Below are 229,514 nucleotides of genomic sequence, written 5' to 3'. Positions count from 1 at the left end.
TTAGCATTGTGGTTTAGGGATGAGTAAATAGATGATTTAAAAAAAGTAATAGGACAAACCCAGAGTAATTGTTTAGTCAGTCTGCATGAGGATCGTCTGGAATATTGCCTCAGCTGCCAGTAAGAGCTGATGGAAGAGCAGTTTCCCATCCTCTGTTACCTGGAGGATTCTGTAGATCCTCATGGGAAGAGTAGCTGGGAAGTCTTCATACCTTTATGATCTTCATACCTTAATGAATGTTTGCATCTCTTCTTTCCTGTGTAGACTATTTATTTCATGTCATACAGTGTGTTACAGGGAATGGTCCTGTGCCCTAAGGGGGCTTATAAGTAAGCTTCAAACATGACTCATGGTTTAGTTGCATATGAAGTATCTAAACTAACAAATTCTAGGGGACAGTTATTGAACAAAATCTCTGATTTCAAGTTTTTTGATGGAGAAAATGGAAAGGGAGAAGTGGGCATTTCAGGGTTTTCTAATGAGGCAGTGCTCCATTCTATGTGTATTAAGCAACTTTCATGCAAGCCTTCTTTAGCCAAAATTACTCTACTATAAATCTTGCAAGAAGTTAGCTCTTCTATCCAGCCAGACCTGAGGCACAAAGTGCCTTTCAGAGTTTAGTAGGATATACTTTTCTTCTAAAGAGAGCCATTTGAGAGGCAAAGGCAGGCAGCCATACAGATAGATTCAGTTCTGGCTATGGACAGAAAGTCTGTAAACTCTGTTACTCTGTTTTACACATGGAACTGTTATGTCTCTGAATTGCTTCTAGATTAGGCAAACAGTAGGAAAGAAAACCACAGTATTTCTCAACTTCGAGAATTAAAGTATAGTTAGTTTGGCAAAGAGACAATTTTCAGACATTGCAGTACAAATAATAAAATCAGCTGCTTTTTTCAGTGTCTGAGGTGCTGCTTGGGCTTAAGTTCCAGGTCAGTTTTTAGTTTACTGTTGAGATCTTAGTCTTTTTTTGTTTGGTTAGTTGATTTGGGAGTTTTTGTTCAGAATGATAGAATAGTTAGGGTTGGAAAGGACCTTAAGATCATCTAGTTATCTAGTTCCAACCGCCCTGCCATGGGCAGGGATACCTCACACTAAACCATGTCACCCAAAGCTCTGTCCAGCCTGGCCTTAACACTGCCAGGGATGGAGCATTCACAACTTCCTTGGGCAACCCACTCCAGTGCATCACCACCCTCACAGTAAAGAACTTCTTCCTTATATCCAATCTAAACTTCCCCTGTTGAAGTTTTAACCTGTTACTCCTTGTCCTATCACTATAGTCCCTAATGAAGAGTCCCTCCTCAGCATCCTTACAGGCCCCCTTCAGATACTGGAAGGCTGCTATGAGGTCTCCACTCCGCCTTCTCTTCTCCAGACTGAACAGCCCCAACTTTCTCAGCCTGTCTTCATACAGGAAGTGCTCCAGTCCCCTGATCATCTTCATGGCCCTCCTCTGGACTTGTTCCAGCAGTTCCCTGTCCTTTTTATGTTCAGGACACCAGAACTGTACACAGTACTCCAAGTGATGCCTCACAAGAGCAGAGTAGAAGGGCAGGATCACCTCCTTCGACCTGCTGGTCATGATTCTTTTGATGCAGCCCAGGATACGGTTGGCTTTCTGGGCTGCAGGCACACACTGCCTGCTCATGTTCATTTTCTCATCAACCAACACCCCCAACTCCTTCTCCGCAGGGCTGCTCTGAATCTCTTCTCTGCCCAGCCTGTTGCTGTGCCTGGGATTGCTCCCACCCAGGTGTAGGACCTTGCACTTGTCATGGTTAAACTTCATGAGGTTGGCATCAGCCCACCTCACAAGCGTGTCAAGTTACCTCTGGATGGCATTCCTTCCCTCCAGCGTATCAACCGAACCACACAGCTTGCTGTCATCAGCAAACTTGCTGAGGGCGCACTCAATCCCACTGTCTATGTCAGCGACAAAGATGTTGAACAAGATCGGTCCCAACACCGATCCGTGAGGGACGCCACTTGTTACTGGTCTCCAGCCAGACATTGAGCCATTGACCACAACTCTTTGCATGCTGCCCTCCAGCCAGTTCTTTATCCACTGAGTGGTCCGTCTATCAAATTGATGCCTCTCCAATTTAGAGACAAGGATGTTGTGTGGGACAGTGTTGAATGCTTTACACAAGTCCAGGTAGATGATGTCAACTGCTCTACCCCTGTCCATCAGTTCCCTAGCCGCATCATAGAAGGCCACCAAATTGGTCAGGCAGGATTTCCCCTTAGTGAAGCCATGCTGGCTGTCACCAAGCACCTTGTTGATTTTCATGTGCCTTAGCGTGCCTTCCAGGAGAAGAATGCCTTCCAGGAGAATGCTTTCTCTTATCCAGGCTGAACAGCCCCAGCTTTCTCAGCCTGTCTTAATATTGGAGGTGCTCCAACCCCTGATCATCCTCTTGGCCCTCCTATGGACTTGTTCCAACAGTTCCATGTCTTTTTTATGTTTAGGACACCGGAACTGCACACAATACTCCAGGTGAGGTCTCACAAGAGCAGAGTAGAGGGGCAGGATCACCTTCGACCTGCTGGTCACGCTTCTTTTGATGCAGCCCAGGATACGGTTGGTTTTCTGGGCTGCAAGAGCACACTGCCGGCACATGTTCAGTTTCTCATCAGCCTTTTTTTGTCTCTATGTAAGAAAGTAAAATAGAAAACATAATCCACCCCACCTGAAACCAGATGGCTGGGACATGTTTCTACAAGCTCTGAGCTGGGCCTTTGTAAAGATACACTTATGTGTTTGCACTGGGATTCAGATCTGCAGCTGTATGCAGCTTCAGTCCATATAGAGAAGTAAACTTGTACCTCCTCACTCAGACACACCTTTGACTGTGAGAGAGAGCAAGCCAGCTTTTTGAGGGCTTTTGGCTCGCAGTGTGGAGGGTTCCTTTGGGGGGACTTCCAAATGTATCAGTAGCAGTTCCTGTAAGATGTTTTTATTTATTTTTAGGTGGTAGAACTAATAATCACTTCCGCATGGTGAACCAAGAGGATATCTAGCAACTCTAACTTGGCAAGTAGGAGTAGCTGCACCTTCTTTTGTTAGCTTTTCTCCTCCATTTCAGGAGACTTGGGAGGATGGATCCTCAGCTCAATATGCAATGTGAAATTATATTAAAGCATTATTTAATATAATATTTGTTTTAGATTTAATAATTAATTTAATTATATTAAAGCAGGCAGTGAAGGAACCAAATAAAGTGGGAATCTGTAATTCAACCTGCTTAAGCAAAGACAGAAAACAAAAACCTGTTGTATGTACAGGACATAAAATAAGTATGTGGCTCTCAATGAACTTTGCAATGTTGGAGCAAACAAAGCAGCTTGTTGCTCCATGCTGCTTCCACAGTCAGTCTAGAGCATGTAGTAGTTGGAAGGTGATGGGAGCTGTAAATTATAAACAGTATGCAGTAGAGACGGTTTGTAAAATAAGTGGGGATTATATTCTTATGCACGAGTATCATAGTGTTGAGCAGCAGTAAGGCAGAGGCATCCTGCATTGTACTGTCTACTGTGCCAGGAAACTCCTGGACTTATTTGATGCCTCTTAGGCTTTGAATCTGCAGAGCATCCTAGCTTTGTGGCTAACAGTTGAGTTTATGTATAGCCCCACTGATTACAGGACCTAGCTGTGTAAAAAGCATTTCGATATTTCTCTCATTCACTTTGAGGGGATTTGTTACCTGTCACAGAGGACCAAGTGACAAGAGTGTGTTTTAGTTTGGTATGGTTCAAAGTGGTCCAACCATACCAGAACTGCAGAACCACATTCCAGCTTCCACAGTGTGGTTGCTGACCTCTATTGTAAGATCCAGGTGTAAGATTTATGGGGGACAGTAATTTTGACATGTTTATTAATAGAGACTATTTATTTGTGTTTATACTAGTGAACTAGCTTTACTAACACTTTTTTTTTTTCACCTTGGGGTAGTGTGTCACTTGGTGCACAAGATTACAACTTGAAGTGAAATCTGCGCAGCTTCTTTAAGTAAAAACACTGGGGCTTTTAAAAGAAGTAGATTAATAGGATGATGGTAAGTACACGTGTACATCCATAAGTACATACAGACTCGGGAATGTTCTTTGTGTATCTCTGACTTCATGTAAGTCAACAAAAGCTGAAGTTGAAACCCAAGAGAGGGAGCATAGCATTACCTGTCTTAGACATTGGATACAGAACAGCACTGATTTCGGTGGAGTGGTTCTAATTTTTACTGCAAAAGGGAGACCTGCCAGGCTGCTCAGTGAGCCTGTTCTGCGTGAACAGGCTGTTCAGTTTCCCTTTTTTTCTTTTCCAGCTCCTCTAGGATGTGATTAATTCTACAATGTTGCAGTGTGGCTACAGGAGCAATTATTGTTTGCATGAAACTGGAGAGAAATGGGTGGTTATGTCTGTTTCAGATATAATTAAGCCCGAAATGCCTCAGTGGTCACATTAGAAGCACTAATTTTAAGTTCTCTTAGGTTTAGCCCATAGCCATTTGTTACATAAAAAGGCAAAGGTTGGTTTGTTGCTGTTTTTCTTTTTTTTTTTTTTTCCCTCTCCTTCAAAGGATTTTCTGTGGGAATATCAAGAAAAAGTTTTTCAAAGCATCAGGGCAGTGATACCCACTACAGCCTCCTTGTCCTGCCAAAATAAATGAGCTAAGAAACCTGAAGCCATTTTTTTGAATGGAAGAAGTATCTAATCATCCTTTTTTGTTTGTTGGTGAAACAAACCATTAAGTTTATCCTGTGGGTGCCTGTTTCACTATTTGTGTTCCAGAGATTGACTTCTAATACCAAAGCAGTCATGCAGTAGCTTAAATTTAAATTACACTCAGGAGTGTGTTGTTTCCTTGCAGGAAATGGTTTAAGAAGTCATTCGCTCTTGCCTTTACCTTGCATATTTCTGTGTCCATGTAGAAATTGATGCAATTCTTTTCGGATTGTATGTGTTGCAACCAGTTTCCTTTACATGAGTTGGATTTGAACGTACTAAAAGAGATGAGGAGGAAAAAAGTGGAAGTATCTCATATGGAATTCTTGGTAGGAGTATTTTTGTTATGCTTGATCCACCAGTGAGACAAAATGTAACACCAGACACAAATTTAGCTTAAATAAATGGATCTGTGTCCAGAATTAAAATACTGGAACTTGTGTATTTTGAAGTAGCTGGGGGGAGAGAAGTCTGTTTTATGCATTCCCTGCCAGCGACCTTGAGACACAGTACTTATGCCATGGAAGTTTGCTGGTTCCTATCACAAAATACATGTTTTGGGCTGTTTCAGCAAAGGCAGAAGGTGTATAAAGACATTTAAAGCTGACCCACTGCACTGAACAATTGCTGTGAAGGAATGGCCTTGCACGTGCTGATCCATTGCTAACGAGAATAAATGCAGGTGGTCAATGTTCTTGCTTTTCTTGAGGAACCTGGGAATGTTTGTGGAAACGTTTCCAAACTGAAGGATACTTAAACATTCCTTGTCGGAATGCCCAAAACTAAGAGTGAAGAGGCTATTGCTCAGAAACAGAAACAGAGCTTCTCCCTCAGCAGCTGAACTCGGAGAATGAAAAGTGAAACTACCATTAATACCTCAGGGACTGTGACAAATTAAGTTGGTGGTAAACAGCAATTTGAAGTTTTACCTGATTTTGAACTCGGAACTGGCTGAACTCCTACAAATTGTTATTCTGCTCACCAACCATCTAGCTTTCTGCTGGTGCAGCTACAGCAGCTCATGACTCAAAACACACAGGAGTGTGGTGAATAATAGGTGGCAAAAAGCCTGTCTGCAGACTGTGCTGCTGCATGCCCAGCACTGAAATAGGTATGTAATCTCAAGGTTATTTCAGTTCAGAGATGCCTTTTTTTTTAAGTAAACCACCTATGAAAAATGTATTAAAACATGTATTTATTTCTTTTTAGTGCAGTGTTTGAATTCCCAACAAACTAGAGAACTTTTATATTAGCTAGCTTTGGGCCTGGATAGGTCATGCTGCTGCTAACTTTAATGACACTAAATGCATAATTTCCCCTGCCTTGCAGCCTTCACAGAAGTTACTTTAATCTTTATATGACACTACATGCTGATGTGGTTATACCAAAATGTTCACTCAACACAGATTATGGAATTAAGCCTAAGTATCATCAACAGAACTGAGTTTATAATATTCCATCTGATAGAAAGACAGCCCTACAAATGTGTCTTTAGAACCCAGTCCTGTAATCTTGCAAATGCCGTAGAGATGAATCACTCACCTCCAAGTGGTGATGGCTTCTGTTTCCATTCTGTCCCCTGGCAAAACTGAGTATACCACTGAATATATTTCTAAGAAGGCAGCACTACCAAAAGAATATGGATGAGATAGCAAGTAAAATGAATGATAAATAACTGGAAAGGCATAAGGGGCATAATGAATACTACAAAAAGTCAGGAACTGACTATATCTAGAAAGCCAGCCCTGGAGTTTGTTCATTTCCAGAATGTTCTGCACATGTGTGCTGTTGCTTCTTAGCAGTCCCCTGCAGTTCCCTTGCACGGTTTCTCAAAAGTTCTGACAAGTTCGAGTGACAAGACAGGGCATGGGGCTTTTTGCTTTGTTTTCTCCCACCCCGTCTCCACAGTGTTAAGTTCCTGAATTTGGTGCAGCAGAAGCAAAGACTTAACGGAAGGAAGGAAATGAGTGCCTTTTTCTTTTTTTTTTTCTTTTTTTTTTTCCTGGAAATCAGAAATATTCCTGCAAATGTCTGCTATCAGATTACTGACTGAGCATCCTTTTAGCTGGTAAGTCAAAATAAAGATGTCATCAGTGTAATCTCCAGAAGCTGAGAAGGGCATTTTTACTTGGTGAGAGAGTTTAGATTACAAAGGTCTGAGGAATCTAGGAGCCAGGTATTCTACCATTCATTCAGTATCTTCCCCTTTCTAGCAGCACAAGGCTTTTTGAAAAATGAAACAGCAAAGCAAAGGAGGCCAACTGAAGTCTGAAGAGCAGCTGCTGAAGCTTTTTGGAAAACAACCCATTGATGCCACTGAGTTGCTTTCTGAAGCCTTTGTGCTAATCACCATCTCATTTTAGCTGTTTGGTCTTCTGCTTTCTCACTCCAACCTTTTGTTTAGCTAATGTAACTTGACATGGTTTCCCAGAGAGGATTTAGTTCTAAAACCAAAAAGTATTTAGAGCACATGGGCACCATCGCACTGGTGTAGATCTGCTTGTCTTTTGTCCCTTCCCCAGCCTGGGTCTGTTCTGCCTGCTTAGATGGGATACTACTTGTACAGCATCTAGGAGTGACCCATATTGGGTTTTAGGTCTCAGAGCTTCTCTAAGAAACAATGCTCTGAGTGATCAAGTGGGAGGGGTAGGATGGAGTGGAGAAGACTGAAACTTTCGTTTCTTTTCTTGCAGGTTTGTGGGTATCAGTTGATGGCATGGAGCAGTAATGCAGGAAAGGGAGAGGGCAGAGAAAGGGAGCTGTGGACTTCAGGGCAAAGGAAGCAGAACAGTAGGAGAAAAAGGACTATGTCTTATTTAGGTACAGCAGCCAGAATATGCAGGTTAGTGTTGAAAGCATCCTACATGTTCAGTGTGCCCAGAAAAATAGATACAGGTATTTATGCCAGACACACTCTTCTCTGAGCCCAACTCACTCAGATTATTTAATATATTATCTTCCAGTCACTGAAGATAGGTCACAGAATTCTGGGGAGAGTAGAGTAACATGCATTGTATGTTCAACTTTTGGCACTGAAGGGGAAGCCTTTGTAACACTGGGAGTAGTTAAACATATTAAATAATTTTCTAGGAGTAGAATCATTCAGCTGCTTACCCAGGAAATGTTCATTTACGCTGTTTGCTCAGGCAGGCACCTCCTGAGGGCACAGTTTCAGCTGACCCATGTAAGCAATCACATGCCATTTAGGCATGGGCTTTTAGCCAGTGAAAACATCAGATATTTGGCAAAGCATTTATAATCAGTAAGTGTTGTGGCAGAATAATGGAATCTGAGGTCTCAGAAACCATCAAGTGTCCTCTTCCAGCTGATAATCCCATGGGGACAACAAAATGGAAAGTAAAGAATACCAAACTGAAGAAGGCAGTATGCCGTGTTTGGATTTACTTCAGAGTTTCTTGCAGCAGTCTGGATTTTTTCCAAAGCATGATACTCAGTGCCTGAAGACCTTGCAGAGAAGGAGATTTTCTCCCCCTACCTTGCCTGTGTTTCACAGGCATTACTGTGCCATCTTGTCTGTACCATTTATTCCTGTCCTATTCAGAAACCTTTCTGTGTTTTGACAGATGTGCATTTAGGAAACACGTTCTCATAATCTTGGATTTGTTTGATGTTGAGAATGCAGTCACATTGTCAGGAGGGGTCAGACAGAGGCTTGTATTATGCTTTCTCTAGGTATGGCTGAGCAGGTTTCCACTCAGTCACAACATTTATAATAGTGGGAATCTCCACCATTTGTTTTTGCTGATGATGTAGGACCTTTCTTGACAGCCATTAGCCACTTTCTGCTCTCAGGCGTGAGATATCAAGACATGGCCACTTTTCTGTCAACCATGGTTTTGTTTTCCCTCTCTTAGCATGCATTTGACAAACTTGCTTTGGTATTATCCATGACTCACAGCCTGGCTTCCAAGCTTTTGACATTCTCTGGCTAGATGTCATCTTCCCGTAGCAGAAATTCTTCTCCCCTCACATCACTGTCCATTTGGTATTGAGAGTTAGCCTGTACAGCTCAGATGGAAAGCTTTCCTGCACTTAACTTTAAGAGTCTGAAAGACAGTGTTCCAGTGGTGCAGTCTCTTAAGGCAATGCTACCTCTGTTGGGCCAAGTGGGTTGTCAGTGTTTGAGATTTGATTTATTTTATGCTTTTGTAGAAGGGTGTGAAGAAAGGACTTTGTCTGTGAACTTATTTACTAGCAAAGATGTTCAATATCTCCATTCTGTCAATAAAGAATCAAGTGACAGCAGCGTGATTTCACATCAGCTTCAGCTGTGGGTCCTGGCAACTCTTTCTCCTGGCATCCACTGTACAGCACTGCTTCTCCTCTCTTTTCTGTTCATAATATAGCTCTTGTGACTGTGGTGAGGGACCTAATCTGCCTGAACTCTAACTGGAATGGAAAAAAAATCCAAAATAATTTATTTCTTCTTCCTTTGCCAGACCTTTTCATTATAGAGGAACATAAACTTTACTGCTGGCACAGGAGAGAGATAGGGAGGTAGGGACAGGCACAGGACTACAGCATCTTGGCTGAGATACACTTAAACTTCTGTGAAATCATACTCAAAACTCTCAGCATGTCCCAAGCACTGAGTGCCAGGCATGTGCTTTCTCTGAGCCTACGGTCTTAACTATTACTGCTGCTGCTTTCTGCTGCCTCTTTATCTCTACAAAGAAACCTATCGTTCATTTTGTGACTACTGCATCATTATCCAGTTTAAAGGAAACCCTTAAGAGCTATGATTGTGTCCTTGTCAGGACTTGGTATGTGTAACAGTGCTGTGGACTGTAGCCTTCCCTTGTTTTTATCAATCATACACATATCTGCATACTAAAGGGACAGGATTACTTCTGCTCTTAGTATGAAATATTGAGTGAAAGGTGCTGAGCAGATCTGTGGGGTTTGCACTGGCTAGGGATCAAAGCTGTACTTGCAAACAGTCCTTAATGGCACGATGACAGTATCCTTCCCATTCAAAATAAGGGTGCAAATAATATAAAACAGATTTATTCTAAACGCCTAGATAGGGAGGAAAAGATGGAGAAAAGCAGAACGCCTTATTTTTGAGACACTATATCCAGCAGTCTATACTCTTCTGCCGCTTGGTTTGGTTTGGTTTGTTCTTGGGAGCATGAGTGACAGTCTAGAGGGGGAAGACAATGGCTCAACAGATACAGAATATGTGGTCCAGGGGCTTAGTGCCAAAATTATTATTTCTTATATGCTTGTTTCTGCACTAACACAACAGACATGACTGGGCTGTGCAATTAAATTTGGCCTTTTCCCTTTGAAGTCTGGACAGTGTCTCCATCGCTGTGTTGCCCACAGAATCCAGGTCCATGTAAAGCATACTGAGGTGTACAGAGCACTCTGAGTCTATGCTCCACAGTAGCACATACATTAGAGTGCTGGAGGAGATGTCCGGCTGGTCATATGAAGATTTTGTGAAACTTTAAATGCAGGAGCAGCAGCATGACCTGACTACAACTGTGCCCATAAACTGCACTTTTTTCTTACAAATGGGGTGAAGCTCTTCTCCCTGTTGAGTATTTGGCCCAGTCCTAGGTGTTAGAGTAACCTCCTACAGAGCAAGCCCAGCTGTGATCTGTAGTGCTGTTCTATTTTCAGGACTGGTGGGAGGTTGGCATTAGTACTGTCAAAGGGAAGGTGTCATTGGACAGGAATTGTAGGAGTTTTTAGCAGGGTAATGTCAGTACTGGCTGGTGCTGTAGCCTGGATATAATTAAGCTAGAAGAAAACTAGGCTTATTTATTTTCCTTGACAAGCTTGTAGCTGTACCACGTTAACCTTGATATAACCAACAGAGCCTTGACAGGACACTGCAGCTGTAGTGAAAAGCCTCCTTTTGCACAGTCTGGGTTTTAACCATACCAATGTATACTTGCAAGACTATGACTTCGGTGCAGCTGAAGTGATCTCTGCATGGGAGACTTGTTCATCCAAACTTTTGTCCTCTTGTCTCTTGGCACCAAGCAAGGCTGCTTCTAGCACAGAAGCTTTCCCCAAAACTGATAGGAGAGTTGTTTTTCCACTGAATGCTTTCTTGCTTACCTGCTGGTTGGTTGATTTAAGGCATTCCTTTGTGTCATATAATCAGAATGGTTTGTGTTGGAAGAGACCTTAAAGCTCATCCAGTTCCAACCCCCTGCCACAGGCAGGGACACCTTCCACTAGACTGGGTTGCTCAAAGCCACATCCAAACTGATCTTGAATACTGCCACTTCAGTGTCACTGCTGAACTGTTTTATAGCAGCTTTTAGGGTGGGAAGCCATGTGAGTTTCTCTGCGGCTGTTTTGAACATGTCTGGCTGTTGAAACCACTGTGACTGTGTTCTAGTAAATGCCTCAGTTTCTATCTATCGGTTCCCAAGATGCTGCAGCTCAGGGAGTCAGTTATCTTTTTATGAGACAGCAGGTTTCACTTTCAGGTTCTTGGATTTGCTACATTTCCCTGATGCAGGGAAGGGTGGGGCAGTTGTTTAAATAGAACTTTTCTGCTCAAGTTTTAAAACTTGAAAAAAAAAACAACCCAGAAATAGTAATCTAAAACCATTCTGTTTTGTTCAAATAACTAAAAACTTGCTTTCGTGAAATAAAGATAGACCTCTCCTTATTTTAACATGCACATTTTATTATTTTTCTTTTTTAAAGACAATTGTTTAGAAATATCTACTGCTGTGACATTTTGCACTTGACTCACAATTTAAGCTAAATTTTATAGACTTTCATTTCCCAGTGCGAAACCTCTGAGCAAACCTTGGTTTGTCCCAGGGCGGTCTCTTTGTCTTTCCCCTCACGGCTCATAGGTACAACTCTTTGAACGAGTGGATGGAAATAGTGCTGTCTTCATAATTGCAGGAGGAAGCAGATGGATAAAACGAGTAAAAGCAGAGACAACTTCATTAAGAGAAAACAGTAGATAAGCTTTGGGATAAATAATGAAGTAAAAGTGATCAGGTAGGATAAGGGGCAAAGGCCTTACTTGAATATGGACAACCTTGTTCTGGAAAATGGCTGATGAAGAATGGATCACAGGAGACCAAATGCTGCAGAGAAATATATCCACTGGTGCTTAACTATAAACATTCTACCTCTGCCACACTGAGCCATAATTCAGAACTCTGTTATAATCCCACCCTTAGAATCGGACCCAAAGCCAGCATGCTGTCTGGAGAGCTACTCAGCTCAACACACAGTATTTAAAATCTGTAGGAGTAAAGCCAGAAGTGATCTCTGGAGTCAGGAGCATTTTCAGGGCAGAGCAATTGTAGAGCAGAATTGCACGTTCATGATCGTAGTTTTAAATTTAAGAATCTTAATTCTGCCATAACCTCACTCATAAAACGGTATTTCTTGCTGTATATGCTGTTTTTTAAAAATGTCTTATGAGAATGGAAACATCATCCTGTGAAAAACAGACGTGAACATAATTCATGTCTTACTGATTGTATAAGCTAAGAAAGAGCAAATATGCATAATACATGCAGAGAGGAAGAAAGGTACTACCCTCCCCATGCTTTAGTTTGTCTTCATTTTAATGTTCTTTGGAACAAGATGAAATAAATACCTGTGTAACATGTGATTGTAGCTGAAGGACTGCAAGCAAGTAGCTAGAGAACCTCTTACACTGTAATGCACCATCAACAGCAAGCAGGAAAGGCAGTTGTGAATTTGCTTTGTATTCTGTTTTTTCCTCTCCATAAATTCTTTGTCAATCAATCCCTGGTAAAGAGAGGAACTACAAAATGAGGCAGTCTTTTGAAACTGTAAAATGCTTCTGGCAGTGGTGCATCAGTATTTATTCAGGAATTATTTTACCAGAAGTAGGGGTGGGGGAGGGAGGGATACATGCCATATTACTCCCTCACAGAAAAGAAAAAATCAATCCATTCTCATAAATAATATACAAAATTCTCAGCAAGATCTAAATTCAATACACTTAAGATGTCACCAGGGTTCTAGGACTGACTGGCCAAAGAGCTGGCTGGGGAAAGGCTTTATTCAGTTCAATTGCTGGCAAAAGCTGGGTGGACATGATCACCCTCACTATCTATTGCAGCCTCTGGAGAGAGAACAGTTTTACTCTCTGGACAGCTGAACAATCAATCAGTGGCTGCAGTAGGACTTGTGGGGAGGGCAGAGGGTTGCTCCTGCCTACTCTAGGAGATGAAGCGAAACAGCCAGGTGAATAGACTCTAATGGGAGGTTTTCTACCTTCAACTGAAAGAGTGCCAGACTTGCATAAACACAGAAATTATCCAGTTTCATTCCACAGTTGATGTGCAGCGGTTTAACACTAGAAGAAGTTTAATTGGCCAAAAGCTTTAGTGTTCGAATTAAAAATTAGAGCAGGCCTTGTTTACTGGGTTTGGGAGGTTTTAACCTGGAAATCTGTTAATTGTACCGTTTACTACCTGCCTTGCCACTTTTCCGCTGTATTTGCAGAGCAAGATGACTGAGCTACAGGTTGTTATGAAAAGGCGATATACAATACCAATATATTTAGTTGCTTTCCGGATAACTGGCTAAATCAAAACTTGAGTACATGCAAAATGGCAAAATGTTGGCTTTTTTGCCCCTCTTGGCCTTCAGTGCCTTTATCAGAAATTTCATTGATAGCTCCATAGCCTTGTTTCTGATGTTTGCTTTTAATTTATGTCTTATAATGTTGTGAAAGCATGGGAATTTAAATCTAGCAGCATAAGCAAAGTCAGTAGATCTTAGGTTTTCCACCAAGTGTAGTTAATTTTTCTGTAGATTCTCAGCTTAATTGTCTTTGATGGCAAACTAGGAGCACATGCGCTACTTAAGTGGGTATGTTCAGGTGTTCCTCAGTGACCCTCCTTTGAGTGCTAGCCTGTTGGACTTTGGTGTTTTGGAGGGTTTTATGATTACTGAAGTAAGCCTGTTGCTATTGGTGCTGGTCCATTTGTGGTTAATCTGTTGTTTATCAACATAAATTGTAATACGGCAAGATAAAGGGATCCTTAATATTCCAGGGCTAATTAAGAAAGAGCCAGGGCACTCTGCCTCTTGGATGGTGAGCTACATCTCCCTGTGATTTTATCCTGCATTTCTGAGCTCTCCCTCAAGTCTTGTGTAAACTGCTGCATTGATGTACTTTTAGCTCCCTCCCTGTCTCAGTGTATAGTGGCCTAGCCTCCTACTATTGTCATGCGTATGTGTGCATGCACATACATATGTATGCCAAGAAAGCCATCCAAACACGTCTGCACAGCACTCTCCACCATCTTCACCTACCTTTATTTAGCTTGCTCATAGGGCAGGGAGCAGTACGTCCTATGGCTGGTTAAGAGCCAAGTAGATGCTGGCTATTGCCTCCCATATATGAGGTGGGCCATTGCAGACAAATAGAAGTTGAGCTATTTCTACTTTTTTCTTTGGGATTAGGTGGGTAGAGAAGAATGGTTTCCCCTCTCTTCACAACTGTAGGTCTTCAAAGGAATGGAGACAGCAGGTAACTCAGGCATTTCAAGCTTTGTAGCAAGCTGGAATTAACCAATGCATTGAAGCCTTTGTGGCAGGAATAGGAAGCAGAAGAGACAGTGCAATAACATGAATTTAATTTTCTTCAAAAATCAAGACCGTAAACCGGTACACTGTGGCAAAATACTGCTGTGTGTGTAAGCAGCTGCCTAATTTAAAGCAAAGGAGCTCAGGAGCTTCAGTTTCCACTGAAGTTTCCTGGCTGTCCTATGGAACTGCAATTCTGCCTCTACTGGATTTCTCCTCCAGCTGTTATTCTATCCTAGACGCTCCTTCTATAGTAAGCTAACACTTCCTCCACCTTCTCCCCACCCCAGTCATAGAAATGATTATGTGGCAGGTGGTTTTAATACCAAGTGTCCTTTTGTTTAGAAATTAAAGCCTCTCCCTTATCTCCAGGCTGCCAGATCTGTGAATAATGAACTTTTTTTCCCTATACTAGAAACTTGTTTAAAGAGTCTTTGGCAAATATTTCTCTGTCAGGCAGTCATTGAATAAAGACTGAAGTTGCTTTCCCCCTGAGTTTTTTGTCTCCATTGCTTTTTGCCTATAAATAACACACAGATAGCTAGAAAGGGAAGCCTTTCTTTGACAGCAGCTATTGTCATCTGGCAGCTTCCCAGGAAGGCCCTATTGGCTGTAAGTCATTGCTGAGCTTCCCAAAGAAAAAGTTGATGTTAGTTAAAAAAAAAAAACAAAAAACAACCAAACAACAAAACAACCCAAAACCTATCTTCTGTTTGCTGTTTAAAGGGGAAGGAACAGAGAATGTTTTATTGGCTTGTATAAGCAGGCATGGACAGACTTTAATGCTGCAGCTGAAAGCACTTTTCAATCCTTTTTATCACTGGAGATTATGTAGAGCTGGGGATGATACTTACTGTCAGATAGACAACAGCCATGCGAATGGGCAGCCAAAGCACAAAGAACAGTTACAAGGTTTTTGCCTGTGCAGTGATTTCCAAGTGCTGGGAGCAGAAACTTCACGGAATCCCAGACTGGTTTGAGTTGGAAGAGACCCTAAAGCTCATTCATTTCCAGCCCCTTGCTACAGGCAGGGACACCTTCCACTAGACCAGGTTGCTCCAAGCCCCATCCAACCTGGCCTTGAGCACTGTCAGGGATGAGGCAGCCACAGCTTCTCTGGGCAACCTGTACCAGCGCCTCAGCACCCTCTCAGGGAAGAATTTATTCCTTATACGTAATTTAAATCTTGCATCTTTCAGTTTAAAGCCATTCCCCCTTGTCCTGTCAAATTTGCTCTGCATCTGCATGAGTCTGTCTGTCCCTTGACCTGTGCTTCAGCTACAATGCTGCAGTTAAAATGAGTCCCAGTAGACCAGAAAGTCATTATGTTTACCTGTAGCTACAGGATATGTCTTCCGTGTCACTGACACTGCCTCTCTGCTCAAAAATAATACAGCAGAAAACTTATGGGCCTGTATGCAGACCACAAAATACAAATTAGCAAAATACAAAATACAAATGTAATAGCTGAAAGCAGCAGGTCAGCTTAATGCCAGTAGTTACTTTTACTTCCCCATCCCTAACAACTGAAGTTGCACAATAATCTCTTCTGGCCAGCTAGGCATCCAAAACACACTGACTACTTCTCTCACATCTTGTCCTGTTGTTTTCTTAGTTGCTGTTTTCTGAAATGCTGTTCATTTATACATGCTGTTTTTCTGAAATGGCCTGACTGGGTTAGTATTACTTCATCATGTATTAGGATCATACCAATAGCAGTTTTAAAGATTCCTGAATTCAGAAGCTCCTAATAAGAATGAAATGGTCACAATGGCTTTGTGAAAATGGCTTCCTTACACCTTAAAATGTTAAAAACTGAAGTACCAAAGTAAATTACTTCTTAGTCAGCTGGATTTTACTGTTTTTTCCTCTTCTCTGCCTAGATAATATTATGCAGTGGTCTTAGCACTCAAAGCAGCCGTAGAAGTTAATGAGCTTGACACCTTCTCTGACCTCTCTTTATTACATAGAAGCTTACTTTGGATTTTCAATTAGATATGTGAATGCCCCATCCCTGCCGGTGTTCAAGACCAGGTTGGAGAGAGCCTTGGGTGACATGATTTAGTGTGAGGTGCCTCTGCCTATGGCAGGGGGGTTGGAACTAGATAATCTTAAGGTCCCTTCCAACCCTATCTAGTCTATGATTCTGTATTACTATAGATATAATAAGAGTATATTTTGATTTTTTTTTAATGTAAATATGGAGGGAGCAAATCACACAAACCTACTCTCCATTTTAGACAGTCTCCTAGCCCGAAAATAACTCTTTTTTTGTAGTTTGGATATAGCCAGGAGCTCACAGTAAACTTAGATAATTGTTTCTGTGCTCCAGGAAAGAAAAGAAAATTGAAAAAAGTAACAGACTTGGAATCAAACCGTACACATTATGTTGATGGTGAGGCTGTAATTAGATTTGAGCAGAATCAAATAGTAATCCTTGTTTGAACTTGAACTCTTTGTTCAGTTCTCCATATTAAAATTTAGAATTCTGAAGCACAAGTAAGTTAACAGTAAGTATTTGCATTAAAATCAAATCTCTATATCCATATGATGATTTATGCCCCAGTACCTTCAAACTCGTAATGAGTTCTGTAGAGCTCATCTCAAGTTCACCTTTCCATATATCTTGTCCTTAATATGAAGACAGCCTTACACCAACTGCAGATGTTTCCATGCAGTCAAGGACCCAAGCACTGTGAAGGTTTTCTGATTACTGTAGATTTCTGATTATATCTAACAAGATTCAACACATAAAAGCTGTTCCTGGGGAACAAGGAGGCCATAGAATCCATACAACAGAAGGGCATATATGAGTGGTTACGTTTAGAGGGTGATCATGGCTCGCAAGAGCCGTATGAGCTACCACCTCTTTTCTCCCATCTATATAATCTTTTCACCATACCAATGCCATTCACACTCTGATGCCTACATCTTGAATGCAGCAGTAAGATGTTCCCCATGTTCTCTTATACCATATTTTACCAAGGCATTTCTAGTTTGCACCAGGGTAAAGGGAGGAGATTGGAACCTAGATGAGATGGAAGAAGGAAATAATAGTCTGAGATGAGAAGTGTCTGGAGAAGGGTAGGCTCATCCTCATATCCAGAAGGTAAACAAGTTTGAGAGGGTGCCTTGGGCTGCCACTTGATGTTTGAGCTAGAGGTTTCCAGGGCTAGTGAAATTGAAGGGGACTTACAGTCTTGACGAGTATCTGGTGTGCAGGAATGTGTGTGGATTAGCCTTAACAGTAAAGAATATATTCAGCAGAGACTTTGTTAACGTAAAAATACAGCGTCTTTCATGATTTCAAAATTAAATCACTGCTGCTCCCTCCTTCCTGGTTAATATCACCAAAATTCCCTAGGATATGTTTCCCAAAGAAGGACTTTACCCACATGCTGTTCCTGCTAATTGTTTTCATTCTGTGAAATGAGCAGATTATTACTTGCTCAAGTGAAGCATTTGGAAACTCTGAAGTAGTATTATCTGATTCATCAGAAAGTGAAATTTGCTTTTCTTAATTGCTGTTAGGTAATAAAATGTAACTGTATAGGCTTTTAACCAAATCCTCAGTCCATGATAAGCAAATATGGCAAAGCCAGGGAGCAGTTGGCAGTTCAGACAGTCTTCCTGGAATGATAAGGCAATAGATTTCTTTGTTAAAGCTGGTACAAGTGAGGGTTTGGTAAGGGTGCATGACGCTGCAAGGTCAATGCTAAGACATGCAATTGCATTTTAGGAATATAATACCCTGGCTGTTAAATGGAAATCGTAAGCTAGGACCAACACTTGATTATAATAAGGAAAAGGATAAAAATAAGCCATATTTTCTGTAACTTCCCAGGAAGTCACTAAAATGAAGCCTGTAAGGGAGAAAGTTTCCTTTGTGTAAGCAGAGCCAAGACAGGAGCATTCCTTTCAGTGCTACTGCAATCCCTGGCCAGGGAGAAAGATTTTACCTGCCCACTTCTGAGGCTGAGCTCAATATAAGCATTATGACTGGGGGAGAAGAAATGATCCTGTTCTTCACAAAAGAAAGTACTCTGTGTATACTGCAGTCAACCTCAGGATCCTTCTGGCTCTGATAAGCTTCTGTGTCTGTTGAGGGGTGAACCTTCCCCCCAGTGTGTGAGCATTCCCTGAGCTCCAGCTGCCCTTTAGAGGCCACACAGATGCTCACGAGCTGTAACTGCATTTGCAGATGTAATTTGGAGGTGGGGAGAAAAGGAGGGATGAATTTTGAGGCATGGGCTAATTTTCTTCTGTTTCATTTGGATATTGTAAGTAAGCCAGCAGAAATCACAGAGAGTAATGCAAAGGAAACCGAAACTGTGCCAGAGATACTGCTGGAAAGTAGACCACACAAGCCAGTTCAGCCTATATAAATATATGTGCATATTTCTCTTTTCAACAAAGCATTTTATCCAAAGCTAACTAGAGAGAAACTTCTGCAAGACAGAAGACAGCAAGAAGCCAGAGGGGAGGAGTAGGACTGGGCACAGTGATCACGAGACCATGAAGCTCGGAAAGCTATTGAGAGAGGCTTTAAGAGGATATCCTGTAACTTCTCAAAGAAGACTTACCTGCCTCATCCAGCATACCACAGTCTAGCTGAGCTCTGCTGTGCAGCAAAATACCAATGAGCAAACAGTAACCAAATAATCTCAAATAATTTAAATTTGAGGTACATCCTCAGACTAGTAGTTTGGGATAAATAATAAGACTAGAGTGAGAGGCATGAGAACAGTCCTTAGAGAAGATCTTGTAAAACTCTTTGTATGTGTCTGCAGTCTGTTAGGTAAGCTTGTTTTTCCCGATCATATAATGTGTAAAGTTTATATAGTGTTCTAAGAGCTTGAGAGCTTTGGTTCAGGCAAGCATAGATTAGAAAGTTATCGGCCAAAACTGTTAAAAAGTTCTTTGACTTTCACCTAGGACAGTTCTACTCTCCTTAACATTCTTTTCTTCAGTAGATTCACTGAAAAGAATTGAGCTGCTTCTAGTAATCTCTTGAGTAGAAAATGGTGCACACAAACTACTAAGCAAAGTTAGAAGGCAGCTTGTTGCAGACTATCTTGTTTTGAACTTGATATTCTGTACTGTGTGAACTGTTTCTCAGGAAGGAGCCTTCCAGCGTGGCAGCAGAGGTCTAGCTGCTTCTGTTGAAGTCCACTGAAAATATCCCACTTAGCTTTGATTTCACATATGCCAAACACTGTTACGGTATCTGAGGGAAGTCCTGTAAAACCAACAGGACTTACTTCCTCCTGACTTAGTGGGATCTATTGTATCTTGTTAAAGAAATCAATGCAAACTGTGTAGTTCCTGCTAAATTAAGGCTTATCTAGTTTGAACTGATCTGTGCTGACCATAGTGTACCACCACACCGCTGAACACTAGAGTCTATGCTGATGTTGGGTTCAGCACCCTCCACAGTACATAGTTCAGGCTAAGTTCATGAGGCTTGTTTGTCTACCACTTGATGATGCTCTGACTGCTGTCTCTTATGCTGTGGCTAGTCTATTAACTTCCCTTAAACCAGCCAATCTGTGCCCATAAGATTAAATCTGTGGCCATTGGTTAAAAAACTAGGACGGTGTTCAGACAATTGCAGAAAGCCCTTGTAATAAAGTGGTAATCATGCAGCACTTGAATCAGAAAGTGTCCCAAGGAGATCAGTAGATGTTACAGCCCTAGCCAGCTGCTGCCTCACTTCTTCCTGCTGCTGTACACGCTGTAAGGGATCTCTCCATTCCCAAGGACCTTTTTTTTTTTCATGTTAAAGGTATTAGCAGCTGGACGAAATCCCCCTGGAAACTAGTACAGGCTTGTTATCCAAACATTTCTAGATATCTTTCAGATATATCCATTTACATATTTTTGTCTTCTCAGCCTGGGCAGCGCCTGTAAGTTAATTTTAAAGATAAGTACAATTCTTGGCTCTCTAAACTTTCCTGGGGAGTAGAACAATTTCCTGAGAAGTTTGATAGAAAGTTTAGCACCACAGGATATAAAACACTTTGTATGTGGTCTAATTATGGTGTGTGTCAGTGCTTCCAAGTATCTACTCTGCTGGGATTGTGTTGTGTAGGCATTATCATCCTGTTTAAATACTGCCCAGATCAAGCTATTTACAGGCGCTTTTTCTTGGAATTAGCAGTGTTTTGTCATATTTATCCTTATACATTAGAGAGAGCAAGGTATGCTACCAGGCAACCTGCCATGAATGCTATAGAACAGAATAGACAAGCAAAATGGGTGTGATACAACTCTTAAGATCCAGAGCTAAAATTCTGTACCAAGCAAGATGAGGGAGAGGAAAGTGAAATATGGGGAGGTTAAAGAAAAAAGTAAATAAATAAATCATTATAAGCCAATAAGCTGTTGCTGAAAAACGACTGTGTGGAACCACCCCCAGGATGCAGGATGCTCAGCAATGTCAGATTGAAAGTGGCAGATGACCCATGAAAACAAGTCCAAACCCTCATTGACTAGCCCTTGAAAGAAATATGAACTATAACATGTAAAAACATTTGGGCTCTATCATTGCTGGAAATATTTGTTATATGGCAGTTACCACGAGGAGTTGGTTCCTCACAGTCTGTCTCTGATAAGAGAGAACTCTACCTATTATAAGTCTGAAGGTGTATAGCACTCTCAAGTACTTCCCATTGGATCCACCTTTACTGATTTTCTCAAAGTAACTTTGCCTCAGGCAAGCTTTTTTTCATTCTTAACATCTTTCTTACTTCTTTACAGTTCTTCATATCACTGGAATGAGTTCTCATCTCCTGGGATGAACAAATTTCACTGCAATTCAAGACATCTTCATAACATTGTAGTGTATGTCAGATTCAGAGATGCTGTGTCCTACCAACCCAAGAGACTTCAACCAGTAAGTGTGTTTCTTGTTCCATACTTCACTGTCAGTGGTGTGAAACATGACTCACCAGGTCTTCTATGGTGGATGCTGCCATCTTGTTGAATCAGTTGCCTTTCTGAATTCTGCTTTCATCCACTTCCATTAGAATTCACACAACATGGGAGTTTCTGGTTGTAAAACAGTCTGTTGCGATGCGAATTACAAAATCTACCAGTCCCAGTCATGGCATTCACCCACAGATCTTTCTGTTCTTTGTCTTTCAGGATTAGGTTTGATACTGTGCTACACAGAAGGGTGATTGTTACGGTTGACAAAGGAAATATATGTGTGTGTATATAGATATATTTATATATATATATATATAAAGACGTTTACAGGTGAATGGGAAATTTGTTTCAGTTTCCATTACTTTGTGCTTTTGTATCCTGCCCTTGCCAGGAATTAAGTCTTTAAATACTGAATTGAAAACAGAGTTCAAATTGCTATTCTTTTGTTTACAGAATTCTTCTTGTACATGAAAATTAGCTTTTTAAGTTCATGGAGATATAGTTCCACTACTTGGTTCCAGCTAAAACAGAAATTTTTTCAGCCTTGATGGAATTTGAATGAAAGAATTCTTTACTTAGAATATGCTCAGATGTGGCTGTTAGTTAGGCTTACAAGTGTTGATAAGCAGAGTAGGCATAGGAATGTTTGCACTGGGTGATATTGTTACCACAGAATCGGAATCGTTACCACAGTTGGGGTTGGAAGAGACCTTTTGGAGTCACCTGCTCAAACAGGGCCATTTAGAGCTGGGTGCGCAAGGCCATGTCCAGACAGCTTTTGAGCCACCTCCAGGGTTAGAGACTCCACAGCCTCTCTGGGCAGCCTGTGCTGCGTCACCCTTCTGATAAAAAGGTGCTTCCTGAGATTCAGAGGGAACATCCTGTGCTTCAGTTTGTGTCCATTGCCTGTGGGCCTGCCACTGGCCACCCCTGAAAAGGGCCTGACTGTCAGCTTTGCACCCTCCCTTTGAGTATTTATATACATTGATAGCATCCTCCTGAGCCTTATCTTCTCCAGGCTGAACAGCTTTTCTTCATAGGAGACATTCTCCAGTTCCTTAATTATCTTTGTGACCCTTCACTGGGGTCTCTCCAACATGTGCATGTCTTTCTTGGACTGGAACTGGACACAGTGGTACAGGCGTGTCCTCACATGTGTTGATCAGAGGGGAAGAATCCCCTCCCTTCACCTCCTGGCAGTGCTTTCTCTAACACAGCCCAGGATACCATTCATCTTCTTCACAAGAGCATGTTTCTGGCTCATGTTCAACTTGCTGTCCACCAGGACCCCCAGGGCCTTTTCCAGCTGGATAGCCCCAGCATATATTTATGCATGGGGTTGTTCCTCTCCAGGTGGAAGACTTTGCACTTCTGTCCTTGTTGAACTGCATGAGGTTCCTGCCAGCCAAATCCTCCAGCCTGTCAAGGTTCCTCTGATTGGCAGCAGAAAATATATTATGGCTGTATCCTCAAACTGAGGAAACAGACTTCAATTGTTTAGAATCCTATGGGAATCAGAGAGCCCTTGACTTGCTTTCCTGTAGGATTTTTCTCCTCTTGGTGCAGCAACAGGAGAGGTGTTTTGTGTCCAGCTTTTCTGCATTAGCAATCACTGCTGCGTGTCAGTGCCTGCCACAGCGCCACCTGCGCAGCCACCGCATACTCCTTCACCCTGGTCTCTTCATCTTCCACTTCCTCTTTCCCTGCTGCTTGCTCATCACATCAGAGAAATTCAGCCTCAGTCAAATATTAAGAAGGTGACCGCATTTCTATTCAAACCACTGTTGGTTTTAAGAAGCGCTTGAAGGAACCGCTGAAAATTCTGATCGCTTCTCGGAAATGAGGCTGAATTGCAGAAATGCTGTGAGTGGAATGGTTTACTGGTGTGCTCAGCATTGGTGCAACCACCACAGCTATGCAGGGATCCAAGGCAGAGCATTGCATAGCTGTGGGAGAGAGCATCACATTGTATGGAGTTCACCATACAAAACATCTTACAAGGCTACTTGCTATGATTTTCTTACACAGCTCAAATGTGTAACCTGAAACGCTTGTTTTGTTAATTAAATTGTCTGAAGGAAAGGACAAGAAATCTTTTAACATCCTACTCCCAAAAGCTAAGTTCTCTGCTCAAAACAGCTTATAAAGCAAGGTGTAGAGACATTTAGATATATCTCGTGATTTATTGTGTTATGTGTAGGATGAGCCATGATGTCTGTATGTATCAGAAATTACTGGTGGCCTATGACTGAGCCTTCCACCCTCAGAAACAAGAGATTGAGCTTAATTGAGAAATTAATCGTGCTGGTAGAGGTGAAATCCTGGGATGGTGACCACAGGCTCTGGATAAAAAGGCTGAACCAAGGACAAATCTGGGGCTTTAACCGGGAGTTCCCTCTGTGATTGGTTGAATGAAGGTCTTGAGGAGCAAGTCTGATGATTCATCAAATTACTGACTAGCCTGGGGTGTCTTTGGCTTGCAATGTAATAGTAACTTAGGATGTAGTGCACAAGAGTGCATTAACTCCCTCCCTACTGCCTTCCCTTCAGTAAAAAAAAAAGCCAGCAAAGTCAGTCTTGCTAAGAGAAGCTGCAAAGAGTGAGTGACAAGTATTTAAAAGACATGTGTTTAAAAGACTACATGGAGAGTCCTTTGATTATTTTCTGCTGCTTCTTTCAAAATGTAGCTGCAGATAGAAGTCAGAGCAAAAGACGACTTGCTGCTCAAGAAACCAGCTGTGCAAGGACTGTGGGCCCCCTCCTGCTGTGTGAAAGGAGACCAGCGCTGACTCAGCCCCCTCCCAGGGAGCTGAGATTGACTGCATGTATGTCAAGCCAGCACCAGGTCTGGCTGCTCCCGTCTGGGAATATCATCCAAGCACAAATGCTGGAGCTGTATTGGTCTTCCATGCCAGTGAGTTAGATTTATGCCTGCTCTGATCTGCTTGCACTTACTGGAGTTATTAAAGACCAAGTGTGACAGCAGTATACCTGGCAGAGCTGAACATCAGGTGTGAGGATGGGGGAACAGGGAGGTGTGGGAAGAAGGAGGGAAGGTTGGAAAGGAGCCTCTTTCCTCTGTGTTATCAGGCAGACAGTGATCCCTTCCCCAGATACAGTGGATCAAGGACTGCTAAGATTAATGATGCTTCCCTAATGATGCAACACCTCACAAGTTAAGGCTTTCATTTTGAGGGGTTTACACATAACACTATGAGTCATTTTTCCTCATCTTACTAACTGTTCTCACTGGTTCAAAGCTTTGACCCCTATTGGCACCTCTTCTAAGTAAAGGCAGGCATTGGCCTCGACTGCCAGGGGCAGAGCAGCCACAATTCCTTTGGAATTGCTGTGTCTGGACAGGTCAGAGTGGAAGGTCCTGGTTTCACTCTGTGTTGGCTGCAATCCACAGGGAACGGTTCCCTTGTGGCAGATGCAGAGAAGACCATAAACTTCCTCCTCCTATTTCAAATTAAAAATCCAGCTCTGGGTTTTTTAGGGGGTTTTGGTTTCGGTTTTGGTTTTTTTTTCCTGAATCCAAGCCCAGAAATGAAGAATTCTGGCCAAGATATTGATTTTACACACTGACCACAAATAACGGTAGGAACAATGCACTAGTGGTCCTCAGTCCCAAAAGACTCTGGCCTCTTCCTTATTTTTAACAAGCATATTTATGTGCTCCAAACCTCATCCACAGGAATGAAAACAGCTTAAATTCAGGTGGTGTGAGCATGAATGACTTCATCCGAAAAAAAACCAATATGTGCTTAGTTTTCTAAGTATGCTGTACCAGTCAGCTAAATAAACCTTTCTTGTAGGGGAAAGAGGGGACTTCAACACTCCCTCTGCCCCCAGCACAGGCACAGATCTCCTGTCATGTGAATGAAATAAGCTTGATGCCCTGGTGATAGAGATCCCGGCTGTTTCAGGATTTTCTCTTGGCTGGGAAGGGACTTGCAAAGCAATCATGTTTGTGCAGGGATGTATTATGTCAAGAGCAGGGAGAAGAACTCAGTGTTTGTCCTGGCTTAACAATGACTTGGCATGGGCTCAGTTCTGCTCAGCAGCTTCATTTCTGGGGCCAGCCTGTAAGCTCAGGAGGAAAATATCTGATCAGCTGGTCCAACTGCTGTAGGGCGGTTTCTTTTTAAAACTGCCATCAAGTTCTAACATGTGATTTATCTTCTAATGAAATAACATCTCCACCCTTAAATCATCATTTAAGGACACAGAGACTCTTATGAGCCTGTTATAAATAAGATTCATAAAATCATTTACATGTGTGATATGACTGTGTTGCAGGTTGCTAGGGCATTACTCTTCTCTTGAGAGGAAGAGACAGCATTTGAGTGTGCATGTGGGTAGTATGACACATAGGTACATTTGTTGTATCCCAGCCACTTGAGCTGAAACTCTCCCAAAGCTTTAAGGGCTGGCTGTCCAGCACTGTTTTTGTTTTACTTATTTCCTTTTTCAATTAAAAAAGAAGATAAATAAAGTAGAACTGAAGAGATACCTGACATTGCAAACACTGAATTAGCAACAATGGGGAAAGCAGGAGTGCCAGCCATGCAGAGCAGAGAGCAGAATACAACACAGCAAACAAGCTTGGAAAAGAGTCAAGGAATAGGTTTACAACATTCTCTCTGTCTTGCTTAAGCCTGCCTGTACATGTGACCAGTGAAGGTAACTTGTGACTCTGAGCAGTGTGCTACAGGGCATTATCTTTCTGCTCATTATTGAAATGGTGTCCTTTGCTGACAGAGTGCCAGCAATGGGAGGCCCCAGAGTCACTCGTGCCATGTTTTGCTGACTGTGTTCCAGCAGTGTTGAAGGAAGATTTCTTTGCAGAGCACTTACAGCTGTGCTGCTGTATCAGTTGTGCTGCTCCCCACTCATTTGTGGCTTATTTCTAGGCCTCCTCTTGGGGCCCAATGTCGTCATAATTGATGCATGACTCAGACCTCAAGGTTTAAGAAAAAGGGAACTGAATTTCTCATACCAGACTTCAGTTTTAATCACCACAGAAACAAAATATTCTTCCCTCCTCCCCAAAATATGAAGACTAGCTGCAGCAGAAAGCACGTAATACATCAACTGGGGAGATGAGGTGATCACCTGAAGGGATGTTCATTATATACCAGCTGCAGCAGAAAGCAGGTGGCTCTGTGTATACCTGTTAATGGCTTTCCAAGGAAAACAGGGGATCATCGATATTTGGAGGAGCCACCTAAGGAGCAGGATGCTGGCATGCTCATCTTTGCCATGAGCTTGGAAAACTTCTCAGAAGAGAGGGCAGTGTTAGGAATAGCAGTTTCTCTTGAAAGAAAATTCAAATTCCTATAAATTACATGTTCTAGCACAAAAACTGAAGCAAACCATATGCCTCTCATACCCATGTTTTTCTTCTTCATCTTGGTTCCATTGTTTTTTAGAGACAAGTTTTCCCCAGGATACTTTTTGTTTGCTTTTTCCTTCAATATAATGGATTCTTTTTTTTCTTCTCAAAAACTTCTTCCCTTGTCCTACCCCATTTTTTTTGGTTTTACTCCTTTTCTCCTTCTCAAGAAGTGCAGCTGAAACAGCTGGCACCACCACACAGTGCCTGCCTCTGGGGTAGGAGAGACCACTGGACACTGAGATGCAGGGGAGCAGAAGTGGGATTCCCCTCCCTAGCCATGAACTATTTACACCGTGGACTTGTGCACCCTAAGTTCTCTTTATAGTCAGCAGAGAGAAATGAGAATTTTGAGGGCACAAATGCCCCAATGTGTGTTAGATGCTGCCAGATTATGCTTTAAATTCAAATGAAAAGCACCTGGACTGTAGACTGTGTGCAGATCAGTCCAGGGTTGTGACTATACTTACTGAATACCTCACTCTCTGAGTCTGCTATTGACCTAGTGGATGACGTGGACAAGTCACTTACCAACCTCCAAAGTGGAATAATGTCGTGATTTTACAAAAGTCTATAACTTGGTTAAGTTTTACTTTGGCTAATGCAGGATTTGGCTGTGTGCAATGCTGTTATCCCATGTTACTTTTGCCTTCTTTTTTAACCTTTGGACTCTTTTGCAATAGGAAGTTGTGTCATTTCTTTAATTGGCAAGGGCTGGTCCAACATTTGCAGTCACAGAGAGCAGAGCTGGAGGTTAAGACCCCTCTCTTTATAGGCTATATCTTCCTTCACCAAGAGAGCAGCTAACCCCTCTCTTCCCAGAGGGCTACTGCTATTCTGGGGAAGAGATTGATAGCGGGTGTCAAGTACTTTCTTCTTTGCTTACCAGCAGTTTCGTATCCTAGAAAGGTTCACTGCATCAAAACAGCTCCCCAAACTAGGACAGGTAGGAGAGGTGGTGGGCAGCAAACTGGCCAGGGTTTCCGTGAGGGAAGGTGAGCTGGAAGCATCAATAGGTCTCATAGTGCCCAGAGCACTGCAGCTGGGCAAGAGTACCTGAACTCAGTCAAAGCACAAGGCATGGATGAAGGGCTTAGCAGAAAACCTGCCTGATGCAGTGGTTTTGGCAATGTTACGAGGTCTCTGTTACATTATGGATTCATAATATTTAGTGCTATAAAATTTTCAGTCTGTTCTCAAAACCAAACAAATTCCCCAAACAAAACCAAGTTTTTGTCAAGGGGAAAAAGCTGCAATTACAAACCATAAAGTCTGAGACTCCAGACCAAAAAAAACATTGTTTGTCAGCAGGATCCAAAGTTAACTATAAAGTTTCACAATTTTACTCAATTATATAGATTTTGAGAGTCCAATTCAGAGATTCTGAGCATTCTTGCCTCTTCTGTTTTGTTGAGTGTTAAGACACATCAAGGTCTCCTCATGATATTTTTCTCTCCCGCTCCTTGCTTTATCCCGTTTTATAATTGCATCTCAAATCTGAGGTCAGCAGATGCAGCTGTGCTTGGTTTTGCACAATTAATGAACTGCAGATTAGCACAATAGAAACCATTCTGCTGTTTTCATCCATGCTGACTTTTACCCAACAACAGTTATATTCTTATTTTTTAATCCCCCAGCTTTACCAAATTCTTCCTTACCATGCAGTTCCCCACTAGGATGGATCATACCATGCATGATTTCACCACAGGAACATCCTGATTTCTAAAGGGAAGGACTCTTCATTCTTCACCTCAGTGACTGATTGGGTTTACAGCCTCTGTAAGTTCCCACAGGTTCAGTTCCATGCAGGACAGATGAAATAGCAGGATATCTGGTTATTAGTTTTCTTACACACTTCCAGCTCTTGGTACAGGATGTACCCTAGGAAAAGATTCTGCTCAGTAATCATTATGGTGACAGCTTTGTACATCTGCTCAAGTGGAGGCATTTCCAGGGAATCCCTGCTTTTTGACCTCTTCACACTAAGTGCCCACAGTTGGCTGGCACTGTGCTGTTTGATCAAAGTGCAATCTAGCTCATGGACGTCAGACCACAGGCATGACAACAGCCTGCACCTTACAGAGCATCAGCATTTAAATAAGACACAATGGTTCTGATACTGGCAGTGTGCTGTGGGACAGCATTTCTAAACTTGTCAGTTAGGTCTGCAGGAACTTTTGATCTTTGTTAGCCTGAAGATTTACAACTTTCAAAGCACACTGCTGAAAACATATCATGATGAAAGAGAAAGCATGAGAAAGAACAGCTTCTCAATAACCCTTTTGGTTATTCTCTTCTTCCTTCCCATCACCTGAGCAAAAAGCAAACACAGAACATCAAGGACCACAGAAGCAATAGAAGTGCAGAGAAGCTGCTTATACTTCTGTCATGATTTAACCCCAGCTGGCAGCTAAGCCCCACACATCCACTCACTTCCTCCCTCACAGTGAGATGGGGGAGAGAATTTGAAAACTAAAAGTGAGAAAATCTGTGGGTTGAGGTGAAGGCAGTTTAACAGGGAAAGCAAAATCCATGCATGCAAGCAGAGAAAACCAAGGAATCCAGTCACCACTTCCCATGGTCAGGCAGATGTTCAGCCAGCTCCAGGACAGGCTGGCTCCATCACATATAACGGTTGCTTGGGAAGACAAATGCCATCACTTTGAACATCCCCCCTTCCTCCTTCTTCCCCAACTTTATATGCTGAGCAAGATGCCACATGGTATGGGATGTCCCTTGGGTCAATTGGAGTCAGTTGTCCTGGCCGTGTCCCCTCCCATCTCCTTGTGCACCCCAGCCTTCTCGCTGGTGAGGCGGTATGAGAAGCAGAAAAGGCCTTGACTCTGCATACACACTCCTCAGCAATAACTAAAACACCCCTAGCAGCAACACTGTCTGCAGCACAAATGCAAAGCGTAGCCCCATACAAGCTGCTATGGAAAAAATTAACTCTATCCCAGCCAAAATCAGCAGCTCAGCTGATTGGTTCAGTTCTTCCTACTGGTGCATTCAAGCTAAAGGAGAAGCTGATAGCAGAAGGTATGTTTTCCATATCCTCAGATTTTTGGCAGTTGTGTGCGCTAAAAATACACAGAAGAGGACATAGTCTGAAATCAGCAAGAACTGCCTAAATTTGAAGTTGCAAAGTGACTGTTTTCTTGTATCATTCCGGAGTGGGCACCAGGGCAGGCTGTGTCAGTTAGAATGCTTTCTTCAGTTATGTTTGAGCTTGTGGGCTCAGTTTTGATTCCAAGTAGTTAGCCCTGCTTGCAGAATTTACTCTGCCCCTACTCACAGATGCCTGTCCTCTATAGAGTTCTTTAATTATGTGGAAACACACTCCAAATATGAATATAAGTTAACTCCTACTCTTTGTGCTACTGGGAAAGCTGCAGCTGGCATATGGAGCTGCCTAGCCTTGAAGTGTTGTGTTCTATATCACCAGCTAATTTTCCCAAGAAACATTCCTGGAAAAGAATACATCAACAATTTCCTGCAAGGCATTTGACTAAATCATTTAACATATGCGATCTTTAACCTTATCTGTTAGAGTGCTGTAGCACCTAGTAATCTGCTGTTGCCTGCGCAGAGTGTACTCTTCTGGCTGAAGGTCTTGTTAGTACCAGCTGAGCTGTACCTAGTGTGGAATCAATCTGTTTCCTGTAGGTCACACTCTGCTGCGTTTGCCATAAAGGCACTTAGGCACTGGAAAATCTATCCTACTAGGACAGCTAGTGGCTACCCCGTGCTTTTTAGGTTCTGTGATTTTCTGGATCACCTTGAAAGAAGATATATGGAATGCAGTTGTAAACAGATGTGCAAGCAGCTTTGATTTGTTACCATAAGCCTTCAGGAGAAAGATCAGTTCCATGCTGATGCAGATACACAGCCCTGCAGGCAGTAAAGAAAAGGTTCTGTGAATGAAAGTCTGTACCACAGTTAGGAGTGGGGCACAGGAGTGAGAATCATTGAGAAAATTTGGGGGTTCAGGTTGAAGCTAGCCAATTAAAGTATGTTCACAGAATGGTTGAATATGAAAATGACGTACATAGAAAGGTCATTAATAACATGAAAATGATCTTGCAGCTTTCTCAGGATCCGGGAAAATAAATGTGGGAATTTCTTTCTAAATGTCATAGCTCATTTTTAGTTGTGCATGTATAAAACCCTTGCTCTGCAGTTTAAACAAATTGGTACCAAAACTTAAAAGGAAAAGGCTGTTCTCAAGCAGAAACATATAAGAAGTATGAAGCTGTTACCCTTTTAGTTTTTGTATCTTGCTCTAGAATAGACACCAGTGCATCTAAAGGCAGAAGTCCTTGTTCATGATTACAGGGTTATAGTGAAAGGATTCCTGCAGCATCAGATGATGAGAAAGGCACTGAGCTGGAGGTGCCTTAAGCTGGAACAGTTAATTCCAACTGGAGTGGAGAGTGGACTCCATATTGGGGCATATACTGGTGTGATTATTTTAACACAGTAATTATAGCAGTGTAAAACCAGCCCTGATTAACTGCAAAAATAGTGTGGAAATTCATTGGTAGCAGGTAACCTTGTAGAACAGTTTGTGCTTCAACTCCAGGTTCCTACACAGTTGTCTTTCTGAATTGTCACCTTGTAAGGCTAGAAGTCAAAGACTTAGAAGACAAAAGAATTTAATGTAGGCAGTCTTTTGATATACTCTTATCTTTGAAACAACTAAAATGGTTTAAATGTTTGCTTGCTATTTTTTCCCCTCAAGGCACAGGGTGGATTTTAGTTTCTTGCTGTGTTAGGACCAGTTTAAAGCCATGGGAAAGGAATGAGATATGACGCTGTTAGGAGACAAGGCTGAGAGCAGTAAGCTGAAGAAGAAGGAGTGTCCCATATGAATGATACGTTTGTGCTGTTCTCTTTCACCCACAACCAAATCTCTGACTTGTCCTTTGCTAACTGTCAGCCTTGTGATTAAAGAAGCAGTTTGGCTTGAGGGTAAGATTTAAGGTCCTAGGATAGATGAAGCCTTTCATAAATTTGATTTCACTGTGGGAGGGCTAATGCCTACTTTCAGCACCTAATATCAAGCAAAGAGTACAAATTTTATAAACAGTGGATTGTTTGCTTTAGTTTTAGCCTAAAACAATGGCCCTTAGCAGATTTGAAGATCTGCTGCTGTCATGTGCAAGATTATCTTTATGGACACACAGAGATGTGTGTCCCTGAAACAAACAGCCACTGCCTGTGTGCTCACTGGTACCATTTCTGATGTCCACTAATGGGTCTGTAGGCAACCTTTCACTTGTTTAATTGCAGAGCATGTTCAGCAGATGTCACTGAGTCAACCTCAGCAGTCTACTGTGTGAAATTATGCTTCAAAGTCCTCCTAGATGTATACACATTGTCTTCTGATACAGTTAAGAACAAAACAACATAGCATTCCAGAAATCCATTTTCATACACTCTGTTATTCAGTAATATTTTCTGTACCAGATTCCTTTAAATGTCACTTACCAGGTAACCAGCCCAAATTTTGGCCTGTTCGAGTACCTGTGCCCTTTTAAGTTTCACCCCCAGTGACACAAAAGTTCTGTTATGTTAACCTTCTCTGCAGCATACGTTCTTATTTTATACTAAAATAAACAAAAACCATCTTTAGAATAATAAAATAAGAAAATGTTTACACTAAAATAGCTGCAGAATAGGAATCCTTGTAGGTTAATAGTTCAGACATCTTACTGAGTGTTTTCAAATTAACATTGGATTCCTTCTCATCACAGACCAAATTATAGTAAAAATGCCAAAGTAAACTAGGGATAATAGCTTTACAATGGCTGTGTTCCTGGAAGCCGCTTTTTCCTTATCTGTGTACTTTATTTTTTTTCTGCACCTTCTCAGTTATTTCTTTCTCATCCCTATTTTGACCATGGATGATATTCTCTTTCAGTCCCCTCTAGCTTTTTGCTCTGGGGTTCACTGCAGACACTCCAAACTCAGATCTTCCCTTTTTCATATAATCACCCTCTTCAAACATTTCTTTTTTTTTGCTTCTCTGGACCTATGTGTATTTCCCCTGCTCTTAAAATATTAAAGTAGTGTCCTTTTAGGTATAAGCTGAAAGTATTGTATATTAGTTTAATTGACTGTGTTCTATAAAAAGCTGTCATAAATACAGCTTTTTCCAAAGGAAGTATAAGCAAGCTAAGAAATTAAGATCTGTCAGGTATAAGTATAAATGTCCATCTATATTAAACATACACAGGAAGCTGTGAATAGGAGTATTTACTATGTGAATCATTTCAGTTTGTGATTTACTAAAGCTGGACTTTGTGCAAGTTTTCTGCTGAATGTGATCTTGATATTAACTGAAGATGTGTGTGTTTTGTCAGTAGCAGTGAGTGGCACAGAGTGCAACCTAGAGTGAAAACAGAAGTGATGTTCAACTTGTCTATAGCATAGCAGCAGGATTTCTCCTTCTCTCCAGCAAACTTCCTGCTGCTTTTTCCAGTAATTTTAACTATCAGATAAGAGTTATTCCTCTGGGACATTTTCCCAAGCTAGTTAAGCATTAAATTCAGCACTAATTAAGTATTTATAACTTTGGTGATGTTGAATTCTTTTTTGCTAACTTTTCTATTGCTCTTTAATCTCTCTGCCAGACCAGTTGTCCTGATCATTGGTTAGTATTTACTGCCTCAGGAGGATCTGTTCAGGAAAGGTAGGGTCTCTGTAATCAAGAGGAGTTTCAACCCACAGCTGGTAGATACACATCTGAATGAGCAGCCAACCAGAATTAGCACCAATTAGCATACCCTCCACACTTTGCCAGCAACCTGGTTTGGCTAAGTGGCCACTGTGTGGTTTAAGTATCCACCCGGCTGAAGAACTTGAATGGGAGACAGGACATATGTGCATGAGGTATAGTCTGAGGTAAATAACTTCATATTCCAAAATAGATGAGTGCATGAGCACTAGGGCATGACAACAATACATTTCTGAATATTCCTGGTAACAGGGCTCGAATATTCTGTCCTCTAACAATGAATAAAGTATTTCCTTCCTCCTGTACTCGAAGAACATATAAGCATGTAATCTACCTTTGAACCTTGTTATCTGTTACTAAGATGTGGATTGTGTCTCTAGCTGCTGCTGATTTCTGTAATTTCTATTGCAGCAGTGAAATAGCATGTCAGGGAACAACCTGAGAAGAATAATACTATCTTCTGCCACTTTTCATCACTCTGAATCAGTACCATAGAGGATATGTTTTTCCCATGTAGCTTTTTTTGGTCATAAACCAAACCCTTGTGCCATTACTGACTAGTTCTGGTGCTTAGGTCCAGAGTTTCCTCTCTCAAACTAGTGAACATATAGATCTCAAAAAAATGGGTAAGATTTAACTGAAAATGGTGATTAGATCAGGGCATTTGAGTACAGGAAGAAAAGTAGAATGTAAGTCAGATGTAAACTACTTTGGAACATTAGTGAAGGTGACACTTAACATCCTTGGACTTTGAAGTGCACTGTATAGAATCATTAGGTGAGGTATGAATTTTGGATGTGGGCTGAAAATAGCTGAGTTTGGAGAAAGCTAGGCTCAAGTCCTGGTTAAAGATTTCAGTTTAGAATCCGTATCTTAAAAGCTTCCATCAAAAAAAGTGTTTCAGCAACTCTGCCCCAGTAAGGCTAGGCTGCAGTATGCTATGGTATGTTTGTTGCTTACTGAGTTGTGTTTATCTCCTGAATGGAGGGGGGGTGGGGGGAATTCTCAGCATGTCTGTACTTTGCAATGAATTATTGCTTAAATGAAATTTTCGTATGTCTGGATGTGCTTCAGAATCCCCCTGCATTTTTGAGGAAATACTGTATTTGTTCAGAGGAGGACCACAAAAATGATCAGAGGGATGGAGTACCTCTCCTATGAGGAAAGGCTGAGAGAGTTGGGGTTGTTCAGCCTGGAGCCGAGAAGACTCTGGGGAGACCTTATTGTAGCCTTTCCGTTCTTAAAAGGGGCCTATGAGAAAGATGGGGAGAGACTTTTTAGCAGGGACTGTTGCAAAAGGATTGCAGGAAGACAAGGAGTGATGGTTTTAAACTAAAAGAGGGGAGATTCAGGCTGGATGTGAGGAAGAAATTCTTTACAGTAAGGGTGATGAAACGCTGGCAGAGGTTGCCCAGAGAGGTGGTGAATGCGCCATCCTGGCAGACATTCAAGGCCAGGCAGGATGTGGTTCTGGGCAACCTGATCTAGTTCAAGATCTCCCTGCTCATTGCATGAGAGTTGGACTAGATGAGCTTTGAAGACCCCTTCCAACCCAAACTATTCTATGATTCTGTTTGTATCAATCAGTGCTCCTTCAATAATCACAATTCTAGAAAGCTGCCAGATGAGGTGGCTTTAGAGTCCTGTGTTCTGCTGAAATTGACACCGAGAGAGATGCTCACTTAGATTACTGAGCTTTAACGGAGCTACAGGGCCACAAAGATGATCAGGGGACTGGAGCGTCTCCCTTATGAAGATAGGCTGAGAAAGTTGGGGCTGTTCAGCCTGGAGAAGAAAAGGCAATGTGAAGACCTCATAGCAGCCTTCCAGTATCTGAAGGGGGCTTATAAGGATGCTGGGGAGGGACTCTTCATTAGGGACTGTAGTGATAGGACAAGGGGTAATGGGTTAAAACTTAAACAGGGGAAGTTTAGTTTGGATGTAAGGAAGAAGTTCTTTACTGTGAGGGTGGTGAGGGACTGGAATGGGTTGCCCAGGGAAGTTGTGAATGCTCCATCCCTGGTGGTGTTCAAGACCAGGTTGGACGAGGCCTTGGGTGGCATGGTTTAGTGTGAAGTGTCCCTGCCCATGGCAGGAGGGTTGGACACAGATGATCTTTAGGTCCTTTCCAACCCTAACTATTCTATGATTCTATTCTGGGACCTGGAACTCCTGCTTATCAGCCACATACTTCTGGGCTAAAACATTTTCTCACCAGATTGTTTTCAATTAAGTTATTCTGTCTTTAATGGATTGTGGGCATTTCAGAGTAATTCTGGTTTGAATGAACAGACACCCAGCTAAGTGACTTATTGCTACGTAGATCTCCAGCTTTATGTGTATTTCTGATATCAGATCATGTGATCAGCCTACACGTAGGATAAGGAGAAGTTTGCTGTTTCTTTCTCATGTTCTCAAGCCTACTGCCTGAACCCTCTCTCATCTGCTTTTGAAAATCAGATGAAGTGGCTGTGCTCGCCCTGGACACCATATCTGGAATACAGCCTTGTTTCTCTGCACTTAGAGAAATACTACTACAGTAGTAAAGGCACTTTTGAGTCATGTTAGCCTGCTTTTGGTCTGTCATTTCTTCCCATAGAAGACATTGAAAGCCGCAGAAAATAGCAGGTATTACCTAGGCAATGAAGCAGCATCCTAATAGGACGTAACCTCAACAGAGATCCAGGGTGCTTGTGTCTGCCAAAGGGAAGGATGGAGGGAAGAAGCGAGGAAATGTAGTCCAGATAGTGTGGTCATAGCTGTGGCTGTTTGTGAGTTGGTATCTCCAAGCAGCAGTGCCAATGTGATGAGGGCATCTGCTTGCACATTTCAGAAAAGCAGATGAGCAAGTTTTCATTTAAAAGAAGACCCAAGATAAAGCAATTGCTACAGTTTGCTTTGCTGCAGTCCTTTGGCCACAACCTCCTCCCTCAGCACTGTTTCTAAGAATATGCTACTTTCAGCTTTGCAAGTGTCACATACACTGTGAACTCCTTAGGAAGTTTTATACACAAATAGACTTCTTCACAGTGCTAACAGGAATCTCGCTTGTCTCTGAGATCATTCAATGTTTTAAGTAATTTGGATTATGAGAACTATCAGCCGTTGCACATTCACTTTTGGTGCTGAGTTCTTTGAATTCTTGCTGTGTGATTCCAGGGAAGGATCAGGCCACCCAGCTGCACAGCTGTGGTTGCATCAGTGAGACTGCCCCAAGTCTTCATGAAGTGAGGCTCTGGCCCTATCTACTGAGAGAATTTGTTAAACCATGTCCAGACTTTTGCAAGGCCAGCTCTGCCTCACAAACCTGACACTTCTCAGGGAAGAGGGAGGGGGGTTTCCTGAGGCCTCTCATGTATCTGTCATGATGACAAGTTTCTTTAAAAATGTAGTAGGATTACTATAACTTGTTTACAAGCCTGTTAATAGTAAAACAGAAACTGAAATTATACATGCAGTTCTGCTAATGAGAGCTTTGAGGTTGTTTTGTTTTAATTCAATGGCCATTTGACAGGAATAAAATCCACTGACTCAGAAGATCTTTGATTATTTAGAGACTCAGAACAAAAAAAAACCCTGAGTTTTCTTACCCATGCCACTAACATGTCACTTGAATCACTTGATAAAAACCTAGTGTTGATCTAAACTAATGTTACAAGTAAACAGTGAAATGCTAGAAAAAGGCAGCTACTTTACTGGAAACTCTTCATCCAAGGGCTATTTCTGCTGCACAGGCTCCAAGCAGCTGCTGCACAATATGACATGATTATCTGAAAGGCTGTACCTTGGAGTAAGAGGAACACTACTGATTTTCATTTTGAGGAGTTACTGAAACCTAGGAGGAAAGGGAGGGATTGTTAAGTTCCAGGTAAAGTAGAACAGAGGTAATGACAGCTGCATGGAAGGCAAGTGGATGGGCAGCTGAAATGTCTGGCTGCCTTTAAAGCTGCATAATTCTGTACTAGCAAACTTCGGGGAAAGAGTCAGGTTTGTTTTCCAGGAAGAGATAATAATGTAGAAACCTCTTTCTTGTGGCTTTCTTTAATCACATTTAGGGATGGTGTTAAAAGCCAAACACACCCAGAGAGATGGTCCCTTTGAACTACGAAAGCCCAACACATCCCAGGCTCAGTTCACTGAATGAGTGCTTTACAGAAAGTTCCAGTCATCTCTGGTGTTGAGCTGACCTGCTGGACCTTTCTCAAAAACAACTCTTTCAGCAGCCTTAGCTGTTGCATCATTGTCAGAACTACTCAAGAAAACACGTCACTGGAACTGCCATCAACATGCATGTGCCATGTTGGATATTTCTCTTCAAACATTTTTGAACACGTTTGACAATAGCTGTACAAATCCAGTTAAAATTTTTCCCTAGCTGAGTAGTCATTTCTCCAGAACTGTGCCTGGGAACATTTTGCTGATATACCATAGTATCCCATTTCGTTTCAGATTTGTAGGTCGCCACTTGTTTCTAGTACAGATTGAGCTGTCATTTTTTACAAATGAATGGGCACAAATAAACCCCTGTCTTGCATCCCTTCAGTGTTTCCTAGGAGGTCTGAGCTGTTTGGTGCTTTGTGTGCTACGTCTGTGAAGCACCTTTAGAAAGCAGAGGTATAGCAAGTTCTGCTGCAAGCAGAAACACAGAGACATCTCTGATCCTAGCAGGGATTTTTGTGTCACAGAGTTTCACTGCTACTCAGTGGAACAGTGAAGAAGTTAATTTGCTTTAGCTCAGCCTGTCAAGGGGTGATTCTGTTGCACTGAGATCTAGGGCTGTATGGTGACAAAGCAGTTGCTTTGCGAAGTTAACATTGGGAATGAGTCGCAGCCCCTTTTGTTTCCTTACTTAAATCTATGCTATCTTCTTCAGCCAGAAGGAGCAGCCGAAGCATAGCAGACTCAAGCGCACAGCCTGTCAACACGTCCCCGCTGCTTTCCTACCTGGGGAAAAACATTCTCCAGTGAGTAAGTACTGCCCTGCAGGGTTCCTCTCACGGGTGCTACTCTCTTACCTCAGGTATGTGCTAAATACTGAGAAAGCTGAAGGTTTAAAGAAGTGTCCTGCAGCAAGACAAAAGGACTTAACAGCTCCTGTGCAAGAAAGTAAGAGCATGCTGGCCTAAAGCCCACTCTTTCTTTTTAGGAAATTACCACCAGGCAGATTACAACAATCATTTCATTTTCCAAATTATAGGAACCAACCACATGTTCTGTGAAGATGACCTTGGATTCCAGTAAATGCAAAAAGTTACTGTTGTTTCTTCCCCCCTCCTTTTTTTCCTTCCCATTTTTCCAAGAACTCACTTTTGTCTTGTATGCCTGCTTTGAACCAGTGATGGTCTGTGTGTACAAGTCTTCTGAACGAAGCTTTCTGATAATCCCTGCATATGCCTGCTGTTAGCCAAAAGGTTTTAATTCTTCATGCTCTGAGGTCAGAGAAGACTGCTGTTTCTTCATGCTCTGAGGTCTAAACCTCCACAGATCATTGGAAACTTTCTCTCCATTGTCAGATGGAGATGTCAGATCAGAAGGGCAGGCTCTTATTCAGCTGCAACCCTTTCCCTGAGGAGAATTTAGTTTCTGGAAAGCTAACCTCTGGTGGCCCTACCTATAAAATCACAAATTAAATCTGATCTGATGCAGAAGAAGTAACTAGGCAAATAAAATAGGCTGGTTTTCTCCAACTCTTGCTACTTTTTGTGCAAAAGAGGTTTCTTACGTTTTATCAAAAACTCAAATCCTTTTGAATTCTGTTTTGTGATCACTGTCAACTTTCTGCAGCAATTCAGAGAGAAACTGAAGCTTTAATTCTGTATTGCTTGCTAATGCTGTTCACTGTAAATCTGAAATGTACTTGGATTAGTCAGTGGCATATTTTTTCTCTTTGTCAGTCTTTTATTTTACTCCAGAAATATTCAACTTTGATTGCAGCTATTTTGGTTTGGGTTTGGGTTGTTGGTTGATTTCTGGTTTTGTTTTGTTGCACTTGGGGTTTTGGGTTGGGGTTTTTTTTCCTCTAATGAAATCTAAATTTAGCATTTAAATTTTTAACTTATCCTTCCTGGAGAATTAATGGAGACAAAGTTCTGTACTCAACTCTTCAGCAGTCTTTTCATATCAGTAAGGCCATTTCTTTTCTGTGACAAGTAGCAAAGTCAATCACTTTACCTGTTTGGACCTCACCTGCCACATTATTAATAGATTCTGAATGATTTCTCTCAGCTGTTGTGTGCATCCTTTCAGTTCAGCATTTTATTCCAGTATGGTCCTGCAATAGCTGTTCAGTGACTCTGGTCTAGATTGAAAAGTTTGTCTTTTATTGACATTCTGAATTACTGGTTTGCTACATCTGGTAAGCAAACAGGAGCTGGTACATCCTAGAAGCTCCTCCTTGAAGATCTGACTTGTTCTGTAGTACACAAGGGAGTTTCTTAATTACAGCAGTGTGGAGGTTAAGGCAAAGAATGGGACTAACGGGACAACCAGAAATCCTAAAATAAAAAAATTCTAATCTAGCCCAGCCATATACTCTTGCTGCTGTTTTGCACTGGTTCTGACACTTCTTGGATGCTTTTTCTAGCTATTTTAGCTCCTTAATGTGAAATGACTGTTGTGTTTTGGGTTTCTTTATTAAATTTTTTTTTGTCCCTAAGATAGCAAATTATCTTGCCTCTGGAAAGGTTCAAGAGCTACCATAGAGGATGAGGTGTAATTCTACAGCCCAGAAACAGAGATGGAGAAAGGCCAAGTTGTGGGGGAAGTTGCTGGATTGTCTCAGCTATCTGTGACACCTCACTCTTGAGCTGTTTAAATAACTCCATGCCTACATTGTTTCTATCACAGGGTATATAGAGCCCCAGCTTTCTAGTTACTAGCTTGCAGGAAAGAGCTAAAAGTAATCAGAAAAAAATCACTTTTAGGAATGCAAAATATAGATTGGGACTTATTTTACTTACCAGCCTTGACCAACATGCTAAGAGAGAATGCGTTTTGATTTAGAGCAGCTCATAGAAAGGCTATGCTGGCCAAGCTGGTTAGAATAAATCATTCAGGTTACTTTTAACACTTCAGTGTGGGGCTACATAAGCAGTATGGATGAGCCTGCTTTTTCAGAGAGTGTCTTTTACATGCTGTCGTGGTTTAAACCCAGTCAGGTAACTCGTTCACTCACCCCCCCCCCCTTCTTTCCCTCCCCCTACTCCCGGAGGGACGGAGAGGAGAATCGAAAAGAATGCAACTCCCACGGGTTGAGATAAGAACAGTTTAGTAACTAAGGTATAACACAGATCACTACTGCTACCACCAATAATAATAATGATAAAGGAAATAGCAAGGGAAGAGAATACATCACCTCACCACCAGCCGACCAATAACTCGCCCCCCCCCAGCCTGACCAAGCACCGACCGATACCTCCTCCAACCCCGCAGTCTCCCAGCCCTTCCGGCTAACTCCCAGTTACATGCTGGGCATGACGTGCTGTGGTATGGAATACCTCTTTGGTCAGTTTGGGTCAGGTGTCCTGTCTCTGCTTCCTCCCGGCTTCCCTTCCTCCCTGGCAGAGCATGAGGCTCACAAAGTCCTTGGCCAAACCAAAACATCACTATCAGCTCTGTTCCCAGGCCGAAAGTCAAAACACTGCACTGCACCAGCTACCAAGAAGGAGAAACATGACTGCTATTGCTGAACCCAGGACACATGCTTATCAGTTTGGAGGATCAACCACTCAGAACACTATATGTATTACAGGAATGTACTGACAGCACTGTAATGTTTATGGAACTCTAGGATGAAAGTGGAAAGAATTATCTAATATAGGTAGAAAGAGGAGCAGCATCTGCCTTGTATGAATGGTTAAGGGAACTACCTTATAGCTCCTTGGTTGAAATTAGATCCTTTTTCAGTTCCCCTGAATAAATGCCTTGCCAAGTAAGGACTTCAAAGTGTATCAGATCACTTTTTTTAACGAAAATCATGAAAATTTCACACAGCAACATCATGAGTGTAGCAACAATCATGAGCGAATGGATGCCACTTTCCCAATGCTAAATATTTCCATTATTACTTTCAAACAGCTCCAGCAATCTCTGCTTTGGCTCTCACTTACCTGAGTATACTCCCATTACTTCACCAGATATGGGAAGAGTCACCAGCCTGTCATGTGTCTAAGTGTGCCTACATACACCATCTTCACCTCTTCTCACTTTTCTCCCAGTCTCTGGCAGCATATGTTTTAGCTCGTATGGGTGCCTGGGACTCCTGCTGTCAGAAGTTATGTCCCGGGCAGGTAGATTCAAGCTTGCCAACTACCAGCTGGGTGGCTGTATTTAGGCTATTATCAAGCCAAAATGACTAATGCCTGTTGAAAGCCAGAGCAGGGTGGCTAAGAGCCAGCTCTTCCTGTACTACATAACTTCTTACAGATGCAGTACAGACACAGGGAGGAAGACTACCTACCTCTGTCCTTTGCTATCACCCAGCTCTAGCAGGCCTGTACTTGCTCAGTTTCCCTCTGAAAGGACAGGGCAGATTTCACAACTTCTGTAACAACAATTTTGGAAAGCCAACAGGAGGAGACACACGGATAGGGAAATGACACAACTGTTTCCTTATAGATTTCTCCTTGGTAAGCTGGTGGAAATCCCCTACTCCTTCCTTCCAGGTGAGGACATGTCCCCTCACCCACAGATTTTCCAGCTTTTTGAGGGTGAGGGAGCCATGACAGCCACTCATGGCACTCTGTCCTTTCTCTGCCTTGCTTACTTACAGCCTGATTGCAATGCAGCAGTTTTACGAGACTCCTGAAGCCATTTTTTTTTTTTTTAAGGGGATTCCCATCCCATGGATTGTGACTGCAGATAAACTCCTGAAGTGTTATTGGGGTGGGGAGAGGGCAAAGGGTGGAGAAGAGAGAATGGACTTGTGACATGATTTCCTTCTGTTGCCACTGTAGAGTTCTCTACAAAGCCTTGTTTGTCCACATACAGGGACTGAGCCCCTTCCCATAGGAACTGGTAGCGTGTCTCCATGATAAGGAAGAAGTTGTTTACTGTGAGGGGGGTGAGGAGCCCAAAGAAGCTGTGGCTGCCTCATCCCTGGCAGCGTTCAAGGCCAGGTTGGATGGGGCTTGGATAACATCGCCTAGTGTGAGGCGTCCCTGCCCATGGCAGGGGCAGCGGAATGAGATGATCTAAAGGTTCTTTCCAGCTCTAACTATTCTATGATTCTGTGATCCACAACAGACCAGATTGTTTGTACAATCAGTAGCAATGTATGAGACCACAGAGCGGAAATAAGTCTACATGGAACAGCATAAAAGTATGATGTATTTCTGGGGGGGATTAACTAACAAGAACTTCCGAGAAGGGGCCTTACCCTCAGCATGGGAGGCTTAGTAGTTGTTTCTTAAGTCATATGGCAAAGCGGTTATCCCAATGACCATACCTAAGCCTGAAGCTCCTTGTACATTAAGGAAGGTGTATATGAACTGAAGAATTAAAGGATTAAAATTATGTCAGAGCCTTCTGGGAAACAGAGGAAGAGAAGAAGGGAAGGAAAAAACCAACAAAAGCATGTTCAAACAATACTATTCCCAGGCAAATCATCTTTCCAAGAGAATGAATAATCAGATGTGAAAATCCTGAGCCAGAGATGGCTATGGCTTTTAGCCATGTCCTTTGGGGTTTTAAAAATAAAAGAAAGAGCAAAATCCTGAAATGAGATCTCAGTGTTACTCATATAACATGCTAGAAGCAGAACAGAGCATCTAAATACTTGAGCCTTCGGAAGCTGCTAAAGTACAAGAGCAACCAAATTCAAGTTTATCATTGATGATGTGGCAAATAGAAGACTAATATCCTGATCTGCACTCTGATTCTCTTAATTTAGGTCATTAACTTTCTGTCTGTGCAAAGCCAAAAGTTGGTGAAGAAGCATTTCTGACTTTCTTGTACTCTTAACACCTGAACTTCCTGTCAACTATCGACATCCTGTTTGTGTTACTGTCAGAGCTATGCAGGCACTTTACAGTCATATCTGATTAGTACTGGCCAGGCAGTGTTGTTTGATGGGTCATACAGTGAGTAAGCCTTTCTACTGAAATCAAGGCCCTTGACTAGTCCCTAGGAGGGAGTATACCTGTTGTGTCAGGCTGACACATGCACAGTCTAGTTCAGCTCTCTTCAATAGCAAAACTCCAACTTCAGTAGAGACTCATGACAGTATTTAGTTCTTGAAAAGTTCTCATTTTTATACTTTTGCTATTGGAAGACGTTTGTATTAAGTATGGTCTCTCTCTTCCACATCATTCTACAATCAAACGTGAGAATCCTCAGGTAGTTCTGTTTGCCAACAAACATTTTGGCTTGGTTTGGGTTGGTGTTTTGTTTTGTTTTTTTTCCAATAGCCTAGTAGCCAGAGCACTCACTTCCAAGAAGATTCAGTCTGAGAGAGAATTGGGTTTAAGTCCTTGTTGCCTCTGTCATAGGCAAAGGTCCTGCACTGCATAGGCTTTTGTGGAGGAGGGGAAGGCACTTTGATCTGTGGAGGCTGTTCCAAGAGTAGTGCATCTCTCTGGACTGAGCAGAGAGAGCAGGGGAGGTCTGCTTCAATTGCTCCCTGTGCCTGAGAAATCCTGTGATTTAGTCATACTCCAGAATTATTTCTGGATTTTAGTTATTCACTGTTAAATCCTTATTCATTCTCCTATGCACACTTCAGTCTCCAGATGCTTAATTCCTTTCCCTGGACTTGCTCCTGGGTTACCAGCTCAGTTTCCGGAAGTGGCTGAAGCAGAAGTCACAGACTGGAGTATTTCCAGAGTAGGACTAGTATTTGCAAGTCTGAGCTTCAGCTTGATCATATGAGAATATTTCTTTCATTTAGGCTTACAGTAAAATTAACAAAACTGGACCAAATTTGTAATATTAACTATCATCTTGTTCCCCTTAAACCTCTTAATACTGGAGCATACAGAACAGAAAACCTGAACTGATTTGTAAAACAAAGACTGAGTTCAGTGAAAAGCTGGTTATTCCCCTCCTCCACTATCAGTAACATTTGTAAGCATTATTTGGTGCTGCTCTTTTCTTCTTCTGAGCCTTAAATTTCCTAAAGGATCGTATCTGACCAGCAAATTTAGAGGACTGTGACATATATTGTTTTAACTGCAGTGATTCTGATGTAATTGTTATACAGTAAAATGCCCCATTTGTTGCATACCCTGCATGGAACAGGCCACTGGCTGTTCTGTTCAGATACATAAGCATTATGTCTCTTTAAAGTCACGTTAATAGCAAGCAGCATTACCACATGCAATTTAGCTGCTTATTAGTTACCAAGAGCAGATAATATTTATGCCAGCATTTTCATGGCAGGTCAATTATTTTGTTAGCACAGGCAACAGTCTATTTGTATTGTGCAACTCTTCCTAGGAACTGAACTGTGCTGGAGGACAGGAAATCATGGGAAGCAGGATGGACTTGAAATAAAACAAAAGGATTTGTTTTTCTTGTGTTTGGATGCCAGTGCCTCTTGAGCTAGAGTGACATACTGTACAATCTGTGCTTCTCATTATTCAGCTAAGCAAAAGGAAGACCTGCAAGAGATTAAAGTAAAAGTGAGTAGACTGTAGTTGTAATGATTGTCAGTTTAGTTTCTTTTCCCTTGATCTGTTTTGATGTGGTGACACGTGATCTCCACAGGTCAAACCTCCAGATTCTTGAACAGTTTTGAAAGGTGCTATTTCACAGAACTTCCTGAGCTGCACCTGGCCAATGCTGTCCTAATTTAAATGTATAAATGACAGCCTAACCCAGTGGACAGTATTTAAAGTTCAGGCACTTCTGTATGTTTTATAGCTAGTGATGCCACACTACTTTCATAATCTGCCTGCTACATGAAGACTTTATGACTCAGACTGGGGAGTTTCATGAATCCTTTGCTCAGTTATGTAAAAAGGACACAGCTTTATGAAGGTGTTTAATAGGTGTCTCTTCCCCCTCCTTTTTTTTTCCTCTACAATCAGCCCATTATCTTAATTGTGCATTTAATGTGGATTAAGTTTGAATAAAAGAGAATGCATTCATTTCAGCTCAATCACTAGAGGCTGCTAAAACTGACCTGCAGTAAGTTCAAGCTTTAAAAACTGGGGCAACAGTAGCATAATCTGTATGGCTATTTAAGTGGCTTCCCCAAGTCCTCAAGGGCTCAGGCCTTCACTGCTCTCTGTGGGAACTGAGCAGTTTTGGGGCTATGCTGGATTATATACCATGTCTGAATCTTGGGGTAAAAAGCTCTGAGCTAACTGTATAATTGTTCTACACTTGGGACTCCTTTTTTTTTTATAACAGAGATTCCATCTGGCAAGAGAAGCTGTGAGAACCATCTGTCTGCCCTTGCAGCTGCTATTCCCCCTGTGCAATTCTTTCAAAACCCAGCTCATATTTTCTCTGGCTCTCTTGAATGCATTACCTCCTTCCAAAAGTTCACAGCCTTCCAGGATGCTTTCCTCTGACATTCTACAGTCTTCCCAGATTTCACACAGAATTTTCCTGTAGAGAGAAAACATATTCTCTCAAGGTTAGTTTTGATCTCAGTTCTGCTGACCACTAGAAATTGAATTAGGCTATGTAAGAAACCCTGAAGACCACTGGCCATTAGTTAAACCTGGCATTTGCTTCAAGCTGGCCCTGCAGTGATTTTTTTTGTTCCACCAAAGGCCAGCATTCAAGATAGTGGAATTACACATGTGCTCATAAATTCACTCAAAGCCTATCTATACCAGCTTGGAGTATGCCTATGGACTGTGTTTAGCATCTGTATGGAATTGCCTTTGGGCTTCAACTGGGCTTCTATACAAAATTAACAGGTAATGGTTTGTGTACAGTAGTGTAACTACAGCAGGCTGTATGCAACAGTCAGCTTTTCCTTTCATTTGGGTCAGAAGTTCAGGTCTGGCAGATAAACTGTGGTATTTTAACATTCAAGGCGTCAGAAGAGATTATTCTTCCCCAGTAGCAATGCCACTGCTAAAACCTATCTATCTATCTGGGCTTCCAGTCCTAAAACATACTTTGGACTGATGTGAAATGTGCTGCATTTTAAAATCACTATTGTCTTGAAACTATTGAAATTACAGAAAAAATGAGATATGCAGAAGAGCAAGGGGAAAATAATATAGGGATGGCCAAGAAAGGCAGCCCTGGAATGTGTAGTCCTCACATTATACCTAGTATACAGATACAGCCTTAATTGTGAGTCTCTTAATGCAGATTTGCAAGTCCTAAAATATTTCAGTATCTGTGATTGAAATTGTCATCATATTCACCTTGGCAATGAGCTTGTGTATGGTTAGGCATACAGTGCCTAAACTGCATTTGTGAGGAAGAAAGATTACCAAGGTTTTATTAGTTCTGAAGTATAATAAAAAAATACACAGAACAGGTTGTGCAGCTCACATGGACAACTTCAATCATATTTGTTTGAAAATTACATATAAAATAATAGACGTGAGAAAATACTCATAAGAGCAAATACTTCCTGATACCTAGGCCTTTGTACTTCTATTCACCAGAGTTAAAAGACTTTTCCTAGACACGTGTGTGTATTACAGTAAATCTTCCAGGACTAGAGCATAATACCCATTGAACAAGTAAGGGAATGAAGGCATGGAGAGGTTAATAGAGTCAGAGTTTGAACCAAGAGACTTTTATCCTATTGTCAGAAAAATGTGGCATTTGTTGTGGTTTCAGCAGGACAGCTGTAAAAAGACTAGAAAGAATGAACTAAAAAAAGATAAACCTCCCTTTACTGAATACTCTGTTACTGAAAACCTTGCAGTGTTGCCTAATGGTCCAGAAAAGATGATACAAGTTCTGTTATGTGCTGTGAAAAATCAGTCTAAATTATCCATACAGGTAAAAGCTGGGTGGGAGATTACAAAGTAGTAGGATTTATAGAATAATCATATTCTATAGAGAGGCCAGAATGAAACTAAGGGTTCCTGATGCCTTGGAAAGGTCTCTGTCCACGAGCCTGAGGTGTAATAGTTTCACTCAAAACTCTTTATGAATAGGTATTTTGTACAAATTATGTAATGCAAGATTAGAGAATCACAGGGCAGGAGATAATTTCCTTGTTTGGAGTTAAGAACTGTAAGTCTCATTTCAGCAGCGCTTCACCCAAAGGCTGATTTTTTTTCCTTTTTATATTCTTTTCCTATCCCAAGTACTTCTGTAGCTAACTGGAGCATCCTTTGTGCTTTACAGCTTCAGTAGGCCGTGCTGTTTCACACTCCTCCTCATTCTGTGCTCCTGAAACAAAAGCTATTCTCCTTTATTTGCAAGTAGACTCAAGAGAAAATCCCTCTGACCAGTATGTACATAGCTTCTGTTCAATGCCAGATGGGTATGTGGGCCACTTACTCAGCTTTGAATATTAGATTTGAAGTGTTGCCAGTGTGTTCTGTACTAAGCTTAAAGTCTTCAAAACTGTGTGTCCCTGGCAGAAAGTTGGACATTTAAACTCTTACAAGTGCTAGAGACCTTTACAACTGCAACATACAAATCAGGTGAGATATTCTTACTCAATTCCCAAGTAGAAATCTGCAGCCTGTTAAAAAACCCATCCCTTAACAACATCCCTTAATTACCAATCTGACCTGGACTCCCGTTGTGACATTCAGTTTGGCCCTAAAGATGAACAGGCTGGCTGGGAAGCTCATCTCACCACCCATGAGATGCTTCCTGTGTCTGGCTTCTCAGGCTTTAGAGAAAGATGGAGAAACCCAGAAATCACTGTCCCTGTGTGAAAACACTCATGTCATCGCTGAGCCACCTTCTAGACTCCTGCTGCTTCAGCTGTCCACTCCAAAAAAAGAGTTAACTGCTCTTTACAGTGAGCAGATGAACTCCAGCAACAGATTTACAAAGGCTGTTTTTGGAAATGCTTTGCAAACCCAGTACTGAATGCTATAAACCAGTTTGTGCCTAGGGCTTGAGATGGTTTAGACAGCTCTGTCCTCTGAGCCAGTAATGAATGCCCTGTAAGGTCTAAGATTTCTCTCATTGCAGCCTTCTTTTTCTTTTCTTTACTGAATGGAAACTTAAAGGATTCATTTGGCATAACTGTAAAATTATGAGACAATATTTGTTGTAAATGCCAACCATGCACCTTTGTAATTAATGTCCATACAGAGGAAAACTATAGCAAACTGAAAGTGAACAGCAGGTTGAACATATGCTCTATTATCACAGCACAGCCAGTCACTAGCTTTTTTTGTGCAGCAACAGTAGTAAGAAAATTGAAGTACTGAACTGTAGTTTCAGTTTGTTTTAAAGAGAAAGCAACTGCTATGTAATACTTGTAAAGCTTTCATGGCTCACTTAATTTTACCTTGTATAGCTGGCCTTGTTGGGAACCAGGAAGAAACATGGGGAAGGGTTCACACAATGTCTTTTAGGCACCTCATTTACAGAGCTAACTGCCCCCTGGCAGTTAGCCATATCTCTCTGAAAGCTTATGATTTGCACCTAACTCAGCTGTTTAAAGTAGCTGGTGTGAACTGGTAAGCAAATAGGAGTGTAAAGGGGACAGAAAACGTAAAATAATCTCTGAAGCATTTGTCAAAACTATTTCTGAACAGATTGTATATGTAGAATACATGCCAGAAGAGTCAAGCAAGAAGGTTTACCAATTTTTAATCTGGGGAGAGCTAAGAAAGTAGTTAGTAGCCTTACACCTTGTGAAGCATTGAGCATACTCATCTGCCATTACACTGGTAACTTTTCACTCTATCCTGACTTAACCTGGGAGCATTGTAACCAAATTAAAGGATGGCTTTATAGCTACATGAAAAGTACAGACTTTGAGATTTGATCCCACCTGTGTCTGTGTTCTCAAGCTTTCCCCCTGTCCCCTGACACCACCACTGAATGCCCCAGCGTTCATCTCAGCGAAGCCACCCTTTACCAATATCTCCTCTGAAAATTTGCTGATTATTTTTCCATTTTTTTTCTTGGTTGCTACCAAGAGTTCATTTTTCTCCTTTATCATCATTAACATGCTCACCTGTGTACCTATTATGTGTCTTGACTATTGAAACCACTGATCTCTTTCTTGCTTCTCAAAGTCCAGAGTAGAGTATCAGGAGTCCAGTAAGTGGTCAGATAAAAAAGGGCCAAATAGTTGTTTCTTTTTCAACAGAGCCAGGATTTCCATTTATACTATGAAAAGGAATTAAAACAGAGCACAGAAATTCCAAGAGATACAACAGCTTCTAGGTGAATGCCTAAACTACTTATCCTACTTCCCTATCCAGCTGGGTGCATCTCTCCAGGTCTTTTGTTTGTGTGGCCTGCACATCTTATTTTAGCACTGTAGTTACAGTTTCTTCATTATCTGCATTTCAGCAGCCTGAGAGAGGGAGGAGCTTGATTTATAGCAACTTCAGATTTCTTTCCCAATGTGTTCAACTAAGACTGATGATGAAGACTTTAATCTTTCTGCCCTTGTTACCAAGCTCAGTAAGTCCAGGTGGCAAATAGCTCGCATTACATAAAAGAAGGTAGCCCAGTCCTATTTGGTCAGGTAAAGAGAAAAAATGTCCCACCATCTACTTTAGGGCTTTATTCTCTCTCCACCTGCATGCATGCCATGGTGCTGTTGGAATCTCAAATGGAAAGAGAACTGTGACTGGCTGGACATGCTGATGGTTGGAAAATATAAGTTGCATTGTAATGCAGCCAGTGTGTTAACTGGTAGAACACATGGAAGAGGACAGTAAATTCTTTAGTGCTTGACGTCCTTCAGTTGTGATTGGATGTCTGCCTAAAACCTCTACTAAGTTTAATTGCACATAACTGGCTTTGATAATGTTCTCTGATGCAGCAGGCATAACTATGCACTTTGCAGGAATAACTCTTCAGTGCAGAAAATTCCTGGTAAAACTTCTGAAGCCTTTATTTATGTACAGAAAGTCAAACTAGATGAAGGTATCAGTAAAATATAAGCAAAGGGGCATTGTGGAACTAATATCCACTAATAATCACTAGATCTGGTCCACAAGTTGCATTAAGTTAACAACACTGTGTGTACATCCTGAGCATATGAAGTACTGCAAGTGCAGAGCTGATCAGGTCAGAGTGTCCTCTCAGGATTCCCAGCACCATTCTGAATCTCCTTGTGGAATATCTCACTGTGAACCTGAACTACAGGCTGTAGAATTCAGAATCATGTGTAAACAAGGTACTATTAAGATTAAACCAACTAACCCTTTCCTGTAACAAATACAGACCTAAAAAGTAATTAAATATGCTGGAAGGAAGAGGCATTTCATGAGTATTTCTGTGGAAGAAGTAATAAGTGTTTGGCAATAGATAAGCGTGTAAGAAGCCTCTGATTAAAACCATACTAATCACTTTTTTTTTTTTGCCACTCAGTCAGCTCTTTACCTCCATAGCCATGTCTAGAGGAATTATGCACACCTAAAAACACAGCACAGAGGCCAGTGGATCTTATGTCGTAAAAAATGAGTAAATCTTCACAGTTGCTTTATTTCAGTTAGCAGTAGGGAACAAAAAAGCCCTAAACTCTGTTGGTGAAGATGAACCTTTGTGCTCACAAGCAGAAGCAAGTCATAATGTAATAATTCACAGAAGGAGACTGAACTCTGAGAGAGTGATGACTATATTTATCGTTCTTCTACATGGCTGGGAACTACAAAAAATATAACTGAGATTAAAATGACAACAGAAAGGTAATCCTACTTTGTTTTGCTAATAGTATCAAGAGGAGTAGAATGAAGGATTCTGAGGAAATGTGGCTTCTGGCAAGGCTGGTTATTTTCTTTATTCTGTTTGACTGCTGTTGCATCCTCACGATATCTGCTCCTCTCATAGCTGAAGATTATAGGGTAATTGCTTTGCTATGCAATAGCATCATCTCTGTCACTCTTGTCCTTGATAACCACAGCCAAAGCATGTCACTGAGGTCCAGATACAGGGGAAATGTTTTTGGCATGTGGCTGACTCGCCCATCTGTCAGTCAGGAGTTTACAGTCTGACTTTTTGGCCTTTGCTGTTTTGCCGTGCTTGAGCAGTGGTTACATGCTGGGGTACGTGGGAGAATTTGGGCTTTTCTTTATGCTTCCTGCTGGCCTGTGGTTCTGTTATTTCATGGTGACACAAAGAGCAAACTGGACCCACATACAGCAAACTTGCTATGTTGGGAAACAGCTGTGGAGGAAAAAGACAGATACAGTGACAGAATCTGAGTACTGTGCAGCAGTATGACAACAGGCAAGTGAGTGGTAATGAGAAGTCCTGAACAGCACTTCTTGGCAACTGGGAGAAACATCCTGGGAACCTACTGCACATGCAGTTGTTAGCTTACATTTTGTGCAGAAAACAATGCAGAGTCTGAATTAAATTGCTGTTACACAGCCTTTGTCTCAAAGCTGGAATTTATGAATAAATGCATTGCTTACATGCTGTTAGCACCATGAATGGAGGGGTGGAAGGAGACCCAGGGACTGAATGACAACCCAGCACAATGGAAAAGCTGACACTGGATCTGAAGGAGAAGGTTCAGGAAGTGGATACACTGTTCAATAGAGGTTTAAGTACAAGCTGGGTGAAAAGTATTGACGGCTAGATACAATCAGTGTGTTGCCCTAGGGACACTTTTTTCTTAACTGTTGAAAATAGCATCAGTGCTGACTGCAGCTGAAGCATCATTTCTTGTAAATGACTTCAATCATAACAGAATTAGTGTAACCACAGCTTCACAGTGGGTAAGGTTATGTATGTCATTCAGGAGGCTCCTCCTGAGCATTCAGTAACTCTTCGTGCTTAAATTAACCAGGTTCTCTGAACATCTACAGTTCTATGAATCAGCTCTATTCGTTAGCAAGTGTTTTGCAGCTGCAGCAGGGTATGTAAATTAACCTACTCTGAAAGTGACTGTGTGTTTCAGTCTTTAAGAAGAGAGGAAGCCTCAGTCTTGCTGCCTGTGGTCATAGGAGTGTTTCGCTGGAGCAGGGTTGGCTAGTGTCCCAGAAGGACCCTGCTGCACAGTTCCCACCCTGCTGTTCTCTGTGGGACAGAGACCTCCAGGGTCCTGCGGGTGATACAGCCATGCTGCAAATGGTATCATTTTAAAGCTGTCCATTCCCACTAACTAAATACTGCAGTCTCTTCAGGAAAGAGACTTAGCTCTGCTCAGCTCTGCTCCTGAGCATGGCTCAAATTCTTCTGTAATCCTTTATCGGATTGACTATTTACTTCACTTTCCAGCCACAGGCAGGAGTGAAGAGGTCAGAGGAAAGAGCTGGGAAGCAGGGGAGGAACTGGAAACACCACTCTTCACATACTGTTTAGCAGGGAGGATTAAAATCACTGCACTGTTACGTGTTTCCATTGATTTAGGTGCAGAATCCCGCAAATTCCCTGTTTGACCTTGCTGGTACTTTATTAAACAGAGGATGAGAGATTTGACAGCTAGAATTACTGCAGAAATCTCCAGGAGACTTCTAATAGGGCCCTTAGATGTGACAGAGTCCTTAAGTCCATGCATACAAGCAAACATTTTAGAGAACCCTTCATTAGCTCTTACAGAGGGCAAGTCAGAGTGACGTGAACACACATACTGTGGGTAGGGATTTCTTAACTGCTTTGGACCAAGGTACATACACCTGCTAGAGAGAGAATCTTCCTGGCCACTGCATTATTGTATGCTGGGGGGGGGGGGGGGGGGGGCAGAAAAGGTGAGAAGGAAAGGAAGGAAGGAGAAGAAGAATAAGGCAGGTGAAAAAATGCATAGCTTAAAATACAAGCCTGTTTTGTCTCCTGTTTCCTGAAGAGACCTTTTATACAATTCTGATGTTCTTGTCCTTATTTACACTTTTGATTATATATTTTTCTGAGCTAGCCCACATTTACATTTCATATGAAAGACAAAATGAAGGCATTTAGGAGGGAGTATATGGATTATTTCTGCTAAACTTACTCTAAAGCAATAAAAGGGAAAAAGAAAGTAGGTTTGTTTCTGCCAGGAAGAAAATGAAATGGGCTCAACCCTTATGCCTTTCATTCCCTGCCTCTCAGGTGGAAGCCCCTTACTGCATATCTAGGTCTAGTTTTGTTTGGTTTTGCCAGGGGTAGTGGACAGCCTTCTAAGCTTGTTCTACTATTAATGTGGTAAAGTGGACACTCATTTATACAGCAAGGCAAGAGTCATTAGTTTGGGGCCTAAAGGATTAAAAGGTACTACAGTGTGGGGCTGGGAAAAGAGGACAGAAAAAGGGATAACAATCTCTGCTGACAGCAAAACAGTTTGGCAGCCTTCAATGTACAAAGACTCTTATTTTTTCCCCCAGTTTAACTTCTTAAAGCTACTCACATTCAGGTAGTTTTGCTCTTTTGCTCCTCTTTCTTATCTGCTACTTAACACAGCCTTCACTACTTCCCCAGTTTATATCCTTGCAGCTGCTGTGGGAAAATGCATCATTCAGCAACTAATTCCAGCTTTAGAATGAAGCAGAAATGCTGTCTACTAATCTCAACCAGGGATGGCTGACAAGGGAAAGGAGACTGCTAGGCAGAGCCAATCCAAAGAACATTTTTAGGGAAGCATGACAGTAAAGGATCACATGATACTGTCTGTATGTTCTTTCTTTTTCCCTTTCTCAGTGTCCAATGCACTGTGAGTGATCCTTCATCATGTTTGAGGAGGTATCCTATTTATTCAAAAGAAACATCAAGTACCTAAGAGCTGATTCTGTAAATGACTTAACAAATTATTCAGGGAGGAACACTATATAACACACACTCAGTGTTTCGTAAAAGTGGATTTAGCTTTAAAAGGAATGTGAATTACAGCCAAGGGGGAGACCTTTTATCTTCCAAACTCTAAAGATGACTTCATTTACTGCTTACAGTTACTGTAAGCACTGTAGATCTGTGCTGATAGAGTACATTTCTGTGAAAGACTCTGCCTTCTTTTAAGTGATTTGGTTCAGCTGGTTTTCTAAGTCAGCTTTTCATGGATTTCAGGAAATGCTTGAGGGAGTGCAGAACCACTTAATCATAATACAGGTGACATTTTGCCACATTGGGCATCTCAGTCATTTACAGTTACAGCTCTATGGGGCAGATTTTGCCTTTTGTGAGCAGGTAGAAACCCAGTAGTGCCTTCACTAATCTTCTACAAACAGTAGCTAAAAAGAGTCTGATACTTTAACTTTCTTTGAATGAAGTTTAGCCATTAGAAATTCTAGCTACAAATCTATAGGCTTATGCTTTCTTGATATTGTCACAGATTCTTTCAAAATATCACATCTATGCTCTGTAGTTCACCAGGAATCTGGGACATCTTTTTGAAGTCTAAAGTTGTCTGCACCTTTGCCATTTTGTGTATGCCAATTTAAAGAGAGAACTAAGCTATCCTTCCCCCAGTGCATCATAGTGATACAGTGTTCACAGACCTTTCAAGTGTGAGAATGGCATTTCTGGACAGTTTTATTTTTCCCTGCTGACATTCATGTGGTTTGTTATGTCAGACAGGAGCCTCTGCTTGCTTACAGCCTTGTAGCTTTTAATAGAAATAAGGCAAGGAGAGTTGGTGCAATTAGCTCAGTGAAGGGTTCAATTCTCTTTCAAATATTATGCACCGCTCTACTCTTAACATGCCGTTCCTGCTCTCATGGATTTAGGAGAAGAGAGCTAGATTCCTGGGCAGATTCATCCTGAGGACATTTTCTACTCACTTTCATCTTTCTGTTTTAAGTTTTTTGGGCAGCAATCCTCTGTCTGTTTGGATTAACACTAAAACAGGCTAGTTCAGTAGGGGAGAAAGCAGGACCACGTAGAAATCTGTCTGCACTTACACACTCAATCAGCAGTTCATCAACAGAATAGGTACCCAGAACCTTTAAAACTAAAACCAGAGATGCTACTTTTTTTAAAAACTTTCACAATAAAATTTATTATGTTAATATCATTAAAAATATTATAAAATAATAAAATATTCTGCTTGGCAGAAAAATTATGCCAGGGTTTTAAAACCCCAGGTTTGTGCAAATAGTTTTTGTAAACATAAGAAGTCAAGTGTTCAAGTTCCATCCCAAAATACAGTAAATTGCTACAAAAATAAGTTTGCTCACTGTCAAACATGGTTAAAAACCCAGGAAGCTGGATTTCTTCACACATCTCTCACACGTCCCTATACAGTTAATGCTGTACTTATATCTGAAACGGGAAGGATTTCAGATAGTCCTTTAAAACAGGATTGAGGGGAATCTGGTTCAAGTTCTCTCTTCCAAAAGTCTTCACAATGCTTTTCCGGCAGAGCTCCTGCAGGGCCTGCATGCGGACTTTACGCAGGGGGGTAACCAGTACCTTCCTCGGGGAGCTTAGGTAATGTTCCAGCAGCTTAAAAAGACAGTCAAAAGTCTCTTTGCTGCCATCCAGGCTGAAATACCCAGCCTGAAAGTTTATCCGGATGCTGGTGGGCCCAGTCGCAGTCTTAACACTGATGGCAAAGAAGCAATTCTTCTGTGTGCTGTCCCTGATGAGGAAGGTGCCCTCAGGCTCAGACTTCAGCTTCTCATGGGCAGCACTGACAGTCAGAGGTCCCCAGTAGAAGCCACAGGCTTCTAGCAGGCTGCTGGCTCGAGTGATGCTACTGAAATCCGCTTGCGAGCGAAAGGTTCGGAAGTGAGTGTTGCTCTGTGCCTGCACAGTGCCGGGCCGGCCTGGGCCCTGGTAGCTTCGAGCCTGTGAACGATCCTGTGCCGGAGGGTCAAGTAGACACCTTGGGTCTGCTGCAACTGCATTATCTGCTGACACCTTGCTGTGCGCTACCATCCTACAGCCTAGACCAGCGGATGCGGTCTTCCATAGCGTCAGTGGCTACGGCAGGGCAGCTTTCCAGCAGCCAATCTGAAATACCAAAGAAACACACTGTGAGATCCCCAGAGAAAAGTGGCTACAATCTCTGAATGACCAAGTCTTCCATTCATATGCCTCCCACCCATCATAAAATAATGAAATATTCATTTGCCAATTCACACTGGGCAAAAAAACTGACAGGATTAGCAGAGATGGCAAAGTCCAAAGCTCCAAAAATATTTAGCAAGAATCATTAACAGCTACAGAAGATAACAGTTTCCCTGCTATGAGCCCACAAAAGCATACTGGGACCTGGAATGAGTCACACAACATCAATGAGCAGTTTTCTTGTATATGCTATCAGGTTCTCGAGGTTTTTAGATAACAGAGCAAGGTTTTACAACTGAGTTACCAATTTCTCATCACCTCTCTTTCCCTTCCCCAATATCAGTTTGATGTCACAATTTGGACAACATCATTATTTGGTGCGCTGTGTGAAAAAGAGAAAGTGGGTGAAAGTAATGTAAACTCTGCAGTTGGGTCTGGCCCTGGATAACTGGGGAACAGGGTAAGGTGAATAGGTGCCATTGTGTGATGGGAGTGTAATTTGGAGGGGCAGCCTGTACCACGGCCAGTTTACACAGTAATCCTAAAACTACTTTCCTCTCTCCTGTTAACCTGAGGCTCAGCCATAAAAGGCAATTTCCCATTCTCCTTTCTCTTGGGACGGCAGTGCTACAACCTCACTAGTTTACACAAATCAACCTCTATGAACCCTTAAAGCATTACTCCTCAGTCTCTCTTTTTTTTTTTATATTACATGCACTTTAAGTGGCCCAATCTAAATTGCTTCCTATTGATATATCTTTCAGCATGAGGGACTAAATTCATCCCTCGTGTTACTTCAAAGGAATTAGCAGTGCTGCACCAGGAATGAGTTTGGCCTGAAATGTCTGCCTCTGACAGCGTGGTTCAATACATCTCCCCTGACTGCTTTGACCTTACTGGCAAGCATAGATTTTAGGATTTATCCCTACAGTCAGATATAGATCTGTAGTAGCAGCTTGTTGAGAAACCTTGAAGTATTCTCAGAAATGAATCCCTCAGCCATCTTACATTTCAGGGTAACATGCTAATGAGGATTTCAGAGAAAGCACACAGCTGGATTCCTGTCTGTGCTAATTTAACAGCTTAATGTTTGGTTTCATTTAGGTCATCTTACCTCCTGAAACAGCAAAAAAGGGCTGTAAAATCCTTATGCTGGCAAGTAACTTAGCAGGCTGAAAGCAGCACTGGGCTTTCTTTACACAGCCGAAGGAACCTGATGTCAGTTTTTCCAATTACTGGGCCAGGATTATTACTCATTATTTAAGTTAACAAAAATTAAATCTCATGGCACGCTGGTGAGAAATAACCACAAAACCCGCGATCTCGAACTCGCAGGACTCCTTAGCCGGAACCGTCCGTAGCCAAGGACTTTGCAGTGCCTTTCCTAAGGGCACAGAGCAAACTCGGGGCACGCCAGTCTTCAGAGCCTGACAGCCAGCGCCGGTAGGCGATACCGGGGCGCTTCTCTCCTCCGGGGCAGAAGCCGGTACGGTGCCCACCCGCCCGCTCGCTCGCTCCGTGCCGGGGCTGCGCGGGGCCCTGCCGAGGAGGATGCGGGTCCTTGGAGGAGAAGGGTGCCGTGCAAAGCCCGCTGCGTGCTCACTTTAGTGTTGTTCTCGCCGTTTTATACCGAGCACGATAGCTCCGTCTTGAACGCGGACATTGAGCCAAGAAAGGGGGGAAGGGGGGAACAAAACAAAAAAAAAAAAACCGAAAAGACACCCCCCGTCCAAAGCCACCAGGTTCGGCACGGCTCCCTGGCCGTGCCTCCGGAGTCCCTCCTCTGTAACCGCGGCGCAGGAGCGCTGGGCTCTCGAGAACCCCGTGGGGAAGAGCTCTCCCTCCCTTACCTTCGCCCGGCGGCTACTCCTGGCCCCGGCGGCCGGCTGAGCATTCTCGGCGCGGGGGCCGTGCCTGGCGCCGCATGAGCCGGGGCTCCCGCGGGCGGGCGGGCGGCACCTCCAGCGCTCTGGGCCCGCTCATCCCTGCCGCTTTCTATTTAACGCGGCGGCGCTTTCCTGCGCGGCGGCTCCTCCCCTGCCTTCTCCGAAAACACGTGGCCGCAGCTTCACTTTCACTTTCCGAACAGTTACAGCAGAGCCGAGCCGAGCCAGCCCAGCCCAGCCCAGCCCAGCCCAGCCCAGCCCAGCCCAGCCCAGCCCTGTCCAGCCCTGTCCGCGGCTTCCGGCACCCGAGGAGCTCGCTTAGGGCTGCCGGTGCTGTGGAACGCCGGCGGTGGGGCTGCTGCGCTCGGCTCGGCTCGGCTCGGCTCGGCTCCGCCCCGCCCCGCATGTCCCCGTCTTTGGTTCACCCCATGTCTTCTGCCCGACTAAACCAGTGGTTGTTCTTTCTTTTCTCCAGACAGCGCCAGCAAAGCGACGGTGCGCAAGGCGCCCCTGAGTAGCGGCAGGCAGCTGCTGCAGGGTCAGGCTGGCTCGGCTGCCTGGGAAGCCCAAGCGCGGACGTGCTCCGAGGCCAAAGGGAGGCGAGGGAACCCTAGAAGTAGCTGATGGACAAGGCTCTAACCTGGCAGCTAGCTCAAAACGTGGGGGAAAAAAAAACGACAAGAAAAGCGAGCAAGTAACCAACGTGGGAAGTGTTAACTTGAAGATAGCTGCTGTCCTCAAAGCTAAAAGGTCAGTATGGACAGAACAGGTGAGAGAACCTAACATGTAACTTAAACGTCTGAGAAGGGGAGTAAATTTAAACAAATAATAATTTTAAAGTGAGAAAAGCATTCAGAGAAATCTGTGGTACTTCCACAGAGACGACTGTGCAGACACTACCCTTGGATTTGAGTTCTCGAAACAGAATTTCCCTGGGGTTTTCTACAGGGTAATCAGATTTAAAAGTAACTGTTCAGATCCCCAGCTGTATTTATAACCTTTGTCAGAAGCCAGTGCAGGAGGCTTGAGATGCTGTTCTGCTCACCCAGAGGGAGGTTTGAAACATCAAGTACCCAACTAGGGTCTTATGCCCTCTCTTAAGTGGGTGATTCCTAAAGTAGTAACCAACATCTGTCTACAACACCAAGAAGTTGTTCTTCTGATTATTCCTTATCTCTTTGGAAGCCAAGTGGCCTTATCAGTGCCTTGCACAGTAATTCATCTGCTCAGGCATGTGCAAAAATACAGAAACTCCGTGAAGAATTCCACTGACTCTTGGATCTGCAATGACTACACTTATGTACTGCTTCCAGAGCACATGTGGTCAGGGGCATCCAGTATGACATGCGAGTTTTGCAGCCAGAATGCTTCCTTATATTGGGAGCAGGGAAAGGATGTTTTTCCCCTTGCAGTCAACAGCACTTGTGACAAGGAAATGTTTCTGTCAAATTCTGAAGGGGACAGAAGCTGGGAAGCACTTGTGAGTTGTCCTTTGGGATGAAGTTGAGGGAATTTATTTCCTGCTTTGAGACTGAATATTCTTTCCAAAATCCAGTGTGGTCACAGACTGAGTTAACCTGATGGCAATACAGCGCCTTAGTGATGTGCAGCCAGTGGACAACAGGTCAACCTGGAAATTTCTGATGATGCTCTACCAAAATTTACTGCTTATGGTCTGTCATGTGACAGTATAGTTGTCATGAATTTGGAGAAACAGAGCTTGCCATTGATTTTAAGACCTGACACAGAGATTCACTTTGTACTCAGAATCCTCCATCAAACAATTTCTGAGCAACTGAGCTTAAGCCAAGGTTTGGCATAAGCAGCTGTGAGAGGGAAGCTCACCTGCTTTTCTGTGTAAAACAAAAGCATGGAGGGAATGGTGGAACTGAAACTTGCTTTTGAATTTGAACCTGCAATAGTGGAGAAATGTTTTGCCAGTATTTGCTTTGCTGTAGTGCGCTCCATGCAGCAAGGAGATTCAGTGTCTGTTTTGTATAAGGCATTGTTCATGTTCAGGCAGGTTGTACAACCAGGCCTTGCTCTGCTTTAACTCTACTTAGTCAAGACAAAGTCTCCTTCCTCCTTGCCACCCCTCCAAAGAAAAGAGATAATAAAGTGCTTAACTGTGTCACAATGAGATAAATCTGAGATAAAAGTGCAGCTCAGATCCTCTAACTCCTCACCTAGACTCTGAGGGCCCCGCCAAGCTACCTTCTGCTACTGCTGGCTCCTGCCGTCATTGTGGCTTTAAGAAGTGGAGCAGCATAACTGTAATGCACCACAGTGGTAGGAGTGTTTCTGAGATGAGATAGAGGTTGGCTGCAGCTTGCTGTAGGTGTGCCAGGAAAGCTGTTCCACTTTCACATAATTTTTAATTTTGTAAGCTCACAGGGGAAAGAAAGATCCTTCAGGTGCACGTGCAGCCTGTCAGCCATGTACTGAGCAGTGCAGCTGACAAACAGCCTGTCCAAAAAGTCTTCTTCATTGAGCAGGAATGTGGTTATAACACTTAGTTGCAAAGCGTCACAGCTTGGCAGGGCTTGGATGGGTAGGTGAGCTCCTAGCACTGAGGAGAGCATTGCAGTGAGCCTGCCAGCTCACACACCAGCAGCCAAGTGCTGCTGCCTGCAAGAGCTTGATACTGGCTCTATGTGAATCACAGGAGGAGTGGTCCAGGTTGGCCGTAAGGTGCTTAAAAAGGCTTGCCCAGAAGAACTGGTTGTCAGTCATAATATGTGAAGGAGACTTGTACAGTGAGTATAGATTTTGTGATAGAGCTGGGGTTTTAGACTTGAGGGTCCCACAAGTTGAGCTTTCTTGGGAAATCTTCAGTTTTACCACTGATGTTTACTTTTGCAACCCCCATTCCCATCCTTCTCTTTCCTTTCTTACCTCCTCTCCCTCTACTAAAAATCCCCATAGCCTGGGCCTTGGGAAGAGCTCCATGCCCCCAGGGTTGGGTGATACAAGGTGACCCTACCCATTAGAGGGCAGAGCATAAAGCTGGAGCTGGTTTAGAGCTGTTGGGCAGAGCATCCATCAAAGGGGGGGTCTAGGAACAACTGAAGGTGAAAGCTCTGCTGCCAATTCAGGGTATTCTGTCACTCAGCTTAATTAGCGTTTACTGCTTATTGCAGGGTGAATTAGACTTATAGTCTGTTTGGTAAGTAAAGCCTTCCTGTGAAATGCCTTTTTCTCTCATCTTTGCAAAGTACCATTTCCCTTGGTGAAACAAACTATCTTGCCTTTCTTCCCTGCTGATGGTCTCAGAAAAGAAAGGCAAGGTCTGGAGGGAAAGAAAAGTGTTGGGAGACATTATACGATACCCCCTTCTCCCATGTAAATGCTTTTGATCTGAAGGGTTGTATCAGTAAATCTCCAAAGCCTAGGATAAAGAACAAACTCAGCTTTTGTTAAAAACAGAAGTCCGTACGCTTGTTTTTTAAACATTGGCTTGGAAGATGATGGAAAATTCAGAGGAATCATTAGGCATTTGGGCAGCAGGAGCACAGCTTACTGGCTAGAAAGAGGGCAAAGACTAAAGGGAATCTGTGTGAAAGCACTGGGAATATGGATGCCAGGAAAGGTCTGCCAGAATGCAGCAAGGTTAAAAACATGGTTCTGAAGACAGGAGAGTGCTGTATCTGTTGGGGATACAGGAGGCATTTGCCTGTTGGTTAGTTTGTTTTCCAGAAACCACACTCTTGGTGCTACTAGCAGCAATTTAATGCACGCAGAGCTTCCCTTATGCTCCAAGCCTCTCCTCGCCCAGTGAAACCACCAAGAGGGAGGAGGTTGTGATAGCACGTATGGTATTCCCCAGTATAAATTCCCTTATGAGGCACTCCACACCCTGCTGAATTCATCCCACTTGCAGGGACAGTCCTATGGAAACAAATAAATAAATCAAAAAACTTGAGAGGTTTGACAGTCAGCAGGCACTCCCCATTTAGCTTTTGCCTGATTTTTGAGAACAGAAGCAGACACTGATTCTGTTATGAACCTGGATTAACTGGCAGGCCAATGTGTCTGTGATATAGAACACTGTTTAGAATTTGGTATAGTAAGTGGGTGATCAGTGTGGGAATTAATAGGGCATTGCTGTTTTCCTGTGAGAACAGTAAATAAGGTCACATATTTTACTATTGGTGCTTTGAGTTAGAGCCTCTCTTGTGCTGATACTGTAAATGGTAGCTCTTATGTGAAAGTGCTCATTATCTAAAATGAGCAAACCAGCAACACCATCTACAGAAAAGGGGAACTGAAACACAGAGATTCAGTGATTTGCTAAAGTCAGAGAGTGATAGTCTGCAGAAGGGCTAGGAATGGAACATAATTCAGGTCTTCAGAGCCCCATACTAGAAACTTAACCACAATGCCATCCTTCCTGTTTTAGTGGGTTTTGTTTTCTTCTCCAGAATCTGCATTTTCATTTAAATGAAACCTCTGAAATCGGATTTCTTTTTATTTTGCAAGTAAATTAGACATCACACTGCTTCTGAGTCTGCTTTCAGATGCACTGAAACCAGCAGCACTGAGAGATGTGAACCTCTGTCACCCACTTTAACTAAGGTACTAAGGTCAAAGTTTGACATATTTAACTAGGACATGCCCCAAAGATGTAACTATCGTGACTTGACATTTCGTTATACATCTCCTTGTCCATACTATCCACACTATAATTTTCTAAGAGATAATAAAAGTAGACCTGATGAACACAGCTCATCTTCTTACTCTTTTAGTCATTTACTTCCAGGTAAAATGGCTATAAAATGACTCACTTTTACACTGATGTTAATTACCACTGAAGAACGATGTGTGTATGGCACAGTTATCACAGCATACACAAGTCATGATGCCAAGAACAAAATCAGTTTTGAGATGTCACCAATTTTTAATCAAGCCTTGATAAACATTATGCCTATACCTAGACAAGGGCTAGTCAGTCACTGCAGAATTAGTAATTTCTCTCTGAACTGGAATTTGTGCTGTTCTGCAGATAAACTGCAAGTCAGATCCCATCCAGCAAGGATGGATGATAGATATTGGTGATTTTGTCTTCTAAAAAGGATCTCTCTGAGTATTAGTTGTGAGAAAGTGCATGTCTGCTGGCTAGGATGAAAAGCTGTGGGGTTTGGAAGTAGATTAAGCTTATGTATACTGTATACTATGTATATGTATACTGTATACTAAAACTGAGTAAAAGTTGAGCCTCTCTCTCCCCTGAAGTGCCTTTCATTAGTCCACATTGTTTAAAATATATCTCTGTAAGAGATACAAACTCTTATACTTCAAATAAGTAATAACTGTCTGAGGCTGTGAGGAAGGTTTCTTTCTAAACTGGCTATTATGGAATTGTTTATTCTTCTGTGACAGGTAATTCTGGTTTCCTTGAGCCCAGACTAAATGGACCCTGCCTGGTGTTCAGTGGAAGTTCTTTTCTTGATATTACCTAAGTCAAATCAAGATTCACATTAGTCTCATTAATTCAAATGCTGAACAGTTAAGCATATAAAATGTGGTTTGGGTTTTCTACATTTCACTAGTTTAGACATCCTTCTTGGTAATTAGCTGAGTGAAAAGAAACAAAAAAGGAAAGCGTGAAATTGTTGGTAAAAGCATTGTGAAAGAGCAGCTTGCTTTCATACGAATGAGGAATCTATGTTGGTTGGGGAGGGGGATGAGTATGTGTGTGTGCATACTCTACAACTGATGGAGGAACTTTGGATCCCTAAAAATAATGTTGGTGTTAATTACAGAGGTAGCTGGCTGCCATTCATACAGGGAAACTGCTGCTATAAATACTGAACTGGATATTTTAAAGCAGAACTATATGAAGGTAGTTTGGCTTCCAGATACACTTATTGGACCACAGAGGTTTCAGTGCTGGCTGGATGAGCATAGACCTTGAATTTCAGCTGCTAATTTTACTTCAGTCTGGCTACCACAGTACCAGAGTGATCCTTTCCAAACTCAGCCAGGAGAGATCTCTGGTCCTTTTCTATTGCCTCCATCACTGCCCCAGCTGCTCTTTCCCTTGGTCACATTCTCTGTTTCTCCAGTTCTGTGTTCTCATGTCTCCAAGCCCATGAAAGAGCGTGGTAACCCTGCACAGGGAAAATCAGCCAAGGCACTGAACTGTGCTGTGGGTTTTGGAGTTGAGCTTACTGCTTGTACATGCAGCTAGAGTCCTGAGGCAGTTATATATCTATATAATGTGGGAAACAGATGCTGGCTGTAAAGACAGAACAGGAGAGTTCATAAGCTTTGGGGAGGAAAACATAAATTCATAATCCCAAAAGACCTCCAGTGCATCTTTATTACTATTTTAATGGTATCTTTACCCTCTGCTTTTATGGTTTCCTATTCTTACAGGCATTTTTTACCACTTCTTTTTTTTTTCAGTGACTGTTTAGATTGTGTCCTGCGTGGTTTACAAAACCTGCATACAAAATCTGCATTTGCTGCTGCAGGTGTTGATGCCCGTTCTCATGCTCCCACAATTCCATCTATTCAAACCACATGCAAATGCTGAACTTCTGCTGAAGTAATTAAAAGATGGTGAAATCGGTTTCTGATGCATTTCATTCATGGCCATAATCAGCACCTGAGGAGATTGTTATGGTTGGGGTGACTCAAATATTCCCTTGCCTTTGGGTTTTCAGTCTACAGAAATGGCTTAAAATTAATTCTTAATATGGTCAAACTGACCCAGATCTCAGTTGTGTTTCCTTGAATCTAGAAAGACTCAACGGTCCAAGCTAAAGCTTTTCATCCAGATGGACAATAGTATTTCTTTCGCAATGCACTGAGACACTTGGTTGAGACACTGAGATGACTTGGTTGGATTTTTAATACTTGAATTTATGGAGCCCGGACCTGGGTAAACTACTATTAATACTCAGCCTTGAGAAAACATCTTTTATGGGCACTCCTCCTGCATGATATACTGACCTCCATATTCCTACTGTGATTTTAATCTATGTTAATTGACAGATCCTTCTTACAGCTTTTGTCAAATCTCAAAATCATAAACCACCCAAACTCTTATGGTGATGGAATATATTAGGGTCTTGCAGTATCTAATAACTCCTATAACCAACAAAGAGAAACTAGTGAATGTGCATATCTTGTTCCACTGTACAAATAGATTCTATATAGATTTTATTATTCTCTTATGTCCTTGGCTACTTATGTAAAATATGTTTGCAAAGATCGAGGCAAGAAATGGCTAATGTGAATGTTAATTTCTCTGTTTCCTAAGTATTGAGAAATTATCCAGACTTCTGTTCCTCCCCTGTCCCTGGAGGAAGGATAGGTCCTGGTAGGTGGTCCAACAGTCTGCTTCTGAATGCAAATATTAATTCCCCTTTTGCCAAGAAAAAGAAAGCAAAAAAACCCCAACCTACCCACCATAATCGCTTTTGTGGAAAAAGAATTGGATTTTTTCCTTCAGACATTCTCCCTCTCCAGATTTATTGCCAACCTCAGCCAATTTTACATGTGAACTCAACAAGCTGTGTTCAGAATAGATTAGCTTCACCATATACCAGCTCCAGTAGAATTTCTAGGAATCAGGAGAATAAACTCTCAATTTCTGACACAAGATAGAAGTCCTTTAGATGTAGAATTTTTGGCATCTGTTGTTAAAGTGGTAAATTCGAAACATCATCCGATGTTATTAATGAAGCATTCTCTAATTTTAGAAAGATCTATATTAGATAAAGACCTCACCACACATGCTTTAGCTTAATTAAGAAGAAATATTACATTATGTAAAATCAGTGCAGCTTAACATGCAGGCCTTGATATCCCCTATCAGTAAATTAGGTAATTGAGAATATGAAAGTGGGAAGAGTGCCCAGCCTGAAGGATTTCCTTCTAGAGTTCTGGAGATGTCCGAATGAATTGCTCGTTGGAAGGTTTGACGTCTGTGGTGACTCACTTTTTAAGGGTAGCTTTGTCTGCTGACACTGTGAGAAGTCCTGTTATCAGTTGTCTTAAATTGAAAAGAAATGCCATGCTGTATTTCAATTGCAGATCTATTTCAGTTCATAATAATGTCAAAATACTGTCAAAGTGTCTGATAATGAGTCTAGTGGAAGCATTAGACTTAGTCACATACACTAATTGAATTGAGCCTGCCAAGGTGACCTTCAAAACCCTCTTGAATTTGACATGCAATGACCTCAAACCACATGATATTCTAATGCAAGTTTACTCACAAAAAAAACACCTTTTGGTAAGGTGGCTGGAGCTATTTGTATATGTAAACAATTTAGATTTGTACATCTCTTCAGTTCTTTGCTCTCCTATTTGGCTCTGTCTTATTCCATGATTTGAAGCATGGCCTGAGTAACCTCTCAATTTCTGCAGCAGTACCAGAACTGTCCATGACTTTCTCAGTTTGCTTCTAAACAGAAAGATCTGTATATTCCTGCTATTACAGCCCATCCAACATAAATTAATGCGACCTTGAAGTGATTGCTATTTTAGTATGTATTTAAACTGAATTTACATAAGTAGATTTCTCTAATCACCAGTTTAAAAATTCTGATTTGTTGGGTGATAACTTGTCAAGAAAAAGTAGCTATAATGCTTCAAGTGTCAAGTGTTGGGGCTTTTTCCCTCAAGAACTTTTATAGGCAAACAGATGGAATTAAGCACCTACTACAGTACTACCAAGAAATACCAATAAACTGCTGACTCTGAATTTAAATACTGTGCCTCTCTCATAATTTCCAATATAAACAGGTTTACATCTCCTCTCCCTGAGTCTATAGGGATGAGTTAAAATACTAACAGGGAGTATGGATTTTCCAGTTAGTACCTTTCTCGTGTTCCTATGGTGCTGTGATTTTACACATGGCAAAGTGAAGCACTTACAGACAAGTTCCTGCATAACCTGAGAGGTTTGCTTGGCTTCAGAAGTCTGCCAAAGACTCATAATTTCTGGGTACATTAAAAATGCTCCAGTAGCTTCTCAAGTGCATGCTTACAGTACATGCTTTGGACAGGAGGAAATCTTTTGTGAGTTTAGATTTTTTTGCTGAAAGTTTGGCAGAAGCTTCATCAGAGCCCTTTAGAAGTTTTCCAGTTATAGTAGTATACAAACACAGTAACAGTACTATGTCTGCGTTCTTAGGAGGCTTCTCAGGAATTTTGTTGTTTGTTGAGCAAAGTGAACATTTTGTTCTGTAGTATACGCCGGTTCTTTAATATGATGCACGTGATACAAGAAATCTGGAAAGAGACTTTTTACAAGGGCATGTAGTGATAGGAACAGGGAGGATGGTTTTAAACTGACAGAGAGTAAATTTAAGTTGGATATAAGTTCTTTCCTGTGAGGGTGGTGAGGCACTGGCACAAGGTGCCCAGAGAAAGCTGTGGCGGCTCCAACCCTGGCAGTGTTCGGGGCCAGGCTGGATGAGGCTTGGAGCAACCTGGTCTAGTGGAAGGTGTCCCTGTGCATGGAACTGGATGAGCTTTAAGGTCCCTTCCAACCCAAACCATTCTATGATTCTATGACATGCTGTGGCTATAGAAGGATGCAAATGGGACTTCATGTTAGACTTGATTTCTGCATCCAAAATGTTGCTAGTGGCAGCTGGGCTAAGATCTCCAAGAGGAGATCTTTTTATCAAGGAGATTTTTTATCAAAGGAGATTTTTATCAAAATGGAAAAGTAGACTTGCACCCAGCATAGAGTGGTGAGGTTCAGACCTCAGCTTTGCTGCTAAAAACAACTTATTTTTGAAGAAAGTAAAACTAAAGACATTTGAAGCTCACTTCTAGATACGTTTGTGTTACAAATTTTGAATTAGTTGAAAGGATACCCCATAAATCCCTCCATCTTCCTCCCTTCATTCTGGCTTTTTATTCCTGTTATATTTTATTCCTTCTTTCCTAGTGTCCCATTTTCCCCAGCACAGTCATTAACCACTGGGCCACAGATTGGGAAGCCCAGGGCAGGCTTGTGCACTCTGCCTGTGGAGTAATGCTGAGGATCCCTGCACTGAGGCCTTCCAGATAAAACAGCTTGCTGCTTCAAGCACTGGAGAAGCCCCCATGTCCTCACTTCTTACTTGCTCATGGGCCATAGTAAAAATAGCTCACCACTAAGAAGTCTGCGGTGTGGTATTCCAGCAGTAAGGTTTGTAGTGTTCTACACTTTTCTTAACTGTGTTTCTGTATGAAACTAAAGGAAAAGCTTAGTCCAACACACACATGCAAGAGAATACATTTACTCTCAGTGGCTGCGTTTACCATCAAAGTTGGTAGTGTTTCCTGAAATTGGTTTCTGATCCCCCTGAAAGACTGTGGGGTTTTCTTTTTTTTTTTTTTGTTTTCTTTTTTTTTTTTTTAAAAAAAAAAGGTTAGTTTCAGGGAAACTGAACAACATACGTGGAAACTAAAATACCAACTGTGCAAATTCAATGTGGTATCAAAAGTTTAATGCATGTGATCTGCCTCCAGTTCCCTGAATTCCAGTGAATTCCCAGTTTCCACTAGCGGATGGCAGGCATATCTGAGTGTGGTTATTTTCTGTTCATTTTGTGCCAACATGTGGTTGTGGTGGTGGTAGAAGGGGTGTGACTTGGGGGGCAGAGGAAAACACTAGACTTCAGTCTGGGGAGGTAAACTCATTGGTCTTTACGGTGCTGTGCTTACCAAGTTTGTTTCAGATCACATATGAATCCTTTTCATGTGACAGATACACTGCATGAAATACCAAGAATGGTACAGCCTGCAAAGCTGTGGTAAACAGATCTTCTCTTGTGATTCATCCAGCATCCTTTCTATGCTCTGCATCTAACGATCTCTCAAACGTGTACTTGAAAGGCACGAATAAAGTTGAATCTGCTTTTAAAAATGAGCCACAAACAGTGTTTTGTGCAGCAAAAACCCCAAAAAGTGATCCTGAGTGTTCAAAGCTGCCAACATGGACTGCCGAAGCAAGAATTAGCATCCTTGCAATTGCTGCTGGATGGAACTGGATATATTCACTGGCTATTTAGAAACAGCTTTGAGAGCCTTCCATTTCATTCATACCTTACCTTTGAGACACGGAGTGTCACTGACAACTTCCCAGAAGTCCTGTGGCTGATTCTAATTTGCATAAACTTTTCTGTGTACTGCTATATGCAGAGAGAAATGGGTCCAACTGAAGTATCATCTCTTTATGTCTCTTCCCTTATCTCCTCCCAGCCTCCTTTTCCAGAGCTGGGAAAATAATGATGGCATGCTTGCGCAGGAAGAAGCAGGTTGGGAGGGTCTGTGTTGTGGCATTGTACCTGGCTGGGTTTACTATGCCCAGGAGCACTCCATGAATGGAGCAAGTTCTGCACTGGGGATGCAGCAGCCATTTCTCTCTGCAAATGGAATTTTCATGCAGTCATGGGGCTGTGCAGAGGCCCCATCACTGTTCCAGAGAATCCTTACCCTATTTCCTCTTCTATTCTCCTAAGCAGCACATACCACAACCTTCCTCCCGCCTTGCACACTGCCACGCACACTGAACTGATGTTATGTGGTTTACAAAGCCCAGAACTGAAAAATTGAACAATATCAGGTTTACATTAGCACATGTAACCTGAAATCTGCCCACTCCCACATCTGTGCACTGAGTGACACCGGGGTGCTGGTGCATGGTCTTATCTCTTGCACAAAACTGGGGCAGAATTTGCAGGAAAAGACAAGGAATGTCCTGCCTGAATTTTAAGGGCTGGAAATTGCAATTACAATTTTTAACGTAGTTTTCTGTAGATAATTCTGTATTTTGCAAAGGAGGAAAGTATAAAAAGAAACTTTGTTATCATTACAGGGTGGGTTTTTTTATACAAACTTATTATTGTTTCAATTAAGTTAATTGCCAGAAAGATAATGTGCTGTATGTGGGAGAGCAGTACCTGTGTCCAGGTGCTGAATGTAGAGCTCACTGAGTTGAGGCAGGATAGGCTGACAGAACTGTGGTTTTCCACACCTTTTCTGCATCTTTGAGCTCCTGCCTTACTTAAGACTAATGATGAGACACCAGAATTTCCCAAATTTTGAAGACAAGTGGTTTTGTGCTACTGTAAGTGTACGTATGTGTATATATATATTTTTTGTAAGGTGTACAGTGGCAGCATGCTAGTTTCTAAACAGATACAGTACAGCCCCATGCAGGCTCAGGTATGTCACAAATCAGAGTGGATGGAGAAAAGGTGCTTTTGTACTGGAGGTAGAAGGGTAGATGGAGTGGTATTTCTTCCATCTAAAGTGAATATATAGACACCTTGTGAAAAACCATTGCTAAACAAATGTGGACTTTTGGAAAGTGTCCCTGTGCAAATGCAGCCACAACATCTAGAGTGATAAAAATCATCTACCGAGCTGAGTCGAGTGGCATAGTTGAAGTGGAGCTGTAATAAAAACGTAGGCGGTTTCCTGCTAAAACTCCCCTGCATGTCCAAGAACCTGCTGTGACTCAGCTGCTGCAGTCACTGGGAACTCAGCTCAGACACCCTTTACTACTTGGGTATTTTTACTTCTATTTTTGCACTTTATCAAGAGAGCTCCATTCATCTCTGGGGGAACCAAACTGACCATATGACCCATCATTTTTTGTTGTCTTAAGGTAATGATCTCACAGTAGACCAACAAGACTGGATTTCTTGTTAAGCTGTCTGATTATCAGTGACCCATGCCTGCTAAACAGTCTGCTTGGATCTTTGTTAGACCTTCACGTGAAAGTTTTTGGGACTTATATTAGCATACTTTAACTGGGCTCTTACCTGCATCTCTTGGTGGCCTAAAAGTTGACTTTTCCTTGTTTTCATTTCATGTGCAAGAAGACTCAGGAGTGACTGGGGAGTTTATTTTAAAGAGCGTGTGTGTGTGAATATGCAATTATGTATTTGCTTATAGTTTTCTACATTTTCTACTGTACTACTGTTCCTTCAAAGAATTAGCATTTTTGCAAAGATGAACAGAGCTTGAAGAAACTATGGTTTTGTTAAAATAACAGAAATAGCAGTCATAGAATCAATCATAGAATGGTTTGTGTTGAAAGGGACCTTAAAGCTCATCCAATTCCAACCTCAACACCTTCCGCTAGAGCAGCTTGCTCCAAGCCCGTGTCCAACCTGGCCTTGAGCACTGGCAGGGATGGGGCAGCCACAGCTTCTCTGGGCACCCTGTGCCAGTGCCTCAGCACCTTCATATGAAGAAATTTTAGTATGTCTAGTAGTTTTTGGTCAACAGCATCTAGAGTCTCACCTGCCCTAGAATATTTTATGTTCAAAGGTGTCAGATGTCATCTTACTCCTCTGGGCTCATAATTTTGATACATTATTATTGTTATTACAATAATGCTTTCCCTACTCCATTTTGAACCTGCCTCTCCATGTGAAAAGTTCTGTGCCCACATGGCTTTGAACGTGGCATTGTTAGTTAATAAAGCAGATTTGGGAGATTTGCAGTTTCCCATGAGCTGTGTTAGAATGGGCTGTTCTTTATCCTATGTGACATTTATTCTGTTGCTCCTTTTTTTCCTCTTTCCTCATCTAGTGTGTCTCATCTCCTCCAGTTCACAGTCCTATTGCTTATTTTTTCCAACTGATTGTGCTCCCTCTGTGCTAGTCCTTGCTAACTCCTTATTGGCTTCTTCCATTATACTGCTGGAGTTTGTCTGCACCTGACCTTTCTCTGTGTGAAGAAATCCCAATGTCCCAGGTTTAACACTGACTCCGCTCTTTGCTTTTTTCTGCTTTCCAGCCTGATAATTGCTTCCTGTAATTTCTGTTGAATACCTCTTTTAATTTCAAGATGCTCTCTGTCATTTGCTTGCTTTCTCTCTCTGATATAAAGTATCCTTTGTACAGATTTTATTCTGAGAATTAAAGTCTATCATCTTCTCCTCCAGAGTTTTCAGTTTAGCATCTGAAAGTTATCTGTGGTTTCTTGTTAGTGAACTTCCTTTCTGGGAAGTTCAGCCTCCTTTTATTTTGACTCAGGTCATAACATCAAAGTAGAAGCTTTTTTTTTCTTGCAAATTCCCATAACTGCCCACCTTTCTTCTCTTTTCTCTTCCTCAATCCTCTCCAGTACTATACAGGGCAGTGCTATGTGGTGCATCAGCTTTATGAAAGGTGACACCAAGCTGCTTTCCTTTAGACTAGTCCTCTTTGCTGCTCTTACAGCTGTGAATGCTGGAAGATTTGTTAGGTTTTGAAATCCTCCATTTGAAAAGCAGGAGACAGAGTTTTTACAAGTGCATCCAAGGAGGGGATACCCAAGGAGCTGGTGCCAGGAAGGAGCTCAGATTATTGCAGAAGCCAGAGGAACCCAGTGGCTGGTACTGGGGGACCTGACACTAGGGAGTGAGCTAAAAGGCAGGGACAGTGGAGGGAGTGCCCGAGTGTTATGAGACAGAAGCTCTGGTGTGATTCCAGGCAGGCAGAAAGGGAAGGTCTAGATAGGATATGTAGCCCAGGGTTGTTGGGTCATGGAAGGGATGCTCTGGTGTGGAAGGCTGGATGTTTTTATTTTGTGAGCAGAAAGGCAGCTCTATAGAGAAGGCAGAGGTTTTGAAATGGGTTTGGAGAAGTGGGGTAAAGAATGTGGAGGACTCCAAGTCCCAGGAGTGGAGGAACTGAGATCAATGGTTGGAAGTGTTGCAGATGTGCTATGGATAAGGGGAATCAAAAGCAGGAGGTGCTGTGGATCACCATCTAGCAGAGCTGGTGAACTGGGATCCTGGTTTGGGGACTGAGGACACACAGTGACCCGTCACATCCCTCTCCTCCCAATGGACTGCTGTAACCCCCCAAGCTCATCTTTTCTGTCAGAAATATGGTGGTATATATTACACCAGTACAGTTCCAGGGAGAAGGCTTAACTTTAGGTCTTAACTTTTAGATCTGGTACCCACACTAAATGATAGTTTTATTTCACCAGGTGACCAGAATTCTCCTCCTTCTTCTCACCCACGTACTCTTTAGAAGCATATTAGTACTTCAGGAAAATGACTGGGCTACGTGGGAGGCGACTCCTGTACCCCACAGACAGGGAGCTGCTGCTGAGATCTGACCTTCTGAGAAGAGCTCACCAGAATGACCAGCGAGGTGGGCTAAGAGGCAGGGCCCAGGCTGCTGCAGGGCTGCACCTGCCAGCATCCCTGCAAGGGGACGCTGCTGCATGTGTGACAGCACGACCCTGCTCACGTCAGCCAGGGAAAGTGTTACAGTCTTATTGGTCATAGTGAGTCATTTGCACCTTCTGCTTCATCTGGCATGAACTTCATTTTAAGTTACTCTAGTGCATCATTATTTTCAATATCTCCTACACCAGAAGCTGGAGCCACAGAGGTGAAAATAATTACATTTACCAGGACCTGTCATTAAAATTTGCAGCTAGTTTTATTTCTCACTAGAAATAAAAAATCAGATTTTGAACAGGACTGAAAAGTGCCATTCAAGTACTCACACTAGTAAAACACTATTCATCAAAACTAATAAATGAATATAATTCCCAGGTATTCAAATGCACCTGCCTGCACTTTTCTTCTATGTGAACAAATTGAGCAAGGAAACAGGATCTGGGGGACAAATTCAATTAACCATGTAAAACAGGAATTTACCAGAAGACTAGCCAGCCAGTTTTGATTTCAAGAGAAATATGTGTCATTCTTTTGTCTTAAAGTAACACAGTGTGCAACTTAACCCTGAGCATTAGCTTCAAATGTGCTTCTGTACACCACCACCTTGGATTACATCCATGGTTTTGGTCTCACCCATATTGTGAGGTTGCCAGTGGCTCTTGTGGCCATCCAGATTGAATAATTTAATAATTAAATAACTGCCGTAAACTCCTGGACCAGTCGGATGACATGTCCTGCCTTCAAATACACACCTTTGTGGTGGCTTGGAAAACTTCCCACCAGGAGTTTACCTCAATGTCTTCCCTGTTTTTTTCTTGTACATGTATTACAGGGACAGTTTCATAGGAACTTGCACTCAGCTATTCAAAGGAATTAGGAGCAAAAGCTTCTTTACTTGCACACTGTGCTTGTAAGGTATAACTGCAAGGGCTTTCTGCCAAAACAAAACCCACACTGAGAAATAAGGGAAACAAAGATTGACAGAATAACACTCAGTTTGAATTGTGTCTATTTATATTTCCATCTCTTGTTTGTAGGAAGTTCTGGTTTTATCTATAATACTATGCAAGTTCCTATAAAAGTCAGTTTAATTTTAATATTACTCAATTTCCAAAGAAACCATTTGGGTTTGTGTTTAGAAAACTTACTGCCAAGCCCCCTCTGCTGGATGGCAAAATCATGGTTTCATCCCTGCATGCTGAAGACTTCTAGTAAAAGCATTCCAGCATATTACTGCTCAAGTAATTACAGGCTCAGAGTTCCCAACATGATTACTATCTTTCTGTTATTATTTATTGTTATCTGTCATGAGTTGATCTTTAGAAAAGAGTCAGCATGATTGCTGCAAATGTGAGAGTATTCAGTCAATCTACTGAAAATTCTTCCTGTCATCTGGTTATTTTATCATCCAAGTTATTTTCAGTAGTGTCATTCTAGCTTGAGCAATAAATTAGCACATGGATTTAAGGCCTGCTGTGAAACAGACTGTTTGGTGATCTAATTAGTTAAGCTAAAAGCCAAAAGTATGCCACAACATTGAGCATCGCCCTACAGAGTTTTGATGTTTCTAAGATAAAGTGTTGGGCCCATTTATGGTTCTCTGTGGTGCGCATTGAGAGCTGAGTTTCCCTGAAAGGAGATCCAAAGCAGCCAGTATGCCATGCAAGCAGCCAGTAAGGAACTGTTGCCTACAGACTCATGTCTGAGGCTTTTCTCCCTCATGAGCTGTTCAAAAATTGGTCTTTGAAGAATGGCAGTCCTTTAAAAATGGAGCAAGCTAAGAGAGTGTTGCAGCTGATAGTGCATAGAAGACCTCTTGAGGATGTGGACAAGTGAGCTTTGTGTCCCTGCTTGGCAAGAGGGCAGGCAAACTTTGGTTCCTCGTTTTCTGAAAGGTCTCTTGACTACTAAGTAGAGGTCTCTCCTTTTTGAAAGGGAAGGAGGAATATTTGTTCGCCAAGAGAGGCTTGGAGATTAACAGCTAGAGCACTCACCTGTGAGTGGGAAACACTGGATTCTGGTGCCTTCTCTGAGTGCAGTTACATATTGTACATTAAGCAATTATTAGATAAAGTACATAAGTGGTATGTGAAGCTAACCCAGAATTCTGTGGCTCACCTCTCAAATCAGTGCCCCAATCTCAAGGCTTAAACGCAAGTCCTGTTCTTTCTGTAGGTGAATGGCTCTTGAATGCCTCTCTGTGAACTGAAGCAAGTTCATGAGAAGACCAGAGAATGTTTCCTTCTATAGGCTTATGTTGAGGTCATCATTTCAAAATGAGCTTGACAAGCATGTCCTTGAGTCCTTTTATGCCAGGAGGAAAAGTAAGCTTGAATTTCTCTCATTTAAACCTGAAATGCCCACATTCCCACAAATGCCCTCACTGGTAAACTGTTGGATAAAACTGATGAGGTTGAAAAGGTGATGGTATCCCTTTAAAGAAAATGTCTCTAATGAAGTCCCTGAAGGGCTAAGAACTATTTCAAAGCCCTATTATTTCATTTAGCTTGAAAAAATAGTGACAGTTTTCCCATAAAACTCAAACTCTTGCAAAACTGAGAAAAGAAAAAACATACTGAATTGGCGTTTTCTCTTAAAAAAATAATTTTTAATGTAACTATATTTCAGATGAAATTGTGAACTAATTAAAGTTTCCTAGAATATACTGTAATATAGCATGTATCCTGATGAGGTTAAATGAGTATTCCCCATGTTTGGAATTGATGCCCAACCTCTTCACTCACAAAGCACAGATTAGTCTCAGTTTTTTGCGCATGCAACATTTTGTGACTATGCAACATTTCCTGTCTGCTTTGCTGAAAAAAAAGCCTCCCAGATTTAAGTTATCTGTTGCTTTAGCATTGCAGCACAATAAAGTTACCTTTCCTTCTGAAGGAGAAGGTTTTAATGCAGGGCCTGTGCACACCGCAGGAAAAAGGAAGGAAGCAGTAAGTACTTAAGTCCCAAGCGGTGGGTAATCAGAGACAGCTCTGCAACCAGGGGAGCACTCGTTCCTCCTGAGGCATTTGGCCAAATTAGATAAATCTCAGAATTTTCTAGATCTGCAATCTAGATGTCTCATCCCACCTTCACAGGAATCTTGTGCTTCTATGATTAGAGCTAACCTGCTTCCACAGAGTCAAACAGTAGCCAACCAAGCTGTAGCCCTTGGAGATGGGAGAAGGGAGGCAGAAGCTCCTTTCTCCCTGAGTGGGACAGAAGACCAGAGCTGACCCAGGATACAACTTGCCACTTTTCATAAGCTTTTTTGTTCAAATCCTGTTCGTTTCTTACCTTCTGAAATGCACAGTCTGCCCATTTATGCAGAGCTGCAATACAAAGATAGAACTTCAGAGCTATTAAGCTGAGGTGCTGTATAGTCAGGCTTTTACAGATAATGTGTGAATGAGAACCAGTGAAATGAAAGCAATAATGGAAACTTGTTCTTCAGTACATGCCTGCATGAGAAATGGCTACCAGGAAAGATAAAAGCATTGCTCCTAAATGTTCTACCTATAACTTTACTGATGAAACAACAAAGCAACAGTACACACTTTCCTATTCACATACCAGGAATTTCATGAGGCTTAATGCAAGATTACAGACCAGAAACTGCAGTTAGAGATCATTGCCAAACTGCAAACTGCTTTGAACTCAAGAACAGAAACTTAAACTTTCCCCACAGTTTAGGAGTGAGAACTTCATGGCAGTGCTGCTTTTATGACAAGTACTCATTACAGACGTTATCAGTTTGCACTACTCCACAGCTGTGTGACAAAGATTCCAGAAGTACTGGTGGAGGAAGCTCTGTTGTTTTAGAGCTGGGAAATGCAGCCTTTAGAATAAATGTATCTATCTATTTTACAGATCAGAGGATGACTGAAAAAGATTCTCTAAGTACTTTCAGTTATGTTTCTGCTCTCTGGGAATTTCTGCTCTCCCCAGCCAATCATGTGTGCAGCCATTATCCAAGGTTGTACAATGACATTTATAAGAAACAGAAGGGAAAGTAGCCAGAAGCAAAAGGCACATTCACTGAATACTGTCAGCTTTGAGTAAATTGTGGCACTATTTAAATGAACACTCCTGTAACTGAATTTTAGAGATTTTCTTAATAAGGACTGTTCCTCCCAGCCTTTATTTTGCAAGTCCATTTACAACGATTACTCAGGCTGATGCAAAAGAAGGTTTAAAGTCTGTAGCATGTCTCAGAAGGCACTGTGTACCATTAGAACAGGGCCTAAGTCAGAAGAATCAGTAGTGATACCAAACAGTGCTGGTTTTATAGGTAGTATATACTGTAATTTAATGGGGCCAGCCACAGTATTTCATGAGCTCTATCCACATTATATATGCTGAATCTAACCTATATACCTGAATGTTTAATTTTATCAGGCAGTGGAACTGGGCAGTGATTGGGCCAACCCAGCTGCATTTGAAAAACATCTGCCATAAGCTATTAATTCTTTCATCAATATGGTTAACTACTGTTAACCAACATGAATAGAGGAAAGGAAAGGGGCCTGAAGGATATTTTTGCCATCACCCAGATATTCACCCAAGTATTTGATTTAGCAGAAATGGGTATAAAAGGGGTTGCACCAAATGCCAGTGAACACAATACTGAGTGTGCTTCAGCCTCGTTAGCTCCACTGGTGATTGTTGGAGGCTCTTGTGGTCTGAAGTGGACCGAAACACCACTGAGTTCCCAGCAACGAAAGAGCCAGAGGTACCAGAATGCAAATAAATCAGTGGTCTGTGTCAGACAATAGGTTCAACTATTCAATTCCCACTCTGCCTTAAAATCTATGAAAACAATGAAAATGAAAATACTTTACCCACATCCGTTAGGAGTATTTGTTAGTAATCACAGTATTCTCCTTTAAGAGTTTAGATTAAGTAGTCAGACTAGAGATCTGTAGATGAGAAAAAGGAACTGCTTTATGCCTTTCACTTTCACCCTGCAGTTTCTCATAAATGAAGCTGTAACCGGCAACTAAGCTGGAGTACTCTGATGAACTTTGCCTTGCAAATTGAGGTTGCATGCCATTACGTTCCATTTTGAATTGTCTATTGCCAGAAACTCATATCTGTTCAAATTGTAGCAGAGCTACATGTCTTCAAATGCTCCTGTACAAAATCTGAACTTATTTGATTAAAAGTGCTTGATGTTTGGAATGTCCGAGCTCCAGAAGTGTAGGAAAACATTGCACACATCATGCCAGCTCTGCACAGCCACTTCATGCTCTGTGGCATTTGCATGAATCTTAGACACTATCTATGCTGAACTGATGTCTCCTACTCAGCTCTTAAAGTATTGACAGTTTCTATTTTGAATAAATGGGCTCTGTTGGCTTTTGCAGTAGAGTGCACTACAGCAAGTCTGGTTTTGTGGGCTTGTCAGGTTTTGAAAATAAGGCATACTGGTTTTGCATTTATCATTTATTGCTGCTTTTCATGATAAGCTGAAAGCTTGCTAAAACTTTTGGCTTCAATATTTTTGAATCTCCAAAGAGTTGCTTTTTGGTTGTATTTGAAGTCCAAGTTTTGTTGTTTGGTTTGGAGAGCTGCCCTATATAGAGCTACGTTTAGAAACAACCATTGTGTTCTACAACTACATTTTAGCCAGATATATATATATATATTTAATATCACTCATTAACAGTTTTTTAACTTTATTCAGATAAATAAATATTTGTATAGTTGCCTCACTGCAGTCTTCATCACAACCACTAGTGGGTCCTTTTCACAATTTCTTTGCATGTTCCTCTGGTTTATTTTGTTTTCCTGTTTTAGTTCCTAACACAAGGTCTGAGTCTCAATGGAAGGAGCTGATGCAAATGTTTTAGCACCAGTAGATTTACTTACCTTAGCAGAAACTAAGTACTTGTGGATCAGTTGTCAGTGATGGTTATTCAACACTTCAAATGTCAGCAATAAAAGTCTGACCTTCATTCCAGCAAGCTCATATTTAACCCTGCATGGGGTCAAATGGGTTTCGTGGAAAGAGATGGGTCTTAATTAGAGAGTTTCAATATAGTGTTTAATATAGGGTTCTGTGCAGACTACAAACTAGAACCTGTGATTAAAATCACTTAAGTCAAGAGGTGGAGGCAGTTTGTGACATTTCAGTGTCAAATTATATTTTAAAATGTGACATATACATATGAGTTGTAGAAGTCTTTCTAAGCTGAACTTATGAGATGTCTCCCAGTTGAGTCATGCAATCTTGTGTCTTGATTTTTTAACAAAGAAGCCTAAGAATGTGAAAATGTATTTCAGCAATTATACATTGAATGTCCTGATTTAGGAAGAATTCTGTGATTTTACTTACCATTTTATACCCTCTCTTAGGCCTGTTAAGAGATAAACAGGCCTTGTATAGCTCATACGCTAATGTGACTTTCATCCAAAATTGACGTTATTGTACATGCCAATGTTTGTTCATTCATACCGGTAGCTGGGGGAGCGAGCTGCTGTTTGTAGGTGGTATGGCAATAAATGTCATGTCTGGGCTTGTAACTACTGCCAGTTTTGAACCTTGCTGTACCAAAGGCATGCCGTAATGTAAGAGATTGAAAACCAAGCTTATTTAGGCCCAAGTCCATCTAAGTAGATAATAGCATGTGAGTGCTATTATTGAACAGCTTTAAACAACAGTTTCACTGCTGTTGATTTCCTCTTCATATGTTTTCTGCATTTTCAGTCATTCAGCTGTTTGTTCTGAGTTCATGCTCCATTTCCCTGCTGCAGAGCAGCACAAGGCCTGTGTTCCTTTGGCTATGATTTTAGCTCATGCTTTTTGAAGTACCAAGGCCAGTGCCTTCCCTCTCAGCACATAGCAGCATTCTTCCCATTCAAAACCATTTCTGATTTTCATCCCAGTATTACTGCCAGCACCAGGTGAGTGTGGAGTCCAGTTTTTCAGCATCCCAGAAAATAAATGCAGCCACTTTACATGGAGGTTCTCTGACCTCAGAGCAAAATTTAGTTAAGGATAGCCACCACATCTGTTTCTCTGGTGATGCTCCATGGGATTACAAGTAAAAAAGCATCAGTTAAAGCATGGGGGATAGTGACAAGTATTCACTTTTCACATGAGTTTTCAGTTGCTAGAAAATAGCTGACTGGTCTGCTTGGCTGTGTGCCCTGCAGCTGCAACCGAACTGCTATCAAATGTCTGTCTTCTGGAGACTCTACAAAATACTCCCTCACACAGTAAGGTGTGTGCTGAGTGTGAGATTGGTACAAAATTCCTGAGTCCTTGTACGGAAGCCTTTCAATCCTGTTCTAACCTTTTATTAATTTCAAATTACCTTGATTGGTAGTGATGTAGCTGTGATGGTTTCAGTTTAAACAAGATAAGGCATGTAGAGAAGGATGGTCTCTTCGATCAGACCTGAAAAAGATCTTGCTTGCTTGAAAATTTGACTATTAGTAAAAGCCTCTCCCTTCTAAGCAGTAGAAATTCATTTCGTAAGTCTTCGAACAGGCCTTGAATATTGCCAGTGGATGCTCTGGAACAGCTGGAACGTCTCAGCCTTACTGGCCTCCATTTATATTTCTAATGTTTGATTTCAAGTTTCAAAAAATAAAATGCCACTCTTCTGGTTACTTTTCTTTTGGAAAATTATTCTGCTGTCACTCCACTGGACAAACTGGATGCTGACAGTGCTGATCAGAGTTACATTTATGCAAAGCCAGCAGCTGTCAAGGGAGGATACTGTAATCTGTATTCCCCTACACTGGTTATAGGGTCTCTCCAGTCCTGTTAAGTTTCTCCTAAACATCCAGTTCTTTTATGAAGTGAAATGAAGTCAGAAAGGCTGAATGACTGAAGTCTCCTAGCTACTGGCTTCACTTCAGACAGGACAAAGATATACTGCTTTGGATAACATTCATATTTCCTGTTCAAAAAGAGTTCTTTTTTTCTTGGACAGGAGTTTGAATAAGCTTATCTGGAAGCCAGCTGTACATCCTATTTCCAGAGCAGCAAACAATACCAGCAAAGTAAAGACTATGATTATCCTTTTTGGTTTTTTCTTTCATCATGTGATAGTCCTATTCCATAGAATGCTGATTTTCTTTTAGTTACATGCCAGCATAGTTAGAGCATGGAAAGAAATAAACAGGTGACACCCACTTCTGTACAATGTGCCTAGAGCTCTCTAAGCATTTCCTCTAAGTATTCTTTGTAAAGGAGATGAGTCAGCTAAGCTGGAGAGCACTGCTGATTTCATAGCCTGTAGGTTACTGTCAGTAGGGATGTGTGGTGAGTGACAGGAACTGGTTAAGTTTGCGTGCTGGTGAGAGCAATGAAATCATTTCTCATGTTAGGGCTGACTGGCTGTACAAGCTGAGGTTTCCACTGAGGAAGTGCCTGAGGCAGATGATGTTTTTCCTCTGTTTTTCCAGGAGATACTGGGTGCAACTGGCATCTCTGGCAGCTGCAGGAAGATTCTTACTGTAATCCTCTACTGACTCCACTGAGCATATGCTAACATGTAATGTATAGCACCTGTATTAGGTTCTCATGAAAGAAGAGCACGAGATTGTGCCTTATGAATGCTTTACTTGATAGCATTTGCCACAAAAGTTAGTTCATCTTATTTGAGAGTGACTCCTGTGCAGTTTTGGCAGGATGACACTACAGGAGAGGCCAGACTCTTCTTGTTGTTACTAGTCATATTATGATGGCTGTCACTCACATTTACCTGCCTTGTCCAAGTCACTTCTAAAACTTCCCTGCTAACTAAAGCTTTGTCAGGTTGCACCTAGAGTTTTCCTATTTCATCAGTCAACTTGCCTGGCTCCAGGTCTTTTGAAATTGCTGCTCAAACATAATTTAGCATCCATATGCCAGACTGATCAGTCCCAAAACATAAATTACAAGCAACTGAAGTTCAGGTTAGGGATGCAAATATGACCAACTTCTGACTCATTAATTCTATCCCACTGATGCATTAATTTCAAACCAATAATTAAATTCAGTGATGATAAGATAGACTAAACAAAGATAAATGAAGGATGAGGATGGTTTTCCAGACTTCATCCAGCATGTCAGCTTAGAATCACAGAAGAGTTAGATTTGGAAAGGGCCTTAAGATCATCTACTTTCAACTCCCCTGCCATGGGTAGGGACACCTCCCACTAAACCATGCCACCCAAGGCTCTGTCCAACCTGGCCTTGAACACTGCCAGGGATGGAGCATTCACAACTTCCCTGGGCAACCCATTCCAGTGCCTCACCACCCTTACAGTAACGAACTTCTTCCTTATATCTAACCTGAACTTCTGCTGTTTAAGTTTAAACCCATTACCCCTTGTCCTATCACTACAGACCCTGATGAAGAGTCCCTCCCCAGCACCCTGTAGGCCCCCTTCAGATACTGGAAGGCTGCTAAAAAAAATAAAATACATAAAAACATGTCCACATTGCATCTGCTATGCAGTACAAAACACCAGGAAACAAGTGAATTGTATGTTCCTGTGATTGCTTCATGTAGTTCTGTGTTCAGTGTAAGAAAATAAGCATAAACTAGGGTGGTCTCATAGAGGTGAAACTTAGAGCTCTTGTCTGTGCTAAAATTAGTCCTTGAGTTGAAGTTTCATATGAATACCAGGAAGTCTCAGATCCCTCTTCTTACTTATGGAGTTTTTACAAAGTACTGTTTTCTTGTTCCTGTCATGCTTAGCTCCTTACCTGCTTCCTCTTACTGAAGGAGGACATAAAAGACACAATCGTATCACTGCAGTTTACTCTGTGACTGTGGGCAGGCAGTGTCTGCAGGAGATACTGACACAGGGCAGCAGGTTGCAGCAGGTGAGGAGCTGCCCCATCACACTCAAATCCCTCAGCTTCTGGGCTACTACAAACAAGATTTTCTATAGGATGTGTTTTATGGGCATCTGTTGGCCATTCTGACATTGCCATTATGATCCATGTATTTATCAGCTCCACACTTTGTGACTTTTCTTCTATTCATCTGTGGAGCTTCCAGGTAGCCTTGTTTCTAAAGCAAGTATTTAGAAAACACATTTTTTTTTTTTTAACTATAAATACTGATTGGATTTCAAATCTTAAAAAAAAAACCACAAAACAAACCCAAAACTGAACAAAAAAACCCACCAAAAACAACAACCAACTTTTTTTGAAATCCACTTAGTGACTTCTCAGTACTAGGAAAGAGAAACTGAGAAATAAAACTGAAGAAGGGGGCCTACAAGCATGCTGGAGAGGGACTTTTCATCAGGGACTGTAGCAATAGGACAAGGGGCAATGGGTTCAGACTAAAACAGGGGAAGCTCAGGATACATAAAAGGAAGGAATTCTTTACTGTGAGGGTCGTGAGGCACTGGCATAGGCTGCCCGAAGAAGCTGTGAATGCTGCATCCCTGGCAGTGTTCAAGGTCAGGCTGGACAGAGCCTTGGGTGACATGGTCTAGTGTGGGGCATCCCTGCACATGTCAGGGGTTTGGAACTAGATGATCTTGGGGTCTCTTCCAAGCCAAGCCATTCTATGTTTCTATAAGAACCTTTTCTGTACACACTGACCAATGCACTGGGAGGGAGATCTTTTTAAAACTCTTCTGGGTAGGATGAAAGATATTGTAAAATATCAGAATTTCTGGCCAAGAGAGAGAAGGATTTTTCTGCTTGCATATCAGCCTTTTACCAAAACTAGACAGGGGGACAGAGAATTGGTTCCGTTTTAAGTAGTACTGTCAGTGAGAGGGTGAAAAGGTCTGAGTTGGAAAGAAAATTTAAAGTTGCTGATTCTTTGAAAATCTCTGATCATGGGTCAGATTTCTAAGGTCTCTTGACACCATATCAGCAAAACAGTGCCAGAGTAATTGAGAAAGATCTGGCTCCTGCTGCGCTCTGGACTGTCTTAATCTGTGTCTAGTCTGACCTTTTTTACGTGTACTGTGACAGCATCTCATGCATGTCAGCATGAGGAATAATGTCCTTGAAGACTGCTTGGAAGAAAGGCACATATTGTAGCAGCAGGCAGAAGAAGATTCCTTCTTTTTAATCTACACAAACCAAAACTGTCTCACCCAGCATGCTCTCAGAAAATGCGCTCAAGTTTAATTCACTGTGATTTACAGCCTGTCAGCCGCCTACTCATTGCCTTTTCTGAGTGCTGAGCTTCCTCTGCTACCCTTAAATCAGGATGAATGCTGTGGTATCATCTTCAGAAAACAGTCTGTTGAGGCATCAGACATTTTCCTTGCAGGTGCAGAATGTGTCTCCATGCTGAGCTGAGCCAGTTCTTTGATAAGACCTTTGCAGATAATTCAGTATAACTTCACATTTTACTGAAAAATAAGGATTTTCTGATTTAGGAAAACAAATCCATTTCTTGGTGCAGATCACCAGTGCTTTTGCTCTTCGTCTTGTAACAGTTTCTTCAAGGAAAATCTTTTAAAAGGGACCTTTTAGCCTCTCCTGGAGATTACACCCTTGTAGGGGTCCTGCCTTCATCTGTAGATTTAATGGCTTAATAATCATTAGACCCTCCTATTATACAGTAACAAATAGGAATACAATACTTTTATCAATATTTGGCACAATTAATTTTTTTTTAATGTGAAACTAAATATTGATGCTGTCAAGTGACTACAGTTTAGGGGCATAAATTACAAATACTCCCGTGAGCCTCGCTCAAATTTGCATTCATATACAGTAACCATCTAATGTCTTTCTGTTCCTGTAAGCCATATGATTTGATTGCCAGATTACATGATTCTGTATTGTGCTTAGATGTTTTTACTGTTATTACCAATACTATCTTTTATTCTTACTGTAAATGGTAACAAAAAGTTAACTGCTTCCTTACCCTATAAAAGGAATGAAGTCCCATTTACAGAATGTCTCTAAACAGAAAATATCTCTGGAAAAAAAGATATACTGAATAAATAATTCATAACATGATGGGTAAGTAGAAAAAAAAAGGCCTTTTGATGTATTTTGCTACTCAAAACACAACCGGAGATTTAAAATAAAGTAACTGGCTATTATAATGGAGAACAAAATCTGCTTTAAAGAAGAACCACTGCAGGGGAGTCAGCTCTCTGTGCATTTTTACCCATTTTGCGCTTTTGTAGGTAACAACTTGTGAAATTGAGGAATCTGTCCCCTTGATTTTCCTAATTCGTTTCTTTTTCTTCCTTCCACCCTCCTGGTTTTCCATTAGCTTTTTTCTTGGCTTATTTTCTAAATGAAATGTCAACCCACCCACCCAAAGGACACCCTAACATTTCAAGGATTTCAGATTACAGCAAAGCCCATCTGTAATATAAACAGCAAATAAATTCTTAAAGGCCTTGGAATTAAAGTCTCCTAGCTCAAAGCTTTCATTAAAAACTTGAAACTTTCAGTGCATTATGCTTCAGATTTCCACATAAGAATATACAATAAAAATATATCCTGAAAGCATCCCTGAGGAAATCAGCATGTGCATTTTCTCTTTTTCCCCATAAAACTGGAGGATCTTAATCAACTGAACAGTAAACATGAAGTCATCATTTCTTGCTAGGTACTGAGGAAATGCTGCATGAAACCACCGGGGAGGGCTCGGACAGCCTGTGTGGAGGAGCGGGCCGGTAACCCTGTGTCCCCGTTGAGGCGACGGGGGGGGGCAGAACCCGGGCTGCAGGGCGGCCTGGCCTCGCTCAGGTGGTGTTGGGACGCAGCAAAGTGCTTTCTGCTCAAACCAAACCGCTGGGTCAGGTGTGCGCTGGTTTTTGCACGTGGAGGAGTCGATCCGGGGCTGATCTGAGGTGAAATGATTCAGGTGTGGCTCTTGCCAAGTGCCCCGGTGGAAGGGGCTGCTGGCCGCGGGCAAGCCCTGGAGCAGACGTGGGCTTGTCGGGAGGAGGCAAAGCCCCTGGGAGTGGCCTGCCTTGACCGCGGTTTGGACCGAAGGCAGCACACCCCCGACGAGTACTATTTCCCATACGAGCCCTTTATTTGTTTCTAACGCACAGGTGCCGGCTGCGCGTGTCCAGTGCTAAAGGACGGGTGCTCGTGCTCCCTCTCCCCTCATCGGCGACTGGATTACCGCACCCGGGGGGCGGCGGGCAGCTGCGGGGCAGGAGCACCATCACGATCGCAGCGCCGCTCCTCGGAACGCCGCCGTTATGTGGCGGTGAAACGCGGGGTGCAGCTCTGCCGCCACGTAAGCGGGACGCTACCCCCGATCTTTATTTCTAAGTCCTGGGGCCAGTCTCCCTCTTCCCGCCGGGGGCCAGGCGCCGCCTTCGCTCCCCTCCGGTCCGGGCCCAGCGAGGCCGTGCGGGCCCAGCGAGGCCTTGCCGGCCGTTACGGCGCCGACGCCGACGCCGTGTGCCGCTAGGGCGGGGCGTGCGCCGCTTCCCGCCTTTCGCGTCGCCTCCCTCAGCGGGCGCAGGCACCCGCGTCCTCCCCGCGACACAGCATGGCCGGGGGCGCTCCGGGGCCGCCGGTGAAGGTGCTGGCCGCCCAGCTGCGGGGCGCGGTGCGGGGTGCTGGTGGGACGTGGCAGTTGGGCCGGGCGGAGGCGGGCCGGGCACCGCTGTGCCTGCGGGCCGTGTGGATGCAGGGCACCGTGCTGGAGGTGGAGCGCGGCGGCGTCCGCGGCGGCTCGGCCCGGCTGCGTGATGACAGCGGCCCCTTCACCGTGCTCGGGGTGGAGGAGGTGCCCAAGGGGCGGCCCTGCCTCAGCGCAGGTACCGGGAGGCGGGCGCGGTACACAGCCCCTGCGGGGCCTCTTTCCCTTGCATCGTGGGCCGTCGCTTGCGGCTCCTCCTGGCTCGTGTGCGCAGGGATGCAGCTGCTCCCCTTGTCCGAAAGCGGGAGGCTTGCAGGCAGCGGGTGTGTGTCGAATACGTGCCTGGGGCGCGCAAAGCTAGCGCAGCTGCGCAGGCATTATTTCACGTACACCAGCCTTCCTACAAGAGGCACCCTGAAAAAGCTGTGCTGCTATGGCAGTCAGAAGGAGGAGCGTGTGCTGCCGCAGGGGAGCGTGTTTCTGGCTGTCAGTACAAAGACACGGCCTTCCCCTGCGAGTTCCAGTGAAGATAGGGCCTGTTTTCAGTTCTTCACAGTTAAAGCCAATGGTGGATCAAACTGGGATGTTGCAGAGAAGAGCTGTGAGTCTAGGAGCAAGGACAGTATTTACTTGTTTATTTACTTGTTTCTTCTCTTCGCCAGCACTGCTAATTCAAGTGAACAAGTGCTGGACTGCAGCATTGCAGGAGTTGTGGTACAAAACAGTCTTGTTGCTTAATGTTCAGTCTTCTGAATTGCCCTCCCTCCACTTGCATGGTAGAAAGAGGAAGCGTGCTGGTTTTGACTCCTAGTGGATGTGAAAATGTAGCAAACTACTGTAAAATAGCTGTACAGATCTTGTAGCCTTTTTCAGACTCAGATCCAAGCAATCTTAGTTCCCTGAGTTTTCTTGCAAGTATTGGCAGCTTTAATTCAAACTGTTTAACTACTTGGTTTAAATTCCTTAGCTTTTTGAATTAAAATAGAGGCTAATTAGATTTCACACTTTCTTGGTTTTTTAGGGAAGTATGTAATGGTGATGGGTGTGGTGCGGTCCTGCAGTCCTGAGCCTGTGCTTCGAGCCATAAAGATGACAGATCTTTCTGAAAACCCCGTGCACAAGGATATGTGGAGCCTCGAAGTGGAGGAGTTGCACAGAGTCATCCCCTAGATATTTTTTCTTCTGCCAAAAAAAACCTGGAAATGTACTTTTTTTCTCCCCCCCCCCCCCCCCCCCCCCCCCCCCGCTGCAGAGCATTGAGCCATTCTGTGTATTTGCAGCTTCAGATAATCGCCAGTTACTCTCCTGGAGTAAACCAAGGTGAGAAAGTCAGGCTTGGAGTTAAGTGGAGGGATCAGTGCGTATCTGATAATAATCAGTGTACGTCTCTTTCACAGTCTCTTTTTATACCAACAGAAACACTTGATGTGCTAAGATGTCTGTACTATTAAAATTACTACAATTCTACATATATTAGTTGCTGTTTCTAGGCCCATGTTTAGATAGTTGTTCCTGTAGTGGTGTATTCTTGGCAGCAGGGGCTGAACAGAACTCATGTTACCAGGTGAATTCAATACATGAAATGAAGGCAAAATGCATTTCAGTCCATCTAGGTTGGGGTTGGCAAGAGCATCTTCACCTGTTTTCTCTTTCAGTAATAACATGTCATCAAATTCTACTTGTAAGACAGATGTCTCTTTCTAAGTGTAAAAGCAGAGTCTTGTAGCTAAACGCCTCTCTGGTTTCTGTGTTTCTGAAAGTGGTACCGTGATAACCCCTGTGTTCCAGCGAAGCGAGATTAGCTGAAAAGATGTGATGCAGGATTCCTTGGAATAGGTTCTCAAGATGCAAATAACTTCTACTACCTCATGAAACAAGCTTGCTAAGCCTAAGTGTATTTTTCTCTTTAAAGGTTTCCTTTCTTGTTCCAAGCTATGTTATTTTTAGTTGTTTACATCATTCTTAAATATATTTTAATCTTTTTTTCCTCCTGTGGAAAAAAACCTCAAACTCAAACAGACCAAACCCCATATAAATGATGAAATCTGATAAAGGAAAACCTTTCAAAATCAGAGCTATGGCTACTCTTTTATCTTCCCTCGTCTATAGAGAATTTGAGTTCTAAAGAAAGCATTGCATTATCTATGTGATACGGCTTTGTAGTTTGGGACTCTGTTGTCCAGCAGTAGTTATGTTAATTAGGAATGCATACAGGAAGGGAAGATGTGCTCTAATTGTACTCTGAAAAATAGAAGATGAAAATCCAGTGATGGTAACTAAATTTTAAAACTGGAGGATTATGTTTTCAAAGTGCCTGGAAATGAAATACTCTTTTCAGTAGATCTTTAAATGAGACCTTTACAGATGAAGGACTAGCTTTCAGAGTCAATTCCAGCCTTGAGATCAGTATTCCAAATCAGGCCACATTAGAGGCACTTGCATAATGGACATCCTGAGCTCCGAGACCCTGCTGATAAAATGCCAAAACACACATACATACAGAATTTTGGCAGTCTGGGTTTATTTATTGTTTTTAATGCTGGGAAAAAAAAAACAAACAACAAACAAAACACTTGTGGAATGATGTAGCCTTTCAGGAATGATCCATGCGGTCAGGATACTGACTGGCAATTTTTTACCTAGCAATAGATACTTTTCCATCTGAATGCTGCTTTTGCCAGGAACCTGAAGCTCATTGCATGTAAATTCACCTTGCCGTGCTTTCCAACTAGGCAGTGAAACCCTGAAAATAAAGAGCTAAAAGGTCTGCTGCGTCCTTGCTGGTGTAAGTAAATCTGTGGCAATATTAAATATGGCTTGTAGCCCTGTTGGTGTGTGCAGAGTATCGTGGTTGTCAGGAGAAAAACTACTGTCAGTCCATCTGGCAGTGATGCATATTCACTGCATGCATCTGAAAAGTTGCATTTCTGTAGGAGTGGGTTGTATGTACATAGGGCTGGAATGGATTTGTAAAGGATTTCTTTGCATTTTTCACCACTCTGCCATTCAGAGGCTCATGAGTCAAAGCATCTGGGGTTTCTTTGCTTGCCAACAGTCAGTACCAAGCACAATAAGATCTAGATCCCTTCACTGCTTGACTTTTGGTGTTTCTGTATCTTGTCTGGATCTGTACTGTATGCTTGACCTCACTAAACACACAAACTGGCTCTACTCCACCTGGCAAGTTTTTCATGTTTCATCAGCACAAAGCTATACATGTTTGCTTGACAGTTAATGGGAAGGAGAACTGTTGTTGAAGTACTGCTTCAGAAAGGCCTGCAATTACATTAGTGAATTTAAAGGGTTATCGTTAAGTTTAAAGGTTTTAAAGGGTTCTAAAGCCAACACTGGATGCTTTTGTGACAGTTCTTGGCAAAAAGGGCTTTCCTAGGAATTCAAAGCAAAAGGCAGTCTTCAGAAAGTTGAATGCTGAGTTTGTAAACAAAAGACTTCTAGTGATTGCTGATGCTTCTTATGGCTGTTGGTAGCTTCAAGTACCACCCAGGGCGGAGTGCCTCATCTCTGGGTTTCCAGAGTTTGGCACTGTAGTGCTCTACTGAGCAGTGTGAATTCTCTCTTTTCCACATCTTAACTGCAGCAGGCAGAGTGTGTATGTGGCTATCAGTATGAAGACTTATACTATCTTCCCCTGTTAAGTCCCAGTAAGGATAGGGCCTGGTTTCAGATCTCTTCAGAGCCTGTTAGTCCTGCTCTGTATAAACAGTGCTTTGCCCAGACTCCTGTTGCTGGTATGATGCACTGTTTATGGTTGATGTGGTAGGTGGGTGTCAGGGACCACGTTTAGAACCTCAGGGCACGAGGGGCTGTGGTTTCTGTTGCCTGAAGTGCTGGCTCCATTGCTGCTCGGTGTGCACCAACCTGCACCCCATGCTGACAAGGCTTCTGCTGCCCTTCATGGGCATCAGGTGTGAGTTGGAGGGTCAGTGCGAGTGCTTGCCTTGCTCATCAGTATCTGTATACAAACCATGCAGTTGCATGACCTGGGAACAGCTCAGAGACATCTATCAATGTGCCGAACACCATGGCTGTAGCTCAGTATGTTCACTGGTGGTTAAATGGCTTCTCTGTATGCAGCTTCTAGGGGACCCCTTGTCTGCACCTACCCCAGTTGTTGCAGTTGACAGCTAATACAGTTTAAACAGTTTCTTTTCTGTATTGCCGAATCCCTGACTGCACTGCCCTTAGTCGAAAAGTAAAGCTCTTCTAGATCTTTTGTTCTACTTGTTGACATTGTATTTTGTTCCTGTGGCTGTCATCTCAGTATTTTTTCAAAGGTGTTTGGTGTGCTCAGCATGCATTAAGTGACTGGGGAGAAGATGATGAGGTTTTTAATTAAGTGGTGTAAATACTTTTTAACTTTCAGAAAGATTGCACACAATTTTGACTTCATTACAAAATGTCTAAGTAAGCAGTTATAAAATCATTACACAGGAGGGCCTCATTTCTACCATGTTTTTACAGCAGCATCTCCTACCACTTGTAGGAATTTTTCCTGACCCATGTTAGAATCATGTTTTACTTGCATTTGTGTAGAACTACAGTGTCACCGTTGAGGAAGCGATTGCAGTTGAAAGTAGCACAGACAGGGTACCTGAGGGCATCTGCTACTTTATCTCTGAACTACTGGAGGCATTTAAACCCAGCTGGTTCCAACTCTGTAGAACAGTACAACTTACTCTGAATAGTCAGTAAAAACAAACTTGCATAAAAATAAGCAAGTCAAAAGTTTATTAACAATTATTTCAATGGCTGCATATTATGCAAAGACATCTGAAGGATTCTGAAGCATTACAATTTACTAAGGTATAATTGTGTTTCTGGTATTATGTGGAGAAAATGTAATACATTTTTTTTTAATCAACAGATCTACACTACAGAAAGTAATTTAACAGGTGGGACACTCACACATCGATCTGTAGCACCTTAAGACAACTCTGTGGACAGGATAGGTATTGGTCACCCCTTCCAACATGTAAACTGGTTTCTGAGAAGGGGGTTGGTTCTCAAGACACAAAGGGAGACTGTGAAACTGATGAACAGATACCAAGAAGGCTGATTCTCATTTAACAATGTACAAAGTAATAAGGGAAAAATCAACCAGCACAGAAATGAGAAAATCATTAAAGGCTTTCAGTTATTTATTTAACCATCTTACTTCTTGCTTAGCCTTCTTGGGTGCTGGGGCACTTCCCTCGAAAAAGGGCACTTCCTCCAGAATTTACTGGGTAGCTGAGTTATAGTTCTGGAGAAAAAGGAAGTCAGCATTTCTGCCCAGCTCAAAGCTGACATGCTGCCCTCACAGAGGAGCCCACTTTTACCAGTCTGTGCTGGCAGAGACCTTTTGTCATCTTTACACATATTCCTGCTGTGGTTCAAGGCTTGTCAAGAGGCACCTTTGCTACTGAATGGGAGATTTATTTTTTTATTCAAGTAACTGATAATCTTATGTCCAATTTCTTCTTGTCACTGTACTGAAATTATTCCTCTTACCCCAGGTGTTTCTGGGTGAAAAGCTTGCTTTCTAGACTATATATGCTTCATTATACTCATGGTCCTAACACAAATTCATTCCCGCTTTTACTGGTCTCCCTACTATTGCTTCTAGCTTGTCTACCTTAATCGGTTGTTTTATTTTGGGTGCCAAAAAGGTTCTTCCATCTTCAGGGCTGGTATATGCCATTCAGAACTGGCTCAAGCTGAAATGAAAAGGAGATGAAATCCAGTTAAAGAGTTAGTGGTTACTTGAAAGATGGGAAGAAACAAGTCACATTTAATACAAGCTGTTACTATGCTGAATTACAAGAAATCTATGAAGGGGAAAAATAGCATCAAATATATTTATGACATTATAAAGAAGCTGTGGGGAAAAGTACCCTAGCAGTTTAGATACTGGTTTAGCTACACTAAACTGAAATAAAGATGTTCTTTCTTTATGTTTGATGATAAATTCACCTTTAGGAGGAAAAGAGCAGCATTACTGCTAAAGTTTATGGGCTTTGGCTAGTTCAGCTATGCCGATCTTTGACAAGACAGGGTTTCTAGAAAGCAGTAGCTGTTTGTGACCAAAATGTTCTCTTCTGCTCTCCTGACCTTGGCCAGCTGTCAGTTACAATGCGTAACCAGCCTGGCCATTGCAAATGCTTTCGCAGTATCAGACCTAATGCTCCACCTCTGCAGTATGTGCTGTGGCACTTCCTTCTCTTTACTGTGTTTACATATTTGAAGACTTAAATCATGTCCCTCCACAGCCCTTCATTTTGCACCCACAGAGAGACCTCTGGACTTCTATCAACTATTTCACAACTAGATCATGGTGTCCAAAACTGGACACATAAAACAAGCTAAATAGAGAAGAAGTATTTCTTTGGTACATTTATTCATGTGTACATCCCCAGTGCACGCTGCTTGTTTAATAGTATGTTCTTGTTGCTATCTGAGCTTGTGATTACTGCAGTTTCAATCCATTTTCTCAGAAACAGGGCAATGTAAACCAGAGGACTTCAAGTCTTTTGGCTACTGAGCCATTCTAAACCTCTGGTTCCAACTGAATATTCAGGCTCAGATTTAACAGAATTTTTAATTCAATGTTGAAGAGTTTATATAAACAATTGGAGCTAAAACCACTTACTGCCTATAAGATACCACCCAGAAATTTCATGGTCACCTACTGCTTACACACTGACCTGAATACATAAGGCAGATAAGGACAAGTGGAATTACTACTGCATAGGTAAGTCTATGCTTGTGAGGTACTAATGTACATACTGGCTGTTCTTATTCTAGGTTTTTAATTTATTGCTAACAGAATCATCTACAACTATGTGATAGTTATTCCTTCCCTTACTGGGTGACAATTCAACAAATGCTTGCAAATATATATATATATATATATATTTAAGCATATCACAACTGTTTGTAGTCAAGGGACTCTTTTGAGGTAGTAGTGAGTTTACAAAGGCAAATGCGTAACATTTTATTGCATATATTAAAAACTCCACCCTGTTTCTCATTACTAAGCCACATCAGGAGATGCAGCATGGAAGTTAGTGCTTCATTTCAAGCAAAAGCGTAACTGGCTTTTCTGCATGATTCAGTTATTTACTTAGAGTGAACATTTCCATTGCAGTCCTGCAAAAATGTGATTACATCTGAAGTTATTACTTGGGCAGGTGAATCAGTAATTAGTATGACAGTAATTTGTAAGTGTGTTTCCTTTCATGTGCTCATTGAGTGAAAAGATACAAGCACGTAGCAAATTTCAGAGAAGCTCTGTCCTTTTTTTTGGTCTAAACTAAGAAGTAACAGAATGCAGATGAACAAAAAAGTAAGTTTTGACTGTCTCAAGACAGGAAGATGTGAATGGCCTGTATCACTCAAGGGGTACAATTTATCATAGTTTAGTTATTATTTATATAGCAATTTGTAGTCAGTAAATAGCAGAACTCAAAGAAGGTAGTTATGTATGGAGACAGCACTTAATAAAAAAATGTGTAGGCAAGATGTAGAGTGCAGATCAGTGACTATATGTAATACATAAAACACCCAACAGACATCCATCCTGAAGCCATAAGGTGTCTCACACAGGTTACTGTGGTGCTCTAGCAAAGACAGGGTTTTGTCCCTTGGGGACTGACACTCCACAGTAGCCAAACTGGACTGGAGTACAGTAACACATACTGAAAATGGCAACTATCGAGCTGCAGTGTGCAGCAGCTGTGGTAGCTCTGAGGAAAATGAGGGAAATAAATTTTACTACTAACAGGTATGTTGGGGCTGGAGACTTACATAGGACTTCTCTTTACACAAGAATAATAATTTTCTTAAAATGCTGTACTTCCCAAGTAATACAGGTGCATTCCTTTAGAGAGTAAGTTTCCTAGTCTGGTTTCTGCATCAATGTAAGGATCCATAACTAACTTAGACAGTAACACCAGAAATGGGCAAGGTTAGTAATGCCAAAAATTTCAAGCCAGTACTAGTGCTCTTTTCAGCGTTCTGTGTATTTTCAAACAGATTCCTGGAAGATGTTACCCAGGTGACAGCTGCATTAAATACAAGTACTGATAATCTTAAAATCCTAGGTTAAGTTTAAAGATAGATCAATTTAATTGAAAAGTACAAAACCAGGTCACTGAGTATGTTCAGGGTCTCTGTATGTTGTATTATTGTTAATAGGGGTCCAAATGCATTATTCAAACAGAAAATTGAAACAAAACCAGTATCTGAGCAGTGGAACACCTGGGGACAGTCACACCATACTTGGCCAGTGTTCTGCCTCCTGCATGGAGTGAGGAGGCAATAATAAGCAAGGCAGTGGGAGCAGGCATTGATGGGCTGTGGTGCACTTCTGAGAGAGCAGCAAGAAGGAGGAGGTAGACAAGAAGCAAGAGGAATAATTCCAGAAATAAGTTCGTTTTTGCTCAAATCCACAGTCAGATTCACTGGTGGTTTTTTTCCTCTCATGTGCTCTTGAATAACAGACATGTAAGTGTTGGAGCAATGCAGCCAGCATGTTCTGGATGAAAGGAAATGAAACTTACCACTGAGGAGGAATTTCTACAGGGACAAAGTTTTGGTTGCACAAGTGAACAAAAGCTGCTGCTAATCTGCAGGCAGCCTTCACCTCATGTGATCCACAGGAGTCGTAAGTGCACATGCTGTAGAATGGTGCAGGGTCTACCTTTAACACAAAGCAGTTGTTAGAGGAAGTGCTGTGCAGGACACACACGCATCTCTTCTGGAGATGGCACTCTGGGCACACACCTCCAGGGAAACTGAAAGGGAAGTTTGATTTGTGTCATCCCTCCCCCCACTCTTGATAGGGACTATTGCAGACCTTTAGTCTCTTCCCAATATCAAGTGGTTGACCTGTACCGCCAATTCCAGACCTGTATGCTAGAGCACTGCAAAGCCACGCCACTACCTCATGGATGTCAACGTATGCTATGGTGACATAATACCTTTTTTTTGCTTTCTGTCTGAATTGTTCTGATTATTTCTAAAAGTTATCTGTAACTAAATTCCTATATCCTTGCAATAATTATGTGTACCCCTACCTGGTGTGCAGGTAGCCTTTGGTGGCCAGAGTTATACTTACAACTCTGAAGCAGTTCCGAAGAAGTGAACGTGGTTCCTCAAAAAACACTTTACAGACTTTTTGCTTATTTGGACACAGCTCCGCTTTCTTCTGTACAAGCCTGCACGTGTTCACCTGGAGAAACAGAATCACTTGAGTTGTTTGTTTGTTTTTTAAACATCAGTGTGCTGTGATTTCTTCACATTTCCAATGGGAGATGGTTTGGAGGAAGACAGGGGCAGCTCAGTTCTCTGGTTAACATTTACTGTTCATCAACATTGAGAAGTACCTTGCACTCTTGATAAACAAAACTGTATGTCTCAGACTATGGACACTGGTTCATTTTCTGTTGATTTTATTATTCACTGAAGGATTTTGGTGTGGCTGCTGACACAGTGAGTATCTGACCAGTTGTCTTTTATTATGTATGACAGGTCAGAGTTGTGCTTTTTGAGTGAAAAAATTGTCAGATGCTTGCTGGATTATTCACAGGTAATAACAAGGCAGCTTAAAACCCACTCCCAAACCCAAATGGGACATCCCTACAATTACAAGCATTTTTGGATGATAAAAATGTGAATGCATTTTTATTGTATGTGATTCAGGTAAGGCCCCTCAGCACACCACTCAACAGCTGATGATACCAAATATTAACAGAACTAGTCATGAGCAGCATTTGCTTACATTTCTTAGGTTTTATTTTGACTGAACACTGGGTTTAGTACTCTGTATGGATCAGCAACTTACTGTTTGTTTTTAATCAGTAATTTCCCAGCAAATCTTTTAAGATTTTAGAAGCTTTTTCAGCAGGTGTGAAGTAATTTTAGTTACTAAGAAAAATTAACTCCCAGTTTAATCTCTCAGATAACTCTCATCCTGCAGGAGTCGGACACTTGCAGTCTCCTTATTAACCTCACTTTGTACAGCAGCTGCTCTGGTAGCACTGGTGTTAACGTGTAAGGTCAGTGCATGTTACAAAGCCCCTGGGAGCGAGCTGACAGTCTGTGCTCAGAGCTGGGTGCTAGGTGGCTCCAGCAGTGTGGGGTGACTGCTGCTATTCCAGGCTTTGATGCCTAACCAGATGTAACCTGACTGTGTTTCACTTTCTGTATCATGTATAGTTGTGCTAAAGCTTCTGGTCAGGATGGGTTTTTGCAAGCTCCATTTTACCAGCACAGATGAACTGCCCATTTAGACTGGATATTTCCACAGTGTCATTTCATCCTTCTGCTTCAGAAAAGTTTCTGAAACTTTGCAGGAACTCCTGACTTGGTACATTTGTATTTCTGGCCATTGCTTTGATGCTGTATGATAGCAGTACAGTATTGGCAAGTCAGTCCATTCATTTTTTTTTTTTCTGAGCAGAATACGACTACAGACAGCCCAGAGGTCAGCCAGAAACATCTACAAATCCTGGGCAGTACACAGAAATGTCCGAATCAATAGTGTGAGCACAGCCATTATACCACTTAGAGAAGGACATACGTGACTTCCCAGCTTGTTTACGACAGTGTCTTATGTGTTGCTTTTAATTGATTATTGGGTTTAGTTAATTGTCTCTGGTAGTTTTGCATTAGATGGTTGCATTTTCATGAATATATTAAAGTTAATATTTGTAGCAATTAAGAAAATTGTGCCAAGTCTGTCATGTCATGATCCCACCCCATTATTAACAAACGCATGAGCAGTATCTTGGCAAGGAAAGTACAAACACTCAAAGCAAAACTCTTCTTTACAGTAAAATCCTAACAGAAAGCTGAAAATAGTAGTTTCTGTGCCCAGAGCGCAGACATCTGGTGAGAGAAGGTACAGGGAAGTGCCACAGAATCATAGTAGTAAAAAGATGCTGGTTTCTTTTTTTTTTTTTTTTTTTTGTAATGGGTTCTAAAACTGAGGCTTGAAGGATTTAGAGGATCCTGTCAATGTGGCTTGAGAGCACATGAAGGCTACTTTGTTAGGTCAGTGGTATTCATAAATAGCCATGTACACCTGCACATCAGTGTCTTCTAGTAACAGAGGCAGCCTCTATTTTTTCCTTACTACTTGAACCAAAAATGCTGAACACCCATCTACAAGGAATCCTTGCACTGTTTTAGCAACTTTGCAATCGTTACCCTGGTTAAACTCAGGAAAACAAATTACACACAGTATGCTCTGTTTTTACTATCTAGCTTTATTTCATCTAAGCAAAACCAGCATGTGGGATGTTGGCATTTGTGCTCCAGCACCGCTGGTAAGCTGCACTGGCAGCAGCCCTTCCCTCATTACCTGCCAGCTCTGTGTGAACTCCTGCACGTTGTCAGTGATGGAACCATTAGGAAGGATCCATTCATTTCCAGCTTCATTGTCATTGGTACCAAAAAGCCCAGCTGAAATGCCTGGAATGAAATTGGAGTCAATCAGTAGTTGTCACAAGTAGGTGTAGGAACAATTTAGAAGCTGTCCCAGGGCTCTGATTATTCTGCAGTAGAGCTCAGCTGTAATGCAGAAGAGGGAACACATGCTCAGGCACCCCTTATGGATTTTCCTCCAACTGCACTGCCATCTTGTTTGTTACCTCTTATTTTGCTTCTCATGACCAGATCAAGGCATCGTATGCATTCTCTGCTAATCTCAGGGGTCTGAGTTCTAGAATAGTGCGAGGCAATGGGATAGAAATGTATTCCAACTATACCGAAAACCTCCCTCTTTCATGCTCTTGCATGTTTGATTCTCAGACAGGGCCTGGGCCTGCACTGGCTGCATTCCATCTTCCCCCTATTTCTGTCTGCTTTAGTGAGCACTTTCTGTTCTTAGTGGCATGATACATACTGTACTTTACTTGGTAATAACTGGGAATGCTTAGGGCCATTTCCAGGGTGTGTATACACAAGGAGGGGGAAAAAGAAGTGAAAGACAACCCATGTGCTGGTACTAAAGGTGGTGATGTTCAGAGAGAGAAAAAAAATGACTAACACTGGCAAAGCTCTGGGATTGATACTCACCATGATGCCAGCCAGCCAGAGTGACAGTGCAGAGATCATACTGGAAGTCACAAGAGACAGAAACTCCTTTCTGATTGGACACTTCTATTTTATTGGTTTCTCTCCTTGAATTAATGGTATTCTTTTCAAGGGACTGATCCAGTGCTTGGCAGTTCTCTTCCATAAAGGAGAAGTTGTACATCTTGTATACCTGTTTCAACATGAAAACACAATTTCCAGTTCATCACAGGGCAGGGTCAGTGCCTGGCAAGCTCAGCCTGGTTTTGCAGGTGGGGTGGGGTCAGCTTTGCTCAGCCCAGAGCTGGGGAATAAGAATGGGGTTGAGTTAAACTTTTCAAGAGTAGGAAAGCACAACTCCTGCCAGGTACACTGAAGCTGAGGCCCAGTCTGCTCTCCAGCCCTTTGTAACTGTCGATGAAGTAAGAAGAAAGCTGAAAAGTTCAGTGATCCTCTCTTATTTAAGTACCCAGAAAGCAAAGAGGCAACCCTGGAGTTAAAACTGGTTTTGTTCGGGGGAATTATTTCCTGATTAAAAAGCGGTTGCTTTCTAGCACTTACATCTGCCAGCTGCTCTGATCCGTGTCTTGAGCATTAATACTTTGAAGACTTTATTTTTGTTGGTTGGTTTATGGTAATCTCTGGTCTAGAATGTTTGACTTCCCCCTCCTACCTTCAGTCTTGGGGAGATGCTGATCACGGTCTGGTTCATCTCCACATACAGGGATCTTGAGTTACCAGTTTCCTCATTTAGTATTACAGTGAATGTATTGTGAGCAAAATCCTTTGCAAGAAGTACACTGCACTTTGATGCCAAATCATAAATTTTGCCATCAAAAGTCATAAGATGCTTGGTCCCCATTAACATAGCATGATCTAGAGAACGACATTTCAGAAGCAGCATCAGTGAATTTTCCACAGAACAGTAAGTACTGTGCTACTACCTGCATACTCCAACCCAAAGAGCTTCTGGCTGGCCATCTCTTAAGATAATTTCTCAAGCTATTATTACTTTTTCATTAGTTACAAGTTACTCTGCAACAAAAATTTCTCCTGAAAGGAACCAATCTAATAACTTCTTTTTCATTATAGATCCACTCAAGTGTCCTAAAGCTTTGAGAAACATGAATTAGGATTCAAAGCTCATCTTGATCTACAGTCATGTTACTTGATAGCTCTATTTGTGAGTCTGTCCCTGTTCCCCTCCCCATACACAGTATACATTCCTATGCAGAAAACAGCAAGACTATTTTAACTGTCTCAAAACAAGTACCCAACCAGAGCACCAGAGTAGCAGCCCAGGAAAGCCAGCTGGTATATCACTCAGATGATGTGATCACTAGAACCTATTTTGAGTGCCCTCCATTGACTCTGCCTGCTGGAAGGAAGCCAATAGAAGTGGCTCTTTCTGGAAAAGCCGTTATCTAAGGGACAGCTGGGACTGTTAATGCAGTCTTTCAGCATTTAGCAATGCTTTTTCAGGTAATGCTGTCTCTCAAGTTTTGGTAGCGCTGAGCTTTTTCATACTAGAGCCAAAAGAAGTGATGTCAAGTCTGGACACAGCCTCCACGGCAAGACCCAGGGCCAGCAGGTATGGCAGGCACTGAACCATGTCAACTCACAAGAGGATATTGATAAGGCAGATAAATGCCACCTGCTGACTGCTGGTCTCAAGAGGAAGAAGTGTAGAGTTGCAAAATTAGCATGAATATTAAGGAGTGTTTACCGCATGTCGGCTTTACCCAGAGTTGCTGTTACGTGTACAATTACTGGTTTACAAGAAAGTCTATATATCAAGTTCATAGGAAAAGTAATAATTAGCAGCCATGTCTATATAAACTGCTATTCCAAATATGTTTTGTAGGATTTGGAACTAAACGGACATATATTCAAGTACAAACCAAAGCAGCACTTTGAAAGGGCTTACATTCGAAGGGACTCTCCAGCATCCTCCGTTTGAATCTATAATACTCTGCAACTATGTTGATATTGTAGAGGTCTTGGAGAGGCCTCATTAGCTTTTCTTCAATGAGATAATGAGTGATATTTTCCAGATCCAGAGATCCAGCTTTAGGAAGTACTGGCAGTTTTACTGCCACTGAACAGTTCCTGCAGAATACAAACAAAACAGTATATGCTCTTAGCTGCTAAGCTGATGAAATGCAGTTGCCTTATTATTAGAAATGTGGAAGTGAAATATTTGTAAGAACTGCAGTCTGGTTAGAATGGCAAAACGAAAGATACACCGTGCCAGATAAGGCAGTTATCATAGCTACTGCCATTCTGTTTACTGCTGAGTCACTTCTTCTGAAGTACAGCCCATCCTGGTAGCCAACAAAAAAACACATTATGGTGTGATGCCGTATGCCCAAAGAAGAGCCAGGTAGTCCCCAGCCCCCAGCATACACACTGCTATGAAGACCACCTGTGCACACAGCCATTTACAATGGTACCCAGCAGCAGGGATCCTGCAAAACCACCACTTACCTGGCTGAGAAACTGTACAGGTTGAGTAAGGGCTTCCGGATATTGCTTACAGCTCTAGAAAACACGGCCTCTGCCCACCTGAGCATCTGCTGTGTAGTCTATTGGAGAGCCAGAAAGGGAGATTACAAAACCGGCTTCAGGGCAGGGTCAGTACTGGACAATGAGTTTTAAATCAGTGGTCAGTGAAATAGCAATTTAGTCTCTTGCATTTGTCACCTGCCTGGCATATTGTCATTTAGAGGTTAATATCCAGAGGACAGATACTAGTCATTACTGCACAAATAATGGGCAGAAATAAAAATTTCCTAAAATAACATTATTTAAAGTATACCAATACTTCATTAAGTTAATGTGCTTCAGTAGCGGGTTTGTATCTTTGTTAATATAAACTGGTGTCATGATATACCCTTCATGCTCTTCAACTAGACGAGCCCAAACTTTTTGTACATTACTTGTTGGAATCGCAGTCCCTTTCTTTTATGGTAGAACAGCAAAAGCTACATGCATGAAAGATTACCAGTGATGTGATTTCAACCAAAACTAGTACAACACACTCTCCTCTAGCTGGAAAAGTACTGCTTTCAAAGCAGGACAAGTATTTCAGGAACAAGCACAAGCCTGTTGTGTAGCAAGATAACCACACTGTATTTCAGGAACAAGCACAAGCCTATTATGTAGCATGATAACCACACTATCTCTATAAACGAAAACGTAACTATTTGAGTATACCCAAAATTCAAAGCTGAGGCCTGAATTTGTAGGCCTTGTCTTTCAAGCCATTAAAAATGGAGAACTGACTTGTACCAACCATGTCCAAGCCCGCTTTCACAGCCTTCAGTGCCACCTGAATTGGTTCCATTAGCCACACATCTTTTACTATCTTGGGTAAAAAAGCCTGGATTTTCTTCATGTACTCCTCTGTCTTCTCTTGCCAAACTTCATCCAGTGGTTTCAAGGTTACATCGTAGTAGGCATCCTTCAAAGTTGCTAGTGGGTCTGTAGCAAAAGCATGAGATGATGAAGCATTACTTAGGGAGTATGTTACAAAGTAGCTGTTTGTTTCAGAGTGTGTTTCTTTCCTCACAGCTTCCGGCATGGTGAAGGAGGGACACAGCAGAATGGCACAGGCAGCTTGGGTTTCATGGCAGGCACCTTTCACAGCTGTGTGTGTGGACACAGTGTTAAAAAACACCCTGAAACACGCATTTAGCTGTAACCCTAATCCACTCATACGCCCTACAAATACACTGCTGCTTTCCAAAATAAATGTAACGCATGCTTTGCAATATGCCACCATCAGAATCATACATATCAACCTGCATCTGCTGGAGGAAAAACTGAACAGTTTGGTCACAACTGCTTCCACATATGGTGTATCAGCTAAATCTCACTTTGGAGTGGAAAGCATCTAGAGGTAAGTGGAGTGAGGTTTTAATCTTGTGAGAACTGAGGGTTCTCTCTGCCCATTACAGCTGACCGTATTTCTTCATAGTGGGAAGTGTCAGGCTATAGACCAGCCCAACAGTGAATTAGCGGCTGCTGGATAGACTTAGAAAAAACAGTTCAAGTGAAATCAGATTAGTACAAGCATCCAAAACTGAAGGATGGGTATGAGCTGCCCTTTAGGAGGAAATGCTTGCAGGGAACTGTTAGCAGAAAGGCTTCAGATTAGGAATCAGGGCTCTGTTCTCATTTGACTGATCCAGACTCCTGTGTCCAAGAGAATGCTTTTTTAATTATTTCATTACAACAGTGCTCACAGTGAGCTTACTTACAGCTTATTGCATCAAGGCTCCCACTCTGTAAACTAAAAGCCAAGGTTGGCACTTTTTGTTAGATCAAAATAGAAACATTTGTGCTGTTCAGCATCTTTTATACTCAAGTTTGTTTTGCCCTGCATTGACATTGTCCTTACTCTCCTTGCTTTGCATTGTTTTGCTTACTTTGCAATTCATTCTGCATTTGCTGGACAATGTCTTGAATTTTATCCAGGTAAAGTGGGAGTTTGCTTCTCAGTATATGCCCAATTCCACTTTGCTTCCACACCTGGGCGACAGCTCTACCCACACTGTGGAGTAATCCTGCTACCTTTTGCAAGGCTATGGAGGGCCAGCCAGCTGTTTCTGACAGCAAATCAACTTGCTGCACCTAAAAAAGAAGAAATATCACATTACATTGTGATCACAAGCAAAGTTTTGACTTAATTCCAAGGCAATTCTGAAGCCCATGGTGGTGGTGCAGAGATACAGGATCTTTAGCATGAAAAACACTTTCAGTCTATGTGTGAATTGCACAGGAGGGACCATTTAAATGTTTAAGCAAAACAAAACAACTGCAAGTAGCATCATTTTTAATAACACTGCAGGGACATTTCATGGTGCTTTTCCAGATGATGTACAGACACTTACTGAGCTCCTGAATCTCCACATGTATCCCTCAATCTTCTTTATCTTCTCCACCAGTTTGGCTTTCAGAAGGCTCCCAATTTCATTAAGTTTGTACTGTGAAAATGTGAATAAAAACCTTGAATTTATGATTTAGAATTGCTTGTGCTGAGTCCAAGTCAAAGTTTGTACTAGTTTAAATGTCAGCAAAGATCCACAGTGGCCTTCCATTTCTCAGGGGAAACAGCTTCTGGTTACAATGGGTTAGAAATGGGAACAGAAGAGTGTAAGGATGAAAAGCCAAAAAGCCTCCTCCAAGCAGAGTATGTGAAACCCTATTAGGAGTAAAAGCACATTCAGGAATTGTACTCTTAGTTTTATAACCAACATGCTGAAGCAGGGCTATAAGGATGCTGGGGAAGGACTCTTCGTTAGGGACTGTAAGTAACAGGACAAGGGGTAACGGGTTAAAACTTAAACAGCAGAAGTTCAGGTTAGATATAAGGAAGAAGTTCTTTAAGGGTGGTGAGGCACTGAAATGGGTTGCCCAGGGAGGTTGTGAATGCTCCATCCCCAGCAGTGTTCAAGGCCAGGTTGGACAGAGCCCTGTGTGGCATGGTTTAGTGGGAGGTGTCCCTGCCCATGGCAGGGGAGTTGAAAATAGATGATCTTAAGGTCCTTTCCAACCCTAACTATTCTATGATTCTATGCTGAGCAGCCCTGGCACATTACTACTGCTCTTGCTTTACTTACTTACCCTCTTCAAAGGATAGATACACCCTTTAGGAGAGGGTCCCATATTTTCTGTGCTTTCTAGGTATGGCTGAACTTTTTAATTCTTACCATGGTATATTTTCACACCAAAGTGAAAAATAATGTTACTATGAGCTTAAAAATTGCATAATTCCCCTACCTACCTGGTTACTCACTGAAACTCATACCTGAAGCCTACCTGGATGATGCTCCATCAAAGTGAAAAGATGAAACAATACTCTGGACAAACCACACTGCAGTAAACTGCTGTTGAAGGGTCTCACCTCAGCCTTAAGAACTGGATCCCCACAACCATGAGCCAGAAAACTCAAGCTTCCATTAACAGCTGCTAGAGTCATTTGTCCCATGTTTTCTTGCCTTTCACCGTTAATGTTGAGATAGGTATTAACAGTAGCCATCTGTTGCCCATCAGTACAAGCACTGACTTCCATTCCTTCTTCTAAATCCCCTTAGAGAATGAAAAGCAAGAGCTTAATTTACAGGAACAACACTGACAGATACTGTTTCAAAGGCAGCTTTGTAATTACTTAGGTGATCAATCAGTGTCTGAGAGTGTTACGTGTTTATGGGAAAAAAAAACCCAAGAGGAGATAAACAGGAAAAATTGTCAACATTGGATTTTTCTCTTCTGTGGGGTTTGTGAATGATTTACAAAGACAGATTTGCCACTCCAAATACAGCACTGGATAAATATAATCTAAATAAATACAAACAGTTCTCTCAGTCAGAGTGATTTAAAGGCTTTTTTCTACTTCAGTCTTACACTGTCCCTTGTTGACGATGTTTCAGAATAGCTCAGACCATAAAATGAAAGTGTGCCAGTCACTTATCCACCCATCACACACAGAAGTTCTTTCTGCCCAAGTACTGATGAGCATAAACAGAAGTGTTTGGCAAAGCACACACAGAATCTGGGTTGGGAGACTCGACTTGAATAATTTCTACAAAATTTCTACTTCAGTGATTCACAGACTAATGGTATTAATCTCTCATCACAGCACTTACAAGTGAGGCCATACACCTGAGAGAAATTCTACTGCAGAAGTGGGGAAGGGCAAATCCGTAACTGAAACTAGGACTGGGATTGTTAGCAACATAAGTTCAAGACAACTGTTATACCACCATATTGACTGGTTTGCACATAGATCTAATGTACTTGAAAAGTGGATAAGTCACAACAGAAAGCACTTGCAGTAGGTCTAACTTTACTCATCTACACTTAGGCACAGTCTGAGCCAATAGCCCTGTTTCCTCTCTGTTGTCAGTCAAAACTGACTGCTGCTGAGAGTCAGCTGCAGAGGGTGACTGCACGCACCCTGTTGCATGCCTCTGGAGGTGCCTTCCTTTGTCCTTTCATTGAAACTGGAATGCAATGATTATCTTAAATGATGCACAACTGTAAGATGGCTAAATCAAGAAGAAATTAATCCTATATTTGATCACCATCAATTACAATCCTTCCCTGGCTAACAGTCATAAAAATGTTTCCCAAACTGACCCTTGTATAACTGCTCTGAAGCTTCAGCTTTTCAATATCTGGTAGACCACAGATTGAATTGTCATAAAACTGAGCTAGCTTGGTGCTAGAGAGACACAGCCTTTCTTCCTGCTTCTTCACACTAGTGAGAGCTGTGAATCACAGAATATCTCAAGTTGAAACAGACCCATAAGGATCAAGAACAACTACCTGCCTAAAACTAAATCTTATGACTAAAAGTATCATCCATGAATGTACGTACCTTTCAAATACCCCACGTAGCACTGGAAACATTCCTTTCCTTTAGAAGCAGCTATTTTTACTTTCTCTTTCTGATCAACAATCCCCTCCACCAGGATTTGACTCTGCGCAGATGAGGAAGCAGCAGTTCCTGTCAGGCCTAGCCAAATATCTTCAAAGGCTCTTAACTGTAGCCATAAAGGAAAAACATGTATTCAAAGCCACCACACAGAATTAATGCATGTTCAGGGATGATGCTCAAGTATCAATGCTGCCCACAGACGGGTAAGTGGTGAGGGAAGTATTTCCCAACAGGAAACAAACAGGAGTTATACTCTCAAGTAAGACACAAGTATTAGGATGATGGGCTCAAGAGCTGAATGACCAGACTCCACAAGACTTGTGGACAATATTTTAATGGTACAATGAAAGAAACATACTGTAACAGTCAACTCCCTAATGTGGACCATTTAATCTAAAACAGAATACAGAAAGCCCAATCAGAGCGGATTATACTTCTTTCATCTCCTTTCTAAACAGAGAGGGAAAAATAACTATTTGTCTTAGCCTGCTACTGATTAAATCATTATCGTTTTGTTAAGGGATGGCCTATTGTCTCAGTTAATTATGACTAACTGCCTACATTCCTTCTAATGAAGAGTTTGGATGCAGCTGACCACATTACTCTTCTGCTTCACTCTGCTGCCATCATCAGCTTCTCCACCTTATTCACTACACAGCAAATTGAAGGCAAATACAAAATAGAGGGGAAAGAAAAAGAAAGAGATTTGCCTCAGGATGAGCATCATATTAGTTGTTCTGTGCCTTTCTTAAGGCCAGTTCTTTTTTCTGGCAAATGATGCTTAGTGCCTTATCAAACGAGTCAGTCATGCTATAATAACACACAGCCTCTTAAAACTTTTATATACCTTATATACTCCAGTTGATAACACTTACTGTATTTGTCACTGAGCTCTGCAGATAATTAATGCTGGTACTTTCCCTTCTCTCTTGATCGTACTGCATGCACATTGCATAACTGATCCTTTGACACCAGAACTAAAGAAACCAGGAGTATTTTATGTTGCCTGTACTTGTCTGCTGTTTTACAGTCACTGCCTGCACCTGATCAGTTTGGATGCTAGGTGGCAGTAGGCCTTTAAAAAACAAAACTCAAATCCCAGTGGCACTATACTAAAATAAAAACTCACTTCAATTTCCAAAGAATAGTTCTTCACATCAGCTGTACTCTGATTTTTTAAGGATATTCCAATCAACCCCTCATCTCTCCCATGATCAGCAAGGTGGAACCTGCTCTCTGACTGCAAAATGATGTCATCTTTGTTGAGCTGGTGCTTTCCAGAGAAAACAATTACCTAGGTACAAACAAAAAAAAGTGTTAAAGCTTACTTCTTCCAAAGAAACGGGCTCTGCATAGAGTAGTAAGAAGCTGTACAATGTCAGCATTCAAACAGTGAAGTGATGAACAAGACTTGTCCTTTCAGAAACCAGCACGTCTTCCTCCTCACTCAGCATTGTCTTACTTCAGTACCCCTTCAGTTTCCATGGTGTAACAAAACATGGTCAGTGATTACAGCCTAGGACAAGATGAACAGCTATAACTATCTTTCATTAAAACACGTTTATTGGGTTTTTTTTGTCTTATGCTTCTCAGCTACTCTAGCTGACATTTTGCTGCGTGCCTTTGAAGGGAAGGATCCATAAGAACACAGAGGCTTTTGTAGTGAAATGCATACACATATTTGGCATTATAAACAAGCTCTAACAGAGTTCTGGAAAAAGCTTTCACTGTCTGCTGATACCTATTGCTAACAGACTGTGACCTTCTCTGATTGATAGTGAATGAGGAAAAAACTGGGATGCATTTCAGCATCTGGGAACTGAAAAGAGACCACACTCATTACAAAGTCCAAGTTTTGTGTTTGCTGTGATTATTTCTCACAAATCTGGGGTTCAGTGTGCACCTAAGGAAGACCACAGGTGTGTCTTTGGTTTATGTGTGCAATATAAAAATCAATGACAACTACAAGGTTACATTAAGGTTCAAAAATCCATCACTGCCAGCAGAGCAGCCATAAAAAACAGTAACCTTTTACCTACAGGGGAAGGAAAGCACTTTTATTCTGCTCTAGTTTCCTTTTTTAGAGCCAGTTTTGATATTCTTCAGAAATATGAAATTAAAAGACCTTTGAGAGAGGAAGGAGAAAGAAAGAACATGGAGGAAGTGGGAATATTTAGAGTGGGAATTGTAACAGGACCTAAAGAATATACTACAGTGGCAATCAGAATCTTTCTGCCTCAGGCCATCAAAAGATACTTTCTATTTATGGCTTGTTAAGTTACAGAAGTATGGCAATTTTCATATAAAGTTACAGCTGAGGAAAATGGACTCTCAAATGAGTAATTACATTTAAAGTGAAGTACGTTCAGTGAGTTTACGTGAGACTTACATGTGGACGGTCACAGAACTCAAAGCTCATATCATAGTCCAGGCTAGACAAGTAGTTTGTTTCCACTTTACCCAGAATCTTCTGTTTGGTGCATGAGGTCAGGAATACATTCTCCAGAACAGCTTCTAACTGAAACTTATTAGGATACAAGAACTGATTTCTCTGCAATGAACCAAGAAAACAAAGTTAGAACATGACAAAAGAATCTTAAAAGACTCCTCTATGCCCACTCATCCCAGCTCTCAACGTCATCCCGTCCCTGTGCTGGCTTTTTTTATTCTAGTAGCTTCAGGGTTTTAACCTAACATTTCCAAAAAGTCACATTTCCACTTGACAATGTTTTGGCCAGTCATCACAGTTACTGGTTCCCATCCTACAGAATTAACTCAACAGTTTTGCAAATTTAGGGCCTCTAAATTTTAGGTCTCAAGTTTGCAAGAACTCATTCTTTCTTATTTATGCTACATTTACCTTTCTTCCTATACTGAAATATATGTAAAAGGTAAAATGGAACAATTGTATGCCACAGAAAGTGGTACCCCACAGATGCTTTCCTAAAATCCACTCAAAAGTACATATAAAAACTAAGTAAGTTCCTATCTATTACAAACAGCTTCCCTAAAAATGGTGAGTTAACAGATACAACTGCCTTCTCTTACCTCAAAAGTTAAGTTGTGTTTGAATTTTTTGTTATCCCAGCTCAGATCTAGATGTTCATTAAACAATGCTGATCTTTGCTCTAGAGAACCACACGCATGCAGGTGTTCCATATGTAATAGTCTCTGAAGCTGGAAGAGGGGGAAAATTAAGACATGTATATTAGTAATATTAAAAAAAAATGTGTTTGGTATATCCCAGATGAGTGTGTTTTCTGGGCAAAAATACACCCATGTGAGAACTCCGTAGTGGTCTATATCAATAAAAGACTTCTACAGTTTTTAGCAAGAAACCCAAGGGGATGATGATTCTGTCCTGAGGGAAAGCTGCATCCCAAATAAAAACATACCTGGCAACATGAAACAGAATTATTCAGAGGCTTTGTTTTTCTTCCTCTGAGAGAGGAAAAGGCTAACTTTAAGTAGAAGGTTTTTCATACGAAAACAAGTGCAAAAACCCCAGATTCTGTGGGATTCAAACCAAGAAATTTAGCTACAGCCATCCCTTCTTAGACTCAGACTCCTACCTGACCTGAAGAGAGTATCATACAGCCACCCCAGGCAGTGCTGTCCATCATTGATTTATCCTCCAGGGTCAGCTGGATGTTAGCAGGCTGCCCACCATTCCCTGTCAACTGCAGCTGAAACCAGAAGAGAAGGACTGTCCAGAGAAGCAAGACTAGAACTAGAAGAGCCTGCAGGGTAATCTACCAGAATGATCTTTACCCAGTGGAGAAGAAAAGAAACATGATTAAAACTGCAATAGAACAATGTTAAACCTCCACTGAACTCCACGTGGTCTGGAAGCTCAGGGCCTTAGACAAAAACACAGGAAAACTGTTTTTGCAAGTGAGGAAACAGCAGTCTTTCTGTTATCTTCTCTGGAAGCTGTTTGGTCTACCATGCATAGCAATTAATGACACCAGTAGAATAATGACACTGCAAGAGAACTTATTCCTCTGAATACGATGCTTGAGCCCTGTTGACTGAAAACAATCAGAGACCACTCTGTGGCACCACTATTGAGTACCAAAGATGAACCAACAGAACACTGCACAGTTTGCACAACTTATTATTGAGCAGAAAGTTTAGCCTCAGCAACAGGAGTGTCCTGTCCCCCACAGAGCATTTTCAGAAAGAAAATATTCTGTAGTCTTTTATTTTGTAGGATGATTTGTTGAGTTGTTCTTTTCCCCCACAAATTCTTTGCAAGCACACCTCAAAAATGTATTTCAAAGCCTTTCTAGTCACACACAACCCTTTCTCATGATCTCACCTGCTGGTTGTACTTTCTGCCTCTTCTGTCTGACAGCGAATGGACCTCCAGCTGCTTCAAAGTGTAATTAAATGGATGGGCAATACTAGCTCTGCAGTTTGTACGGTCTCTTCCAAACTTCAGAGAAGATGACACTGATATCTGATCCAGATCAACAGATATAAAAGGAACTTGTGAAATGGAACACCTCTCACATACTATCCTCAAGCACACACCCAGTAAGATTTCTCTGCACCTTTTCCTCAGATGAATTACCTGTGCAACCAAGTCCTTTTTGAAGTAGTGAGGCACATTAATGTTTAAATAAGGACATTTTGCTACTTGAATTCCCTACATGACACAGCTGAAAGTAAAACTATTCTCTGGATTTTACTAAAATCATGAATCATGCTTAAGTTTGATAAGGCTTAAATTTGGTCTCATGTTTAGGCCCTGTAGGCTCCACTGCCTGTGTGTTAGACACAGCCTGAGAAGCTGAAGCACAAGAAAGAACATCTGCAGAATCAGGAGCTAAATTCTGTAATGTTGCTGGGAGCAAAATATTTTTGTGGCAATTTAAATAGTGGTGGCATTTAAATAGTTGTGGTAATACAAGCATTAGTACAAAAATACATTCTATACAACTTCTAAAGTAAATTTTGGAATTTTAGCACTTTTAAAGGAAATAAGAAATTCTAATTCTTTTTGCAGGCAAATGTATGTTTCTGTAGAGTAACATCTTTTACACACTGTCTTTTATCTGTCATTTATTCAGAAAACAATGTAACAGTCAGGAAAGATGCTGCCATTTCAGATGCACGTATAAAGATAGCATAGTTAGTTGCAAGTCAGTGAGCTTCCCTGTCTAACCACGTTTGGAAATCAACCAAAATTCTCCTAATTCTCTTTTTTTTTGCTATTTATGTTTTTTAGAAAACAATGATGACTTTAATATATAGCATTTAATATAGCATGGCCTGAAAATGCTTTCAACAAGAGTATCAATCACCTACTCATCTTTCATAGTCATAGCCTTTTATATATCCAAGAAAGATAGTTTGCCTCCTACTGGAATACCCTTGGCTTGCTTAATGCCTATTTTACAGAAAGAAAACAAAAAAAAAGAAGCATCTGATATTGCTGTAATCCTCCTGACGTTTATTTGCTCTGGGCTGTTGTACCTGGTCCTTCTCATTCCAGATGACAGTAATATCATCTTGGTGACTATGTGCCGAATGTTTCACATGTAAGTTGACACTGGCATGCCATGGAAAAGGAATGGAGAGGGGATGGAAAAGTTCCACTACAAGGGAAAAAAACAAGTAAGTTTTCACCACCACAAATCATGACCATTGATTTTCTGATAAAGGGATAGGACATATTCTCCCACAGGTAGCAGGGCAACAGTTGGTTCCCAGAGAAAACATGGTCTTTGCTCATACACACATGCACACATCCAACAGCCCCAGTGTAGTGTGCTGATTTCTGAGGAATATGAAGAAACTTAAGGGAAAACAAGAGTCCTCTATTTAGCAAAACAGTAACTACCTGCAGTAATCCAAAGATTATTGCAAAGATACCTACTATTTCCAGCAAGAACAGCCAGGAAAGTAATCTTTATGAATCTGAGACGATCTTACACAGCAAGAGGAACATCTTACAACTCAAACACTGACTACAATTATTTTCTCTATTTTCAGATAACACAGCCTCAACATAAGGGTTTAGCCAGCATGACCAGTGTTCCCTGCAGTACCAAGTGCAGCAGAGTAACAGAATTCACTACAGTTTCTGAAAAAAGCCTCAGAAATAGGTGACAAGTAATAACAAAACATAAAATTGTATTCTGAAGCTGCAAAAACATACAAAGGAAAAAGAAAAGAGAAAACCAAACAGAAGTGCTTTGGCTAGAATAAAAGTAGCTGCAATACTTTAACTCTCTTCCCTGTTTACAAACTGTATCTAGTCCAAAACTTGTTCCTAGGTTTCCTTTGCTTTTCATGAAATACTTAAAATATTCAAAGTATAAAAAGTCAAATATAAAAATAAAGCAAGATGTGTCATTTAACCCCAAACATATCTGAAATTTGTTGTAAAATAATAACATTTTAATTTGTCGATGACTTTTGACTCTGCCCAGACTTTTCCCTGGCACTGCTGAAGTTTATTTAAGCTTTACATTCCACATCCACAAAGCAGAAATAGTGTTCAGAAGTGGATGTTTCTAACAGCCAGACTTACAATGAATTTAAAGTAAATAAGATCTTAAAAGGCCTGGATTGAAACCATTTAAATAAGCATTTTGAAATGAGATTCATATGGTCTAGTTTATTTTATAGTCTATCAACACTGGCAAAAGACTTTAGAAACCTACCCTGAACATGATGACCTCCAGGCAACTTTGGGAAGAGTCCAGTGTAAGTGCCTGTAACCTTTATCTCCTTGCCATCCCACAGAACAATATGCCTCAGGATACGTGTTCTGTTGCCTTTTTTGTAGTCCATCATAACCACAAGTTGCCTTGGAAGAATTTTTAACTAAAAATAAAAGAAGGGAAACATATTAAATCCCAAATTCCCTGCAAAGTTAAAAACCTAAGTGTGTAACTCTGATACAGTAAAGCCCTGTGGAATCGAGCTTCAGAAATGTGTTTATAAAAGGTCTACTACAATAACACCCCAAAGCCCACTGCTTTTGTACAAGCAGCTATTAAATTCTGCTTAACTTCAATTCTACAGTAAATCATGTTCTCACACAACGGAACATACATAAACAATAGAGTATCCCCTTTACAACAGTCCTGGCTTGTTACATATTTTCATCTTCTATCTCTCTTTTACCTCAATGAATAATTTTTACAACATCAAGAGGCCCATTGTTACAGAATGAATCCAGCAGACAGCATAAACAACAATATCTATGTAGGAAAAGAAACGTGTGGTACCTGCATAATAAAAATTGGCAATTGGTCAGTTTGTAATGTTATTTTTCTTATTTGCTATATATCCTATATATGTACTTTTGTCTACAGAAGGAAATATAAAATCAAACAACAGTTTATACCATTGGACACTCAACTAACCTACAGTTCAATGTTTGCTCATGCTACTGCAGAAATCAAGGGCAAAACACCTCACAGCAGCTGGAGCTGTATTTTATCTTCACTGTTTGGCAGCCAGCATCCTGAACACCACACTCTAGAAAGAGGCCAGTCACAGCTTGTCTTTTGCCTTCTGAGTTGACGGTACCAACCTGGGACATTGTCTGTATTACTTCAATGACATTAGTGTAGCTGGTTCTAGTGACAGTTAGCTTAGCTGTAACATTGAAATCCCTTTCTTCCATCCTGAGGTAGAGTTTGCCTTTTGCTTCACTCATATCATAATTTACCTTTTCAAGTTCCCATAAAATAATTAAAAAAAAAGAGAGAGAAAGATAAAATAAATATTGTGCTCACATTCTTTACACAGTATGTTTGTTACATTATGGTCCTCAGGACCTGAGAGATCTGATTGTATATTCATTCCCATTATATAAGACACAGCTGCAAAACAGCATAAATTGAATAAAACACATAAGAAAGTATCTTTTTATGTGAGCAGGAGTAACTGTGCCCTATTTGACTGACAAATAACCCATTCAACTTCCTTACTTATACTGCTGTTGAGCATTCCTGCACTGCAAATAGCCAATATCCAGCACTGCTGTCTGTCCAGTCTCTCTTTTCTTAGAAGCCAGAATAATTAAAATCATTCCTGGGAAGAGTCTACCAGAAGTCATAATGAAGGCAGATGCATGGAAGCAGAGTCAAATGGAGTCTTTTCCAATGGGTTTTTTAGTCCTTTTCCAATAGGGACTGTTAGCATCTTTGAAAACATGAACCACCTCAACAACATAAAGGTCAGAGATAATAGTACTAGAAATAATACAGCTTGAGTACTAAAATGTCAGACAAATCTAATTTGTAGTGATGTATGTGACAGATAAACTTCAGACAGTTACCTTAGAAGACAGTTCTGCTGCACTGGGGAAGTACTGTAGAAAGTAGAGATGAGTCTGGAGGGCTTTTATAGTCAACTCTTCACTAAAGGGAAGAAATGTACTTTTGTTGAACAGCATTTCAGAAAGTCCACCCTCACTGACAGCCCAAGTTCATCTGAGCAATCTGAATCTGCCACAGCTTTAGAGTTACAAATTACAGTATCTCCCACTGAATGCTTGTCCAGCTCACGTTTTTTGATGCATTTATACAAAGGTAAAGGAGACCAAACAGCAGCACCACTGTTTCTCTCTGATCCCAGTGAAAAATCTGTGTATGCATCTGCACAGCACTGCACTAGCTATCACAAAGGAGAAACATGACTGCTACTGCTGAACCCAGGACATTATCCCAATGACAGAATGTGGCTCCCTGGATCAGAAATTAATTTGGCTAGCAATTTATTAACCATAGTAAATGCATCAGCTTTTTAAAAAATAGAAAGGTATTTTGGAATCTGACTTTGCAGGTATTGTCATGGTTTCCAGACACAGAATTTATTAGAGTTTGACAGAACTTAGAAGACTTTTCAGCACAAAGGTCTTTTGCTGGAAACTGAAGAAATACTGAAATACCCTAAGACTGAAAATACTACACCTCTTGAACACCCTCAAAAGCCTACAGTTTTGTTTACATGCTATACCAAACATTTCTGTTTAGATGCTGACTAGAACACACTTTCAAAGTAAAGAATTATTCTATTAATTCTTCATTTCTTTAAAGAACTTTGAAAATTTTATAAGATAGAAAAGAAACAGAGGAATTAGCACAGCAGCTATAGCCATACTGATACCAACTTAGAAAAAACTGAGAGAGTCATCATAATTTTGCAAGGTTCAACTGTGTCAAAACGATTTACTAAGAATTTATCAGTTATGCCACATTAAGGTCTATTTTTAAGTAGTTGGCTGGCTCAGACCTAGAGCTTTCTGAATTATTTCACTGTCCATTAACTTCAATACTGTGGGGACACACAAAAAGACAAAGCATACTCCTATGAGGAGGGGAATCTCTCTGTAGCCCTTCATAAACTTCTTGAGAAACACAGACTTTCTGCTGTGACTATTCACTTTATCAAAGATTTGTTAACCATTTCACCAGTACTTTAGTGACTAAACCAGTAACTTTTTCCATGGAAAAATAATAGCCTCATGACACTTTTACAGTTCTCAGAACGATACTTTTACCCTTGTTGGTCTTTTTTCCTACTGATGGTAAATGAGAAGTTTGTGTTTTGTTCATAGGTCAGCCTCAGAGCTCCTTTGATTTCATCTTCAGTCAGGACTTCCTGAACTGTCATCTGTTGGAGGGAGGGAGGCAGAAATAAGCAATCACACACCATAGCTTCTACCCAGCATTTCACCTCAAGTGAGCACAATCTCTTGGCTGACTTAAAGCCATCATCTTGACTGCACTTTTCTAGACTCAACACAAAAGCATCAAGAGCTGTCTGCCTTTTTTCCTGTGTTTTTCAATAGCTATGCATTTGCATTATTAACAAATATTAGCCTTAATATCAAGGTACCTTTATCTGGTTTAAGTCTAGACCCACTGGTTCTTGTTTATGTCTCCTCCACCCTTCTTTTTATAGACTGTAAAAAACCTGCTTTTCCTTATTTTTTTTTTTTCTTTTTTTTTCTTTGATTAAACAGATGGTGCTCTACAAATCTTTTTACTTCACGGTATCTTCTTCCTCCCACAGCTGCTAATTCATCTACAGCTTTATGCTGAAACTGCTAGAATCCCTTCGGGGAAGATGAGTGCTTTCTCCTACACTTAAGTTTTAACATATTTTGTGTTTACTGAAGTCTGTGGGAACAGTAATTTCTGAAGTCCCATGGTTACACTCATACTTTATACATGAGTGAGGTACCTAAAGAATTACTATCTCTGTTTTTCTTTATTTCACCTAAACATTTAGAGAATAAAAGACATTTTGCTCAACAGTAAGGGGGAAAGAAGAAGGGGAATATATCTAATACCTTTTAATAAACTGTTGGCATTCCCTTGAAACACACTTATTATGCAGATTTAATATTGATCTAACATCTATTTTCAGAAAATTCTAATCTTGTATTCTAACTAGACGTCCTCTTACTTGAAGATAAAGTGATGGATTACTTGGACACACTGTTCTGTATGCCACTCTTCAAAAGGGAAGGAGACATATTTACTAACACTGCTTTCTCCCAAGGGATGAACAGGTACAGCCTTTGTTGATCCTACCAAGTGGTTTGGAATAGAAATCTATTTCTGTTTATTCAACACAAACATTTGGGGTATCTATGCTACAAATGGTTTAACTAAGTCAAAGAATTCTCTAGTTATAGAGGTGTCACGGATTAAGCCCAGCCAGGACAGAAGGACAGGGGTATTCTACCAAAAGTCCTTCCTACTTTAGTAAGCCATATCAGCTACGAAGTGACTGTAGATTAATGCCTTCCTGAAATGATCCTGAAATTTGAAATTGGGGATTTCAGGTGAAACAGACAATTAACTGTGTACTTAAGATAAACAAGGATTCAGATAAACTGGGCCAAGTCACCTCTCATCTGCACTTGTATAAATCTGGAATAATTTCACTGAAGTCACTGGAAGTACTCTGGATTCATGCTAGTATAACTCAGATGACAACCTTAATCAAAGCACAACAAAAGATCCATGGTTTATTACCTTAAGAAAGAAGGGAAGTCCTAGATGATGGAGAAGTGATATTGAATGCTTCACCTCTGCCATGAATTCAAATATACCATAAGGCTGAAAGTCTGTGTCAATATCCAGAGACACACATATATCTTTGCCATCATACTGGATTTCACAGATAGTCTTGGCTTTGTTTTCTAAACAGCAAGAAAAAAAATAGTGCCATTTTGAAAGGCTCATTCTCAAGAAGTTTCAGTTCCACCTGCATAAAATCAATCCAGCTAGCTTTTGGGTTAAGATATTCGTCATTGAAATGTCATCCTTTCAGGATGAAAAGAGCTTTGGCCTGTGATTGAAGGAGTGCAGAGTTCTCTGGTTGACCCTGCACATACAAAGTCTAGAGTTAACAAAGTTGTGTACCCACATACAAGTGTTAAGTGACAAGTCAGTTCCCAACAGTAGTGTGTTTTTGCAGCTAGAGCTGAGTAGCTTATAGAGCCAACTATAGCAGTTGGCAGTTAGTAGTGGCTTTTTGTAGAGAATTTCTGAGCTGTTTTGACCTCTTCTGACTTCTTCAGTTCCAGCTACAGCAGACCAACCCTGCTCAAGCAACACAACTTGAGGATCTTTCCCCCACCTTCCTACCAGCTTTTCATATTTGAAGATGAAAATACAGACTGCTAAGAGATAAAAATGAGAGATGTGAAACCCTAAAACTCTTTACAGAGAAGATAAAATCACAGACATGTATGCAATCATACAGTGACCACTCTGGTGGGTGTCCTGAAAGCCACTTGTTGTCCTGTTGCTTTTTTCAGAATGGGTGAAAGGAGACTGTGACACTAACATTTAGTATTGATTCAATCTCTGCTAACCTCAATAATTCCTACTCTTTGGTGCTCTCACAGTTGTTGCGTTTTTTTCAACATGAATATTCTCCCATGTGGGCATTGAAGGTATTTGACCACAATATGAATCAGCAGTTGAGGGATATGCAGATAGGATTTATGCCAGAGCAAGTTCTGAGGACAGACTGGCTTATTCAGACTGGGTCTGTCTCCCCTCCAGTTCAAACAACAAGAGTAATTTAGAATTATTTTCAAAACCCTTTTTAAACTACACCAGAACTCACACTTCTTGTGTTCTGTAACAAGGGTTTTTTTTGTCTGATACTGGGAATTTATTTTATGCAGCTAAGTTTTTTGGGGATCATTTGTTTCAGCAGGCGTTGTACCTCACGAGATCTTTCCTGGAACTAAAACCCCCCAAACAGATGTAATACAACTAATAACAGATGCAGTTAAAGAATGACAGTTTTACTTACACACAAGAAAAAGCCCTTTTTCAGGCACTACCAGCAGATCTTAGTCAGTTTGTAGATGTTGAAGGAATAGGTGAAACATCCTTGAAGAGCTATTATCTAACAAAGAATTTGCAAGGAATGGTAGGTTCCTACCTGATTTCTGTAAACTAAGAATCAAGTTGATTGCCTTAGGGTAGCCAGATGCCTGTAGTTCCTCACTATTATGTACACTTTGGCATAAGATAGCCACGTGGTGACCAACATAATAGGAGTTTATTATGTACGTGATTGATGTTTCTTCAGCTGCAATGTGCACGTAACTTTCTTGAGTTGTGTTTCCCCCTTGAAAAACTACATCCACCTAAAAAATTACACGTAGATGTAAGTTCTTGAAACATTTAAATACTATTTAATTTTAAAACATAAGAAAAATGGAAGTGAAATAAAGTTCTCTCTAGTCAAAAATCTATCCATTAACAAAAAATCTTAGCCTTTTATTAATCATCTATGACTTTCCAGGATGAACCCATTCAACTGAATGAATTACAAACTACACCAGCCTCACTGGTTTATATCGAATTCTCATTAGGTTCTCTTCCATCCCACAAAAACATGACTCCTTTTATATAAAGGATCCTTGATTGATGCACACTTCCAATATCAACCAGACAGTAGGTACTCCAACACTTCCCTGAAAACAGCACTTGAAAACAGTACTTCTTTAAATATAAAATTCCCATTAAAGAACATAGGAGCAATATTGCAATTCCTGATGCAACATACTAAAACTATTTTCCTATAATTACAGTATCAATGCACACTGTGCTAACACTGATCAGAATGGCATAATCTGGTCCAGAAAGCAGCCAAAAAGAAATTTTCTATTTCAGTAGTTCACGTTTTTAATAGTTCAGCGTTTTTAAATATCAAAAAATATCAGCTTCCATCCTGTACATTACAAAATGGCAGCTCTCATTCAAGCCAGGGGCTATTACATTATAATAAAGGACAATAATTTGTATTAAAAAAAAAAACAAACAAAAGAAACTACCTGTAAAGATGATGGGACTCTGGCTTGCAGCAGCCATGGCCATGTATGATGGAAATTCCCAGTTATGTTGGTACCTGTTCCAAACTCCCGGATTTGTCCCTCAAGAGCTGTTAGGTGAGCACCATAATGTGCTTTCATACTAAAGCTCTTGATTACATTCAGGTTCAGGATAGCCTGTGTGCAACAAAGGTAAATTGTGAAAAGGCAGCTTTGTAAATGTAAAGTTCCTGTCAGTCAGGGTTCTTTCTTTGGTTCAGGCAGTATCATCTCAAAGACGTGTCAAGAAACCTAATCTCATATAATTTTATAACACAACATAGTTACAGATGTCCTTTTGATTTTTAAATCCATCATTTTAACACACATTCTCCAAAATGGCCATACCTTAACCCTGTTCAAGGAGTTAAATGATAAATAAAGAGTAAGTGTTGTGCTGTAGGCTTGGGTATCTCAGATAAAAAAAAACAGCACACCAGGCAGAGTCTGGGAGGAAACTACTATTTGGAATGTAAACCATGAAATCATCTCAGTACTCACCTCTGTCTAGTCTACACAAGGTATGCTGCAGACAGACTAGGCATATGAGCTAAAATGCATTTCCCTCCTGATGCACTGCATGCTGTAAGCTTAGCTGTGGCTTGGGCATTAGGAACTAACCTCCCATTCCTATGAAAAGTTCTGGTCCAGCCAATTCTTCTCCCAACCCCTCAAGAACAAAGCGAGCATTTGGACTTCCCTCGAGAACAAAGGGAGCTTGTGCACTCCCCTGCACCCTGAACTTTAGGGGGAAAGAGAGAAAGAAAGCAGGAAGTACAAAGTCACATCTACACCCTCTGGTGTTTGCCATCTGACTTCTACAGCTACAGCTTCCATCTTGGCATGATTCCAGGCTGGATTCATGTCTCCCCTGTCACTGTCCAATAACTTACCTGCAACTGAATCCTGTCTCTTATTTGCAAAGTCTTCAGTGCTTCTATGTTATGAGTAAATTTGTAGTTAAGAGACACAACATCCAACTTCTGGACAAAGCTTAGTTCTTCTGTAATCTGTTCAGTCCAAATAAGACCAAAGTTAACTGTGGCATATCTCTGATACTGAGACTTCTCTGATTAATTGTAAAGATTGCACTAATTACACATTAGAGTAAAATTATGAATTCTATCAAAAACCTATAGTGAAGAATTGTCTATTTTTCTTTGTAAGTCACAACTTTGTACTGTAATAGGGAATATGCTGTACCAAGTGAAGATACTTGGCAAGAAGGGTTTGATACAGTTTGCAAATGTGATCATGGATCACTGCTCGTGTCAAATCTGTTGCTAGAAGTGACAGGGACTTGGGGGTCTCCGAGGTCAGTAATCCCAGAGACAGGGCTTCGATTCCTTTGTTTTGTATAGAAATGAGACCATACTGCACACGAGCTGTTGACAGATACTGCTTTCATCCAGTTAAGGTCTTTACAACCAAACCAGCCCCTGCAGAGTATTCCTGTAAAGGCCTTAGCTATATCAAATGGAGAAACAGTATTTAACCAAATCAATTCATTAGTTCATTTTAACCTTTATTTCACATCTTACTCATATGGAGAAAATACTTACTTGCTTGCTGTTCACACAGAAGTGAATAAGTCTTTTATAGAAGTCACTTTTTTTTTCTGATACCACATCTATTAACATCCTCATAGGAATGCCAATGTCAGCAGCTCCTTGAATGTTATGGGTTAGCACTGCATCCAGCTCTTGTCTTTCCTGTAAATATTTCTCAACATAAACAGCAAAGCATGTGTAGAACCCAAAAGCTTGCTGCAATATACAGCTTGAAATAGAAATTTAGCAAATCTATCTGTTCTACATTTAATACTAATCAAAACCAATTGCACTGAACTTTAGGAAGTTAAGGTGGGAAAGAGGAAAACATCAAGTCTAACAGGACTAAAAAAACCACATATTTCAGCTAAGAAGGAAGAAGGTGTAAATGTTTCTCTCTGATGGCAAGGAACTCCCCCCACTAGCTATCAGTTTACACCTCAGAAATATGCAAAAATTATAAGTTATGTCAAGAAGGCAAATGATCACAAGGAAGAAGATACTTCTCTCTGTGTGTACTCTATTCTCCTGCACTGATTACAAGAGAAGTCAAACTTGTAATTGTCAAAAGGAAAGCAAGTTGTGCTTCTGTTTTACTGAAGAAACAAACAGCAGTATCTTAATCAATTGCTGCCTATTATGCTCCATAATTACAGCGATTGCTCTATAAATCACCACCTCTTTTTCTTCTTGCGCATTGCTGTATGCTTTCATGATGAATGAACAGTGTTATCGTGGAGCACCTGTAATATATCTGGAGCAAGATCGGCATATGTCGGTTTGCATGTCTTAACATATTTGGCACATAAGGAACATAAAACAGCAGAACTTTAAAAAGTACACACAGAGAGCATAACAAGGAAATTATTGAGGGAAGTGCCATAGCATGTATACTATTATCTTATACATCTGTTTTACTGCACATTACAGGTGCCAGATTTTCAAAGATTTTATTTTTATTCTCACATTTATTACTAAAGCTTGATTCTTTGTTCCAAATAAAATAGTTTATAGAGTATGTTACTCAGTACTGTGTACATGCAGTCCAACAGCCTGCAGGACACTTACATCAGTGACTTTAAGTATAACGAGTCCTTGTAATTTACTTTCATCGACAGTGATCCAAGTCTGTGAATCTAGGTGCACTTTATCCATCAAAACATAGCCTGAACAATCAATTGTTACTGGTGCTCCAAGATCCTGTACAAGCAAAATAAAATCAAAAATTCACCACTTTTACACTTATCCACAATACACTATACACCTGAAACTTTTTAGTTCTAACAAGTAGCTCTAATAGCACCTAGCTGTAAATCAAGTGTGTGAGGCAGCATATCCATATGATGTTTCAGAAATCTCGACAGCTTTTTATTACATTTTACACATTTTGTCTTTTTTATTTTGAATAGGTCTGACATTTCTGATGAGTGAGCCAGCATAAGCAGATACAGGACAATATGCCAACCTCTTCCTGCCCAAGTGAAAAGTCAATTGATTTTCCATGCTTGGCACTGCTCCAGTGGCCCAAGACATCCACAAATCCAGTGAAACCAGACTGTATGCATAGGTTTATTATGGCAGCTCCTTTTTTGTAAGAGGGGAGGTGAATCTTGTCTTTGTATATTCAGAGTTACCCTGATTTGCACATTGAATCCACAGATCTTTCTGTGTAACAGCTCTCAAACTTTCTGTACAATTCTGTCCTTTACATTCCTGCCCATATAGCACTGACTGGTGAGATCTGTGAGAGGCCAAGTGCCATGATACCAGGATTTCCAACAGCAACACAAATTTTCAGTAGGAAAAGTCTGCAGCTAAATTCAGAACTGTTACCTCAGGAAATCGTGCTATAGAATTTCTCCCCTTCCAGTCACCTACAACAGTCTGGCCTGGGAAAACAAACTACTGGCAAGATTTGAGGGGAAAAAGTGCCATTTTTCACTCCATCATAAGGCAAAAGGAGCTCAGTGTGTCATGCTACACGGCTGAAAGAGGTCACAGCACACTTTCGTTACTTGGGAAGCACTGAAGGGATCAGCAAGGGACCCCTTCAGAGACGGGGACCTCCCAGGTCAGTTGTCCCAGAGACAGGGCTTCAATTCCTTTGTTTTGTATAGAAATGATATATGTATGATATAGAGTGATACCCTTCCACAGAACTCCAGTTTTTGCTGTATTTTTCTACTGGCTGAATCTTTCCAACAAAGACACTACTCTTTTTCTTATCCTGCTAGCTGCTGTTCACTCAGCATCTATAGTAACGTTCCCAACAAACCCAAAGTTAGAACTCATTAATGAAACAGAAGTAGTGATTTGGTGGTGCTCAGTTACGACACTGTCATTGGTAAGGTTCAGCTCAAGGGCAATTATATGGTCAGCATCTGCAAGAATTACCACAGAGAAATGGCTCATCAGGGCAATCCAAAAGAGCTTGTTCAAAATGTCACTGTTTTTCAACTAAACTCCCCAGAATATTTCTCAGCTGAGGTCTTACAGGAAATCTGTTTAATGCTGGCATTTTCACTGTGTCCTCCACAGTGCTCGTCATACATTGTGTATCAGTTTGTTAGCAATTTCAGTTTTCTGTAAAGCTGAGTGAAAATATTCTGTCCTGAAATTCCCCATTTACTTACATATTTTAAACTATTTCAGAGTTTGGTTGTCAAACTGTAATCACTGACAAAGCCAAAGACAACTTCGAATGCTTTTTATTTCTAAAGATTAGAAATTCCCTGCAGATTTCTCAACCATGCTTTTAAAAAAAATACATCAGAGTTAGTACAAGCAAGTCCACTAACTGTAGGCAGATTCACAGAAATTTGCCTTATGCCATAGAAAACTACACTTTTCAGACTTTTTAGACTTGCTCCAAAGGTAATGTGAAGAAAAGAAAACTGAAAGAAGAAAATTTCAGTTTCTTCAAAAACCTGAAGAATGTTTTTCTTGTTTCTCTGCTACCACTGAAATCATGAGAGTTTTTATTTTCTTTTGACACTAGTCTAGGAGCAAAGATCCTGGTTTACATGTATAAATTCAAGAGTAAAGTGAAGAAATTCCTTCCAATACCTGAATTGTTTGGCATTTGTTTTCTATACCCATTTTCCACTGAAGCTTCTTTTCAGGGTCAAAGTCTCCATTCATTTGAAGCTCACAGTCACCTGATTTAATTCCTATTCCCATATGATATTTTAACTGTTTTCGTGCAGTGATAGACAGCTTATTTTCCCTTGGGATTTCCCTCAGTTGAGGGAGGTCATGCCTGAACTGAATTTCCAGTGTAACCTTTGGCTTGCGCTCTGCTCTCACTTCAAGATGGGCAGTCTTGCCTTCTGTTTCAAGGACACAGAAAAGTTCTGCTTGGCACTTGTCTTTCTGAATAGATCCTGTGAGCCATGACTGAGTTGGAATACAGAGATCCTATAAGGATTTAAAAATATACATATCGTTTGGATTAGACATACACTTTAAGACAAGTCAGCATTGAGACTTTTTATTCCTCCCTTTAGCACAGGGAAAAGGACATTTTAGGTTACAAGATCACAGACAAAACCTACAATCTCTGCACTGCCATTTTCCTCCAACACTAAGATGGCAATTTTGCCTGAACAAGGTCTGAGGGAAGATTTTAGGATTGCCCTGAAGAATTTACAGCTTCTGAATCTATATGAAGTTTTACATTTACAAAAATACAAAATGCCTGTTTCTTTAGAATGGCAAAGTTTACTGAACATCCTCTGTTTCATTCAGACCAGACCAATCTGATTTTAAACAACTAACCCACAAAAACTAACAGGCCTAACAGACATTCTTGCATCTGGTGTTACAAGGATTATTTTTTTTTTAATACTAAAACTTCAAGCTTGTCTTGTGCAACATCCCAATGAAATGTTTCCTTCTATTCTTTCACAGTATTTGTAAACAACTGGAAAATTCTACTATTTTTAATATTTGAAGTGGTTTTCATTCCCTTTTCACTATGGTTGACACGCACTTTCCTGTAACTTTGGGGTTTATATTGCTACTTTGTAGTTGAAGAAATTAAAACTGACGAGTTAAAAGCAGAATATAAATGCTTCTGAACATCTGGAAGTAACCCCTAAATTTGCAATACTTATTCTTTCTAATGTCTTCAGTGAGGTTAAATGGGAAAAAAAAAACAAGGAAATTTCACAACTTTGATAAAAAAGACAGACCAGAGAATGTATTTTTTGATGAATAGTTCGAACTAAAACTTCTGTTCAACCTTAGATGGCAGTCTTGGTCTGCAAAGGTAACAAGCAGCAAAGACCGAATTTGCCTCAGTCTACAGAGAACACCTATGAAAAGGACATATTCAACATTTTTTTTGCCTAATGCTGTAAGACAGGTGTGTCTCAAGAGTGGCTTTCAAGCACTCAAACACTGTAGTTTTAGCTAAAATCCTCTATGACCTGCATTTGAGCCCACATCTCTCTTTAATACCCTCCAAGATCTACCTGCAGAAGCTGACATTCTGTTTCCGTTTCCAGTGTCCATTCAGTTTTATTCTGAATAGAGAGATCTCCTCTAGCCTTAAGTTTGCACTTGCCAGCCTGCAGCAACAAAATGCCCTCTGTGGTGGAGTCTGTGGCTGCAGATAACAAGACAGAGTTTTCAGAAGGCAGCCCAAGCTGACTCAGCCAGTGAACTGAATGCCTGAGCACCCCTTGCAGCATATATTCCTGTTTGCAGGAAGTGTCTATCTGCACATTAACTGTTCTGCCATCACACTGGAGGTTCATTAACAAACCCACATCACAGATGTTCTGATGAAATGAGCCCCCAAAGGCTACAGCATGAGGCAATCCCATTCTCTGCAACAGAAAAGATAATACTATTTAAAGCATGCAAAGTAAAGCAACTGTCTTCTTAATTTGTTTCTAATTAATGATTAAGTATTTCTTCTTTCCAAACCAATAAGCTTTTGGAAAGAAGCATACAAGACTGCTTGTTTTAAAGAGAAATCAGAAATTTCTCAGTGAAACAAAAGAAAACAAAAATAAATGGCATGGGAAAAAAATAATCCTACAACAATCCTTTCACAAGTACTGTAGAAGAAAAAGTTCATAACCATAAAGAAAGCTTTCAAAATTTCAAACTGAAAGGACATGCTTTTCATTATATTCTAGGACAATAATTTATTTTAATTAAAAAGCTATTATTAAGCAACTATTTTATGGTAACAGCAGTAACCATTTTATATTTCCAAATTTTCATCTTCAAATACACTCCCTCTGCAAGTGCTCTGGCTCACTGCTCTACCAAAACAACCTAAATGACCAAACCTGTCCTCTCCATAAATAACTGTGTCAGGAGATAGTTCTCTGTAACTCATTATGATATGAAACACACAGACTAGAATGTCATGCAGAAAACAATCCAGGCTTACCTCTAGACTGACACACTTGTTTCTAAAAGTAAGCACCCATTCTGTATCTGTTTCATTGCTTGCTAGGCTCACTTCTCCATCAGCTTTCAAACTGCAAGGCCCAAGGACAACATCAAACATGCCCTTATACTTGTCACTTCTCATAGCTGACACCTTCACTTGGTTTTCTCCAGCAAGTCCCAGAGACTGGAGCAAAGGCAAAGAATGCTGGAAGTCAATACTTAAATGAGGCTGGATGTTAGTGGCGGCATGGAGTTGCAGGCAGGCAAACATGTTGTGAAAAGAAACATGTCCAAAGAAGATGACAGTAAAGTTGCTGGTAAACACTGACCCATTCAGTGAAACTCTTGCTGGAGTCTGGAAAATTACAGGAAAAACTGTTGTCAAGTTTGTTTTCCTGTCAGGCCATATACTGTTTTTAAATGCTCATATTACTAAAAGAGAACTATTTGCCTACTACCCTGACACCATTTTGGTTTAATACCACGTATTTATAAATGTCTAAACAAATGGAGAGATGCCCTAAAATCTTTTGAGTTTCATAATAAAATTAACAGAGAAGAAACCCGAACTCTGCAACTCCATTAAAACAATTACTAATACCAGAAAAACCAACTGCTATTGCTTTTACTATTATCACTTTTTTTTTACTACGAGTAAATAGGACTCTAGCACTGTGGGAATATGTTCTATTCCCCTCACACCTCAGCAGGACTGACACGTGTCATGCATACTGTACCCATGTTACATTAGGGAAAAACTGAAATGCATTTGTCTTTTTTGTCATTAGAACATACATAGGAATCATAGTCCCTGTGACCTTTTTAGAGACAAATGCAACCTTTTGTACTGTCACTCACAGAAGATCTTTTAACATTCTTAAGAATATGTCAGAATATAAGGTGTATCTTTCTTGAACAGTTCAAGAGCCATAGGACTTTCACAAACAACCGGTCAGATAGAAAGAGCAGAAAATAGAGTAAGTAGAAGGAAACCGACATTCTCAGCTTGTGCTTTCTATGCTCCCTTGTCCAGTTTATATCAGGTTGGCTGCCCAATAACACGACGATCATTTACACTGAGTTCAGTTCTACCTGGCAGAAGAAAGAGTCTGGAGACTTCAGCTAGAAGCGTTAATGTGATTCTTGCCTTTTGCCTGGTGCATACCTCTTATCTCCTGATACTAGTTTTCTCCTAGGTGCGAACTCTTGCAATGAGCTCTGAAGCAGCACAACTCAATTCTTTGCTGTAGGACACAGGAATATCCCCTTTAAAATTGCACTTGTTGAGCCCATAAATACCCCTTTTCTCCACTTTGTACTCCTCACAGCTGTGCACTAAAGACGTAAATCTGTAGCACTTGAAGCCAAGCTTGCTGACAATTCTGATTCGGAATAAACAATCCACTGCATGAAACTGAGTGTAGACTACCTCACTGATCCAGAAGTATTCTGATCTGTTTGCGAATATTAAGGAAGTGAAAATATCTGACAGTGCGTGCAAAACTTTCAGCTAGCTCAAGTCCACTTCTACATTTCTGACACCTTCCAGTACTTAGATTCCATTAGTGGTAGTTAAGACAGTATGTTGTTGACAGCAGAGTTTATAAATGAAGCCAGTACCTCAAAATGATGAAGTGTAATTGCTCCATTGCAAAGGCCAGAAAGTTGCTCATTAGCAGATTCTCCACTGCAAGCAACCTGTTGGCATTATCAACAAAGCACATTCAGAACATGAAGAAAAGCACAGGGAACTAAAATAGAAATTAGCAAGCTAATAGACTTCTTTCAAGATAAAAAGCATGAAGATACTAAAACAGCTTTAAGATTAACTTTTAGAAATCAGTTTTGAAAAGATAAATGGTTTAGTGGGTCTGAGGCTAATCTGAGGCTAATCTGTCTCTAATCTTGCATTATCATGCCAAAATATTATCAGCATACATAAGGGCAAAAAAATATCTTCAAACAGTAGGAAACAGTTACTTGCTAAACAGGACTATTTTTGAAACTCTGGCTTTTGATTTTGACAAAGATAGTTGCATTTCTTAAGTTTTGGAACAGAAAATACCCCCATCACAAGCAGACATTCTGTGTTTCATATGCCATCAGCTGTGTCCTCTGTCGCAGAAAGGGAAGTCCTTGTGGATAATTGCTGGCTGCATGAAAACTGTTGCCATTAGTATTCACTCTGCTCTCCATACCCACCTACAAACAGCCACATCATTCACCTGCAAACCCTGTTTTAGCAATATTGCCAAGCTGAGACTGCATGTTACTGTGTCTGGGCAACACCCACCCAGCTTCATGACGTGAATATTTTGTCACCCACCAAATCTTGAAAACCTGCTCTTCATTGCTAAGAAACAACTTTTAGGCTTTCTGCACTGGCCTTGTTTGACAAAAATCTCTCTCCCTCTGACCTGCAAGCTTGCTCTCAAGCAGTAAATGTGAAGAACTGAGAAGGCACAGCAGAAAACTCCATCAAATACACTATATAGCAGGATTTCTGCTAACCTCTAGTACACGTGGAACAATGTAAATCAGTCCTTCCACATCATGGTGAAGTAAAAGAGAAATTTCCATAGCACTGCCTGTGGCTGTCTTCTCTATTTCGACTTTGAGCTGTTTCGTCTCCACTGTGGCTGTTATCCCTGCAGCAGTCTTTCTGGTGGAATTCTGTGCACAAGAGAAGCAAAACAATAGAAAGAAACAAACAACATCCCAACAATAACTGGCAAAGGCAGAGTATGTTTCACCATGATTACACATCACAGCCTGTGTCAGGGCAGCAGTATTAATAAAATAAAAGTGCAAAGTCAAAGTGGCTTCACTTCAGATAGAGATTTTCCTGTTACGCTAGACTGTGCTGTGCACCAATAATTTCTTCTGGCTCCAAAACATATTGAGAGCATTTAGTACCCTGGAGGATTTGAGTCCCAAGGCATAAATGATTAAACAGTGAAATTACTAGTAAGCAGGGCAAAGTGAACTGTTCAGAGCTCTTCCTCCGCACACCTGCGTTTCCCTGTACCAGAGTAGCTGAACCCATCACAAATGTTAGTACGTTAGTGACTTCAGCCTTCCAGCATGTGGTAGAACAAGTCAAATGTTTGAACCCTTCTTTTATGGAAGGGTATTTTGAGATACAAAATAGCTATATGCTATTCACAGATCTATAGCAGAAATGCTGACAGAAGAGTGGCCAAGCAACACTGTACCAGGAAACATGATCTGTGATGCTTCTTTGAGTAGAGATTTCCAAATGGAAAGCCAGGCTATACAGTCTTCTGCTCTTAAGCAGACGTTCAAAGGATGCCATCAGAACTAGATAATCCAGTACTAGACACAATGCAGTACCTAAAATCGCTGACATCGTTACATATATTAGGTCTGCCAGTCCACTTCCCATTTATAGGGGGAAAAGAAAATTGGAAAAGACTCCTGATCCTATGCAGCAAAGCACTTCACTTAAATGAGAACTGAATGTAGAATCTCATTTAGTCTAGATTCAGCTCTAAGACTTCAGATGACAGGTACACAGTACGACAAGAAGCAAGGAAACATCTTTCTTTGGAACAGCTCAAAAAAGCAGATGCTTTTGGAGTAAAGTGCAAAGGAATAAGTTACATTATTAGAAATGGTTCTGCCAGGAATTAAATAATCACAGACAGAACTCACCTCATAATAGCCAGCAGCTTCCACAATAAAAGGGATCCCATGTTCCTTTATCTTTGAGATGTTGTGCTTCAAACTCACAGATATCTCAGATTTAGGATGCTCTGTGGACAGTCTGTGACTTCCAAACATAGTGGTAATCCTTTCACTGCCACTCTGCAGGACTACCGTAATGGTTTGATTTCTTGTGTCATGATCACACATGGCAGTAACAATGACATCCAAGGGCAATCCTATTGACAGGGAAGGAAGCAAAATCAAAACAATACTTCTGGGTTGTCCCTGTAAAATACAGAGCAGATGCGTTAATAAAAGATTAATCAAAGCCATCTGTTGTTTTTCATAAGAAAAGACAGACTTTTTTTAAACTGCAATCATCCAGTTAGCTGCACTTACTGCTATTTATAGTAAGAGAGTACATTACCTACCATATGAAAATCATATTAAAAAGTGACTGTTAAATTAAAATGTGGCATGGACTTCAGAAGTCAAGGATTTTTCTTTTCTCAATAATGGATATCTACCAATGGGTACTGTGCCCAATTCCAGTATTCAGCTGTGAGAAAGTTTCAAAACAGATTTCTTCAGTCCAAAAGGACAAAGGCAATTTACCCATTCAAAATTCTTGATAACTTCATGTTATGAAAACCCTCAGTTTTGCTTAGGAAACAACACCGCATATTTTAGTCCTCAATGTTTCAATTCTGGCTCAAATTAAAACAGCCATAAAATATTCTCAGAGGAACCGATAAGCATGCAGGAATAAAGATGTAGAAGAGAGAAATAATTTGCTCTGAAATAGTTCAGAGTTTGTAAATAGCTTTGTACCATTTTGTTGCATTTTCTCAACAATATTAAAAAGAATATTGCTAAAACTGGATTACATTTTTCTCTTATGTGAGCAAATGCAACCTATTTCCACTGGTCTCCACACAGATGAATTCATCTTGTTACACCACACCATCAAGTCAGTTATCTTCTTACCTGCATTTTTAAAAAAGCTGATATTATGTGTGAAAGTCCCACTGAGGCTGCTGTGCCCATGACTCATGATATTGGAAAAATCTACAAAAAGGGCTTTCTCATCCACCTGGAAGCTAGCTAGCACCCTTTTCATCTCTTTGCTCAGCTCCAGGCGTCCTTTCAGTTTTGCCTCCACAGGGATTGCCTGACTGCCGTTCTGAAACATAGCAAAAGTGATACTGTGTACGGTGGTATTCCCAAACACATTTCTGTTCCTGAGATGGAGCCCATACAGTGTTTTGTTGACCATCACATTGATGTTACCTGTAACAGGCAGAAATGGTTACTGTGGGGAGAGCTCTTCAGGGCAGAAATAACCAGATTTTTATAAGCAACTCGTAAAATAGCCATTAATTTAATAGCAGGAGGAAATAAAAGAAATTCCATTTATTATAATAGATCATTTAGCCTACTCTAGAGAGCAAATCAGTTTATTGTTGAGAATTTCTCTACTACTATAAGCATCTGTGCTTTAAACAAATTACGTAATATTAATTCTGGCAGCTGTTTCTTTTTCTTCACCAAGCTGCTTGTGCCTTTAGGCGATGGACTGCACCGCACTGCCTTCTGAAGGACAATTTACAGTGCAACTATGACCTAATACTTGCATAACTCCAGGTTAAACAATCCCTCTAGAGCTCTGCAGTGACCTACTCCACCTATGGAGCCATTCAGAAGACGAAGGGCCTGAAGCTTCCTCTACCCCCCACCCTCAACTTTAGAAGAGCTGGACAGGAAAGATGCCACCCACCACTTCCTTCAATCAGTGAAAAATAAAAATTATGAATCTATGATGTTAGTTCACTGAAAAGTAGTATCAACACATGGACTAAGAGTTCATTTTTCATGCTAATTATTCTCTTCTGTATTACATATATAGAATGGTTTGGGTTGGAAGGGACCTTAAAGCTCATCCAGTTCCAACTGCTACCACAGGCAGGGACATATTCCACTAGACCAGGTTGCTCCAAGCCCTGTCCAGCCTGACCTTGAACACTGCCAGGGATGGGGCAGCCACAGCTTCTTTGGGCAACCTGTGCCAGTGCCTCAGCACCCTAACAGGGAAGAACTTCTGCCTTATATCCAATAAAAATCTCCCTTCTGTCGGTTTAAAGCCATTCCCCCTTGTCTTGTCCCTACAGGTCCCTATCCAAAGCCCTTCTCCAGCTTTCTTAACCCCATTAGGCACTAGCAGCTGCTCTAAGGTCTTCCTGGAGCCTTCTCTTCTCCAGGCTGAACAAGCCCAGTTCTCTCAGCCTGTCTCCAGAGCAGAGGTGCTCCAGCCCTTGCAGCACCTCTGTAGCCTACTCTGGACTCACCCCAACAGGTCCACCTTCTTCTTACGTTGGGGGCCCCAGAGCTGAATGCAGTATGCAGTTCAGTAAGGAAATATATTGAAGTCAAGAAGCTTCCTCAGACAGCTGCAGACTTAATAGCAAAAGATAAAGTAAAAAAGTACCATCACGAATGTTGGTTTTGCAATTCAGTAATCCATTCAGAGAAAGATGATGAGGTACAGCCTTTAATCCAGCAAATGTGTGTTGGACTTTTCCATATAGGGACAAAACAAGACCAACTTTCTGCTCCCTGGCTCCCATGAAATCCATGTGAAGCTTATTTTCATTAAGCTTCATCTCAGAAGATATCAAAAGTCTAAAAAGAGATAAAAATATTAAAATATTATTATTATGATTAATTCATTATTGTGAAGACAACCCCTATCTCACTCAAAGCAGGATCAATGAAAGCAGGGTCAGGAGTGTGTGTGGCCAAGTTTTGAGTATCTCCAAGTATGGAGACTCCACAGACTTTCTGGGCACTTGTTCTGGTGTTGGGAATCAGTGAATCACATGCCTTGCAACGAATATATGTTATTCATCAGGTGTTTATAAAACTACTCAGTAAAGCCCCACTTGTTGGCAGACTGATTTTTCTTCAAATTTCTTGGATGCTTTTCTCATCCCTAATAAAAGAAAAAAATAAGAGTTGGACAGAGTTAAGAGTTGGAAATGAACTCTTCTCTGTCACAATATCAAAACTCTCTTCACTGCTGATTTAAAAGCAGGACTGAGAATTCAGCTCAAACAATAATTTTAAAAGCCACCACCCCCTTGAGTATGGTAAATGAACCAACAATTATTTCTTTGTATTTTGGCCATGAGTTGAACAATGCTGGAGAAACACAGTACAGGTTTTTAGGGAAACTTGATGGAGCAACAAGAAACTCAGCTTTCAGTGTTTCAAGAATAAGACTGAGACACAATTTTTACATTGCCTTCAACAAACTACACTGAAATGTCTGACTTTCTAGGCTCAAGTATACCACACAAATACCTACAAGTGAGGGAATCATACTTTCATACTGTTAGACATCCCTCCTAGAAACTTGAACACTCTTGAAAGACTGATGACAAGTAAAACCTCAGTGAGAATCCACTTGACAGGAAGAACTGAACTACAAAATTCAGGGAAGTAAGATTCATTTCATCAGTCAGTGACTGAAGTTTGTATAGACGGCATGTTTATAGCAATTCCCCAGAAATAGTCGAACTTTTATTCTTCTCTCTTTTCTCCCTGTAAAATAAATCTAAGTAAATCATTCCAGAAATTTTTACTTTCTGAAGTAAGCTGTAATAAATTGCTCTGTTACAGCTTACTCTGGTATTTAAATAAATTAATTTACTATTGGAAGCTCAGAACTGCAAGTAAGCTGCAGAAATACATGAAATATCTTTCTTGGATCTTTTATTTTTCATTTTGCTAATCTAATTTTAATATTTTATTAAATCTAACTGCAACAGGATGAGGGGTGATGGTTTTAAACTAAAAGAGGGAAGATTTAGGCTGGATGAGAGGAAAAAAATCTTTGCAATGAGGATGGTAACACACTGGCACAGGTTGCACAGAGAGTGGTGGATGTGCCATTCCTGGAGACATTCAAGGCCAGGCTGGATGTGGTTGAACTAGATGACCTTTGAAGTTCCCTTTCAACCCAAACTATTCTATGATTCTAATGAGCTTCTACAGAATTGTAATAACTTCTTATTTCTTTGTCTCCTCATTCTCTTTATCCCATCCAACTCCTAAACTGCTAAACACTGAGACCTCCACAAAAACATCAGCTCCTTCATTGCACACTTTCATATTCATGAAATTTGAAAAATAGCTGAAAGACAGCTGAAACTTGGGAGGGCCAAATTTCTATTTCCCACCCCTGCCATCTCAGAGCTTTCCACAATACTTAGTGAAACTTTGTACTAAACACTGGCATAGCTTGTAAATATTAGTTCCTTACTTCTGAGAGGACAAACCTCTGGGGGTGGGGTGAAGGGAGAAATAACTGTTGATCTAAAATGAGTATTACAGTACCAACTGTTCAAGTTATCTCCATACAAAGTCCTAGGAAAGCAACTAGAAAACATGAACACAACTTATTATACCAACTTATGAAACAAAGAGCAAAAGTATTTCAGTAACACGAGTAACACATGAAATAGCATTTCCCCAGTGGCTTCTGTTGAAGCTATATGAAAGTAGCTACTTCCAAATACATATTACAAAAAACACTAGCTCCTCTATTGAATAAGATTCTGATATCTCTACCTTGAAGGAAATACTTTGCCTATGAGCTGGAATTGTATTGATTCTGGATTTGTTAGGATTGCCTGATGAAGGAAAGCCCTCAGTTCAACAGCTCTGCTTTTTCGCCTGTTTTCCGTGGTCATATCAACCTCCAGCATCAGCATGCCCCTTCCATTGTAATGAAGGTAAAAAGAGCTATTGAAACTGCTCTCACCATAACTCTTTAGGGATGCCTGGGCCTACACAGAGAAAAAGAACAGGACATTAAGTTTGAGGAATAAGACTGCAGACAAGTTGGGCTTGGGAAAAAGCAGGGAGTAGCAGAGGGGAAAAGGTGCTTTTATTTCTCGTCTTTGTTTCTCACATTTAACATCATTATTATTTGGAAATAAATTAAATTAATTTTTCCAAGTTGAGTCTGCTTTGTCTGTGAAGGTAACAGGTAAGTGATGTCCCTGTCTTTACTTCAGCGCACCACACAGTACAAAGTTAATCCTAGAGAAAGAACCTTCTGAATTGATAACAGAAGCTACAGATGGCAGCTGATTTTGCACATCAGCCTGACACCATGCTAGAACTTTCAACAAGAAATTACAAACTACGCTGAGTTTTAAGTACATTTTAACTTGACTTTCAGAGTTTTCTGAATTTCAGCCAGAACGCAAGCCACCTACTCCAGCTGGATGTAGCCATCTAGCCAGAACAATCTCTAACTGTAAAAGGTTAACTGTTTCCCTAACAATTTACACCTCTCCACTACGCTCACTGAACTCTGTATGAGTTGACCAGCTCTGTAGTATACAGATACATTTGTGCTCCCATGCTTGAAAGTAGTTGCAGAGCAATTTAAAGCACAAACTTAAACAGTTGAACATTCCTAATGCATGCTACTCAAGATTCAACATGGGTCTGAGTGTATGAGCTGCAAAAGCCACAACTTCAAGCAACAAAACTGTAATAATCAGGGAACTGACCTGTGAAGACATGTTCTTGTTGATGATGGCTTTTACACTCACACTGTAGTCAAAGTGTTCCAGTTTAGTCTGCCTGGAAAACAGCTCCCCGCTTAGGCCCATTGCTCGTGGAAACTCTAGCTATTTGACAAAGCAAAATGCAAACATAATCACTGCGTTCCCATCAACTGCCTCTTGTGATTTGATTTTTGAACTTTTAGTATTAAGTGAAGGATGCGCATTAGCAAATGTGTGAACAGAACGTCACCAATTTTACTCAAGGACACTGAAAAACAAACTACAGTAAAAAAGTATGAAAATGAAAGTTCAGTGTCTTTCTTACAAGACAGATTGGTACAAATTATGATTTGTTCTGCTGAAATACTTTGTGAGGGCCAGGACTTTATTGAACTAGGAAAGTTAAAAGCATAAAACAATTACTATTCTAAAGACAATGCAGTAAACCAACCACCAATAAAATGCCATAAATGAAAAGCACGAATACCTGGAACGAATGTGTCACATCCATGTATAAAAGATGCCTAAGAGCTGCCTCACTGGATTTGTCCTCGTATCTCCCCAGAAAGCTGAGAACATCTTCCTTATTGACCTTCAAGGCAGTCTCAAGCTCATGCTTCACCTATGTGTTAAGAATAAGCAAATTACATTGACTAGTAACCTTATATATCATGAAAGATGAGAGAAGTCATCCCTACATATTATGAAAAATTAGTGTTGCAAGCTATTATATTGTGGGTTGTCAGAACAAAAAATGAGCAAAGCAGGGAAAAAAACCCTGTGTTTGGTAAGGAAGATGAATAGATACACCTATATAAGGATGAAAATCCTGAATCCATTCCTTTCCCATACTTGATAATATTAATGCATAATAGTATTTAATACATTAAATATTCTTATAATATATTACCACACAGTGTATAATTATATATTATCATACAAAACATTGTATTAGGGAGGCATCAACCGCATCACTGCTCTTTGGACCTTTTGGGTGCAGCATTTATGTGGAGACAGTGTTCTCATGGGAGAATGGATAACTGGTACATAAACTCTGAATAATCCTGAAAGATATAGCAAGGCCATGAGAGGCCCGAGGAAGCTTAAGCAAGCAAGATAAGAAGCAGCTGGAATTCACTGAGTTAATGAGAACTGTGGACTGTTGGCAAGCTTTCGAGGTCAAGTTCTCACACCTGTGCTTAACCAATTACATATTAGTCACTATGGGACTTCAAGACATGTATCCAATCATAATATGCCAAATCACTGTAGGTGCATGTAAGAAATAGTATATAAGGAGTTAAGGCTTTGTAATAAATTTGGCAATTGCTTGATCACATTGATTGTCTCTGCGCTGTCCATGACTCCTGCGTCAACACATTTACATGGTGAGAAGCTAAAGAGAAGCAAGATAGGTCTGAAAAGACAATACACTGTAAATTAATAAGTAATGAATGTCCCCTACTAACTGAATTTAATGGGAAATTTACTTACATTTTGATGATTTCGAGTTAATATGCATATTTCAACTTCTTTGGGCAACAACTTGTAGTTATATGGATGAACTAAGCTAGCACAAATCTAAAAAAAAGTTTGAGAGGAAATGCAAGGAATATAAGATATACACAGTAAATCACTCATTTGCTGACTTTTTTTATATGCCAGATTAAAGGAAATTGTTGTATAACTCACATAGGGGTTTTCAGGTTGGTAACCAAGTGTAAGAGTTTGAACTGTTTCCTCCAGCCCATTTATCAGAATATTTGTTTCCATTAAATAGTGCTTTTGCTTTTTGTCAACACTAAATGTCTCCTGCAGAAGGAAGCTCTGCAAAATGGGCACTGTGAAAGGGTGCCTGGAACAGAACGAGGATTAAGCAGTATAAAAGATCTTGATAGACAACTACAGAAAGAAACCATATAGAGTTCAACCTGAACTGCTAAATTTCAGCTGCAGATACCATCAGGGTGTTATATACAGAAGAGAAACACACAGGACTAGAACGTCTAAGAAATTACTAGAGCATAACTGTAACTTCATACAAGCCACATGCACTTACCAGAATTTCTGATAAAGAGTTTCCATCCTGGATTCAGGAAAGGCTTGGAAGGGCATGGAAGAGGGTGATGCTCTAAAATTCTGATATGTATTACCAGTATATACACTTTATATACCTGCATTGCCAAGACTTATTTCAGACAGGGATAGTGCCCAAAAGCTCATGGCAGCTTTGAAAAATCTCACCATCAACCACATTTTATACTCTCTGTGGAAACAGTACCTGCATGCTAAGAATCCTATGCAACAGATGTTCAGCCACTACATAGTTCTTGGAGTAGTTTCATGTAATGTTTAATGGACTTTATTAAAAAATTCTGCACATATAACTTAGTTGGGTTTCTTGGAAAAAATTTATTAACTTTTATAAGCAGGCCTTTATACATGTTAGGGTATCTGGTACAGATCTTCATTCTTTATTTAGGTAATTTTTCCACTACTGAAAAGGCATCTCACATTATTTTTTAGCTATCTCCAAGATGTACAGTGGCTCCTGAGGGAATCCATGCACTCTTGTTGACCCTACTATGACTTAAGAAAGCTGAAATGTCCTCAGAGAGGATCCAGATGTCCCAAGTCTGATCATATGTTTTCACCAAGGCCTTCAAGCTGTATTTTGATAATGGGTAATGAAGAGAGAAATTTCAGAACCAGTCAATATCTAGAAGCAGTGCATTCATTCTCATCAGGAAATGGAAATGTTCCAAATTCTAAATAAGAGCATTTGTTGTGGTTTAAGATCATTTGTTGTGTCTTTAGAATTACTGTCTTATTCCTAAGAACTAGGAAAAAAGGCATCTGGATGGCACAAAGGATCAGATCTGAATTTTGGAATTTCTCACCATTTCAAAGTTTGAATACACTGTAAGTCCTGTTGCTTTCATGAAAGGAGGCTAGATGCCTAATAGAGTTGCCAACATACACGTTGCCACAGCATACATGGCCTGTTGCCTTTGACAACTTTACTCACTATCTTTTCAGTAAAGAGGGCAAAAAATAATCATAGAATCATAGAATCGTTAGGGTTGGAAAGGACCTCAAGATCATCTAGTTCCAACCCCCCTGCCGTGGGCAGGGACACCTTACGCTAAATCGTATCACCCAAGGCCTCGTCCAACCTGGTCTTGAACACTGACAGGGATGGAGCATTCACAACCTCCCTGGGCAACCCATTCCAGTGCCTCACCACCCTCACAGGAAAGAATTTCCTTCTTATATCCAATCTAAACTTCCCCTGTTTAAGTTTTAACCCGTTACCCCTTGTCCTGTCACTACAGTCTCTAATGAAGAGTCCCTCTCCAGCTATGAGGTCTCCACGCAGCCTTCTCTTCTCCAGGCTGAACAGCCCCAATTTCCACAGCCTGTCTTCATACGTGAGGTGCTCCAGTCCCCTGATCATCCTCGTGGCCCTTCTCTGGACTTCCAGCAGTTCCATGTCCTTTTTATGTTGAGGACACCAGAACTGCACACAATACTCCAGGTGAGGTCTCACAAGAGCAGAGTAGAGGGGCAGGATCACCTCCTTCGACCTGCTGGCCACGCTTCTTTTGATGCAGCCCAGGATACGGCTGGCTTTCTGGGCTGCAAGCGCACACTGAAGCCGGCTCATGTTCATTTTCTCATCAACCAACACCCCCAAGTCCTTCTCCACAGGGCTGCTCTGAATCTCTTCTCTGCCCAGTCTGTAGCTGTGCCTGGGATTGCTCCGACCCAGGTGTAGGACCTTGCACTTGGCATGGTTAAACCTCATGAGGGGGGCATCAGCCCACCTCACAAGTGTGTCAAGGTCCCTCTGGATGGCATTCCTTCCCTCCAGCGTATCAACTGAACCACACAGCTTGGTGCCATTGGCAAACTTGCTGAGGGCGCACTCAATCCCACTGTCCATGTCACCAACAAAGATGTTAAACAAGACCGGTCCCAACACCGATCCCTGAGGGACGCCACTTGTTACTGGTCTCCAGCTGGACATCCAGCCATTGACCACAACTCTGTGTGCGGCCATCCAGCCAGTTCTTTATCCACCAAGTGGTCCATCCATCAAATTGATGTCTCTCCAATTTAGAGACAAGGATGTCGTGTGGGACAGTGTCGAACGCTTTACACAAGTCCAGGTAGATGACATCAACTGCTCTACCCCTGTCCATCATTTCTGTAGCCCCATCATAGAAGGCCACCAAATTGGTCAGGCAGGATTTCCCCTTAGTGAAGCCATGCTGGCTGTCACCAAGGACCTTGTTGTTTTTCATGTGCCTTAGCATGCCTTCCAGGAGAATCTGCTCCAAGATTTTGCCAGGCACAGAGGTGAGACTGACTGGTCTGTAATTCAGCTTCAGGACCCGTGGATGGATCTCATCAGGACCCATGGACTTGTGCACGTTCAGATTTTTAAGATGGTCTCGAACCAGTTCCTCTCCTACAGTGGGCGCAAGGTCTTCATTCTCACAGTCCCTGCATCTACGTTCCAAGACTTGGGTGGTTTGGTCAGAGCCTTTGCCAGTGAAGACCGAGGCAAAGAAGTCATTAAGAACCTCAGCCTTCTCCAAATCCAGGGTAGCCAGTTCTCCTGAGAGCTTCCTGAGGGGGCCTACATTCTCCCTAGTCTGTTTTTTACTTGCTATGTACCTGTAGAATACCTTCCTGTTGTCTTTAATACCTCTAGCTAAGCTTAATTCTAACTGGGCCTTAGCTTTCCTAACCTGGTCCCTAGCTTCTCGGACAACATCCCTGTACTCTTCCCATGCCACCTGTCCTTGCTTCCACTTATTATAAGCCTCTTTTTTCAATTGAATTTTCCTCAGGAGCTCCTTATCCATCCAAGGAGGTCTCCTGGCCCTCCTGCTGCACTTCCTTCTGGTTGGGATGCAACACTCCTGAGCTTGCAGCAGGTGATCCTTGAATATCAACCAACAGTCTTCGGCCCCTCTGCCCTCTAGGGCTGTATCCCATGGAACCTTCTGAAGCAGGTTCCTGAAGAGGCCAATGTCTGCTCTTTTGAAGTCCAGGGCAGTCAGCTTGCTGCACGCTCTTCTCACTGTCCTGAGGACCTCGAACTCGACCATCTCATGATCGCTGCATCCAAGGTTGCCCTGGAGCGTCACATTTCCAACCAGCCCTTCCCTGTTGGTGAGCACAAGGTCAAGCATGGCACCTCTCCTTGTCGGCTCCTCTATTACTTGCAGAAGGAAGGTGTCTTCCATACAATCAAGGAACCTCCTGGATTGCTTGTGCCAGGCTACACAATTGAGGAACCTCCTGGATTGCTTGCGCCCGGCCGTACCATCCTTCCAACAGATGTCAGGGTGGTTGAAGTCACCCATGAGAACAAGGGCCTGCGAGCATGAGGCTTTTTCTATCTGTCTATGGAGTGCTTCAGCCGCAGGTTCTCCTTGATCAGACCGTCTGTAACAGATCCCCACAGTAATGTCTCCCATAGCTATATTCCCTTCAACCCTGATCCACAAACTCTGTGCACTGCTCACCTGTCCCCAGACAGAGTTCCATACTCTCCAGACTATCCCTAACATAAAGGGCAACTCCCCTTCCCCGCCTGCTGGGCCTGTCTTTTCTAAAGAGCCTGTAACCTTCCGTTCCAACACTCCAGTCATAGGAGCCATCCCACCATGTTTCTGTGATGCCTATTATATCATAACCCCATAGACGTGCACACATCTCTTAATTCCTCTTGTCTGTTCCCCATGCTACGGGCATTTGTATAGAGGCATCTGAGCCGAGCTCCAACTGAAGCCGGCTCATTGGCTGGAGCGGCTGGGATATCTCTACATTGCTCCAAGCATTTATTATAATGGATGCAAGCAACTAGCCCATGAAGTCCCTGTGCTCAAGCAAGCCTTGACAGACAGATGGGAGGAAGCACAGGCTTTGTGTATGTGGCATTTCCACTTTGTAAAACCCAGGACATTTCCCAAGGGCATAAAATTTAGGCCAAAACAATCTTCAGAGATAAAAATAATTCAACTACTGAACCTGAAATAGAATGTTCCACGTTTTTGATAGAGCATCTTCTCCTTCTTCAGCTCTTCTATTTGGCCTTCAAACTGTAGCACAACAGGCAGCCTTTTATAATCTCTCCATACAGTCTTTACTGAGAAGTTTGTCTTCTTAGGCTGCACTCATATCATAAAACCAAAAGAAGAAAGGATAATTGCATCAGATTTAATTCATTCATACTCAGGAACATCAATATACAAGCCACGTTGTTCAACTGCAGCAAGGCTATCAGTTCACAGATCAACCCCTTTCTGCTTCAGTTTAAATGCTGATCTGCATTTATACAGAATTAGAGTACATAGAAAACTGACTTCAGCAAAAGACAAATGCCCTATAATGTATCACTTAAGTGCAACCTACCTCCAGTATGCGCAAGCTCTAGCTGTGGTACTAGTACATTTACATACAAAAAATAATTGGATTTGCAAAGCATGGAACCTTACGACTTGAAAAACGCTTTTTGTTTTAATATGTCCTGCAAGGAACTCACCAAAGTAACTGATCAAACTATCTCTTTGAAGAACAAATTGCTGATTATCCTTCCTGTGCTGCAGACATCAAGCAAGAAAAAATGATTTTAAGATTGGAGAGGATGTAAAGGCTTAAACTGCATATAAACCAAGGCTGGTGCTATGTTTACTAGCAGGCAAGATATTTTGATCCTCCAAGACAATAGAATTTTCCACACCTGCCACGCATCTGCATCAACGTTAAGTAACCGCATCTATATATCACTATCTAGCAATGTGGTCTCTTGTTGTCCTCTCCTCCCTTTCTGTCTGTAGTTGGCCTCCCAAACAGGTGAGAACTTAAAAATACACAAGTGTCTGTCCCTTTTCTTTTTGAACCTAGTTTTACACAGCAGATTGCTAAAACAGGGAGAAACAGAAACAACACTAGAAGTGTTTAAGTTTCAACACCAGCAATAACATCTCCTGAAAAACACAGTGCTGAGTCAAAGAAATTGCATTTGTATTTCTGTCTTACCACTGCCAAATTCTGATAGCTGGCTGTGAAGTTAAATTCCTGTTTTGGACTCTCTATCTTAAAGCAGAGAAACTTGGCTCGCTCATTATTCTCCAAATGAATCTCATTCTTCACAAGCTGATTCCACAGAGATACCATTTCACTATAGCTATGCAGAACATTCCTCCCAAGATGATTAAATGTTGATGCCTGAAAAACAAAGGCAAACACATTAGTCTGGCTGAGTTAAGACAGAAAGCAGCAAAGCACAGAAGTGAAATTAATGCATTTTCTTGGCAATGATGATTACAAGAACTGTTAGAGTGCAGCTCTTCAATTACCAAAATACTCTGAACTGCCATAAAGACCTCAAAGTTTATTTTCTCCCCTCTAAGCAAAGGAGAAAGGAAAATCTAAATAGTTTAAAAGAAAACAGTTGATAAGCATTTTTTTCTCATTCAAAAATGTTTCTCACAATCCTTCACACTGTGTATGAACCAGCGGTGATACAAGAGGAAAAGCTGCAGCTCAGAATAAAGGAACACCTTAAACATAAACCTAAGTGAAAGATTTAGATGATTGCAGTGGATTCTAAAAGAAAAGCAAAAATTCCAAGCTCTCATGTCATTTATACAGAAGCACGTAAGAAATTTCTTCAAGACAACTCTACACTTTGCATAGTGACAGGTTTATCATATTGCTTAATGCACAGCAAGTGTGACGAAATCAGTTTTAAACCTCAGTTGCATAGAACAGTCTAAAATAAATTAGGAGGAAGCTTAGAATCACAGACTGGTTTAGGTTGGAAGGAACCTTGTAGCTCATCTAGGTCCAACCCCCTGCCATGGGCAGGGACACCTTCCACTAGATCAAGATGCTCCAAGACCTGTCCAACCTGCCTTGAAACACTACCAGGGATGGGGAAGCCACAGGTTCTCTGTGCCAGGGCCTCACCACCCTCACAGGGAAGAACTTCTGCCTAAGTTACCATTTCAATCTCCCCTCTGACAGTGTAAAGTCACCCCCCCCTTGTCCTGCCACTACATGTCCTTATCCAAAGCCCCTCTCCAGCTTTCTTGTTGGCCCCTTAAAGCGCTTGAAGCTGCTCTAAGGTCTCCCCAGAGCCTTCTTTTCTCCAGGCTGAATAAGACAGCCTGTCTCCAGAGCAGAGGTGCTCCAGCCCTTGCAGCACCTATGTGGCCTCCTCTGGTCTCACTCCAACAGGTCCACATGCCTCTTGTGTTGCTGCACCAGAGCTGGATGCAGGACTGCAGGGGGGTCTCCCCAGAGCCCAGTAGAGGGGAGAATCCCCTCCCTTGTCCTGCTGCTCATGCTCTGGGGTCACAGTTTCTAGGCTCAGACTCTCAGAGCTGCCTCCAAGTCCTTCTCCTCAGGGTTTTTTTCAAAGCTAATAAAAAGACCCTGGCTGTGCCGATTTATCTGCCCCAGAGTAAGCTGCTCATAATTCAAGCACAGAGAACAGATGACCATAAACATTTCAAGATCCTTTCTTATGAGATGGCACATAATGCATGAGTTTCTCAAACAAGCTACTTCACACAGCATGCCAAACAAGCGTTAGTTTAGCATGATGACAATTCTGGCTGGTACCTGTCACAAAGCTCTATCATAAAAGCCATATACTATAGGAAGCATCATGTTCTTTACCTGTAGGTATGTGGTAGCTGGTGTGTAAATGTGAATTTTCCCTTCCTTTTCATTGCCTTGATCTTTATATAATAGTTCCACTACAAGATTCTTAATGGAGAGAGATTTTCCAGTTGTCAGCTCCATAGTCAACAAATAAGCAGAATGCTGAGGCTGATGTAGTTTGTGAGCTGCATGCAGATATAGCCATGGGGTGTCTATATTTAATAGACCTGGAAGGAACACATATTAAAGCTGGCAGAAAAGTGAGATTTCAGGCTTCCTGGATTCTAACTCTGCAACAAAGCTGGTAAGACACTGGGGTTTAGAAATAAGGATAAAATGCTCCTCTCAACCTATTCTCTTCCTGGATGGTATATAATGAAATGTATGTCCTTCACTAGCATAACATGCCTCATAGTGTAGCACATAGAGAGGTTTGTTAATAAATGGAAATTTGTGAATTCCAGTCTCTAACTGGCACCAGGAACAGGTTCTACTGCATGATCTGCAACAAAATGTGAAATCTTTACCTGAACTGTAAGTCTGTAACCGTTATTTGCACAATTACAATGGCCTTAATCAAAACTGTTCTGACATGGGCAAACACTGAAATTCAATCCTGCAATACATACATTTTGAACAAGATTTCATGATGCATTAAGTTCAGTAAGATGTTTCTGTATGCATATTTTTTAGGGCTTTCCTGTATCTTTGGGCATAAGCTTTTTAACTGCCATGTGAAGAAATGTGAAATGAAATTCAATAAGAAATATTTTTTTTGTCATTTGGCTTTATGTGATGCAGTGTTTTTCAGATAATGGAGTCAATGCTGGTTCCATGTTTTGACAGTAAAGAATTTTTTTAAAACATGGTTCCTTCTTGGTCAGGTATCTCACTCAAAAGCTACAGGACATGACTGGTCTACATTAGGAGTACAGCTATCAGACAGCCCACTCTGCACAGCATAGGAGAGGTTATGTCTGCAGCACTGATCTGGTTTGGGAGCACCCAGATCAAGGCAGATGGTGAGAAACCAGAGAAGCTACAGCAGAAGGCTGCTCTGATGGGAAAGGGGCTAAACAAGACCTGTGACAAGAAGAGAGGGAGCAGACTTGTTTAGTCTGCCAAAAGACCAGGGGAATCTGTAGCTGCCTACAGCTAACTTAAAAGTAAATGGCAAAGATGAGGAACACAAACTCTTTGAAAGAGGCAGCAATGGACAATGGCTACAAACTGCATTTTGAGAGGCTAAGGCTCTTGCTGAAAGAGGCTAGCCAGCTAGGCTGTGGAAAGTTGGAGGTTCCAAAACCTCTGCTAGGCAAACCCACAGGAGATGCGATCTAATACTAGGAACAGTCATGATGGAGCAAGAGGCTGGTCTTGATAGCTTCCAGGGTTTGTCTCTTCCAACCATTATTTCTATGACTGTTACACCCACACAAAACTTGCTCACAAAATCCCAGCAGCAACTTTCAGTGCTCGCTTTTCTAATCACAGACTTGAAATGGTTTGTGGTACTTCACCTTCCCACTTCTTCAGGCCATTTCTGGATGCATCTTTCCACTGCAGCCCAGCCACAAATGGCACGTGATCATTGTACTGCACCTCAAAGTTGGTGCTGCTCTGCAAATAAACCTGAGAGGCATGCGAGTGCTGGAGCTGGGTTCTATAATTCACCTGTTTCTCCAGGACTTGCATGGTAAACTGGAAAACAAGTTAAGCACATTTAAATAAAAGCAGGATTCTATCTTCAGGGCTGTCTAAGCTAACACACACACACAGAGTAGCAGAAATGTCATGAGTAGCATCTCTGCTCTGCACATTTGCCATTCACTTTACAGCTTTTCATGAATGCTGAGCAATTACAGATAGGAGTTTCTTTAATATGCATTTGTTACACCTACTTGGGATTCAAAAAGGAAAATTCCCATTAATTTTTAGATAATTTACTTTGTTGGAAAAGAACAAACCAAAATCTAGGTCTATGCTGGAATCACAGATAAATTCTATGCTTACAAGTACTCCATATAGAAAGAGAATAATGATTCAGAAAACTATTACCTAATCTAAGAAAATAACAGAGAAGACCTGCAACTTCTAATACCACAGAAATTTTTGGAACGTCTGTAAGAACATCTGTAAGAACTTTTTACAAATAAAACAAAAGATAAGAGGGCATGCCAATATAAATAATTATTTTCTTTTTGTAGCTCACAGAATGTGCCTCCAAAAGAAGGCATAAACTCTCTGAGGTTTTTAATTATACCTTACTACATGGGAAAACTTTTTACTGATCCAGAATAGAAATCAACTTATTAAAAACCCAAAAAAAAAGCGACAAAACCCAGGTCCATACAAACTTCCAGCTAAATGCTGTAATATTCAGAGTTACTATAACCTGTACTTTCCTTCCACATTGTGTGAGAAAAGCAACCTTCACAAATCTCTACAAAGCCTACAAAAACTTTAGACCACATTACACCCAAACGCTTTTAGTACTTGAAAAATCCATCTACCAGCTTTCTCTTGCTCATTTCAAACGTCAGAGATCTCTACAAGCCTCGGTTAAGATTGTACCTAATTCAAACTTAGCAGATTTGGATATCTGACTTATTAATACATAACACAAAAGTCTTAATAAATAAATTTATCCCAAATTTTCTCTTACTTTGTCTGCTAAACATTTGAAGTGAAGGTCTTACTCTTCAATACATGATTACCTCCATGAAATAGTTGACTAGAGATGAACTGGAACTGTTCTTAAATGCTTGGCTAATCAGCAGTTTCTTCCTGTTGTTTATTTGATTCCAGTGTTTCCCATAGCTAATTTCCATCTGGGAGGAAAGCCAAGATGCACTTGTTTCATGTTTCAGGTTAACCTAAAGAACAAAAAAACACCTTCTTCCTGTAAACCAGGCTCTTTTATTGACTGCTGTTAAGTGTGTGTAGAAATAGTTCCAAGTAGCAAGCAAGACTAAAGCAGAAAGGGTTGCAAACTTTCCAAAGAGAAATCATATTCCATCAGAAGAAAGAAATTCAGTGTACAAAGCCCCAGACTATGGGCTTCCAGTCAAACTGATTTTCTCAAAAGCTAAGGCAACTGGACTCAGGTACTGGATGGACTGGCCCACAAGGATTCACTGGGCAGCTGCAAAGCCTGGCAAGATCCTCCTTATGGGAAACCCTAACACTTCCTGGCTTCAGTCCAATTTGGACCAAAAGCAAATCTGAAAGGATACAAAATTTCCCTTTAATTCAGAAGCTTATTCTTCAGCCAGCTCTCTGTTCTGAAGTAAATACCCAGTTTTCATGGTGATTTGCCTTTAAATTAACCTTTGTGCCGTCTGTAAAGGATGAAACTTTAAACATATCTGCTTTTCTGCATGAAAGGGATGCACACGCTGAAATTTGTGAGAATGCACACAAATCTGAACAAGAAAATTAATACAGAACATGTCTAAATGTCTTATTTGCCAGACATATAGCTTCTGAAGAATAAGCAAACTCACTTTTAGTTACAAGGGTAGAAACAAGATAAATCAGAAACTTAAATTTTTCACACATTCTGCATTAATTGCAAATTAATACATTAACATCACTGGAGAGTTCCGCCACTTACAGCTGTAATGGACTGCATAAATTAGCAGCAAGTTACTGGACTGGCTATCTTTGTCTACGTAGACAGCAAAGAGAAACACGATGAGTAGAAAAAGACTGATCCAAAAAAGGCATCTTGGGCATTGCCCTGTTTAAGCCCCTCTATGTGAGTTACACCAGGATACTTGGCACACAAGTACTAAGTGCTTCAGTCAGTATCTCTACCTTGTGATTATAGGTTGGAGTCTGCATACAGTGAAATTCATGCCCAATATCAAGTTCGTACACGCCATGTGCACCTGTCTCCACTTTCACCTTTTGCCGCACACTGCATTCATGATGAACATTCTTTGCCTCTCCTGTTCAAGTTAAACCACAAAGTTACCTATTTAAATAAATCAAAAGTAAACTTTCAAAATGTTAATTGCATATATCTAGTTCTGGCTTCAAGGTTTCTGTTTTTTCAAAAACATTAAAGTGAGATGTGTCAATTTTTACAGGTATCTTTTCATTGATTTACCTTATGAATCCAAAGGAAAGCACACATTTAATGAATCTGCATTTAAGAACAGTTACTTTGTATTTGCTAAATAAGTGATTTACACCCATGAAAATGAAAACATTATTAGAGTAAAAAGTATAAGACAAGTAGATATTTAATTCATGTAAAAGGTCCGGCAGTCTAAAGGTGCTGACCAAAGTTTGCGCAGTTTGGTACCAATAATGGCATAACTGCATTAAAATGAAGTTCAGCTCAAGAATTACTTCCACTAACTGCTCAAGATCTAGACACATTTTACTACAGTGTTGTTGTCAAAACACTGTTTCTTAACACCTGAACTTATTAATAACTAAACTTAACCAATGAGTAGGATTACTTCTACAAGGGATCACTTGCTGACCACATCAGGCAGAAGAGATACCAAACTGGGTTTGCATATATATGGCTTAGGATCTAAGTATGCAAATTCATACTTGTATAGCTATAGATCATCCAATACTGTTGTATGTGTTCAGGTATGTTTCTGTTTGTGTGTATAAAAAACTCTGATCAGCATGTCATTTTCTGCAAAATTATGGGCTCATACTGGTGTAGGTCTAAGAAAGCTTTACTACTTATATTGCTATATGTGCAAGATATATATATATATAAGATATATATAAAGAATGTGCAACATACTTTACACATACAACTACCCTACAATGTTTATCATGACTAGCTACTATAAGTATTCAATACCTTGATATAAGTACACTGATATTCACCTGCTTTGCCCAATAAAATTAATGCACAGTTCATACACTGCAGCCTGGAGGGCACAGCCCACTCTTTCCTACAAAGAGTCCCTCATTTTTTTGTGTATGTATGCAACAATTCATTTTGTATTAACACTTGAGAACACAAATTAACTAGGAGCAATTCCCATTAAAAAAGCCAAGTATTGGACATGCTTGTGAAAAGCACATTAGAAAATTAATTCTCTTTTTTATATGCAGAATCAAAGAGTAAAGTTTATCCACGTGAAAAGAGAATCTCACCCTAGTCCTCAAATCACAGTTTAAAAATCAAGTGAAATCTTTCCTGTTAAGAGTGTCCCAATCATGCAGCCAAATAACTTGCAGAAAAATGAGACAAACAGAATGCTTTTACTTTCCCTCTTTTTCACTGTACCTAGGAGTCCATATTTCATCCTCAAACCATGAGACCACAAGCCTTCAGTTTGCTTGAGAAGACTGATGACATGAACTCCAACGACACCTGGAAGGTAAGTCTCCCCTTCCAATGAGTATTGTCTCAGCTTATCATCAACCTTCTTCTCCAGAAACACTACAAAAGGAGTAGAAGTGATTACGCAGTGGTAGAACACAGAGTTAACTTTAACCAGAAAAGTAATGCTGCAGTGCGAAAAAACGAATGCATTCAGTCTCACCCTGTCTAATCCATGCTGTACTCCTTGTGTAGTAAACAAAAAGACAGAGCTGAATGTCCAGTGTCTTCCTCTGACTACGTACACAGCCTGTAAACCATATTTCTCAGCTACTGCTTAAAGTTTAGTGAAATGAATGCAGTCAAAGCTGCTTCTAAAAGGAAATAAAATCTAACAGACTGATCTTTTAATTAATTAAGACCTAATAAATGGACATGTGCATATTTCCTTCTACACAGGTCAGAGCAAGGTTGTGGTTTTGTAACAGAATTGGTGCATTCTAGGTCTAGAAGAGTTTAAAATCAGACCAGATCAGACTGGCAATCCATGTGAAAGCTAAAGATGAAAATTTCACCTAAAGTTAATCTCGCATAAACCAAACTGACATTTTGAATTCCTTAAAAGCTAGTTTTACTTGGAAACATTGCATAATCCTATGACATCTCAATGTCTTTGCCACATGGAGACTAGAGTAAGAAATACTATGGAAAAAATGAGAGCCTTACATTAAATTATTGGTTTATTCCACTGTATTAATTTACCTTTAAAAAAAAATTACATCATACAAACAGTAAAGCCCTCTTTCTGATACTTTCATTTTCCTCTTAGTGTATTTGTGAGAAAAAAAAATTAAAGATTTTTAGAACAGGTTTAAGAGACATTTAGCTACATGTATGTCTCTGCAGTTTTGTACTAACAAAAGTGAAAATGAGAAAATATTTTAAGACCCGTTATTGTTTTGGCATTTTTTGTTAGGTGGAATTACTTACATCTTATTTCCTCTACCCTCTTCCACAGATATTAAAAAAAGACTTAAACAACAAGGTGTTTTACAATTCCTATTATCCTGAAATACGTATTCGTACAAATTTATGAAAGATAGTAATCTTAAAAGGCAGTCTTACCGATTTGAAAGGAGTTTTAGAAATGCATGTCCAAAACCAGGCAAACATAATATATAAGAGCTCCAGAACTTACATTTATATGGCAAATACTTATTGTCCTCTAACCTGAAAGAAATGCAGCATCCTTCAATAAATTATTCAGGGATACTGAAAAAGTTATCTTCTTGCCAAGTTGTTTAGTGATGTTTCCTGACAGAATGATAGGACTGCTTTCCTTTATCAGCTTTACCTCCAGCTGGGTCACGTATCTCTGCTCTCCACCCAGCATCTGCAAATCTGTCATTCCCTACAATAAACAAACAAATAAAAAAACAAAACCAAAACCCAAGCCACTCAACAGTACAAACTGATTTGAGAAAACAACAGTATACACTTGGGCATTTCAGGAATGAGAGGAGGAAGAAAAGAGAGGTTTTTTCTATACACTCAACAACCCCCTCTTCTACCTCCCAAACCACAGAACTTATTGTAGGTAAATAATGGGGAGGAAGGATGGATGTGTTTTTCCAGTTACACAAAAATCACAGTGGTGTGAGATGCTATTTACTTCACTTTTTGCTGGCTTCAGTAGTGACTGAAGTCATCAAGCATATTACGATACTGGGCCAAAAAGTAATATGGTGTTACTGAAAATACTGGCAGTCTCACAGAGGTAACTAGATTTAAGTTGGACTAGATGCAAACAATCTGAAATGCTAACTAGTGTTTGGGTTAATGAGAAACATCCAAAAAATCTTTGCTTGTGTGTTCACTGTAGGAAAATGCAGTGTTTGAAACTGACTGGCTTAGGAGGCCCTCATAAGACATGGCATCCTGCTATGGGTATCAACTGCATAATGAAAAAATTGTTCAAGTCCTGGAATAGAAACAAAAATGTCAGTAGAGTTTCAGTGACAAACTCCCACCTGCATTTTTATTTGCTTTTTAATTTCAGAGTTCAAATACTGTAATTCTCATGCTTACTACCCAGTGCTTTAAAAAGAAAATAACTTCCTGTGATATAAACAATAGTATCTTAGAGATTCCTACAATTGTAGAGTCCACACACGTGAAGAAATGGGCCTAGGCTTACTCAGAGTGTCTTTATGCATGGTCAGAACATGGCTCTGAAAAACTGTGTGCTCCATACGCACATAATGAGACCAATGTGATCTTCTCTACTGATGTAACACTGGAAGCAACCCAAGAGCTTTGAGTACATCTGAATGTGAAAAAATTGCTTTAGATTACTTGTAGAAGCCATGCCTTAAAAGCTTTTGAAACACAATTTAGCACTGAGTGTATCTCAAAAATATGTAATAAAGAGAACTGGTCATTTCTCTGATGGACTGCTGGCAGAACTATTTTTCAGTATGTGTAGTTTTCATTGCCTTTCTTTTCTGTGCTTTCATCTCACTATTCATCCTAGTACGAGAGTTCATGACTTGATAACGTACCTTAATGTAATATACATCTTGATCATCTACTATCAGCTCCAGGTGTCCAACTCGTGAACTTCTAGAAAACTCAATTCTCCCTTGGAGAAAAATAGAAGTGTTTACTTTTTCTGGACATGTACTGTTCAATGATGCTTCATAAAACTGCACCCAAGATGATAGCTGCCATGGTTGTGAACAATACGTTTACAGAGTGAAAACAAATATCAGAGCAAAGGAAAAAGTTAGGAATAGTTTGCAAAAATGTCCTCAGAGTACATATTTTGTTTTGAAAGGATATTTTGAGGACACCAATTGAAAAGAGGCAAAGAAGCTGTCTCCAACAAAACAGCTGAGCTCTCGAACGGATTTATACACTTCATTTAGGCCTGTGCTGAAGTGTCATAAGCTTGGAACACTGCACGCAAAGCTTTGCACCATAAAGGTAAATCCTCCATGCAATCCATTTGAAAATAACCAAGGTAAAAAAAAAAAAAAAAAAAAAAAATCTGTAAGGACAAATTCTAACTATGTGATATGGTAGAATAAATCAAACCAAAATAGCATTTGACCAGCACGTCAGGGAAGTTGAAAGATGTAATTATGTTGTCATACCATTACCACATATTTATTAGTTTATATTTCATCAATGTATTTGCTTTTGTTCTATGTTACACTGTGATTGAAATGGTTTTTATTATAATGCATAAAAATATCATGGTCAGTACTTAATTGATTTGGCAGCAAGTAATTTCATACCATAACTAACAGTATACAGTAAACTAAAATTCAGCAATAGTAAAGCCAGTTCTGCTTATGTAAAAATTTACAGAACAATCCACTGTGCTCCTTAGCCTTAACTTCATCTATACTAGTATCAGCTTTCCTCTTTAACCTGAGCTTCTGAGCCAGGCACTGAACCTCTGACTGCGCAGAATAGTCTTAACCAAGATGCAAATACCACTGGGAATGGGGCATTTCCTAAAGCAGTAAACTGACTGGCTATTACACAGTAATGTAGTTTTAGCACCAGATTATTGATTGAAACATATTGGCATTTCTCTTCTAATTCTAATGAAGTTCTAACTGACATTAACTGATGATCTGGTTCTCAGCTGAAAAACCTACCATCAATCGCAATTTTTTTCTTAGGTTGCATAAATTGGATTCTGAATTGCTTCTGTGGGACACTAAAATTTAGGTCAATGCCAACATCCCTTTTCAAGTCTGACTTTGGAGTCCCAATGAACAGGTGAAGGACAGCTTCATTTGGGATCCATGAATTCTCCTGGAAGGAAAAAAGGATAACTGCATTTGCAATTGGCAAAGCATTCACAAACCAATATATCACACTGAGTTACATGATATGATCACAGCCACCTTCACTGCTACAATTTTTCACCTATCTGCTTTTCAAAATTTCCCCCCCCAAAAAATCTGTTTTTTCCATTCCCTGTCCAGTGCTTGTCTCAGAAAATCTTACCTAAACACCTTTCATTTCACAGCATACCCACCTTCTCTTGAAATTGTGCTGAATCCTGCCAAATGGAAAATCAGATCACCCTTCCAGTTACAAATTCAAGCTGTTATCACTCAGGCCTAAGTGACTACAGGTTGGCAGAGTTGCCTTAAGCCCTTACATTCTGGCGTCAGCAGCGGGATATCGTGCACAGTGCCATGACCCTGCAGTGGCTGCCTTAGCTGTCAATTTGCAGCTTGCCCTGCCTACAGACATCAGATTCTCTGGCAGGGGAAAATACCTGTTCCCTTTCCTGCTTTTATTAGAGATAGTCAGGAAAACAACACCACAAAGGAAAACTTACTCTGCTTATTGCTGTTATCTTGCTGTCTTACAGATATCGAGCAGTGATCAAATATAACCAAAGCCCAAATTATCTCCCAGTAAAAAGACGTAGCTTAAGCTCAGCGGCATACTTGGTCTCTGACAGAAGGTGAGACACCACCCACCACCCATCTTAAATACCTATACTATCATTTTAGAAAAAGCCATGAATTCTTATTGTCCTCTGAAGAAGCTGAAAGCCATTCCTTCCCCAGGCTTGCCTAAACATGTTAAGAAACTGACAGCCTTCTGGAGTGGACTTACTGGAGCCTAACTTCTGCTTTTGAATAATGTGCTTAATGTAAACAAACAATTTGGGGTTTGAGGGTTTTTTGTCACAAACAGAAACAAGTCATTGAAGTGAGGCCAGGTTGTCTAGTACTGGGCACCAAGTCAGAAATCCTGGTCTCTAATTCCAGCACTATCACTCTCACCTAACAAAATGGCTTAATACTCATGTGTGCAGGTTTGTATATGGAAATACACACACATATATGTATTCACATGTGTGATTTCATATATATTTTCCCACTATAATGGGAATAGAAATAATAACAATGTAGACCCTGAAAGCCAGTTAAGCTGAGTATGTGGTACTGAGATACATCATTCTTTCATCAGCATAATAAACTAAACCAAAGTAAAGCATGCCATAATGGTACCTGAGCAATATAGTTATATGCAGCTTCCACAATGTACTGCTGCAGGCCTCTGTCTTGCTTAATTAATGTGACAGCCACTCTCAAAGGTCCAGTAAGAGGGAAAACCAAACCACTGGCTGCGGCAGGATACGACATTTCAGAACACAGCTGCCAGCCAATAATCTTAGACACTGGTGGAAGACAACAGTTGACCATTCAGTTAGAACAACAAAGAAAACATGCAAACGAACTTTGCACTGAAGACATTAGAATTAGTATGCAAACAAGAACTTTTACTAAACAAAATGATCTGTTATGAATATTTCAGAATGATAAAGCTTTCTAAGACAAACATAGTATCTATCTATCTAGACTCACCTTCCTCTCTAGTGCAAGATCTGGTTTCTGTGTGGTGCTGGAAAACATCTGTACCTTCCATCTCATCCACCATTTTGAAGTATAGCTTAGAGCTACAACCAAGAATTTCAGTCAGTCACCTTAAAACAATTATGCTAAAGTTTCTGCAATATTTAAACAAAATTCTCAGTTATATGCCCCCTTCTCCCAAATGGGAAAACAAGAAAGATAAAGTTCTGCTAAGATCAGTCTACATTTCTAGTAATTAGCACTGATTTTTACCCACAATTTTCCATGTTCAATCTGTCACTACCTTGAGATTCCTCCGCAGTTCTTCACAGCCAAAATTAGATTTCTCTGTTTTGTGCAATTTGTATGGTCATTTTATTGCAACTCCACTCACTTCCTGGCTTCTAGACTTTATTCCCTTCCCCCACCCCATCCCACCTTAGGCTATGTATGGACATTAGTTTTGTCTTAGTCTCGAAGTTCTTCCAGAACATCACTAAACTGCTCATACAAGAATCATGGTGTCTGCACTTGATGGGAGCAAGAGAGTTAATGCAGCATCTCATAGACTCTACAGTCAGTCTTTTGTTCAAATAATACACAATACCGGTCTGTAATTACTTGGACTTTCACTTTGGCCTGTTATCCATCCTGGCTGACAGAAACAGAACTACGTTAGTAATTTCCCAGACTCCTAAGGGAATGGATGGTTAAAATGTGAAGTCTAGAGCATTTTAGCTCTTTTCTGAGCTGCGTATCCTATGGTACCACAATGTCCAAAATTAAGGAATGACAATCCACATACTATAAATACTTCATTCATCTGTTGTCATGTCTAAAAGGCATGTAGTTGACATATCATTTACAATATGTGCCTTCTACCTGGACTTCTATCAAATCTAAGAGTTCAAAGAAAAGAGAAAGCCAGCAGAAAAAAAAATAAGCCCAAAAGCCTCACTTGCATTAACGCAATTAATCTGCTTAACATCTGACAGCTGTTGAGGTGGTGTTTCATAATGTAAATATTGTAATATTAAATATTAATATTTCATATTAAATAACCTAACTAAAAATTCACCAGAAGGTTATGAGCATACCTTGCTAGCACTATACTCCAAATAACTCCAGTGTCTTGCTAAATATCGTTCTGCACCCATTTTCACTAAATACCATCAGCTTTTCCTCCACAACTTTAATACACTAAACTAGATTCTTTGGACACTAAAAGTTCCAGAAACAGCACTGATATTAGGTAGGAAAAAACAGGGGAGTATGAAAACTTCATTTACATCTTTTATTATCAGGCTCTGATTCAAAAGTACGTTTTATGGTAAAACAATGTAAAATGCACAGAATAATTTTCCCTTTTCTTCTGGACTGTAAGTCAGACTGAAACAGTTTGTTTTCTGACAAAATATATTTCCACTCTACTAATGAGCCTGCCAGTTACATTCTGATTCAAGGAAGTTATCACAGTTACTAAGATGTCCTTGCTTAATCTCACCTGAAATTCATTATCTCCATAGATTCTTCTGGAGTGTTCAAAAAAACTTTGAGCTCTTGCCCTTTTTTCACCTGGATTCCCCCATCAAGACTAGAAGATGTCCTCATTCCTATTACCCAGTTTAGGCCAGCTTGTCCCAGAATCCCCACAGTTCCCATTTGAGCAGAAAGCTGGACAAATGCACTGTTAAAAGATTCAGATACATGTTATTCTATGAAAAGCAGTTTCTTTTTAAAGCACTTAATTTAAACCATAGGTTGTTCATTCTCCTCTATAAATACAAAGCACTTGATGCTGTAACACAGTATATTCTAACATTAAAATCATGACTATTTTGTTTCAGGAAACAACTGAAAAAATTGTAGGTACACAAATATACACCTTCTAACGTGACTTAAAGTATAGTTTTACTGTATCTCCTAAGGGATTCAGCATGAAATATCAGGAAAGGGAAAGTGATGCAGACTGAGTGCAACTTTATCTCTGTCTATATCATGGTGTAAGTTTATTTCTGTCTATACAGCACCTAGTGAAGTTTAGCAAATGTATTCAGTATGTATAAAAAACTAAAATAGAAAGGCAAGGGTTAAATCACCCATTGGTTGTAGATAACCTGTAACTACATGTCTGATCCTGAGAAAAATCCAAAATGTTATCCCTGGAACAGGTGAAACATTCAAAACATCATCTGCATGCACGCATTTAGGAATCTGATTTAGAGATAATGAGGAACGGTCAGCTCAAAACAGTACTGGAAAAGCACAGCAATAGAGTTCAAAATCAAACAGGCAGGATAAGAAACCACTGTTGTCCTTATAGTATAGCAGCAATTCCATAACATAATGCTGACGACTGCTTGAGTACTTCAGGAATCTCCTAGTCAATCACCACAAACATTCACACAAAACTTTCACATCAGGAACTGCTACTTGACAGACATCAGGAATATGTGAAAGTGGCATATTTGAAGCAGTTATTACCTTGGCTTGATATACCCACTTAGAAAGAAATTTGACTGTTGTTTGAAATCCGCATTCCCTTTGATTTTTATGTTCACTGCTGCTGAAGCATTGACTGCCAGCTGAACAGGAAAGCCTGAAATTGCTGGGAATTGCAATTCTTCAGTGGCCAAACTCATCCTTTTATTAAACTGGACCTCTTGCCCCTACAGTGAAAAAACCCAAACTAACAAATGTCAGAATTTTACTTTGCATAGTAAAGTCAGCATTCAAGCATTTTTCCACATATAACTCTCCACTGCATTTGCTTGCTGTGAAAGTGGGTTTTTAATTGAGCTGATTTGGGAAATAAGGTAGAAAGCAGCCCAAAGCTTGCATCTGGTCAGGGCATGAGTTAGACATTAGTCCTAACCCAGTTAAAGAAAAAATTATTTGAATGAGAAGGATTTGAATGAGAAGTAAGAACAACAGAACAAGCTCTTGCCTAATGTATTGTATAAACATTATCTAAACAACAATGTTTAAGACAAATATATACTAGTGTCTTTTAGAGTTCAATTTAGGGAAACAGTAACTAATATTTTGTATCTTTTACATATCTGTAAGAAAGTAGTTTCTCAAGGCATTTACTTTCAATAGAAGAAAGGTTCATATTACCTTCAGAAGTTTGACAGCCAACGCAGCCAGATTTAAAGAATAATGTTCCCTTTTTTTTCTTAAATCTTCACAATTCCAGAAGCTAAGTTCATTTCCAAAGATTTTCACGCTTAGCTCACATTTCAGTGCCTCCTTTCCCATCCTTGTCTCAGTAAACTGACATGTCATGAAGAAATAAATCAGGAAGAGAATGATGTTTATATTAATTTCCTTTCAAAGACATAATAAACAATTCCTCAGTGCAGGTTATGCTCTTACTAAACAGTCATCAGGCTCCCTTTTATAAATATTTCAAGACCACTTAAGACCCTAGATTAGTACCTGTTCTTCCCAGCTAAACTTCACCTCCATACTGCACAAGCTGACTTTCACTGTGAACACAGGTAAAGTCTAGCCCTAAGGTGAATGAGCAAAAGAAGTATTGCAATATATACTCAAAACCAGATGAGGCTTTGAAAAACACAATTTCAAATAATACAGCATTATGGATGCCATAATTGCTAAATAAACTGCTAAGAAGTAAAAAAGTTTACATTTTCCCTTTTTATGAACCAATAAAAGAGCAACAAAACATGAACATGAGCTTACACAGTAGTAAGAAACTCCCAGAGTCCCAAGAAGAGAGATGTTTTAAGACTAAATAAATCATGGTCCCCAAGTTTTCCAGGTAATATATCAACAACTGAAGTCAATTCCCAAAGCTTTCCTGTTACATACATAAAACATAACTTTCTCCAAACAAATTCACAAAGGCTCAATGTGACATCTGACATCAAACTGAGAAGTCAGACTGCAAACAGCATGACTCAAGAACTTAATATCAGCAGCTGTTTATAGTGCTACAGAAGTCAACAGATGAAAGCACATCAGTATAAAGAGAATCAGAGCTCAAAACAACAAGAGGAAACTCAAAGTACAGGCAACACATTCCCCTGCATGAGAGTCATTGTTTTGAGACAATAAATCTCAAAAAACTTAAGATCTGACTCTTTGTTGATCTGTAGGGTTTAAGTTCTATGCAACAGGTTACATACACTTTATGCACAACAGTCAGTAGCACAGAACAGCTGTCCAATCCTAGATGGGGCCCTAAGTTTAATTGGGGAAAATCATTAATTTTTCCAAGTGTCAGTACCTTTTTGACTATCTCACTCATCTTACTGTACTTTCTACTAGGACAATTCGGGTTAGCTTTCCTCAACTTTGGCTTGCCAGACTTGGTCACAAGATGATCAGTGGAGCCATACTGCTTCAAAGTCAGCTTCCTCTGCTTGACTTTTCCTGTTGTTTTCACTGGATTTTCTGATTTGTGGTTTCTTTTATTAGTGTTTGCAAAAAAGTAGTCACTGAAAGTAGCAGATTTCTGCCCAAAGGTCTTCTGCACGAGAGCTTCAGCATTCTCTAATCGTACACCAATCTAGGGGAAAGTACATGGCAGTGAAAAGCCTGACAGTGATATGCATAAGCTACATCCAGTACTACAGGCAAAAAATTAACAAAATATAACCAGATGCAACCTTTAGGTTTTTGTACAAAGGAAGATTTGTCATACAAGTTTGAGCTACTGCTATTTTCACATGTTACAAACAGTATTTTGGTTGGAAAACAGTAACATACCCTTTCAATGCTCCTGAAATAAGATCTGTTTGGAAGTTTGTCTAAAATAGTATCACTAACACATAAATTCAGGGTATATGATGCTGAAAAATTATTTTGTTCCTTTGATAGTGTACCCAAACCAATCCATCTTCCACTGTAAGTGGTAAAACAGAAACTGTAATACTGGTAACAGAACTATTTTCCCACTGTAAAAGGAAATTTTTTCTTTTTACTTTAATACACCAAGTATCCCTTGAGGAGGGAGACTAAAACCAAAACCAAACCAAAAATCCATAAACTTGCCTCCAGCAGATTTACAGCCTGCCCCATAAGGTGAACAGTCAAATTTGTCATGACTGATCGTGGTAGAAAAGATGCAGGAGAAAAGACCACTGATGCTTCCATATTTGCACCTGCACCAGCTGCAACAGAAAATATCAGATGCCTGTCATTTGGAGATCATCTATTCTCATATACTTTGCAAATCTCATCATTCTTTGGCAAACTGCGACTCTGCTCATTAAGAAGATGGTGAATAAAACATTAAGTCAACAGGTGAAGTGGTTTAACTTTTTAGTATAATAAAGACTTTAATGGACATTACTGAAAGTCTATTGTTTGGCAAACACTAAAAGAGCATTTACTGTATGTGTATTACACAATTGCATTGGAAGAGAGAGACAGAAAATCAAAACATTACTCTGAAAAACATTATCTAGCATTTTTGCTAAAAGCAAATGAGGAACAGATAGCAAGACTGGAAGGACTTAGTCTGTATCATTTCATATACCAAGGAAACAGCATAAATCAGAAGAAAAAATACATCCCAATCCCCTGTTGCGGCAAAGGAAGCTCACTAAGGAAGGAGTCAAAGTTGATATTCACAAAAATAATCTAAAAAGTTCACTGCTTCTTACTCTCTCTCTCACTAAAGGCAAGCTGCATGGTATCTGGCTTGCTGGAATTACACTGGATATATTTCAATTAAGGTCAGATCAGAATCAGCCTACGTTGGGTACTATTAAGCCATAAAAAAAGAAAATTCTCTGGAACAAGATGTAAAGGACCAGAAACCATGCGAGGTTTTAACAATCCATATGCTACAAAGCATTACCGGAGTGGAATGTGGCATCAGAATATGAGGAGTATTTCCATGTCTCCCGATCAAAATCTCTGCTCAGGATTTCATCAGGAATAGAATCTCGAAGGTGCTCCTTCAATGGGTCATCTGTCTCCAGGAGCTGAGAGAGATGACTCCAAACAAAGGAGCCCACTTAAATCAAACAAAGAAAAGCATTTTAAATTAGAGAAAAACGAAAACAGTTTTAAGAACTGATACAGGGAACCTTTTTATTTATTTATAGAAAAATTAATCCTAAACCATTCCCCTGGCCACAACAGAATTCATTCATCTTCAGCACCATTCAAATCAGTCTGACACACCTCTCTTTACCATGGTCAACTTATTGAAATACTGTCTCATTCTGTCCAATATGGCATGTGAGAGGCCATTCACTGCCCAGTTTCATTTATGCTTCTCAGCTAACCTAAGCAGGCAAGAAGGTAAGGTTAACCTACTGACTCACTGTTTGCAAAGGATCTTCTATACTAAACTCAAAGGAATGTTGGAAAAAAGAGATACAACTCTAATACAGACATGAAGGACCAAGCTGTGCAGCTCAAATAATATTGGTCTGTTCCTGCTCCTTCTTCAAAGAACAGATGCAACAGAATTATTTAGAAGATGGTTTTAAACTTCAACTTTGGCAGAATCACTCATTTTGTTCTTGAAAAAATCACTGACCCAGCATACTGAAACATTAAAAAAAGTATTTAAGTCTGGGATTGACTGCAAGCGTTTGAAAACCTTAAAATACAAAAACACTAACCTTAAAAACTATAAGCAGGAATAAACAAAGCCCTTTAAAGGCAAGCATTGAGCAACTTTAAATACAGGGATGGCTACTAACCAGACACCCTGCACAAACACTGGCAATGACACTGGTGAACTTGTAAGGGAAAACTGGCAAGTTTCTTCACATACAGCAAACTCACCACTCCTATACAAAGAATCTTTCTATGCTGTGCAATGTACAACAGTAAAAAAAAAAGCTCATACAGTTAAACAGCTGGGATTCAAAATTAGTATTTCTGCATGACACTATACTGATTCATGGTCTAGCCATATATGTGCTGCATGGTGGGGGGCAAACAGATTCCATGTGTTATGGAGTCTGGTTCTTAAACAGAGGCACTTTTTTCTCCTGCAGATATAAGAGACATTAGGCTCCAGTGCTAGTGCAATGTACGACCCTGAACACTGACAGAACTACATTTTTCACAATACTTCTTTTTTTCATATTGCTTTTTCTGAATGTGGCAACTAAAAACTAGTATGTGCTCTATGCCTTCAAAGCACTTGCTAATCAAAAGCCTATTACATGAATTATTTAGGTGTTTCATCAACCAAAGTCAAAGGAAGGAAAAGAATGAAATTCAGAAGCACTGCATTAAATTGTTTAAAACATAAAACCTTTTGGATGGACTTGCAGAGCTCCTTCATAAATCAGACAATTCGTTTTTTCTGCATGGAGCCATGGGCAGAAGGGTCACTGATGGTAGACCTTGACAGTATTTTGAAGGATGATGCAATCTGTCTCTGTCTGAACTCTAAACACAGTTGAACAAGTCAACTCTCAACCACTAGACACATCATCACGTGAACAAAATGCTGGGCCTGAACTCAATCATTGCAGAATACACCTGCCTGGATATAACTTCTGATAAAACAGATAGGATACACTGCTTCAAGTTCAGAGCTGGCTATGATCCAGATGTAAAGTACAGACAGAGCCTGCTTTCACCTGCCTGCAACCAACCTTATATATACCCCTTTCATGTTTGCTCCTTCCTGACAGATTTAAAAGCAAAGAATTAGTGTAGAGGTATTCTTTGTTGAATGTGGCAAAACCATTTAGAAAAAAAATCCCTGCTTCATCCAAATAATGGGATCATCTTAAAACTCTGTGTGCTCTGGTAATGAAGAGCTGATAGGATTCTGTGCTCTTACAGAACGTACAGTTTCATTTTGTACCAGCCCAAACAGCTTCTCCTTTGGGTAAGCTACCTCATAAAATATATTTTTATGCATAGTATAGAAGATTTTCTACTCAGCTTCAGTTCCCGGTTCAGTAAACAATAATTTAGGTAAAACAATAATTGATCATGGAACCACAGAAGCAGGAAGCATAACTCAGAAGAAACTATCAAGACATTATACTCACGCTAACCTTTTCCCCATATGACTGCTAGACTGTTGGCCAGCTATCATACATTTGGATACATGATTAACACTCCTAAAAGTCCTTTTCACAACATTCCTAACACAGCATGTGCTAGTACCCAAGTTTTACTTTTTCCCTGTGTTACAAACAGGTTTTTGATGCTATTTGTTTGCCATTAGATCCACAGTTCTCCAACTGTGATCCTTAGAGGACTCTCAATTGACCCAAAGAACCGATTCTAGCTCAGTGACAAAGCACCTCCCACTTAGCCTTGATGCTAACAGCAGGAAGCCTGAAAGTTCCTAGATGTCTGAAATAATCTAAATGAAAATCAACAGGCCTTCCTTTGCAGTCGTCAGATCTACTCAGTTTTTGTCTCATGCTATTTTTAAAATACTGTGCTCAATATTAAAATGACATCAAAATTGATGTAAAATAACTGCAAAAGAGCAATGAGAAGGAAGTGCAGCAGGAGGGCCAGGAGACCTCCTTGGATGGATAAGGAGCTCCTGAGGAAAATTCAATTGAAAAAAGAGGCTTATAATAAGTGGAAGCAAGGACAGGTGGCACGGGAAGAGTACAGGGATGTTGTCTGGGAAGCTAGGGACCAGGTTAGGAAAGCTAAAGCCCAGTTAGAATTAAACTTAGCTAGAGGTATTAAAGATAACAGGAAGGGATTCTACAGGTACATAGCAAATAAGAAACAGACTAGGGAGAATGTAGGCCCCCTCTGGAAGCTCTCAGGAGAACTGGCTACACAGAATTTGGAGAAGCCTGAGGTTCTGAATGACTTCTTTGCCTCGGTCTTCACTGGCAAAGGCTCTGACCAAACCACCCAAGTCTTGGAAGGCAGATGCAGGGACTGTGAGAATGAAGACCTTGCGCGCACTGTAGGAAAGGATCTGGTTCGAGACCATCTTAAAAATCTGAACGTGCACAAGTCCATGGGTCCTGATGAGATCCATCCATGGGTCCTGAAGGAGCTGGCAAATGAAGTTGCGAAGCCGCTGGCCATCATATTTGAGAAATCATGGCAGTCAGGTGAAGTTCCCGATGACTGGAAAAAGGGAAATATAACCCCCATTTTCAAGAAGGGGAAAATGGATGACCCAGGGAATTACAGACCAGTCAGTCTCACCTCTGTGCCTGGCAAAATCTTGGAGCAGATTCTCCTGGAAGGCATGCTAAGGCACATGAAAATCAACAAGGTCCTTGGTGACAGCCAGCATGGCTTCACTAAGGGGAAATCCTGCCTGACCAATTTGGTGGCCTTCTATGATGGGGCTACAGAACTGATGGACAGGGGTAGAGCATTTGATGTCATCTACCTGGACTTGTGTAAAGCGTTCGACACTGTCCCACACGACATCCAGAGGGACCTTGACACACTTCTGAGGTGGGCTGATGCCAACCTCATGAAGTTTAACCATGACAAGTGCAAGGTCCTACACCTGGATTGGAGCAATCCCAGGCACAGCTACAGGTTGGGCAGAGAAGAGATTCAGAGCAGCCCTGCAGAAAAGGACTTGGGGGTGTTGGCTGATGAGAAAATGAACAGGAGCCAGCTTCAGTGTGCGCTCACAGCCCAGAAAGCCAGCCGTATCCTGGGCTGCATCAAAAGGAGCGTGGCCAGCAGGTCGAAGGAGGTGATCCTGCCCCTCTACTCTGCTCTTGTGAGACCTCACCTAGAGTATTGTGTGCAGTTCTGGTGTCCTCAACGTAAAAAGGACATGGAACTGCTGGAACAAGTCCAGAGAAGGGCCACGAGGGTGATCAGGGGGCTGGAGCACCTCACGTATGAAGACAGGCTGAGAAAGTTGGGGCTGTTCAGCCTGGAGAAGAGAAGGCTGCATGGAGACCTCATAGCAGGCTTCCAGTACCTTGAAGGGGGCCTATATAGGGATGCTGGAGAGGGACTCTTCATTAGAGACTGTAGTGACAGGACAAGGGGTAACGGGTTAAAACTTAAACAGGGGAAGTTTAGATTGGATATAAGAAGGAAATTCTTTCCTGTGAGGGTGGTGAGGCACTGGAATGGGTTGCCCAGGGAGGTTGTGAATGCTCCATCCTTGGCAGTGTTCAAGACGAGGCCTTGGGTGATATGATTTAGCGTAAGGCGTCCCTGCCCACGGCAGGGGGGTTGGAACTAGATGATCTTAAGGTCCTTTCCAACCCTAACTATTCTATGATTCTATTCTAAATTAGAAATAGCTTACTTTATATCTGCAGCTTGCAATATTCTTTTCTGCTACTTGCTTCTTTCTCAAACAAATGTAATTTGCAGTTACTCATTTGTATTTCCAATGCACTAAACATCAAAGACATTCCATACATCTATTTGTCAAGAGTTCTCAGCGAATTCAATGTTGCCACTAGAGGGAACTAATTCTATGAAGTGTCACTCCTTACTGACTATTGTTAAAATAACAGTATCAAGATTGCAAAACAAACTGCGGCAATCATACAATCTTTTGCAAACAATCTGCAAAGTAAAAAATAAAAATATTATATAAAAAATATAAAATTGATATAATTTATATAATTTGTTTAAATATTCATATAGATTGGTTCCATTACACCTGTAAAGTAAATGATACATTAAAGTATCCTTTAGGAATGTGCAAGACTTCAGTAGCCCTTTGGCTAACCTTGACTGGATGTTTCTTTCAGCAAAGTCTTTTGTACTTGTTTAAATAACTCTCCATGTGGACAATTCATTGCTATATAATAGGCAGCAATCCTTATTTCCACATCTTCACTGGTTTCTTGATACAGCCGAACTAATACAGTATCCTAAGAGAGAAAGATAACAAAAAAAAAAAAAAAATTATGATTTACTCTCCTAAAACACCCCATGTATGCACATTCAAGTACAGGTGGGTTTTCTTTTTGCAACACATAGTTACTGCTTTATACCTGAAAAAGTAATTCAAAATAACATATATACAAATGTGCATACGTATTCTCTATACTACCTTACCTACAAATCTTCAGAACAGTGTCATTATGACCTGAATCCTATCCCTAATTTATAATACACCAATTTATAATATTTTATAATATATAATAACTGTATAATATATACAGGACTATGCAATACAGAGGCTCACTCATTAGCACTACTGTTAATGATGGTTTTATAGACCGCAGGAGAGATCTGCTCTATTGTATTTAACACATGTACCACAGCTAATAAAGACAACAATGGCTACATTTTTGTCACCAGGCTATTAGATTACTTCTGGTCTCAAAGGGTAGGACTGTTACGAATTTGTTCTGTTTATTACTTCCCTGGTATCAACAAATACAAGTTGTTTTGTGAACTGCCAGGAATCAAGACATTGGTGACTGGTGTTAGTAACATTTAACACTCCCTGTTCTCCCACACTGTGTCAGTTTAGCAGTTCATTTGCTAGACAATGATGGGGTATATGACAACATATAGACTTCATAATTTAACAGGTCCCAGAAGCAACATTGAGCTTCATAACTACAGAACAAGCAGGTTACACCAGTCCATGCTGTGATTAAATTTTAAAAAGCCATAGAAAATGCTTCTCCAAGTAAATTCCATGTAGAATCTCTTGTTCTTCTGGAGCAGGACTGCCAACTTTCCCAGGCTAACACTCCTGGATTTGCATTTAATAGAAGAAAACACAAAAAAAACCCAAAGTTTTGTGGTTTCTTCCATGAGACCATTAACAAAATACACCAACTATAAGTGTATTGCCAATCACAAGCTTCTCACATTGACACTTAGCATTTCAGAGGATACAGTGGAACAGACTACAGGAAAAATCAAGTACTGTGGGTTTTCAGCCATAACCCAGACAACTGAAGTAACTTCTTAAGAAGTCATGAACATTATCTCAGTCACTGGATGTGTTACCTCAACTATAGTAAAGCATATTATACGACCATTCACCAGGGTGGTCCTACCAACCTCTCCAAAAGCAGAGGAACTCTGCTGGAAGACATGTTTATGACTGTTCCTTGTTTGCTTGAACTGTTCCTTGTTTGCTTGAATGTTTTGTAAGTATTCCAGAAAGTCAAAACTCTAGGGCAGTGCCAGGAAGCCATCAGTCACCTGCTGGCAATAAATCACTTACCCTGCCAGAACAAGGAATGCGCCTGAAGGCCTGGATAGCAGCTAAACGAATGTCGACTGGATTGCTTTTCAGGGAAGCACACAAGCTCAGAGCAGGAGCTAGTGAAGCTGCTGCCAGGCCTGCGTTTCCAATGGCTTTTAACACCAGCTGCATCTGTAAATACAAAGCAAGTTGGAATAAAAAGTTCTTTAAATGCTGTCAGCTGTACGTGAGATTTTATTGCATTAACATTTTCTGTGCAAATTCTCTGTTTAAAATGATCACTGATCATTTGGGGGGAGTACTGAAGCCCCTATTGAACCAGCTATTCTCCAGCTGTAGTGTGAGGACAAGACTTATATGAATACAGACAGCCGTTTTAAAGCCATGTAGCACTTGTAAGTAAAATCTGGCTTAGACCTGGAGGAAAAAAAAAAAACATTTAAAAAAAGCTTCACTGCAATGGAAAAGCGTAAGTCATGGATTTGATGTACAGTAAAAGTTTTTCAATTACTTTAATACTTTGTCCCTTTTGATCACAGACATTTTGACCTTTTAGTTATTCAATATGGAGTTCTGAACACAATAACCAGTTTTAAAAAGTGATTTGTCAGTAGATGCCATAGTTTTCTTTGCTAAACACACAGGAACCTTGTGCAGTCTTAGAAGCCAGAAAACATGCTACTGCTGGCAATGAATGAATTTTTAATTAAAAGCTCTGTATTAACATTCAGAACCCAGAGATTTCCAATGCGATATGGTGGCTGATTTCCCTTGTACTGACAGTCCCATAGAAACAACTACAACTTCACTAAAGCCAGTACAGTTAAGATGTCCAAAAAACCTTTCACAACTCCCATTCACAGCTGGTTTGAGACATCAGGCAGAAGTCTCTCCTCTTCTGCTCTGCATATTCAGTAATGTTGTCATAGCCATCTGGTACACTGCCACTGTTTTCTAAGCATCACAGTAAGAAGTGGTTCTTTAAGCAGATCATCAGACAGAAGATACAAAGATACTTCTTCAGCAGCAAATATCAGTTAAAGTCTCCCAGTATCATGACTATGTTACCTCAGTAACACTAACTCAGCAGAACTTACTGGCCAGCAATATCATCCAACAGTAACTGTACATGAATTTGAGGTAATAAAGGAATAGCTGATCAGCAGTATGAAGTTTCCTTCATCACAAGACCCAAACTTTTCCTTACTTAAATACAGAAGAACACACATGCTGCTGGTTATACTTGCTAGCTTACAAAATTTTATTTGCCTATTTGACCAAAGAATATTAATTTATAAAGCTTGCATTCATGGCTTTTGGGAAATCCACTCAATGTCTTTTTCATCAAACAAGTTCTAGGTCATAAAGGGAACAGGAAAGTGAAGTACTGTATCATATGTTTCTGACTGATACCTTGCTGAGTTGTTCTGTATCTTGCACGGTACAATTTCCTCCCAAAAATTTCCCAAGAGTCCTCATCACACTCTGCACAGCACGTACACCATCACAGGAGTTGTAAGCTGAACAAAATCTGTGTAAGAGAGCAGTTACTCCTAAGAAACAGCTCTGGCTTGCTCCTGGTGACTTTAGCAATGGCTGGAAACAAGCGCAAAAAGAACAGGGTGCTTCAGGAAAGTCATTCTCATGATTACTGTAACACATGATAGAAAACAAATGTACCAAAATATTTACATACTACCTCAATCTCAACAACGCGCATTTTCAAACAGCTCTTAAAGGATTTAAACAGATATACAATGTGAAGTTTTTCTATCTTCCTATGTAAATACATGGGTTATTTTAGTGCCAACACAATACAGACCTCAGTTCTTTCCACAAGAAATCATGCCCTGCGTGCTTAGGATATAGAGTAAACAAATCTAAACCATTTTCCAGGACCCTCTAAAGAGTAAAACCCTCACCAGCACAGAGTTTCTCTAAGTCCTACCTCATTATTTAAGCAAAAAGCACTGACAGCTCAGAAAGTTACAGGTATTTTACCCATTTTTAGAATGAAAATCAGTTTTTCTGTCCCATAAATCTGCAAATTCCACATTTCTGCATCCTCTGAAGCAAGCCTGAAAATTCCACCACTTCAAAAAGCATTTGCGAACCTGTGGAAAGCCTGCTAACACTGAGAGCTGGTATTTGTAATCCTGATCAGAACCTGTATGATTGGGCACAGGAGCTGTGATACACGCTGCAAGATTGTTCATGGCCATTCATTAGAACACAAGCCAAGCAGGCATAACATTTGACTTAACTAAAAAATATTCTTAAGGCTTATCCTACAAGACTATCTCTGATTTTACCACCCGGAACATAGCAAGTCCAACTTCAGCCTCTAAGAGCATGATAGATTGCCCTGTACAAACTCAGCAGAACCACAGATTTTTAAAGGAAAAATAAATGGAAAAATGGAGCCAGTATTAACTCTCCATACAATTGACTTAGTTAAGGAAAAATGTCAAAAGCTGCAATAGCACTGCATATACAAAAGACTGAAATGTCTCCAGGTACTAAATACAAAGCAACATACCAAATTGGAGAATAAAGCTCTATCCAAAGCAGGGAGAAGATGCAACAGCATCATTCTCCTCACATTGACCTGACTTTGACCCTCACAACCAATTAGCCCAAACCAGTCTCTGGAATCCACAGGGTAGGGTTTTTTTCAGAAGTCGTTTTTCTTAAATGCAAATTAAACTCCAGTCGCCAAACATGACTGCATCCTCTTTTGAAATCAAGATTAAAACAGACAGTAGTTTCATCACCAAAATTACCTAGTCATTTTGGTAAAGTTTTGGATAAATCTGTGAAAAAAACTACTAATGTAAAGCACAAAAATTACAAGCCAGCTAGACCAATGATAAAAAAGAAAAAACAATATCCGCTCACAGCAAGAGATTCAATCATGCCTGAGGTGGGTTTAGGAATGAATGACAAAGACCAGAAGAAATACTCCTTTTTGTCTTCCTCGACTTCTCCAGAAGCTATGATTTCTTTCATTAGGATAACACATGCTTCTGTAGCACAAGATGGGAGAGCATCTATTAGTGGCTGCCTGTAACACAAGAAAAAAGTACAGCAGACACTCTGAGACTGGGCTTATTTCAAAGTAAATACAAGTCCACCGGTTTAGCAAATGCCAGATTCTGCAGAAATCAGTATTACCCTTTGGTTTAGTGATAGTAAGTATATATGCCTCAGCCAAGATGTCAAGAAGTGTATTGTTGTTTCAAGAATTGCAGGTAGCCAGGCTTTCAAGAAAATTTTCAGTTGCCTTCTCTGAAAATGAAGCCACAACATATCCCAGGTATGACATCTAAAGACTGAGGTACCTTAAAGCACTAATTTTTTATTTAGGTGTTTTTTTCTTTCATTTCACCAATAACAAATTAAAATACTAAAACTGAATTGAGTAGCTTTTATTTCCTCTGTTTTTCTAGACCTTATTTAAGTAGAAAGGTTACAGCAGCACGACAGACAATACACATTTCAGCTCTTTAGAGTCCCTCTGTAAACATTCTGTACCTACCTCCAATACTTGTGAATGGACATTTTTGCATTAACTAGAAAGCAGTTAAAACTAAACTGGATAAAAGCACCTGCATCAAAGTAGGAGAGTAGTCTACATGGGATTCATTTTAGCTCCTAAAGTTAATAACCTTGTCCTGAGTAAAATTAGCCTGAAGGTATTACATAAAGAAGAAGGGTAGTTAGATTACTTTCTAATATAGAAGAATGTTAGCATGACTAATTGTCAACAGGTGAGAATCAACAAAAGCCAACAAAATTTGCACTTTTTACATTAAGATACTGTTTCAGACATAAAACCTGGCATTAAACTAACTTCAAAGAGGCTGATGACATTTTGTAGTGAAGCCATGTAAAAAATTTTTTCTTTGTTCACACTTTTCAGACTATTGATTTCAGAGGGAGAAATAAACTGTATAGATTTTAATAATACTGGATTAGTATTTCTGACAGTCTCAAACTGCTGGATCAGAGCTACTCCTGACTGCAGAGGAGTGAGGCCCCTGATCTTTAAAGCTGCTGTTCAGTGATTGGTATAAACCATCCTGAGATCAGGCTGCTACTGAAAGGTGTGGCTCCACCACATCTGTACTCCCAGCCTAACATTTGTCTCCTCTTGTGTACCAATGGTACTGAAGGTACAGACCTAGGTAAGCTTTTTCACAACAAATGGAGTAGCAGCATTGTTTTCCATCTAACCCGTGACTCAAGTTTCCTTTTCACATTGTTTCTGAAAGAAGAATTCTGTCTGTAGGAACAAGCATGGGATAAGAAAGTCTATTTTGCACACAACATATATTCAGTAAGGAGAGAATAACATCCTTCTGTCACATAAACAAGATTTGCAATACATATTCTTCCTTTACAGTGCTGCAAATTCAAAGCCAACATTTGGGCATGGATTTAAAACATTCATCCATTTTAAATATTTACAAAAAAAAATCTTTTCTATTTTTTTTAAAATACAGTTACTGACAGGGCCTTACCAGTTGTCTCTGCATTTAAACGAAGATCTTTGCCATACTGCTTTTAAGGCTTCAAGAGAAAGATGTCGAAGCTCAAACACAAGAGTCATGAAAAGGTCTGCAGTCTGTACAAGAGCACAACAACAAATACAATATTACTGGATCTTTTTTTTTAAGATTATTTTCCTTTGCCCATACACTATCAATCACATTCTTATTTTGGCCTCAGTACAAGCTTTCTGGAAAACGGTACTTTAAAGGCTAAATAGTAGATGTGTTCCTCTGAGACCTGATCCAAAGTTCAAGGGAGATAGGTCTTATTACTTGAAAAATTAGCAGAATGTTAAAAACAGTAGCTTGTATGTTCATTTTAACCTAACTTTATGGTGTACAAGTTTTAATCATGGTCTATGCCATATAGATTAACTTCAATTCTTTATTCACTTCAGATGTGAAAAGCTTAGGCACAGGACTACCGCTCTGCTTCCAAAGAAAACATTTTTTGTCATGTAAAAATCATGCAAATACAGTATAATTCCACTAAGTCACATTTCCAAAGATCTGGAGAGAGACTTAGTTTGACTTCCTGACCTTCCAGGAGCTGTTTCCAAAAGCAATGAAAAATTGGAACAACTCAGTGCCAGTATTTGGTATTAATTCAAGACAGCCAAGATATTTTCAGGAAAAAGAAGCCGTCTTTCAGTAAGAAGACGGAGTAATTTCTTACCATGTTGTTAGACAGGCTGAGGGAATAACTTGTCAGATCCAATGCAAACACACTTTATATTTTTGGGTTTTTAGGACTTCTTTCTTCACCAAATTGAAATTTATTCTCGTACATAAAGCCCTACCTAGGTATTAATTCCAGTAACATTTATAATTGCATAGTTAAAATTTAGTTAGATCCACATGTATTCCATCCCATCCCAACATTACTTTTAAGGTCTATTTTAAAAATACCCTCTGGGCAGCATGATTAGGTGAGCTGAGGAGGATCACAGATGCTATCACAAGGAGCTGCATGTGAGCTGCGGCTGAGCTCAGGTGGCTCATCAGTGCAAGACCACAGCACAGTTCAAGATAAAACTGCCAGACTGATCTATTTCCAGGTGATATAATTTTAGACTGTAGACTTCATTCTGCTTTATTCCTTTGACCAGACAAGCTCCTGTCTAATAACTCAGTGCAAAATGTTGCAGAAAACCAGCTGGTTTTACTTCCTAATAATAAAACTTCTGAATGAACTGTCTAGTTAGAAGGGCTGTTGCACTGAAATCGAGCTGTCAGATAAACAATAACCTCATTGCAAATTCCTCCATTTGTAGTATCATAACAACAAACTCTATGCAAATTTGGTTCCCATTCCAACCATATCGTGGTTTAAACCCAGTCAGCCATAAATCACACAGTCACTCTCTCATTCCCCCCCCTTTTCTTCCCCCCACTTGAAAGAATGTAACTCTCACCAGTTGAGATAAGAAGAATTTAGTAACTAAGGTATAACACAAATCACTACTGCTACCACCACCAATAATAATGATAAAGGAGATAACAAGGGAAGAGAATACACCCACCGACTGATAATATGCAGCCCGACTGAGCACCAACCAATACCTAGTCCAACCCTGCAGTGAACTAGCCCTTCCAGGTAACTCTTAGTTACATCCTGGGCATGACGTGCTGTGGTATGGAATACTTCTTTGGCTAGTTTGGGTCAGGTGTCCTGTCTCTGCTTCCTCCCGGCTTCCCCTCCTCCCCGGCAGAGCATGAGACTAACAAAGTCCTTGGTCAGACCAAACAGCAGTGTTATCAGCGCTGTTCCCAGGCCAAAAGTCAAAAACACAGCCCTGCATCAGCTACTAAGAAGGAGAAAAAAATGACTGCTACTGCTGAACCCAGGACAAACCACTAAATGAAACATAAGGAAGCCTGGGTTTTATTCTACATAGAAGCTTGTTTTTCCTTCTATCTGCATGACTTACCATAGCTCTGTTTAAAAACATATAAACAAACAAAACCTATGAAAGCATAAACATGGTATAGTTTAGATTGGGGAAGGTAAAACAGCGAAATGCTTCCCAACAAAAGTGCTTCTATTTATGATACATTTAAACAGTCTTCGAAAGTTTGAAATTTTATTTGCTGCCAAGTATAACTCGATGTAATTGTAAGGGAGGTTGCTTTGAAAATGTGTTCAAATGTACATCTTTGGTTTTGCCTATTGATTTATGTTCTCAATGAAAGTGTGAGGCCTTCTCTCCTGTAAATTTATTATATCTCTTTGGAATTACATAGCCATCTCTTCGGTATGGAACTTCTGGTTTTCAGCTGTCTGATTTCTTTTATCAATTATACATATAATAAACAACAAGTGACTTCCTTGAATTGAAGACCAAGTGTGAAATCAGATGGAGGTGACATACTCTTCTCTCTTAAGTCTACTGGTTGAACAGCTGTGGTTATTCTCTCCCTGTCATGGCATAACTTTCCTTCTTCCTGATCCTCATTGGTTCTTTCTTATTTGGTGTCTTACTTTGTCAGTCAACCTTATTTCACCCACAATTTCAGGAAGGATGTAATTGTGCCTGGTTATCGACCAGGTTTAAGTGAACTAAGAGGACATTCCCAGCATTATCTTCTAAGGCTTTCCAGTTCAAAGCAGACAAAGACCTCTGCTCCTGGTAAAGTTATTATACAGAAAAAGAAGAGCTCAATTTCAAAAAGCAAAATCATCATGTAACTACAGTATCTTAATTCATCTTGATAATCAGAACATCTTTCTTACCTGGGAAATTCTGTCATATATTTCCTATACCACAAGTTTGAAATGCAGACATCCTAACACCCACCTAGGTAGTACCTAGCAATTAGAATGACTTGTGAGAAAAACAGCTGGTGAAACCATGCCCTCTTTTGGGTCTGACTGTGACACAGGAGTTGGGCAGAGTGAATCTGACATACTCTTGCCCACGTAAGGCATTATACACAGCCACATTCACCAGAACTTCCAATACAGCATTAAAATCCAGAGACGCAAAGGTAAATGCAGGCCCCAATAGAAGCTGTGTGACAGGCTTCCTTCAAGCTTCTCCCCATCCCTTTGACCATTCTTTGTCAGTATGCAGCTTGTTCACTTAATGGTCCATTAGCTAATCTACATTCACATTGAAATTCAATCTTGTCTCATAATAGCATTAAAAAATTAAACAACAACTTTGCTTCCTTGGAAATAACACAGTCTCCACCTCCATTTTCTCATCCCTTCACCGTTTTTCCTGGAGTTGAGGATTTGCCCTTCCATTTATTCTTGGGTTTATGTCCTGAAAGAAATGCATAATCTCACCTCATTCAGAGGCAAACAATAAAAGGACAAACAAGCTATACATGCATAACAGTGGAGCTGTCTCCCAGGCAACGATGTGGGCATTCCCACAACTTTTTTCCTGGCCCAAAGGGCATTTTATCGGTTGGAATGAGGGATACTAAAGATTCCCTTTGAAATGTCTCATCAAACAGAAGGAACACACTGAAACAGTGAAAATGGCTGACAATCAATTGAACTCTGTGCTGGGACCCACATATGATGAATAATTCACCTCTGGTTTAGGCAGTGTCACGGACAGCAGCCACTTGTGCTAATCTTACTAATTTACAAAACAAATTTCCCACACATGAAGTCAGTGGGCCTCTCTGGCGACAGAAGTGACATCCCACTGGTACTGGGAAAAATTATCTACTGCTCTTTCAAAGAATTGTTCAAAAGAAAACAGGATTTAGAGAAAGTTTCCCAGGTCCACTACAGTCATTAATTTTTCTCAACATTTTCCAAGCAGTATGTATCCCTTTAGTCCACCCAAAGAGTCTGCTTTTATTCTACATTAGCAAGAACCATTGTGTTTATGGCTCTGTTAGCTCTCTGCAGCCCGAATCTCCCTAGCATGCACCTAGAGAAGATGGCAGACATGCTCATAAATCAGAGAAACCTATTCCATATACTACCACCCAGAAAGGCCACCTGCTTTCTCCTCAGCCCTGTGCTGAGGTCTTTGTCAAGCTGTGATACCAGGTCAGTCTGATGATCACAATTTAATAGGTTGGGAGTAACTGCTAACGGTTGTGATTTATCACAGCTCACTGAAGTTGCCCACTTCAGCTTTTGTGACTATGATCCTCTTCCGCTCTGTGCCTTTGCCTTAAGTCTCACACCACATTACACAAACACTTACTTGTGCTTACTAATCACAGCTAACATTAGGAGAAAGGTGAATATCCATAGTATTTTAATTTCTAAATAGGCATCACTGGCCTGTAGAGCTGTAACCCAGCATTATACTCTTCTTTAGTCCCATAAAGCCTGTACTCCATCTCCCTGTATCTGTGTCCCCCCTGAGGAACAGACAAGGCAAAGCTTTTTATTTTTGCATGGGACTTAACCTAGAAAAGGAAGGTGATGTGCATCTGAAGCTTTTTGTTAACATCACTTGTACCTAAGTGGGTTTACAGGAGCAACCACAGCCCTGTTGCACATGAAATAACCTTGCTCGAAATGACGAACGACCTAACAAGACAAGAACATCAGAGGACAGGGAATAGATCAGGAATGCGTTGACTAAACTAATCAGTGGCAAATTCATGGAGGCACCAGTTCAGTGTCTTTCCCATTAGACCATACGTATTTTCTGGTAATATCCTGACCATGACTGACTTAAACGCAAAGTAGGCTCTTCTATTTGCAAAACTGACTTTTTTTTGTTCTATATAGGAACTTCACTACTAGCAAGAATCACTCCATCTGAAGGATAATAGGATACGAAGCACCCTTTCTTTTAGGTCACTGCCCTCAGTTCAACTTGGGCCAGCAATGATGAAGTACCACCATCTGTTGGTCCTTCTGCACTGTATATAATAGGTGTTCTTGATAACCTCCAAACTTCACAGAAGATAGGGGTGTTCATTGCAAAGGCAGTGATAAATTCTAACTGATCCAGCTGCTGTCAGTTATCAAGAGAAATCACAAGACCTAAGCGAGCTAAGGAGACAGGCAGACCCTCATCTAGAATTATGGTCATTACAGAAAAAAAGTTAAGCCACTGGTCAGTTCCACATGACCAGAATATTCCACCCTATCTTAGTAGCATTCACCCATGAAAATTATTTAGATCAGAAGAGATTATCTCTGGACCCAAGCAGCATCCCCAGAAAACACAGTGGTCATTTCTAGAATTCATCAGCAACACATGGAACCAACCAGCCAACATACAGAGGCAAGGGTTTCATGTGCAAAGGGGAGGGGATGAGACAACAGCAGGTCTGCAGAACTCAAATAAACATGGAAAAAACAACACTACCAAGGGTAGTATCCCACACTAAAGCTGTAGAAAAGGGTTTTTACAATTAAGCATCAGTGATAAGCCACACTAGACACTTTTTTTGTTTGATTTTCCAGAGCAAAACAAAAAAAAAACAAACATTTTCTTTCCAGTTAATTTAGAATACAGTTCAAAATTGCTTTTGCACAGTATTCCAGGGCCATGTGACATTTTGACTCTTCAGTTTATTTTTATATAGGAAAAAAAAGTATATACAATATATTTTTATATAGGACACTTCAAAGCATTGTATCTTCCTGCAATACCACATCAAAAAATGCCCCAAACAATGGAAGGCTTCAGTATTCACAGCTTGCTGTCCTCCTAGTCACTTCTTACCTGTGTAGGAGAACCCTCAGACCACAAGGGGCCTGATAAGGAAATGGAGGCTATGTGTGAAAGCTTACCTCAAAACTTGTACTATGTGCTAAGCAAAGCTTCCACACTAGTTCAGTCACTTCCCCGCCAGTGACCTCCCTCTCAGTTTCTTCTCTTTCATAGAGCATGTTGGTCACATACAGATCCTCAGAGTCCACTGGAAAGACATAATGAAAAATAGTGGTTCCTGCCTATTAAGGTTAACTGTAAATGCTAGGAGAAAGTTTCTCTCTGAGCCTTTATTTCTACATGTAAAAATCTGTCTGGTCTCAGTAAAGCCAAAGGATGAATATGAATGCCGGCAGTCAGGATGAATTTAAGAACTGAAGAAAGGCCTAAGGACAAGTATGACCTGAAAGAAACAGAGAGACAAGACAGAGGTGCCTGAAAAAAAGTGTCACCTTACATCAATATCCATCTTTCAATGGACATACTACTTCATATTCATCACCTTTTGCAGTTTTATTACCTCTCTTGCTCCCTTCCACACTTCAACCTCCCAAAAAATCAACAGGAGATATAGATGCCAAGGAAAATAAATGGCTCAGCTCTTAACCTCTTCCTGAGGAAGAATTCTGTCATCTTATGCCACATAACTATAAAGAAGAAGTCCTGGAAATTTGGATTTTCCTTTTAAGAAACCACTATTTGGAAGCAGACAAAAAAAAAAAACAAAACAAAACAACACAACACAACAACAGAACAAACTAAACCAACCCTACAAACCCCAAAATGTTTCTCAACATCTAGAGCTCAACTTTAACATTTTTCATCAGAGAAGCATCCACTGACTTCAGTAAGATCACCCTCCCATGATATTTCTAGGAAGTAAATTTATTTTATCAGAAACATGTTACCTTTTCTATACAATGTTTCTGTTTCCACTTGAAAGAGTGTCAGTGAAGACTGTGTCTGTGTCTTTGCCCCACCACTCTTCTGTGAGGACAGCGTAAGCAGGTTGGACTCAGTACATTTGGCCTCTGCCAGGACTCCATCCTTAATGCTCTGAACACACTCCAGTTTGGAGGACAGGATCTTCTGCTCAGACTGTGAAGAACAGATATTTCAGATAAAGTCCTGATGACCTATTTCAGCCTGCCCAGTTCTTTCTCTCCTAATTTCACAGAGGATTCCAGTTCTGTCATACAGTCTCTTGCCTAGACGTTTGGCAGCACCCACCCTGTGAAGGTTAATACATTATTTTCAGTCTAGTTCCTCCACCACTAAAATGCAATTGCTAGTAACTTCCAGCATCAAATGGTCCCAATTCAGTTCACAAAGCATCAGTGTTAAGCAAATGTTTTTGGTCAGCAGAGCTAAGAAAAGCAAAAGGCTGGTAAATTGTAACTAGCTAGTACAATGCAAGAAACAAGTAATATTCACCTAATAAGACTGACACAAGATAGAAACATTGACTGTATTTGCTGTGGACAGTGGAAAGCTGCAAGTCTGGCTTTTAGATAAGCTTCAATCTTTTCCAAAGTTTTCTGCAAACACAATTTTCTCTGCATAATGTATTTTTCCTATCTACATCTCTCTATTTCTCTTTCATGATCTACTTTCAGTTTAGAACTCTAATACATTTTAATGACAGAGTTTGACCCAGGCACGTAACAACTTGCATTTCTACTCTGATATTCATCAACTACAATGCAAATTTGCAATAAAAAACAAAATCTATGAATAATAGACACTAAAGGGGCAATGATATTCATCATTTCTTTGATGGGAATTCATGTTTGGGCACACACAAATATAATTTGAGCATAAATTACTATTCAAAAAATGTTTCCATTTACATTTTGACTCTTCAGAGAAATTAAAAGTCCTTGTGGAAGAATCAGTGTCATTCCCCAACACTTACATGAGGAAGAACCACAGATTGCACAGAAGTAAAGCCAGAATACCGATGCGAGCAGAGGTTTAGGTCCCTTGTCTTGACAAAAACAGAACCTTTCCGCTGATACTTGGTTGGGCATATTCCCAGAACATCCACCTAGTAACAAATGTAGTGTTGAATCACACATACTGCACACACACAATACAAGCATGAATTATGGCCTATTACAATTGATTTTAATAATTGCTTTTTTGTAATAACAATACAACAGAGACCTAAGTTCTCCCTTGCAGGACACTGGCTCTGCCACAAAAGACATGGAAAGGCAAATAATGTTAAAGACCTTGGTCAGACTTTATAATAGCCAGGGTTTGAGGATTTGTTTAACTTCACTGTGTTATCTTGCATTGGATAATTTATAGACATGAGCTTTTTTCATTTAAGATTCTGTTGGTTTGCAGGGAAGCATTACTTCAGAAGAACATTTCTACTCAGAAAAGAAGTACATATGGGTGTCCCAAACCTGACTGCGTAACATCCATTTAAGCACTGATAAGTAGCCATAGCCTGAGAATGAGGAGGTGCACATCACACTGAAAGTCAGTCTAGAGACTGCTCTTCATAACAGAAGTAGTGCAGGCACTGAGCTATCTCAGCTGCACTCATGTCAACACAAGGGCAGCAATGTGGTACTCTGGACTATTCCTTCAGTGTAACACAGCAGAATTTGAGCTTCAGTATGCAAAAACTGCGAAGAGCTCTTGAGAAGCCTGCTCTTAAAACCTCCTAAAATTAATGAAAAAATCACAATGAATCATTATGAACAATGAATACTGTATCTTCCCCAGAGAACAAGTAAGGCTCTGATGTCACTGCTCCTCAACCCTCAACATGATTGCAAATTGTAGATCATTTCTAACATTCACTATAAAAAAACATCAGACTACCACCACTGGTTGCTGACCAGTCACCGAGTGGCAAAAACCTTTAGTTATTTGCAAAGGGAATATACTTAACGTATCCAAAGGCTAACAACCACCCTAGAACATGACCTCTACCAGTGGTCTCACCTCTTCAACAACTGTACTAGCAGTGGATGCTTGTGATGTCTGCAGGACACTGAGAATGCCTCGCTTTATGTTCAGAGCCCAGGTCTGTTCACTCCTCACAGGACAGAGCTTCATAACTTTCCCATCATGGAAAGAAAAATGAAGAGGATGCTGTTCTAGTACTTCCCTGCAATAAAACAGTTTTTAGTTTCTTACTTCAAACAGTGGCTGCAAGTCAGTTCATGGCATTAGATTCAGATTTTCTGAACAGAGCTGTTCTTCCAAAAGGGATCTGTCTTATTCTCTACCTCCATTCTTTATAATAAGCAGCTCACCCCGATACCAGGAGCCTTTAAAAACCCACACAGACAAAAAAAACAAACCCAACCCTGTCGAGACAATCACTGCATCTTTGACATAACTGTAACACTTAAAGCAAACTCCTTACAAGTAATTATACTTAATGGCAATGATTCTTGTTTAATATGAGAGAAATTCCATTTTATGATTTAGCATTGGTAAGCATGTCTCAGTTGCAAAGCAACTGCATGTAATCTTTATCATTACTCTTCAGCTGTGACACACACAAGAACAACTGCTTTCCAATCAACCCATATCTTCCTGCTCTCTAGGTGCTCTATCCCAAAGTTATTTGTTGTAAGTACACTCCGATTGCTTTTGCTATCCCAGATTAAGAGTAGTCTTTTCTACTTCTGCATAAGGTAATTTAAACACAGATCTTCACTCCTAATATAACGTACTTTAATCATATATTTCCCCTTCAAATGGGGAAAAACAAGGCATCCAAAGGAAGAATTCTACAGTAGCCCAAAGGTCAGCTCCCATATAGCTAGAAACAGAGTTCATATGAACACTAACTGTGGAACTAACTGCTCATCTAATCAACTGGTGAACAAAGACAGTGTAAGAGAAAAACATGTAATGCACCAACACCTGGATAAAGTCTTTCAAGGAGAAGAGGCCGTGCACATGGGATAATGGCTTCTGGACTCCTAGGCAACTGTGATTGCTTTTGCTACTATTTGTGGAAATTACATGCATGTTTAGAGGACAAGCTAGACCACCGTATATTCACAATAGGCTGAGGCAAATGCTAATAAGGTTCACTCATCTGAATAATTATTTTCAACAACCAAGCTTCACTGGATGCTTTCTTTGCTACCTCTGATTGGCTTCTCTGCAGAGAACAAGACACAACTGCTCTTACATCTGTGAAAATCCTGCAAAGAATTTCACAGATGTGCATTTCCTCTGATTTGAACCCTAATACCACTACCCACACTGTGGAATCTAAAGCTTTTCCTGATTAATATAAAAAGCAATGCATTTATTCCAAATTTGCTCTTTTCAATCCTTCAAGTTGAGTCAATTACCACAGCTCTCAGTGTCTTTAAATGTTGAGAATCCAAGTGATAGGACAAAGAGGAAGATTACAAGGGTTAGCTTAATCAGACAACAGAACTCCCTTTTTCTGATGACACAAGAGCCATCAGCTCTCTGGGAAAATACCAAAGCTCCACAGTTTGAAGAGACCTTTTTGCGCAGGCATCTTCACTAGAGTCTATACCTTTGCAAGTCAGAAGAAAACACACTGACATATGTTGTGAATGAGCAACTAAACCCAGAAACATAAATGGAAGAAAATTACATTAGATGAAAAATGCAGTTTAAATAAAAAAAACCAAAAAACCAAAAACAACAAAAAAAAAACACCCAACCCCACAATGTTTTGCAGCATGAGAATCCTCCAAACCAAGAACTTCTGAAATGTACTTCAAAACTCAACAGCCTGTACAAGTAACAATTGCAGTTCAGAACTGGAGAGCTATTCATGCCCATGGCATGGGGGTTGGAATTAGTTGATGTTAAGGTCGTTTCCAACCCTAACTATTCTATGATTCTATGATTTATACACACTGCTGGCCAGCTAGAGGCTTGATAACTTGTACCCAGAAAAATTATAATTGTTTACTCACCAAATCTTTTTACATAAAAAAGGATCAAAATTAGGTTAAAAAAACCCTTTTTGGACCAAATGCTGCTAAGCCATAAAGCTTCAAAAATCCAAGAACTAGACCAGATTAGACATTTTTCTACCTTAGACTGTCCATTTGCTTCAGAGGCTCCTCTCTGGATGCAAGGTTTTTCTTAATCTGTACATCTTGCACCTAGGAATCAAGATTATAGAGCAACAAATACCATTGTCAATAGGAACTTGTGGACTTTGTCACATTAGGATATCTACACAGAGCGTCACAGACTATGAAAAACCATTCAGTGTGGCAAGCAACACAACTGAAACAGCCACATCTTCAGATTGCCTATCCAAGGTAGTTTCCAGAAATTTCTTCTACAAAGAAGTTTCACTCACTATTAAATACATTTTATACAGCACTATTATATCCTTTTCATTTTCAATACAGAAGCAATCATCCGCTATGGGGTACAGCAGATAGACATAAGTCCTTTCTACTCCAAATGAGAAGCAAAATGACTAGCCACGTCAGTGGACTCTTGCGACTATGCCTGGTGAAGTTCCTCAGTGGTCAGTAGCTTTCACAGCTTGCTTTCACTGAATTCAGAGGAGAAAATGCATACCTAAGTACATTACAGAATTTCCTAACGTACTTCCAGTTTGGCTGGTTGCGGTAAGGAAGAACTGTTCTCAAAGGGTAGATTAGAAATGGTGGCTATCTGCCCCATTTTAAGAACAGCACAGACTGCAACTATTAGCACTTCTTTTTTCTTAATATCTTCTACTTTTATTTATAAAGACAAGCATTCAACTACACACCGTCTTGCACATCTTAGGACGCTTCATATTAAGATAACATGTTAGAAGCTGGGGAATCTTGCCACTGATATTTCAAGGCAGAAGAAAGTGATTCAATCTGAAGACAATATACTCAAATTCTCATTTTTCATGTAAAGTCACAGGACCACAGACCAGTTAATTTTATCCATATAGCCATGTTAGGACAGGGATAACTATCCTATTCTTTATTGGCCTCGTGTGTATGTGTATATAGTACACACATCAATCCCTGGAGAACCTATGTATTATCCCTTCTGTTAACCTGGGGGAAAACCAAAGTAGATGGGAGAAGTTTATTTTCCATGCTCCCCCTGATAAACCACGATGGTTCTCAAACTGGCCTACCACAGGGGTCACCCCAGAAAAGGCCTGTAATCTGAAACTGCTCTGATCTCCTGTTGAGATCAACAGAGTGTTACAAGACTGGATTTGACACCAGGTTAGGAATGGCACCAATCCAGCACATCACCCAAGTTTCTCAAGTTCTTTTTGAAACGCCTGCTATATTTAAATTACTGCCACAGATCTGAAAGTGCTTAAAAATAAACAAAGTTACTTTCAAAGGGCCTAGCTTCATCTCCAGTTCTGCCTTCATGTAACAAAACAGTGAAACTGCCATGCCACTTAGGAAATAAAAGATCAATTTACTTAATCTGCCCTTTCAAAACTGGCAAATATTTAATTTGAAGCCATATCACATTAAAGCAATTCTGCAACTCTAATTAGGAGATCCAGAATTGAACTTGCTTTTAATTACAAGAAAAAAAAAAGTTTGTAATGTAGCAGTCAGTAATTGCAACAAACAATACAGCTCCACGTCAGTTCATCCCCATCACTCAAGCGATTATGACAATACTCACTTTCAAAACCAGCTGGCAATTCCCCAATACCTCAATGATCACTGTGCTCTCCAAAGAGATGCCACCGCTTCTGTAAATATTTCCCTGCAAGAATGTGTTGGTGACTGCTGTATACCTGTAGCTGTATCTAGCCCTTCTGGGGAAGTATGATGTACTGTGTCCTAGGAAATAAATGAATGGAGTTTTAGTCTATTAGGCTTCCCCCTGCTCCCCCACTCCCATCGTTTTTTTTTTCCTACTTTTAAATCTTTTGGACACTGAAATCAGCTAAACAAGGGGCTGGATATTCAGAACGTTCCCTTCCCACTTGGACTTACAACTGAAAGAATTAGGTTTCCAAAAGCACCATGCATGCTACAATTAGCTCCTGTATGGGATGGGAAAAGAATTTCTAAGAGCAGAAAAACAATGCAATGCATTTACGGCATGATGCTCTTTTGATGCCTTTCGGCAGCAAAGCTGGACCTTTGCAACAGCAAGATGAAAAAGATCTGCCGATGCATTCAGTGCTTTTCATGCCCATGCTCTGAGCTATATGTAGGCAGACGAACTAAACTGTGGGTTTTAAAAAGCTTTGGTTTTTAAAGCCTGCCCAGTAAGATCTGGGCTGAGCAAGAGAAAGCATGAGAAGACAAGGATTATTTGTATGCATATGAAGACATTGGTAATGACCTGGCAAGTGTTCATGGGTAACACTGTCATCTAGTAAATATAGCATCAGACACCCTCATATGTCGCTGTATTCCTCTAATAAAAGGATATTCTCTTTCAGACCAGGTGATAAGAATTAACCTTGAAAGGATGAGAAGATAAGTCATAATACCTTCACACCATATGGGCAAGATTTTAACACAGGGTCCCTAAAAAATAAGGCATCATGGTATAACCCTAAGTGGGACCACTGAAGTGCAGAAGAGGGGAAATGTTAAAGGAAATACGCTCCCTTCCCTCAGATACAGAGGGCAACACCTAGGAAAAGTGACCACTGTGGCTCCTATAATAGTTTTTTCTCTGCCTCACAGAAGCAGTGCAACACTTAAGCGCTTTCAATGACAAAACCACACAGAGATGAAGTAATGTTGAATAAACTAAGAGTCTCTGAGCCACACTGTCTGTGTATGTAGCTACGAGGCCAGGGCAAGATCTTCTTGGAGGCAGAATATCCATGTGCTCCCTTTGCTGTTACACTGAAAACCACTTTGCACATTCAAGTACCTGCTGGCAATGCAAATGAGAACCATAAGTCATAAACTACATCTCAAGAAGTTCAATCAAACCTTTCCAAGTCAGTTCAATATCCTGTCTACCCATTTGCTCCTCCTTTCCAGAATGTAAGTTTTGTGCCCACTTACTGAAGGAGAAGGCTTTCTTCATGCCTCTTTCAGTATGAAAGGAGCCAACACTGGGTACTAGTAACAAAGACACTCATACATGGCTGGGGTTTGTCCTGCACTTGTTTAGTAGTGTGCACTTGTTTAGTAGCTCCAGAACTACTTAGTAGCTTCTGAACTCACAGAATGTGAACTTTGAGCAGGTCTGGGCCTCGGAAAGCTTAGTGGAACTTCTCCACTACTTCCATGAGTGCTAATCATTCAGACTTAAGTATTGCTCTTCTAAAAACACAACATCCCTCATGAAGAAGAGTTTTCAAATCCCTCCTTCCTTATCACATACAAGGCCTGAATACTGTCGTGTTTTACTCACCTATACACTCCACAAAACAGGAAGCTCCATAACTTAAACTCTTCAAGGAGCCTGCAATGACAAGTAAGATAATAGAAAAACACTGAAAATTTGTGTGCGGCTCAGGACAGACCTGCTGCTTTTCAATGACAATGAAATTAACTGAAACCAAAGCACGGCCCTCAAAATCAAAAGCCCATGAGAGTTTTGCTACTGAGTATCCAGGAACAAGACTTCGCTCTCGCCCCTTTCCACATGCCTATACCACACGAGCACATACATAAAGGAATGACATGCCTTAGTGTATTTATTGAGGTAGGTATGGAAATGCAACAATACCACAGATTACCAAGCAAATATAAAAAAGGGGGTCTTAATCCAATTAAAAAAGGCCTGATCCTGTACTGACAGCACTCCCTGGCACTCAACTCTGCAAGTTACCTGAAGTCCTAGATATTGATAGGAACGTGCATAATGGCAAGATCAGTCAGATCCCAGGTGCTCATATGCACTGCAGTGATATGTGAGAACAGCCAGTATCAAGTATGTGATCCTGCTGCATTTCAACACATAGCACTTGTATCATTGCAAAAGAAACGCTTCTTTATTAAAAAACATATATTGCATAATTTAATTAGTACTAGAACCATTCAGTCCTAAACTTGCCAGTATTAATAAATTCCTTACAAAGAAATTCCACAGGAAGTCCAACAACAGTACAACAGCCCCCAACCTCTATGCTGGTCTATACGCTAATGTACCTCTCTGTTAAGCAGTAACTAACATCCCTGTGTTGCTCACCTTCATCTCCCATTGGAGATAGAAGCTAAAAGAGCCTCTTTATTCTGGTCCATGATTCTGGATGTTTTATATATGCTCTATGCCTGAAGAAAATGCTCTTGTTAAACTGCAACATTTAAAATCCACATTTGTATTATTTATTGGAACCATATTTTGGCAGGAGAAAAGAAGTGAATTCACTGGTTTTGGAACAAAAAAAAAGGAAGGGTTTGTTTCTTCAGCTCAAGCTTATATGCACTTTTATTCCCAAGTTAAAATTTAAGTTTCTGGAGACCAGAATTACATTTTTCTTGAAAAGGCCTTATCCCCACATTCATATTTTCTTCCCAACAAATGCTCCTTTTTACTTTGCAGAATTAATTCTCTGTACAAAAATTCAGATTTTACCTTTATAAAGTACACACAAAAATAACACGGTATTCAAGCAAACTAGCGCTATGGCTATCTGCAAAAGTATCAAACTTTCTAGCATAAAGAGACCAGATCATGTTACATATGAGAATTATCAGTTGACTATTAATTTTTATAAATATACCTATCTATACATAGAACATACGCATTAACTTTAAAATTCCAAACACACTGCATGTGGGGAGAAAGAAATACACTAATCTCTTTTCTTGGACAGAAAAAAAATCATCCCTAAGTATCTTGTGGATCACAAAAGAAAAGAGCTATTCTTTCAAACAGTGAGAAATGGCAGTGTTCATTTAATGGGTTTTAATAAAGAAATGAGTACAACTTATTCAAGAACCTTAACATAAATATGGTAAGACAAACCTGGAAAATTCATCTCTGTTCCATAGCATCAGATTTTCAAGAGGTTGAACTCGGCAGGACCAGATTTAAGAGCTCTGTCAGATCCTGTGTGGATACCTAAAATCCATGCTCAGAATTTTTGAATGCGTTTATCACAGTCAGACAGTGCGACAGGCTGAGCGCTCTGGACAATCAGGCACTTTGTTAACTTCGTTAAGGTGCCCAAGTTCAGAGTTTCTGCTCTTTTAAAATTTTACATTTTCCTCCCTAATTTATTTCGGTTTTAGAAACAGCATGTGTTTAGCTCTTTTCAGTTGACAAGAGGAACAAAGGACCACACCATTGACATTTCATGATCTAATCACACTTTTCAGAATCCTTCATCTGCCAAGTACCAAAGTGAGCACAGTTTCAGAATATGATACTAATATGTTATTTTCAGGAGAGATACTGAACTGACTGGCACAGTCTCACTGCTCCTGTTGCTTTCCCTAGTAATGCCAAAGGAAGAGGCAATATTTAACTGCACTCCTCTGTAGGTAAGGTGCCCTCCCACCTGTCCTGTACCACCCAGTGAGCTCAGTACAGTGAATTGCTATACCACACTGAAAAGCAAGACAAAGCTTCTACAGCAATTACTGCAAACCTACAACTTGTAACATCACTTACAGGACCTTCAAGTTTTGACAGTAAGATCATTTCTCAACAGAAGTATTTTGCATTGAGAGAGATCAATCTTAGCAGAGAAAAAAGTTTGTTCTACTTACTGCCTGAAGCTCCTATGACCACAGCACAGAGTAAAACGATGGCATGCAGCCCCATGGCCTTTGAAATCACCTCCTCAGTCCAGAAGTTAACAAAACATCAGTTTTCCTCTCAAAGGCACCTCTGAGCAAGGCAGTGAAAGAAAATTTCCTTCACAAAGCAGGAGCTCACTATTTCAACTCCCCTCTTCCAGCCAGAGGAGGGGCTCTGGCAGAGCAGTCTGCAAAGGGGAGGGTGAGCGTGTGTAGTAGGAGGGAGAGAAAGACACACACAAGCATTTACCCAACCTCATTTTAGCCTTTTTGCTAAAAAGGGAAAGAAATTCACAGCTCAGGTCTGAAACTAAATTTAAAAAGCAAACATCTTGCAGATTTCATACAGCAGCTCAGATTTCCTTTGATCAACCCAAAGCAGTAACTGAGAAAGCCCTCTTCTGCCCACAGATATTTTTCCCAATATTCTAATTCTGAAATAGCTTCAAAAGATTTAATCGTGGAAAACTTGCAGCTTGCTGGGTTTGACATTTTTAATCAGTCCTATAGTAATTCTAACTTTCAATATTAAGATTAGAGCTTATCTGGGCATAGTACATGCTCTGTACGTTATCCTGCAGTCATTCAGCTCTTGAATTGCTAATTATGCCTGTTCTCCACCGCAGTCTGACTTTTAACTATTTATATAGTAATATTTTTCAATATATTTCACACAGCTATTGCAAAATAACCTAAAAGCATAAAACATACTGGTCAGTGGGAATATCAAAATTGGAATTAGAAGAACTTTTTGCCTTATCTCAACTCTCTTACATAACCCAAGAGCAACAAGCTACAAGCAGTGTTTGTGTGCTGAGCATTTGTAGCTCTACTCTCTTACTAATAAATCTGACACTTTACAGTAAGTTTTCCACTTAGTTTACGTTACCCTCATGTATGGCACCAATGTCTGGAGTCAGCAGAGTACATGAATAGGTCCTTAACTTTAAGCATAAGCACACCCCAAAAAATAAGTATGTGCTCAAATCTAAATGCCTTCTTGGAACAAGACTGGTTTTAGTAATTTCTTCCCCCACTCAAACACCAAAAACTCTTCCAGAAACCTTCTGGCCTCTAAAATAGCCAGACTTCCCTTAGAGAGCTGTGAGTAGGTTTCTAAAAAAAAAAAAAAAAAAAAAAAAAATCTTTCTCAGTTACATTTTTAATTTTCACCCAGAATAATTCTTGCAGGTTACAGGCAACTCCTTTTTCACAAGGAAGGAGCTTTAGGAAAGAGGTGTCCAGGAAAGATTGTATGAACTATGCTGAGAGACAGCCTGTATCCAAAGTCCCTGAAACAGAGCTGAGTCTAACCAGATGGACCAAAAATGTCAGACCTGTTCACAAGACTGCAGCACATCAGATTCTGAGACACCTCAAGGGTGCTGCACATGTGAAGACAAACAGCACTGTATGTATGTCTTAAGATGTGGCAAAACAGCGTGTTTCTAGAAGGTTACACAACAGGCATCACACTGAAAAACTGGTCTCTTCTGACAAGCTTTTTGATAAGATGCCATAGTGCTTAGTGAGAGACATGTTTTACAGCTTCAAGACAAATACTGTAGCTACTACAGATATCAACATTTCAATCACAATTTCTAAAGTAAAATCTTCACGCAAAAATAGCTGATGTGCCCTAGAAGAAGGGTTCTCTTTAAAGTTTAAAAATAAACTTTCTCAAAAAATTCAAACAGGGAGCTACAGTTTTCATTTGTAAACACTGGACATTAATGCAGTTATATATACTTAATTTTAAGCACAAGCACTCTTTTTAAACGTGAAGAGTCAAATAAATACAGACATATAACACATGCTTGAGCAGAGTTAAGAGAAATTCAACTATCTGTAAGAACAGAGCAGCAACTACTCAGAAGTCTCCATCAGAAGTCACCAGTGACCTCTGTGTCTGAAAACTGGACAAATCCAGCTTGAGACATCAGCACGATCAGAGAGTAGGTGAGTATCTCACTTTCTTATACCAAACGGAAGATCAACAGCCAGTAATAGCACTGTGAGCCAAAGACTGAATATTAACATCATAGAATCACAGAATAGTTAGGGTTGGAAAGGACCTTAAGATCATCTAGTTCCAACCCCCCTGCCGTGGGCAGGGACACCTCACACTAAACAATGTCACCCAAGGCCTCGTCCAACCTGGTCTTGAACAGTGCCAGGGATGGAGCATTCACAACCTCCCTGGGCAACCCATTCCAGTGCCTCACCACCCTCACAGGAAAGAATTTCCTTCTTATATCCAATCTAAACTTCCCCTGTTTAAGTTTTAACCCGTTACCCCTTGCCCTATCACTACAGTCCCTAATGAAGAGTCCCTCCCCAGCATCTTTAGAGCCCGCTTCAAATACTAGAAGCCTGCTATGAGGTCTCCATGCAGCCTTCTCTTCTCCAGGCTGAACAGCCCCAACTTTCTCAGCCTGTCTTCATACGTGAGGTACTCCAATCCCCTGATCATCCTCGAGGCCCTTCTCTGGACTTGTTCCAGCAGTTCCATGTCTTTTTTATGTTGAGGACACCAGAACTGCACACAATACTCCAGGTGAGGTCTCACAAGAGCAGAGTAGAGGGGCAGGATCACCTCCTTCGACCTTCTGGTCAAGCTCCTTTTGATGCAGCCCAGGATACGGTTGGCTTTCTGGGCTGCAAGCGCACACTGAAGCCGGCTCATGTTCATTTTCTCATCAACCAACACGCCCAAGTCCTTCTCCGCAGGGCTGCTCTGAGTCTCTTCTCTGCCCAACCTGTAGCTGTGCCTGGGATTGCTCCGACCCAGATGTAGGACCTTGCACTTGGCATGGTTAAACCTCATGAGGGGGGCATCAGCCCACCTCACAAGTGTGTCAAGGTCCCTCTGGATGGCATTCCTTCCCTCCAGCGTATCAACCGAACCACACAGCTTGGTGCCATCGGCAAACTTGCTGAGGGCGCACTCAATCCCACTGTCCATGTCACCGACAAAGATGTTAAACAAGACCGGTCCCAACACCGATCCCTGAGGGACGCCACTCGTTACTGGTCTCCAGCCAGACATTGAGCCATTGACCACAACTCTGTGTGCGGCCATCCAGCCAGTTCTTTATCCACCGAGTGGTCCATCCATCAAATTGATGTCTCTCCAATTTAGAGACAAGGATGTCGTGTGGGACAGTGTTGAACGCTTTACACAAGTCCAGGTAGACGACATCAACTGCTCTAGCCCTGTCCATCAGTTCTGTAGCCCCATCATAGAAGGCCACCAAATTAGTCAGGCAGGATTTCCCCTTAGTGAAGCCATGCTGGCTGTCATCAAGCACCTTGTTGATTTTCATGTGCCTTAGCATGCCCTCCAGGAGAATCTGCTCCAAGATTTTGCCAGGCACAGAGGTGAGACTGACTGGTCTGTAATTCCCCGGGTCATCCATTTTCCCCTTCTTGAAAATGGGGGTTATATTTCCCTTTTTCCAGTCATCGGGAACTTCACCTGACTGCCATGATTTCTCAAATATGATGGCCAGCGGCTTCGCAACTTCATTTGCCAGCTCCTTCAGGACCCGCAGATGGATTTCATCAGGTCCCATGGACTTGTGCACGTTCAGGTTCTTAAGATGGTCTCGAACCAGTTCCTCTCCTACAGTGGGCACAAGGTCTTTATTCTCATAGTCCCCACGTCTACCTTCCAAGACTTGGGTGGTCTGGTCAGAGCATTTGCCAGTGAAGACCGAGGCAAAGAAGTCATTAAGAACCTCAGCCTTCTCCAAATTCAGGGCAGCAAGTTCTCCTGAGAGCTTCCTGAGGGGGCCTACATTGTCCCTAGTCTTGTCTTTTATTTGCAATGGACCTATAGAATCCCTTCCTGTTATCTTTCACATCCCAGCCAAGTTTAATACTAACTGAGCCTTAGCTTTCCTAACCTGGTCCCTAGCTTCTCGGACAACATCCCTGTACTCTTCCCATGCCACCTGTCCTTGCTTCCACTTATTATAAGCCTCTTTTTTCATTTGAATTTTCCTCAGCAGCTCCTTATCCATCCAAGGAGGTCTCCTGGCCCTCCTGCTGCACTTCCTTCTGGTTGGGATGCAACACTCCTGAGCTTTCAGCAGGTGATCCTTGAATATCAACCAAGTCTTCGGCCCCTCTGCCCTCTAGGGCTGTATCCCATGGAACCTTCTGAAGCAGGTTCCTGAAGAGGCCAAAGTCTGCTCTTTTGAAGTCCAGGGCAGTCAGCTTGCTGCATGCTCTTCTCACTGCCCTGAGGACCTCGAACTCGACCATCTCATGATCGCTACAACCAAGGCGGCCCTGGAGAGTCACATTTCCAACCAGCCCTTCCCCGTTGGTGAGCATGAGCTCAAGCATGGCACCTCTCCTTGTTGGCTCCTCTATTACTTGCAGAAGGAAGGTGTCTTCCACACAATCGAGGAACCTCCTGGATTGTTTGTGCCGGGCTGTACCATCCTTCCAACAGATATTGGAGTGGTTGAAATCCCCCATGAGGACAAGGGCCTGTGAGTGTGAGGCTGCTCCTATCTGTCTATGGAGTGCTTCATCTGCAGGTTCTCCTTGATCAGGCGGTCTGTAACAGATCCCCACAGTAACGTCTCCCATCGCTGTTCTCCTTTTAACCCTGACCCACAAACTCTCTGCGCACTGCTCACCTGTCCCCAGACAGAGTTCCATACTCTCCAGACTACCCCTAACATAAATAGCAACTCCCCCTCCCCGTCTGCTGGGCCTGTCTTTTCTAAAGAGCCTGTAACCTTCCGTTCCAACACTCCAGTCATAGGAGCCATCCCACCATGTTTCTGTGATGCCTATTATATCATACCCCCATAGACGTGCACACATCTCTAATTACTCTTGTTTGTTCCCTATGCTACGGGTGTTTGTTTAGAGGCATCTGAGCCAAGCTCCGAATGAAGCCAGCTCATTGGCTGGAGTGGCTGGAATATCTCTACATTGCTCCGAGCATTTATTATAGGTGCTGGCAACTGACTGGGTGTGTTGGGATGGAATGATGTCCCCCTCCCCCAACACATCTAGTTTAAAGCTTCCTTGATCAGTCTGGCAAGCCTCCTACCAAAACCGCTCTTCCCCTTCTTTGTCAGACCAGATCCCACAGCCCCCAGTAGATCTGACCTACTAAATTGAGTCCCATGTTCTAGGCAAACCCCTGACTATGGTACCACCCTTCTAACCATTTATTAACTTGGCCAATCCTCCTAGCCTTTTTAAGGTCCTCTCCTTTATCCTGGAGAATTGACAAAAAGACAATCTGAGCTCCAGAGCCCCTAACCACCTCTCTCAGGGCTCTGTAGTCCTTCCTTATGTTCTCCGGGCTACTGCTATCTATATCACTAGCACCCACATGGATCACTAGAAGTGGGTCATAGTCAGTGGGACTTACTAGAGCAGGCAGCCTCTCTGCAATATCCCTGATCTGTGCCCCTGGTAGGCAGCACACCTCGAGACTGGGTCAGGCTGACAGATGGGTGCCTCTGTCCCTTTCAAAGTAGAGTCCCCTACCACTATGACCTGCCGCTTTTTCCTGGCAGCACCAGTAGTGATCTTTACCAGTGCATCAGCCGGTTGTTCGTGGTGCAAGTGTGTTTCCTCATTAGTCCCCTGCAGGACAGCAAAGTGGTTCTGCATGGGGACAACAGATTTAGGAGGAAGCCCCTTGATTTTAATTGTCCTCTTCCTCCTTTTTTTGTTTTTTTTGTTGCTGTTTCCCACCTTCCTGGGTTAACAGCCTCTTTCTTTCCTCCACGAGCTACAGCAGATGCTTGAGGCCCCTGCACAGTTTGGGCCTGGAGCAAGCAGTCCTGCTTCCTCTCAGCTTCCCTGACATCTTTCAGCCTATTGACAGTGTCCCGCAGCTCAGCCCCTGCTTCAAGAGTACCAAATGCAGCCTGCCCATTGTGCACCCTCCCCTCACAAGTCCAGTGCAGGCACTCTCTACACTCTGAGCTCTGCACTGCAGCCTCCCCTCTCATTGGCTCTGTCTGGGTGTCACCTGGGGCAGCCAGAGCAGAGCTCCTAGACTGGGCAAATGCTCACCATCCCGCTTGCCTGTCTGGGTGGCACCTGGGGCAGCCAGAGCAGAGCTCCTAGACTGGGCAAATGCTCACCATCCCACTTGCCTGCCCGCACGAACTGCCTCGACCCGCTCTGTTCACCTTGCACTTGGTCACTCAAGCTTTCTGTGGCAGGTTTTTAACCAGTCAATGTCATGCAAAATAATAGATACAGAGATTTTCTATGTAAAAAATATTAATTTCAGAATGTCAGCTTATGAAGAGACTCACAGGTCAGCCTCACATTCAAACTCGGATTCAGGCTGCAATCCTGAGGTATGCTGCAGATGGAAATGGCTGCTGGGATAGAGAAGCTTGAAGATTTGGCTTTGGCTTGCAGGAAGAAAACAGAATTCAATGTTACCTGGTAAATGCATTTGATTTTCTATTTTGCTCAGATTATCTTGCTCTGCTTTTTCAGTCGCAGCTGTAAATCATACTTTTCAAAATAATCAAATTTGCATTTTAAGTTCAAGTTTTAGCTTTGTGGCTTCCCACTTCTTCGGAAAGAAGTTATATTAATAAAAAAAAACCAAAAACAAAAACATCTTATTGCAAGTGTATGAGCACACTCGCATAAATCTGGGCTTGCCTGAATCTCATACACCAAAGAACAATGAAATTCAAAAGCAACACTCCAGGGCTTTTTGTTGAAAATATTTCAAATAGCTTTTTTCAGTGTATCACAGATTTTAGGCCCTTTGTACTGCAACCTGTAAGTTACAAATTAAATGCCTGATTTGTGGTTGACTCTTAAACACATGCTAAATAAAGACAAGTCTTTAAGGTAATGCATAACACTAGTGTCCTATGTACTTGACTAAGTTCACTCATTTGAGTGGGTTGCTAATACAGAGAACCTCCCCAACAGAAATGTCTACCATGGTGCTGTCCTAGATCTTAAAATACTGAAGAAAATCAGCCACATGTGCTGCAAACACACTAGTTTAATGACTCACAGGAGACCAGCACTGGCAAGAAATCTGAGGAAAGCATCCATCCATTTTAACAGATATTGTACTCAAATTTGCAAAGTGAAATTAATCAAAACTTAATAAAAATACCACCTAACACACAACACAGCAAAAACATCTGTGGACACCTGTACTGCCCAGGAAATCTGAACTTTAATAGCAGTCTGTTCTGTAAAGGCCCCAACAGCTCTTTTAGATGAAGAGACTGGATTGAGAGCAGCCCTGAGGAGTTGGGGAGTGGCGGTTGACAAGAAGCTCCCCATGACCCAGCAGTGTGCGCTTGCAGTCCAGAAACCAGTGTGCTGGGCTGCATCCCCAGCAGCATGAGCAGCAAGGTGAGGAAGGAGATTCTCTCCCTCCACTGCAGCTCTGGGGCAACACCATGACAGGACATGGAGCTGCTGGAGCAAATCCAGAGGAGGCCACAGGGATGCTGCAAGGGCTGGAGCAGCTCTGCTCTGGAGACAGGCTAAGAGTGCTCAGCTTGTTCCGCCTGGGGAGGCTTAGAAGGCTCTGGGGAGACCTTAGAGCAGTGCCTAATAGGGGGGCTGACAAGAAACCTAGAGAGGGATATTTTACAAGGACACGAAGTGACAGACAAGAGGGAATTTAAACTGACAGAAGGAAGACAGAGATGAGATGCTGGGAAGAAGTTCTTCCCTGTGAAGATGGTGAGGCATTTGCCAGAGAAGCTGTGGCTGCTCCAACCCTGGTAGCGCTCAAGGCCAGGCTGGACAGCGCTTGGCACAACCTGCTCTAGTGGAAGGTGTCCCTGCCCGTGGGAGGCAGTTGGAACTGGATGAGCTTTAAGGTCCCTTCAACACAAACCAGTCCATGATTCTATGAAGAAGTTCACGTCTAACAGCCAAAAGCAGGAGGAAAAGGTCCCTGGCATGGCCCCATTCTTGCCCCTCTATGCACAAGCCCTGGCATGGCTCAGGGGTCGAAGCACACCTGGTCCCACCTACCTGTCCTTACAACCACCTTTTGTCTTCACAGGTTTTCCAAGCCCTGGACCTTGCAGCGAGGCTGCGAGAAGCCCACCACATACGGCTGCTGCCGCCACAGGAGGCAGCGTGGCCCGGGCCGCGGGAGCCCTCACTGCTGGAACGCTTCCCAGGGCAGAGCTTCGGGAATAGTGCTCCCAATACGTTATTCCCTTGGTGGCGGGGGGTAATAAAAAAAGCGCCCTCAAAACAGGCAGCTCTTTGAGACACATGCATTTCCAGAACGTGTACTGCGAGGAGCTAAGGGGATAGAGGGCCCCGCCGCCTTCCCCAGGGCTGTGGTAGCGCTCCTCGGCCTCCGCACACCACGCAACCTCCCCCAAGGACCGACCAGGACTGCGCCCCTCACCCGGCTCCGGCCGCTGCCCCCGGGAGAAGAGGGAAAGCCGAGAAACCCGCGGAACGGCGGGAACAAGGAAGAACCGCTTCAATGAGATAAGGAGGAGGTAGGGCGGAGAGCCAGGACGAGTGAGCGGGAGCCGCCTGAGGCAGCAGCGCGTTTGGCGGCCCCGATGGCCCCGGGCGCCCCCTGGCGTCGCATAGGGCAAAGCTCTGGCTGCGGGATGGTGAGGGCCTGCGCCGGGACCCGTGGTTATGATCGCAGCGCTGTGTTGTGAACAGAGAGAGCACGTTGTGCAGCTTGCAGCGCAGGCACCCGCGGTGCCTTCCTTCCTCCAGAGTTACTCAGGGCCGTGTGCCCAGGAAAAGGGCCTCAGGGACCTTCTGGAGCAAGAAGGGGAAAAGACTTCAGGTCTTCCTCCCCACAAACACTTTTGTGAAAGCACTACTGCCACCTTCAGATGCAGTGTGTCACACACACCCCTAATTCAATAATCCTCTAGTGTTCAGTGAAGCTGCCTCCCCCCCCCACTTTGTCACAAATTCATGAGATGGTACATGAAAATAAAACAGCCAACCACAAATGGGCTTTTGAAAAGTCACCTTCTCACTCTTGGTTTATTCTAGACTTGGGCACAACTATTGTTAGCATCTCCAAACCACACAGCCACATATGCAAACAGATACTAGATTTTCAGATACTCAAAACCCCCAAGGTAATAATATAACAAAAATCAAGTTAAGTGGTAATACAAAAAGCACTTCCTTTAAACTCGGGAAGTTTCACCACACACTTGGTTCAAAAACATATTAAGACACTTGGAGAATTTATTTCTATACTGGAATCAGATCCAGCACATCATACACATCACCTCACAAAAATACAGTAAAAGCCATCCTAAACATAATGAACTTGAATCATGTTGCAGGACCTTTAGGAAGAAGAAAGGAACGCAAAGGTTAATTTGCTATAAAATTCACATGAACAATAGGAAACAAAAACAGAAATCTAATAGAAATAACACTATTAAAGTGTAACAGAAAGCAATGCCATCCTGCAAAGTGAATGAAGGTGGGATAAGGGAAGGCTTCACCCAGCTTTGTCCTGTAAGGCCAGAGGATTTCAGATGTCTCATATCCCTTCCTTATTTGTAGACATAACATGAAGTCAGCGTGCCACTTCATTTTCTATCAACAGGGGAAAAACTATTTGTTCACCACTTGTTTCTTAACAACACGTTGCTTAATAAAAATATCAATGCACCAGAACAAAGTTGTTTAAGGTAATCAATCCTGCCTTTCTGTATTTTCTGTACCTCAAAGAAAAAAGTGCTTCAGACATTGAAAAAGTAGTAGGGCATTCTCACATGAGTAACAGGGATTCTTTCAGACTGAATATGATGATATTTCAGATCTATTTTCTCCCTACCAGTTACTGGTACATAGAAGCTTATCTATATCTATATGTGTGTTTAGTTATATTATAAGCAAAAAAGTTTTACCCAGAGGAATTTTAACGGGGGGGGGGGGGGGGGGGGGGGGGGGGAGGGTTGAGAGGTGGTGGTGATAAAAAGAAAAAAATAAATAAAGGGCCTAAATTGCAGGAAAACAGCTTTTCAAGTGTGGTTCTGTGTGTAAACAGTTGGTCTGCAGGCCAGAGGCCACCATTTATCAGAGACCTGGCCCAAGTAAGACTGAAAAATTTTACCCTGTAATTATACTTCTTGACTTAATTTTAACATTTCAGCCATTTGTGTGTTTGGAAACATTCCGAACGTTACAGTTTTCTGATTAGAAGCACTAGATATGAAAGACAAAAGTTTGCTTTTAAACTTCACTGTATTTAAAATAAAAGAGCAACTTCTATACAAAGCACTTTCACACAAAGCAAGTTATATTCTGCATTTGTTTGTCTAAAATAAGTTTAACAAAGCAAGTTATATTCTGCCTTTGTTCGTCTAAAATAGGTTTAACAAAGCAAGTTACTCTGGCACATTCTGTAGGTAATTCCATACACAAAAGAACTTTGTATTTAAGGAAATTTAAGTGTAGAAGGGACAGCAGAAAGTTTTGCGGAGTACTTAATTAGATGGAATAGCTGCCAGCATTACATGTTCTGTTCTCAATCTATATAAGGAATTTAAAGAGATGAAGTAGACTGTGCCCATAGAAGAAAACCATAGAAGAAAAGTACATTTTCTGTAAAATCCAGAGGGGTAGGAATACTGGTTTACAGCAGCACATGCTATCTGCTTAACTTAGAACTGTTAAACGTGTCATCAGAACAGAAAATTTAGTGGAGCATCACCCAGGCTATTAAAGAACATGGAAAGCACTGCAGTGGTGCAGCAGCAGACAAACAAACGAACAAAAACCAAACACACAGGCAAAAAAAAAACAAAAAAAACCAACCACAAGATAATTCTACATCATCGCAGCAAAAGCGACAAAATTACTACCCTTTTTACCTCCATCGCTCTTGTAAGTTAGTAGCTACTGATGGTAATTCCTGTGGCACAGGGCTCCATATGATCAGAAACCTTTTTCAAATGCACATGAGAGCTATTAAGCCACCTGCAAATGATGCAGAAGCAACAGCACTTTACAAAACCTAATTAACACGAGGCCTAAAAGCTGTATTTGTGATCCACAAAACTGGATTTCAAAAGTGAAGTGTTAACAGACTTTTCAAAAGTTCACTTCTACCAGATATTTATAGAAGGCACATTTGGCAAAAGCAGTATTTTTTAATTTTTATTTCAGCTTTTACAGAGATTAATACAGTGCACCACAGCCTTATATAAACGCCCATCTTTTCTAGACAGGTATCATTCAAATTCATCAAGATTTTATTCAGACCAAGTCCACTACTTATGGCAGAGTAAAACACTTCAACCTTAAGAGCCTTGTTCCCTAATTTTTTGTGATCATTGTCTTAAATAAGCATATCCAGCTTAAGCCTCTGAAAACAGAACTTCTTTCATGTAGAAAAATCACAGTACACACCTAAATAATCAGAGAAACTCCTTAACAATCATGGTACCTTCTTAAAGAAGAAACAGTAATTAACAAACAGATCAACAATTAAAATCCCAGGTCCTGAATCTGTGTTTTGCACGTGGAATTTAAGCCTTAAGACAAGGCTGAGGTTTGTTTATGCTTTATCAGTTGACTTGCGTAAATGTACAAGGAAGTCTTCCAAGGCTATAACTAAGGCTCTATGGGCACTTTCACTGTGGTGGAGCAAAGAGAACACCTGATAGATGTCTAGATCAGCAGTAAAAAAATCCCAACCAATCGAAAAACACTGAACAAGTACCTATTAATAATTCCTGTATGAACGTCTTTACTGTAGAGTAGAGGTGTGACTAGAATTGAAACTGGAAATTCAGGTACTAGGTTGAATCACCATTAACGCATGATAACCTGAGTTGTCCATTTGATAAAGTAGCCTCCAAAAAGGATGAAGCCTCTAGGTTTGGTTCTCTTTCAACTAAGAAAGTTTTAAATCAAATTTTAGTGCTCATGACAGCACTAAAGTCAAAGAGGGGCACTTGTCCCAGAGGCAAGCAGCTCCCTGCCAGTTTGCAAACAGTGCTGTTACAAAAGCATCAGCGCCAAGCATGAGACTATCTAGTTCTCCATAGATGTTCTCCTCCCTGGCTGAGCTGACTATAAGCAAGCGCACCAGTTTGCAGCATAGTTGAAATGAGATTAACTGAAGAACATCATGAACCTGTTCTACATAAAGCAGAAAGGGAAAACATAGTTGCCATCAACTGGTTCTGCACTGAGTGGCCCTTAAAGATTAAATATAGTTTTTACAGACTTAAGTCGGAATCCCCTCAAGCAAATTCTTACTCAAACAATCTAGCAATAAACATTACTTTTGTTTGGTTTCCAGTGACAGGATGCACAGAAACAACAGAAGTCTCCAAGAAGCTTCAAAAAGGGCTTGTAGAGGTGCTAACCAACTTCATCAATCAATTATCAATGTTTAAGTACTGCCTATAAACGTTTGTAAGACCCAAGAAGAGTACTGCAGTTTGGACAGCTATGATCCACATCCTTTAGGGCATCAATGCAGAAGGGAATTAAGCAGCAGCCAGCTACACACCTGCAAAGCAAAACAGAAACATAATCAATCTCTTTTACCACATGTTACATACATAGGAAGATAAAATTTATTTCCTGCAAAAGCCATCAGGAAAACTGGTGCCTTGAAGCTGTAAGAAGACCACACATGGTTATGGAATCCATCACTAGTGTTCCTGAGCTACTTTAAGGTCATACAGGACTTAATGCAGATGTAGGCTATTCAAACCTTTAGGGCCAGGTACAAGACAGAATGCAACTGCAGCAAAGCTGAGAGCTTTGTCACTCCTTAGAGCTATAAAAGGACATGTAAGAAGAGAAAAATGAAGTGCAAATTGGAATCAACCTACCCCAACAGGAAGAGGCCACCACATGACAGCCAAGTCAAAGCTCCTGAGTCATACGAAAGACGTGTCACTATCATCTGGTTGCAGGAAGGGCAGCACATCTGAACTGGGCGGTCACAAAATACTACTGGTTGCTGCACATACACTGTCTGAACTGTAACTGAGCAGAAAAACATGCTATACTCAATGAGTAAATAAGGAAAAAAAGTTAATCAACTTCCACCATGGTATTTACTAATGCAGAAACACACTGTCTTAAGAATAAAGCTGCATTAAAAAAACTGCAGAGTGGCAAATGATATTACCGATACTAGTGCATACAGAAAGCCAATCATACCCTGGGCTGCATCAAAAGGAGCGTGACCAGAAGGTCGAAGGAGGTGATCCTGCCCCTCTACTCTGCTGTTGTGAGACCGCACCTGGAGTATTGTGTGCAGTTCTGCTGTCCTCAACATAAAAAGGACATGGAACTGTTGGAACAAGTCCAGAGAAGGACCACGAGGATGATCAGGGGATTGGAGTACCTCACGTATGAAGACAGGCTGAGAAAGTTGGGGCTGTTCAGCCTGGAGAAGGCTGCATGGAGATCTCATAGCAGGCTTCCAGTGTCGGAAGGGGGGCTATAGGGATGCTGGAGAGGGACTCTTCATTAGGGACTGTAGTGACAGGACAAGGGGTGACGGGTTAAAACTTAAACAGGGGAAGTTTAGATTGGATATAAGAAGGAAATTCTTTCCTGTTAGGGTTGTGAGGCACTAGAATAGGTTGCCCAGGGAGGCTGTGAATGCTCCATCCCTGGCAGTGTTCAAGACCAGGTTGGACGAGGCCTTGGGTGATATGATTTAGCGTAAGGTGTCCCTGCCCACCGCAGGGGGGTTGGAACTAGATGATCTTAAGGTCCTTTCCAACCCTAATTATTCTATGATTCTATGATTCACAAGAACTCATTCACCTTAATCCCTTCAAAAATATGTCTGGAAGGTGCAGAACAATTCTGAACCACTATCTTTCGTGTTCTGCACAACACTTATTACGCAGCCACTCAACCTCTCCTTAACATGCAGTACAGTTCGAGGCTTACTGGGGTTATGCATTGGTGAAGGCTGTTCCACATACGGGGAAGGGTTCATTCTTTTCCCGTCTGGTTTCTGGCCATATTCTGGGGTAGGATAGGGCTGAGGATAGTTCACATTGATTCCTGTTGTTTCCTCATAAGAAGGTGGTGCAGATGGAACAGGGATGCCACTCGGCACAGACATTGTATCTAAAACATAAGAGAGAAAGATGTAACAGAAGACATTATTTATTGAGGGCAAGTGACAAGTAATTAGGCTGTATTCAGGCAGAAAGTGAGAAGATAGCTAGATTAAAATGTACCTTCACTAGCGTAAATTGTATTGACTGTTAATTCTGACAGTGTTAAGTGTTAATTTTGATATCATTGCTGCTTCCTCCCCTTTTCCTTTACACAGAGTACTTTTTACACTTTCTCCCCACCACTGCTTCTTCCTTTATAAATAAAAAATGCTACAGCAAGGACATCAGGGCATCTTCAGTGGTATACTAAGCTATCTGGCAGTTTCTTCTAATTCTCCAAGAAAAGTATTTCAGATCCTTCTTGTTCTACTGGACAAAATAAAACAATCAAGCAGTATGATAAGCCACATGGTAGCTGCTAACTAACATGAGCCTGGTTTGTGGTGAAGTTCAAATATTTAAGAGACTATTTATCTCTGCTGTAATTTGAAGTAATAATAATAATAAAGTTATATTGAAGAAAAATGAAACCCCATAGCACTAGTGTGAATGAGTAAGAGAAACTGCAAATATGAGGGGGAAGAAAGAAAACAAAGCATGTTAAGAAATAAAAATACCCACAACAATACAACATTACTTTCAAAGCAACAAACTTTCAAACAGCAGTTTACTGAATATATGCAATGTCTTGTGGTACAAGGCATCAGGCATTCTAAACTCAAACATTCTCCCCACTGTTCCTATCACATCTTGGGACACCATTGTACTGCAGGGTTATAACAGGACCTAAACATACCCAACTTAGCTTTCTAAGTTGGTACTCTCTGCTTCAGTTATCTGCAAGGTTCACAGCCCAACTTCCTTTTCTACCTCACAAGATAATGACGCCTCCTCCCAGAGAGGAACCAAAGAGGAATGAGGTTGAGTGCAGACGCAAGCTAATTCAAAGCTGGACATTAAAGATCAAAGTTCAGACCCAGTTAAACTCTCAAGGCCAATCCTTCCCTCACAAGCTATGCTGTTGATTTTTACAATCCAGGAAGTATGCTGTAACTTGGCTGCCCAATATGCAGTGTCACTATAGAGAAGGATAAGGAAAAGAGTAGTGAAGAATCAAGAGAATAACATTGCCCATGAAGACCTTGCTGCTTTTCTGGCCCAGAAGATAAGGGGTGAAGGGGATAAAAATCTCAGCATAAAACCTGGCTAACCCTTAAAATTTTTGAATGGCCTTTGGGGACTTTAGTTCCTGAGTAAATAGAAGATCACAGCTTCTTTCACACTGAAATCAATACACAGTCACAGAAGACAATGGAGGAACAACAGTTAGTGGAGAACCAAGTTGAACTGTTATACAATGACCTAGTACACAACAGTTTCCCCACAGAGTGGCCTGAATAATCCTTTAAAGCTAGAATGATCATTTTATCAGAGACATTATTATTTCAAAGTAGAGAATACTCTTGTGAAACTATGCACCTATAACCACCTTCTCCCAGATTACCTCATTCCATTCTGTTTACATGCGAGGATGATGTCCAGAATTCATTTGCTGTTTTCAGTATATTGCAGTGCTTAAAAGCACCAGTTTACCAACCGATTCAATAAGATTCACCACAGAAATGAACATAGCTATTTTATATCTGCAACTTTTCCACTGTGTATTCTAAAAAATGACCTCTCATCACCCTTTTAAGATATCTGTATAAAACAGCCACCCTGAGGTCAAAGCATCCCAGACTTCTAAATTAACACATGGATCTCCACTATTAGTGAGCTATGAAACAATTGCCCGATAAACCCCTTTTTCTTTCTTTTGGAGTCTTAAAATCTGGCTTTTTGTAGTGTTTAAAATGTACCTCTTTTCACTTATCACCCAATACATACATCACATTCTTCATTCAGAAGAACTGATTTCTTTGGCAGCTAGACTTCTGAGAAGGATCCATCAGCTGAATATAAGCTGACAGTGTCATGAAAGTGGCAAGCACGATGCAGGGGTGCATAAGCAAAACCAGTATCCATAGGGACCTGAAAACGTTCTGCTGCTCTGGGAAAGCCCCCGTGGGAGTACAGTATTTAAGAGACAAAAGGTTAACAGAGTCCAAAGAAAAGCAGCAAGAACAATCACAAAGACTAGAAAAGGAATTCTGGGGAAAAAAAAAAAAACAAAAGAAACAGTTTCCTTAATTACAAAAAAAACAGGGAGAATAATGAAGACAGACAGGTAGCAATGAAAAACTAAAACTCCTGAGAGTAAATTTTAAGAAAAACTGTAAGAGAAACTTTAATAAGCTGTTAATAAGACTGTTTAAGCACTAGATGAATGGGCAAGAGAATTATGAAGCTTTCCCTCCTGAAAGTTTTAAGAACAGATACACATGACAAATTACAGATTGTTCAGCATTAACTGGATTAGAGAGTCACTTCATATCTCTTCCAGCTGTATTTTCCATTGTTTCAACATTTGCTTTTGAAAATAAATGCAATGCCTTTTAATTTTAAAACATCTACTTTTACATATGCTGTTTCAGAAGTGAGATGCTACATCTTCAGAAGAAGGCAAGGCCAAATCCTGAACAACCGCTTGCAAATCAGCCCCCTAGCCCTAGAGCACATTGCAAGACGGGGTCTAGAACTAACTGAAAACCAGCTTCCTCTGCTTACAAAACAAACACACACCCCTAAAAGCCAACTAACCAGGCAACAAACCCCACAACCACACACAAACACAACCAACAACCAACAAACTCCACAACCACAAACAACCCACCCAATGCAACTATAAAAAGTTTCTCGGTATCAAATGTATTCAAGTTTCAGATAAGATACAGCAGTAAATTGATCTGGCAGTAAGCATTAACTCAAGGATTAGATAGTAGTGAGAACAAAGGTGAGAGGGACATTCTAGAAACCATTCTATTTTTTATTACGTAAGACAGCCTGGGTTAGTAAGTAAACTGCGTGTTGTACTTCCCCATGCAATCTCTCAAGGCACTAATAGACTTTCTATGGTTTCCATTTGTACTTTGCTCCTTGCAAACAGGTACAGAGCAACTTATAAAAATACCCCCATAGAGACATTTCTGGGAAGATCAACTAAGAAGTAAAACCTGTTTACAAGGAGAACAAAAGATTAATATTACAAACCAGTCCCAGATCATATAAGAAGTGATACAGGATCTTAAGCATCCATAGGGAAGACTTGAACTTTTAACACCTTAAGAAACTGTACCCACCTACTTACAAACCAGCAATTTATTAACTGAGAGATAGATGGGCACAAAAAAGAAGTTGATAGCAGGAGAAACTGATCCCACAAGTTTTGTCTTCTTAAAGCAGACTCTCAAAAGTTGCTTACAAGTAATCCGAAGGGAAGACTGTTTAGTGACAGCTACCTGACGGCAAGACAAGACAAAGGATAAGAGAGGTGACAGGGAAGTCAAATACACTATAAAGTTACCTGGATGTAGCATGTATTAAAACCATTAGGTACCATTAAAGCCATTGCAAACATTGTAAGACCAACAAGCACACTAGTTGCAAGACCAGGGCTTTAACACTGATATACAAGAAGTTTCCACTTAGATCTGGAAGCTTCAGATCTAAACATTATTAAGCAGATAACTGAGCAATTCTAGATTCTGTTCCCAGATTCTCACTATTCTCTTGCTTCAGGTCTTTGGAAATGCATGTGGTAAGACAAAGACCAATAGCTTCAGCCAGCCCTCCCACATCATTCTGCTCTTCAGAAGAAACCCTCTTGTATTCCAGGTGCACAATGGTAAGGTGGACACTGACTCATGGTGCCCGTGCCCAGCTGCACCCTATCTCTGGGCAGATGAGTCACTGGACTCAATTCATAAAGCAACAAAAGCACCAGCTCCCTCCTCCAGATTTTTATTGTTTGTTCATTTGCTCAAGAGAAAGAATCACAAGCACTTAAAGCTGCAAGCACTTCTCAGCTAAATCATTTCCTCCATCAGCACACATTGGAAAACAAAGCACCCTTCCAGTTCATTCCTTTCTGCAGAGGTCTATTGCTCTACATACAGAGGAAATCTGGCCGGGAGAGAAAAGGCTGTTTAAAGTCATAGCATTCACAGACCACTCTATTCAAATGAAACCAGATTAGTTACTTATGCTAGCTGGAGACACCAGGAAGATAAGCAACAAATCCTACTGACAGAACAATGCATGGATACTGTTCTCTCCAATGGGGAGTGCAGCACAGCTCTATGCCACTTGTACAACTGCACTAAAGCCACATGAATTTTGGGGCATGGAAGCCTTCTGAAACTGTTGAATATTCAGAAAAACTCTGGGTGTGCAGCAGTTTTTGCAGGGGTTTGCATTTTCCAAGATTGTATTTCAGTGAATTTAAACACTGCTCCCACTTTAATTCCTGAATTCTAACTCTATACAGTAATCTGAAACCAGAAGTAGGGTCTGCATTTGCTCCCCAGCCAGAATTGCCAGTCTTAACATGGCAAAAGAAGTTGCAGCCTGTACCTGAAAACGAATACAAATATATATTTATACATAAATATATCTATATATTTGTACTATACATCTGTAGAAAAGCCACAGCACCTGACTAAACTTTCCTTTCATCTTGCTATTGGAAAAAATGAATTATGTGAATCAGAATTTCTAACATATCTGAAGAACTTACCAACCAAATTCTTATCGCCTTCTATCATCATGGGCTTCAGGGTTTGTATCTGACTACAGTCATCCGAGATAAAACTGATTTGAAACTAGCAGCACGCTCAGCAGCAGCTACAAACTCAAGAACTCAGCAGGGTTGAGTCTCAGACAAGACGACTGCCCAATAGTGTTTGTGTATTTAATTAAAATATAGACTATGACCTACATAGTTTTTTTAAATAGCTGCATAGCATTCCTCAGGAGACCCTCCCACAACATGGGTTTGCAAAAAGCTGGGCAGTTTCTTCAGAATGCTAACTGAAATATCAAACTAAAGAACCTACTATAAATGAGCAAGACTCTTACACTGACCTTCATCAAGATACATTACAGGGAAAATACGAATATACGTTTATTGTAGTCCAGAAGCTACTCAGGTCTTACTTAAAGTGCTTAAAACAACAGGCTGTCCTGTCATAACCTATACCTGCTACATCTGCCAGGTAAGACACATTCACATGTTAACTTAATGCTACCATCAGCTGTAGGAAGGGAAACGTATTCAAGATTCCCTTTCTCCCAAGGGGCAGATTTACTGTAAGAAGATTAGGGTGCCATGTTCTGTGTCATGCTCCCAAGTACAGAGACAGACAAAGCTAAAGGGCTGCAGTCATCTCGCCCCTTCCTCCTCACACTCCACTCCTGATGCAGACCAGTTAGGGGCAGAGTCTGGCTCACATGCCTTTCAGGCATCTTCACGTTGTGATAATCTCAAATTGTCCTCTCCACACCCAAAACCGAACACATGTTTATTAGCATTTTCTCACCATAGGATGCATCCCCCGTCTTACAAAAAATTATATTGCCCAGATGGCCATGTTAATATTATGCAGTTTAAAACTGCAGCCTTCTTCTGAAGACGGGATGCAAATGTGTATTCTTCAGAATGCAGAAAAATACCTTTTGCTCAAGGACAAATGGAAAAAAGGAAAAAGAAAAAAGAGGAGGAACAAGTCAAAAGTGGAAATGTAAGTCAAGTCATTCATGCCTCACCCAACAAGTACAGATGAATCATTAGGCAATATTTTTTTTAATCCCAGCTGGTTTCCTGACCTGCACGAGAGTCTAGGAGAAATGGATTCCACAGCAGCACAGAGGTAGCATCAACAGCACCTCAAGGATACCTGTGGGTAGATAATCTCTGCCCCTTATCAGGAGGCAAAGGAAAGAGGTCTGTACAGTCCCTCCCACTAACACAGCATGTGAGGAGAAACTTATGCACAGATGAGTTGCTCCTGGGAGGCTGGAGGAAAAGTACGGAGTTATCCCTCTCTCCCTGTCCAGCCAAATCTGAGCCTGGCACCTGCTTTTAGTGCAATAGTGAGTACTGCTCTTCCACAAATGGAAGAGCAAGTACACTTACTACCTTACAAAACAGTTTTCCTTATCTGAATTCCTTGTTAGCCACTCAGGTATAGACCAAGAATCATAGAATCATAGAATAGTTAGGGTTGGAAAGGACCTTAAGATCATCTAGTTCCAATACTCTGCTTGCTTGTAAATGGGCTCCCCTTAAGCTAAATAATTACATCCCTATTTCCTGAAATTCTTCCAAAACAACCTTGAGTATAAAGAAAATATAAATTTTAGCTTAAATCAGAATGTATGTCTGTCATGAGACATTTTTATAAAATACAAGCATAGTTAGCTCTATGAAAATTTGAACTAGGAACATTTTCATTATTTGGCATGGATTTGTAACCTGGTTTTGATCAAAATAAATTTATAGCCTTAAACCAGTGCAACAGAAAATGTCCTAAATAAATCTAAGACTATTTTTACCAAAAGAAAGATCCCACTTGCAACTTCAGCTGCCTGTCACCACTACAGAGCAAGTTTTAATCAGTTCCTTTGTCTCCCCGGCCACACAATAGCATAAACACGAGTTTGTTACAAGAGAAGATGGCAACAACATTCGTGCAAAGGAGTGTAAGCAGATCATGAAACCAGACCCAACATCTCAGACCATCTGGTTTTATATTCATAGAGCATCATTCCAAACCTCAGAATCAATACATACCCACTCACAGCAGGAAAAAGGACATTTCCATTACACATATTTATTCGAGGACTTAGAAAAGTAAGTACACAGTTTATTTTTACCTTTCACTATAAGGAATGTTGTTGAATGTCAGTTTATCTGAACATATTACATTAAATTGACTTCTAGAGATTTGTTACTTTCTAGAGATTTGTTACTTTTTGTAGCAAAGGTGCCAGGCAGGACAAGAACAAGAAAAAGCCTGCATCTTGCTACTCAAATGATGAACAATTATCATCAAGAAAGCAAACTTTTTATAAGATCACAAGGAGAGATTATTTTCTCAATTAGCAGTTTTCATTTTTTCAGGACTTTTATTGAATGGTATGTATCTTGGATGAAAAGAAACAAGACATATGTAAATTCAATCATTCACATTTGGGTACAAGACAGCAGATCTCAAGCAGGGACGTACTAGCTTCTACCCAGGACAAAGACACAGTGCTGAGCACCACCTGTTTGAAGCACAGCAGAGGAGCTGGCAGGAGAAACAGAGCTGGAAGAAGGCTGCAAAACTGTGTGGCATGTGAGGGGCTTCAGCTGAGCAAGGGAGCAGGCACCAAGAGCAAAACCCAAAGATGTGCATGGCTGCCAGGAGCACAAGAGCCAAGCCACTGTCTCCCTGCCATTGCCATCCAGCCCTGAAAACCTGAAGCTCGTCTAAAACTCCTGCCAGATTCTTGACCTTTTCTGCTCTATTCCCAGCCCAGCCATCTTCTGGCTATAACATCATTCACATGTCCCTGTTGCCCAAGCTTATTCCAAGCACCTCTGCCTCTCAATTTGAAAGCCATTACCTAAGCAGCCTCAAAGCACAGAGTGCATCACAGCCGCTCTGGGTGGGAAGAGAAACACGGGGAAACAAAAGTCCAAAAGTCTCAGGCACCAAGAAAACTTTTAAATAGTCTGACTTACCTGGATTGCCGCACGTTCGTTTCACACGGCAGAAAGTTGCTGGCTATAGACTCTGGGATCTGGTCTTTTCAGTTCAGGAAAACACACACTGGAAATAGCAGCAGAATCTGTAACCAACACACACAAGGATAAACAACAGATTAGTTGGAAGGAAACAGAAGCTACGACTGGACAGTTTTTACTAGAAGCAAACAAAAGGAACAATAAACAAGCAAGATAATAATGCAGAATTTCCCCACTGGGACCATAGATGCTGTTAATAATTCCATAACAAAACCACAAGTAGGAGACACACTTTGGAATAGAAAGCAGTAACAGATACAAAGTCAAAGGGCCTTGAACAACCTCATCTAAGTAGGTCTTAAGCAGGTGGCTGATCCAAATGACCTCCAGAAATACCCCATCCAACCTAAATTCTCTATTAGTAACACAGAAAACAGAAGTTACTCTACTAGAAAAAGGTGCCAAAAGTTCAGTTTCAGTTTTACCCATATACCAAATACCAAGTTATGAAAAAAACAATGCAAAAGATACCAGTCACGCTTCCAGTTTGGTTCAGGTCAGAAGCACTAATTTATCCCAAGTACAGACACCACAGGCAGCAGCAATAGGAACTGCATGGCTATTAAATACTCTTGCCCCAAGTACTGTTGTACCCATAGTGGAATACAGACTTGGCATCAGTGTCTTGATATCAAAGGAAAGCTGGGTTTTACCAGTGGACCTGACTTCACAAGACAACGTAAATATGTGTATTTGAGAACACAGGAATTTCAGACCACTTTAAGACAAGTTTGATTTTCTCATTTTTTGTGAGATGCTCTAGCTACATGGTTCCAAACTTGACAATAAGTTTTAGCCTTAACTCATAACCAGTTTCTCTTGTGTCTACATCATCCTTTAAGCATTTCTATACCCTAATGTTTATCTCATATGCTGCTACTACCATAATTTAATCAACTTGAGTTGTCAACCAGTGCCTCCTGCCTGCTGAACCTCTGCTGGTCTTACAAACATCCATGCTGGTCCTCACCACTCATACCTGGATCTGTCCATGTCAACACTGCTGCCCTACAGGGTTTCACATCTTTTCATTTCAATGCCATCCCTAGGAATAATCAACTTCCACCACACACCAGCTGAGCCAGTACAGAGCTCAGTTATGCAGCCAGACACCCCCAGTGCTTCTGTAGCCCCGCTGGACAATTCCTCTGATGGGTCAGTAGCCAGGGCTTACCTCCCTTACGCTATACCTACACACTTGTCTGCTTACCAGACATAATCTAAAATTGCTGTTGGTTCCTGCTCTGGTAAGCTATTGATTCAGCCTTTCCCTCATTTACCATCCAGAAAAAAACTTTCCCTAAAACCTCCAACTACAAGGGCAAGGCTCTGCAGACAGACATCTCCAGACTGCAAACCTCAGAGAAGTATTATTTCTAAGTAACATAAACAAGTTGATTTGTAATCTATGACTGCTCTCTCCAAGCAAGGCAATTCCTGTACATTCCATTGTCATTCTTCAAAGTTTTAAATATGCCTCAGATAGCAGCTCCTGATTTTACACTTTCTCTGACCATGTCTCTCAAGTTAAAGAGCCCTTTCAACACCTGAAAGATCCCTACAGAGAACACCACAATTACAAAGACAACAAGTAAAGAAAAAAAAATCCAGGCTTATGTATCCAACTAGGGATGGAATGATTCTGTCCACCCGAAGTATGGCTAAGACCCAATTCACAAGTCTTCCAACAATGACACAAGCCTCTTCACTTTTCTGGACTGCAGAAAAGTCTCTGGAATACCGCTGATTGCCTTCCTTAAATGACACAGCTTTTATCATGATTTCAGTGACATCTATAAGTATTTTTATATAGAACTTGTCACAAGCATGTTCAGTCCTATGTAACCTGGAAGTGTGATCTGCTACACTGGAAGTCTAGTAATAACATCAGTAAACATCACTAATGTTTATATATTTCAGTAGTCCCATGGTCTTTCCAGTAGACTAAGTGGAAATGCAGAAAGGTTTATTAGAGAGGGAATTGTATACATAGTCCAGTGTGGGTTTTACAGTAGCCACGTAGCTAGGGCAAACACAGGAGCTGGTACGGAAGGACAGTCATGCCTACAGGTGCAGTGTGTACACAGGAACAGTAGTTGTGGTAACCCCACTTCCTTGAAGACAGGCATTGTTCTTGCACACTGTTCCCATGCTCACAACTCAGCTTTGGCAGACTGAAGAGGGAACAAGACAGTAGTCAAAGATGATTAAATTCAGTAAGTTTTCATAACTGTATTTGAAGCCAGTATTTGTATTTGTATCCAGTATTCCACAGCTTTATTTTTAAAAAGCACTGACCTCTTGTTTTCTTTAGAAAAACCAGTTTCCCCTTGTGACTAAATTCAGAGCTGAATGCTGATGCTGCCCCTGGTCCCACTATGCTGGTTCTGGCTGGAGAAGCACAAGTTGTTAGGAGAGGACAGTGCCGGGACAGCTGACACCAACTGCCCAAAGGGATATTCCAGACCGTATGATATCATGCTCACCAATCAAACTAGAGGGAAGCCCCAGGCACTGCTCAGGGACTGGCTGGGCATCAGACCTTTGCTGCTAAGCAGTTGTTTTCATTTGCATTTCTTTCCTTTCATAGGTCTTGTTTCTGTTATTTTTCTTTACAATTATTTTTATTATTTTGATTTACTTCAATTATTAACCTGTTTTTATCTCAACCTATGAGTTTTCTTACTTTCACCCTTCAAATTCTCTTCCCCACCCTCACCAGGAGGGAGCAGGTGAGCAGCTATGTGGTACTTAGCTGCCAGCTGGTGTTAAACCACCACACACAGCTGCTTCTGCTGCACAGACGCTGCTTGGCCAAAGACCATCCTCACCTCTGCTTTGCTGAGGAGCAAGTTCTAAGAAGTCAGCACCTCCTCATAGATTTAAAAGTGTTTGCGATCACAACAACTTTGCACACGAACACATCTAGTCGTGATATTTCACATTCAATCCTTACTTTCAAATGATGTTGCATTTAAAAACACCACTTGCACCACTGACTAGTTTTGGACAGCTGGTTCAATTTTAAAATGAAAGCTATGCTTTTTCACCTTTCCCTATCCTCCTTCCTGAAAGCAGATGCAAGCATGTCTCAGGTCTTCACAGCACTTGGCAGTACCCCTGGCTTGGCAATCGCTTCTCCTGCGCCTTCCTTCTCACCTTTTAACATTTAAATCTGAAGCACAGGTAATATTTACCAAGTACTACAGTGAATGGTATAAAACTAAAACCATGTATCAACCCCTTTAAGTTATCTATTAAAACAGAAATGAAAGTACACGATGACAGCAGGACTACAACACAATCTCTTCAAAATACTGCGTATTGTAGAGGTAACCACAGCTTCAGCTTCTGAACTTAATTTTGCTAGCATTCCTCATGCTTTAAATGTCACCTCTGAAAAAGTATTTGAACTATTCCTTCATACAGCCAGTGCAAACATGCATCTCAATCCTGAGCACTACTTGAAGATTAGCCTGGAGACAAGAGAAAGAAGGTAGTGACCCACCCCTCTGCTTGGTATGAAGAAAAAGAAAAGGAAAAAAAAAAAAGAAAACCCAACAAAAAACCACCTTGGACAAAGCAAACACGTTATTGCCTTTTCCTTACTCTCTTACTAAAGTTTGGCATTTGATTTAATCCATTAAAATTCCTACTCTTGTGTTCTTCACTAGAAATCCGAAGCTGCTCTCTAACACCAGGGGTAATTACAGGGGCTCCCTGCACAGCAGCGTTTGAGGCAGCTGCTGGTCAGCAGCGCCTGGAATCAAACACAGGCTGAAGGCTAATTCTTTTTATCCATCAGGCAGGATATACAGGTTAATCGGAGCACTTGGAATTTTTGCAGCAAGACCTAACAGAGTACTTTGTTAGGCCACTATCCCAGTTATCTGAACTCCAGACGGTAACTCCCTAGTTTAAAATACTATTTCTCAGCAGGCTGGTAAAGCTGTGTAAATTCCGCAGGTGTTCATGAGAGAATAAAATTCAGTAATAATTACCCAAAAGCCCTACGCCATATTGCTATCTTAGGACAGCAATCGGTGCTGCTTGGGTCTCCCTGCCTTTTACACTGACAAAATCGCAATAATCCTGTGAGCGGCTTCAACCCGGGTAGCAGTAATCCCCTCCCCTCCCCGGAGCAGGGCAGGGCCGTTTTCCTAGGTTGGCTCCTCAACGCAATCCCTGCCCACCGTGCGGCTTCCCTCCCGGCTGCCGCCCGCGACGCTGGGGTTTCGCTTCCCTCAGCCCCAGCTCTGGCCCCGCCGCCCACAGCCTCTCCCGGCCCGATTCCCCACCGGCACCGCTGGCTCCTGCAAAGCCCCAGCTTGTCCCCATCGCCCCGGGAGTGCCCCCCCGGTCCCCCCCGGCACGGGCAGTGGCCGGCGCTGCACCCCCCGGAAAGCCTCATACCGCCACCTTCCCTTACACCTCGCGGGTCCCGTCCGGCAGCAGCCCGCCCCCCCCCAGCATCGCCCGTAGCAGCCCCGCGGCCCTCACCGCTCCCAGAGGGCTCCTGACTCTCCTCCTCGCCGCTCAGGTGAAGCCACCGTCCCGCAGGGATTGTCACGTCCCTTCCCGTCCGCACCTTGCCTTCTCCTCCCCTTACCTCGAGGCCGGGGCAGGTGCCGCGGGACCTGCCCCGGGGAACAGCCCGCCTCCCTCCGCTCCCCTAGACCTACCGGCACCGCTCCCGAGCGCCGGTGGCAGGCAAAAGGAAGAGTAGAAAGGTCCGAGGGAAGTACAGCTGTGACCCACGCCCACAGCCGAAACTGGCGTCAGAGCTGCAGGCTTCGCAGCTCCTGAGAGAGGGTCACCCGGGGAAAACAAGCAGTCTTCAACTTCCCCCATCACCGTTGCCAGACTCCACATTTTGTAGGACAGGAGGAAAAGCCCTCCCCTAATCCCACCATACCAGTTACGTGAAACAGGATCAGTTATTTCAGACATGCAAACCCCACATAATGGTTAAAGGAACAGTGATTTTAACTACTGCCTTTACAGGCAATTAGACTGAATTCAGTCTTTGGAAGAAACAGAGTACATCACTCCTTCCTCTATCCGGCCCAACAGCTCGAAGATCAAACAGAAAATTAATTACTGGTCAGACCCCTGGAAAGGATTCAGCAAGGACTGCCTCACCTGCTAGAGTTTAGGTGCACCCGTTTGGCAAGAGCTAGTATTTAGGTTCCTTTGTCTACTTTAGTCTGAAGGAGTCAATAACCCCTGAGGGCTCAGCAGGGATTCTGCGTTGGACCTTCTGGCTGAAAGCATCTAAAATCCGTTAAAATCCTGGTTTTGTGGTTAAATTCTGAGACTTTGCCCTAAATAACTTTTATAAAGCTTCAATTCAAACCCATCCCAGAGCCAGGATTCAGGTTTCATAGGACAAAAGGAGTTCTGTCCCCAAGTGACAATAAGCTCAACAGTGAGCTCTGCAGTCAGTGACCTACTGAATTGCCTGATGGGCACTTAGGGGGTTGGAGTATGAGGGCTCTTGGCATAACATTCCCAGTTCCGTGATTGGAAAGGCTGGGGGGGGGGGGGGGGGTCAAGGTGGAGAGGGGAAAGGGAAGTGGAGTGAGGAAGGAAAGGGGTCGATTCAGCAGCATTCAGTCCTTCCTATGATTTAGCATTTGAACCTGAGAGTGGGAAAAGACTTAGAGGTAAGGTTTTTTTTCATAATCAAGAAGCCTGTGTATTTTGTCATCACACTAATTGCAGAGCACCAGTAGATGTCAGTTTAGCCCCCAAAATGAATGAACACTGGATTTATTAGCTTTTGCTCTTACAATAGTAAGTTTCCACCAAAGACACTAAATGAAATTTCGAAGCTGACACACATTTAAAAGCCTTTAGCTGCATTTTACATAATGGAATATGCCCTCGATGTGTAAAATCAGTAAACTGTAATGTCAGCTTGTTTTTCTCCTGCTTGGAAGTTGTAGAGTTTGCACATGTACAAAGCAAGGGAGGGTGTCATTTTGCATAAACTGATTTTTTGAGGCCAGAAAAGAATTTTTATGAGGTTTGATAGTTTCGGTACTGGAATCTTAAGGAGAGTTGTGCCAGAATGCAGTTTCAGACCACTAATCAATGTACACATACAGATTCAGAGAAAGCAACCCAGATAAAGTCAAATAATATGAAAGAATGTTCGTTACACACAGAGTTGCAATGTTTGATGGGGGGAAGGGAAGGGGACCCAAGCAGCAGTACCACCTAGAAGAGTAACACTTCCAAACATTTTGGAAGATTTATGTTTTAATGAGCCAAACCACACCAAAAATCCAAATTTACCATTTCTACATAATTCACTGCTGCAAGCATCAATTGGTTAAAGAAAACCTACCTCAAAGACCCAAGGGCATGAACTTCCAAATGGAATCAATACTGATGAAGAAAAACTTGTTTGCATTTACAGTGTCAGGTGGTGCTCCATCAAAATTCAGCTGCTGCCCATGGGAATGCCAACTGCCTGAGAAAGCAGATCTTGAAGTCTGATTTAAATGGTATAGTTTAGTACAGATTTAGCTAATCCTACATCTTATAACATGTCTAACTGGAGAGCTAATAATCCCATCTGATGTAAGAAATAATGCATCAATTAAAAACAAAACAAAACCCCTATACCACCACAAACCAGTAGTACCACTTGCTATCATGTTATTTGATTTCTAGTGACTTGGGTCAAACTTTTTAACCAACAATAAAATACACAACTGTCAGTACCACAAGTATAAATCAATATTGTATTCTACAGGTCCAAATGAAGATGTTCTGTGGCCTCACCATCTAACAGTGGCTGATCTTCAAAGGAGATTTTTTTCTCTCTGACTAGCCAAGCAACCATGTGACACAACCTGTGAGGTTCACACTCCAAGCCTCAAGGCTGAAAACAAGATACATGTTCCACATTTCAGTGTAAAGTGTGTGTTCACATTGCTGAGATGCCCTAAAAACATCGGTAATACTTGGATGTCATGAGCTGGGCACACCATTTGCCAGGTGAGATTCAGTTCAGTAATTCCTTCATAATAGATGGGAGCATAAAACCAGGAATTTTGTCTCTTTGAGAAAAGCCTCCCTGTTGGGGTGTTAGCTGCACTTGGACACCAGACCACTGAAGGGAGGGAAGATATGAACCTCTGAGACTGTCTGCTGACAAAAGAAAATCACATGCTAGCCACAGCAGCAGACACACACCCTTTGAGAGGCACTAGGACTTGACAAAGGTGGCGTTTGCATACATACTGTATGTAGCCACAAAACTCAATTAGAATATCCCTACTGAAGTACCAACAGCACCCTTATTAGCACCCAGTAATTATAAGTTAACTTTAGTGCAGGGAAAACTAATTTCCACTTCTGCGTGTTCCTCTCCAAGCCTGTTGGGTGGAGAAGCAACAGCTAAAGGAACCTGAACAAAAAAAAAAAAAATGACTTAAACAAAAACCTCAAGATTTTGTTGAGTTCAGGGTTAATGGTTTCAGCAGCTTCCAAATCCACACTATAGTAACTTCAGCACTTTGATTGTACTATGCAGACAGCTTCACTTTCATTCTTTAAGCTACTTTCAACAGTGAGTGCACATAAAAATGTCTGCAGTAATTAAGACTAAGTACTGCCATAATATACTTCCTCTCATGTACTACTACAGAAATACTAATAGCAAAATACTTTGGAGATATAACAATGCAATTATTAACAGCTTGTAGAGACAGACATAGGCAATACTTGCTTCTTGGGCGAGCACTGGTCCTGTTCAGCATAAATAATTATATTGACACATCTAGTTTTTCAAGAATTTGATATTATAAGTGCCAAATTCATTTGAAAGTATGGTCCAGTTTGATTGGGTGAGCAAGAGCAGAGCCTGAGTTTTCATGTTGCCAGGACATGGATTACTTTGAATGCTGGTTTCCAAACACTTGGGCTTTGAAAAAAAGATGTGATGGGGGCTGTGTAATGTTGATCTGGGAGTTAATAACTTCAACTTAAGTTCTCTCCAAATAAATTCTGTGTGTGATGGGGGGGGGGGAACGGGGCAAGAGAGGGAGAACAGAATGCCCCCAAATACTCCCTCCCTTTCAGAAGTTACTTTCTGAAGATAAATACTCCACGACTAACAGCATCATTGCTCTCATTCATGTATCAAAACAAAACTATTGCTCCACATCAATATGGAACTGGTAGAGAAAACAAAACAAAAAAAACCCTTGTGACAAATAAATGACTGTCAGCTCCCAGGCACATGTTATCTTACATAAAACCATCTTCTTTCTCAGTTCCCACTTTTTTTCAGTGTCTTTTACACTTTCCCTGGTGATCTCCCCCCCAGTGTTGGAAAACAATGGAATGAAAAGGGTGAATTCTGAAAAAGTTTTGAGCTTTCCAATTGCTCTCTGGTCTCCTCACCCTAACACCTCCCTTCACACGAGCCACTCGGACACTTCTGCTGGTGCTGTCTGGTGAGGCTGAGTTTTTCCTGGCTGCAGCTGCCAATTTACTGATACCTTGGCAGGTCAGGAACTCCTTACCCTAGAAGCTGTCTGTGAAGCTGGTGAATGCATGGAGGTGGGCTTCCCTGCCTCCACAGAGCAGGGACAGAAACGAACCCCCTTCCCAGCGAGGCCAACTCTTAGTTCAAGGTACTGCAACAACTCTTCTGGGCACTAAATATTTGCCATCATCTTTCCCAAGCATGCATCCTCCTCACTATATGTGCCTTGCTTAGAATGCCCATTAAAGAAAAAAGGACGTATTTCTTTCATCTGCAAGTTGGCAATATGTTTGTGGAAGATTAGAATATGAATGGATTTATTACATGAAACAGAAGTAGCATATCGAGTCTGAAACTGCAAATGATCCCCCAGGATTGCAGTTGGTTCACAGCACTGCTAAATGAATCGAATCCAAACCTAAATATTAACACTTAACTGTTTTTCTTTTACTATTCCTTCCTTCTTAATTGCCAACTCCCATAGTGTTATTTGATCATCATAACAGCTAGTAACAGCTGCCAAATTGCAAAAGACTGTTTGACACTATAGCAAAACATTTAAGTATGTAAATCATATCATCTCCCCTAGAGAACAACACAGCAGTGTCAAAAGAGTCAATGATAGATTTATTTTACCCAGAACACTTGGCACTACATAAAAAGAATTACAAGGAGAATAGCCATTTATTGCCAGTAATGGTTCTCCTAGTATTAACAATCAAAAAGAAATAGCTATAATAGAAAAGTTTTCCATTTTAAAAAGGCAGATCTGTCCTGATTAAGTGATCATTATTTGATGGATTCTCTAATGCAATCAGAAACCAGAGAAGAAAATTATGGTTCTCCAACCATTACCCTTCAAATTCATATTCCTACTGCCATGACAGGGTGCAGGAAGGAGAAAATTTTAAAACTGAAGCTGCCTGATTATTTTTCATATAGATAGAACTGAAGCATGGTTTGAACTGCTGTGAAATTGCTGAACAAAGCAGTGCAAAAATCCCATCCTCTCACCCTTCCTCCAGAGTAATACCTGACCTACTGTTCAGTCAGGCTGCGGCATGGTCTTGGCTGTGTATTAGCTTTGCTGGCTCATGTTGTATTTGGCCACTGAAGCCACTCACCTAAACCTCACATTTAAGCGTTCTGTTGTTGTACTTAGGCAGCTGCCATACTTATTTTAATAAGCTGCTACAGTCCAACTTTGTGAATCTAAATGAGCAAGGCATGATACAGTAGTCTCCTGTACATAGTTCCGACATAAGGATCTTTCATACAGCTGTCATCTGGACACCAGAATTCTTGCAGCCTCGCTGGGATACAGGCAAGAAATACAGAAATAGAGAAAAATATTAAGATGTTATTGCAAAAACAATTCAGTTATCCAACGAGGCTTTCGTTAAGGCCTCAAATATCTGCTTCTCCAAAATTGTTCTCAGTATCTCTCACACACATTATTGGCAAAGCTGGGTGCCAGTAAGTACTTGTTGTCTTATGCTCCAGTCACTTCATACTACAAACATTTTAACTTAGCAGTAGTAATACTTGCTGCAGTTTTGGCAATTATTGCCATTGAATTCTACCTCATTGTAATCTCCAGTTGTTATAACTTACATTACATGATTCAAGAATAGCTTTGACATAATATTTAATATTTCAGTTCCCCACCTCTGGCAGGACTGCCTTTATTAAAGGCACTTTAGTGAATCACTCAAGTCCACATATAAATTAAATGGCCACAGTCTTAGCTGGAAAGGCATCAGTTCCTGTACCAGAAATTCAGATATCATATCTTGTCACTTGATACTGCTCGTCTGCAGGAAGCAGTGAACCAGGGAGCTTACCATCTGGAGACCAAATCAGCCCAAGAACTGAAGAGCTAGAACAGTGATAGCAATGTGAAGATTAACATCCATTTACCAAAATGATAACCAAATATGGTGAAATGTTAAGAAAGCACTTCACCAAATCTCCTGGCAGCCTTGAGTGGTTTGGTATGTATGGACACCAAATGTTCAGGATACTCAGCTGAAATGAAACCTCTGTCTTTTCAGACTAATCCTTTGTGACAAGCAACTCAGCAAACAACTGACCATCCATACAGACAAGCACTAGTAATAAAAGCGAGTGAACTAGAAACCCTCACATGAGGGTTGAAAGCCCTTTGGGGTGTTAAGAGCTGACTGATCTGCTGTATGCATTGATTCTGTACATCTCAATTGTGTGGGCAGCTCCTCCTGATCCTGCCCTGCAACAAAATCATGTGATCTGTGCCATAACCAGCACAGAATTTATAGTCACTAAAAATAAACTGTTTCTCTGCAAATTCATGGCTCAGCTCTTAAATAACTTTCCAGCATTGTTCACCAAACTGAGATCCTTATGGTTATCATAATGTGCATGACCTTGTTAATTGTCACATGGTGGGAGATGTTAGTATCTTTAGATACTTGCAACACTTGGTTTTGGTCCCACATGTTTGTTTAGCAAGTCAGGAGTTCCCTTATCAGCTTACATTGCCCACATTTGTGTATCTCAACAGCAGAGCCATCTGACCCAGCTTGCTTGATTGCTTTTAGTACTTCAGAGGAGCCTGGCAATGTTGGATTACTAATCTGTTATTACCAGAAGCTGCTTTCATCTCTTTAGCACTAGTTCTGTTATACATGAGCGGTGGGAAAGCTTGTTCATCAGCCACCTTTCCAGTGTCTCTGCATGAACAGTTAGCAAGAACATCTATGCTAAAGCTGGAAATGACTCTGCCTACCTGCAGGACAGGCAAAGCTATCAGCACATTGAACGTCAAAGTTTCTTTAATCAGCATGTGATTGACACTACTTTATTTGCCCAGCAATTTTTATTCATTAAATCAAATTTAAATTAGTCTTGGCTATACTTGCTTTTGCAAACATTTACCACAAGCTTGCCTTATTTCAAGTTTTAGAGGAAAAAGGCAGTGGGCTATTTCTTAAGGACTTTTACAGGACAAGATCTGTTGATCTCCAATCTCTGCATGAAAAGGGAAATGAACTCATTCGGCAAACATAGTATTTTGACAAATGTTAGAGCCTTCCCTGTAAGAAAAAATGCTTATTGCTTTTGGAGAGGACTTCTCAGCCAGTGAGGGATGCCTTAAGAGTTTCACTTGCTTTCTACCAAGAAAGAATCATACTATTATGATTAAATATAGATACCTTAATTTCAAATAAATATTTGTACAAGTTGTTTATGTCTCTAATAAGAACATTTTTGCCTTCATTCTTGAAGCAAGGAAATTCCTGATTTTTTTTCTTTTTTTTTTGCTATTATTGGCATGTAGCAATTGTAGTGCTTTGAGAGATGCTTCTCAGAATTATTTCCCAGATAGGTATAATTCTAATTCATTGCTTCAAAATTAAGGATAAAATGGCAAACAATTTTATCTCAATAGTTTTACAAGTAGTACCAAGTGATTCATATCCTAGCAAAAGAAACTTGGCTTCCTCAAAAGCAAGGGAACCAAGCAAATTGAAAAAAACTTTAACTACAAAATCAGCATCCAAGAGGAGCTATTATGTGCACTGAGCTACAAATATGTGCTGTTTTACATATTGCACAGCTAGGCAGCTTTATAACATACACACACAAAATATCCTCGTCCTTAAATATTTGCCTCAAGGATTCAGACCTAATGAGATTGTCCACAAGATGGCAGACATTGTGCCCAAAAGGAACTGACACAGGAAAATGCTTTGCGACCTCTACCAGACAAAAAAAGCTTCAATGTCATTACCTTTCTTCATTTCATTTTCCTTCTAGACAAGCGCAGAAGAAAATCTGTCTGTAATTATTTTCATGATATGCTTACATAATCTAAATCTCTGCTTGCCTCAGATGTAGTCAGAGACTTCAGTTTGCACAGAAAACGGAATTATCTGTCATCCATGGGAACCAGTTTTTCTCTTTGAAATTTCAGGTGGCTGTAACCAAGCTAAGTCATACAGAAAAGGAAAAGGCATTGCAAAGAGAAGGATTATAGCGTTACTGAACATCTACTTTGGCCACTGTCTATCTCATTGCCTAGGAGATGCAGGCAAGAGTGGGAAGAGAAAGAACCTATGGTTTTGAAAGGACTGACCAACCCTAAAAACCTCAGAATGTAGACAACAGTGCTTCATAAGAAGATAAAACAAAGAGCAGTCTAGAATAATTTATCCCTATATATCCCCAAACCAAAAAACGAATCAAATTCTCAGAGCTCTCCACAGGTTTGTTCAGATCAAAAAAAAAAGAAAACAAAATATACCCTACTCACCCCACTGCCACTGATGCTGCTGGAAATAGAAGCAGTAAATAAATACATCTTGGATCTCACAGTTATGTTGGACTATACTTTCTGAGATAAAGTTTGCACAGGGAGGCAATATCCTTCTGTTAGACTCACCGGTGAAGCTCACTTTCAAGTCTACATGCTCGTCTTCAGATGAGGTCCTATGTACCTAAAGTCACTTTATATCAGTCAGCCTAATAGAAGGACTTACCACACTGGAAACTTGACCTTGTTTCCATCTGTCATAACTTCAGCACTACTATTAAAGACAGCATTGCACCATTTATTTTTATTTTTTTTTCCAATGGAACCACTACCCTTTAGGACAGTTTCAAAGCCCAAGCTAAGGCTGACAATCATATGACTGTGTCCTCCCGAGCCAGGCTGGAGAGCAGAAAGGACCTGGAGCTATCTAGGCTCTTGTGTAGAGTAGTGCTTCCCAGCTAAACTCGGCAACACCGGCACCAAGCAGCTGAAAACGCAAATATTCTGACAGATATACTCGCTAAGTTGCCAAGGTCTTGCAGGTTTGCTGTTACTACAGTGCAAGTATTTTCCACTTTTTTCTTACAGTGATTAAATAATAGTCAACCCACCCTTATCATTCACCCTCCAGCCTTCCTCAGCTGGCTGATATTTAGATACATCTTCAAGAAAATTTAAAGCGATAAATTACTTGAACATACTCAACTAGTTTGAGGCCAAAACCCCCCTAAAACACATGAAATGCTAATCTGAAGAGTGGGATTAATTTTCAGTTGGTCGAGTCCTGATGTCCAAGTTGATCCAAATCCCAATTTTATTTTTGCTGGTAGAAATGAAGAACCTTCTAGTAGCACATTCAATATGAAACATTCTCCTTGTGAATTATGCAAAAATAACAAGCACCCATCCTTTACTCTGCCTCCCACAGTCAATTCCACCACTCACAGCTATTCAAGTCCTACAGTGAAGCACAGCACTACCCAGCCATGCTTTTCTGCCTGAAAGGCCAGATGTAGATTCCAGCTAACAAAAGTCCTACAATGTCTTTTTTTTTTCCAGATTGACACTGCTGTCATTGGAAACTGGCATTAGCCCAGATCGAGACCACTGGACAGGTTTTCCTAACTTTCAAGCATCATGAAGAGAATTAGTCTAATTAATTATCATTGATGGCTCTTCAGAAACTGAACTAAGTGGTTTCTGTCCTGTAGGCAAACTTTCAAGGGAGTAAGAAATCAGTGGTAGAACAGGCCACTCTATTAGAAGTCTCAGAGGCCAACAATGGATTTGATGTGTCGCTCACAAGATTTCCAGCTATGTATACATGAAGTGACTAAGCTCTTCAGAATTATAAAAACAGTGATTATAACAGGTGTGATAAATGATAAGTACACCTCCACTCCCACAGGACAAGATCCTTTTCCAGTACTGACATCACATTGCTGTTCACTCTTAATCATTCACAGAAGAGACTGAAGAATTGCTGATGTGTTGATGGACATCCAGATTGGAAGTCAAGGGTTATTCTGTGCCAGCAGTGCTTCCTGAAGCAGAATACTTGAGAAGAAACCCACTGGGCAACAAGACCGTTCAGAGTCAAAGGGTAAGTTTCCAGTAACACCAACAAGGGTGCCTCTCAGCTCAGAAGTTACAATGGACAGACATATAGTCAGAGCTCTGAGCTAGCTAATAGCGAGCGTGAGGAGAAAAAAGACACTTGGAAGACATTTATTTTAAGGTCAACAGCTCTACAGAACTTGTGAAAGTGCCCAGCAGTGCTATAGGAGAAACATATTCAATAAAGGCACTTTTTTGACATTTAAACTAAAAAGACTGTGGAAGCCTGGAGCTGAATTTCATCTCACGCAAGGTTAGGGCTCTTTGTAAGAGTGAAACAATATTATTGCTTACAACTATCACTCATTCCAACTTCTACTTTGCATACCTATGCTTTATTCTGGCTAGAAAGTTCTCTTAAGCATACATCAGGTCTGCTTACAGGCTTGGGACAAAAAAGGAGCAACTGAAAACTACCAACACCAAGTACTTGAAAATAAGAAAACTACTTGAAGGGACAGCTGATAGGTAAAATAAAACGCTGTTAGTTAGTATATCCACATTTAGCTTCCTGCTTCCTTTACTGAATGGCTCAGTAACAGAGCAAGTAATTCCAAGTAATTCAGTACTAACACTGACAAAGCAAGATTAACTGCCTTTACTTGGAGAGCCCAGAAAGCTGACCTCCAGCTCCAGCAAATTACATGGGGAAGCCAAGTCCACAGCTGCAAGTCAAAGTGAATCAATAAGAGAAGAACATGGAAGTTCTTCTGTTACAAATTGTTATTAGGGGACTGTGTTTTCAGCAAGTGTAATGGATGGTCAATTATTTAAGTGTGTTTCATGACAAAACAAGAGGGGAAAAAAGATTGACCTAAAACAAAAAAAATCACCCAGGTGCAGAGGTGGAAGTTACACAAATCATTCTTTGAGCAATAAAAAACACCAACACACTCCACCCTCAAGCCTCCCAATGGCTTTAGAGCACACACAAACATATATAAAAATATATAATCTGCATTAATTACTCCAGTTCTAAAGTGGGAGCTACATGTCTGCGCAATGTCTCCTCTCCCTTTCCAATGGATTTACACAGCGTGCAATGGAAAAAACCCATCAGAAAAATCTTTTACTTAGGCACACAGTTCTCTTTGGCATTCCATCTTAGTTAAAGTTTTCCTGTTCCATGAAACTGTTGTTGCCAGCAATATTGATATGCTGCCCATCAACAGCATAACGAGAACTTGAAAAATCAGATTAAAAGTTTCTCTAACAAACCAAGTATTTTAGTTTCTCTTCTATAAATCAGTATGTGTGGATGTACATCTGCCTACAGTACTTTTAACATGTGTCTACTTTTTAGGTAAGGGAAATTGAGTGGTAGCAAGTCACGCGTTTCTCTCTTAGAGAAAGAGAAACTGTAAAAAGGATGTTATGATGTATGTTAAGACATTCTGGTTGAGGGTTGTATTAAGTGAAACAGAACCCTGATACTTACCTCCGTATTCCCTCTGAGCTCTCATGAAACAGGACAACTCTGTCTATTAAGGAGACACACAGAAACAGCTTTCTAGATGTTTGCTGTCTTCCTGGTTGTTTCTTCTATGCTGTTATACAGCCTGCACACCTTTTGTTGTCTTTTATGGCATATGTCAGAGCACATTTCTGCTGCGACATACTGTAGTTTAGTTACTGTAGTGCCAGACCATTGGATAGGTAACAGAAGGAGCTGTGTTAGTCAAAAAGCCAAGTGACCACATTGGTGCCAGAATGAATGTCAGTTGGGAAGTTGCCTGCCCGTTTCACACAAAAAAACAAACTCGCTCAGTGCCAGAGGCTAGATTGCTCATTCCCCTGTCTTCTCATTACACTGTAGCCTGCATGCCAGTAAGCAAGCATACTGTGGCCCAAACTACCAGCTATTCAGGAACTGTCATGTCCTATAAGGCTACCAGGTCACGCAGCACAGAGGGACTGGTTTGCCTGGTCCTTGTCCATGCTGCAGTTTTTAACTCTGCAAGATTGTAAACAAGACAGATGCACCTGCAGCCTGGGCTGGAAAGCTAACTGAGCATTTTTACCTTCCTTGGCAAAAGAAAAAACACAAAACAAACCAACCCCAACACCTTCGATCTGTTACATTCAATGTATTCATAAGATGCTATAATATAAACAGATTTCTTGTCTCTGTTGAAGAGCAGTCACTACATGATTAAGGACCAAAAGCACATACAGAGCTGTAGCTTCTCTTGCCTATTTTATTTTGTACTGTTCGCCAAATAACAGCAGTGCTGCACTCAGTAAACAAAGCTCCTTTATGCCTTATTGCCTGTTTTAAACTCAGCTCCACTTTCTAGCAGCGAGTTTTCTTCAAACTGGGTGTTTCTGCTTAGGTGGAAAATGAGATCCCTTTGTCCAAGATCCAGGGTTTTTAGGCATTTTAATTAAAAACAAAACAAACAAACCAAAAAAAAACACAAAAAAAACACAAAAAAACCCCTCCATTTTGTAACATCAACTTGCTATCTTTACAAGTAACTCTAGAGTTATCTTTGTATTTTAGATGTAACTTCCCAAAGAAAAGACATGCAAAATGCTAACTCTAGACAGCTACAAGAGCTCTTTGTAGCTACCCATATCTACTAGCTTCCTACAGAACAGTGTTCTCCCCGATATCATCTCTCCTCCTTTTTTGTTTTTTAATTTTCAAAACTTTTCCAAATAGAATATTTCCAGATGATAAATGCTATTTCCTATGTGTGAGTTCAGTTATCTTTTTCTTCCACCTCTAGCAGGATGGCAGAACTACCATCACCCTCTTGAACTCTTAATAACTAGACATAAGTACATGGCAGCTACTTGTAATTGAAGTATGACAGCAGGAAGTGATTTCTACTTCATCCTTTGCTTCCACCATGTTCTAGATATTATTGCCACTACTGACAAGACCTTTAATCAACTCCTGATGCTTCAGTCATGTTTCCTCCTCCATCTTGTGCTCCATTCCATCCAACTTCTGCAACCCCAGCAGCTTCTCTCTGACCTCCGTCCCACGGCTTACAGCCCTTGCTGGCTGCAGGGCCCACAGCAGGAGAGCTGTGGGAGCCAAGGGTGGGACAGACTTGTATAGACCCATTACATAGAGACTGCCTGAAACTCCACAAGGGACTTTGGTTTCTTCAAACCATTACATGTGTGATCAGAGGTGAATTTATAATTTCAGGGATCCCTGCTGACAACAAGATTTTTGCAGGTTGCAATTTTAAAAAACCTATCTGCAGGAAATTACTGTGCAGCTCTTGAACAGGAATTACTCTGAGAACTTCTCAATCATCTCTCTCAAAAAGATTCTAAATGCATCAAAGTTTAATACCTGTTTTAAGATCACGAAAGAATATATATAACCAAAAAAAGAAAAAAGGTAACCACATGGAGACATTCTAGATCATCAGTAATACAAAACGTTATCCTCCTAGGCAGTGCAAGTGTCTCAAACTCATCAGCTGCCTCTAAATAATTCAGAATGCTGTTTGACTACATCTAAGCTCAGTGTCAACTTGTACTCTTGCTTTTCTCAAGTAAGATATAACTGAGCATTGATTAATTCAGCGATTAATTTCAAGTAGAAATAAACAGCTTGAAGGGGGATGCAACATAGTCACAAGGGGCTTTAAGCATGATAGTATCCAGTCATTTACCAGTGACATTCAATTTCAGTTCCTTAAGCTTTTACTTAGATTCATCCTAAATTGAGTACAAAATTCTTCCTCCATCTTTCTCTTTAGAAGCCTACATGGTAATCTGGACACTGTATCCGGAGACACTGTATCCGGAGATACAGCAATCTGGAGAAACTTTACTGTAAAGGGATACTACAAAAGCATACTCACTAAACTAAACTCTTCCTGAAAGAAAAAATGAAGTTTTGCCAGTATTTTGAACCTTAAAATTCCTACGGATTTACCAAGCAACAGTAGAAGATGAAAGAGAATTTACTCATTAAAGTAAGCATGATAAAAGATGTTCATCAAAAAGGCAAGTTTTAGCCAAGTAGGCACAATAAAACAGTAAGAAAATTCAGAACCAGAAATACTTAACTTTGCCTCTACAATACACACATTATTTTGCAGTTCAGGAGAGAATTTGCTTATCGCACACAGATGGATGCTTACTAAAGGCACACCACAGTAAACAGAGTGGATGAAGCCCATGCATCAAAAAGTAACAGAAATAGCATTTCACTTCAGATCTTACTATAAGCAAACTTTGCATTCCAGTGGCAAGTCCTCAAACAAATGACTACCGGAGATATATTCTGAGTCTCAAAAAGAGAACACAGCATTCTGACAGAATTTGGTCATACTTCCACAAAGTATGGCAGCATAAAAATACCTTCTTAGATTATTAAAGGATGAGACATAAATAGTTTTTTCATAGCCTCCATCAACTTTACAGTGTCACTGAGAAGCCTCCCCAATCACAATTCTTTTGTACATATAACACACATCCCCCAGTTCTCAAAGCCAGTTCCTGCATGCATATATCACTCACTCTGTACCCCAACCTGGAACAAAACGCTGGAGCCTGTTCAGCCACCCCCAAGACAAACCCCCTGAGTTCTCAGGGGGCTGCTGGGCTGGGCGGCTCTTTAGAGTGGATGACATAATGGTTTGCAGCTGAAAGGATCCCTTTGGAACAAGCTGTTTTTTTCAGAGCTCTGTACAGCCTATTTCCTCTGATCCAGCTCATCTGGAAAAGAAGAGATAATACAAAATTTCCCTCTACTCTCCCATGAATTGCTTGAGTTATTGAAGTCCTGGGCATGGCAAAAAATGGACTGCATAATTTTAGGTGTTAGGATTGCTTATTTTCAAATATTATCCTTTTACTAATAGGAAGAACTAGGGAGAAAAGTTGAGAGCTGAAAGCAGATGTCTTTATTAATTTTCTTTCTAGGACATGTAA

At 40.9% G+C, this 229,514-nt stretch overlaps 4 protein-coding genes across 9 annotated transcripts; 1 reads left to right on the top strand and 3 right to left on the bottom strand.

Annotated features, from left to right (window-relative positions):
- Positions 1–55,319: 55,319 nt before the first annotated feature.
- On the bottom strand, positions 55,320–58,385 carry SOCS1 (suppressor of cytokine signaling 1). The gene is made up of 2 exons (XM_061473523.1): positions 58,212–58,385; positions 55,320–56,304 (listed from the first exon to the last, which is right to left on the bottom strand). The coding sequence occupies exon 2, from the start codon at positions 56,227–56,229 to the stop codon at positions 55,606–55,608; it is 624 nt and encodes a 207-aa protein (XP_061329507.1). The 5' UTR covers positions 56,230–56,304; positions 58,212–58,385; the 3' UTR covers positions 55,320–55,605.
- Positions 58,386–86,779: 28,394 nt separating this feature from the next.
- RMI2 (RecQ mediated genome instability 2) lies at positions 86,780–88,138 on the top strand. Of its 2 annotated transcripts, none has more exons than XM_061473295.1 (2): positions 86,780–87,105; positions 87,949–88,138. In XM_061473295.1, exons 1-2 carry the CDS (start codon positions 86,835–86,837, stop codon positions 88,095–88,097), a joined length of 420 nt encoding a protein of 139 aa, XP_061329279.1. In that variant the 5' UTR covers positions 86,780–86,834; the 3' UTR covers positions 88,098–88,138. The 2 variants fall into 2 exon arrangements, with proteins under 2 accessions (XP_061329279.1, XP_061329278.1); XM_061473294.1 differs by lacking the exon at positions 86,780–87,105 and adding an exon at positions 87,121–87,528.
- Positions 88,139–92,068: 3,930 nt separating this feature from the next.
- On the bottom strand, positions 92,069–186,071 carry LOC133279990 (uncharacterized). Its single transcript, XM_061474274.1, has 72 exons — positions 186,041–186,071; positions 184,337–184,497; positions 182,759–182,829; positions 180,662–180,827; positions 179,616–179,747; positions 178,609–178,798; positions 177,781–177,908; positions 172,026–172,129; positions 170,401–170,566; positions 168,916–169,098; positions 167,521–167,673; positions 166,060–166,204; positions 161,242–161,400; positions 160,431–160,549; positions 159,664–159,945; positions 158,529–158,684; positions 157,893–158,077; positions 156,913–157,095; positions 155,421–155,512; positions 155,064–155,233; positions 153,687–153,846; positions 152,580–152,659; positions 151,249–151,429; positions 149,983–150,138; positions 148,536–148,669; positions 147,434–147,592; positions 146,237–146,417; positions 144,732–144,943; positions 143,085–143,273; positions 142,074–142,213; positions 137,721–137,883; positions 137,523–137,609; positions 136,516–136,650; positions 136,032–136,151; positions 135,079–135,296; positions 132,935–133,128; positions 131,437–131,739; positions 130,456–130,685; positions 129,292–129,453; positions 128,401–128,478; positions 126,779–127,135; positions 125,847–126,203; positions 124,438–124,788; positions 122,440–122,571; positions 121,384–121,533; positions 120,715–120,831; positions 119,786–119,959; positions 118,888–119,095; positions 117,462–117,628; positions 115,976–116,088; positions 114,752–114,833; positions 114,002–114,139; positions 113,124–113,286; positions 111,931–112,052; positions 110,771–110,911; positions 110,022–110,135; positions 109,498–109,626; positions 108,839–109,000; positions 107,579–107,743; positions 106,390–106,555; positions 104,914–105,098; positions 103,901–103,993; positions 103,436–103,640; positions 102,301–102,488; positions 101,493–101,590; positions 100,933–101,114; positions 99,679–99,881; positions 99,009–99,198; positions 98,293–98,402; positions 96,046–96,159; positions 95,489–95,628; positions 92,069–92,644 (listed from the first exon to the last, which is right to left on the bottom strand). Exons 3-72 carry the CDS (start codon positions 182,770–182,772, stop codon positions 92,629–92,631), a joined length of 11,241 nt encoding a protein of 3,746 aa, XP_061330258.1. The 5' UTR covers positions 182,773–182,829; positions 184,337–184,497; positions 186,041–186,071; the 3' UTR covers positions 92,069–92,628.
- A 14,235-nt stretch (positions 186,072–200,306) lies between these two features.
- On the bottom strand, positions 200,307–229,220 carry LITAF (lipopolysaccharide induced TNF factor). 5 transcript variants are annotated; one of them, XM_061473514.1, is made up of 6 exons: positions 229,101–229,220; positions 210,133–210,239; positions 208,170–208,300; positions 202,291–202,473; positions 201,213–201,369; positions 200,307–200,884 (listed from the first exon to the last, which is right to left on the bottom strand). In XM_061473514.1, the coding sequence occupies exons 3-6, from the start codon at positions 208,189–208,191 to the stop codon at positions 200,776–200,778; spliced, it is 471 nt and encodes a 156-aa protein (XP_061329498.1). In that variant the 5' UTR covers positions 208,192–208,300; positions 210,133–210,239; positions 229,101–229,220; the 3' UTR covers positions 200,307–200,775. The 5 variants fall into 5 exon arrangements, with proteins under 5 accessions (XP_061329498.1, XP_061329499.1, XP_061329497.1 ...); XM_061473515.1 differs by lacking the exon at positions 229,101–229,220 and adding an exon at positions 214,696–214,849 and having other exon boundaries at positions 208,170–208,323; XM_061473513.1 differs by lacking the exon at positions 229,101–229,220 and adding an exon at positions 214,696–214,849.
- Positions 229,221–229,514: the final 294 nt, after the last annotated feature.

This window comes from Pezoporus flaviventris, unplaced genomic scaffold, assembly GCF_033815535.1.
Source record: "Pezoporus flaviventris isolate CSIRO_AGI_PZ_B2104156 unplaced genomic scaffold, CSIRO_AGI_Pfla_v1 ptg000078l, whole genome shotgun sequence".
NCBI lineage: Eukaryota > Metazoa > Chordata > Aves > Psittaciformes > Psittacidae > Pezoporus > Pezoporus flaviventris.
Note: the sequence above shows the minus strand (reverse complement) of the source record. Positions and strands in the feature narration are given on the sequence as shown.

Bases quoted from the DNA above. Each gene is read 5' to 3' on its own strand.
- SOCS1 (XM_061473523.1), bottom strand. From the start codon at position 56,229: ATGGTAGCGCACAGCAAGGTGTCAGCAGATAATGCAGTTGCAGCAGAC.
- RMI2 (XM_061473294.1), top strand. From the start codon at position 87,204: ATGCAGCTGCTCCCCTTGTCCGAAAGCGGGAGGCTTGCAGGCAGCGGG. The intron at 87,529-87,948 runs GTGAGTCTAGGA...TTGGTTTTTTAG, and splicing joins GGATGTTGCAGAGAAGAGCT to GGAAGTATGTAATGGTGATG.
- LOC133279990 (XM_061474274.1), bottom strand. The intron at 178,799-179,615 runs GTAAGTGTTGGG...TGTTCTTCACAG, and splicing joins AATCTGTGGTTCTTCCTCAT to TCTGAGCAGAAGATCCTGTC. The intron at 122,572-124,437 runs GTATTGGAAGGA...TTGCTTGTACAG, and splicing joins ACAAATGCCAAACAATTCAG to GATCTTGGAGCACCAGTAAC.
- LITAF (XM_061473514.1), bottom strand. From the start codon at position 208,191: ATGATTCATCTGTACTTGTTGG. The intron at 201,370-202,290 runs GTAAGCCTCGAA...TTTTCTGCTCAG, and splicing joins TTCACCAATGCATAACCCCA to TTACAGTTCAGACAGTGTAT. The intron at 200,885-201,212 runs GTAGGTTGATTC...TTTGCTTTGCAG, and splicing joins GGTGGCCTCTTCCTGTTGGG to GTGTGTAGCTGGCTGCTGCT.